This window comes from Periophthalmus magnuspinnatus, chromosome 5, assembly GCF_009829125.3.
Source record: "Periophthalmus magnuspinnatus isolate fPerMag1 chromosome 5, fPerMag1.2.pri, whole genome shotgun sequence".
Taxonomy (NCBI): Eukaryota; Metazoa; Chordata; class Actinopteri; order Gobiiformes; family Gobiidae; genus Periophthalmus; species Periophthalmus magnuspinnatus.
The window spans coordinates 26,026,744-26,264,919 of NC_047130.1; the positions used below are offsets into that span (position 1 = coordinate 26,026,744).

Genomic DNA, 238,176 nt, shown 5'->3' on the forward strand with positions numbered 1-238,176 from the left:
ACCACTCGCACTGCGCCGTTTATATTCTGTGACAGGCCACAACTGTCTGTGGAAACCTGTGTTTACTAAACTGGCCCCATGGTTCTGTTGGCTGGATTATCTCTGAGATTAATTAGGCTCAAATATTTCACATCACAGCAGATATAGGCTGTTATGTATCTGTGCATTTCCTTATTCTGATTTAGTTTTGTTTTTTTTGTTTTGTTTTTTTTATTTAGTTTTCATTCTTTTGAAAAACTCACAGTGATTCAGGTCTGAGCTGGTTCAGGCTAAAGCCTCATTTACACTGGTTCAGTTTGGAGCGACTCAGTTTGGCCTGAGAGTGAGAGTGTGAGAGAGTGAGAGTGTGCACGTGTGAGTGTGAGAGTGTGAGAGAGTGAGAGTGTGAGAGTGTGAGAGTGTGAGTGAGGGTGTGAGCGTGTGAGAGTGAGAGTGTGAGCGTGTGAGCGTGTGAGAGTGTGAGAGTGAGAGTGTGAGCGCGTGAGAGTGTGAGAGAGTGTGAGTGTGTGAGAGTGAGCGTGTGAGAGTGAGCGTGTGAGAGTGAGCGTGTGAGAGTGAGTGTGTGAGAGTGAGAGTGTGAGCGTGAGAGAGTGTGAGTGTGCGAGTGAGAGTGTGAATTTGTGAGTGTGAGTGTGTGTGAGAGTGAGGGTGTAAGCGTGTGAGAGTGAGAGTGTGAGAGTGAGTGTGTGAGAGTGTGAGAGTGAGCGTGTGAGAGTGTGAGAGTGAGAGTGTGAGGGTGTAAGCGTGTGAGAGTGAGTGTGAGAGTGAGGGTGTGAGCATGTGAGAGTGTGAGCGTGTGAGAGTGAGAGAGTGTGAGAGTGAGAGTGTGAGCGTGTGAGCGTGTGAGCGTGTCAGAGTGAGAGTGTGAGCGTGAGAGAGTGTGAGTGTGCGAGTGAGAGTGTGAATTTGTGAGTGTGAGTGTGTGTGAGAGTGAGGGTGTAAGCGTGTGAGAGTGAGAGTGTGAGAGTGAGTGTGTGAGAGTGTGAGAGTGAGTGTGTGAGAGTGTGAGAGTGAGAGTGTGAGTGTGAGAGTGAGGGTGTAAGCGTGTGAGAGTGAGTGTGAGAGTGAGGGTGTGAGCATGTGAGAGTGTGAGCGTGTGAGAGTGAGAGAGTGTGAGAGTGTGAGAGTGAGAGTGTGAGAGTGTGAGCGTGTGAGAGTGAGAGTGTGAGAGTGAGAGTGTGAGCGTGTGAGCGTGTCAGAGTGAGAGTGTGAGCGTGTGTTAGTGTGAGAGTGAGAGTGTGAGAGTGAGAGTGTGAGCGTGTGAGCGTGTCAGAGTGAGAGTGTGAGCGTGTGTTAGTGTGAGAGTGAGCGTGTGAGAGTGTGCTCCACATACTGTGCTGTTTCAAGGACAGGATCGAGCTAAAGTGTTTTGTGCAGTGAACTACTTCCCAAAGTCTATTTCTCTTTGGCTCTGAGTCCGATTAAACTAAAGAGGATCTACACTCTGCAGCGAGAAGATGGGACGAGAGAGAAAACAAACAAACAAACAAACATGTCAGAGTGGCAGCTGGGGGACCTGCACCTTTGATGTCGCCCGCTGTCTAGGAGCAGAGCAGTAGCACAAGGGCTGGGTTAAGCCTTAATATCACTGTGTCTGACTCTGCCTTAAAACTGGTGACTGTGCGTCGCCTCCAGGGCGTGCACAAGGGTCAACTCAGGACATGTCCATCCAGGTCTTCTCTCGTGCATGAGGACAACTCCAAACCATTTAACGCTCTGTGTGGGGCCTCAGTTTACACACACTCTCCACGTCAGGGCCTTGTGTGTGCACAGTGCATGAGGCATTTAACCTTATTCAGGCTCAAATGTTACATAAAGACATGTTAAAACAGAGGAGCAGAGGTGAGTTCAAATGTGCTGGTGTTTATAAACCAAACTTCTAAAACAGCCTCAGACCTCGTGCATTTCTGCCTCTGGACTGTCTTCCCTCTGAGGACCTTGATGAGCACCTGTGTGTTTTGTATAACGTATCTATCCGAGTGAGCGCGCCCAGTATCTTATTAAATGCAGAAATTGTTGACAATAAACCAAAAGTATTTTCCTCTTCACTTACAAAGTTCCCATCACAGAAAAAAAAAAAAAAAATACTGAATGTTTTTTGTGTGAATTGCTCAGATCCAACTTCTGATTGAAAAGTATAATTCAGGTAAGATTTTAATTTAATTTACTTTGAAAAACTGTATGTTTTGGTGATACTTTATGTGCTGTATGAATGCTTTTTTCCAGTTATATCAGATAGAGTAAACGTTCAGAATCATGATTTCCGGGCCGTGTAGGAGCCCTGCAGTGAGCGGCACAGATGTCACCGTTTGTCCTGGTGCGACCGCTGTCTGCCGCCGTCTCATTGTTTATTGGTTCTTGTTCAGCGTTGCTCCAGCTGCCTGTTTTCCAGTCGTCCTTGAAGCGTTACCCCAACCACCAATTAGTCCCGCTTTAGTTGCCTACCTCAATCCCGCCCCAATTAGCATCAAACCGACACCTGTCACGACCTTCCGCCATCCGCCACACCTCTGCTCTGCCTTTTAGACCCGAGACCTGGGTCACTGCTGCTAAATGGCTGTCACCAAGCATTTAATTATACAGCCTCTTCAGATAATGAACTACATACTTTTTTCTCACTAAAGGTGGCTACAAATTGGATCCTCTCTGCTTTATTTGCAGCTTTGTCCACTCAAAGTAACTGGAATGACTATTTGCACTTAATGGGCACATAAAAAAGCAAAAAAATAAAAAAATACAAATCCTAGATACAGATTTCCATTTATTTTCTTTCTTTCTTTCTTTCTTTCTTTCCTTATTTATGTATTTATTTATTTATTTATTATGTATTTATTTATTTTAATTTATTTATTTTTAATTTATGTTTTAATTTATTTATTTTTAATGTATTTATTTATTTTTAATTGTATTTATTTATTTATTTATTTATTTATTGTTAAAATAAGATACTATGTTTGTGACACTGTTAAATATTTTTTATTTGATTTTTTTTTTAAATTTAAATTTCAAATATTTTAAATAATTCACTTTTTTTATATATATATTCACACCAGTCTCACATGAAGCCCAATCAAATGGCAGTCCCAAAAAAAAACATTGAATTATTGAGATTAACCAACAAATCGGCTCATGTTTCACAAACCCATCAACGATCAAAGTTTCCTCAAGACATTTTCTACAACAACTGATGCTGTTATGCTTTAGACAGAAGTGAAATGTATTTGAGAGTTACATTTTCGGTGGACACGCTGCACTTCCTCCGGCTCCTGAGTGACATCTATTAAACTGCAGTGATTGTGTCAACTATAGCTGCCAGTGAAAAGATTTAAACAGACAAGACAGATCAAATAAAGGAGCTGACACAAGCCGTCCAAGATAAACACTCCTTCCTCACTAAACATCAGAGGAAAGTCTAGTGGCTTTTCCTTTCAGGAGGTTGTAGATTATATAAAGTTGTCTTTCACCCGTTTTCTGTGTTAATCAAATACTCCAGTAAGTTCTGTTTGTCCCTGAAGATTTTGATTTGAACTACGTAATTTAAAAATCACTTTGATAGCCTCCTGGTCAACTATCACACTCACTTTAAGAGTAACTAAACGTTTAATCACCTTTTTTTTGCTGCATGTGTCTTAATATTGTGTACTATTACTGCTCCTTTTTGGAAATTCCAGTCCAAACTAGGTGCAGTACACAGTATATACAGTATATACAGTATAAATGCAGTTTTCTGATGCTGCAGTCGCCTCTAGTGCAGTTTCAGTTTCTACCTGACGTCACGCAGACCTCCCTGATTACAACTCAGTGTTTCGGAGTTTGCGGACACCCGTTGGACCAATCAGATCGCTCCTTACACCTCCAGACCCTCCTCTTCTTTAATCATCCACATATTCGCTAAGTTAGCATCGCGCTTTTCTAGTGTCAGTACCTCAGTGGATAAAGCCGCCGTCCCCCGACCCAAAGGTTAGACGATTGATTCCCGTTCGGATCGAGTTCTGTCGTTGTGTCTTTAAAGAAATCGGCTTATCTATTAAATTGATTTTAAATGTCCTTTACTGCCGTTTTGGACTCAGCTGCAGATTTAGAGAAGATGTTCCGCTTGTTGCTTGGTTGGAGCGGTTTGTGCTTTTGCTTCACTCTTGACTCACAGCTCATTTATTTTTCCTCATTGTGGACTTTATTGTGCATGTTCTCTACATTTCCCCAGCTACTCCAGTTCGCTCATTTCAATTTGAAGAAAAAACCACTGATGTTGACAGGTACGTTGGGTCAAATGCAGAGCAGAAAACGTTATGTTTCATCGCATCAGGAGGTGCAGCCCACTTGACTTTGCGTCGTATTTGCATGATTTTATGTAGGTCAAACAAGAAAGGAATCCCACACACCGTCTATCCGTGCAAAAGTTAATTTGCCTGAAGACTGCCATGTGACCGAAACATTGCACTAATAAATGTGAGGACTGCCAAAGTCTGGGGTTTCTTTCTCTTTTGAAGCTTCTTGGATTGCTCCCGTTCATCCAGCGCACCCGCCTGTACACGGATGTGCGAGGTCTGCTGCTCCTTATCATGATTTCATCCAGGGTCTACCAAAGTCAACAACGCGTTCTGCATAACCCCACTTCAGTAAAATGACCTCAAATACAAAGTGTAATCTCGTGGTCCATACATCGAAGCCTTTAGAGAGCTGTGACGGTTGATCTTTGTACTCTTTCAGCTCTCACGCCACTACACCCTGGCTGTGGCTGATTTTCCAGTCTGAAAAGTCACTCCCGCTCCGTCCACACTACGCCTGGCTGGGCAAAGACTTTCTGCGCCTACTCCTCCTGCGTGAGCGAGACAGAGCCAGAGACAGCCTTGCCCACCTCTGGGAAGTCGGATGGCGCGATAACACTCAGAAATGATAGTTTAGCCCTGGAGAGCACTTGACACGCAATATCTCCTTCCTCAGATCGACACGCACACACACACAAAGGCCTACACACACAGCTGTCACAGTGAAGGGTAAACAAGCAGCGCCAAGGGCTTTGAGCGCAGGCAGGAAAACCAGCGCGGCCTCATCTGTATGTGGACGCGGAGCACACGGTGGGAGGGGCGTCTGAGTGAATGTCTGTGTGAAACATAGCTAAAGTGGACCAAATTGAGTATATTGCCACTCAAACAAGAGACAGTGAGAGGCCAGAGGAGGTAAAAAAAAAAAAAAAAAAAGTCAGCAGTCTTAGAAGACAAGCAGCCCAAAACTCATCTCACCTGCTGTCGGAGTGCTCCCAATTCCCCTCCCACCTTTCACCTGGCACCGTGATGGAACATACACGTGTCAGAGGGGAATGCAGCGCCGCAGACAGGTGCTACATGCAAGTAGAGCATAGACAGGCCTGATTTACTCATGAAACCTACTTTATTTTAAGAGATTACAACAAATAATAGCACTTTTCAAGCTTTATTGGTTTGTCCGGGATTAGCCTATTCCACCCGTTTTTCAAATTCACATCGGTGTTTGGAGGTTTGGTGGTGGAATGTTGTAAATGTCGCCTGTAGTTGATGTTTGAGGGTTGTTTTTTTTAATTTCGTGTGTGATTTAAACTCTGTGGCTTTGTCTTTGAGGGAATAGGAGATGCGGACGGTGAACGGCCTGATCATCTGCACGCTCTTCCCTGTCACTAGTTCCTCTTACCTCCCAGGTTCCCCAGCTCCAGGGATGGGGGCTCGGTTCCTCGCTGGATCCCTGGGCCGTGATTGGAGGACGGTCTTCCAGTCTCGCCCACCTTCAGCCGCCTCGCACCTCGTTTAAGAAGATTGGGGACACTTGCTCGGGGCTGCTGTCCTGGTGAAACCCAAACCTCATGAAACACTGAACCACTTTGAGATGACTGCACTGGAAATGACACACTGCTTTGAATCATTTGACACAGAAGAGCGACACCTGCTGGATTTGTCTGTGTACTGCATTTGTGTGGATGTGACTAAAGCTTCTGTGAACCTTTAACCCCCACTCCACTTTTCTGTGACTTTTATCTGAATGAATTTTATCACTTCCATTTTATTTTCATTCTCTTATAACTTATTCTCCTATTTATTATGAAATTGTTTTATATTATTTTGTGTCAACTTGTGTTTAAATTAAGTTGCTTTTCCCTCTTTGGTGCAACTCATGTTTTTTAAATCCATACCAATAAAATGGCTACTTTCTAATAAAAAAATGTACTTTTCAAACTGGTGTCTTTGTGTCCTGTACTTTTATGTTTGTGTTAGTTTTACTCTGACTTACTAAAGACTTTGCAGCTACAGAGACTTTTTAAACTGGAAAAATTGGAGAATAAAATGACGTGGTTAAGCAACTAGGATAGTGATTGTGCAACTGTAGTTTTTCTGAAATTGGAACATTTTTGGAAAAGGTGTCGGGGATGTGAGCGGGGAAATGTGAAATACGGTATTTGTAAAGTTTTAGAGATTTTCTCTTGAGCACAAATCAAACACTTGACTTTATTCGGGCTTATTACCGCCTCCGTCCCTCACTCACCCCACACACCACCGCCGTCCTCATCCATAGCCTGGTCACTTCCTGTGTAGACTACTGCAATTCTCTTCGGATTCCCACAAAAATCACTCCATAAACTCCAACTGGTCCAAAATTCACATACAAAGCTCTCCACAACCTGGCCCCTCCATACCTGTCTGACCTCATTCACATCTCCACACCCGCCCGCTCCCTCCGCTCCTCCTCTTCCCTGCACCTCCCTGTCCCTCCTGCCCGTCTCGTTTCCCAGCTCTGGAAACTCCCTCCCCCATGACCTCCGCAACACTCACTCTCACACTTCAAATCTAAACTCACAACTCATCTGTTTAGAAAGGCCTTCTCACCCTGACCTCTCTGACCTTTTAATCTATATTTGCTTTAATCTATATTTGTGTTTTAATGTATTTTTAATCATTTTACGCTGTTTTATTGTCTTGATGTACGGCGACCTTGATTATATTATTATTATTATTGTTATTATTAAGTCAAAGTCCTTATCTCTTCTTTACTGTCTCACTCACACTCTCTTTGAACCACTCAAACTCACTCTTAGACTTACCTAAAACTATGACTCTGTATTATATAGGCCCAGGCGTATGTTGATGTGAATCTGTGTATGTGGTGGATTGTATCTCGTAAGTGTTATGTAATACGTCAAGTGTGAAATTTGTCTTTTAGTTACTTTACCTTTTGTTTTTTGGTTTAAATCCTTGCAAGGAACCTTTTATTTATCTATGTTTAGTTCCTTTTTGTTTAGTTCTTCCTTACATTCCTGCTAATTAAATCACTTCTTATTTTGTTGGTTTTCTTTTTGTTACTTCCCTTTCCCTCTGGGTCGTAACATCATGTCTTTGTGCTAAACTGTTTTGATGTAAAATGCCCTGTCAGCTGGGTGGGTGGGGCTAATTCACTGCTCATGACAGAAACGGGTGGAAACATCTGTCCTCAGAAGTCACATCCACGCTGCATCTGCTCAGCTTAGTCCGAACGTTCACTGTGGGCAACGAGAGCCTCATGGGAAAGAATAGTTGTTTTATTATAACCATGTCGCTAATTCACCATGAAGACGGTTTTGTGTTGGCGAGTTATTTGTTTGTCTGGAAAGTAAAGCAGCTTTCAAATGCCTGTTGATTGTGTTCGCAAAGTCCCATCCACAGACCAATTATAGAAACCAAAATAAAGTTTCAGCTTCATGATAATATTTATTATTGCTAATGTTCTTCGTTGAATAACAGCAGAGCCAGCACACTGCGCCGAGCCGCCACAGAGCGCTTTTCTTTTGAGAGAAATTAACTCGTATAATAAAGGAGCTAAATACGTGACATGAAGGTTTGTGAGTGTGTGTGAGTGTGTAGATGATGCACGGAACAGAAAGGAGACGATGAGGAGCAGAGAGTGACCCAAAGAGTGAGACGTCACTTCTGCACTAAACTACATAAAAACACATAAAACTTTATCAACATGTGACGTAGGCTGGACGTTAGCGGTAGGACGAGGGACAGAAGACACCAGCACAGGTGTGAGCCAAGACTTATATTTAGTTTTTTCATGACTTTTTGCACTTTTCAAGTGCATTGTGCAAATGGAGGTTCGAGGAGCGGCGGTTTCGAGGAGGAGCGGCGGTTTCGAGGAGGAGCGGCGGTTTCGAGGAGGAGCGGCGGTTTCGAGGAGGAGCGGCGGTTTCGAGGAGGAGCGGCGGTTTCGAGGAGGAGCGGCGGTTTCGAGGAGGAGCGGCGGTTTCGAGGAGGAGCGGCGGTTTCGAGGAGGAGCGGCGGTTTCGAGGAGGAGCGGCGGTTTCGAGGAGGAGCGGCGGTTTCGAGGAGGAGCAGCGGGTTCGAGGAGGAGCAGCGGGTTCGAGGAGGAGCAGCAGCGGGTGTTCGAGGAGGAGCAGCAGCGGGTGTTCGAGGAGGAGCAGCAGCGGGTGTTCGAGGAGGAGCAGCAGCGGGTGTTCGAGGAGGAGCAGCAGCGGGTGTTCGAGGAGGAGGAGCAGCGGTTTCCAGGAGGAGCAGCGGTTTCCAGGAGGAGCAGCGGTTTCCAGGAGGAGCAGCGGTTTCCAGGAGGAGCAGCGGTTTCCAGGAGGAGCAGCGGTTTCCAGGAGGAGCAGCGGTTTCCAGGAGGAGCAGCGGTTTCCAGGAGGAGCAGCGGTTTCCAGGAGGAGCAGCGGTTTCCAGGAGGAGCAGCGGTTTCCAGGAGGAGCAGCGGTTTCCAGGAGGAGCAGCGGTTTCCAGGAGGAGCAGCGGTTTCCAGGAGGAGCAGCGGTTTCCAGGAGGAGCAGCGGTTTCCAGGAGGAGCAGCGGTTTCCAGGAGGAGCAGCGGTTTCCAGGAGGAGCAGCGGTTTCCAGGAGGAGCAGCGGTTTCCAGGAGGCACAGAACATGGTGTGATTGTTTCAGGCGTCTTTTATTCTGTCCCACTAACTGGATTAAACTACTGTTGATTAATAGGGGTGTTTAAAAAATAACATCAGCTCTTTAAAAGTCAAACCTCCATAAAACCAAATAAACCCATAAACCAAACCAAACTTTATACATATTACACACAGTTAAACTCTAAAACCAAACTCCAAATTTACTCAAAACCCATAAACCATTTAAAACACCCGACATGCCTCCCCCCGACACGTTCTCCTCCTTGGTCCTCCTGCCCCGGAACCTTTTTACGGGACCTCGTTTCCCCGGGGACCTCTTTGGCACCTGGACACAAGGACAGAGGTGGTAAGTTAAACATTTTAAACATTTTTAAAACACTATTTCACTAAAACCACTACAAATCACACAACACAAACACTTAAAAACATCCACAAACATTGCACTAATATTGCACAGTTTGTCATCTTTCTCCTCCAGGACACGCAGCTTCAGTTAAAAAGCTTCAGTCTGTGCCTCCAGATCTAAAACTGGGTAAAAGAACAGACAAGTTAAATAAACATTTTAAAATCCTTTTCTTTTTTTTTTAAGTGTAAATAATGTTCAAAGTGCTGTGTGTGATTAAAGTGTGTGTGCAGTTTAAAGTGCACATAAAAACTCAAAGTGTACAGACTTGGACCAGGTTAGTTTGGGGTTTTTTGGGCCTGATCTCGAGTGAAGATGTGCAAATCCTGGGCACACAATTAAATCTAACTACTTTTTAAACTTGTTAATGAACTGTTTACATATTTATTACTTATTCAAGTTAGAAATATTGCATATGCATTTGCCTAGATGTAAAAATATGGCTGTGTAACTGCGTATCTCCTGGTAAAAATGGCATTTTAAGTCCATCATACCTTTTAATTTACCCTGTCGAGGGCCACATAAAATGATGTGGAGGGCCACGTTTGGCTCGGGGGCCTTGAGTTTGACACATGTGACTTATATGTTGCACAAGCTGGATCTGGCTCCTCTTTTAACAATCACTTAATGTCATGAAAAATCCCCGTTATTTCACAAACTGACACACGATATTGTAAATGTAAAATATCGTCTTGATCATCTCTTTGTAAAACGTTTGTGTTGATTGACCTGGACCCAGATATCAAACTTTAAACACGCTCTGTTCTCTTCTCATAAACTGAAGACTATATAATGGACCATTTAATGACAATGGCATTTGTTCTCTGACTGTTACAAAAACTCATCAGCACCAATACACGATTAATACTGACAAACGAAAGACTTTCATTAATTTGAAAGATTATGTTGAAACAGCGTCCGAATGTTTCCTCTCCTGAGATTTGGTTCAATTAAACATAAAAATATGAGCATAAATTCATTCCAAAAAGCTCATTACCATTGTGAACGAGCTACGGTGTTATATTTGTTGTGAAAACATTGAAGCTGCTATTAATTATGTCAGATACGTTATGCGTTAGTTTAACTTTAAATTACACAACATTAAGAGCCGTCGCTTTACCATCGACTTCCCCCGGTCGGACGCAGTGACGGGTAAAATAAATTCCTTTATAAAACCCCCGCAGACGCTCAAAGATCGTCCCGCGCTGGACCTAAGAGGCTCTAAATCAGACCTTATGTACCTGTAAAGCCCTGCCCCACACCACTCCTCTCTCCACCTCTGGGACACCCTTTATTTCTCCATCCGTCATGAGGTGTCCAGAGTTAGTGGTCTTTTCCTGGGCCCATATGACAGGGTGCTGAGTGCGCAGACTTTACAGGGCAGCAGGGGGCCCAAAGACCACTCTAGTGAGGATACAATGAAGATCTTTGCTAAAGTTACATGACAAGCGCCCTCGTTTGTTGCTATCTGAGTTATCGAGCGCTACTGGGAGCTACACGGGGCACACGTCTTTCCCGTGGGGTGATTTGAACCCTCTAAGCAATTAAAATACAACTTTAGGTCTCTAACAAATGGACTGGTTTAATAAGAACATCCTGTGTCATGAGTGAGGAGGGTAACAACTCTCAGGACAAATGTTCTTGCAGCCCGGGCATCACAATCAGCATCCAGAGAAAACAGGACAGCTCTTACACTTTTAAATCTGTTTGGCCTGGTTTTGGTTTGGCGATTAGACGGACCGGGGCATTCTTTCAAAAATATTTCCACTGAAAGTCCTGCATTCGTCTGCGTTTGGTGAAGAAAGTCTCAGTTGTATTTCAGAGATTCTTAGCTAGTTCCATGTAGTGATCATTATGGGGAAAAAAAACGGCTCAAGTCACACATCTAATAGTCCTTAACTTATGACTTTTGCACAATCACTTGTATCAAACTCAAGGCCCGGGGACCAAATGTCGCCCGCCGTGTCATTTTATGTGGCCGCGAGAGAAGGTAAATTAAAAGGCATAACTCTCATTTGCATTGACCATAAACTAATGAGACCTTCCGAACAAGTGGAACTGACAAATATTTGTAAATAATGATCCTAAAATGTTCAGGAAGAGGAAACTTGTCGTAGTGGAGGGCAGTTTCAAGAAAGGTGAAGGGGAATACAATTTTGTGCTTCAAGGAGACAAACCTGTATGTTTTTTGTGTTATGAGGCAGAGCCGGTTGTGAAAAAGTACAATCTACGTCAGTATTTTGACACCAAACACGGAGCTAAGTCTGCACAAGTTAGACCGCAAGAAAAACAACAAATTGTCCAATAATTAAAAGGCTGTAAAAGTCTGTTTTTGAAGCAGAGCTGAAGCAGTGAGCCCCGAACTGATACACACTTTAAAAATGTCAGTTTATCAGGGGATACGCAGATACACGGACAGGTAATATTTCAGAATCAGCAACATAAAACACTGAATAATAATAATATATAAGTTAAAAAAGATGTTTGAATAAGTTATAAATACAGGGACAGTTATTTAACAAGCTAAAAAAGTAGTTGCACTTATTTTACATGACATTTTGTTACATTTAGTGACATTTATCCTGCCGCACAGTTACATCTGGCCCTTGATGGCGGCCATTTTGCTCAGTGAAAATGAGTTTGACACCCCTGCCTTAAATGGTTAAAATGCCCCTAAAATAAGCTCAATGTTTGTGCTTTCCTTGTTGATTCCAATTACAATTTACTGCCCATGATTCATGTATTGACTCTTCCTCTGAGCGTTGCCGGTGGTGAGGTTTTCTCCCGGTCTCTTCTTAACTATTCTCTACATGCTCTCACTGGTGACTTCTTCGACGTGCATGCACTTACATATGCTTAAATCAAAACAGCATGGATCCATCCTCACAAACTGCTGCTGAGGCTGATCACGATGAATTAGCATATAGAGCTAAATGTAAGCACTGAACTCCATAATGATGCACGCCCCGGGTGTGTTTGGTATAGACTGTTCCCATCATTGTTTGTGTACGAGGAGGAAGAGAGGGCATGTTGTGAGCGCCGATGAAGAGGCGGTGCCCTCGCTCAACGCGGCCCCTCGAGCAGCTGTCTCACACAGCTGTGGCAATTCATAAAAGATACACTGACGCACACACACATATAGGCAAATCACAGCGCCCCCTGGGGACCGTACCTTTCTCTTCATGTTTCCGTGACATAGGCAATGATAATTAGACTAATTCAAAGTCTCCTCAGAGCAAGAAGTGATGATGAGGGAAAGCCGTAGACAGACACCGATGTGTAAGTTGGAAACACACACTCAGAGTTGAAGCAGAGTTCAGACTGCAAAGTGCCATATTGTTGCAGAACGTTATAGCGCCAGGAGATCCATACCTTAACTGGAGCAAGGCGGAGAATGACGACCTTAGGGGGGTTCTTTCCACCGTGACCACACAAAAAGGCTGCAGGGCCAAGCAATATCCCCCAAACCTCCACAGGAATGAAATAGTTCAACTTAGATCGTGTGCTGCAGACTGTTCTGGAACGGCAGCAGTTTTTAAGTTTCCACTCCAGGCGCAAAGGCATTTCTTCATTTGCGAATAGTCATCTACCATGTGCTGTGCTGATGTGTTGTTCCTAATGTGCATCTTTTGGACCCAGACATAACATCAGTATCAGTATTTTCAGACGTCGTGAGGTTTGGACCAAGTGAACGGAACAAAACTCCTTAAAAGTCGAGCACCAGCTGAACGACAGGACTGACGGCAGCATAAGGCTAACATATAATCCCCATAGGGAGATTTGTCCTTTGCATTTTAATCAATCCGTCAATGCCGCTGGGGTGACCTGTCAGGAGCAGATCTCGACGTAGAAGGACTGAGCTGAGGGTTTAGTCTCTCGTACACTGACGGGAGAAACCGGAGTCTACAACGTTCTGCCGTGAAGTGAGAGAAACGTTTTGTCTACATTCCTTTGCTTAATCTTTTACCAGGTTCTGTGCTCCCTTGTTTCTTCATTTTTTCATTTCCTCTACGCTCAGTTATATTTTCTTTATCCTGTGTCTGGGCAGTGTGACTGGGGATTGTCATTCGCACACGACACAGGACAAATAGAGGACACACCTTGGCTGGACTGAGCTGGTGTTATAGCAGATATAGCTATAATCAAACCGATCCTCACACACTCCCGCTGTCTGTGAAGAGAAGGACGCCCTGCACACTCAGAACTATTTGTTTACAGTCCAGGCGAGTGCAGAGGGTCTTTGACTTCCTCTTGACCCCTGGATCTGTCGCACATCTGGATCCTCAGAGGGACAGATCTCATTTAAAACAGTTTAATTAAAGACGACGTATCATTCTTTATCGTGAGTAATTATATTGAACTGTATTAATATGCTACACAAGTTATGATTTTACATTTTGTTCATTGTAAAACTGCATTATAGATTTAAAATGGCGTAATAATACTTATACAGGTCCATTGAGTTGATGTTCAAAACTGCAGAACTGGACTTGTCTCGTGAGAGTGACATTTCTCTGAACCCTACATGTATGACCCAGAGTCTAAACTGTTTGAATCTTCACAATAAAGTTCAGAAAAGTAGGTGGGGATAGATGGTAGGTCAGAAAACGGATATTTTTTTAAACGCAGGACGACACATGATCACTCAAACATGCAGCGCTCAATCAAAACGTACATTTGAGGAGGTTAATGATGACGGAACACTGTCATTAGGGATGGGATGTTATACAATAATATCATTAATTGCGATAAAAAAGGTCTGCAATTAATCGTTTGTGGCATTTTTTAATAATCGTGGTCATCACACACGGTTATAATCGCCTTTCGTCACCAGACTGACGTATGTTTCCAGTTTCAGTTCAATGTTTAGATGTTAGTTCTGGTGTTTGTCCACAAGGGGGCGCTCTGTTATAGCAGTTAAACTTGTTGCTTCTGTGTCTGTTCTGAATCGGGGATGGTTCTTCACCTCAGTCCTCGTCGTGGCTCGTGGGCAGTGGATCCGGATGATGCCACACATTTATATCCTCGACTCAAGAAGGTGAAGTTTGATGTGTGGAATTATTATGGATTTGAAAAACAAGACCGACAAGATGAGCCACCGATCTGCAGAGTCTGAAGACAAAAGGATACGGCTCCGAGGGCAAACACGAGCGACTTACATGAGCGACTTACAGATGCACATTTACGACACAAAACATCCTGCATCGTTTGACAAACTTGAGTTGAAAATATCCATCGTAAGTAACACACCATGAGAAATAAACTATTGAATGTAGTTTGTGTTAGTTTGGATTTGTATGAAACTGGGTTTGTTGTCGACTTTGCTATCGCTAGGTTAGCACGAGCTGAACAGCATTTTGCACAGGTGATTGCACAGTTCGCTGCAACGGCGCACGGTTTTGCAACAATCATGAATTAATCTGAACCTATAACCTCCTAGGACCTGGCACATTTTGGGTTGTCTAGGCCAGAATACTTTTATTTTTTTCTCTACAAAGTCCCGGTGTCCACACATGAGGACATTACACTGCTTTAGTTTAATAATTACCGTGATATTATCGTTAATCACAATAATCGTGAGTCTAAATTTGAATATCGCTCCATCCCTAACTGTCATGACCTAGTTAAAAGCTCAAGTTTTTTTTAGATATGTCCCTTTAAGTTCAGACTTCACTAGACCAACGCGCGCTGCTCAACAGTTCATGACCTCATCTAAAGTTCAAAGTTTACCCCTCTGTAAGCCCCGCTCGCCCTCTTAATGCATTAATCAGCCGTTTAATTACAGATGCTATTTTTACTCTGTCTCTGGCCACGACTGTGAAATACATTTCCTCCACGGCCTCCTGGGTCCTCCTTAGTCTTCATCAGAGAGTTGTCCATATTAATTGAACTTAAAAGTAATTTTTCAAAGACTTGCAAGAGTATATGAAAAGTGGACTACCGTAGGCGTTGCGTGAAGTAGATTACCCTTGACTAGCTTCCCGGAAGTCTGGACACTCGGCGGCGAGCTGGCACAAGGCGGCGTGTCAGCGGCAAGGTGAAAAAGTAGCAATTACATAAAAGGGAGCAAACTGGAGTATGTGTCTCCTTGCTTCCTTTCCTCTGGGTTAAACTGCTGAGATCAATGTGGAGCTGTGAAGTAGGGAGGGCACCTTGAAAATGCTGCTATTTATTTGTTTGAAACCTTCTCTTTTCCTTTCTACTGCTCTTATTGCCACTGGGGAGTCGGCCATTGATTTTCACTTCAATACGTCCACCTGTGACCCCCAGTGGGACGTGACTTCTCTTAGCCCGGTTAGCCCGCTCGCTGTCAGGCGTGACGAAAATACAGCGCCCTCGCACACGATACTTCATTATAATAAATTACAAGTTTGTTTTAATTAATTATGTTTCTTTTTTTTCCCACTCCTTTTTGAATCAACCGGGTCATTATTTAGAAAAAAGCTTTGAGTGCTTGAGTGACTGCATCGAATCAACACAGAGTAATATATTTTATGTTATTTTCCGATTAAAAATAAAACAAAAAACTATTATTTACAGCATCAAATCGTAGCATAGAGCAATTTCATGCCTCTTCATCCTCTGCCGTGTTTATTATTTCCTTTTAAAGTTGCCTTTTTTGTAAACCAGTCTAGAAATAAAAGAATGACAATAATAAATACTCTTTCTACTAAATATTTCCAACCCATTCCCCATCGTTTTCCCTTTATTTAATGTATTATATGTATTTAAAACCTCATTTTTGGAGCTTCATAAACCATAATTTGAAGAGTATTTGCGACGTCCATGATTTTGTTCCAGACAGATACTTGCTGATTACTTGGTGAGTTTGCACACTGCATAGGACCAAGATATAAACGTAAACTATAGAAGACTACGGTGTTTGCTCATGGCCTCTCTCTGTAATGATGTCTGGACCACCTGCAGAGGAGCTGTCAGCTGCAGCAGGGGCAGCCGCAGGATTCTCTGAGCTCTGCAATCTTGGACAAGTGTGATGGAGCATATGCACCTCAAGATCACAGCAGATTACAGAGACACGCAGCCTCGCACATCGATCAATATTGTTCTAATTACAGAGAAAAGCTGCATCCCGGCTGCGGTGGGATCACACGCCCCACAAACTACATCCATTTGGACAAGTTGTTGTTGTCTTAACCAAGAAAATACTCAAAATTATATGTAATACTGTGTAGCAACGATGATGTTACCGAGTTGTTAGTGGAAAGTTTCCCAAGTTTTCCTGAATGTGGCCTGTTTATGTGCAGAGGATAATGACAAGTTGAAGCAGAATCCACTAACTGTTGTGCACGTTGTGGTTGATGATGGGATGTGGACCCAGACTCTTCCTTCCCTCTTCCAGCTGGATGACCTGGTGCCTGGGTGACCCCCGTCCCGCCGTGGATGGGCCCCTCTTTTACTTTTAGTTGAGTGGCTCTGGTTCTACAGACTCTGTCTGTAAATGGATGAACATTAGCCCTGGACACATCTGCAGCTGTTAGTCCTGGTTTAGTCCTGGTTTAGTCCTGGTTTAGTCCTGGTTTAGTCCTGGTTTAGTCCTGGTTTAGTCCTGGTTTAGCCCTGTTTTAGTCCTGGTTTAGTCCTGGTTTAGTCCCGGTTTAGTCCCGGTTTAGTCCCGGTTTAGTCCCGGTTTAGTCCTGGTTTAGTCCTGGTTTAGTCTTGTTTAGTCCCTGTTTAGCCCCGGTTTAACCCTGGTTTAGTCCCACTTTAGTCCCGCTTTAGTCCCACTTTAGTCCCGGTTTAGCCCTGGTTTAGTCCCGGTTTAGCCCCGGTTTAACCCTGGTTTAGTCCCGCTTTAGTCCCACTTTAGTCCCGGTTTAGCCCTGGTTTAGTCCCGGTTTAGTCCCGGTTTAGTCCCGGTTTAGTCCATGTGAGTGTATCTCTCCTTCACTGTGGTTCTTCTCGAGGTTCCTCTTTTTCCTACTGTTTATTTATTTATTAATTTTTTTTCCTTGTTGAAAAGGAGCGTCTGAGGACAGGGGGCGCTCTGCTCTGGGACACTTCTCCATTTGCTTGTTTTGTGTTGATTCATTTGCTCGTCTGTTTCTCTTTCCCTGTTGATTTTTTAACTTTCTGTTGCTTAAATCAGTTCTCACGTTCAGCTCTAAGAGGCGACTGCTGCTGTGAGTTTGGGCTTTACAAAAATAAATTGAATTGAACTGAATTGATGACAGTGCAGCAGGTGGAAAAGTAGTTTTTAAGCAGAAGGCTGGCAGTTCACTTCTCCTCATACTTCTGTTGAGCTCTCGCCTTTTCCAGTCTGAATGTGGTGTCCGAGTGAATGAGTAGTGATGGTCAGAGACACCATTAGCGCAGATTGGGAGAACTGATGTCACAGGTCATTAATTAAATATTTTACTTTCAAAGACGAACTGCATTTTTAACTACATTTTTGTCCCTTCTCAACAGGCACTTTAATACCGCAAAACTCGGCTGAAATTGCTTCAGTTCTCAGAGGCGCATTGGTGATCATTATTTCTAAACGTACCTTTCAAAGTTTTTCACCAACCTGGAAAAGTGTAGACGGAGACTTGGTCGTACCTGGAAACAGAAGGAATTTACATCATCAGAGAGGGGCAGCTGGGGGGAGTCGGTGACACGTTTGCACCTGGAGTCTGATGCAATGCGCGCTGATGAGATGATGAGCGGATATTTGCGATGATAGCGGAAGAAGAAGTGACATCTAAAACCTCCATAATCGTGTCTGGGTCGCAGCGGGGAGCACGATTCAGCCGGCTCACTTAATAGACAGTTTAATCGGCCAAATAAGAACCAGTCAGCACAGCCCTTCACGCTTGTTCTGAAAGGATTTGAAAGGAAAAGTGAGGTAACCTGCCACTTCATTGGAGCAACCGTGCACTCAGCTTCCACTATAAACACTTGAATACTACCTCCCGGCTGGCTCGCCTAAGAGGGGTCAATGCAGGGCCATTTGAACAGGCAATTTTGGCACTTTGAAAATGTCTCACCCCACTCTTTTCTGCGTCATATCTTACACGCACACTGGGAGGGTATCTGGAAACTGCTAATCACCGTAGCGGGGTGCACGATGTAGAGCCAACGAGTGTGGGCTATTTCTGCCAGTCAACAAACAGAGAGGGGCAGACCGGGTCCATGTTTTGAATAGTCCATCGCTGAGTTGCATTTTTACGAAGACACTTTTAGGAAGACACTGTGGACGGTAATAGAACGAGACTCCACTGTTATAACACGAACGGTATGGATCAGCTATTCAAAATACTGCACCAGGTTTAGTCCGGGTTTAGTCCTGGTTTAGTCCTGGTTTAGTCCTGGTTTAGTCCTTGTTCAGTCCTGGTTTCGTCCTGGTTTAGTCCTGGTTTAGTCCTTGTTCAGTCCCGGTTCAGTCCCGGTTTAGTCCCAGTTTAGTCCTGGTTTAGTCCTTGTTCAGTCCTGGTTTAGTCCTGGTTTAGTCCTTGTTCAGTCCCGGTTCAGTCCCGGTTTAGTCCCGGTTTAGTCCTGCTTTAGTCCTCCTCATGTGAGTTGGTTCTTGTGGCTCATGTGGGAGATGTTCTTTGGTGCTGGTCCATGGAGAGACTTGTTCACACTGAGCTGCTTTAAAGTCTCTGAGCCACAGGAGCCAGAGACCTGAGCCACAGGACACATGTGTGAAGTACTTCCTGGTTCTAGTCCTGACCCGAGCAGCAGTGTTCTGGATGTTCTGGATGTTCTGGATGTTCTGGATGTTCTGTTCTGTCTTAAGGCTCGTTTGGAGAGTCCAGTGATCAGGACGTTACAGTCGTCTAACCTAGTGGACACAAAGGTTCTCTAAGTTTGGTTTTGACAGTTTACCTTTGATTTTTTACATGTTTTTAGATGTAAAAAGCTGCAGATGTTACTGATTTGATGTGTCTGTTAAAGTTCAAGTCTGAGTCCATTGTTACTTATTAAACTGGAGGTGACGCTGACACTTTCTCTATGTTTCTGTGGGACAAAGAACCACAGAACCAGTAACCACAATGAGTAAAACAAGCGAATATAGAAATTTGAGTTATTTGCTTTGATATAACAGCGTCACAATCTCTCCTGAGTAAAAGTTTTGGTTATCCAAGGAGGAATGCATGATAGAGTCTGTATGAAATCAATACAATGTGTAGAACTGTAGGGGAAAGATATCACTCCAGATCATGAGCCGGGTTTGAAGGGTCAACCCGCTGTCAGCCAATCTTTTACTGCATCTCCCCACTTACAATCTGGTGTGTTCTAATGGCTGCCGTTTGAAACCCGAACAGAGGAGCACATCAAAGCCGTGGCTGTCTCCCCTCTTTCTCTGCTGATCTGTCTCCCATCATCTCGCTCTGCATCTGTGAAGTGTGTGGATCTAGTGTGTGAACCGGGGCACAGACAGGAGGGGTGTAGTCCCGCAGGCCCGGCCCTGATCAAAGCGCAGTCTGTCAGTTCGCAGGTACACAAACAGCCAGGCAGCGCAGAGGGGAAGAGATGCGCCGAAATGCACTGGCTCCGAACAGCATCGGGAGCCAGAGGTAGAGCGGGGCAGATCACACGCTCTCAGTCTGTTTCTGTGGAGGGTTATGTGGAGGTCAGGAACTCCTCTCACCTCACTGCTTTAACGCTACGACTGAGGTAAAGGTTAGATTCTTACTTCATGAAGACGAAGTGCTGCTCGGAGGTTTGTGCCGGCGGCTGTGGAGCAAATCAGTGTGGTACAGTGGTCTGCGTACTGAAGAGCGTCGGATTTATAGTACTGTACGCCGATTACTTCAAATATGTTCAGATGAGATCGTCTTTATGTTTGTTTGTTTATTATTTAATGAAGGGACAATGCATATTAAGAACAGAGGCACAGGGAACAAATCCCACACCTGTAAATATGCAGGATTATAGCCATGTCATGATCCGCATTGTCCGCTCCTGGTTTTTCGCCCTGTGTGCTCTTCCCCCTCTCTCACCTGTCTGTACCTGGAGCTGGGCGGAGCTCTCTGCTCCTCCCACGCGCACCTGCTGTCCATCTGGCTAATCACCACACCTGCCATGAATAAGAGGAGATGCGAGAAGACACTCGGGGCGAGATCGTCTGTTTGTACTCACCCTGTCTGTGCTGTGTTTGTCGTCTTCACTTGATTCCTGTCGTCCCTCTGTCCCTGTCGTGCTCCGGCCCTGGATGTCTCCTGCCCACTCTGCCCTACGCCTGTTTGGTCTGCCTGTTCCTGTGATCCTGTTGTGCCTGTCGTCCTGTGGGCCCTTCATGTTGTCTGTTCCTGTGTTTCTGTGTTCCTGCTCACCTGCTCACCTCCGGATCACCCTCTGTTTGTACTTGTCCAATTTCTACAATAAATACTGTAAATCTGCCCCGAGTCTGCATCCCTTGGTCCGCTACACACACCCGTTACGACAAGCCAGTGCTAATTTTCATCCTTTTGTCCCTTGCTAGAAAAAAACCCCAAAACACCCAGCCACACCACAGCTTATAAAAACAATACGTACAAAATACAAAGTACAAAATGCAAACCCTTTCATATCTTAAAACTCATCCATAGACCACTGCCCTCAGATCACCAGGTCTCACAAACTTACAGAACATACATTCACAATACAGTCCACTCCTACACCACATCCACCTATAATCACAGCCTACACCTTAATAAGATAAACATTATACATTCATGAGAAACTACATTTCAATACTATACAACTTACAGTACAATTCTATATACAGTACATGTACAATAATGTCATGTGCAGACAAAAACACAGCATTACCACTAAAATCCATTCAAGTTAGTGATTATGTGGACAAGTTTGATTGAACAGCCATGACTTGAGTTGTTCTGAAAATGAGCTGAGAGTGGGCAGCTCACGTATTGTTACTGGGATAGTATTCCAAGTTTGTGAAGCTCGAAAAGAGAAAACATTCTGTCCAAAAGTGCTTTTTCTAGATGGAATCATACAGTCACCTCTGGAACCTGCTCTTGTAGATCTAATGTCTTTATCACAACGCGCTTTGACAAAGAGAATATTGGTCACAAAGACTGGATTTTTGGCTCACACTGGTTTAATTCAGTTCGTCTTTATTTCAGACTCGTGGTTCATTTTTAAAAACAGACAAAAACGCAAACGGTAACATTTACGTTTTAAAAAGACGACCACACCAGGGTCTCACATCTTTGCACTGAATCTTACGTTTGTGTCGTAAAGTCTGGAGGGACCAAAGATTCAGACTCGGGGGGTAAAAAGTTTGAGCGAAGTCTATTTACAAATACAGAAAAGCAAATGTAGGTTGACGGAGCAGAACGTTGAGGGCGGTGTCGTTACGCTGGAGTCTTCGATGGCGAGGTCAGAGGCTGGGGTGTTTGTAGCGGTTGGAGGCGCAGAAAAGGTCCCAGGAGCAGGATCTGGCGAAAAATGAAAAATAACCAGCTGAGTATTGAGATCGTAAGTGCAAAAACAAGACGGAACCAAGCGGAACTGTACTAGGGGGGATACACGGACGATCTGGTGACGAGTGTCGGATCCTCGGTGGACGCTTGGTCGTTCATGGGCTGCAGGTGTGGAGTGGGAGGGACCAGAATCTCCGCCCAGCTCTGCACAGACACAAAAACGCAGGACAGACTGGGATCTTGACAGTTTGTGAGTGACATTATTATTGACATTATTATTTCATTTTCTGACTCGGCTGCAAATAAAACTGTACTTTAAAGTTCTTCGTAGAGAGAGAAAAGTTTAGTCGTGCAGTGACAAACATCTCGGACTCGCACTCATCGTGACCTCCTCAAGAGTAAACGTAAAGCATCATTTTAATCCATCTGCAGCCAATAATATGATTTAAACAACATCAACTTTACATCATCAGAGCATCAACCAAAACTGGAACATAAAAGTATGAGCTTGAGCCACAACATCCTGCATTGTCTGTAAATACAAAAACGAATAAATAAATCCATGTTTGTTACTTTTCTCACAGTAGATGCTTGTTCGGTTGTGGTTGTAGAATAGAAATGAACATAAAATGAATGACACACAGCAGTTTAAGACGTCTCAAACATCTCAAACTCCTCTCACGTCTTCAGTTCAGTGATTTATTTTATATATTTTTTTGTTGTTTGATCCTTTTTTATGAGTTTTTGTTTTGTGCTGTTGTCATTTTAAACAGTCAATGTACAGTAACCACCGATTGTGCAAGTTCTCCCACTTAAAAACATGAGAAGAAGAAGAAGTTACAGGTCTGTGCTTGTTTGTAGGTGACCGAATACTTATCTTACAGAGGAATTTACCCATTAATTAATTAAAAATCCTACAATGTGACTTCCTGGATTCTTTCCCCTGAATCTGTCTCTCATAGTTGAAGTGAAACTATGATGAAAATTACAAGCTTCTCTCATCTTTAAGTGGGAGAACTTGCACAATTGGTGGCTGAATAAATACTTTTGTCCCACTGTATGTCATAAATGTATAACAGGCTATGTACTGTATAATGCACATGTGTCAAACTCAAGGCCCCGGGTCCAAATGTGGCACGCCGTATTATTTTATGTGGCCCGCGAGAAGGTAAATTAAAAGGCGTAACTGTCATTTTAAAATAAGTCTGTGCTGCTTTAATGTGTCGACTACAAACTAATAAGATCTTCCTGACAAGTGGAACTGAGAAATATTTACAATTAATGATCCCAAAATGTTCAGGAAGGGGGAAATTGTCGGCGTGGAGGGCAGTTTCAAGAAAGGTGAAGGTGAAGACAAGTTTGTGCTTCAAGGAGACAAACTTGTATGTTTTTTGTGTTATGAGGCGGAGTCAGTTGTGAAAAAGTACAATCTACGTCAGTATTTTGACCCCAAACACGGAGCTAAGTCTGCACAAGGTAGACTGCAAGAAAAACAACAAATTGTCCAATAATTAAAAGTCTGTTTTTGAAGCAGAGCTGAAGGTTCTGACCAGATACACACTTTTAAAAATGTCAGTTTATCAGGAAATACACAGTTGCACAGACACGTAATATCTGCAACTTGAATAAGTAATAAATACAGAAACAGTTATTTAACAAGTTCAAAAGTAATTACATTTATTTGACATGACATTTAGTTAGATTTATGCTGGAAACTTGGAGGGGACCGTGTCTTCTCTGTGTCTGGTCCCAAACTGTGGAACGTGTGGCCCCTGCACCTTAGACAGGCTGAGTCACTTTCTACTTTTAAATCAGCTCTTAAAACGCACTTTTTCTCTTCAGCTTTTCATTGATATGTTGACTTTTATAGTGTTTTGTACAGTTTGTAGTTATTTATTTGTCTGTCTGTCATTTATCTGTGTTTTTAAAATGACTGTTTTGTACTGCACTCTGGTCAACTCTATTGTTTTTGAAGTGCATTAGAAATAAAGTTGGATTGGATTTAGTGACATTTATCCTGCCACAGTCACATCTGGTTCTTGATGGCGGCCATTTTGCTGATGTGGCCCTCAGTGACAATAAGTTTGACAGCCCTGATATAATGAGACTGTGCGACGTCACCACATTCAGCTGAAACGGGAACTTTGTCCGGACTTAAGACAAATCAGAGACATAATATCAGCAGGTGTAACTATTTTAACAATTAAGTGGTTGTTCTGTCCAAAGGCATCCTCCCTTAACATGACAGATACACTTTTTAACCTTACTTATCCTTATTCATGTATTAATCTCTGGTTTCAGTATCGTTTTCCTCTGGTTTTCCATCACACTCTCATCATAAAAGCAGTTCTCAGTGCAGTTAATCTCTTACTGTCTTGTTGCGTCTTCATACCTTCGTCTGAAACTCGCTCCAAAGTGACTTGTTGCGCCGAAGTCACTCCCGAAACGACGCCTTCCATCAACCTCTCTCTGGCTAAAAACGTCGTTGAGACAAATTAAAACGAAAAAAAAAAAATTCCCACCACGTCTCTGACAACTTTGTGTTTTTGTCTTTAGACGGGGGGCAAAACATTTGGCGCGGGGGCGAACGGAGCGCGTCAATCCACTCGGAAAATGAGAAAGTTTGTCCCTTACTCTCCTGTCAAAATGAGCGATTAAGAAATTTGATGTGACGTTGAAAGCTTTGGGGGCAGGTATACTGATAACAACGTGATAACACCTCTCTCGTAGCGCGCTAATTAGCTTCCTGCGCTTTCATATTTCCGCGCGTTGGATTTATCTATTTAAAACGGCTCGGAATAAAAGAAAGAAGCACCTGCATCAATCATAATTATTTTCCTCGCACTAAAATTAGCCAAAAGAACACAGTCTCCTTCAGAAACAAACAACGGGAGGCGGGAAAGAAGGGAATCGATAAATATCACTCCAGCTGATTGGACCTAATTACAAACATAGAGAACTGGAATGGAGCTGGCCAGATTGTCAGAGCCAATTAGGCCGCGGTTTTATAGCAGAAGACGGACAGAAGGCGGGTTCGTGCGAGGTGCTTTCCAGGAGCAGGTGAGTGCAGGCGTCCTCCATAAAACACGACGCAGCTACAGCGATAATGGCCGCCAGTTTTGCGCGTGACGGAAGTGCGCCTGCCTGGGTCTGGATCACACAGCTGTCAGGTGTGGGCTGTGCAGCTGCGGGAGCACTTAGAGGCGCTTATCACTGCCCATTGTAATGTAATGTTTGTATTGCCGGGTTATTGGCAAGTGTATGTTCAAACTGTGCCAGAATCTGATGGTGATTGCGGCGAGTCAGAATTGTAAGTTGGTAATAATACGATGAAGACGAAGCTACAGGGAGCGGTTCAAGGCGTGGAGGGAGCTGTCAGTGTCACACGTAGGTAAAAAAAAAGGCTAATTTTACTGCTAATCATTTCTTATTCTCTTGGCTTTTTAATAGTTTATTAAAAGCTACACGCCAAATGTTTACCTCGTGTTCTTTTTAACATTATATCGCAGATGTAAACAGTCAAAAGGTTCTTACTATCAGCAAGACACTTCGCTAGTATGAATGTGTTGTGTTGTGTGTTTAAGGTGCACTGTAACCGGAGCGCCTGGAGGAAACACACACCCGGACACGCTCAAGAACACGGGAAGAACATGCAAACGCCACACTGAAAGCCTCGGGCAACACGGGAATTGAACCCAGAACATTCTTGCTGTGAAAAGAGCAGCCTCCGTGTGTGAGTGAGTGACGGGGCCAGAGGGGCCGATGGCAGAGGTCAGCCGTCCTGTTTCAGTCTGTGACCCCGGGGCTGTAACTGCACGAGGAGCTGAAGTGAATGAAGCAGATGTGCAGTGTGTCAGGCCTCACTACAGGGACAAGGCATTATTAGTATTAAAATAAAAACATCCAGCAATATATGTGTGCTCAAGAATAATTAATGATAAACAATAACAATATGAAAAAGTGCTTAGAAACACTGTGTGGAGTGTGTCCTCACGGGGGCCAGTGTGTCCTCATATGGGTGAGTGTGTCCTCACGAGGGCGAGTGTGTCCTCACGAGGGCGAGTGTGTCCTCATATGGGCGAGTGTGTCCTCATGAGGGCGAGTGTGTCCTCATATGGGCGAGTGTGTCCTCATGAGGGCGAGTGTGTCCTCATTTGTTTTGATTGTTTTTTTTCGGTTTGTTTTGTATTTTAAACAGGGCACCCATGAAAAAGAGAGCCCAAGTGCTCTCATTGGGTCCCCCTGTATAAATAAAGATAAATAAATAAATAAATAGATATGGGCGAGTGTGTCCTCACGGGGGCGAGTGTGTCCTCACGGGGGCGAGTGTGTCCTCATCGGGGCCAGTGTGTCCTCATGGGGGCCAGTGTGTCCTCATACAGGCGTGAGGACGAGTGTGTCGTGTCCTTCTCTGTGTTGTCCATCTCTAAGTGAGGAGAGTTTTATCTCATTATTCCCGCCTCCTCAGGCTGTTTTCAGTTGTATAGGTTTGTGTTATGGCAACAAAATAATGAACAAGATCCTGGAACAACTTGAAACACAACCAGAACTCACAGTATGTGGATTCAGAGCATTTAATTCTGCTTCAATTCTGTCTCAATGGAAAGACTTCAAAGATGAACGAGCTGCAGATACACAGACGTCTCCATTTGTAACTCTGCCCAAGGCAACACGGCTGTCACCAGTGACACGTCCACATTCAAGGACTTCACACACGCCTCAATCCTCTAATTGTGTTTTTGGGCTGAGACGGGCTTTGAGTTTCAGTGTTTGACCTTTGACCTTCAACGTCTCCTTGACTGGAATGTAAATAAGGTTTTCAAAGTAAACACAGATATATATCGTACACCATTTATATTTGTCGTGTTTGTGAGAACGTTAGAGGAACATTCTGGTTAAATAAATGTTAAATAATAAGTAAATAAAACATTACAGCTCTGCAAAAAAATATGAACTGCTAATACTCCACACAACAGCAGTGGTTCTAAGTTTTGTGTTTGTTTGTTTTCTCATACACAAAAATAGCCTGTATTCTTCTGGGGCTGGGTGTTTACTTTCTGAATGACTCTCAACTAAAGAACAGATTTTATAGAAGTCGTGACTGTTTAGTTTCCAGTTGAATAAATGTAGAATAACGACACCTCGTCCTTTTTGTTAAATGTTATGATTTAGGATTTAGGTCAGATATAAAATGCATCAGTGCAGCATTTTTCAATATTTTTTTCAATATTTGACGAGATGCAAAAGCCACAAGTGTCACAGACGGCGTTTTGATGAGGTGAACAAACGTTTGTGTGGTCAGACATGTTTGGAGCTTCAGGCGGTGGAACTGGATGTTTCTGGAAGCAAAGTATCAGAATCAAAGGCGATCGATGCTCCTGACCTTGTTAGAATCAAAGAGCCGTGATGGTCCTCCTCTGCACACAAGACTTACCCTGTATTTATGGACCTAATGATAATGAGCGATCCATCAGAGATTATGAGGCTTTGAGAACTGAGGGAGACGGAGATCTGTGCTCACAAATGACATAATGTGTTCTGTATTTTGTATGAATCATAAACTTAGTGTGGAAGTTAAATTATGCCGTTAAATTTGTCATTGGTAGGTCACAAAAAAATCTAAAACACTTATTAATAAATTCCATCTTAATAAATAAATAACTATATATTTTTATTTATTTAGCCCCACGTCTGGATAAACGGATGTCTCAACACAAAGGTTATCCAATGCCACGCTAAAGATGAAAGTAAACTGTGAGCTGCTGCATAATTAGGGTTTTATTAAGATAAGTACAAATATATAGGCTAGCTGTGCCTCCAAGTCAGAGCAGTTCTAGTCCTTTTGCTTTCAACACTTTTCTCAAGTTTTTCCCCTCTGAATCTGAGCTCCCAATAATGCACAACAGCTCCACTTTGAAGTTTAAAGTTCATGTTGAGTTCAAGTGGAGATAAAAATATATGAAAAAAATCTGGGAGCTTCGCGTCACTTTCAACTCACAAGCAGAACAATTTTAGAGTTGATTTTTTTAAGACTCCGGCGCGTTGACCTTCCCTGACAGCTGCATGTTTATAATCTGCACCTGAACGCTCTCAGGGGGAGGGGCCGCCCTGTCTGTCAGTGTTTAAAGAGAATTACAGGACGGACAGAGACACATGACAGCTTTAAATCTGCACATTTTATACACGCTGAGGGTTTGTTTACGTCTGGATTTTTACTTTTGAGTTATGTTCTCATCTCATCTGATTATTAGTCTATTGATAAATCAGATCACATGTCCCAAAGTAAATAAATGTGAGGATATATTTGCATAAAGTGATGTAGGTTAGTCCAAGATTCATCAAATACACAATTTAAATAATAATCATAATAATCATAATAATATCATTGTGTTGAAGTGAACACATATTTCTGAAAATACCTAAACTTGAGACATTACATATTAGATTAAGAAAACAAAAGTAGAATACCCTACTTCTGTAACAGGCTCTTGTTTTTGTGTGGTGCAGTCAAACAGTGCCCTCTGCAGGTGAGCGCTCACACTGCAGCTTTCACATTTACTTGGCTCAAATCTTCAGAATTTGGCTGTGACATTAAAATTACCTTTTGTCACACTGTCTCAGAGTCTGTGTCTCTGCAAATGTCTAAGTGGGTTTAAATTTAATGTGTGTCTGTAAATTAGGCACATACATGTTTGTCTTTTGAACTTTGAACTCATATTTTTAACCCGTAAACACATAAAAATAAACAGTTTTGTGATGTGTGAGCTCAAATCGCAAAACTATTAAAATGATTCTTATGATTAAATTCATTATAGACAAATACACAGATTAAATGTGGCCAAGAGTGACACTTTTTTTTATAGATAATGATGATGATTCTGCTGGAGCAACTTTCACTTTTACTCTGATTTTAAATAGATATACACTATTTCCCAAACGGTCATTGATTATTGTGAATATGAGTGGTTAGATGATGAGGAAAGGTCTGTAAATATGACTCTAAATGACTCTACTGCTTGGTTTGTGGGCTCCTAATCTGCCTGTGGCGCCCTCTGGCAGAGTCAGTGGTTACTGCAGACTGGAGTTAGCTGTTGCTGCAGACTGACCTGAGTCTAATCCGTCAAACTAATCACATCCAGCAGCAGAAGTTTGGTTTGTGGTTTGTGTTTGCAGCCCTGACCCACATTCATATCATTTTATGTTTTTAAACTCAATGACTCCATGATTTGTCTATGGTTCTCTGCTATGACATGTGGTAATGTGTCATCCAAGAGGCATTTGCAGAATAAATACATTAATTTATTGAAAGAAATACTTACAAAGATGTCACCAGACTCTTATATGTCTGTGTATTTTAACATAACACAACAACACTCCACACAGTAGTCTTTATTAACTCCAGACTCACAATGACTCAATGTTGGTGACTGTAAATATTTACCAAAACAATGAAGCCGTAAATCTAACGCTGGTAACATTTATTTGTGGTTTCTCCTCAAAATATAAATCATGCACCCACTCGGAAAACAAACAGCACCTAAAATATGAGGCTAATATAACGTAATTAAAAAATAAGATAATCAAATATGCAACACGGTCATAATTCAGAGCTGAGTGACTTTTTTTTGTTTAGATCTCAAACCGACTGAGGACTGTAACTTACCTGTTTGTGGTGAAGCAACGTGAAAAATAAATCCTAGATATGAGGAGAAGCAAATTAGCAATGCTCCCTTATCTGATATTTATTATTGGTAATGTGGCTCATAATTTAAGTCAAGCTGGTTTTGGTGAAGACATTGTGACATCCTGTATAGATCTGAACACGTGTTTTGAGCTTTACCGTCACCCAAAACTCTGCTCTAGTCTCTAACAATTATGAAAAGTGCTTAAAAACCTGCCATGGTGAGTAATTAACCTGCTCAGAATAAATAAGAAGAGTAATAAGAGTTAAAATCACATAGGCCCACAGCTCCTTTAAGGCGTCTGTGGCCTGAGTGAGTCTGAGTTTATGTAGTGAGCCGCGTGTGTTTCTGTAGTGAGCTGTGTGTGTTTCTGTAGTGAGTTGTGTGTGTTTCTGTAGTGAGCTGTGTGTGTTTCTGTAGTGAGCTGTGTGTGTTTCTGTAGTGAGCTGTGTGTGTTTCTGTAGTGAGCTGTGTGTGTTTCTGTAGTGAGTTGTGTGTGTTTCTGTAGTGAGCTGTGTGTGTTTCTGTAGTGAGCTGTGTGTGTTTCTGTAGTGAGCCGTGTGTGTTTCTGTAGTGAGCCGTGTGTGTTTCTGTAGTGAGCTGTGTGTGTTTCTGTAGTGAGCTGTAGTGAGCTGTGTGTGTTTCTGTAGTGAGCTGTAGTGAGCCGTGTGTGTTTCTGTAGTGAGCTGTAGTGAGCTGTGTGTGTTTCTGTAGTGAGCTGTAGTGAGCTGTGTGTGTTTCTGTAGTGAGCTGTAGTGAGCCGTGTGTGTTTCTGTAGTGAGCTGTAGTGAGCTGTGTGTGTTTCTGTAGTGAGCTGTGTGTGTTTCTGTAGTGAGCTGTAGTGAGCTGCTCGTACATATCAGCGACGTGACAGATTTCACATCCTCTCTCTGTTCCCACCTTCTCTGCTGCAGGACGTCCTCACAACAACATTTGTTAATACACAAACTGGAATATGCGTCTGTCTGACTTCAGTCTGAGCAGCAGACGTGTTTTAAAGCTGCACTAGAGGAAGGTCTGGCACCGGTTTATCTGCACAGAAAGGTCATTAATATCCCACACTATGGCATTAAACTTATATTTGTCGAAACGAGCAGATGACACCACAAGGACAAGTTTGAGATTTGTGATCTGTGGAGAAGCAACTGTCTATGCATGAAATTTAGAGCAGGAAAAACACTCCTAATAAAATAAATGACAATAAAATGAAGTAAATGATAATGAATTATGATAATAGATTATAATAAAATGATAATATGATAATAAATGATAATAAAAAAGATAATAAAATGATAACAATTATAATAAAATGACAATAAATGATAATAAATGATGATAAATGATAATAAAATGAAAAAAATTAGTACATGATAATAAAAAATGATAATAAAATGATAAAAAAGATAATATATGATAATAAAAAAGATAATAAATGATAATAAAAGGATAATAAATGATAAAATGATAATAAATGATAATAGAAAATGATAATAAAATCATAAAATGATAAATGATAATAAAATTATGCAATTATAATAAAACGATAATAAATGATCATAGAAAAATTATAATAAAATGATAAAAAATGATAAAATACACTGTGGAACATTCCAAGCAACATAATAAAATATTTAAAGAACCAAGACAGTGCTGGACCACCAAAAGTTACTTTACCAAGATGATTTAGTTTTTTGGATATTTGTACATGTGATTGTGATTTTTTGTTCAAAATCTATTCCTAAACTCTACGTGTGTGTGTTGAAATATAATTCTGATTTAAAATAACATGCTCTTTACATGATATTCTTTTGTCAGAGTAAATATAAACCCAGGAGCTCGTTGTCGGCCTCTGTTTGTGCTGCATTTCCCTCTGTCCCATTGTTGTTATCTGCTGTGTTTCATTGTGCTCCATAGTAACAGTCGGATCGTCCGGTTCAGCTCAGGACACACACTGCCCCGGTCCGCTGAGAGAATGTGCCATAACCCACTAGAGCAGAAGTGGAATTTCACGTCTACAATTATTGAACAGCGGGAGTCAGGTGAGATTTGAGCGAGTGGGGAAAGAATGCCAAAGTCAAGTGAAAAACAAAGCAAATCCATCTGTTCTTCTGTTTACTTTATTTTAAAAGAAACATACAGGGGTAAATGAGATGGTACACAACAAGATGGCAAATATTAAAAAGAAGGCATGGTAAATAAATGCGAGTGATGACAGTTTTTGTTTTATATTAACAGAACGGTACAGTACATTTTGACAGTCTAATATTACGACTGATATTTACACATTTTGGCACAACAGATTCTCCGTGCACAGTGTCATAAGCTTTAAAGGAGTATTTACTACACATGTTTAGAAGTGGTAATCGTTCATATACTTGGAATTGAATTTACTGCCAAAATATGGAACAAAATGTGACGAAAGCCAATGAAAAATAGAAATATCCTAGATTATCCTACACGTTCTATTACAGTATGTCATTCCACCTGCTTTATACGACTGTAAACCATATTTTTTTTAGTAAAAGTACCACTTTTATTCCTCATGTACGCACTCGTCATGGCCTGGTTCAAGTTAAATGTCGTTTCCTCCATTTTAAAATATCTACGCTGAATAATGAGTTACTTTTTAGGGGAATTGGCTGAACAAAGGAGGAGGAAAGGTCAACTAAATGTGTAAATGACTAGATCTCCAACCTTTTTGTAGACACCCCGCAGCCAAAGGGCCAATCAGAGCGGACTGTCCTGCTGCAGAACCTCGTCCTGGACACAGTGGACAGAGGACGCGCCCATCCAGATCTTATAGATGTTTGTTTATTTTATCTTATCCCGTTAAGTCTGTATTTCACGTAGGCATTTTGGCCAAATTTAATTCCATAGTATTTCACATTCATCTCAGTTTTAGAAAAGACAGATATGCTGGCTGTCAAATTCCCAAGAGTTGTTCTAGTTAAAGACACATGTGTTATAAGGCAGTAGTAAAACATTAAAAGTAGCACGAAAGGAAAATTCGGTGGTATATACACCTGGGCATAGTAACAGGTTACACAAAACATACCCTGAATGACAGATCCTCCTGAAACTACAAAACAGACGAGCTCTAGGCTTAAATGCCTCCAGGACCATCAGAGACAGAACTTTAGATTGTTGTCAACATTACTGCCACGTTTGTCTGTTTTGTGAACTTCAGTGAGATGGTTTTGAGACACATTTTTAAAAAACTGAAAGGTCTGAAGACTCTCCCAAACTACAAGTACTGCTCCCTTTTCTCTGGTGGGGTAGTTTTAACATTTGCTCTGCAATTCAAAAGGAAAAAGACATGTTTCAGTCAAAGAACTGTGACATAAAGAAACTAAGAAACTACAGCCAAACATTTACAAACCAAATGTGAAACAATAAATCAGCACAACATAAGACACATGATGCAGCCATGTTAGCTTGCATACAGTGTAGAAGCACTGGTGCTAAGAAAGTCCATATTTACAGATAATCTGAAATAAGGGGATCAATGCATTTGAGTGGAAAACTACAACAGGTAGAGTTTAAAGTACAGAACAGGGAAGACACTGGGACAGTCCACGATAAAAAGGCCGAGGCTGATCATTCATGGACACTAGTCTCACTCAACAACTCTGCCCTGAATTAGAGAAGAGAAGAAGACAGAAGCCATAGAGACAGTGTTAAAGGACTGAAGGACCAGATAAGCTTTTACATATGAGACATACAAACATGATGAGGGTTAGACAGGCAGGTTAAAGCTGCGAGATGAACGCATAAAGCATGAAAACTAATCCAACATGAAAGTGTTAGGTCCTGCAAGGCCTGTTCACCAAAGTATCCAAAGGTCAGAGGGGAAAGACTTCTGGAACATGGCTTCTCTTGGTCTGAGGGAGAAAACTGCTCTGAACCTGATTGTTTTTGAGTAGTTTTAAGGGCACAGCTGTGGCTGACAGCCCAGTGATGTCCAATAACCTTACTCAAAGAGACTAAAGGCTTTCAAAGACCTACATTCTTCATCAGAGAATAATAAAGCCCCCTCTAAGCAAGCCACTGCAAAGAAGAGGCTTTTCTACAAACTAATGTCTTTTATCTGGAAGAGGAAGTGATTCAATAGAAACATAATGTTGAAGTAGAAGGAGACTTAGAGTTCATTTAGACCAGTGTTTAAATGAGCTTATTAGAGTGACCAAATCAATGGATTTAAACATGTCGTAGCTTTGGTTAGCTTATTGTTCACGTTTAGTGTTTAGCTGCATGACAGAACGGAGCTCGCTGTGACTGTGGGTTATTTGAGTTTGTGAGACATTTCATGATTGGGTTAAATATCAATGACAGTTAACAACAACACAGATTCTTTTTTGAATGAGACACCTTCATTATGTCACACATTTACATAAAATGATCACATGTTTGCATTGTTGCAACTGTGGCGGCGCTATAAGCACTACAGACCCTCCCCAGAACAACATCATATCACCCAACATGAATGAGAATTATAATAATGGCCCTTTTATTTCTGTAGTGTTTATAAGATGCAATTGCAACAGTGGACAGTGAATACAAAAAGTGAACTGAAGCTACATGAGACAGCTCCAACCAGGAAGCACAGGACAGACTGTACAGAGCAGACTATGATCAGAGCATGCCCTACTGTCATTTACATTTAAAAAGTTTGTTTTTGAGGTACTACATGTACGAGTTTGGACTACAGAAGTAGTAAGATCAAAATAGTTTTGTTATAGAATACCTTAAGTGCAGTCTTTGGTTTTGAGTAACACATCTATGAGTAAAACCTGTCCTGTACTTTCTGTTTGGGTGTTGCTCTTTGGGACGGGGGGTTACACGTACTCCCTGGTCGTGGAAGGCTGTGATTGGCGATAATATTGCTGCCCTCGCATTTCCTCTTTGGAGCAGGAGCAGCACAGGAGGGAGCCGCCCAGGATGGTCAGACTGGCCGCTGCCCAGCCCACAAACAGAGCGGAGCCAAACTCGTATCTGAAGAGATGAATTTCAGCCATGACAAAATGCAAACACAGAAAGGTCGACTTCACGCTGCCAGAGCTGCTACGACCAAACCAAAACAACAATAGAGTTTATGAAAAATGACTTTTACAAACCTGGCATTGGCTGGAGTGTTGGGATTGAAGAACTGATAAGACACCTGAGTGGCGTACCAGGACACAGACACCAGTGTGCACAGACCTGGACAAAGTTTAGATACATTTAATAATCATTTTAAAATGTTCACTTCGAGTTTAAATCATCTACAGCTGACTCCTTAGACAAAGCCTCCTGCTCTCATAAAAAAAACATCAAATTGTTACTTTTCAGGGATTTCAGAGGCAGAAGAGAATCATCTGGAGGTGTTGTCCAGGGAACATTCATGAGGAGCAGTGGCTCTACTCTGAGCACTACACAAACAGCACATTGTGACCTTAAACCCATAACACAGTATAATCTTACCTGCGAGCAGAAAGAGCGCTCCACCGGTGACAGCGATGCGTGTTTTGGTGCTGGGGTTGTTGTCGCCCACTTTAGTACATTTCATCCCCACCACACTGATGATGATGCCCATAAATCCCAGTAGCACAGAGATCACCATGAGGGCCCGGCATGTCTGGATGTGGACTAGATATAAGAGAACACATTAATCAATCATGTCGAAAACACTGCGGAAAATTAGATTAGAGGAGAATGAAGCTATGCAAATGGGTGACCACGTTCAGTCCACCACTGTCCGCTCTGAACTGTCCTTAACCAAGAATGTGAAAGATTAAATATCTGAGGGAGAGGGAACACCAGAGACATATCAGTATAAAAGAAATGCAGTGACATGTATGAATAGATTACACTTCTACTTCCTTCATTTGCAGTGTGGCATTTCTGTTTATCTTTTGTGATCAGATTATTGACGGTTCTTTCTCCAACTTTTTTTTCTCCCTTCACTGGATTCACAGCCAAGTATTCAGACCTCGAATGCTCCTCAGAACCCTCTCGCGGCTCATGTCACAGCACTTCTGTCGTCACAACCATCTAATGATCTACCTACACTAACCCGCACACATACATAACTCTGTGGGCCGCACATACTTACACAAACACACACATGTAAGCACTGGGACGCACAGCAGCACAATGACAGTAGGTGGAGCGGCCCAGATGGAGTCATGCTGTGGCTGTAGGAGGCGTGCTCCACATGTTGGACACAGTGGGATCAGTGTGAAGTTCACACAAAGCTTTATTGTTTTCATCCGCAAGTTACAGTGTGGTTGGTTGCAACTACTTTAAATTTCTTAAATCCAGTTTTTAGCATCGTGAGAGCCCCCCGTTCCCTCGTCAGACAACTCAAAAACCGCACATTACATTTGGGAAGCTTAGTAATGCTGTTAATAAATCTTATAACATCAGACCTGAAATGCTACACACTTTGTACAGTTCCAGCAGAAAACACTCCAGAGGAATGGTCTGTCATCACCAACTGAAACAAGCAGAGCGGAGTAAGATCAGGGCTGAGAAGAGCGATGTTTTATGTCTCCAGAGTTCATCCGACTACTGCCTTGACACTTTTGTCCAGTGGGTGATTAACCTCCTCAAACCGCCCTGATGATCTGCAGGTCGATCCCGATGAGTCCTCCTGTTCTGCTCTAATGAGACCTTTGATCAATCTTAGGTTCTTATTCTTATTCTTAATTATTCATGTGTGTTTACATCGCCCTTTGGAGATAAATAAAGATCCATATCTGCCGTCACCGTGTCACGAGTCGTCACTTAACGGGCAAAGATTTTCTGCCTGTTGGAAACCTAAACGTAAGCGTTTATATTCTACTGTATGATCAGACACCAAATCAGTTCATAGTAATATAAGTGTAGTCTGTCATTGTACTTTCAGACGTGGCATCTAAATGACTAACTTACTAAGTCATTTTACTTCACCTCAGAGGTTTGTCCACCTCCTAAAAGTAAAAACACTGAAGATAAATGTCTGTATTCACGAGCTCCAGAGCAGTGAGCAACAGTGAGCACATTTAAAAACATAAAAGCCTTCAGTTTGTGACATCTGCTCTATCCACATAAATCACACAAACTGAGGGACGGCACCACATTTGAAGTGACATTTATGGAGTTCCACCACTGCTTTTGATGAAGTTTGTGAATGGTTCACAGCAGAAAAAAGTCCTTTTCATCCTTCCCAGAGTGAGGGGGCTCAGCCTGTTAAATGACACTATCCTCTGATCGACCAGTGACAAATCAGCGGCTTCGGGGGTCTTTGGTGTGAAGTGGAGGCTACAGGGAGGTGCACGGGCCAGAACAGAGCGCTCGCCTCAGAGCCAAGCGTGGTGGTGCCAGTCGTAAGCTCTGAATGAGTTTGTGTGCAGGAACTTAGAGCGCCATTGTGAGCTCATTGTGACTGTAGCACACAGAACCACATCCTTTCACTTTGATATGTTCACTTTGAAGCTAACAATACTACATTAGCTGTTGTGTAATATGGGGGGCAAGGGGCTACTAAAATGTTTCAATGTTAAGGGTAGGAAGATGTTTTCACTCTTGATAAGCATATTTTTCATGGATAAGGAATACAACAAAATACCTGCACAGTGTCTCAGTCTCTACAGCACTTATCTGTGTGATTTAGGGTCACTGAATCTCATAAAACATGCATCAGTTTGTACGATAAGAGGAGGCCGGAGCACCTGCAGAGCCCAGCGTAAACAGGACTTCTTCTCACGCTTCGGCTGTTCTAACATCAGGTGGCAGAACTGTCCTTTCAGCACCACAATCTACACATCTACAGAAACGCAAACCACACGGACTGAATAAACTCATTACTTTCACAAACTTTTGAAGTCAGAAAGTCAAGCAGCAGCTCCTTTCCCAACTCGCCAGCCACATCAGGTGAGCGCTACAGTCTGCTGAGCAATTCCACAGCTCCATCACATGTTCTTCCAACTGCAGACGCACGAAACGTCTTCAGTCAAGTCTGTGGGAGAATGTGTTCTGTGTGCGTCCAAAGTGCAATCAAATGTTGTGTTGCTGATAAAATGGTGGTTGGTGGAAGGGTGGAGGTTGAATCCCAGGTCATTGTTGTTGTTTTTGTTGTTGTTGATTCTAGAGTAACTGACGGTGGTGATTTTATCATTTTGTTGAAGTGTCCTCTACTCCTTTTAATATTAACTGTGTGTCAAGTTTGAACAATGTGCGCGTGTGGGGATAAGAGAGCGCATTCTGGGAATATCTCTGCTGTTTGGCCCAACACTGGCCTTTTCTTCTGATAACAGTCACTATTCATGTGGCAGGACAATACATCGTCTTTATCCGAGCCATAAAGCCAAAGAGACGGCCGATCAGCTTCACGCTAAGAAAACGACACAAATTGTTTTGATATAATGATTTACCACGTCACACTGGGATATTTCTTCAACTGCCGCTTAACCTTTAAAAAAAGTCATTTGGATGAGGATATAATTACACTTCCACGTACTACATCACTACGTTTTGATGATAGAGAGCAGATTTATGTCCAAAGCCCACATTCCTCCCCACTCCCCCTCCTCACACATTACCACTTTTACTCACTGAGTTCATTAAACTCATAACACTTATGAGTGCCCCACACTGACACAAAATAAATGGTTGTTTTGCCAGTGCACATTATTGCTTTTCCAGTGGGTGAGACCACAAGAAAGAGCAACATCTTTGACTGATTTTGTATCTAAATGTTTGATATAAAGACGTAAATCTGAGTTTGTGCAGAGGTTTGAGAGAATCATCCAGCTGAAAAATGTCCTAATTTAATCACAGGACTTACATTTTTAACAATCACTGCACAGATAAACACGACGGTTCACATTTAAACAAACAGAATCTTCAGTTCATTGGCAATTTGCAGTAAAACTTCACCAATTATTCTTCTTAAACCAACATTTATTTCACGTTATTCAATCCTGTAAATGATTCACACTCCACTGTACATAATAGAAAACTGCAGAATACAACAGCAACACCTTTATCATGACTTATATTCATGTAGGACGTGCAGCCCTGTGACAGAAGTGTGTTGAAGAGATGATAGATGTTACTCACTGTCCAGGGAGAGCATGGAGTCAAAGATCTTGCACTGCACCTGTCCCGTACTCTGAGAGGCACAGCTCATCCATAAGCCCTCGTACAGCCCCACAGCTGTGATGATGGCATCTCCCGCGTACGACGACTGCTTCCACTGGGGCAGAGCCGTGGTGGAGATGACCCCAATCCAACCGCCCAGAGCCAGGAAGTAACCCAGCAGCTGTAGACCTGAGTTGGCCATGCTTCCCTATGTTCGACTTTGTATTTACTTCTGCAACAGTCTTCACAAAAACACTTGAAATCCTTTTTGTTGTGCTACTCACTTCTCGGTCCGTCTAAGCATCTCCTGCCTCTACTCTCATCTCCTGTTCTTTTAGTTTGTTTAGCTCCTGGTGAGTCTGAGTCTAACACCTTCCCTCTTGGACTGTCCTGGTGTATTCTCCAAAAAAAAAGTGTTAGGAAGGCTTAGCGGTGGTCAGCTGCTGCCTCACTCTCTGCATGGCTTCATCCAATCCTTGTGCGTCTCTCTCACAGCAATCTTTCCATCTGCTGCAGCCTCAAGTTGCTCAATGACGGAGGAGAAGAGAAAAAAAAATGTTTGAATAGAAAAAAAAGCTTAACAAGCTACCCACAAAGGGCTGGGGTAAAGGGTCAGCTCATGATTGGAGCATTAGAGGCTGGGGGAACGCCTCCTGGGAGGGGTCGTAGATGGGTCATGTTGGAGAGAATGAACAGGATTAGGCTACAAAGTTAAACTAACTAGTGAAATAGTGAAAGTTATATTTAGTTCATTTACTTGCAGGACAGCAGATGAAATGGGGGAAGAAAACAAGGAGAGACATTGGGCAAACTGCAGATGACTCAAGTGTCTGAGGCTTAGACAAATTCTGCACTGGATTTGATCGAGATTTGTAGGTTAATGTAATTTGATGTTGATATGGCTCAAATTAAATCAAATTTAAAATACCAAGAGGTGCCTGGCTAGAATATGCAGAGCTCAACATTTAGATAATGAAATGCAATATCTCACTTAGCTTCCAAGTGCCTTAAAACCCCACAGTCTACACATGACCACAAGCTGTTAACTTGTTTAACACCTGTTTCTGTCGCTGTATCAAACAATCTACATCCAACAATGGTCATGAAACAAGTTTAGCTCCAGGTGTGACTGTGCAGTGAGACACACGTCACCGGGCCGCGTGATGTGGACATTATATACAGATATACTTTATACAACAGTCTGTCTTTGATCCGATCTGAACTGTTCATACAAAATGCCCAAGACACATGTGTAAATCAGCTCCTCGACGAGGCAGAGTGAAAAGGACGTGTCACATCCAGGCAGGCTCTGGGTAAGTTATGGGCCGCTGTGGCAAGCCCGTCTAATCACCATGGAGACGGCGGGGTATGAGGGCACAGTCAGAGGGTCGACTTGTGCAGACTCATCTTAACAGACGTACACACTTCAGGCTCTGTGTTCCCACAGGACGACACATGTCCTGGACGTCCTCCAGTCTCATCGTCCAAGAGACACAACTCACATCTGCAGAACGTTAATATTATTGTCAATTAACCTCAGCTCTAGAGCCACAAGACAGTTTTCTCACATCAGTAAGAGACATGTCTCACCCAAGACTGCACACGCACACGCATGTGTGCGCGCACACACACACACACACACACACACACACAGACACACGCAGTAAAACAGTCATGTTTTTACTCGTTGTTTTACTCCCTCCCTGTGCTGAGGTTGTCATTCACAGACAAATCATATTAAATGTGTCTGTTCATTTTATGTTGAATAGAACTTTGTTTATTCATTTCAAATTAATAGAAATGGACAAATAAATTCAGCTTTTACCTGCTGATTTGGTTTGTTGCTAAATAATATAGCAACAAACCAAATCAGCAAGTAAAATCTGAACAAACAAAAATGAATCACAATTAGAATTTGAATACATTATTTGAATATAATTCGAATAATTGTCTTTTGAATAATTTTTATTTTTCTGAAAAGTAAAACGACACATCCCTAATAAAATATGTGACAAATTAAAGTACAGTTTTCATAATTATCATAATCACGGTTTTGTGTATAATAAATGTGCAGAACAACGGCACAAACAGGAAGGTACCAAATCAGAGCGAGGAAGACGGTTTCAAAGAATATTTGGAGGTAAGTGAATGAACCTGGAGCTTGAATATTGAGTAATACAACATGAAAAAACAGGCCATGTGAAAATACACGTGATCTCACACAGCAGCAGGTATTTTTTTAAAGACCAGTGTAAATATGAAAGAGAGTTTCATATGTAACTTTATATGAAAGAATTACATCTGCTTGAATGTTTGTTGTGTGGGTAACAGCTTCATGCCTCACTCACCTCAGGCTCAGGACTGTGAGGTCCAAACTGCTGCTGCAGTCGTGGTAACAGGGTCCAGACACAGGGGTCAGCTGATCCAGAAAGGGAGGAGGAAAAAGAAGAAAAACAAGTGTTCAGAGCAGGCACCATTTACACCAAAACAAAACTCTACTGGCTGATCTGCTCTGGGGAGTCTCCTCAAACACACACAATTTCATTCATACTGAAAAAACAAGTACAATAAAACCAATTTGTAACTGACTGCACTGTGATAATAATCTGTCAACAAACAGTATTAGTTAGTTCTTCAGTGTTTGCATCAATATTAGACGTGCGTGAGCATCAAAGCTTCATGTTACACAGTGTTTTACGTTGTGTTTCACTCAGCGTGTTTCTCTCGGTGTGTTTCTCTGATTTTACGTCGGCTCACCTGTTTTTAAGTTTAGCTGCTTCAGTTAAAAGTTCAACTTCACTGGGTTTAGTGACTTGACCCCATCCTAACGTCATCTTGTGTGTCCAAGGCGTAAAACATCCAGTGGTGTTATCTCACACTCACATACACACACATAATGAAGATGTCAGGGGTCCAGAGGATTAGTCTGTGCTGCCGGGGCAACTGTGAAAAACATGTGGACATGAAAACAGCATTGGACAAAAATTACATAACACAACATTACCTATAGATCATTTGAACTTATAGAAGATCATTTAACAAACCACTGTTCAATTTGATGTCAAACTGTTTGATCCGGTCGTGAAAACACACATCACATCACATGGACGGACATGTGACCATCCTCAGGAAGCTCTTTAGAGACCCATCATTCCAGAACGTTAAGTGTTTTTCACCTTCAAAAGACATTGTTTATAGGATGCTAATGACGTATAATGAATAATTTAGTTTAGTGCCTCTTTTTGTCCAGCTCAAGAGCTCCTCAAAAGACGGAGGTTTGCTTTTGTGGAGATACATGAAACATGACTTTTCTATGACGCAGGCAGTGACTTCCAAAGGAGAAAAGACTTTTTGAAGAGCTAAGGTTGAGGTGGACCTGTGCATGTAACTGCAAATCAATGCTACTCCGAATTCATTAAGTTTTAAGGTGAAGTGTCACGTCTACTGAAGAACATTCCACAGTTATCTTTCAGGCATTGTTCATTCATCTCCTCTCATCCCTGTGTTTGCTAAACGGACGATATGACCCAGTGTTCATGGCTGACTTCAGCTGAGCCCCTCTTGAAGCTGCTCTGTGTGGAGTATGGTGAGACCCAGGGCTACATGCTTCACTTGCTGCTGTGGCTCCTTCATATTCCTCTCTCACCTCACATTTTCCAGAGCCTTGCAGCACTAAGCTGAGCTTAGGAGTCAGCTGAGCTGATCAAAGACCACAGTGTGTAGTGACTAACAAGAGGCGAGAGTTCCCAACCATACAGGACCTCCCAAAGGTTTTCATGACCAAAGACCAACTGTAACAGAAAATGCCCTTCACACACAGTCTTCATGTAAAGGTTCAGACACAGACACCTCACTCACACATGTACAGTGGATTCTGTCTGGCTCTGAGCCTTTCTCCACTGAGGGCCCTGCTCTGGTTCCCAGCTCTGTGGAGTCCCTGACCCCTCCCTCTCCTCCATGTACCACTGTCACTACAGCCCTGGCCCCTTTTATAACTCTAATTAGCTCCAACAGGCTTCTCTCCTCTGTCTCCACTGCTCTTTGTCCTCCTGACCTTGTGTTTTTGCCTTTCTACTCTTTTGTTCAAAAAGTTATTCATTATTTAAAACTAAATTAAGGATTTTAAAATAGAGAATTATCGTGCCATTTGGTGAAATCCACTAAATTCTACTGTAGACTTTTCACCGCTGCACTTCACCAAACTAAACACCTAAATGTTACCTTTTTTTACTCTAACCCTACCGGCGTTTATGGCTGTTCGGTCTGCCCTCCTCTTCCTGCCTCTACCTCCGATAAAACCCGGATCTGTTATGCATTTTCAGGGACCAAATGTTCTGCACCTGCCCCGCTCTATCCGCCCTCCTGAATTCCTCAAAGCACTGATGTGGTCCTCAAAGAAAACCGGAGAGGAAGAGGGGAACAAGAGGGAGCAGAATAAAGCAGGAAATCTTCTAGTGCCACTGCCTGCCTCAAGGGGTTTTCTACACAAAAGAGTTTAAGGCTCCAAAAATACACTTCTACTCAAGTCTTTGTAGATATATGAGCAGTTTGGTGAGTGGCTTAGTAACATGGAGTATTTTTCTTTGCCGTCTTTACCTCCAAAGCATTAATACACTTTACGCTGCTATTTTCAGGAATTAAAGGTGCATTATGTAACTTTTCTGGTTAGGGGTCTCCCACTTGCTTGTCTCCATGGATATGTTATTGCTTTTCTTATCTACCTCCACAGAGACAAGCAGGAGGCGCAAGCAACTTACAGGTCAGATCTGTGAAGAAGTGACTCCGCTCACAGTGAAAATACATGATTTTCCGAGATATTTTTGAACAATAAAAACACATCCTCAAACATTAGTGCAGTGCAGCTCGTGCTTCTGAGCGTTCACATGAGGCACGGCCTGTCCATAAAGTCAGAATGAGAAAAACATGTATTTATTTACAGGTTAAGGCACGAGCAGCACAGGTTCAGTTCTGACTGTAGAGCCAGAGCTCGGCTGCACACTCAGGCTTTCACGTTTCACTGGTGGTTTGTACTTTTCATGTTTGTGATTCCTTGAAATTAAGTTTTCAGGCCTCTAGACAAAGCACAGACGTTTTCTTTTATCTACACAGAAGGAGAAAATAATGAAGCAGTGAATGAATGATTTTGAAGGGACAACAAACGGGAAGTAACGCGGCCATGTAAAAGTGCTCTGGACATCACTGTCGGTGGTTCTCGCTCCTCTTCGTGTGATCGTCTTCTCCATGTGAACTAGGTTAAATTCCAAACTGCTCGTGCACACGTATGTGCCACTGTGTGCAGTGAATTCAAACAGTTTGACCGTTCAGTTTCATTTAGGTTTCATTTTAGGTTAAATCTCTGATTTGATGACAGAAAGAAAAAAAATTGGATACATGTAGTGAAAATGAGTTTTCTTCACCAGATTAGAGAAAATGATAACTTGGGCTAGAGCTGCTGCTCCTCCACATCTAGGGAGCTAAATGAGGCACAGACATCTGTTTCCACTGCTGTCTGGACACCTCCCTGAGGAGATATTCTGGTGATATCCAGGAGGAGACCTTGGGAAAGGCCTGGGACACATTGTTCAGCTCACGGCCTGAGGAGGTTTGACATCCGCTGGAGGAGGTGAAGGACGTGTGCACGGACACAACAGTCTGGGCATCTCTGATTAGACTGCAGAGGAGTAACTGTGTGACTCCTGGGTGCACCTTGAAACTCCAGTCTAACTGCTTTAAGATATTAAAGGTATCCATGGGATTCAGTCACACTACTTTTGACTGCTGTGGCCACCATTTTGAGGACCATTCACCACCAAGAACACTCCAGTTTTAAAATGTTTAAACCCATGGATTTAATTTGTGTTAAATTGAAAAGCACAGTTCGTATATGGGTGTCTGCTCAACCTTTCTCACACTCTCTGGCACCTTTTTTATGGCTGCTATTCCAAAAATGTCTCATGTATGTGCCGCCTCATGAGGGAGAAGCTATGTCTATTTTTCCCACCATTTGCTGAGTAGTGTATTTGGATCTGCCCAAACGCACCAGCACTACAACAACTTGATCATGAGAATAAAAACGTTATTTTAAATAAACTAAAACAGCTATACATACTGGGCGTGTCTGGACCTCCGCTCAACTCCGGGATGGTTCCATGCCCGGGCCGGCACCACTGTGGTCCATCCTATAAAAGGATAAGGGGACAGTTCATGACACAATGAAGTCATCAGTAAGACATCCATCAGAGCAGCAGCACAACAATACAGGCCTCTGTCTCACTAACACAAGGTTGGTTTTAGACACAAGCATGAGATGGACAGACCCTAATGGAAACAGAGCTTTGTGTGCCTTTAATGTTCAGCTAAAGGAGGTGTCACACAACATGTTTAATTACAGACATTACCCTGCTAAACAATAGATCTGGCTGTATGTGCAAAGGAGAATAAAAATCGTGCTCGCTGGCTGTCGCTTTGCCACTTTGCCCCACATAATGTAAAATCACCTAAAATTACCACGAAAAAAATATTACATATGTCGAAATGACCTCATACGCTTCATTATAATCTCTATTGTTGTTGTTTGAGCTGTTTTTTAATTATTATATGGGTTTTTTGCATCTAAATACCAAGCAGTGCTCTTTATTTTAAGTATCGTCACAAAGGTCAAGTCAGTTCTCCATTGTCTGCTGTTTTATTTCCTTAGCCCAACACAACTCGCACAGTTAATCTCATTTCTGCACCCCACTGTGGCCCACCCCGACTCCGTTTCCACGCAACCGGCTCCAAATATATGGATGGTTGTGTAGATGAAACTGAAGAACTTTTGATAGTTATGAAAATGTGTTGAGATGGCCCGTGGGCTGAAGAGTGAGAGACTGGTGTACCAATCACAGCTCAGTCTTGTGTCGTCTACTGTACCCTTCACCAGCACACACCCCCACACACACTGCGCAAACAATGAGCAGATCCAGAGGCACAGACACACGGGCAAACAAAGTGCCCACTGTCAGCCTCTATCTCTTAGTCAAAGCAGAGGGAGGCGTTACAAAGACAGCACTGAGCGTATACCACACACACACACAGTTACACACAGCACGACGCAGGAAACTACTGCAGTTCCACCTAAACTTTGGCTTAAAGGTGTAAAAAACATCCAACGGGGCATGCACGCTTTGTTAAATCCTAACTGAACAGGACGAAGGAGCTCAAAGAAATAAGCAGATCATCAAAATATAAACCAGAATTGTTTAAAATAACGGTTTAAATTGTTAGTCAAATCACTCTAGTATTTGTAATTTGTAATGCCTTTGTAATATTTGTTGTATTTCAAGGGTCCATGACATTCTCAGCCTCCTCACCACATAAAATATAACATTAAGTGGATTGAACTCTATCGGTTTGTTGTGGTAAAGAAGGAGCGAAGTCAAAAGGCAAAGTTCTCAATTTACCGGTCAATCTAACGTCCCTGCCCTCGTTTCTGTGTAGACTCTGCACATCTGACTGGGCGAACAGGTGCACAGGAGGAGAAGGACGTGGTCTGAAAAGTTAAGAAAACTCCCGCACACTGTCTCACTCTTGATTCACTTTGGAAGGTCAGAGGGAACGAAATGTTGTGAGAGTAAAAGTGAATCAAGAGTGAGACAGTTTACGGGACTATGGTCATGAGCTGTTGGCCTGGGAACGTCTTGGGGTCCCACCGGATGAGCTGGAGGACATGTCTGGGGTGTGGGAAGTCTAGGAGTCTCTGCTTGGACTGCTGCCCCCGCGACCCGCCCCAGATAAAAGGAAGAACATGGATGGATGGACGGAACTTGATCCATCTGTGTCCCTGAGCACTTTGCAATACACACAGCACATAAAAACTGATGATATTAATTAAAAAACTAATGTTAAACACAGAAACTTATATTTTATGAAACTTAACACTTTATTTTTCCCAGTCTTCAAACAGAAACATAAAAACTAGAGATGCACCGATCCGATACTGGGGTCAGATATCGGCACCAATACTGAAAGAATGTGCTGGATTCGATATCGGCTTCCAAATATCGGTCCATCCATTATCCTGGTTGGACATATACGTCGATATTCACTGGTTGTAGTCGGCTCAGATCGTCTCATAATGTTGTTTTAAAGAATTAAATACTATTTTTCACTGGTTTAAGTTGATATCGGACTAAAATTACAGTATAAAATCTGTATTAGAACAGAAAAACCTGGATCGGTGCATCTCTAATAAAAAGTACCACAATAAAATTAATTTAGTCACTTCTGTAAACAGTGGTACACGTGAACATCCGAGTGGCATCATACTCCATACAGCAGTCCTCTGATTGTCTTGCCTCTTTTTAGTAGAAATGACATAAAAAACTACAGCAGACAAACATCACAGCTCGTCTTTGTTTTCTGCAGATTTCGATGCTTTACCTTTAGTTGATTTTGTCTGTTTTGCGGTAGATTTGGAGTTCTGTTTGTCTCCCTGTTTGGCTGGAGCTTTGGTTGTTTCTTTGGTTTTTGTTTTAGTTTTACTTTTATCCGCTGCTTTACTCTTGTCTCCAGTTTTGGTCTTTACTTTTGATTTGTCTTTTGTGTCCACTTTGCTCTTCTTGGCTGCTGGTGCTTTTTGTTCCTTTGGTGTGGCTGTTGTTTCTTTTGCAGAATCTACTTTATTACTGTTTTCTTTAGCATCTGCTGCCCCCTGCTGGGGTGGAGTGGGACTGTCTGGCTCTGTGGCTGCAGGATCCTTTTGGCTAAACTCAGGATTCACAGGTGTGGCAAACATCTTCAGCATATCACCAGCTTGTATTCTTTCCTGTTTAAACAAAGAAAAAAAACAATTTAACTGGTTTTGTTGCTTTACACTGTTTGATGAATATGAATTTTCAAACAAAGCTGTTAATAAATTACTTTAGGCATTTATAGATGACATTATAGACTACTCCTTTTGGCAGTATAATCTGAATTTGTTTATAAAATTAACTTGCCTTTTCCTCGTGAGCAGGATCCAGCGTAAACCACAGAGCCACAGCGCACCTCTGACCTTTAGTCACAGCTCGGACTCCGTGAGGATTCTCCTTCCCCGATCCAAACCCGACCACACGACCACAGCGAGGACGAACTTCAGCCTGGAATCAGATGACCACACGAGCAAAAACCATGACAGCTTGGCCTCAAAAGTATTTACAGTATTTTATATATGGTACCTACTGATGAGGTTGTTAACGTGCGGAAATGTTTTTGTTTTGTTTTTTTTAATATTCAAGTCATTTATCTGTTTGTTGCAGTGACAATAAATCAAAATGCAGTTCATAAACCCCCCTGTACAATGTGTTTAGACTGATGTGCCTTTAAAGTTATTTACAGACATAAAAACGTGTAAACACAACAGTGAATTTAAATGTTCACGTTACATAAGACACGATGTTCCACCCATAATAATGACTGACAGTCTTTAAGAGTATTTAACTATCTACGTACATTTTTCCTCATTCAAAACTTCTTTATTGTTTAGTATATATGCAGGTTTTTATCAGTTTGAAATACTGTGAAGTTAACAAAAGCTTTACAACAGTCGTCTGATGAGAAGAAAAGGAGTTTGTGCAGCAAAAGTTGTGTTGATAACGTGGAAAATGATTAACACATTTAAACCAAAACATTCAGATCACCTGCCAAATTTAAACCTGCACTAAACTGGGACTAAACTGGGACTAAACCGGGATTAAAACTGGTCTAAAAAGCAGATCTAATGATTCTGACCACTGCAGACTGAAAACATCCCACAAAAGCTGCATTAAACCAAGTCTAAACCGGGACTAAACCAGGACTAAACCCCTGACTAAACCAAAAGTGTCATATAGTCTACATACGGTGACAGTTTTGGCGTCCAACTCAGTGAAAATGAAGTCTCCCCCTTCAAAATCTTCATTGAGATAAAGGATCGCACTATAAAACAGAATTCAGCGTTAGTGGACAGTTGTCGTTCCTCTGTTTAAGCCTTAAGTGCGTCCGCGCTCACCTGTAGTCGCGGTGTGTGTACGCCGGCGGCTCTTTAATGCACTCGTTCAGCTCAGACACCAGCACACAGTTGTCCACGTGCACAGGGTGGCTCAGATCACGGCGGTCGTCCTGGTTCTCTGCACAACCACAGACAAACAACAGATTTAAATAGTACATAGGGGCACACAGTTCAACAACAAACACAACAAACTTTATTTATAAAGCGCTTTTCATACAAAAAACGTAACACAAAGAGCTTTACAGTGCATTAAAAACAGTCCCACCCCCCCAAACCCATCCAACCACCCCACAGCCAAACAACCCAACCCCAACACATCAAAAACACAACCAGACAACCCCCCACCCCAACGCACACTCCCACCCCCCACCCCAACACGTCTAAAAATACCTTTGGTTTCATTAAAATATATTTAAGTGCCATAGGCTGGATAAAGATGAACCAGATGAGAGAGCGCCACCAGAGGAACCATCTGCACCAGGAGCAGGGTCACCCACAGCCACAGGACACCAGCCCAGGGCCCAGAGGAGAGATGAGGTCAAGACCAAACCTCCAGGGCCCACGAGCCAGGGCCCAGCAGACACAGCCAACCACAGCTCCCGGTGCAGAGGGCTCCTCAGAGGAAACACTGGCAAATCTAAAATTATTAAAAGTAATAAAATAAGTCAAAGCTAAACAAGTAAATAAAACATAAGTAAAACATTGATATCAACATAAACACACTAGCCAGCCTGAATAAATAGAGAAGTAAACTAAAGTGATAAATACTAATCAAAAGCTATGCTAAAAAGATGGGTCTTGAGTCTGCTTTTAAAAACCTGAATGTTCTCTGCGGCCCTGAGTTCCTCCGGCAGACTGGTCCATAGACGGGGGCCATAAAACCTCAAGTTCAGTGCTGTATTTTGAATCTAAAAGCAAGTAGCAACTGAGACATATTTGGCTTTTGAGAACAGTTGTCCCTCACTATATCGCGGTTTTGCAGATTTTTTGTGTGCAATTTTTCATGCTTTTTTACAGCGTATGAGCGTGCATTGTGTTGTGCGTCCTGATTGGCTGTTGGACTGTAGACCATTGTGTCGTGCGTCCTGATTGGCTGTTGGACTGTAGACCATTGTGTTGTGCGTCCTGATTGGCTGTTGGACTGTAGACCATTGTGTCGTGCGTCCTGATTGGCTGTTGGACTGTAGACCATTGTCCATCAGTCTCCTCCGTGCCGTGTCTCCTGTCCAGTACAGAATGTGTTCAGACAAATTTACATAAACGTTGGATCTCAGTGTGACTCTGAAGTGCTGTACGTTTGCAATTTGTTTTCTCCCCGACAAAACCCACAATGTCGATGAAACGTTCTGCACCGACAAAGACGCCTACGAAGGTTTGAACTTTGAGTTTAAACAAGAGAGAAATGTGAGAAAATGTTAACGCCTGTGTGAGAAAAGTGTATAAAGTGTGTGGTGAGGGGTTTTACAGACAAAAACAGAGAGAATAATGTAAAAAATAAAGCTGATACTTAGCAGATTTCGCCCGTTGAGGGTTATTTTTAGAACGTAACCCCCGCGATAAATGAGGGACCACTGTACCACCAGCTCTTTAACAGGAATGTCTGGTTTAAGTTCTAAAAAAAAGTCTATTTTAGGACGAGATGACAGCACAATTAAGTCAAGATTAACCCAATGCAAGACAAAAACATGAACAATAATTCTAATGGTTATTTTGTTTTATAGTAAATTGAAGAGGACCAGAAGATTTGAAACTTACCGTCAATAGCAGAGCGGCAGACCAAGTGAGAGTATGAGAAGTACAGCGGGGTCTTCAGTTGGAAGTAGGTCTCCACAGCTTTCCGCACTTTCTCGCTGAGGTCATAAAACAAACGCGCGCTCTTCAGGGGGACTTTTCCTTCTTGTCCGAGCTGCAGGATCAGTCAGTAACACGGTCAGGCACAGGCAGAATGAAAACTGAAGTCTAACGCTAAACAAATACAGACCTTTACAGCCTTCATGACCGTCACTCCTTGGAAAGTCTCACTGGGGGAATGTGGAGAAGGGCGCCCCCTGTAGCCGTCACCTTTCAGAGCAGCTGCCTGGAAATGTATTGGATATAACAAAGTGAGTTTCGTACGTTCTTATGATTATCTGAAGAAATGCAGAAGCGGGTGAATTGCGATAGAGACAAAAATCGGTTTGGGGGATTTTGGTCACACTGTACATCTCCTTCATCGGTTACTCCAGCCACCAATCACTCACACACCACCTTCAAGCACGCACAAGTTGGGTAAAGTGTCTTGCTAAAGGACACAATCACACCATGCATTGATTGGAATTGTTGCTGTACCGTATAACATATAAATGCAAAAGGGCCTCACAAAATAAAAGAAATGTGTCTGGATTTGGGTTTTTTTTGTGTGTTTTCTGTGCTGTTTTCCCCCTCCCTTCTGTGTTCGAGCGTGGAGCTGGGCGGAGACTCCACACTGGCACCGCCTCCGCACACCTCACGCAATCAAACCTTCACCTGTGCGTAGAAAAGGACTGAGGACCCGACACTCGTCTTCTCAACTTCGAGTATTTTCTTGTCATTTTCCGTTTTTTTCTTCATGTCATGCTCTGGTTTATTTGTTCGTGCGTCCACCGCGGAACCGCTCTGCTCCTCCGTCTCCGACCCAGCTCTCCACGTCCGGTACGAACACCTCAGCCTCTGACCCTGCGACCCACGACCCAAAATCCAAAACGACACCGCTCCCGCTTCATTCACACTCACGTATCTGCAATTAAACTCCATCGAACTGTTTCCCGAGTCTGTATCTTAGGTCCCTCCGTCAGTCTTTACGATAAAACATCTGCGTAGTGAGCGACGGTTTCACGTACTTACATTTGAGAGGCGTTGCAGCTCCCGACACTCATCGTCCGTGACAACCCCGTCTAGAAGAACTCGCTCCGAGCCATTAAGCTGCTTGGACGTCAGGCTAATCTTGATGTTATCGTACAGCACGGCATCACCAACGACGGCTAAAACACGCACGAAAAAAACGATAAGCAATCAAAAAATGGGTTTGATTGTTATTTATTTTATGTTTACCATCCTGAGGTGCAACGATCTTGGCTAAATCTGACGAGTCCTTCTTCTTCTCCTCCACCAAAGTTTCAATTTCTTTCATGAGGTTTCCAATTTCCTCTGTAATTCTTGCCGCAGCTTCTTTCTCAGCCCTAAAATAAATAAACCAGACGAGGAAATTATCTATTACAACATGTTGCTAACCTTGTGCAGCACGGTTCGTTTTTGTGAGATATGAGTTTAAAAGCGCGCAAAAAAAAGATTGATAAAAGATTAAAGTGAAGCGTTTGGTGCATTTGTGGATTTGATAGATGCGGTTTTCACTTCCGATTGGACAAACAGTTTGACTTTAGGAATGGTACAATAAACAATATTGTTTATCGGGATAAAAAAGTGTCAGAAATAATCGTTCGTGGGACATTTTATATAATCATGATAATCGGCAACAAAGATAATCGCCATGTGCAAAAAAACAAAAAAACAACAACAAACTATTTATCCACAGGGGAGTCGACGGGGGGGACAAAAGGGTCTGTTGTCCCGGGTTTAGGGGCCCCAGAATTGGACTCTCTTCTTATTAATTTGTATTAGAGGGGGGCCCAGGTGAGACTTCTTGCCCCGGGCCCCCAAAATTTCAGTTGACGGCCCTGCTCATCCAGAATATTCCCCACTAAACTGTAGTTATTTGACTATTTGACGAAAAAGGACAAGATTATAACAGTTCTTTAAAAATCGAAGTTATTCATGAGATTAAAAGTATGATTATTTATATCCAAAAACATTTTAAACTGTCGTCTTTTGCTGTGGATCAGACCTGGACGACTGAGGGTTTGCACAGATGTCAGAAACTTGAATAATTATGGTGATCTAATCGTTAATCGTAATTATTTTGGCTATGAGAATTGTGACGCTAAGTTTCGATATCATCCCATGGCTGTTTGATTTGTCAGCTCACTCATACTCGTTGAAACGCTTTGCCCAATCAGCTCAAAGTATTCTCAAAGTATCACCTTTTCTGTACTGATCATGACACAAACTCTAGCACAACCTACATCAATCTATACGTCAAATATACAAGTTTCCAGATTAAAAATGATCTTACTTCTGCTTATCTCTCAACTTTTTGGGCATAACATCTTCAGGGGTCCAAGAATCCTAAAAATAGAATAGAACTTAGGTTAAAAACTGCTATTTACACATTTTTATGAGCTGAAACGCATCACTTTACTCACTGGATCCACAAATGTGATGCCAAAAGCTTCATAACCAAAATAGAGCAGCTGTTTCTCGAGGATGGACTGTTGGATGTGCTGCTTTACGACCTAAACAATAAAATACAAGAAACGCTGCTCAAAACAGCTCAAATGGGACATCGTTTACATAACTTCATTTTAATATTTTAAACTCATTACGTCGTCTCACCTGAGCTTAACACAATACAAGAATTACCTGAATTATATTTTTTTCTCTTTAGACTTTCTAATGGTTATTTAACAGCTCTGTGCAGCACAAACCTCCCAAGGGAAATCTTCACTTGATCACCAGACATAATCTCCACCATAAAAAGTGAATGTCATGGACGTTTGGAGCTTTGCATTTCAGCTAATGTTTGTCTGGAGAGCTGTAAACGCCTGTTAGTTACTTTTAATGTCTTCATTTTAAGACTGTAACATTACTGAGCTCATTGAAACTAAATTACTGCTGGACTTAATGGATATAGGAAACATAGTGAGGTTTTTTGCAGACAAACGCTGTAGTGCACTTATTTTCAATTTATACTGAAAATGATATTTATTGAAGAATGTCTAATGTTGTATTCACGATAATAAGATTAATGTGTTTTGGATTTGAATAGTGTCTTCAAAGGTGCGTTACAGTGCACACTATCACTGTGCATAAATCAATCACTTCCATAGACTGTAGATAAACTCTGTGGTGAGTTTATTCTGTCGCCTGAGCTGGAGGAGACTGGACTGATGAAAATGAGGCTGATGAAAATGAGGCTGTTAAAATGAGACGGTTAAAGTGCAGCATTACCCCTTTAACTACCTCCAACTGCTCACACACCACATTCACGCTGAGGACACAATAATACGCGTAGGTTTGTTTTGGTGTCGTTACATAAACCTAAAACGCCTCTAAAATCTTCACGGAAAATGAAAAGGCCTAGAATGAACCTGGTAAAAGTCAGACTGATATTACAGCGCTAAGACGGTTATTATCTGTACGAGATCAGTGCTGAAAAAGATCTGGACCTATTGATTTTTTTTACCGTTACTACTTTGTTAGTAATCAGAAATAAAATGTTTTTGTCAGAAAAAAATACACTTTCCGCTTCCCACCAAATGTTATGTGGAATCTAACATATCGTTCGTAACAAATTGTACGTTTCTGTGAAGATTTTAGAGCAGTTTTAGACTTGTTCAGACTTTTACAGACGTTGAATAAAGATACCAAAAGTTTGAGTTTGAAAACTGCTTGGACCAGTGCACGATGTCGTATCTTTAGACAAGACCCAACATGAATGTGGCATGTGAGGCGTTTGGTCAGAAGGGGCGGCGGTCAGAAGGGGTAATGTCACACTTTAACAGACACATCAACGTTAACACAGAATCACAACATTGTTAAATCAATGAAGAAATGGGCCAAATAGTGAATTCACTCGTTTAGCAGCGTCTGTACCTGTCTCTCTGAAACGGTCTCTGCTTTGTCCTCCCCCAGCACCACAGAATAATACGCCAGGTTCTGGTTCATCACCTCGTCTTTGGGGTGAAAGAGCAGGAAGGTTTTTGCACACTCTATGGCTTTTTCATAGTTTTCACCTGGATGCAAACAAACAACAAGCATATCATTTATTCACGGTGTATATAGTAAATGTTTATGCCATATGTGTTGGGATACGTGCAACACTTTGTAGTTTCTTACTGAAATTATTACCGTAAATTTCTGAATATAAGCCGCGACTTTTCCCCCACGGTTTGAACCCAACAGTGCGGTTTATTTATAGAATTTTACTGGATAACGGCCACCGGGGGGCGCTGTCTAGCTGTAAACGTAAAAGTGAGACAGACGTGGGGAAAGATTATGCTCTGATGAATTCACTAGTTTTGATTTTGAATGATCATTTTGCGCATCGTGGAAAACACACAAAGAAATGGATATGATGCAGTTTTTGAGATAAAGAAGGAAATAGAGCCACTGAACGTAAGTTTGACCAATAAAGAAGGAAATAGAGCCACTGCATGTAAGTTTGACCATTAAAGAGGGAAATAGAGCCACTGCACGTGAGTTTGACCATTAAAGAAGGAAATAGAGCCACTGCACGTGAGCTCGGCATCAATGAATCCAACTTGGTCAATGTAAAAAGACGACAAAAGGAAATAAAAGCAGACGGCCCGTGTTGGTACAGCTTTATTTTCTAAACCTGCAGGTGTGTTCATCCCGTGTTGATGTCGTGTCGGTGCCAATTTTCAGGCACAGTTTAAAAAAAGCGTGTCCGTGCACCGTCTTTCTGTGTAAATATCTCACATTACAATATGAAAACCTGCGGCTTATATTCAGGCGCGGCTTATATATGCACAAAATTGATTTTCTTTTCAAATTTAGCTGGTGTGGCTTATATTCAGGTGCACTCTATGGTCCGAAATTGACAGTAATTTAAGTGAACTCACTGTTGTAATATGAAAACTGCAGGTAGTTAAACTGCGAGGGGAGAAAATCGTCAAAGGGTTTGTCCATTCCAGCGTTAGTGGCCAGTTCTACCGAGCAGCGCTGCTTACAGTTTAGCACCTGCATATAATGATCTAAAACAAACAAACACACAGATGATGAATAAACAAGTTATTTTTTAAAAACCTAGAGGAGAAAATAGTTATGTCACCCGTCATGGTTTGGAAGAGGTCTGCGCTGTATTCCATGTAGTTGTACCCGTCGTAGTTGTAGGATCCTTCACACAGCGCTCGACATTCTTTATCAGCAGTGAAGTACTCCTCCAGAGCGGCTTCGAAATGATCTGCGGCCAAACCAAATGAGTCGTGGCTGTAGTAACGTTTTCCCATCAAAAACTCAGCCTGAGGAGAAACAAAGTGTTATGTGGTTTTATATTTTTCATTGTGACATTTAAAGCAAACACTAAGAAAATAAAGACCATATGAGGCTTAATCTCCAGGTCCTTAAAGTCCTCTTCTTTGACTCCGTCCATCATTCTGTAATAGTCCAGGTTCTGTTTCATCTCCATGTGGTGAGGATTGGCCTGGAAAAATGTGTTTGCAGCGGCTACTGCTTTGTCCAGTTTATCGATCTAGAAGAAAAAAAGGAAATCAAATCATTATTACAACAGTTATTCATCTCGTTAAGTCAAGGTTCAGGATGACAGTGAGACAAACGGCTGAGGTACTGGTTTTAGTCCTGTTTTAGTCCCGGTTTAGTCCTGTTTTAGTCCTGCTTTAGTCCTGCTTTAGTCCTGTTTTAGTCCTGTTTTAGTCCCTGGTTTAGTCCTGTTTTAGTCCTGTTTTAGTCCTGCTTTAGTCCTGGTTTAGTCCTGGTTTAGTCCTGGTTTAGTCCTGTTTTAGTCCTGCTTTAGTCCTGCTTTAGTCCTGGTTTAGTCCTGTTTTAGTCCTGTTTTAGTCCTGTTTTAGTCCTGTTTTAGTCCTGTTTTAGTCCTGCTTTAGTCCTGCTTTAGTCCTGGTTTAGCCCTGGTTTAGTCCTGTTTTAGTCCTGGTTTAGTCCTGTTTTAGTCCTGGTTTAGTCCTGGTTTATTCCTGGTTTAGTCCTGTTTTAGTCCTGTTTTAGTCCTGGTTTAGTCCATGTGAGTGTTTCTCTCCTTCACTCTGCTTCTCCTCGAGTTTTCTCTTTTTCCCACTGGGTTTTTTGAGTTTTTCCTTGTGGACCCCCTCGTCCTTTGACCCTCCTCTGAGGACAGGGGGCGCTCTGCTCTGGGACACTTCTCCATTTGTTTGTTTTCTGTTGACTAATTTGTTTTGTCTGTTTCTGTTTCATTGTTGATTTTCTAAATTTCTTTTGGTTAAATCATTTCTCACGTTCAGCTCAAAGAGGCGACTGCTGCTGTGATTTTGAGACTTAAAAAATAAACAAAAATAAACTGTTGTGTCAAAACCAGATGATCCCAACATTATCCATTTATAAAGTGATTAAGCAGGTGTCGAATCCTCCACTGAAAAGGTTTATTATTGTTATTGTTAAGTTTATTGTCTGTAGTGAATGAATAAAAAAGTGCAGAGTTTATCGATGTGTGTAGTTGTGTTTGTTTTCAGACCTTTTCTGATCATTAAATGTTCTGAAATGTAAAAACAGCTGATGCCTTTTTCAAATCTAACGTTTCAGTTTCTCTCATAACCTACATTTATTTAGATTTTTCTCTTTATTATATCACTACAATATTGTGTTTGCAGTTACTTACATTCGAGTCTATTTTTAGTTTATTTTTAAGTCTATTTTTTTATTATTTTAAGCTATTTATCTATTATCTTGTTTTATTGCATGTACCATTTTCCTTCTGTCCTTTAACTGTGAAGTGCAACACATTTTCAAAAGCAAAACCTTTCTTGTCTCAAAAATCAAGACAATAAAAACATTCTGGATTATAACTGACTGAAATATTGAGTGACATCTGACAAGTTGCTGCTGTGATTTTGGGCTTTACAGAAATAAACTGAATGAAATATGAAGTGATCAGAGCAGTGATAAGAGTCAAACACATGCTCAGGGTGTCCCAGTGCAGTGTAATTGTCAAAATGGGCCACTACTTTTAAAAAACCTCAGGCCTTTGGTGCAGTTTTCACAGCTCCAGACTCTGAGCACAGCTGACTCCACCTTAAGACGTGGCATGTCTCCACTCGGGGGCCGGGGCTCCTCTGCAGCATAAAGTTGTCTCAAAAGTGTTTGCATGAGTAAATTAATGATATTCTATTTGAAACGTGCAGGTTTGACTCCCGTACCTTGAAATAAGCCACTTGTAAATAGTTGTAGGGAGTTCTTTTCTTAAACTCCAGCTCTGTTTCTGCGCTCGCCAGATGCATGGTCGGTGGCCCAAGCTTCTCATTTTCGCAGGATTTCACACAGTCTGCTCTTTTGAGGATTTTCTGAAAGAATCCCAGATCGTCCACAGAGCCTACCCCCGGGATGGGCACTCCCAGACCCGCCACAGGCTCACTGAAGGCGGTGTGGTTGGCACAGCTGAGCCGGCACTCAGCCCGGACCCTGTGCACCGCAGCTTTGTTCCTCAGAGCCTTCTCCATGTTGAGGATCACAGAAAACCAGTCCCCCTTGTTATAAGCCTCCACAGCGGTGTCAAAAAGAAAGTCATACGGCTCCAGGAAAGGTCTTGTCCCCGTGGAAGTGTCCGCTGAGGTAAAAGAGGGACAGAAAAGACACAAAACTACAGCGAAGTAACGCAGCCGCTCCATAACTGCGCAGAGCTGGAGAGTGGATGGATGTGGATTTACGCACAGAGACAAGGACTTCCAACCAGCAGGGGGCAGCAGGGGGCAGCAGGGGGCAGCAGGGGGCAGCAGGGGGCAGCAGGGGGCAGCAGGGGGCAGCAGGGGGCAGCAGGGGGCAGCAGGGGGCAGCAGGGGATCTGGTGGAGAGGGTTCTAGAGGAGAGGGCTCTGGGGGAGGGGGTTCTGGAGGAGAGGGTTCAGGGGGATGTGGAGGATGAGGTTCTGGAGGAGGGGCTCTGGAAGAGGAGATGGCTCTGGAGGAGGAGAGGGCCTTGGAGGAGGGGGCTCTAGAGGGGAGGGTTCTGGAGGAGAAGGTTCAGGGGGATCTGGAGGATGAGGTTCTGGAGAAGAGGCTCTGGAGGAGAGGGGTCTGGAGGAGGGGGTTCTGGAGGAGGGGGATCTGGAGGATGAGGTTCTGGAGGAGGGGCTCTGGAGGAGGGGCTCTGGAGGAGGGGGCTCTGGAAGAGGAGATGGCTCTGAAAAAGAGGGTTCTGAAGGAGGGGGTTTCTGGTGGACGGGGTTCTGGAGGAGGGGGCTTTGGAGGAGGAGGCTCTGGAAAAGGAGATGGCTTTGGAGGAGAGGGTTCTGGAGGAGGGGGCTCTGGAGGAGAGGGCTCTGGAGGAGAGGGCTCTGGAGGAGAGGGCTCTGGAGGAGAGGGTTCTGGGGGGCTCTGGAGGATGAGGCTCTGGAGGAGGGGGTTCTGGAGGAGGAGGCTCTGGAAAAGGAGATGGCTCTGGAGGAGAGGATTCTGGAGGAGGGGGCTCTGGAGGAGGAGAGGGCTCTGGCAGAGAGTTTTCTGGAGGAGGAGGCTCTGGAGGACTAAAGGGTTCTGGAGAAGAGGGTTCTGGGGGAGGGAGTTTTAGAGGAGGAGAGGGTTTTGCCCCTAAATCTGGATAAAATTACATCTTTGACTATGACTATTGACTATGACTTTATTCTTGTAAAATTACAACTTTATAAAAAAAAAAAAAAAAAAAAAAAAAAAAAAAAAGAAAAAAGAAAAGTAAATTAACTCTCGTAGAATTAGGACTTTAATGTCAAAATGTTACGATTTTACTCAGGTAGCCCCCGCATATGTTTTTTATTCATTTACTTATTTTTTTTTTTAAAGTGACCCTTATACTTCGTCGTATTATTCAGATTTATTCTTGAACAAATGGTTTATTTTTACTCAGGCACAACAAAGACAGCCTCGTGAGGTTTATTTTTACTCAGGCATAATCAGGACAGCCCTGTGCGGTGTAGTTTTACTCAGGCATGATCAGGACAGCCCTTCATGGTTTAATTTTACTCAGGCACATTAAGGACAGCCCTGTGTTTAGGGGGAGGAGCTTGAGGACCCCTGTCTATTTGCTCAGAGAATCAACAACTTTAGTTACAAAACCGACCTGATATAAGAGTTATTTTTGAGGGACATTTCTTTTCGAGACAGAAAATGGACCGAGCGGTGAGTCTCCCGAACCAGCCCGACAGAACCACCACAGGTAAGGACTGAAATAAAGACTAAAAAAGGACTAAAATAAGTTAAAGCACATTAATAACTGCTCTGGTAATGACAGTTATTTACTCATCCACGTGTACTGTCTTATAAAAGCATTTTATAACATATTTTAAGTATTTTTGGCATCACTACCTTCTATAAATGTGATGAATTGAGGAGTGAATTATTAATACATCTCTTTAAATATTTTTGAAGCCACAACTGGGAGAATAATAAATGATTATCTGGAGTCTTTTCTCCTTTAATGTTAATTTTATTATGATTATTTATGTTTAGATTTATTGTATTGTGATTTTAATGTCTTTCTTATTCTGTAAAACACTTTGAATTACCTTGTGTGTGAATTGTGCTGTACAAATAAACTTACCTTGTCTTTAGCAAGTTGCAGTCCTATTTTTTTAATAATATATTTATTATTTGCTCTTGTGACTAGTGACTCTGGTGGAAAACAGCCCCAACCCCAGTGGACTGGAGCTGGTCAGTTCATACCAGACCACACGAGTAGGAGACCCGATGGACCTGGTGGCTTTAGCTTCACAAGTACAAAAGGTATTTTTTTTTTTTTTAATGTGTTTATGTGAACCAATAAACATTCTGTTCTCCTCAAGGGAGATGATTTCATCAAAGCAAATGCCTGCAACAAACTGACTGTCATCGCTGACCAGATCAGATACCTCCAAGAACAGGCCAGAAAGGTAAACTCAGTGTAAGACAATGTTCTTCATGTAACTTTATTAACACCACAAATCTTTGGTATAGGTTTTAGAAGACGCTAAACGAGATGCAGACCTCCACCATGCTGCTTGTAACATAGTGAAGAAACCAGGAAACATGTATTACCTTTATGAACGCCCGTCTGGACAGAAGTATTTCTCTATTATCTCTCCTCAGGTGGGTTTTATCCGTCAGCAGCGCAGACTGTATGTATATTTATACAGTCTCTGGTCCGTAGTGTTTGTTGTGAGCTATATTAGTGTTTATTACTGTAACTGTTCTATCATTCAACTGAGGAAAGGACATGACTGAAGTGGAACATTCAAAGGTTATACCAAAGCATTCTTAAATATGTTTTGTCCCTCTTTTTTTTCAGGAATGGGGTTCGAGCTGCCCACACCCTTTTATTGGTGCATTTAAACTTCAGCATGACATGTCCTGGACTCCCATAGAAGAGGTGGAAAAAAGGGACGCAGAGATCGCCATTATGGACAAACTCCTAAACCAGCAGATCGCCTTACCATCCAACATAGGACCTAATTTCAAAGGATTATGTAATGAATAAATGATCGACTCATTCGTTTTTATAAGGACGATAATTTTGGTCACGCTTCCAAGTTGTCCAATTTGAATATTTCAGATTTTCCACAAATATTTAAATATAGTACATATTTAATTTTTGGGGTGGAGGAGAGGGGAGTGATTCATCTGTAGTTGGAACATGTGCAGTGAGCAGAACATGTACTGTGGCCGATTAATCTTTTAGGCTTTTGCATTGCACATTTTCCTTTTTAAAATTTATAGTAGCACTTCTAGGTTTTCTGTAACTTTCCTACGGACCAATGTTCAAAGTCTTAAGGAATAAAAAACTGTTTTAAAATGACTTCTTGTTCTTATTCATAGTTTAGGCAGGTAAAGTAACATTACTACCAACGTGGTGCTGTGGGATTCAGTCTAAATATTACGCTGCAGTGTTGGCAACAAAATAAAATGGTTCTTTGATATTGTGTAAATCTCATTTCCTGTGCTGTGTGTTTTTCAAATAGTAACAGCTGGAACACAAAAATCACAAATACTGTTTATTGCAAATCCATAGACATCACATTTAGTTGGATTTTTCTTCATTTATCTCTATACAATAAACAAAAAAACAAACAATCCTCAGTAACTTTTGTTTCAACTTCTCATCATTATATTTCTGTTACTGAAATACCAAAAACATCTGTGTAAACGCACAAAAAATGATTTAAAAATACAGATAAAAATCAGGCACTGAAGTAAACCTAAGACACATCTTAATACTGACTACGCCCTTTTGCATTTGTTGTGTCACTTCATACATTTAATACCATAGAATTTAATATAGATTTTTTTACTCTTCTGAATATGATGCATTTAACGTGATATTTTGTTTAAATGCTCATTAAAAGAACCAGATGCTGGCTTTCATCTGGGGGACTGTTCTTGTGATGTTACTTCCTGTAAAAATGAATTGATGTGAGGCAGAAGATGCCAGTTGTCCGTTGCTATGTCAAAGTTCACAGCGTCCTCTTCACGTCTGATCTTCAACAGCACGTGAGACAACGGCGGCAAAAATACAAACACCCTGAGCTCTCCGTGAACACTATCATCCTCCACGAGGAACGCTTTGAAATGTTTGTCAACCAATATTTCCAGTTCTTCTTTTTCTAACTGGCAGCAAAACAGACTCTTGGCAGATTCCACCACATCCTCACATTCTGAGCAGATCTCCTGCCACAGAGCACTGAACACCTTAAGTTTGTCGAGTCGACCCCAAGCTGGTGGTACAGGCACCGGACAGAAGGTCTGCTGAAAGGAAACATGGATCTCTGGAAGTTCAGAATACCAAGTGAGTCCCTCTTGGGTGGTGAAAACGGCACTTGCGTGGAGAGTGGTGGGGTATGGCTGCCTTGGCTTTAACTTCAGTTTTACGATGGGAGGAGGCTTTTCTCTGAAGAGACAAGGCACACTGATGTCTCTTAACTCTTCATAATGGTCATCTGTTAGGCTCAAGTGCAGGTGAATACTGTAAAGGTGGTCAAACTGTGACACACTTTTCTCACTGTGAACCAGGTTGTAATTTATGGTCACTTCTGATGCAAAGTCAGGACTGTCAAACTGAGTTCTATACGCTGCCACTGCGTCTATGGAATCACATGGACTGTCCTTATCTTCTGAAAGCTGCCGTGGCTCAGTCAACTTGAGTTCTACAAGTTTTAAAACCTCTTTCTCTGTCCTATGAATGGTTAAAATGCTCGCCTGACCCTCGCTCTCTGCTACAATGTAAGACAATGTTCTCTTCTTAACGTGATCTCCCTCTGTGGCGGTGCCCCTCTCTAACACTCCAGCCAGCTTCTCTTTGGACAGGTTTGTGAGAAGTGTATAGTAGAGGCGACTGTGGTCTCGGATGTCTGTGTCTCTGTAGCTTTTGGCCATGTGCTGGAGGACATCAGCTAAAGTTACAAGCCAAGTGTCCAGGTCTGGATGTATTAGCAAACAGCGACAAACCGCTAATATGCTGTTGCCCAGGCGCCAGTTTCCGAGCAAAGATGAGGACGATGCTACGACAACAGCAGACAGGAAGTGGAGTGTGCTATGTTGTGGGATGTCCCTCTCCTCCGCAACACGAGCCATGATTTTAAGATGGCAGTTGAGTTCTTGAGATGTTAGATTTGTGAGTGGCACTTTAGTGATGGCAGTTTGAAGGCCCTGGAGTAATGCCACTGTCCAGCTCGAGTCTGGCAGTTTGTTTTGAGTTTCATTGGCCAAGTTGATAAGTTGAGAGGCCAAGTGGGTGTGATCGAGGTAGAGTTCACACAGATGTTTAATCAGCTGGCTTGAGTAGTTTTCTACATGACCAAAGTATGACAGAAAAAGGAAGGAGGCTCTGAAAAAAGTGGTAACTATTTCACGGTTGCCCCCATTTCCTACAATTCCAAGCAGAGTAACCAGGTGCTCGTACAAGTAGGTCAAACCCTTCCCTTCCTCATCTTCTCCCTCCTCGTCCAAATATACCATAGACAGCAGGTTGAATCGAGTCAGCATCGTCACGCTGTCATTAAATACCGTTGGCACTAATGCAGTTGCTAACTGTGGCGTTAAAAGCACCGGCAGCATCTCATCCCCACAGCCAATGGGACGATTCTCTGGAAAATGTAGGAGGCAGTCCATATAGAAGAGTTTTTCAAATGTGCTGAGCAATGGATGCTGGGAAAGGACAACCAGGCGTTTTAGGAGGAATGCTTCATCTTCGGCGCTAAACAGGCTGTCTGTGAAGGCACTCTTCATCAGAAGAGTTACGTGAAGGAGGGAAACCTAAAATAATCATAAATGTCATGTAAACAAATAATAGGGATAAACAAAGGTCACAGTCTCAATAGTCACAACAATAGATCACTGAAGATAGTCACTGATTTAATCTTCTCTCAATATACGAGTCTAAACTGAGTGTAGAAAACACAGAAAAATAAGTAATCACATTACTGCCTGCAGTACTTAAGTTAGGACTGACTGTCTGTTGTCACCATATTATAAATTATCTTAATAAAGATTTAAGTAGAACAAACCTCAGTGGTGCCTAACAGCCGCAGCAGCTGCGCTCTGAATACGGTTGGTGGGATCCCTGGAACCATAGTGACCAGCTCGATAAGTTTGTGGAGCAGAGCTGCCTGAGCCAGAGGAGTGAGCAGGTAAGAGTCCTCAAGCAGAGAAGACAGAATCAAACGCAGCTCTTTACAGTCAGGCCCAGTGTGAATGACGGGCGCCACGCCCATAGGACCCAGGACCAGAGATGACAGAGCACCAAAGTCTTTACTGTTCATCAGATCTGTGTCTTGTGTAACTTCACATGCTACAGAGGTATCACCCTCTAGAAGAGCTTTCAAATGATCTGGTCCAGTCCCAGTGCACTGTGCTAGCTGATACACACTATTTCTCATCACCTGAGTGTACAGCTCACAGTAGGCCTGGTGCAGCCTGGAGTTTTCTCTTTGTCGTAGTGCTCCGAGAAGCTCTAAATGCTGAGACAAAAGGCCAGGGCAGCAGGCCTCTAGCTCCCTCAGGCAGTCACAAGCAGTGGCCCGCAGCGATCGGGACACAGTGTCTGAGTGGAGCTCACTGGTGTCTTGGACAATCAGAAAAAGCAACTCAAGGAAGTCCTGAGTGGCACTGGAGCGGCGGCTGACACAGTCTGTGCACACCAGCACTGAGGATATGGCCAGGAGCAGGTGACAGCGCAGAGGGAGAACCTTTGGAGAGCACTGGGAATACACAGACATGAGCTCCAGGGCTGTCTCCTCACCCACAGAGTGTGAGGGACACAGCACCAGAGGCTGCTCACAGAAAGGACTCAGGAGGAGAACCTGCAGGATAAAACAGAGAGAATCCATGAGCATTTATAATCATACTGTAAACTAATCTCTTAAAATGTGTTAAAACAAAAGACTGTGGCATAATCAGTTCTATATAGGTGTATGTTCATGTTGTTTTTGTTGTGTCCTGTGCTCTTTACCTTCACATTAGCAGAGGCTCTGTCCTCTCGCAGCTCCCGCAGAAGTTCACTCAGGACGGTCTCGGCCGTGGTCCCTGTCGCTGAGAGGAAATGGACCGGGCTGCGGCAGAAAAAGCCAATCTTCTCAACCCACTGCTCGGTCATGACTGTTTTTGTCTTGTTACCTTCTCATATCCAAGTGACTCAAACGCAAAAACTCATCAAACGATTTTCGATTTCTCTGTCACTTCCGTGTTGTGTCACGTGCATGTCAGGTGACTGGGGCAAACTATCGCCCTCTAGTGTAAACAAGTGAACATTTTGAAAATACATTGTTAGTTTTTCTTTTTTTAATTGTGATGTGTTCAGTAAATAATGCAGAGATGTCTAAATCTTATAGATGTTGGTTTTAATATGATTTGACAGAGATATGTATTAAATTAGTCGATGTGACCTTTTGTGCAGCAGGGGGCAGTAGTGTGTAATATTTTTTAAATCTGTAGAACTGAGGAAGAAATCGACCAATCAGATATCGCGTAGCGGATGAAACAGGAAGTAAATTTAGGGCGCCACTTTTGAGTCTGTTGTTGACAAAGTCGTGTATTTATGTACACAAAGTACTCTGTGTATCGCAGACATGGCTGAGAATACTTTCCCCGTGTACACTGTGGATGCTATAGTTAATTTCTATCGAACAGAAGTTTTGACCGGACAAGAGGCGAAGCAGTTAACCAAGAGTGATCTAATCCCTTCTCCAAAGGTGAGGCTCCCCACAACAAAACAGACTTTATACAGAGACAAAGGTGATTTTTTTGTTGTTGTTTTTTTTTGTTTTACCGAAAAAGCTGTTATTTACTAAATCTGTCGTTCACGTGTGCGTGTGATGAAGTATAGTTTAATATAGTTCAATACGCAAGAATACTAAGATCCATATTGTGGTTTTCAGTCCTCTTTAAGTCTGTATGTAGAAAAATGCCTGCTCCTTCAAAGTGATACTAATCTAAGCAGTTTTAAAGGTATCTATCCACAGGTGTTTCTTAGTATCTAACCAGCAAAACTGAAAACACTCCACTGCCGCTGCTTTAAATCAGTTGTTCTCAACCTGGTTCCCAAAAATTCTCAGGGTTCTTAGAGGGTTTCTTGGGGTTCTTCACAGAAAAGAGATCCAAACTAGACTGAATTTTAAAGGAATAGCATACACATTATCAAGAGTTGGTTAATTGCTTCTGTTAAATATTTTTTCACTACTGATCTATAACTTCTTCATTAACCAGAAAAATAAACATATTATACCATAGCTTCTTGGGAACCACAATTTAATATTTTCTCTTTCAGCCTGAGGCAGTTCAGACATTATACATGAGAGTGCTGCACTTTCTGTATCGTTTTAGACCTGAATGTCACTCCATGGTAAGCCATATCTTTTAAATTAGTTTAAATAATTTTCTTGTTCTCTTACTCACTGCATTGTTTACTGTTTGAACAGCTGCCACTCCTGGAGAACATCCAGTATCCTCAGTATCATGAAGGAGCCAGCTCCATTGTGAGCGTATACATTTGCATGTAAGCTGTCTTATTTTTGCTTGTTGGAATATACATTCATCACAAAGAGGTTTTATTACATAGACTGAGTACACAAACTACAGCAGGGTTCAATAAGTTGTGGGCAGAAATCCTTGCTATGATGAACCCAACATCTTCCTTTCAATAAGTCTTGTCAGTTTGATTTCACAAGATATTTGATTGTGAAATGATATATTCGTCATCAACAAATTTAATCAATTCTTTGCACTCGTGTAGGCGCCAGTTTCTGCCCAGCTGCCTGTTTTTTGATTTCTCACTGAATGACCTTCTAGCTCCTAGTGAGTATACCATTTATGTGAGGGTATGTAAACATTTAGCTTGAAGTGGGCTTGAAATAAATGAGTGCATTTTATTTTACCTTGCAGAAAAACAAAAAACGCTGATAATTCTGAGTGCTATCATGAACTTCCTTCACTTCAGAAATCAGAGGATGAAGGTCGTCTTGGAGAAACAAGCCAAATTCGTATGTTATACACATGGCTGACACATGGTTAATTCATGAACATTCATGGCATTCTATTTTCTGAATGAGTATTATATTTTGTATAACTAGAAGGCAGACGTGGACAGGCTCCAGAGCTATGTCCGTTTCAATAAAGAAGCTGAGAAGAAGATTGAGATCCTGACGTAAGTGTGTGCTGTGTCCCAGTAAAGTACCTGTGGTCAGATGGTGTGGGCCATTTGTTATGGATATAATACTTTTTCTGATAAAAGTGAAAGGACGTCATGTCATTAAGTTGGTGTAAACTGACCTTGTGTTGACTAACGTTGTGTTTCTTATTCTAATTCTTCAGGACCATCCCCCCGGAGCAGCAGGCTGAGGCAGACGAACTCGCTTCTGCTCTTTCTGAACTACAGGCCACCACAGTTCATGAGTACCAGGAAGTGGTAAGTTATACACAGCTTTTACATTTTACTGTATTTACAGTTTTGCACTTGCATTGTTTTGACAGTGACTTGTGTTAATGGGTTTTCTTTTAGGAGAAAAAAATAGTTACTAGAATTTAAATAACTTTCTACTCTCACAGAACATGAAAAATGAAAACATTGCTGAGTGGAAAACCAAAATCGCAGAGAAAACTCAGAAACTGGTATGTGTTTTAACAATACCATTATATCACCATTCAACACCAGCAAACATATATTTGAAGTATTTTTGTGAGTATTTAAAATGGAATACTGCCTGTTTTATGATTTTAACAGACCCAAGTCAAGGTGGAAGTCACAAACTTGAAGGAGGACATTAGCAAACTCAAGTCTCAGATTGTCGAGTCTCCTGAGGAACTTAAGAGCCAAATGGAGAAGATGAGGGACAATGTCAAGAACATCAAAATGTCCATTGTAAGCTTTTTGGACTTTGGTTTGAAGACATTTGTGGCATTCATTTGGTTCTTCTCACTGCAGTTGTGATATGATGCTCTGTAGGAACAAGCAGACGAGTGTGTGGTGGAGCTGCAGAGCATGGTGCAGGCTGTGGGCTTCACTGAAGCTGAGACTCAGCAGACGTACGGGCTGCTGCTGGAGCTGGAGGACAGCATAAACAACACCAAGCACATGCAGGAGGAGGTACCTGGTCCACTCTTCCCATCTTATATCCTTAAACTGTGATTTTTAGGTGTCTTGATTATAACTGCTTCAGAAATGCCAAACTAAGAGCTGTTATGGTGTGTAGAACCAAGAGCTGACGGCGCAGTATGAGAAGAAGCTGAAGGAACTGAAGAGCCTGTGTCTGGAGGAGGGTCAGCTGAAGCGAGCGATGGGCATGAAGCAGGACAAGGAGTCAAAGCAGAACATCCGCAAGCAGAAACAAAGGGAGATGAAGGAGCAGCATGTCCAGGATATGTTGGGGTATATATTCTATACATCATTTGCAAATATTTAAACTTGATTGTCAGTATCCTTTTTCTAACACATTATTTTGTAAGTGAATATTATACATGCATCTAAAACTGTGTGATCTTCCAGGCAGTGCAACCAAATCCACCAGAAGCGTGAAGAGGTGGCCGACAAAATCCAGGAGCTCACCAATGAGACCCAGCACCTGAAGGCCAAAATCCAGAGTCTGAGAGATGTGTGCAGCAAAGAGACGATGAAAGCTCAGGTCTGGTTGAGAAATAAACTTATAACCATCTGTAGATTAAGCACTTTTTAATCTTTATTCACACTTTGTTCTTTTTGTCTAGGCTCTTTTTGACACGCTCTCTACTTCGATGGATAAGCTGCACCGACAAATCGATATGAATATTGTTGACCTGAACCAAGACCTCTCCATAATGTCTGCTAATTTTTAAGTTGATTTCACTATATCCTTGTGTGCGTCCTGTTATATTTACTAATGCTCTCTGTAACTAGAACATTTATATTGTTGTGTGTACTGTCCTGTATAAATTGCTTTTACTTCTAATCATTTATGAATTATTTCTGTAAATCTTCAAAACATAAAACAAATTGCATTTCAACAAAGACATTTCCCTTATAAGTATCCTTTTTTTCTATGGTAACTCCTAAAGATTTGATGTGAATCTAAACATTTAGAACAGGATCTCCACAGGGTGTTTTCTCTGTGGGTCCTGAACTCGGACGTGATCGGCTGGACTTCTTGCCTGTTGTTTTACCCCTTGACTTCAACGTGATCAGCTCTTTTCGTAATTCATTGATTTCACCGATCAAGGACACGTTCTCCTGTAGATTAGATAAATGATGAGTTGCATTTAACATTTGATCAAACGTTTCTAAGTGAAAATAGTTTTACTTTCATAAGTTTTGTGTAGGTCTTCTCATGCTCTTCAGCTGTTTTGGCCAGTCTTAGTTTTAGACTTGCCACAGTCCTCTCCAGGTGACGTTGATGAAGCCCGAACACCTGCTGGATCTCCTCCTCAAAACTGCTCTTGTCCACCTTAAGAACAGCGCAACACTAATAAGTAATAATGTCTCAAAACAGACTATGCAGTTCAGTGTAGTTCATGTCTGTTTTCAGCTAGAAGAACGCCAATGAGACGTCCTGGTCAAATAAGAGGCAGGTCATTCAAAATGTGTTATCAACATTAAATCAACATTGAATCCTCAGCAAAATAGACTAACAGAATTTTGACATTTACTACAACTGTATTTGTATAGTGTACAATAATTATCCGACGTAATAAATATCTAATTATGTTCCATGTTTCACAATCGTCTGTAAAACATGGAGAGATGTAAAGGATAAGGAAAAAGTTTATTTTACTAACAAAGAAAAACAAGAAATTCCTCATGAACCATCATTAAAAGTTGCATAAAAGTGCACTCAGATACTGCACTTGAGTGTATTTAGTGTCTCACCGTGTCACTCGGCTGCACATATCGACTGTAGATCATTTGAACACAGTCCTTTAGTTTTTTTGGCTCCTGGATAAAACCAGCACAGACGTGGAGCTCAGACTTCAGTCGCTGCAGATGAGTCTCTAAATCCTTCATCTGTGTCACAAAAAAAGGAAAAAAAATTGTTCTTAATGATGTTACTGCACTTTTTGGTATAACAATACACCAAAATAAGTGAGCTGTCTGATGTTGTTAGATGGTTAATGTTACATCCACCATCCACCTTAAATGTGCTCATGTTACTGACCTTCTGCATTTCTTTGTGCATCTCTTTGTCTTTGGTCCTGAGCCTGAGCCTCAGTTGAGAAGTTGTGAGCTTCAGATGTGCGTTCAGTTTACCAATCTGCTGCAGCTCATCCTCCAACTGATAAACAAGAGAAAAAACAAGTACAATAGAAACAAAAATATATAACAACCATGTCAATAACTTTATTTTAAACTTTTTTTTATTCTTGTCATCAACACCCTGTTTTTGCCTGAGCAGACTAACCTTTTGTATCTTCTCTTTCTGTGCTTGTATCTCCTCTTGTTGAGGCCCAGTCTGATTCTCCAGCTCATTTATGCGAAACTCAAGCACAAACTTAAGTTTCTCCAGGTCCTGGTTCTTCTTCTTCAAAGTGGATATAGTATTATCCTGGACATGGATGAACATTTTTTATTTAAAACAAGTTGTGACATTTGTGAAAATCAGAAACATATGTTAATATTGTAAAATATAATTTGTTTGAGTAGGGTACTACATAAATGTTTGCATGATCATTAGGATGTCCTTGTCTTAGAAACCTTTAGATTTTGTATTACAGAAAATGCCACAATCTAGATCTTATTGATACAGTATTTAATAACAGGTCTTTTACATATTTTCAGTTTTTCATTGTTAACCACATTCATAGAGGCTGAGTCTGCTTTACCTTGTTCTGATTGGTCTTCTCTAGCCCAGAGATTTTCCTCTTGAGGTCGCTGATGTCGCCCTCTTGGGAGCGCACGAGGCCTTGTAGATCCTGCCGCTCCTGTTTCAGTGCATTGATGTCGTTGTTGCGGTCGTCTATTTGCCTCTGCAGGCTGTAGAACTGCTCTCACACGACCATCAGACGCAAAACAGACACAAACAATTCACCAGACTGAACCACTATCAAATCTTAGATGAGTTTGGCTCACCTTTTGCGTCAGGATGCCAGTTTCCCCTTTCAAATTCTTGTTGGCCTCCTTCTCTGTGTGCAGTTTCTTCTCATACTGGATTTGCATTTCATGGACCGTTTTCTCTTCATCTTCCTCAATTTGTTTTATCATTTCCTTGTAGTCTTCTATCTGCTCTTTTGCTTGCTCCTCCGTCTGTAAAAGTTGGCGTTGAGTTAAATAGACTTCTCGTGTCACTGTAGTCCACATATTTATTCTCCTCTCTATGCTAAGGCTGAATACTTCTTTAAATCATTTGCTACTTGATGTTGGGACTCCCTGATGACCTGTACCTGTGCCAGTAGGTCGCTCCTCTCCTGTAGCTGTGCCTCATATCGCCGCCTCTGCTCCTCCAGACTCTGACAGTTCCTCTCCGCTGCTTCCTTCAGCTTCAGCTCATAGTCCTGCGTCATCCTCTCAAACTCACGCTGTAGGTCCATGAAGCGCTCGTGCTCCACTATGAGCTTTTCACTGTAGGACACCTCTGTTAGAAAGAGAGGACAGTTGGTATAAATGCATTGAAATACACATTCATATTAATATCCATAGTTACCTAAGTCTTTAACTTCTTTTGAATGTTTCTCCAGAGCTTCAGCAGAGTTCCCCAGATACTCAAGCTCCTGTTTTTCCATCTCAGACTTCAAAACCTGCAAGGAAAGCAGACTTTGTCAAGCATAATGCATCTTCAAATTATTCAAATCATTCATTTAAAATCTATATTAAGGCTTTAAAAACATTCAGTAGAATAATCAAGTGGGTAATTATGTCAAAAACCTGTTGTGTTTCCTGCAGAGACTGAATTTGTTGGGTAAATCCTTCGGTGAGTTCTTTAATTTTCTCATTGTAGTTGATGTCTTTAAGGCGCAGCTGATACTCATTTTCCATTTGCATCTCCTCCAGTCTCATCTTCAACTCGAGCATCGTCTGATTCTAAAACACGCACATACATTAGTAGGTTAAATTTACACGACTGCTGGAGGTTTGTTGGCTTAAAACCTGACGCACCTTCTCCTCCAGGTCGGACTTGGTAACGAGGACCTCCTCCGTGTGGATAATCTGCCTGTTCGTCTTCAGTCTGCGACCTTCTTTGTCAATGATCTTTGAGATTAACATGCAGCCGTCTTCAGATACAGTCACAAGAAACTGCTCGTCCAGAGTGATTAGCATCTAAAACAGAGCGTAGCATTTGTACAGGAGCCAGAACAGTCTGAATCTTATAGTTAAATGGTTAGTGCTGGATAGTTGCACCAGGATCAAAAGATGCAGACTCGGGATTTAAAAATTGAACAGTTTATTACAAGGAAAATTGCAAAAGCTGGTTATAGGGAGCTGGACGTAAGGAGCTGGACGTAAGGAGCTGGACGTAAGGAGCTGGACGTAAGGAGCTGGACGTAGGGAACTGGACCTACGGAGCTGGATGCAGGGAGCTGGACGTAAGGAGCAGGACGTAAGGAGCTGGACGTAAGGAGCTGGACGTAGGGAGTTGGTCAGAAAGAGCTGGACGTAGGAAGCTGGCTGTAGGGAGCTGGCTGTAAGGAGCTGGACGTAGGGAGCTGGACGTAAGGAGCTGGACGTAGGGAGCTGGACGTAGGGAGCTGGACGTAGGGAGCTGGCTGTAGGGAGCTGGACGTAAGGAGCTGGACGTAGGGAGCTGGCTGTAGGGAGCTGGATGTAAGGAGCTGGATGTAAGGAGCTGGACGCAGGGAGCTGGACGCAGGGAGCTGGACGCAGGGAGCTGGACGTAGGGAGCTGGGTTAGAGGCTGAAGTGACTGGTGGGTCTAAACAAACAGGATCACAGATGGATAAACTGGGGGATAACTTGATGATCTGGCAGCGTGTGTAGAAACGAGCAGGGTCTTTGTACTCCAGAGGTCGTAGCTTCATTGTTGATCAGCTGCAGTTGAGTTGAACTCCATTTTCCTAAACCATAACCCGTTTAACTGTTCCTAAACTTCATAAATTCAAATGACCAACCATGACAGATCATCCCTGTGGAGCAAACGTTCTAGCACTAACCTTTTTTTTTATATCCAGACATACCTTGGTGACAGAAGCACTATGAGCCTGGTACATGACCCACTCTTTCTGCGTTGGTAGTGGGTACTTAACAGCTCTAATGGCCCCACTACTGGTCCCTGTGAAGACCACTCTGCCAGTGCGGGACACTGCGACCGCACAGTGGGCCACCTCATCTGCAGGGACCTCCCTCAGGACCTGTTAAAATGCAGAGATGATGTCAATTTTGGTGTGTTTTCTGATCACAATATTTATAATTTCTTACTAAAAAGGGGATATATACTAATAATAACCGTGTTTGTTATCGCATCACCATGTTATTTCTAAAACGCTGTAGGTTTTATGTACACACAAACCTGACAGTCTTGGATCTCCTTTAACGTGTGATCTGTTCCGACGGCTATAATAGTTTTAAAATCAGAGGAGAGACTCATATCTGTGTAGCTGCATGTTTTGATCACACTCTCTGACTCCCTTTTGCCAGTTTGTGTGTTCCACTCGTACACAGCCCCATCCATCCCGCAGGACACCAGGCGCCTGTCGTCTGGACCCCACTCAATCCCTCGCACCTGCGCAAACACACAAATAAATCAACACAATGCACGTCTTATTCTTACTCAAGTCACTTAAAGCAACTTCTTACCTTCCCATTGTGGCCCTTCAGGTTGATGATGTTCTCAAAAGATGTGACAGAATAAATCGAGATGACGTTTCCACCGACGGCGGCAAACATGTGTCCTCCGTGGCTAAAAGCGCACTACAGTGAAAGGACAAATGAAAGTGCGTTCATACATAAACAGACAGTCGATCTGCATGTTTAGACGACTCACCTCTCTGCAGCCTCTCACAGCAAACTCTTTAACTGTCCGAATATCGTCGACAAGAAGGTTCATGAGTCTGAGCCTGTCTGAAAAGCCCACAAGAATAAAATGTCCTGTGGGGTGAAGAGACACACTGTAGGCCTCCTCCTGGAACTCCTTGTACAGTTCAAGTGACCTAAAACAGATTTATAGAGGGAAATTACTGGATTTTTAGCTACTTACATCAAAATAATCAGCTTTAAAATGGTCTAGTATGCTTTTATTTGGATAGGGACAGTGCACAATGACCTTAAAAAAACAGGAAAGTAAATGTTTGGTGCTGAGTTATAGCAAAAATACTAGTTCCCACCGGTCGTCCCTGGACAGGCTGATGTTAAATAAGAGTAACAGTTTGGTGTAGGCGCATGAAACACCTGAAATGAAAAAGATTAAACATCCACTTACTTGTTTTCATAGTCCCAAATACGCACAGAACGGTCCAGGGAGCACGTGGCAACTATCGGCTTTCGTAGACAAGTGGACAAACCGGTGATGGGTTTGGAGTGAAAAGGCTGCGTCAGGAACTCAAAATGTACCTGTCCTTCCTGTAAGACACAGTTCGTGCACATCAGAAAACATTCTAAGTGACATTGTAAGGTATTTTCTAGCAGTGCAGCTCTACATGAAACTAGCATCTTGATTTACAGTTGCTAAGGTAAATAACACGAGCCACGAGGGGGGGGGCAGAGCTACGGGACGCGTGGGAACTTATGAGGATGTGCAGACCAGCGTGGGGCTTATGAAGACGCCACGTGGATTAGAAGAAGGACCCTCCTCACTCTCACACACACACACACATTGGGGGATCCTATAAAAGCTGCCACATGCACATCTCAGGACTCTTTTTCTGTCTTTTCTGGAGAGTCCGTTGCTTCTTTGTTCACTTTACCTGTGTGGAACTCATTAAACATTTCTGACTTTTAGGTTTCAGACTCTTGATCCTCTTTGACGCTTACAGAAATGAAAAGTATTTTATAATGACGACGTGAATGATCATCTTGGACTGATGCTTTGTTCATTCTTTTTAAATTGTGTTCATTATTAACCACAATAATGATCTAAAACTGCAAAAAGGATGATATATGTTTGCATTTTTGTCATAATTACAGCTACGTACAGGGCTGTAGGTGGAGACGGGGACAGTGCAGAGTTACTCACAAATGCACATATAGTCAAAAGAGTTGAACTGTTTTCACCTTGTTCTTGTGAGAGGAGGACAGAGACACACTGTAGAGCTGTCCTCTGTCTGTGCTGATGACCATCGTTTCCTCTGCAGGACTCACGCACAAGCTGTGGATCTCCTGGGACTCCGCCGGGACGAGCTCAGCGCCCAAAGTGTCAGAAACAATCTAAAACATCAGAAGAAATTATTATAATTGACAAAAAAAACACAAGTGAAATTGGGGAACAGTCAGTAATAATAATAAAACGTTGGTTGACATCAGTATTACCAGTATGTCCTGTCTCTTTCGGTATCCGTCGTCTTTAGTTCTCTCAAACAGGCTTACGGTGCCCGGTCCTGCAGAACAAGCGAAGCCTTTGGATAGAGGTGTAAGAGCCGTGACCCTGAGCTGTGAGGAGCGCTCGTCCACGTCAGCCTCTTTCATCCTCTTCATCTCCACAGGTCTGTAGAGAGTTTAAGCAGAGATGACAAAAACAAGCTTTTACAAAATGCACTGGATGATATTTGAACACTAAATAAATAATATCTCGTGTTGAACTGGTAATTGCTATGACAACAGTGGTACATTTTACTCTGAGACCCATGGACAGTTGAATATCGTTCTAAAAACATCACATCTTTAATACACATCTCACCGATCAACTCTCTCTTGGCCGGCTGCATTGCTAAGATTTATTTCTTTTCTCAATTCTCCAGATTCAAAGATCAGGAGTCGGCCAGAGTCTGTCCCGGCCACGACGCGTTCCTGAGTCAACCAGGCATGGCACAGGAAGTTAACAGACTCCACTTTAGGAAAACTGGTCTGTTTTAGGGATCCCTCTGCATAACGGAACAGTTTGAGCACCCCACTGCCGCTGACACACACCTGTGTGTTATTGAATGGATTGAAGCTAACCTGTCGTGAAAAGAACAAAAACACAGGTCAATAATCCAAGACTCAGGGTCGGTGCAGTTCAAAATCCTCATGTAAACTTATGTGCTTAGCTGCTGGTTTTAAAGTTTCCATATTTCACACTGTACAAATCTTCACAATATGAACAAACCTTAAACATACATATTTTCAGCAGTTTCTCTTTTCATCTGTTGTTATTGATGATCTTACCCTGGTGACTGGATTGTTTGAACTTCCTGTTGTCACAGTCGACAGAACTTTCTGTTTTTCCCAGAGCCAAAGGATGAGCACCCACTCAGGTCCTGTGGTCTGACCAATCAGGTACTTGTTGTCGGGGGAAAAGTCTATGCATATGAACTCCAGGACTGGGACGTCCCCAGGAGTCAGGACCTTTCTCTTCCTGCCCTGCTCGTGCTGCAGGTCAAACACTGTGATGGTCGCTCTCTCTCCGCTCTCTGATGCTGCCAGGTATCGGCGGTTGGCGCTGATGGTCAGAGCTCTGAGGCCTGGACTTCTGTCTGAGACTGTGGTCAACATGGAATATGATATAATATTATAATGTGAACCATCTCTATGTCCTCACGCCATTCTGCAGCCTTTAGTTTACTTATTTGCTATATACATATATATTTATATCACAATTATATTATATTATATTATATTATATTATATTATATTATATTATATTATATTATATTATATTGTATTATATTATAAAGATTTGTAGTCCTTCTTGTGTTGTGTAGTGATACAGCAGTAGGACACAGTAGGACACAGTAGGACACAGTAGGACACAGTAGGACACAGTGGGACACAGTGGTACACAGTAGGACACAGTAGGACACAGTAGGACACAGTACCTGGGATAAACCTCTGACTGTCCTGGGCTGAGTTGTAGGTCACACAGTTGTTTCCACAGGGAAACACCACAGTCTCTTCATCACAGAAACTCACGTTGTTTGTCACATTTGTCCTGAGACCGAAGATAAAATGAGGCTGAGCCACAACAGCCGCCATTTACACACGAGGACACGTTTAAAGTACAAATCCAACACAGGGAATAATGTGACAGAAAAGAATCCAACACCGCCGGACTTCAAAGACTCGCGTCTGGTCACTAAGCAACGCGCGCGTGCACGAGACTCTCGTCACGTTTATCGCGATGGTAAAAGAAAAGTAAGTTTGGTGCGTGTTGTGCACGAATGGACCATCATGTAAAGCTTACACACACACACACACTATATATATATATATATATATATATATATATATATATATATATATATATATATATATATATATATATATATATATATATATATATATATATATATATATATATATATATATATATATATGTGTGTGGGGGTGTGTGGGGGGGTGTGTGTGTGTGGGGGGGGGGGGTTGTGCGGGGGTGTGTGCGTATATGTATGTATGTGTATGTGTGTGTATATATATGTACTTTATTACACATGCACGTGCCTGTAGTACATGTTATGTAGTACATATTATAGCTTGTCTTTTGATTTAACCACACTTTAATCATAATTAGTGCTTTACATTGTATTTATTAAGTTGTTTATAAGTTGTGCACAAGACAAAAGAATAAAAAGTGAGAAATACAAAGGTTAAAGGCAGTACAAATCTAATTGTAGGTTATATATTTCATCATTGCGTCATGGTAACTTGGACTTTAGAAATATGTTTACAAAATGTACAAATCTACATAAGTAACCTTTTATTTGTGTGTTTTGGGGTTACACAAGTGTCCAACAAACATCTGATCCAAACAGACACATCCTTGGCCCAGTAGGAGGCGCCGTGGATCAGCAGGTAATGATGAGGGCGTTTAAAGACTGCTGACTCTGGGTTCTTGTGAGCGGCCCCCCTGTGGACAGAACCTCACAGGCGGCCAGCTCGTGGTAGAGAGCGTTGAGCACCTCCAGAATGTGAGCTTTTCCTGTTCACAAACACATGGGGTCGTTTTAGCAAATTAATTCAAGCCAGCGCCTTAAAACAAAGTAAATTCTCATTAGAGTGATCACAAAACCCTGAGTTGATTTTATTGGGTGTGAGAGCTTTACATACCATGTTGTGGGTCGCTACAAGACCCCAAAGTGCTGAGCAGGATTTTCCCCAGAGAGCGCCGGGACACGTTCTGAAACAAAGGAGCGCTATTCTCACATGTCAGGAACTTTATAGGCTACGAGATTTAAGAAACCATTGGGGCTCCTATATAATGTACAACAGAGGAAATTCATTAGGTTTAAATAAAAACATGGCTTGGGGTTCGCTTGTAAAACAGACCTATTTGTTCTCTCTTAAAACTGCACAGTGGAGTAAATGAACAGGCCTGTGTAAATGAAAGTATTTGACGCTCACGAGTTCTCGAAGCTGCTGCAGGAGCTGAAGAATGTCCATGAGTTTGTCCTCGACGAGCGACAGGCGAACCCTCTCCGTCTCCAGCATCTGCAGCTCCATCTGTAAAAGGTCCGTCTCCTCCGTCTTCTGCTGCAGCGCCTCCACCAAGGAGTCCTGCAACTGAACAGAAAAACAGTTTACAGACTTACAGGGCTGCAAGATTCATCGCAATCCAATCAAAATCAGAATCTGAATGGACGTAATTGGCTGCATTTTGACATAAGTGACATAAATTCCTCTAAATGTACCAAATCGTGACATAAATTCCTCCAAATTTACCAAATCGTGACATAAATTCCCCCAAATTGACCAAATTGTGACATAAACTCCCCCAAATTTACCAAATCGTGACATAAATTCCTCCAAATTTACCAAATTGTGACATAAATTCCCCCAAATTTACCAAATTGTGACATAAACTCCCCCAAATTTACCAAATCGTGACATAAATTCCTCCAAATTTACCAAATCGTGACATAAATTCCTCCAAATTTACCAAATCGTGACATAAATTCCCCCAAATTTACCAAATCGTGACATAAATTCCCCCAAATTTACCAAATCGTGACATAAATTCCCCCAAATTTACCAAATTGTGACATAAACTCCCCCAAATTTACCAAATCGTGACATAAATTCCTCCAAATTTACCAAATTGTGACATAAATTCCTCCAAATTTACCAAATCGTGACATAAATTCCCCCAAATTTACCAAATCGTGACATAAATTCCTCCAAATTTACCAAATCGTGACATAAATTCCCCCAAATTTACCAAATCGTGACATAAATTCCTCCAAATTTACCAAATCGTGCAACGCTAATGTGGATAGGACTGAATGAAATGTATAAACAGATCAGAACATAAAACCCTCTGTACATCTATATCAGGGGCGTCAAACTCATTTTCACTGACGGTCACATGAGCAAAATGGCCGCCATCTTGTTAAATAACTCTTTCTGTATTTATTATTTATCTTGTATCTGCGTTTCCCCTGATAAACTGACATTTTTAAAACTGTGTATCTGGGCGGGGCTCACCTGCTCACAGACCGTCAGCACAAAAATAGACTTTTACAGCCTTTTAATTATTGGACAGTTTGTTGTTTTTCTTGAAGACTAACTTGTGCAGACTTAGCGCCGTGTTTGGTGTCAAAATGCCGTCATGGATTGTACTTTTTCACAACCGACCCCGCCTTGTAACACAAAAAACATACAGGTTTTTCTCCTTGAAGCACAAACTTTAAAACCTTCACTTTTCTTGAAACACGCCCACAATTTTCCTCTTCCTGAACATTTTGGGATCATTATTTGCAGATATTTCTCAGTTCCACTTGTTGGGAAGGTCTCATTAGTTTACGGTCGACGCAAATGAGAGTTATTCCTTTTAATTTACCTTCTCTTCTCGCGGCCACATAAAATCACGTGGCGGGCGACATTTTGCCCCCGGGCCTTGAGTTTGACACACATGGTTTATGGGTTTTTGAGTAATAAAAACCTAATACTGTTGCCATTAACAATTAACAACTCAAAACAAATATTACAACTTTAAAATATCACCGATAAACGGGAACTTGAACCTCATGAAGAGCTTTTAGATTCTGGAATAAGACGATATCGCAACGAGAATAACTGTATTTTCATAAGAATTAAAAAGGAAAATCCACAATTTGACGAAACAATTCTTCTTAAAAGTCCAATAAATGACTAAAAATAAAGTAACCAACTACATGCCGTGTTTAAGTTGCGCTCTAAGTCCATGTGGCAGGCCGACCGTGTGGAAACCCTCGCACACGCCTTGACGTCATGTGGTGCAGCGACGCAAAGGTCTCACCTCTCACATCCTTCACATAAACAGAGCCTGACAGTCCTGCCTTTGTTTATGTTTCAACTTTCCTCAACTGAGAGGAACACATCACGTCACAGCTCCCCTCGGCTCGTCTTCTTCCTGCGTTTTAAAATCTCCACTTTGCTGAAACAGAGATCTTTAATTCCCGCTAAGTGTCAAATGGGACGAGGGGGTGTATTTTTGCGGCGAGCCCCAGCGAGACACAGCTGTGAACACACCCAAGCGCGGATCTGGAGCTGCTCCGGGTGGTTTGGGCCGACCCCGAGCTGCGAAATTGTATTATATGGCTGTGGTTTCTCCCTTTTCTGCGGAAGCCTTCTAGTTTCATAACAACACTCACTCGTCCCCTCTAATCAAGTCGAACACCATCCACTCAGCCACAGAGGGTTTGCGAAGTCGACCGAGGCAGAACATTGTCTGCAGTGGACTGTTTAAAGAGGCCACCCTGGTGCAAAGGAGCCGAGTTTCCGCAGCTTTCCAGAAAATATGAAATGGCCACGAGGGAGATGAATGTTTATGGTGTAGCTGAAGCGAGTCAGCGGAGAGAAAACGATGTAAAAGTCTTAGTTAATTCACTTTTGTTAATTACTACTACAGCTAAATCACATAAAATCCACCCTCCTTTCACTATTAGTCCCTGAGCTCAAACGTAGATGTTCAGGGTGCATGCGTAGGTCAGCGTCAGTGGTGGTTTGTACCTGGTCCATGTGGATTTGGGTCTGGCTCTCCTTCTCCTCCAGCTGTTTGTGTAACTTGGTGACTCTCTGGAGGAGCTCGGCCACAGCGCTGCAGCTCTCCTCGCTCCCGAGACTCCCAAAGTTAGACATGAGCCTTCGGAAAGCCTTGTCGTCACACCTGAACAAGCACAAGCCCGAAAAGCTGCGTCAAATACTCCAGTGACGTTTTAATGGAGTAGCTGCAGTAACTCAAAAGTACTTGATGTCTTCAGACAAAAACCAATAAGAAAATAAAGACGAATTTAACATAAAACCTTAGCTCTTCGTATGAGTTTTACCTTTCCCGACAGCAGGACAGTCTGGTCAGGATCTTCTTGACTTCGTCCACCTGTTTCTGCTGGTCTCCGGTCCATTTATCGTCTTCTTCATCTGAGGCTGCCTGACCCTCCACAGATCGATACAGCTGCTCTTCCACTAAAAACACAAAAAAATACAAGAGATCGTCGTATAATTTGTCAAGACATTTGTATTTTGTTACACTTATTCATTCATTTATTTATTTATTCACGTATTTATTCATTCATTCATTCATTTTATTTATTTCTAAAGATCAATCCTCCCTGTTCTTCCTCTTATCCCGGGCCGGGTCGCGGGGGCAGCAGTCTAAGCGGTCACTCCCAGACTTCCCTCACCCCAGACACGTCCTCCAGCTCCTCCAGTGGGACCCCAAGGCGTTCCCAGGCCAGCCGAGAGACATAGTCCCTCCAGCGTGTCCTAAGTCTTCCCTGGGACCCCGGAACTCCTCCCTTTCTAGAGATTATTCAAGAAATATAAAACCTTCTCACATGTCAAACTGCATTTGTATCACTCACAGTATTACAGTTAAGGATTACGTTACCTCACAATCTTCCAAGTGTTTATTCATAAAAGTAATTGAAACTGAGTTCACTGAGTTAAGTTTAAATTGAGCCTGGAAGCCCAAACTCCAGCCTGCACCAGCCTCCTCCTCCTCCTCCACCTTCCTCACTTCCCTCCAGTTCCTCCTCCTCCTCTCTGCTCCCTGCTCCTCCTCCTCCACACCCGGTCACCTCCAGGACGCCCCTTCAAACCCCCCACTGCACATGGCTCAGTTTAAGGCCGTGCTGCGTCTCATCTCCCCCTCCCTCAGCGTCTCGTCCTGTCATCGTCCTCTCATCGTCCCCCCTCCGCTCTCCTTGGCCTCATTCTCCACCACCACCACCACCAACACCGAGGCCCCCGGGGGGAAAACATCTCCTAAAAATCCTGTAATCTCCCCGTGCGTCTGTCAGCGCTGTGTTTTCTGCTTGAGTTTGAGACGTTCAGTAAAGCGTCGCCTTCGTTTCTGTCTCTCCTGTCATCTTACTTTTATCGGGCGTGGTCACAGCGCGTCCCGTCGGCGAGCAGCGGTCGTGTTGAAGGTCCAAGCAGCACCTCTGTCCGGGCCGACTCTCATTTTGCTGCAGCTCTGTCCTGGCGACGTTCGGCAGTTTTGGCAGCTCTGATCTGTAAGACAAATGATACCTATTTAAACTCATTGATTAGGCGTGTGCTTTTACAACATTAAAGTACGCACAGATGAGAACGTTTCAGCTCCACCATTTTGGCGGCTTCAAAAAGAACATATCGAGTAACACCAGGGCAGTGTACATCGAGCCACATCTACAACTGCCATGATGATTTTATAGAAGCCTGTGATGTTGTATGCCAGATCTGGGTGGGGTAATTGAAGCCAGATTGTATCTCTGAGGCATTTTGTATAGTAAGTGGGTCAATGACAAAACGTGCTGTGTGCGTGTGCAGCGTACAATCCAACTGCACTCACTCTGGGAACCAAACAAGACTTTTTATCATCTATAGACGAGAACAAAGCTGATTTACTTCACTGAAAGGATAATTAACTACTGGCCTGAATGTGCCCGTCTGAACAAATGTATGGATAATTTGTCAAACAGCAGAATTATCAGTAATGGAGCTCAGATTTTAGTAAACAAAGTATTTGAAAAAGAGCTTGTTGCATAGTATTTTCTACAGGATATAATTGCAGTCTGCTCTTTGTGTTGAGGGAAATCCGATAGGGGGCTGCATAAATCACAGAATAAATGTTTCCAGATGATGAAAATACAATTTAAGCACTCTTAAAAAAAAAAAAAAAGAAAATAAATTGCAGCGCGCTCATGCTTGTATCCTGTAGAGACGAGGCCGACCATAAGACAACATGATGCTGTGGAGTTTTCCCTGTGTAAAATAAAGAAAAACAGTGACTTCAGCTAATCCAGAACTGTGGCATGATTTGACCATTCAAAAAAAAAACAAAAAAAACCCTAATGTTTGGAGTTTGTGGCGCTGCAGCGGACGTCAGCTATGTGGAGGTAAAAGCAGGTTCCCGTTGCTATGGCGATAAACTGTTCAAGAATGAGCCGATGTGATGGGTTTTTCAAACGCAGCTCTGCTCTGTGACTAATTGCGTTTTAATTGACAGTTGGTTAAAGCGAGTCTATTATCTGTGGCCCTTTAAATAGTAAAAGACTCCAAAGTGTTCAGCCACCGCCAAGTTTGTAGCAGATTCACCCGCAGCATAAGTGAGTAAGTTGAACATGTTGATTTAGAATATAACATAAACTTTCAAAGATTATTGTCTGAAAGAAAGTAGCACGGTGGCTGATGTTAGCTCAGTGTTTTCATGGTGTAATAAGGTATAGTGTAACATCTAACGTCAGTGTCTTTAATGAAGTAAAACTGCATCAGACGGACCTCAGCCCTCATTCGTCAATAATGCTGCATGAACAGGGCAAATCTGTTCTTATACACACCCACTTTACTGTAGTCTGCAACATTATATTGTTTTGTTTAATCACCTTTTCAGTTTTTACCTTGAGGCTGGACACAGTCTCTGTCCTGCTTTCCTCAGGATCCTTTAATGTGCCTCCCTAGTGAAAGTCTCTGGGCTGTAGAAGCTAAAGTCCAGATGCTTGTTGTTAGGATCTCTCTTGTGTTTAATAAGAGCCGCCTCCATCAGCCTCTCCCCGTCTCCCTGAACAGCACTTTCCTCTTTCCTCTCCCTCAGGTGTCCTTGCACAGCAAAGCTCTGCCTCTAAACCTGAGGTTCAAAAATGAGGAGGTCAAGTCAACCTGAGCTTGAACTTGGTGCAGACTGTCTTTTTGTGGCCTGCAGCAAAGGTCAAAGGTCATGTTTATATGGCTGAAGTTATTAATCAGGAGCTCCCAAGTCACACTGGGGGGAGTTAACAGAGCGGATTCACACATGGTTATTTTAGTAGAATCTGGAGTTACAGCCTTTTCATCATCTCTAATGGTTTTTATGCACTGAAGATTATCTGTGATTTTGTGAGAACAGCAGTGTGTCAGATTCAACAGGCATTTTCAACGTTTTAAGGTAAAAACAAAAAAAAAAAAACTGTTGAAATTGACATTTTACAAAATTAACTGTGCTCTTCAATTTAAGCTTCTGTTTTACTGTAGTAATATTTCGTCTAAGATTCCAGTAGAATGTTTGTCCTGTCAACATGTCAGCAGCTGTCAGCTGAGTGCTTATATTTGTGTTATATTTGTGTTATATTTGTGTTGTATAAGGTATTGTCTCTCTGCTTATGTCAGCATTCTGCAGGTCTGAAGCACAGAGCTGCTGCGGCTGTTGGAATATAGTTACAGTCGACCACCAACCGCACAGAGCACTGGGAGAACAGAATCGTTTCACTATAAGAGGCAGAATGGCCCAGCAGCACCTGCTCCACACAAAGCTGCAGGCAGATAAATTGTACTGACCTCTTCTCCCCTTCACTTTGGGGCGACACACTGCATGAAAAGGACAGATTATGCCTCCCCTGAGGCCGATGCTCAGGGCCAGACTGAGGCTCACACAGTGGGACTCTGCTGTGACCAAAAGGAAATGCACAGCACCATTAGAGGAAGGTCACTGTGAGGGAACCTTATGGAAGAGGAAGAGGCAAGACTCTTCATCAACATCAACACTGTGACAACGCTGGTGTTTGGATCTGAACTTTACTGAACACTGAGGCCTACACTGCAATTCAAGATCAAAATACAAAATACTGCATTTACAGACTTGTAATATTTAAGTATTCACCTCCAACTAAAACATCAGTAGTACTGAGCACAGCTGATTTCTCCACAGACGTTTCTTCTTCCAGACGGTGGTCCTGTCTCTCCACATCTTTCATTCTCTAATATGCTCCGTCAGGTTGATAAAGGTAAAGTCTATGCACAGAGTCAAAACAACTACCATTTGGTAGGATATTCGCTCTGTTTAGATTTTATCGAGTGTTTGACTCTCCCATTCCTCTCCTCCAGTCCAAAGAAATTACAGACATGTTATGCAACAGCACCCACACATCTAGGATTTCATTCTGCTGGGAATTCAGATGGAAAATGAAAGTGCGATTTAGATTTTATTAAAGACACGTGTTTGCAACAACTGGTTAGTTCAAACCAGGCGTTTGTCACAGGTCAGAGGTTGAGATTAATGAATTAAATGCTACAGATTCAGCAAGAGCCTGAAAGTGTTTTTGTTTATTTTATCTCTATTTTGAACGTGATAAAAGTGCATTTGTCGTGTTTATAATAATCTTCCTTAGAGCCAGTGAACACGAGCGAGGCGTGTTTAGATTATACAACAAACAGAAAGCAGAAAACTGGATTCATTTAGTGCCGTACTGTGTTATTATTAGGTCATTCTTTAAACTGATTGGTGTTTTTGAGTTTAGCAGATATTTTCGCAAAAGAAATATTCCTAATTCTTCTCAGAACACAGCAGAATAAACTATTTTATGGTTAAAATGCACAAAGGTGAAACTGATGTGACACAATAGGCCTAAACTGGTGCATTTTAAAGTAATGCAAGAAGACTTAAAATTTAAAATCAGCAGCAAAGAGCCAAACACTGAGGCATTCTGTGGGTCTATTCAAGGCCTCGGTTGCTAAGATCTATAGGATGGGGGTTCCTATGGGCCATTGTGCCGTCGCTGAAAGCTGTGGGATTGATGTCTGCTGAGCCTCTTTGTCAGAGCAGCTCTCTACAGCAGTCACTTCTTTTGTGGAGGTGAATTATTTGCCACTGGGGCATCAATGGGGGGTTATATGCATATTATCTGAGCTGAGAGGTAACGGACAGAAATAGTAACACAGAGACAGACAGTAATAGATCTCAGGCTGTAACGAATAGAATAGAAGTCAATAATAATGACGAAACTGGGGAAAAAGGACATTTTAACAATATTACAGACTTTAAATCATTGCCATTTTCTGACTGCGTAGTGTGGACGGTGTTTATATATTTTAAATAAACAGTAAAGTCGTCCGCTCTGTAGTTTGCAGACAAATCACTGTAAACTAAAAGGTTTCAAAAGCAGACGAGAAGCTGCCACACACGATGTCAAACAAGGCTGAAAACTGCAGTAGTAAAACACAACAAAGTCTTCTGAAATAGTCACTACGGTGAGTTTTTTAGGCACAAAGTGAAAGTAAACAAAGACATTGGATTGTAGGAGCTTTGGTGAGTTATTAGGCTTATTGTGGGTATCTTTCATTTTTGGATAAACAGCCAAAAAAACACTTTAGACCGTGAGGATGTGACCTGGTTGTAGCCTGAATGGTTTTCTGTTACATACTGGTAAATACTATTATTCCTAAATGAAAGAAGATGGGATTTGATCATGCAGGTGTGGCTGTATCTAATGAGGGACACATGATAAGTTCTTGCACTGAAGACTCTTTTTTTAAAACATGAAGCTTGTGTTTACCTGTAGCACTGCATTTCCGTGTGCAGCTGGGCGATGTGCTCCTTCAGCGCTTGAACGTGACTGGCTTGAGACTCCAGTTCTTTGACTTTACTGAGGGCACTGAGCAGCGCCTGCCGAGCCTCCTCCACCTTCTTCCTCATCGCCCCCTGTTCTCTCTTCAGAGCCCGGTTACAGTCCTCCAGAGCAGCCACCGTCTCCCTGCAGCTCCACAGCTCCTGCTCCAGCCTCTGAGCGCACAGCCGAGCCTCCTCCACCTGCCGCTCTTTGGCGCCGCGGAGCCTCTCCATCTCATGAACGATGCTCTTGAGGGTGGCCATGTTGTTCCTCACGCTGCTGTTTTGTAAAGTTTGCTTATGTTGGGCCACAAAACAACCTTCCTCGTGTTTGTGGCTGGAGTGACTTTTCCAGAGCCCCACCTGGAGAGATGTTCACATAAAACATAATTGTACAGGTGGAACGGCACAGTGTAGATGGAACAGAACCAAAAGACTGTGGTGTAACTCAACAAAAACTATAGTTACAACAATATAGAAACAAAAGAGTAGGATTCAAGGGCGTTAATTTAGGGGGAAAAAAGCCTAAATATTATATCTACACTGTGTTATCCCAAAATCTTGAAAGTCAAACAAACCTGGACCTACATTTCAGGTAAACAATGATCCACAAACACAATGAACACTTCAGTTTGTTAAAAAATAAGAGGAGATGTTGTAGAATGTGGTGGGACATGGAGGGAAGCTCATAGATGAAAACTACAATATGATTTAAAGGTTTTTTTTTCCAATCATAACGCACAGAGAGATTGGAAAAATAAGGTGCCATAATGCAAACTTGGAAGCCATTACACCCCCCGAGAAACAGAGAAAATAACCTAGACCTGTGTAAATCTCACTTTTTTTTAGAATTCATGTGGCATCAGTGGAAAAAACATTCTTAAACTAAGTGTTGGAGGGACAGGGGCTGTGCAGGACAACACAAACATGGACAGGTGGTCACTCTTCACGCGTCCTCACTGACCTGTAGAGCCAGACAGCGCGCGTCACTGCTCTGGAGGGCGGCTCTCATGTCCTCTATCAGTTCTCTGAGGTTGGAATTCTCATCCTCCAGTTTGGCAATCCTGTCCTCAGCCTCCTCCAGAGCCACTATTTCCTCGTAGCACTCGCGCGTACAGGAGCCAGGTCTGCAGCCCGAGGAGCAGGACGCGCTGCTCTCCACGGACAGCAGCTTCTCCCTGCGCCTCAGAGGACTCCTGAGGCGGATCTGAGTCTCAATGTGCTCACTGTCTTTACCCACCAGCAGCCGCCCGTTCTCATACTGGCAGCCTGCCTTTGTGCTGAAGTAGCCGCACAGTTTGGCGTGGAAGTGTCTAAAGCTGAGCTCCTCGGGTAAACTGTCCAAAAGTCTGAGCTCAGAGTCTTCGCTCAGTCCTAAAACTTCACACAAGATTTGATAGTCTTCTATTGTGATTTTCCCTGCTCCTTGATAGTCCAAATGGTGAAAAATCTCCTGCAGGTACTGGTCCAGCCCCGTGGCCAAAACAATGATCTCGTTCTCCACGCCTCGGTCCAGTCCATAGTGGTGCGCCAAAGTGCTGACTATCCACTGTGTTCTGCGCGCGGGGCGGCTGTACGGGTCAGAGGAGTCCGTTAAATCCATGATAATATCTGACAAACTGCATCATATTCATCCCAAAGTGTGTGTCTGTCCTCCTGTCCGCTGTCCTCACATCATGTGTCTGTGGCCGCCCACAGGCTTCACTCTGGAGCTCAACAAGGCGTGTGCTCCACAGACACAGCACTGCCCCCAAAAGCGGGCTCCACATCAGAACTCCACATCAGAACTGCGCATCAGGACTGCGCCAGCGCCGCTCTAACGGGTCTGCAGGCTGTAATTACAACCAGGTGTGTAAACTTTACTCATTCATTCAAGTTCGACCTACATGTACGTTTTGTACTCGAAAGGAGCGAGTTGGACACGAGCCTTTTCCACGGTATGAACACTTCTCTAGTGAGGAGAGAGTGCAAAAGAGAGTTATGTAAGTTTGTATTAGATACTAAAACTCAAGAGAGTGAATAACAAATCAACACAGTTTCTGGAAACTGTGATAAAATGAGTCTAATGTTTCTTATGTTAAATGTTTCTAACTTCTGCAAGAAGTGAAACTAGAAACTACAAGTCAAACCCAGTGTCCCACAGGACATATAATACACACAACTTAACAGCACACACATGCACACACATGTACACACATGTACACACTGTCACTGCAGAGAAATGTAACGTGTGTTTCCTTTTTACGCACGACTCCCGTGCGTAAAACAGGAGTCACGTGACATGTTTCTATGACGACGCGTTACACTGAACTTCAACTGATCAGATTTGACTGAAGATACCAGGATCTGGACAAATAAATGTGAGTATACAACATAAGCAGACAGTATGTGTATCTGAAAACATTTAACCAGTTTCATCTGCTGCAGCTGCTTATTCCTCTGCTCTTTATCACAAATGTAAAAGAGTTAAACAACTTGACCAAACTCATTTCTATCACTGGCCTTTGGTTGTTTTATGATCTGTGATGTTAAGGGCAGTGGACTATGATCATGTCCTTTATGTCTCACTGAAGAGATGGATCCTTCTTCTGAGCTGGTGGAAATAGAGGAAAAGGGTGAAATGCCTCATGACGACATTTCAGAGGATGTTTTATCTCTCAGTAAAGAAACGTGTGAGGACGACGATCCGTACGACGTGACATGGACAATACACATGGCTCTAGCTGTTCCACCAGGTAAGATCATTATTATGTGTTAAACATTTAAATAATTGAATCTCACTCATCCAAACCTTCAGAGGAGGGTGAGGTCTGCACAGAGCACAAGAGAGGACAGAAAAAAGCCCACCCTGATCGAGGCTGCTACCACATTGAGTACAAGCTGCTGCCAGGTGACACAGAGACGGTCAAACTCGACCTTTTGTTATTTGGACCTGTGGCAAAACTATACAAAGAAGAAGGATCCAAGGTAAACATGACCTGAACGGTGCAGGAGCGTTCCACTTATAAAAAATGCATTAACATCCGCAAAGAACAACAATAAAACTGTCACATATGGCTGGGTTGGGTTACTTTGCAATTACGAGTTCTGCCCAATGTGAATGTTTTCAGGCTTAAATAAATATACATTCAAATCAAACATTATTCAGCTTGTATAAGGTTGTATATAACATTTCTATCATGACCGAAAGGGTTTAGGCTGAAGTAAAAAAAAAAAAAATACTGATAATGCCTCACCCATTTTTATAATAACACACAAGAATTCAAAGAAAAGCAGCATCAGTTCTACAACATGTGAGTAAATATGTCAACGAAAGAAAAACTACAAACCGACAGTTCACATGAATCATTCCTGAGTCCTGTAATTTTCAAAAAGTCATGTTTTATACTGTAGCTCTTTTTAAATACTTCGATTGTGTAGCAGCGTTTTAATTTATCGTCGAGGTTGTTCCACACACTGACCCAGGGCTGTCAAAACTACGGCCCAGGGGCCAAACGCGGCCCTCAGACCAATTTTTGTTGGCCCTCCTGCCTCCTCCTAAACTGGCCCAATTGATCAGGAAGTATTTTTACTCCGAACTGAAGAGATTCTACCTCTATAACCTGAATAACATCACATTGCACTGTGACACAGACCTAAAAATAATCTCCCAGGTCTTATTAACGGTACAATGCGTCTGTCAAAACTGTAAATGCATTTGACTCCCTGTATCGACACTGGTCTGTGGCTCTCCGCTTCAAATATGTTTCAGTGTGCGGCCCTCGGTGAAAAAAGCCCCTCGAACACAAACACAATGACGTTTTTTTATTGGTTCTAGCCTTACTTTTTTTGGAATAAACCTGTTTGTCTGAGATGATATGACACAATAACCTAGTGACGCTTTAAGATATGACTGTTGACCTGTACAGCAAGAACAAGCAATATTTAGTTTGTTTTGATGATAAAGATGTAAGAAATATCAATCCAACACCGAAACACAAAAACAACAAAATGCAGAGGATATAACTTTGTAAATATGTGCCCATTTTACACTGTTCTTGTATCTGCTTATACCTCATGTTTCATTTCTTTTTATTTATACAAAGAGAGTCTAAAATGAGAGCACAGGCTCACAAAGACAAACCAGGTCCATTTAAAACATTAAAAAGGTGCAGATGTGATTATAAAAGCATTAGTATTAAGACGAAGTTGCTTGTTTGGGACAGATTCTACCAACCTGGACTGAAGGAGGTCAAACGTGGGTCGGATGGAGCCAGGATTTCACCGTGAAAGTCGACAGAAGTTTGATCACTCAGTTACTTCACCATAAGGTCACTGTCCACATGTGGAACCACAGGGACAAACTGCTCAGCCCGGCGCGATCTGAACGGCACAGGGCCCTGAGACTGACCCAGGACCTGACCGATGACCCGCAGACGAGTGGTGAGTGCACTTTACTGAACTCTACACTAAACTTTTCCACCACTGAACTCAAATCTGATTTATAGATGATGTGAAGTCCATCGTTACAAAAGTGAGATCTTTATGTCCAAAGACGGTTTCCAAGGAGCAGCTCTTTCGTTCTGTTTCAAAGCTGGAAATCAAAGGTAAAGGTCAAGTTTTAATCGCCTCAGTATCTTAAATATTAAATGTGATATGTTTTTGCATTATATTTTAAAGATAAGAGCCTGACACTCGTCCAAACAGCGACAGACGGTGTGTGTGACCCTGGGGTTGAAGTCGATTTGGCATCAGTTCAGTTCAGTCCTGTACCTTTTTTGGCAGGTGAGTTAATGTGACTTTTAAACAAACTACAATCTGTTTTTGTTGTCCCCTGTGAAAAATGCTGCATGTTCAATCTCTACATGCTGCCGTTAGGTCAGTGTCCCACCACAACTCTGCAGACGACACTCAGATCTATGTGTCGCTGCAGCAGGTGAATATGGACCAGTGGATTCACTCACTGCATCAACAGATCAGTGTGTGGAGGAAAAACAGCTTTCTCCAGATAAACTCAGACAAGATTCAGGTCATAAAACATAGAGAAAGTGTTAGCATCACCTCCAGTCTCTCTCTCTAAAACCTTCAAATCAGGAGAGAAACCTAGAGTTAATAATGGACTCAGACTTGAACTTTAACAGTCACATCAAATCAGTAACATCTGCAGCTTTTTACATCTAAAAAAAATGTCAAAAATCAAAGGTAAACTGTCAAAATCAGACTCTGAGAGACTCGTCCTGCGTTTGTGTCCAGTAGATTAGACGACTGTAACGTCCTGATCACTGGCCTCTCCAAACGAGCCTTAAGACAGAACAGAACATCCAGAACATCCAGAACATCCAGAACATCCAGAACACTGCTGCTCGGGTCAGGACTAGAACCAGGAAGTACTTCACACATGTGTCCTGTGGCTCAGGTCTCTGGCTCCTGTGGCTCAGAGACTTTAAAGTTCATCTCTGACATGTTAGAGCCACATGAACCATCTCACACTCTGAGGACTTCAGGGACCGGCCTCCTGCTGGTCCTAGAGTCAGGACTAAACCTGGAGAATCAGTTTTATTTTTGTGCAGCTAAAACCTGGAACATTTTTCCTGAAGATGTGAGACAGACCTCGACTTTGACAATGTTTAAATCCAGACTCAAAACCGTTCTATTTATCTGTGCATGTGACTGAAAGGTTTTAATTCTGCACTTTTCTGTCTTAATGGTAATTTCATGACGATTATTTGTGATTATTTATGTTTTGATTTGTGTGATTTTAACATCTTTCTTATTCTGTAAAGCACTTTGAATTACTTTGTACGAATTGAGCCGTTCAAATACACTTGCCTTGTCTGTAAATGTATAACGAGGCATTTGCACGTCTCTCTTTGTTGATTAGGTGAAGAGTCTTTGACAGAATGGGCTTTGGTTGGTTCCTGTTGTGTTAACGAGTGTATGATCCACATCTCCCTCCACAAACCTCTGCTGTCGGATCATTTAAAAGCTGAACTCAACCCTCTGGCCATTACTATTGTTTCAGCCTCCTCAATGCCATCTTCCCCCGTGCCTTTTCATGTCTTAGAGGTACGAGTTCACATCTTTCACACTGTATTTTATCATTTTATGTGACATTTGTGCATCTTTTCTTCAGGAGAAATGCATTCCTGTGTACTGCCAATATCAATTCCACAATCTCAAAAAGCACAGGACCAGCTACGAAAAACACGGCGACAAAATTTATTTCAGAGACGTCAATGTAATCTTTACCGGTTTATTGAATCCGCGGGATCTCCATGAGTTCCTGTCAGGACCACCGATGAAGATAGAGATTCACGACCGTGACAGGAGGCGAGATGATAAAACCCCAGTTGGGCTCAGCTGTGGTTTCAATGGTATTTCCACTGGTGCAACTTCGAAACGGAAGAACGATTTTAATTATCACGGTGTTGCAAACCTTAATTTATCACCGCTGCTGCTTGGGACAACAAATTTTAAAGTTTGTCTACCAATTAAAAGCTGCACGTTGCCTCCAGATTTGGACAAGACTCGGGATCTGTCAGTTCTACCAGGCCATTACATTGATGCAAATTCAGTTCTCAAAGCTAGAATTAAACTAGCTTGCCCTCTTAACTTCTCTAAAAATAATAATGGAAGCACATCAGAAGCTCTGTTTGGACGTGTAATCTATATTTTTCACCGTAATAACTTCGCTGTGATGGACAAACTGAGACTGGAGATCTTGAAGACCAATGCAGACGCGTTTCAGTTGGACTCTTACGCTCTGGAAAACACCGAAAACGCATTATCAAACTACACCACCAGCTTTAAACGCAGCCCCGATCTGGATTTCGTTACTGGATTCCATTTGGTAGATAAGAAAACACAAATCGTTGCAGTTGAAGGCCTCAGACGTAAAGCGGTGAAGAGACTCCGGGAATCTGTGGCTATGAAGTAAGCACATGACCACCATCTTGCTGCTGTAACACTTTTCAGCTGCTCGTGTTTGGATTCCATCGAGTCGTCTGTTTTTGCGATGGTTTCAGGCTAAGTGGGAGTAAGGAGGAGCAGGTGATTGCGCTCTACACGTCAAGTCTGGCTTTCTTCAAACGCATCTATGACTCACTGGATCTCAGCCTGACGCCGATCGTTCTCCCCGAGTCGCTGGAGACGATCCTGATGGAGCCACTCGTCTATGTTAAAGGCACGATTCCCCCGCTGTGTTTGCAAGGTTTATTAAGGTACTTCAGGCTAGATTAGGCAGCATTTACAAGCGTTACGGACCGTTTCTAGGGAGAAGTAGGTCTTTAATATCGAGATAAATGAGAGTTACATTGACCACAAACTTAAAACGACACTACAAACAAAACTACTAAAAAAAGGAAGGCTCGGAGAGTACAAAACTACAACAAAAACACAAAAGATCTACAGTAAATTTTGGACTATTGAGCGAACCTGAGTATAAGCCGCATCTTACAAATATGTTGTAACACGAGATATTTACACAGAAAGACGGTACACAGAGATTTTTGAGTTTTAATTTAAGTTTTTTTTTCAAACTGTGCCTGAAAATTGGCACCAACCGACACGACATGAACAAAAGAGCATGCTACACGTTTAGAAAATAAAACAGCACCAACACGGGCCATCTGCTTTTATTTCCTCTGAAACCTTTTGTCGTCTTTTTACATTGACTAAATTCTCCCCGCTGCCGTCTCCAACGTCGCACCATCGATTCTTTAACGCCAAACTTACGTGCGGTGGATCTATTTCCTTCTTTGACGCCAGATCCATTGGCTTTAACTTAAAAGACGCAGAAAACGACAGTTCAAAATCAAAACTAGTGTTAATGTCTTCAGCGCATAATCTTTACCCACGTCTGTCTCACTTTTGCGTTCACTGCCAGAGAGGCGTTAGCCGGTAAAAATCTATAAATTAGCCGCACCGTTGTGTTCAGCGCGTTGGAAAAAAGTAGCGGCTTATAGTCTGAAATTTACGGTAACTGCTCAGTCTCTGATTTAAATCGAAATTGGTCAGAAGCTTTTCAGAGTTTCAAGGTTTAGAGTTCAGAGTAACAAGTGAAGGCAAAGAATCCAGGAGCAGCGAGCGGCAGGGGGCGGGACCTTTTAAAGGGGCGTTGCCGCAGGTGTGAGGTCAACATTGGCAGGGTCTTGATCGTTTCTCCAGGTGGGACGACACACAGGCCCTAACACGAAGTCACCGTGTTCTCCGTTCGACCGTGTTTAGCATCACTCACACATGCCTTGTATTATCGGGTTGCTCTGTAAACCCTTAAAGCCTCATTCCTCCAGCAAATCAAACGCTACTAGATCCAAATCCTGATAAATATGGAGTAGACAGCCCCTGGAATGTAAAACAAAATACAAAAAAAAGCTTGTAATTTCAGTGTAATTTAGTTTGATGACTGGTGAAGCAGTTATTACACCTGAGAGACAAAGAACATCGACTTAATTGAACAATGATGTAATGTATCGGATTATTCCCAGGCTACAACAGCTCCGCCAGGCGAGGTCCCTCACAGAAGCGGCGCAGAACGATCTCTTCCCCTCTGCAGATATGATTCAAAGCCTGAGCAGACAATACAAAACACCTACGCAGCAGTGGAAACGAGACCTCGGAGTGATTAAACCGAGGAGTGAGCAGGTCCCTGTTCTTATTAAAAGTCAATCCACAAGTCAAACTACAGACGCTGAAGAAGATTTCCACTGTTACGTCAATAAACGCCACGGCACGTTCAGGAAACTTAGAGACTTTATCCAGGTTTGTGATTTCTTAAATATGGAACTGTTAAAGTGCGTCTCAGTCTGGAGCATTAATTATCATCATCATCCGTAGGAAAATAAAAGGAAAGTGCATGAGGACAGCGCTCGTCTACAAAGGTCGGTGAGCACTTTGAGGTTGAAGACGGACGATGACGGACCAGCTCACAACTACAGCATCCAGACGTTCAATACAAATGTGCTCAACAAGGAGTGGCTCCAACAACAAATGGCAAAGGTCAGTGAAGATCGACTTTAGATGAACGAAACGAGATAACGCTGTAGCTGACGGGAAAGTATCCAATGTTTCCACGCAGATACAACTCAGCAAAATATTAAGACCAGCTGAAACATCGCAAGAATTCACATTTTGCATTATCGGATCTAAAGAAAGTTCTAAGTCGTGCTTCAAAATGCAAAAAAAAAGAAGAAAAAACAGAAAAAAAATGGTGGAACTGGTGTCCATTTTTGTAAACTTCCCTCACCATCGTTACAAAAGTTTCCTAGAGAGAATGGAAGCAACACGAAATAATAGCTTTTTTTTTTATTAGTGTGGTGATACATGAGGGTACAATGAAACGTAAAACTTAAAACAAAACAAACAAAAGGAGGTTCAAACGAAAGTACAAAATTTAGATGCAAGTTGAACACAAAAGATCAAGTTTCTCAGTCTCAGAGTTGAGTCAAATCCACAAAGTTTCAGAGTTATAAGTCGTACGAGTGGCGTGACGTCCAGAAACGAGATCCGGTGGCCAAGAGTGGAAGGGGGCGGGTCCTTTTAAACTCCCACAGCTGGAGGGTGATGATTGGCCGGGCCTTTGATTGTCGCTCCAATCACACGTAGAGCGGATGGTTCAAAAGAATGATGTTATTTCTCCAGAGGAACTCCTTTTGTCAGGAACTGCAGCGTTGTCCTGTTGAAAAACCCACTCATTACCTCGCAGACGATGGGCTTCACTGACGATGGACGCCCCCTGAAACATCTCCACAGCCTCCGCACAACCTGAAGCTCCATTGTTCCACTGAAGCAAAAAGCCTCCAGATCGTGATGGCGCCCCCTGCACTGCGCCGTGTAGAAAACATCTCAGGTGGGATCTTCTTGTCGTGCCTTTTTTTCTCTCCCGTAACCCTCAGGATCTTTGTTAAAATGACCGTCTTACCGCGTCCGACCTCAGCTGCGAGAGGCTAATGCAGGTCAACAATCTGACCACGTTCAAAGAGAGAAGCTTTTTTGCCTTTGACATCAGGAGGTCGTGACACTGTGGACGACAAGTGACGCTTAATCCACATTTTTTTGCAAAGATTTGGGATTAATTTCTTCTTTTTTGCAGTTTGAAGCACAACTTAGAACCTTAAGATCCAACAGTCTTACAATTTTTCATCTGGTCTTAAAAGTTTGATCTTCTATGATTTCACCTTTGCCCAGCTGCCAGGTCGAAGGTTCACGTACAGTCAGGAGTACTACAGCGCCACTGTGGAACCAGCAGAGTACACAGTGAGCACCCCGAGCACCCCGACCGCAGACAGGCCTCCAGACCGATGTGAGGTGTGTCCACTCAAACACCAGGAGAAATGGAAAACCTAATGACAAACTGAGATAAAATGGAGATTCTCTTTTACAGGTTCCAATTTTAAAAGCCAAAGTTCCATCTGCTAAAGGTGTTCACAGATTTGTCGCGTGTTATAAGACCTGGGACTCGGGTTTAAGCAGATCTGAAATGCATCCCCAAACCCCAGATCAAGCCCGAGTGGAAGAGTTAAGAAAGGTGAGTATCACAAACATTTAAAGCCTGGGTTTCTATATTTAAAACGTTCTAAATGACGACATTGTCTCCTGCCACAAAGCCACTATTTCCTGTTATTTTACGCACGTGTATCGCCTCCAAACATCTCCTTTTTTACCACTATTCTGCTGTCAGTCCTGCACAATACTCATGTTTACGTTGAGATAATTTCAGCCATGGAGAGAGAACATCCTGCACGGCAACATCCTAAAGCCTCCTCTGTCCCGGGGCCCCTGGAGCTGGACTCGGCGCTCACAAGATTTCCAACTTTATCGTAAAGCTGCACCTTTTTTCAACACATGGCCACTGAGCGTCCAAGTGGATGGTGTGTACTTTGTTCTTTCTCTACTTCATCTACTCTTTAAATCGCACAGAGAAACTTTAAAATGGAAAGAAAATACAGAAAACACATCAGTTCTTTACCATAAAATAGAACTTATGAATCAATTTGCTTGGAGAAAATACGTCCCAAAGTGAAGCATTTGAAGTTTTTTTAGTCGCAATGATTTATCTACAGTTTATAAATGAGTCTAAACGAGAAGGAAGAAACAAATATTTACAAGATCAACAAGGAGAACACACTTTTGGTTTTCCTGTTTACCTGATAACGGGCTTAAGATAAATGCTGAACACTTTAAACGGACAAACACTTCTCGTTATTACTGATTATAATGTTTAACGCTCTAAACTACTGAATGTGTTTGTGCGGAACAGTTTCACCTGAGCACATTTTCATAAGTCATCTTCTAAACATATTAAACTGTCCTGTGTGTACTTGTTTCCAGGAGAATCTGGGCTGGAGGAGCAGACATTAGCAGCCAAAGCTCAGCACAGGCAGAGTGAGAGCAGCACTGGCCCATTACCGGAGTTTAAGTGCCACATGGCAGAAACAGACAAGTTTCACAACCTTTTAAAAGATGAACCCCAAAAGTATTCTCTGAGGAAACCGGGGATGATTTTAAAGGTACAGTGACACTTAGATGTGATCAGTCTTTAAGTCAAAAACAGATGTGCTTTCTCCTGCTCACGTTGTTCATTTAGCACTTTTTTTTAACAAACTGACTAATCGCTAAAGTAATAATTTGACATTTGTTCAGGAACGTTGCATATTTTGAATCTTGCAGAATACTTTACATAAACTTCGACCCAGTTTGTTGCAGCCTTTGCGTTATTTAATGGTCTTGTTCTCCACACTGCAGCCTGTGCCTCATCTGTCTGTGATCAGCCGCTCTGGAGATGTGACAGATGCACAAAGGAGCGCTGCTCTGGCCCCAGGGCCCCGCATGGACTGGAGTCTGAGCAGCAGGAACAACGCCATCCCCAGACACAGCACAGAGTTTTACAAGTACCACTACATGCAAGTATAGGTCAACAATAAACTACACAACTGCGCTTTCTATTGTTTTGTTACTTTATTTATTTATTTTTTTACAGGAGATTTGACAAAAAATCATCGTTTCTTTACAAGCGAGCAGCTCCGCCTTTGACAGAGGAAGAAAAGGACATTTTTCATTTTAAAGTTGTCACATAAAAAAAGAAAAATCACTGAAGCAACGTATTCACAAACAGAAAATGGGAATTAAAACTGCAAAAAGTGAGCAGAATGTGGTGTCATAAAGAGCACTTCAGCTGGACATCTGACATCTACACAAACGTTTGAATAAACACAATCAGAATGTGTATAAAAGTGTTAGAAAGTTCAACAGTAAAAGGAGTGGACTATTAAGTGACTGAAATCTCTGATCACTGTGTAGCTTTTAACCAGTACGTACACTCCTGAGAAACTCGTTAATCAATTAGACTAAATGAAGAGTCTTTAAAAGTTAAACAGGTCAGATTTGGTTAAGTGCACAGGCCTGGCCCACTACGGTTTACTGTCAATAAATTCAACAGCAGCATTGAATTTATAAATAGAGTTATTCTGTTAAATTACCTCAGGTCGGGAGGTCAGTACGTTCTTTCTAAAGGATGAGAGCAGACGTAGGCTCTGTTGTTCAAAACCTGCGTTGCGATCTTCTTGATGTTGGCGTCGTTGTTCTCCGGAGCGTCTGGAACGGGCAGGAAAAAAGTAAGTACGGTACTCGAATACTCAAAGATAAAGCAACTCCAATATATCTCGGAAAAAAACGCACACAAAATGGGAAAATAAGTGTTGGATTCTGTTCTCGATTATCATTTTAACATGTACTCACGCTTTTGTAACTGAGTCAACATGTAATTGTTCTTAAAGTGCGCCTCGGTGCAGAATGTGTTTGCGAGCAGGACCTAGAAACATCAAAAAGCAACAATTTAGTGGCCACATATGAGGGACGGAGAGTCAAATCTGATGCAGGTGTTGTTGATATCATGGGAACAGCCGGAGCCGCGCGCACAAACGTATAAGCTCCGCGTTTATTGCACATTGTTTTTCATTTAAGAACAGTCATTGAGAAGACGAAACCATTGTTCAAACGTAGTAAACTTTAAACCATGCAAGTGTTGTTTATATTTGCTTTATTTACGCCTGAAGTCAGACGCATCTTCAAAAAGGAAATCTACATAAATCCAAACCGTGATTTTTCCCTTGTTATTGCAGATCTGGTTTGGTCTGCTTCATGTTCCTGATTATAAACAGTGCTGCTCCATTGATACAGTTGTGTTTAGATGCCAAAACTAGTGCCACATGGATGTTTTATATAGAAAATGTCATAGTGGCCTTTTTGTAGTTTACATTTAGCTAAAAATCAAGCTCAGCCCTTTGTACTACAGCCAAAATACGCTGTGTGCACTCAGGAATTATTTCATTTCATAACTTCCTGTTGATTTCCTCTAACAACGGACAACATTCTTTAGAGAGTGTAGAACAAACGTATTTACCCATTTAATATCCAATACTTGTTTGTACATAAGAACTGCACACTTTGCCACGGTGTAAAGTTAGATTTCTAATGCGTGCAACCGTCGGTAATAAACCGTCGCACATTAAAAGTATCATAAAAGAACATGTTGCTTTGACTGTTAACAGAAGCTCCTTGTGTGCTTTTAATTAAGGCTCGTAAAACTATTCATTTTAATTATGATGTGAGCTGTTGGTCTGGCAAATCAGAGACGTAATAAGACACTCAAAGCACGCACTGTCGTAGAAGGGATTTGTTTAGAGACGAAGTATTGCCCTGTAATTGTTTAGTCACACTTGGTTGTATTGATTTTCTAACCAAAGACTGAACAGCTGCCAAATCCTGACGACATAATTGGTTAATTGTACATTTAAAATAAGGAAATTGGTTATTGCTTTGACAGTTAAATTATCTATTTCAATGAAGACAAACAAGTGACTCCACCAGGCCAAGATCTGTGCAGGAGAAGCCAAACTCACAGGAAGAAAATGTTTTTTAAGGTACTTTCAAACATATACACACATGTAATACACACGTAATTAAATAAATGCTAAATAGACAAGTTTAACGCCATAATGCGACAGGTTAGTGTCGTATGAACCATCTCCAACTCTGAGGACTTCAGGGACCGGCCTCCTGCTGGTGCCAGAGTCAGGGCTAAACCAGGGGCTAAACCAGGGGCTAAACCAGGGGCTAAACCAGGGGCTAAACCAGGGACTAAACCAGGGACTAAACCGGGGCAAAACCAGAGCTAAACTAGGGCGAAACTAGGCCGCAACCGGAACTGAACCAGAACTAAACCGGGACTAAACCAGGACTAAACCAGGACAAAACCGGGACTAAACCGGGGCTAAACCAGGACTAAACCAGGGCGCAACTGGAACTGAACCAGGGCTAAACCGGGACTAAACCAGGACTAAACCAGGGCGCAACTGGAACTGAACCAGGGCTAAACCAGGACTAAACCAGGATGAAACCGGGACTAAACTGGGACTAAACCAGAACTAAACCAGGGCGCAACCGGGGCTAAACCGGGACTAAACCAGGGCGCAACCGGAACTGAACCGGAACTAAACCGGGGCTAAACCAGGACTAAACCGGGACTAAACCAGAACTAAACCAGGGCGCAACCGGGGCTAAACCAGGATGAAACCGGGACGAAACCGGGGCTAAACCAGGACTAAACCAGGGCGCAACCGGAACTGAACCGGGGCTAAACCGGGGCTAAACCAGGACTAAACCAGGATGAAGCCGGGACTAAACCAGGGCGCAACCGGAACTGAACCGGGGCTAAACCAGGACTAAACCAGGGCGCAACCGGAACTGAACCGGGGCTAAACCGGGGCTAAACCAGGACGAAACCGGAACTAAACTGGGACTAAACCAGGGTGCAACCGGCACTAAACCGGAAATAAACCGGGACTAAACCTCGACCGGGACTCGACCGGGACTCGACCGGGACTCGACCGGGACTCGACCGGGACTCGACCGGTTTGAAACCAGGACTAAACCAGGACTAAACCAGGACTAAACCAGGACTAAACCAGGACTAAAATAGGACTAAAATAGGACTAAACCAGGACGATGTGAGACAGGCCTCTACTTTGACAATGTTGAAATCCAGGCTCAAAACTGTTCTGTTTAGCTGTGTACGGCTGAAAGATTTTTATTCTGCATTTTTCTGTTTTTTCTTCTGATTCAATGTTAATTTTCTGATGGTTATTTGCGATTCTTTATATTACAGGCAGAAAAATAACATTTATGTAGATAAGCAGATGTAACCTCCACTAGAAAAGTTACTGCGACTTTACCATTATTAAAAGCGTTTAGCTTTGTTAGTAGGAAGCTGGTTTTGAATATTTTATATTTTTATTCTGGGGAGTACCTCGTGATCGTGGTTGCGCAGTCCGATGCTGATGGAGCGACTGGTTCGGGACAGGACTGCAGTCATGGCGTACAGGTTAATAAGCACATCTGCCACTCTCTTCAGGACGAGCTGTTCGTCCACGATGGTCTGCCAACACAAACAATCTACTTTTATTTTCACCTTCTAATGATACACACCATGTGCTACTGGGTCCCACTGTGGGTTTGACAGTTCAAGGCCTCAGTTCAAATTCATAAAGTTTTGTATTTCAACGATCGCATTAACACAATGACACTTGGACAAATCTCACGCTTAAGTCCAGGATGAATTTCAAATGTTTGGTAGGGCTGTTTTTGCTAACCCGATGTTAAGCACGTCTTTAAACATATTGAACTGAGCTATTCACAGATGTTGAGTACAATGCGTTAAAGCTCTCTGAGGACACTTCCCAACTTTTGATTTACATCATACAGGAAGTCTGGAAGGCTGACCTCTTTCCAAAAAGGTTTACAGTTTCTTTGGAAAGTGTTGGACTCCAAAAGTAGAGCTAACTGAGGAGGGGAAAAGGGCCAAAGGGAGGCGGGGGCAGCCACATCCAACACATGCACAGTCACTTCAGGAACACGCTGGAAGATGTGAAGGAGACTGACGACATTATAGACACGGCCATTCAGCTACGTGATACCTCTGGGGCTTTGCTGAAAGGAAATAGATAACAAAATACCTTCCCGTATCTGTACAGCAGACTCTCCACTGTCGACCCAAAATGTGACACATTCAGCTCAAACTTCTTTGCACTTTCCTAAAAACAAGAAATATGATTTATTTTTATGTTTATGAGTTTTGTCGGTAAAAACACTTTACATCTCTTGAGTAAATAACAGGAAGGTAAAATTGTGGTTTGTATTTAATATATACAACAGTTTGATATGTTTTGTCAGGTTCCATGTTATTTTTCTGGTTATTTTAACTTTTTGCGACATAAGTGTCTTTTTATTACTACAAAACAAATATAGTGAGTCGGTCTTTGCATCTGGACTACGACTCCAAAAGCCTAAACAATTATACTTAGATCAAATAATGCATTATAAATAACTTTAACAAACTAATAATGTCCAAGTTGACTTACTGCTAAACTGGGATGAACCACACCGTCTTTCCCGGTCAGTCCATAGTCGACAGAGGCACCGAGAGCCGCTCTCAGCTTTTGTCCTGCCATCCCCAAAGCAAGACCAATGTTACCCTTCTTCATCTCTCTAAGGCATAAACACATGTCTTTAGAATAATATACCCACCAATCTTACAAACACAAATGTAATCTCAACCTTCTGAATTAGAATACCATGTTATTTCCTTACTTGATTTTTCCTGTCAGGATTTTTCCAGCGTACTGCATCCCAGTGAGAGAGATGTACATCCTCAGGATCTCATTGGTCCCCTGACAACAGATTATTATGTAACAGCAAAGAGAGTCTATGAGAGATCATCTGAAAATCTGTTCAGTCCATTATCTCAAAGGGGAAGTGTCCCCTTATGTGAGACACACAAGCTTCACAACAAAGCCCCCTGCTGGACGATTTTAGAATGAACGCACCGCAACAGGAAAAGACTTTCACAAAAATACAATGTGAAGGCCACTAAGGCAATTAGTTACCTCTTTAATCCAAAGCATTAATTACCAATAAATGTTTTGTATAATATAAAACAGCCAATAGTCAAAAAGTAATCATTTGGGGGATGTTTTGGGATATTTCAGCACTAAGGCGCTCACAAGCTCTATGTGGAAAAAGACCCCCAGTCCAAATTAGAAATAAGGGAATACCTCAAAAATGGGCAGGATGCGGCAGTCTCTGACGTACCGCTCAAAGGGGTAGTTTTTGGTGTAACCCACACCCCCGAGAACCTGCAGAGCTTCACTGACACAAATCCAACCTCCCTCTGAACTGAAGATCTGCACACACGGCACATTATGTAATATGGTAGAAAAAAAGCAGGAAATGCCATTTATGAGTCATTCTTGGACTTACTTTCACGATGGCTGCTTCAACAGAACAGTCAGGAAGCCCTGGTTTGTCCATCATTCCTGCAGTGAGGTAGGCCATGCTCTCCATCACGTAAGCGTTCATGGCCATCAGAGCAAACTTTTCCTGCAACAATACACACACTTTGAAAGTATCTGCATGCACAATTATCACATTTTCACATTTAGATATTGTACCTGGATCATTCCAAATTCACTCAGGTTCTTGTTGAACTGCTTCCGTGAGGCAGCGTACTCAGATGTCAGTTCTGTTTAAGACAGACAGGATATTCAGACAGCAGGACACTGGACCTTGCTGTACTAGAAAATACATTAACAAAGACAACGGTGATAAAGTGTAGTGTAGTGACAGAAAGCTGCAACCTCTTTCAATAACCGGCATTTATATTGTCACCAACAACCTTTGCTTTGTTACTGAAGGGATCGGTCTGACTGTTTCATGTATATTTATTCATATTTTCCCCACTTTATCAATAGTCGTGTGTTAAACGTGACAGCTCTGTTACCTATAAGTTTCTTGATCATTCCAGCGGATGAACTGCCCATACTGAACCTTCCAGAATTCAGGATATTCATAGCAACCTGAGATGACATTAAAGCACAGTGTCTTTTATCAACGTGTTTTGACCATTTAGCAGTTAAAACTAAAAGGTAAAAGTGTAAAAGTACCTTGAATCCACCTCCTACTTCTCCAATGACATTCTCTATTGGCACCGGGACATTGTCAAAGGCAACTTCACAAGCTAAAAATGGCAAAATAATTAATACTACATCAAATAAACTACATGTGCAATAATTACGTAAGTAGAGTAAGATTAGTGGGGATTTTTGGCTTACTGTTAGAACCCCGTATTCCCAGTTTGTCTTCAGGCTTCCCACTGGTGATGCCCCCGAAGGCCCTCTCAACAATAAAAGCTGTTATTTTATCCTTCTTCACTCCTTTTTCCTCTACCTCTGTGCGTGCAAATACTGTCATGATGTCTGCAAACCCTCCATTAGAAATCCATATCTGACGAGACAATAAACAATAGAGTTGACAGTCGACTAAAAAACAGCCAGTGCGACGGCGGCGCTCGTGCAGAACTCACCTTAGAGCCGTTGATCAGATAATGAGCACCATCTTCTGACAATGTGGCTCGAGTCTGAATAGAGGCAGCGTCACTTCCACTAAAAATATAGAAAACACTGTAATTCTGCACGCTTTGATGAGTGGGTGGTTGAAATCATCTGTTTAGTCCAGTCAATATACTGTGAATATTGTGTGTATTCCTTTACGCTTGCACTGAGGATCATAAACAGACGGACAGGTAAAGTGACACCAATAACGACATTCTTTTTCACACATTTTTGTCTTTTAGCGGAGTTGGATCAGTTCAGAATTCCTAAATGTATGATTACACTATATACTTTTGCTAATTTCTTAAAATATCTAAAAGTCCTAAAGGTTTTTTTTACCTTCCTGGCTCAGTGAGACAAAAAGCTGCTACGTGTTCTCCAGTAGCCAGTTTTGGCAAATATTTCTTCTTCTGTTCTTCACTTCCAGCTATTAGGATCCCCTGTACACATTAAAAGTAAGCAGTTTGAATTGATTAAAAAAAGTCTATTACTCGCTGGCACTAATAGTATGATAACTACTTTACCTTGAGACCAATGGCTTGATGTGCAGCCAGTGTAACCGCGATAGAACCATCTAAAGCAGTGATCTCAGCTAGCCGTGCGTACATTGTGTTAGACAGTCCGAGACCGCCTGAGGACAAAGAATAGCTGCGTTACATCTGGCAACAGCACGAGAAACCATCCAAATAATGACGGAGAGTAATGCTCACCATACTCCTCTGGAATTTGCATCCCAAACAGGCCCAGTTCTTTGAGTCCATTAAGTGTTTCAGGGGGAATTTTGGCTTCTCTGTCAATCTTCGCCGAGTCCACTGTTGATTGAAGTTATAGGATTATTTAGTTGCGTGCAAAACTTGAGACTACTTAAAATAAGAAATCCTTGTACGTACCTTCTTCGCTAAAGAATTTCTCAACAGGTGCAACAAGCTGACTAATCTCTTCAACTTCATCATTAGAGATTTCTGGAAAGGGGAAAACTTCTTTCTGCAGAGCAAGAGCAATATAGTCAGTTTTTGGGACTGAATGATATGTTGTCAATCATTTTAGTAACAAGGAAAGCTGCTGGATGAACCGAACCAGACATAAACAGGGGAGAAATACGGCCTAACTACCTTGGATTTCTTCTTTTGCATTATTTGCTTTTAAAATACTGAACCAACATGAATCAATCAATGGAGTAAGATTATGGGTAAGTTACTGTTTACTAAATTAAGTTAGTAAATGCAAATCATGTATACCAATTAACCATGAGGATAACCAATTTACTCATACGTTTATATCTTTGTAAAATATATTGTCATGTGTCTTATCAAGTGTGTTATCAGGTGATCATGTGGGTGTGATGCTCCAGTCACTGTGGCACATGGAGGTTATTCAGGGACAGCTCTGTGAAGTGTCCTGTGCAGCTGAGAGAAACTTATTTGAGCTCCTTGTTAGTCATAATGGACGTTTTCTTTATTTATTCCATCATTTCGAGCTCGTCCTATAAGTCTCCCGTGTCCCAGTGTCCTCCTACCTTGTTTACTTGCCCCATAAACAGATCCTTGGCGTATGCGAGCTGTCGGGACTGAGTTCTGAAGGATCTTTTTTGCTGTTGTTGAAGCAGTACCGCTTGTTTCCCGGCATGACTGGCGAGAAAACGTTTCCCAGTTTGTTTCACACATTTGGATAAAAGAAGTATTCCGTTCACGTTCATTATTATCCTCAAATAAATCCACCCAAAAATGTAAACTGTGTGGATTCCAGTTCGCCGACAACTCTCCACCTTTCACCCGTTTCTGTCGCAGACTTATGACCTCCCTCTGTCGCAGACGTGTGACGTAAGCATGAGACGTTCAAGGAGAGTATGTGTAAGAGAAGTGTGAAAAAAGTTGCACGGGTAGTATAATAAAAAATTGTTATTAACTTTACTAAATTGCAATTTTTTGTTTGCTTCCTTCTTAAACAAAAGGAAGCAAACAGACTCGGAGTTGTTAGGTTTAAATAGGTTTATTCATTAACGCCGTGTCAATATAAATATAGAGACAATAATGAAAAAAAAAAAAAAAATCTAAATAAAAATAGCACGTAGCGTATATTACCTCAGTTTCTAAAATCCTACTAATATATACTATATTAAAGGTTATAAATAATTTTAGTGATGCCAAATCCAATGTATTTAAGGAACTTTCGTGACAGACGTAAATATTTCCGACAACATTTAAACGCATTGTATAGTAGCAGTTCAGTGCTACAAATACCTATTAAAACCACTAGATGGCGCTAAAAGCATTTTAAAATAGCTATATACCATTTATACACCATAGTTACACCATAGTTACCATTCCAAAAGTATTAATGTAGAGTAAAAGAGCCCACTATATGTAGCCTATTGCCCCATATTTTAACATTTTATTTTACTATGCCTCTCATGAGCCAACAATTTTATCATTCAGCTTTTATCATAAAAGATAAACAATAGGCTTTTGACTAAATCATCATCACATGGCAAGACACTGCATAGAGATAATTTATGCACTAATTCTGAGAGTAGCTTTGGCACTGAAACAAGACATGATGTTTATGTTCAGTTTCATACATGGGTCCCCTCTTCTATCCTTGATGACGTCTGGAGGAGGATGTGACCCCACCCCCAGTTTAAAGCTGTCAGCTATTTTTAGCTCCAGCAGCTCAAGGGCCAGACAAACGCAGCAGCCAGGGTAAACTGTCAGTCAGACCACCTGCTACAGTCGGGCAGCCAGCCAAGCACTTTTACTGAGCAAGGGCTGAATTAAAAATGAGTGCACTGCTGCTTTGCCCTTCATTATCTCACAAAACATCCACAAGCCTTAAGCATTCCTTATTGAGGGAGAGGAAAACAGCAACACGGTTTAGGTCAATGTGATTTATGGCTTATACGCTCAGTTTGTGACATGCATGCGGAATATAAACTGGAGAGCATCACCACAGTCAACTACTGATGAGTCAAAACTAGACCTGAAATTAGGCTTCTGCTCACGTTCAGACTTTACAAACAAAACAAAACGCTGAAAAAACAAACCCAAAAGAGGCTACTTGTGCTTTACGCTGCAGTAAAGCTCTACCATACGAGCAGAGATTAAGAGAGATGGACCGACCACACAACAGTTTATTTATTTGACTTTATTTTGTGTTCTCAACATTGTCACAGTACTAGTTTTACATCAATAGGGGTTTGTCTACTTTAGAAACAGAATGCATAATAAAATAACTGCTCTTGTCCCTCCCCTTTGACTTTAACTGTAGTTTGCTGTACTGTCGACTTGTTCCTATGATATTTCAGGCTGAGAATATTGTGATGATTATGTCAAATATCAAAGGGGAGCTGGAACACACATTCAATGTAACTGCACACATTGAGTAGTAATATAATTATATAATAATAATTTACATATATTTACATATATTCTTCCCACCCGACATTTAAAATCCCCCTTTACATATGTCCACGTGGATTTGTATTTACAACGTTCCTGTACAGTGGAGGCGTAATGCATGCTGGAGAATAACACAACTCCGAAATGGAAAATCAAAAATGGAGGGGCAGGTTTAGATGTTTTCCAAGTGTAAACAAGCGTCGCTGAAGGTTTAAGGTAGGCATACCCGCCACTTGGTAGAACAATAAAAAAGACAAACAAGAAAATACAATATAGGCATCAATGGCATGCAACAAAGCACCGCACATGGACTGGAGAATACTGGGTCGTGTGTGGAAAGAGTCCAAATCTAAAGCGTGTTATTAACAATGCCTAAAGTACAGGTAAAGGTAAGATTACAAACGCTCACAGAATCATAATAAACTGTTTTGTGTACAGTCTGTCAGCCCCCAAATCAAATTCACAGCTGTTGTCTCAAATTCCAGGTCATTTAATGTTTGTAGAATGATGATAAACGTTTGGGGACATTAAATTACCCAAATAGAATGTTTACTAGTACAGCAAATACCGTCGAAGGAAAGTGTAACAATCAGATTGCTGAAAAGCCCGTTGTAAACATGTATCGGCCTCTCGTTTCACAAAAGACATAAAAGTACCAGTCAACGACAACATCGGCCTATGAGCCACTATAAACACGTAAAGGATCATAATATCAGCCTACAGAGGAAGAACGTTTTGGTTTTTTGTTTCATAATAACCAAATACTAATCTTCACTTCTACCTGGAGAGTACGTCAGAGGGTAAGTGCAGGTCGTGTGTTTAAATCCGTACGGACACGTCATTGAAAAGCAAACGAGGGGAAAATACAAACATACATAAAAAAACAACACAAATAAAACATGGCAAAATAATACATATATTGCACATACGACTTGACTCCATCTTGTAACGTTCAAACAGGTTGGATTACACTCAAGTGCTGTGTAAAAGTTGCTGTGTTTGCCCCAGCGCAGTCTCCAGCATGCATACAATACCAAAATATGTTAAACTGATATTAAAACTGCCATTTGTGATGAGTGCAGGGTGCAACGCCATCACCATCGCCATCGCCGTCACAGTTTGATAATTACTGATGTTGGAAGTGTCCGTTTTTCGATGCACAGTGAATCCTGCAGGTCCCACACTCAGCCAGCTGAGAGTTTTCAATCTGGACAGTAAAATGAACTGTTTAAACATGTGCTACTACAGTGTTTGTCTGCCCCGTCTGTAGCAAAAATACCCCAAAAATAAAATAATATCGGACAAGCAGGTCTAAAGGGTCGACATTCAAAACAGTCCGTTAGTTCATCGCAGCTTAGAAATAGAATATAGTGAAAAAACTGTAACGCAAAGGCAACCGTCTGTACGTGACTCCCGTTTACAGACGCACACTGGAAATCCTTCTGTGAAACAACAATCGCAGCACAATCCCGCCACGTTTGATGTCCGTTTGTTCTGTGAATAGTATAATACTGGATTTTGTGAATAAAAATCTAAGCACAAATATACATAAAGCAATTTCTCGTGACTAACTTATTAAATGCTTGAATAATTGGCACATTGATCACTGCTAACAGAGATATCACAGTGCACTCTGAGCTACGGCTACAGTAAATACTCGTAAAAATTCGATTAAAGGATTTCACTCATTCGGTATAGACTGTATTTAAAGTTGAGCAAGCCAAAACTTAAAAAAAAGAAAGACAACAAATCTCACCGTCGTCCCTAAACTGGACTGGAAATACAGGAAGTACAATCATCTGAGGATATCTTAAAATGTTTTGAATTACCCAAATATACACTGTTCTGTTACTTTACACAGAAATGCAAATTGATAATGGTGTTATCTTACAACAACAGTGACTTGAGGGTGAATTAAAACTATTTGGAACCACTGGAAAAAACAATTCCTAAAAAGCTACAAAAAGGAGAATATTTTGTCTTTGCTTTTTCAAATGGCATTGCATCAGCTTTAGAAACAGTGCTCGGAAATACATCTATTTCTCTCACAAAAACCATCCCCTGAATAGATATAGTCATATAAGTTAAAATTTATTAATCACATTTGTGACGTACTAGTAATATATTTGTGTATATTACTGAGGAGAACAGTACTCGTGGTCTTGTGCATGCTATAGCAGTAGAGAAGCTTCCTGACATAACACCTGAAATGAAGATTAAGAGGATCATGAAGATACTGAGGGAGGCACTGCGTCTCATCCACTCCCAGCAATGTGTCTACGTGTCCAAGTGTCCGCGCGTCCAAGTGTCCGCGCGTCCAAGTGTCCGCGCGTCCAAGTGTCCAGTTATAGCTCAGTCCGAGTTCCTCTGCGTTCAGGACAGTAAAAAGGAGTGGACGAATCGGGTGGTACTTTAGAGGCCTGACTGTCCTTTTATTTTTATTCAGGACGTTTCGTTATGTTGACTAATACACGTTTCAACAGATTCTACATGGTTTACATTTTTGTATTGGCACAACGACGGCTACTGTGGTTTATTTTTCCATTCTTAGTTGTACCTGCGACTTGTTCCAGTCCTCTTTACTGTCTCTGGACTCACACCACGGTGCTGATGCCGCTGTGCTTGGGCTTTGTGCTGCCGGCGCCCTGTGCGGAGCTCGGGGGTGGGCCGTGGTGGTGCGGGTGTGCTTGGTGCCCCCCGTGGGTGTGCTGGCCGTGGGGGTGCGGCGGGTGGAACTGGTGGGGCGGGTGCTGCAGGTGCGGCGGCGGGTGGAAGTGGTGGTGGTGGTGATAAGGTGGAGGGTTCTGCGTCACGTGACAGAACTGGGCGTGGTGGGGGTGCGCCGGGGCCCCCGCCTCGGGCTCTCCCCGGGCCGTGTGGTGCAGGGTCACGGGGTGCGGCGTGTGCGAGATGAGGGTGGGGTGTGGGCTCTGGGGCGTAGGACTGGGGGATTTCACACGTCTGGTCCCGAACAGAGACCCCAGCAGGGACGCGGAGTTGGGGAGGGTCTGTCCGCTGTGGCGGGACGGACAGTCTCGGCTGGAGGGAGGTCTTCTGCGCATGTGAGGGCTGCTAATGATGGACCCCTGAATGAGACGAGACACAGTTAGAGCAGCTGAAAGCGTCGTCTTTTCTTTATAATAAGTCCTGAACCGCACAGAAATGCAACGTGAAAAGCTTCTGTGAATTATTAGCGTGACAGTCCTGCACCTCCCCCCATGTTTCTCACTGTTTGTTTTTTTTTTATTTATTTTAGTTCCCATCCAGTTAGTTGTAAATTGAACACATTACTTATAAATCTGGTTTTCTATTTAAAGGTAAACAAAAAGTAACATCTAAACATCACACAAGCAAAGTATGAGAACGGTCATGCCAATAATTCATGCAAGAGACAAAACAAAACTACACTACTCCACAAAAATGCCCCCTTTACACAGACTTTTAGTGGTTAAATAGTACAAGACGTCCAAATTCAGTACTGTGTGAAAGGAGCGCAGTAGTTTAGTATCCATGCCATGCTACAGAGACTTCTACATAATTCTAGTACATGCAGCATCACCTAAAAAACTAAAAGCAGGAGAGAAACGCAACATAAGCGTGCATGCTAAGGTCAAAGGTCACCTCATTATCGACTTTTACCACTTACTTCCAGATTGCTGTCTAGTGATCCTGCACTGCTGCGTCTCCCGCGCTTACCTGCCCGGAACATCACATATCACTTTTTTGAAAAACATGAAGTTTACACAGCTCTGGCTACAAAACTCTCACGACACAAACTAAACGACGTCAAATAAGAAGTTTGGTGACGTCGCAAAAAGTGGACATAGTAGAGTCGAGAATTAGAGCTTCTTCTCGGCTTCAGTCCAGACATTAAAACAAAGTGTTAAGGGTTGAATTATAGTTATGTTTCCTCTAGAGAATCATAAAAGAGTGCGTCCCTCTAAGAGCAAATGTAGCACAGGCTGGATTCTCCTCGATCTCTGAGCTGCTTCTCCTGTAATCAAGGCCCTTCACAGCCCTATACGTCATTATTAAATGGTAAAATGATTTCTGTAATAGTCTGAACTGAACCAAGGTCATTCTGTGTTTTGTGACGCTCTTCCCCCCGTGGTTAATACATCTTACCACAAAGACATTCAAATAGACCGCTGTGACCTACATTACCCGCCTCCTCCCACCGCCCGTGATGAAGGATTATCATTACGATCGCTCCGAGTACATTACACCTGCACTGATTACAGAACCATCTTAATCTGATCCACAGGAGGCAGATCCGTCACAGGGAACACCTCACTCTGGAGCGAGTGACCACATTTTTCTACAGTTTTAGGTCAAACAATTCAACACATTTTTATTACTTTTAGAATTATGTTAAAAGACAAAAAAACGGCTTTACTGGTTGAATATTTTACCCGGTGAAGTCAGATATAATAAAGTGCACTCGCTCCTCCTCAAACACTCTGAACAATCACAGACAATTTGAGGTTGACCTGATTATTGACGACAAATATGCAGAATAATTATCAAGAAGTTTATTCATTCTCATTTTACCACAGCCACTCCATGCCATGCAGCTCATCTGTTTGACAACAGACGATGATTAGTAATGAAGATAAACCGTCACACGCTACGGCGCTAACGACAGCCCAACACGAGCTCGTTCTCTGGGCTCGTCTGTGCTTTTTACCATTTTAGAGTCTGTACTTCATGAACAAAAATGTAACCTCTAATCTCCGACACCAAGGGCGGGGGAAAGTACACAGTGTTCTTCTAAACTACTTTTGAGCTCTGACAAACTTTTCACTTTACTTATCGCCTTCCTCTGCCCCACATGTACCTGCATCAGAAAGGTCCCGCAGAGAACTGCTCAGGGCGCTCCTCTTTAGACCTTCTCCGATGGCGTAGCTGTCATCCAGGCTCGCTCGACTTAGGTTACCATTTCCTGTGTCCTTTTTCAGCCCTGAGCACTGCGACATGCTGACTCTCACCACTCCCTTCTGCTTTTCCAGTTCAGCTGTTAAACAAAACCACTGACATTTACAAACCAACTTCTTTTCTCTTCACCGTGACAAATATTTTAAACGCTCACATTCTATCCTGTACTTCTCCATCTCCTGCACCTCTGCGATGGACTCACGCAGGTCGTCTGTAAACTTCTTTCGGTCTTGAGGGTTGGGAGCGTTAAAGTTTATGAGGACTTTAATCTCCGCTCCGGGTATGGCTGACGTTAAACGGACTCCGTTGGGGTAATCTGCGAGGATAAAAATCACAACAGCTTAACTAAACTGATCACACAGAATTATCACGTGTTGTTTAAACATCCAAATCCGGCCTAGAGGTAAGACAGGACTAAAACAGGAGTAAATTAGAGCTAATAATGAGACAAATAAGACAAAATCGAGACCGTAAGAAGAGCATCAATGTCACAGGTTTATTTGAAAGTTCTTACACTTACACTGATTCTCAAAGAGCAGAACTTGCATCCCATAGAGAGAAAACGACTGTCGAAAGCTGTAAGTCACCGAGTTTTTCTTTTTCTGGAAGATCTTCGTCACCTATGAACAAAGAGAAGATGTCCGCTCTTGAAATACATTTTAATGCCAAGTGACTGATGCTGAGATGGAATAACAAAGTCGTCCGTACCACGAGCAGATCATTGAACAGAAAAATCTCTCTTTGATGCAGGCCCAGTTTCTGTGGTTTGTTGGGATCGGGGACTTCAAAGAGTCGGCAGTAGCACACGAGTCTCCGATGGGGTAATGACAGGACCTACAGAGGATTAAATAATGCAGGTTATTCAGAATTTTACTTTAATTTAGACTTTTCGTGCAGCCAAATAAAACATATTCAGAATTTATTGTGTAAACTGTGAAAAGGACGTTGTTTTCAATCAAATATCCAACACTTACACAACCAAGTCCATGATGTAACGACCCAATCTGAAAAAGAAAAAGATGCATTAGTAAAATTATATCGTGTTACTGTATTATCTCATGTATCTGACGTCTGACTGACAGTAATCACTAGCAGGACATGCAACAATACGCTTGTAGTTTGTTCTTATAAATGGAAACTATGGAAACTGAACTTTACGTTTTCTGGTGGAGGATCAGCTGATACTTGACAGAGTTGATTTCCTTGAATGCTTTTAAATCTAAACTGAGAGCTCTCGAGTCCATAACATGCACTTGTTTTTCTTTTTCATAATCTGTTTGTCTTTTCCTGTTATCTCTTTGTAATTATGTAACTGTATTTTTTATTTGCTGCTGCCGCTTGGCCAGGACTCACTTGAAAAAGAGGTTTTTAATCTTAATGGTTAAATAAATGTTAAATAAATAAATAAATTAAGGTAGTAGGACATTAAAATTATTTATTATACACTGATACAATTCCACATGCTCAGAAAAACTTTAAAAAGCATGATTTTTTGAGTGGGGTTGTCTGTTTTGTCTCCTCCTCCAGAAAACTTACACAGTCCAGCTTTAGTCTTATATGACCGTGTGTATAGACTTTCCATTTTAAGAGCAGTTTTATTCATTCGGTTAAAGTGTGTCCTTAATATTTCGTGTCATCGCTACAAAATGAAAATTGGCTGCGCACACGATCTGCTCCAGAGTGGAACAGAAGACCGCAGCTGTCTGAGCGAAGCAGCCCAGGGCACATTCAAAACGACACTCAAAACGACTCTCAAACGCACCGGCTTTTTCCCAACTATGAGCTTCTCCACCTTCTGAACTTGAGACACATGGTCCTCGTTCGTCTTTAGCTCTCGCTTCCTGATGCGCTCATAGATTCCGACGAGCATTTCACGGGGGATGTCCTCTCCGTCGTCCACTCCTGTCAACGCAAATGTGAGGAATCAGAGTCATTTCTATTGAGTGAAAAACCACAGAGTAAGAGAAAAGAAGCTGAGAAAAGAAAAACAGAGAAAAGTTACCAACAAAAAAAACAGAGAAAAGAAAAAACAGAGAAAAGTTACCAACAAAAAACTGGGAAAAGAAAAAACAGAGAAAAGTTACCAACAAAAAAACAGAGAAAAGAAAAAACTGAGAAAAGAAAAAAAAGAGAAAAGTTACCAACAAAAAAAACAGAGAAAAGAAAAAACTGAGAAAAGAAAAAAAAGAGAAAAGTTACCAACAAAAAACTGGGAAAAGAAAAAACAGAGAAAAGTTACCAACAAAAAAACAGAGAAAAGAAAAAACTGAGAAAAGAAAAAAAAGAGAAAAGTTACCAACAAAAAAACAGAAAAGTTACAACAAAAAGCTGAGAATGTACAAGATTTAACAGCGCTCTTACCTATTTTATTAAGTCCAATGTAACATGCAACCCAGCCCCTCTAACCATAACCCCTAAAACACATGTGTCAAACTCAAGGCCCGGGGGCCAAATGCGGCCCGCCACGTCATTTTACATGGCCCACGACAAGGTAAATTAAAAGTTCTGACTGACTTAAAATACTCAGTTACACAGCCTTTTTTTCATATCTATGCAAATCCATGTCCAATATTTGTAACTTGAATAAATAATAAATATAGAAACGGTTAATTACATCTGGCCTTTTTAGAGCAACTATTTTGTTGACGTGGCCCTCGGTGAAAATGAGTTTGACGCCCCTGCCCTAAAATAAATAAAAGAGCAACCACGTTTAACTCTGCAATGTCAAAGCTGTTCATTTCTCCTTGCCCTTAATACTATTTTTTAATTACTCCCATATGAGCCAAGAAATTAGTTACCCAAAACCCCCGCTAATACCCCCATAATCTGCAGAGAGCAACTATAAAAAGTGCTCGGCTTTAACTACTGAGATTCTTTGACCATGACGTCCAAAAATAGAGCAATGACAAGGCCATTAATCAAAGCAAAGAGCATGCACAGAGTCTGCAGGAGGACGAATGTTTATCCCCGTGACGGTGGATCTTACTGGTCAGGAGGGGTGGGCATTCTGGACGTAATAAGGTGAAGTTTACCTCGAAGGTTCTTGACAAAGTCCTCCAGTTTCATCTTGCGTTCTGGTTTGACGTTGGGGCTGTACATGTCAGTGTTGAGGAGGATGATCGCGAAGGCCAGGATGAAGATGGTGTCTGGGTTTCGGAACTGCCGGACCACGCCGGGGTTACAAATGCAGTACCGCTGACTGTGGTGGCGTAAAATAAAGTGAAAATTAGTTTACAAATGGGTCACTTTACTCAAAAAAATCGTAAATATTGTATGAAAAACTGCAGTATGTACTATCCAAGTGCACATTTCTAATAAAGACATATGTGTATTACTGTATTTTCCGGAATATAAGTCGCTCCGGAGTCAAAAATTACATTAAAAAAAAAAAAAAAAAACGCGTGGCTGTCAATTTGTCAGTGTGACCATAACAAAAATGTGAAAATATATACTCAAATGCGACTTATATTCCACGTCTGAGTATAAGTCACACCCGGACAAACTATGAAAAGAGAAAAAAGTGCGACTTATAATGCGGAAAATACGGTAAAAGTATTTATGAAAAACACAATTAAAGATGTGTTTTTATAAATATAGAAAGGGAATAATCATTGTTTGTGTGTTTAAGCCTATTTACATACACATTGGGCGTTTACAGACACGTTGTAATCCCCCAAAACACAACTTTGCGTCATTATTCCGGCGGATGTTGTGTTGCTTGTGTTGTGTGCACTGAGCTGCAGGCGGCTCCGGTAAAGTGCCTCTGGAATAGTGTGTCCTTGCTCCGTGCTGATGCTGGAGGAAGCACATTCTCATAGACTTTACTGCACTTTTCTACTGTTGATATGCAGTAAATAAATAAGCCTCAGGCGGGTTGTGAGTGTGTGCGTTTAAATGTGTCTCTTGTTTGTTGTGTCCAAGCAGATCCTAAACTTGAACTATCTTTTAATACGTGGTCGCACACACAGTTTATAAAAGTGAATGCTGCTTTGGTGGATAATGGAATAAAACCCAGAAAACAAACAGTACGGTGCTTGAACTTTTACAGGGGAGAACTTGGATACAACTTACTTTAGTAAATGTGGCTTATGTGACTGAGTTAATGGAGAATGCACCTGATTGTAACTTGTAATTTAGTACTATAATGTATTAAATAATATGTATTTTCTGGAGTATAAGTCGCACCAGAGTATAAGTCGCACCGGAGTATAAGTCGCACCGGACAAAAAATGCATTATAATGAAGAAATAAACATGTATTTCACATATAAATCACATCTGAGTATAAGTCGCACCAGAATATGAGTCTCACCAGAGTATAAACTGCCCCAGAATATAAATCGCACCAGCCAAAAAAATGCATAATAATGAAAAAAACCAACAAATTTCACATATAAATCACATCTGAGTATAAGTCGCACCTGGGGCCAAACTATAAAAAAAAAAAAGTGCAATGTATAATCCGGAAAATATGGTAAATATTATGATGTGATTAAGTGTGATTGGTGCCTCTGTTTAAATAACCTGCAGATACTGGCACTAGGAGGTGAGATTATGTAGTAAATAACCTGCTGTTATGTAGTTAATAACCTGCAGATACTGGCACTAGGAGGTGAGGGTTTTGCAGTAAAATGTGGAGTTACCTGAAGGCCTCAATGAGCCGCTCCACCTTCTGCGCCTCCCCCTGAACTCGGATGTGAGCCTGGAACTTCCTGAGCGCCTCGTCCAACTCCATCACCGAGAAGTCCATTTCATCCACGACGCAGCTGCAGAGACACAGGGATTTTGTACTTTTTCCACACAGAACACGATATTAACGTTACAATGAACTCTTAGGCTGATATTTGTGTTTTTATTGCTCAAAAATACCTTGAAAAACACCTTGAAAAACAACTGTCCACAGATTTTAGCTGTAATTTGGCCTAGTGGAGTCATTTTCTTTTATCGTACAGCGAAACATTCCAGGAAACCCCAAAATAATCCACGTTCTTTATCGTTTTTGTGTGAATTAACAATCAGCAGCAACATTAAGGAGATGTACAAGGAGAGAAAACTGAAACCTAATCATAGACGAGTGTGTAATAATCACTGCTCTGCAATAACCTTGTAACGTACAGTCCTCTAATCATGTGTTTAGTTATGCTGCACCGCAATGAGACTCTGGGAATTTCTGTTTTGTTTACAATAATAACCCCGACAAACGGATATGACGGTGTCTCCTGTGATAAATGGAGCGTGTCTAGATCTGGAGATGTTTTCCTCAGAACTCTATAGATTTGGCTGTCAGACCGAGTGCTTATCCTGCACTTCATCCCGCCGCGCTCTGAATACACCGGCATCAAGTCAATTAAACTTCATTTCAATCACTGCATGAATCACAACTGGTAAAAAGTTCTACAATCCAGACACAGCTGAATACATTTAAATTGAACTCTTTCGCAGCACTTCCTGAGGAGATTCAGTCAGTTTTGAGATATTTCAGCGACTTTATATTATTTCTCAAGTGAATCAAAACAGGACTCGTACTTCAGATTATTACTTAGCATATAAAAAGAAAGCTAGTCATTTGTATTTTTATATGTTTTTATTTTTATACGGTGAGTGACTGCCTTAAACCTGAAGCTTCTTGGATCAGTATTGATTTGTCCAGTTTAAAAAGATCATTTTTCTTTTGCGACGGCTTGGGGATTACACAGATATTCAATAATTCAAACTGTACGTAATAACATACCGATAGTTTGCAAGTGAAATGCAGATTTATTGTTGCCCCTCGTTAAAACAGAATCGGATTGACATAAAAAATGCCATAGATGAAGTAGTGAATATTAAAATTCCCTTAAGTTTTGAAATTCTGTATCTAGGAAAGATTGAAATATTGACTTTAAGAAGAAATTAAGATTATAAAATGATGAGAATTACGCTACGGGCAAGTAAAAAGGCATTCACAAGAAGATGGAGAACAGATCTGGTGCCTCGGGTGAAGAACGCGTCGATGTTGTGCTTAAAGTCTAGAATGTGGAGAAAGTGACTGCATCTGTGAGGTGGGAAATGGATAAATTTAGTACGATTTTGGAAAGAGTGGCTACAATACGTTAGACAGAGTAGATGAGACTTTGCGTAGGGCTGATTGAAGACGCCCACGCAGACTTGAATTATCTATTTAGTCTTTTATTTCATTTTTCTTTACCGTACCTTGTATAAGTTTGCCCCGGTGAGAGATGAAATGACAGGATCTCTCACACCCTGGTTCGATGCTACAGTGTGTTTGTTATTGTTTATTTGCTTGGTTTTCTTTTTTTTCTTTTTTAAATGTATGTTATAATATCTTGTATAAACATAACTGCTGTATTGAAGATGGTTTTCTGCAGCAGTAGCGTTATAAATGTGGTGTACTCTTTATAATTTGAATAAAGTACAAATAAAAATAATTCAAAAATGCAGCTTTATTCCTCCACTCACTCTAGGACGTCTCTGTTAAACTGCTTCTGTCTGTTGCCCAGAAACTCCCCGATCATCTGCCGACTCAGGCCTTTCCTCTGCAGCAGGAAGTGAGCCACTCCCACTGGTGTGTCCGGGACAAAGCTCCTCTCGATCAGATACTGGATGCCTTTTTCTGGTTTCCTGGAGTCGCATGGGAAGAGCAGAGCGAGTTACAGTCACACAATCCAAATATGTGATTATCCCACTGGCAAAATGTGTGTCAAATCATGCACAGGATTTAGAAAAGTAGAGGAATGAGGGACAGAATGAGATGGGACGGAGAGAAAAAAATGCATTATTACATGAAACTGAATAAGGACAGTGGAGCAGAATAGTCACAATACAGTTTTAAATCTCAGCATTGTGGAAATAGCACGATCATGTGAATCTTATGACTTACATTATAGTGTGGTAATGTGCATTTTGCAGAGCAGCAGAGCGCAGTTGTCCCATGTGCGAAGTAACATTTGTATTTAATCCTCAATGACAATATCAACACAGTATTGGATGGATAAAGTCACTGACAGTTGGAAAAAAAATCCATAACTCTTTTGTTTCTAAATATTTTCCTTTTATTTTTCCAGAACATTTAGAACGACTCTTCCCACATTAATCTGAGCAAATCCAGCACCGAGGAACGAGCCCTCAGTGTGCAGTGGAACTTTGAGTCACATGGGGCAAATTCACAAACCCAGTGGTGTTTTACCGTCGACATTTTAATCCCAGAGATGCCCCGAGCGTAAATGCCATTAAAGGAATAATAAGTGTTTTTCAAAGACAGGGGGCAGTATCTCCACAGACCTGACTAGTCCTGATTTCTTCCTGTGGGTCGATCTTAAAGAAAAGGTGTTTGTGAATAAACCTCAGACGATAAACGACTTAAAACGTAACATCGAGGATCAAATGAGAGACATAAGCCCGGAAATGCTTTAAATGTGACGCAAAGTGTGTTGGATCGGGCTATTTTAGGTCATTTTTACTTCTAGTTTACGTAGTGATAAGTTCAAGCGTAAATGAACAATTATAACCGTATATATCGCCAAAAATCTCTGAAGGTTCAGTTTATCTACTGCTAAAATTTGGTGAGTTTAACTTACGAATTACAGGAGCTACTGAAGATTTAAAAGTGTCAGTGACTTTCGTTGTTGTTCTTTAACAGTTAAAAAGAAGAAGTGAACATTTGCAGCACTTTCACATAAATGCAGACGGCTTACTTATTGAAGAGGTTGAGTCCGATGCGGTAGTGCCTCTTCCGGATAATATCGTTGCTGAAGGCCGGCGAGTCCCAGCTGTTGCGCGTCTCTTTGTGGTACGTCTGTTTACTGAGGGTCTGCTCCCGGAGACTGTCTCGAGAGCTGGACTCAGAGCTGCAGTTTATCGTATCGTTAGAGTTTGACGTGCTGTTTATGCTGTCGTTATCCCCATCGGAAAAATCAGACTCCGACTTGCTCTGCCTGTTCGCCGTCCCATTGATGGCCAGGTGCGGTTCTAGTTGCCTCGGACGCTCTTCTCTCGACGGTCCTCTCGGTGGAAGTCCATGCGTGATGTTTTTGGGACTAGTTTGTTGATTGCTTAAACCCCGTTCGTAAGCGTTCTGCCTCTTTAAAGAACTCCGGTCCGAGCGATCGCTGAGTTCTACTGAGCTGTCACTAGGGGGCTCTATAGTCAGTAAAGGTAAGTGGTCCACTCTGAGACGCTGCTCCTGACACTCTAAAGAAGGAGTGCTCCGGCAGCTCGTGTCTGTATCTCCTTTCTCGTCTTTGTGAACGTGAGACCAGTAGTCCTGTGAGGAGTTGAGGGAGCGCTGATGGAGAGTGGACTCGGTGCTGGACGGCCGGTCAACAGACTGAGAAAGCGCTAAAGGAGGCGACAACTCATCCTCGTCTATGTATAAAGTAACGTCACTGTACGAAGCGCTCATTTCGTCTAGTTTCCTGTGGTCCGTGCTGGTCAGAGGGGCTTTGACCTGGCAGCTGACCTCCCTCTCCTGGTGCCCCCTACTGGGCTCTGACTGACCATCGTCCCCGTGCATGCTGCGGCAGTTCAACGCATCGTCTATGGACTCGGCCAGAGACTTTACCTGCCTTGAAAACGCATCCTCCAGTTCTGTAATCGCGTCTGTAAAGTCGTTTTGCGTCGTGGGCGTTTTGGCCTGAACACTCAAGTCCCCTGACCGCTCGGACTGCACCAGCGGGCCCATCTTTGTACCGTCGTCCGTTAGTGACACCTGCTTTCCTTCAAAATAAGAGCTGTGGACTTTTTCAGGTCCTTCAAAAGAAAACTGCATTCTCATATTGGAGAGGACGATTCGTCTCGACATACGGTTTTCAGACATAGAGCTTCTCAGACGCTCAAAGTTCTTATTCATTTGGTACTGGCGAAAGGCTGTCTGGATGGTGCGAGCGGCGTGTCGGGTTATGAAACGCCCACCATATTTGCGCTCTAGCATCTCCACCTGCAGGAAACACAGAAATTGTAATGAATATTAGCCAACAGTGGGTTAGATCAGGGCCGGTTCTAGCTTTCAGGAGGGTCTAAGCTGAATTTGTCTCTGGGGCCCCCTCCTGTTCTCATCACTTTTAGTTGTTTTTGTGTTTTTTTTGACCAAAATCAGACTGAAAACATCCAGAATGTCACAACTACCACAGTCACAAGAACAGTAGACATATAAAAGAGGTAATTTTTCTTCGTTTCTGGTGGATTTTAATGTGTTTTAATGCGACAGTGAGCTTAAATTTACATTATGTCGGGTCCTTGCACCGGTGTAAACGCATAGCTGCCCTCACCTCTGCCCGACTCAAAAACAAACGCAGCAGCAGCAGATATTTTACTACTATAGATATAAAACAAATGTAATAGTTTTCGAGGGATATTTAGGCTGCTGTAAACACACAAGCCCCGTGTACAATAAAACTTGATATATTACATTATTTTCAATATTATTTTAAAAACGTATGGGCTCTTGGGGGCCCCCTGGTGGCGTCGGGGCCCTATGCAGCTGCTTAGTCTGCTTATAAGCTGGACCGGCCCTGGGTTAGATAATAGTTGAGGTGAATGCCAATGTAATCAGTGTTAAGTAGAGACTGCACAAAGCTGGTGAAGAATATGTGCAAGAATGTAGTTAGTTAAATTGTCTGTCTATATCTTTATCTATTTATCTATATAGATCCAAGTCAGTAGAAGTTTGACAATTGGCCAGCGCTATACAACTTTCTCAGGTCAGACAATGTGCTGTGACCCACTTTCCCACCTTTGTTTTGGAGTCAGGGCACAGAACAGCACTAATCATGTTTCCCTGGGCTGTGGCAGAGCAGAGCAGCCTAAAGCGCCGCAGCGTGGATCACCGGCCATGACAGTGAGTCTCACTTGGACGAGCAACCGCCTCCCTGCTAAACAAGAGACCAATACACTCTCATAGTAAAATCCAGCGCCGGGCCACACTCCACTGCTGTTATATGACCTGCTTTTCTCGGCTGTAAGGGCCAGCAGCCTGACAGCAGCTCACAGCCATAACCTTCATCTGTTCAGCTGTGGGGCGTAAAGAAAGCTCTGTGCTGCTCAACTTCTCACAGTCATTATTTGTAGTTTTGTTGAGGACTATGGGTTATTTTGAGAGATGCATTATTCCTCATTTGGGTGTGGTTAAGTTCTGATGGACATGTAGCTGGAGTTGAAGCCTTTTGCAAACAGAACACATAGAAAACTGTTGGATATTCGCTCATTAAATACAAAAACAGCAAGAATACACGCAGAATAAAACAGTCAACAGTCAGGTTTGATTTGAGGTTTGTATTTTGGTTAAACTCTTTTGCGAATGCGTCTTGTCTCACCTGTTTGTCCTGGAGATCCGACGACAGCTCATAGCTCTCGGACAAGGAGCGCGAACGCTTGATGGCCTCCTCCTCGGCCTGCTTGCGGAGGATGGACTGCGAGTGCTGTAGTTTGGGCCGCCGCGGTCTCTGGTGTCCCGGCAGGAGGATGCGTCCGTAGATGTGACTGTCGAGGTGCTCCTGAGCCAGGCCCCTGCTGTGGGTCACTGGCACACAGGAGTACCCGGCGCTGGGGTCCACTGAGCCCACCTCACCCCCTGGAGCATCAGCTTCCACACTGCAAAAAAGACACAGACGCTGGGTCAGTGCTGAGTCACTTTGCCCCGCTTCACCTGCTCCATTTCCTGGACAGTCACGTGACCAGCCGGGACGTGAACTTTGATACTGCTGCTGGGTATAAATACGACAAAGGGAATTTATAGCAGCAGTCGGTGCTTTCATGGTCTCAGGAACATGCCAGCTTCTATTGAGGCGTGTTTTTACATTTTTTCCCTTCACCACATGCTGTTATATGTGTCAAAATAGCAGTAGTAGAGCAGCTAAAACTAAAACCTGTGCACAGAGATAAAACAACAATCAATTCTACAAGTCAATAAAGGAAAAAAAGTGCATTGAGTGTGGCTTAATAACACGCTGCGATGAAAAATTATCTTCAATTTGAACCCACGGTAATTGTTTAGATTGTTTATTAGATTATTTTAGTCATTGTGAATAATGACACGTCCAAGAAACAATGCAACCAATATGAAAAAATTTAAAAAAAACAGACAAACAGACTCATGCTCATGTCTTTTCACAATTCAGCAGTAATTCCGTACACCAATTCAGACTCTCAACGCCGTCCCGCCTCAGATCCAGGATCAGTAAAGACCAATTATTAGTGACAACACTGCAGGGAAAAACAAGTTATCTTATTATTTTGTTTGTGACCAGTCGCTAAATAAGTTTACTGAACGAGAGCATGGATCAAAAGACGTTTATCAAGCCATAACTGTGTCGAATGGTTGAAAAGTAGTGGGACAACAGGACAAAAACAATAAAAGCAGCAGTAGGAACGACCTCCTCCTGGCGATGAGTGAATGCAGTGATAACGTCCAGGTCTGATCCAGAGAAAAGACGATATTTAAATCTGTTAACTGGACAAATTGTTGTAGGAGTGAAGACGTTTGGCTGCTCGTCCAAACTGCGGCCAAACATCTTCACTTCTACAAGCCGTTTCTTCTTCAGTTGTGGTCAGATTACTGCTGGACACTGCCTTATATTCAAGCATCATGACTCAAAAACATAATTAATACAGCTCTAAATAAAGAAAATAATAAAACAAAGTCTATGTGTCCAAACAAAAGGCACAGAAATTCTGAGGCGACAAACACCAAGCATAAAAACATAACTAGTCTGCCTGTGTATCGTGTTTTCATATAAATTGGAGCAATAAACAACCCTGAAAACCCCGGCACTTCAAAAAAGTGAAATCCACATGCGTGTAAGCGTAATTAAAATGATTTATTTTGTAGCTTCGCCAACGTGTTTGGACAGCAGGTCCGCATCAGGCCTGAAATGTAATCAAATCAAACGAGTCGGCTTCCAGTATCTTTTGTAAACTGTAATATGCATTTCACATTCTTTCTTTTTTTTTTTTTCTCCATTTCAAAGCAGCTCAGACTAATGTGCAGAATGTGAACAGAGGGAAGAACAACTCTGATCTCAGCAACTTTACACTCCCACATTCAGAGTAATAGTCTCCACAACCTCTTCACTTTGATTGCAGCCATCTATCCTCCTCAGCCGTTGAGCTGGTGTGGGCCCATGGCAGTGCATGAAGCGGGGTGATGGGACTTTAATCTTGTTTTAGTGGAGGAGGTCTGTTGTGCAATTTAGGAGGTGAAGTGAGGTGGCCCTTATAAAACCCAGGGTGAGAGCTGCAGATGCGTCCTGTTAACGTGGTAAAGATACGGAGCAAAACGTGGTCTTTGCTTGGTTTAGATTATGTCTTTTAATCACAAGTATCTTCTCAAAGTTATAAATGAAGAAAGTCTTTATAGTGTGGCATTAAAAGGCCATGTACGCGTCTTTATTTCCTCAACAAGGCCATTTACAATCACGTCGAGCATTAAAAATAAAACCAAATACCGTGATATTGCTTATGCATTTTAATAGACATCACAGTGAATGAGAACCATAAAGTGAAGCAGTAAATATTGAACACGTTCCTCACTCAATATCGAGTACAAGGCCTCGCTTAGTCAAGAAACGCTGCATAAATCACCACGTGTCTCTTTAACTGCAACACGACCTGCAAATCCAAACAAAACCTGACTGATTTGCAATACAAATCATTCAAAACTTAACATATTTTACTTATTTCAGCACAATAACGTGAACATCCAGCTAGTTTTGAGCATCCAGCAGCTTCCAAAATCAGATATATTGACTGAATAACCAGTATTTTAACTTAGAAATACAATCCTGAGCTCTTCTCTCTTACCAGCTCCACGTCTCCAGCTCCAGAAGTGACTGGGCTCTGTGCGATGTACACTGCAGACACCACATCGTCCCATCTCCTGACCTCCACCAGAACACTCTCAATCACATCCTCATCTTCACTTTCTGTACACAAACGTGCTCGCTGCTCTGCCCTAGGACGCCTTTCACGCTCTGGCCTTTTCAGGAGAGGCTCGGAGCGTTCAGGAAGAGGTGGGGAATTCCTCAGAGGCACTTGGAGCGATACAGCTGCCCATTTCAAAGAGGAAGGGCCCGGCATAAGTGTGGTACAGAAGGATGTATTAATAGCAGGAGAATCACTAAGAACAGAGGGGGAATTCTTGATACATTTTTATCCCTGGACTAAACATGTGTTGTAAGATGTGTCTATGTAAGGGCATGTATTAATTGCTCTAAAAAAATAAATGAACGCTTCCCTGGACACAAATTTTCTCCAAACGGGATGCACATTCTGAAAACTCGAAAGGTCAACAGCAGCACAAATCCTTCCTCCTCAGATCTGATTTGTGCAGTGTTTTGCCTTATAATTAAGACAAAAACATGGATGAGGGGACTGAGTCAGACCTCCACCCTGCTCATGTTTAGACTGATTCCCACTGTCCCGTACAGGGCAGTTCCTGCTTCATGACATCACAAACTAAACAAAGCGAGTCTCAGAGATGTTATCCGATCTAGAACACATAATCTGTTATCAGCCCTGCACAGTATGTGATTCCTTCATGAACACTCCTGCTGATAGCAGAGCACAACAAACTCTAATTAGAGTATATTATATAAAAAGTAAGGACAGTCACAGGGGCTCTTATGGGCCCCAAACGTGCTTTAAAATGCCTCCATACTGGTGGTGATTTGTGGAAAGTGCATCATAATTGCCCATTAAAAACTGAGTTAGGATCATTACGGGCAAACAAGCAGTGACTTGTTGTTTTCACATGTTACGTGGGCGTAATGAGAAGTAATAATAAGGTCTAGCTGTGGCAACAATAGTGGTAGCATAAGTTGTGTTTAGGCCATCAATTTAGCTGAATATAGAGTTTTATGAAACGCTAGCGCTCATAAACGTATATGTAGCTCCTTCAGTGACTTCCGGATCAGATACGCACAACACGGGACCCAATCCAACAGCTGGCTCCCCTTGTGTGTCTGGACAGTTCCATCAGGAGGCTCTTGGAGAGTTGGACTGAGGTTGTGGGGGCATATTTTAGTAGAGGACAGCTCTTTACAGGGCTAATGTTACAGACCACCTGTCCCTTCGTATCTGGACTGCAGAGAGACGTCTGCAGACTGGAACCCTTTAAGAGAGACCCACTGTCGGCTTGTTACGTAATTTAAATAAATACAATAAACACTGCCTTTACAATTGTACGATATGGGTCAAATGGAAGTGAAGATGGCTGCCCTCACATCGAAGGTGACAGCGCGTAGAATTTGACAGATTACATGACAACACTTCTCATTCAGCGCTGTGGATAAAAATAGACACACACTTTATTTTCTGCTCCAGTCGCCATGTAAATTGACTCAGCTTTAAATGGAGATAAATTTGTGTCTTTCTCCACTTTTCCAGCTGGGGTAAATAACATCGGACAACATATTCCCTATACGCCCAGCACTTGGTAGAAAAAGCATCGATATCTCCATGTTGTGCCTAAAGGAATATTGAGTCGTCCACAACACATGTTTTGAATCTGATGTAGACGAAATTAATCTAATTACCATAGTTATAAGCCACAAATAGCCCTGTTGTTTACCCCAAAAAACATCATGTGGGGGTTAATGTTTTCCATTACAGCACACTTAATAAGAGCAGTAAATATATTCCTCTGGCAGTCCATTGTAAAGCTGTTGGGCCTTACATGAGCTAAGTAATCCCAGCTCTCCCACGCACGGCTTTAAGATTATGACATATCTCCCTTAAACTTTTACTGTATTTTTACTACAGAATGTCTGAATGTCGCTACAAGAGTCCTCCATCTTTCTATAGTGATGATATTGTATAAGATAAAGCGTATATTCAGTATGTCGTCGACAAAGCCACATAAGACACACGTGTATTTGGACGGGGACATGTTTTCGTGGCCGTACGTGGTCAGTCCTGCTGCTACAGGCCGATGCTACAGTGCCTCTTGGACTGGACCATGCAGTTATTCAGATTATCAGTAATCCTCCTACAGTAGCTCTGTCCCTGCCTCTGAGCGCCTGTAAGCTCTGATCCACAGCTCCAGCACAACAAAAACACACGGATGCAGCCGGGCAAGTGCCGACAAGGAAAATGTCTCATCACGGAGGGAAATAACGAGATTACACAGTGTGTGAATAACACTCTGATGAAACGGAAAAAAAAAGAAACTGAAAGTTAATGCTTATTCTGTTTCTGTAATTATTCAGCCCTGCATGCTAAATTTGTTTTTAATTAAACAAATGAAGTTTCCTGACTTTGAAATTGCAATACTTTCCATATTAAACCCTGCTGAATGGTGCCAACAGAAAAACAAATATAAAGTTTGAAGAAGTCTGTTTGTCGATGAGAATAAAGACACCAGTGGATCACAGCAAACATTTGTGTCAGTAGATGTGGTAGATCTAGAACAACTTGCCTCGTAGCCACACATACTCTTCTCATATTCACAGATTAACAGGCACAATATGCTCTGTTCTAAACTTTGTGTCAGTAACAGGCACAAACATAACACAGCCACATAAAGACAACTGCCTTTATTCTCCAAACACTCAAGTTGTGAAATAAACAATTCCTGTGAATCACTGGACGACAGTGGCTCCATTTGCAGAGATATTTGGCTCTCAGACCAAAAAGGCAAATGTCTAACACGTCTATGCACAATGAAACCACTATATTTGAGTCAACACTGCATTTTATCACAAAACAGTCTCTGCTGCGAGACAGTGTCCTCAGAGAATCCTCAGACTGAAGTGAAGTCTGGACAGTCTTATTCCCCTGCTGTCGGGACAGTCTTATTCCGTTGCTGTGTTCAAGAGTGTTTTGCACAAAAGGGCAGAGACATGAGAGACTCTTATTCAGCTGCTGAATACGTCACCTGTGAAGTGTGATGCTCATAGACAAAGCCACTTCACACTGGGGCTATTGAGCAGGATAAGGCCCATCTGATTCAGGACAAAATCGATCCAACAGTGTTACAAAAAAGAAAACAAAGTACATATTACACACAGCTTTGACAATTACAAATAAAACTCCTGTCTCCAAGTCCACAGATATCTCTTGTTTGTATTTGACCAAAGAAACCTCACATGCCAGTATAACCTATAAACAATAAACTATAAACGCTCTTCACTTTCATGCTTAACACCACAAAAAGAAAGATACAAAAACATACCTTTATAGATAAACTCCAGACCCATATCCAAACATAAATTCCCACTCAGGAGGATGTCCAACTAGGCACAGACTTCAAATTTGCCCTGTCCTTTCTGTTTCACTCCCTTTTTGACTTCTCCTTTTGCTCGTGCACGCGTTGGCCCCGATACTTTTCCACTGTTAGATCTGTGGAGCTCTGTCTGCTTTGCCGGTGGGTGTGTTGACGTTGGCATATAAAATAAAAGGTTGGTTTTTTTTTCTCTTTTCCTGGACACTCACCTCTGCCAAGGAGAGAGCTGAGTGTTCCGATTGGTCCGGGGGAGAGAGGTGGGCGTGGCTACAGCCTGGTGGTGTGTCACACTTGATTAGCACTGCCTGATTGGGGATTATTTTTGGCAGACGGCTAAAACTGAAACTCCACACTTTGTTTTCCTTCAGCGTTGCCACTCATTCCCGTGCAGTCATGGCGTGGCCCTGTCTCCTGATCGTCTGTTTCATGTTTCTGCCTCTACGTGATACTCTGCTCCCGTCAGCCGACACCACAGAGACTTCAAAGACCAATACAGTACAATATGTCAAGGGCCAAATATAACTCAAGGGCCAATGACACATACCAAGTCAAAATAGTTAAAGAGCCCAGTTCAAGAGGTAAGGTCATACTGACGTTGTAAAGTGGACCATCCCTGTTTGAATGAATGGTCAATGTGTGACTTTCCGCTCTTGTGCACCTTTTTTCCATCATTCACCTTCAGTTTTCCTGCTCCAGCTTCAGATATAAAGGCGTTAAACAACTAAACGGAACAGATTTAATTATTTTGTCTGAAAATATGACGATGCGACCAAAGGGAATTGCCCTGCGGTGTCTATTAAAGTGCTTTCAAACGTGAGCTAAAAGCAGATTTACGAGGACGAAAAGGGTCAATCTTGATGGAGGGAATTGATTTTATTTATTTAACTACTGATTGACAAGTCAGTGGGGCAAGATCTGCAGTAGAGTTCTCCGTTTAACCACTTCCTGCTCTTAACTATGGTCATGAGCTCTAGGTAATGTATATAATAATGTTTTTTTCTTTATAAAGTAATTCCAGACATGTGCCACTCGGCTGGTTAGGGTCTGTCCTTTTACTCTCCAAAATCCGCACGTGGCATAGCTGGTATTTGCCGGATAAACGTCGGATCTGTGTCGGAAACTAACTGTTTTGTATCAGACGTGTTTCCACTGCACACGTTTAATTGCACACATGAGACAGCGCGGTGTGTCAGCGAAAATCTACTTTAGCATTTCCAATATCCTTTTCCAAATAACTTCTGTCTCGTCGTTGGAGCATAGGTAACACGTCTAATTGTCAGTCCCATCTGGCGCAGCTGTCAACATTAGTCTACATAAACAGCACAAACGAGTGAAGCTCTTGAATACCAACGGCAAGACGGAGAACGGTACCTCTCTGCAGTGCAAATAACGCAAACACAACACTGGATTTGGGTTCTATAGTCCTTCTTAGACACTCAAATGCATCTTATGATCAATTTAGGTCAATTCCTGTGTAATTCCTGTGTAAAAATGTGTTAAAAATAATCTTCTTTCACTTTTATTTAGTGCTCAAAACAGGTTTCTGCTGGGATCGTAACAAACTAGACCATGACCAGTTCGCTGCAGGTTTATGTTCTTGAAGGGGCAAAGGACAAGCACAAAAAGCATCTACTGAAGCGCATTAAACTCCAGGAATTTAAATCTTCTTATCACATGTCATCAAGAGTTATCTGGAATAAATCAGATTATAATGCACAGAGAATTACAGCAGAAAAACATACGGATTTATCACTTCACACATTTATGAGCAACTATGCCATTCTGTAAAGACAGTATTAAGGAAATATAAAGATCTAGCACTTGACCCAAAAGTCTAAAGGCAAAACACTGGTACCACAGGAGAATTCTGTCAGCTTTTATAGACGGAGCCAAGTGCAGGTCAGTAAACCGCTGACTCCGGGCCTTACATCCTTAGCTCACATAATATCAAGGCCAAAGGTCGTGACTCATCGACCCTTCAGATCCATTTCCTTCTTTTCTACACTTCCCTTTCAAATCTGACCCATGTTAAACTTTACAACCAGCATTAAACTGTCTCCACTTTCCAGTATCTACACAGATTTGTGGGAAGTGCCCTGACACACTGAGCACGATCACTGCGATAACGACTGACTCATGAGAATACATGAATCTGCAAACCCACAAAAAGGAACTGAACAGATTGCACTCTCTCTGAAGCAGGAGCATTGTCCCTTTGTGTCACTCAACTTTTTGGTAGATGAAGATCTTGTCTCTACAGGGCTCTTTGTGTCTGCGCTCGATAATTGGGGTAATAATCTGAGAAGACAAACGACACAGCGGATGAATAATCCCCCGCCACATGTTTGGAAGAACTTGACACTGATCTACAGAGTCTGCAGTGGCCACGCTGGAATGTGCAGCCTATAATCTGGCTACAAAACACATCTCCTCACCGGGAAAAGGCACAGATTAGGATTTTAATGATGGGCATTGGACACATATGTTCACAAGAGTGTTCCATCACCATTTATTTTGAATTTTTATAATTAATTTTTATTTTATTCTTTCTTTATTTTCTATATTTATTTACTTATTTATTTTCTTTATTTATTTACCTTATTATTTATTTTCTTATTTACTTATTTTATTATTTATTTATTGTATTATTTATTGTATTATTTATTTATTTATTTTATTATTTATTTTATTATTTATTTATTCTATATTTACTTGTCTTTGTCAGGGACCATGTGCAAATTCCTGAATCTTACAAAAGAAGAGATGATTTGTTCCTGCTGCTTCTCTCCATGTGCAGGTGAACGCACATTAAAACACACATTTCATCACAATTACATTATAAAACAAACAGTTCATCATTGACATTAGCAGAAAAATTCAGTAAATGTCTCCATGTCCAGTACAGTCTGTTTCCCACAGTCAAAACCAATTTAAAAGTCAATTCTGTGCAGGTTTTTACAGGGAGACAGAACAATACAAATGAACTAAACTGATGTCCACACATTTGATTATCTAAAATGCACTTTTTTTTTTCCAGATTTCTAGTAAAATGATCAGATCTACAGACAGATTCAGAGTCTGGAGCCGATTCTCTGATGGTTTGAAATGAAAAGACGACTGAGAAAAGGTCGAGGATCTGTTTGGACCTGCGCAGTTTGGGTTCACTCGGTAGTTTGTTCGGAAGAAAGTTTAATACATTTCTTCAGTGTAGGTGGAGCTGCATTATTAAAACCTAAATGTGTTGGGAAAGACATGTTGGATTTGGTCATGTTATCGGATTTGATGATGTTCTGATGTCACGTGTGCACATCCTGCTCAGAAAAATGGGACTATAACCTTAAAGTGTGGACTATTTTATCTTAAAGTGCGGACTCAGGGACATCCAGCTGCTCTGAATGGGCTAAAGGATGACTCACCAAAAAGTAATTCCCGCCGTCCTCCCGAGCAGAGCACACCTCTACGATAAACCGTGACTTATTTAAGACATGCTGATGTGTTTGGGGAGAAACGAGGCTAAACGCCGCACGCTTTAGCTGCGCCGCGCTCTGCCAGCTGGACAGCACCAAAATCAAAGTCTTATCTTTTTACTCGCACCGTCCGTTTAGCTTTGCTCCGGAGAAATCAAAGCGTGCGGAAGATGTCGTACGTGAAGACAAATTGGAGCCAGGCCCAGCTGTTGACGCTGCGACGCTACAGAGGAATTCTTCAGACGTTAAACAACAGCCCATTCTAATTCAGAACCGCACGGGATTTGATCATTGTAGAATTATCAGATACCAAGCAGCTTAATGCATCATAATCTACCCAACCTGAAAATCCGACCCCAGAGGACACAACCAGGAACCGAAAAACAGATCTGGCCTCAGAGATGGAATTATGCACATGGAGATCACACCCGGCCCATAATCCTCTGCCCCAGACTCAATGTTGATAAAATGAATGCGCTTTTAGAAAAACATCTTAGGACTGAGCGAGGTTTTGTAAATGCATCGCGTGGATTACAGTGTGTAAGGGAAATGGGATAAGGAAAAAAAAAAGGAGATTCATTATCAAAATATTGTGCATTGTGAGTTTGTACCTTCGATGACTTGCACTTCTCTGGACACTCATGAATTTAAATTGCTGCTATAATAAATCACACTCTGTTGTTGTCTGTCATTATATGATCTAAACTTATCTGCAAACTATAGATCTGAGTGTCAGTAGACTCAGGGTTATCTCAATATGTTATGTTATTTATGTTTTTAATAATCAAGATCTTGAAAAATGTCAAGATCGTGATCATGGATTATTAAGAAACAAGTTCACTCCTGAGCATCTCACTTACAAAAGCAGAGTTATTGTGCAAATAGCAACTTACATCCTACAAAAATCTATTCTAACTTAAACATTTAGTTACATATCTGTACGAATGTAACTGAAAATAGTTTATAGTTTCTTAAATAACAGGATACGGTGCTTCCCTTGTTTGAAAGATCAGCAATCCCAGCTATTACTTTGATTAAACTGGATTAAAATCAATTAAAATCACAATCATCCAGTGTGTGCACAAAAAGAATCCAGATTTTATTCTTTGTCCGTATCACCCAGCTCTACTCTAAGCTGTCTGAAGTCTGAAAATCCAATATTCCATTGGTTAAGACGATATACACCGTGTTATTCAGGGCAGAAAGAATATACTGTCCAACACACTCAATCTCATATTTAATTACTGCTGGGAAGTGTCCGTTCATCACAGAGAAACTGCAGGTGGCCTGAGCTGAACCCACACCTGAAAACATGGAAAATATCAAGTCTTTTCATTCACTAGACGGTGTTCAGGGTCAAGTTTAAACACGTTCTGTAACTGGACCTAAATCCCTCATCAGCTTTTATTAAAAAACGTCTAAATCTTTCCTTGAGCAGCTACGACCAAACGCAGAATAAGCAAAACGTAAAGGCCCTGATTTGAGCTGGAGTTCATGATTTTGATGAGAGAACCTGTGATATTATTAAAAGTATGAGTCACAACACGTAAAAGCGACTTCAAACCTAATTCAGCCGCCGTAAAGTGCACAGTCCACTCCGTAATGTTGTTGAGGTCAGCAAACAGCACGCCTGATGTCATCAACTATTCTCGCTCTGTTTAAACAATCAATAGAGATTCATCAGAGAGCCCAGAGGAAAAGGACGCAGCGAAACAACAGGCAGGAACAGGCAGGACGAGGGAGGGAGGGAGCGAGGGGACAGGGCGTCAAACATCAACAACAACAACAACAACAACAGTCCCGTCTCTGTCTGACAACTTCAACTGTAGACGTCCCCGAGCATCAGCTGTAATGACATCAGAGAGAGGAGAGAGAGGACGCGCCGCTACAGCTAATGCATCCCCTCAGCATTCAGCCAGACGTCCCAAAAAAAAAAAACCAGTAAACGTCCTACCGTAGTGTGGAGACAGACAGTGGACAAGGACACGGACGTGCGCTCCACACCGGACAACGGGGACAGCATCTTTAACGCAGCTTCAGCTCCATAAAAAACTCCCAGCGCAGGCCTCTCTCCTGTCTGTTCACTCTGTCTCTCTCACAGCTGATACTGCCCCCCCCCTCCTGCGCTCCATGTCCACGCCCACTTTTATAAGCCCCACCCCTCTTCCCAGTAGAGCTCGGACGTCCCTCCAGGGGCTGCTGCAAGGTCAAGGTCTGTCCCAGCGTTTAACGTACACAGTTTTCACGCTCGCTGCTGTTTATTATCTGTGCCGTGTTGGTCTATGTCAAATCATTTTTTCAGGTGTAAAAATGAAAATTGACGATAAGTAAAGTTCAAAATCAGCAAAGACGAACTGATAGATGCAAGGTTACAACTTTAAATCCAACTACGCAAGTTTAAAAGCAGCATTACAGGCCAAAAGAAATATCAACAATGAGTAAAAGATCAAATATAACCTGAAAATAGTTTGGTCAGATATGAGTTTATGTCTGGACTCGCAGGTTTAACAGTCATTATATACATTTCAGAGGACTGGGAGTGTGGTTTAGAAATAATAAGATTGTCAAAACCTTAGTTGGATAGGCCTAAGTAACTTTACAACATTAGCCATCATTAGCTCACTGTTAAAAAGTAACTCAGCGGCTGTCCCCCCGGTGGATATGAGCACGGGAAATTAGGGGAAAGTGGAATATGCTTCAAAGAAAAGTAAAACGGGATATGTTGGTGACACAATCGCAATTTAATAATCTGATAATAGACTTTTATCCGCACTCCTGCACCTGGAATGTTTAAAAATGGACTTGCTTTTTCTGTTTGTATTGTATTTTAAACAGGACAACCATGTAAAAAAGAGCCCAAGTCCTCTCATTGGGCCACTCTGTATAAATAAAGATAAATAAATAATGAATAGTAACAAAAAATGCTATTTCAAAAAGTCTCGTGGACAGTTGTCTTTGTATTTTATGTTCATCTTCACACATCATAACTTTGTGCTCTACTCTAGGATAAATTAGAACAAAAATTAGACACATACCGAGAAGTTATAGTATAAAAAGCTTGAATCTTACTGCGCACTGTTCGGAGCATGTAGCGGCATGAATATCCAGCCTGTGAGTCCACCTGGAGGAAGTGTGCCAGGGGTCGTGCCCTCTGCAGAGTGGCACTTAAGCCGGTCACCACAGCAACTGCTGAGGAGCGAGTGATGCCAGCGGCGACAAACGGAGAGAATGCCCTGATGGGACGGTGCATCCAGGTCTATACAGGATTACTGATAATGGGATTTCCCTTCCTGCGATGGCCGCTCCTGACAGGTGCGTCCCTGTTTAGCTCAGGTTCAGCTCTAGCAGTAAAAGCACGGCTGAGGTTTAGCACTTAGCTTCAGCGACAAAAATATCCACAAGCCTGTTATATCAGTAACGAGGTTTTTAATGCACTGTCCACACAACAAGCACCAAAATAACTCAATGAGACTGGAGTTCTTTGACAATTTGCCTTCTACGCAGTCGTAAACAACTGACAAAGACGTGGGAATTAGTTAGTTTCTCTAGATCTTAACTCAAACCTCTGGATAGAGCAATAATCAACAAAAATCTGTATTTGTAAAGATGCGTTAGCCACGAAATAAAAAAAAGCCGACAACCCAATAAACTATGGGTCACTTCTGGAAAAGCCACACTTTAAAATCAAACTATAACAGCCTTTCAGTCGACGAGTTCAGAAAGTGACTGATTACATCCATTTCCCGCTGATAGCTCTGTAAGTGCATTTTAATCATTCTTCATAATTCACACATCTCGTTCATTACAGAAAAGCGTTTTGGTTTTCCCGGTGCTGAGCTCAGGGAGACGCGGGCGGAGCAGGAGGGGAGACGACAGTAAGTATCGGCCACGTCACGGTGTAATGATGCTGATGAGGTTAAGCAGCTCAGCACCTTTCTCTATAAGCCTGGAAGAAAGCAGGTCTGTGACGCCCGGGGTCCACGGAGCTGCTCCACGGCTCTCTCAAGTCAACACAACTGGAAACAACGACAACACAACTGGACATCTTTTACTTTTGCATCTGTATATGTAATCCAACATCACTTTTTTATTGCTACGCTGATGTAAACGTTATATAAAATCATTCTTAATCAGATTTTTTCAGGGTTCAATTGTAAAACTCTTGTCCATTGTGAAGCACAGACCTGTCGCGTGTGTTAAATGTGCACTAAAAAATACTAATAAGCAATTAACAATACCCAATGAATGTTTAAATTAACTGTAACTTGTAATTTAAAACTAAATTTGAGTCCCCAGCCCCACGCGATCATTATACTTGATATTCAGACTCAGTTACATCATTTAAAATACTAAATAATAATAAAACTGTACACATTTAGTTTGAATTAAACAGGACACATCAAAAATACAACAGTAAAAGTTCATGGTCATAGAAAACAAGTTTAGCCAAATTAGAAAAAAAAATGAAATTCTCAAATAGTTCTTAAACTTTGTATGGAACTTGTATTTGTCAAACTTTATAAAATGACCTCCACATATTGGATCATAAAATGAAACTGTCCTGGCAGTGATTTTAAAAACCACTAGAGGGGGATATTATTCCAGACACGACCCTTGAGCTGACTGGCACAGACTTTCAGACATGAATAGAAAGAAACGATCATGTCTTGATATGCAGATTCCGACGGCTTTTATTTGCAAATGTTGGCTGAAAATAGCATTCTCCATATTTATCCTGGGCTAAGTCTAACTTTATGCAACAATAGGAGTTTATACTATGATCAGTCTCCACCAATTAGAGCCGGTCGATGTGAATGTAAAGGAAGAAAAGGGACAGAGGGCAATCTCTGCCAGTCTGCAGCCACTCAGGGGACCTCATTACACCAGCCCGGGCCCTTCACTCTACCATGTGTTGGCACTACTTCTGACACATCCCATACACGGAACTTTTCAGCCACAGCTGCACAAGACAGGAAATGTAAAACGCTGCTCGTCAAATAGAACTACCTGTATCAAAGTTATACACCGTGTAGCCCTGAAATCTGCCACGCAGCAGGTGACTCCTGACAAGACATGAAGTACATTTGATTCTTAAAAAGAAAAAACGTCAAAAAGTCCCATGTCTACATTTGACAGCCCAGGTTCAGTTGTAAAATCACCCAAACCCAAAGCACTTCTGACAAAGAGATGTTCCAGCAGGTGTTTCTCGTTGTCTGTTCCAGGTTTTTTTCATACATTCCATTAACATTCAGAACATTCCACAGTCAGAGGTTAGACCTTAAGATACACAACAAAATCCATTTGCCACCGGTGCCAGTGGGGAACACCTGCACTCACTCCAACATTCTTCACGGAGGGAAAGGAACAATACAAGCTCTGAAAAGCACATTATTACACTTTTACTGAAGCTGTACAGTTTTGTTCTGTTGACTATGAATCTAGAGTTGTATTACTGTAAACAGAAGCCTCCACAGACGTGGGCCTCAGTCGTGTTTGTGTTGCAGATCAGTGTCTGCTGTGTCATATGTGCAGCAGACACACTCCTCTGAGGTGTGACTGTGGGCACACACACACACACACAGGCACACACACACGCACACACACAGACACACACACACAGACACAGACACACAGACACACTCCTCTGAGGTGTGACTGTGGGTGACACAGGCTGGTGCATGTGTACAGTCTGCTTATAATGAGAGAGACACACACATAGGCACAGAGACACACACACACGCACACAGACACACACACCCCCACAGACACACACACACGCACACAGACACACACACACCCACAGACACACACACACGCACACAGAGGCACAGAGACGCACACACAGACACACACACAGACACACACATGCACACACCCACAGGCACACAGACACACACACGTCAGGCTCAGTGAGATGCAGACACTAGACTATCATGAATTATTAATACAGTGTGGATGTTTGAAAACTGCAGTCATTAGTCAATGACCTGTAGAGATCATTTTGTCAAAAAGTTGCGTAATTGTTTATGCAAATGCATCATTTGCTCTACAGCTGATTGTGCTGAACTTTAGGAATTTTGTATTGTTTTAGTTTGATGACAATGAGTAAAAATCACCTCCACATAAATCATTTTAACATAAGCTGAAATATTGTGCATTTAGTATGTTTCTGTATGTCATCCAGTTAAATAACAAAACATAAATCAGCTAAAGGACAAATCTCGGAGCTTTACAACAATTCTGAAGTTAAACTGATTAATATTCTCCCATCTCTCTTCTATATTTATACCAAATATTCCATTACTACTAAATATTCCATGAACATTTTACTGTTCACACTCATTATACACAATATTTAGAGAAGCCCATAATTAAAGCAGATGCTCTGACCTGCCTCACGACAAATCAAACCATTAAAAGCCTGATAACAGCGGACATGCTCAGACAGAAGCATCAGATGAAACCTCAGTGCAAACTGGGCAGCTGAGAATGTGCAGAGACATAAAAAGAGCAGCATTTTCCTGACACATCTGCAGTGAGACGGTCTTTCTTCAAAGAGAAGAGAAGAGCAGTGGACTTGATAGTGAGGCCCTGATGAAAGCTGCTCACATGAAGCTGAAACACAATGTGACTGTTAGCACCACTCGGAGTGATTGTTTTCAAGACAGAGGAGAAAGTGCTGAGGCCATTTGAAATAAGTACAGGACTTGAGCGGTGGAAAATGCCGCTGACAGCCGTACGCCCCCCGTGTTCAGTATCATTTGGGTTTTGAAGATAACTTGCCATGAATTTCTAACGGGCCTATTTGTGTCATCATTATCAGCGCGTAATCGTGATCTAACACTTCTTTGAGGTAAAACGGGCGTGAAGCACATCCAGGGAATGACCCACTTTAGCTGGTGCAGTTGCTTGTGTCCTGTTTCACTATTTTAACAGAAGGAAAACGCATTTATCTTGAGTATAGTTTTCAGTTTAACAGCTATTACTGTCTGCAATGTTTTTCAGAAGAGTCAAATCTAGACTTTTATGGGTTTAAGGTTTTAATGGGACAGAAAATAATATAATTTATACAGTGCACGTATCAGAAATGCTAAAACGGAAATAGTAACTCAACTGAAAGCTATGAAAAAAAAACAATATGAACATCTATAATATAAGAATTTATGTCACATTTTTTAAAGTTATACAAACAAACGATACATTAAACGCATCGTCCATTCAAATCTAATCCACATTAATGTCATTTTCATTGTGGTTGACAGGAAATGGATTGGTCCTCAGAGACTAAAGGTTCAGTATCTGCCCAATCTCATCTGTGCTGCCCATAAAGACCCAGTCCCAGCTGTGTACGCGGACTCAATACTCCGTCAATACTTCTGGAGGAGCTCTGGTGTTTTTTTACAGTCAGCGCAGATCGACAGAGGCACAGTATTGGATTCAAGCCAATAGTGTTTAAAATTCACACCGTCGATAAAGTGATCCAGCGTCTCTCTAATGTGAAAAGAAACATCAGCATAAATCACATCTTATTTTTTAACTACAGGCGGACCAAAAGTCACTGACACTTTTAAATCTTCATTAGCTCCTGTAATTCTTAAGTCAAACTCACCAAATTTTAGCAGGAGGTAAACTGAACCTTCAGAGATTTTTGGCGATATATACGGTCATAATTGTTCACTTACACTTGAAATTATCACTACGTTTTTTAAGCGTCCACCATTTTCGGTTTTGCACTGAATAGCCCGATCCAACGCACTTTGCATAACATTTTTGGCTCTTATTTGATCCTCGATATTCCGTTTTAAGTCGTTTATCGTCTGAGGTTTATTCACAAACACCTTTTCTTTAAGATCGTCCCACAGGAAGAAATCGGGACTAGCCAGGTCTGTGGAGATACTGCCCCCTGTCTTTGAAAAACACTTATTATTCCTTTAATGGCATTTACGCTCGGGGCATCTCTGGGATTAAAATGTCGCTCTAAATGCTCTGAAAAATGTGTAACAAAGTAAAAATAAACTAATAACGAAGATAAGGTCCAGACAATACATTCAACTCCACCGTTTAAATGTTCTAAAGCTTATTTTTCATGGCATCTCAGTTAAACCTTAATCTGTTCAGTCAGGAGATGCCAATATTTGTAATTTAGCATAATGTAGGAGTTATGTAGTTTATTTTTTGCAGCTCGCTACTACATATTCATAACTTTCAGATTACTGGATGTTTTCCCAGAAAGGAGTGGGAGGATTCCAGGTGCAATTACTTCAGTTATTATGTGTATTATAACCAACTGCCCTCGAATCCAAAAGAGCAAAGCTGTAGCAGACAGGTTTTGTTTTTGCGATCATCAAAATGACCCTGGGAAGTGATATCATGATAGTTTTAGATTAAAAAACATGCTAAAATGTGTCTGTAAATGTCTAAAAATAAAAACGACCCAACTTTAGTGGATAATTCTTGAAGTTGTCAGCATTTAATAGTTGATTTGTAGAACCTGGGTCCATCTCCGGTCACCTCTGCGCCACCTCGAAAACATGAATGTTGTATGAGCTCTTCAAATGCATTAACCATAAAGTGTGACCCCAGGTGGTGGCCCCATGTCCCGGAGCACTCTCCCCTCACGCCCACCGCCATTATTGACCGGTCCGTGGGTCACTGCTGCAGTAGAAGCCGACTAATTATCAAAGCTGACAGTGATGTAAAGACTCCACGAGCGCCCATGCTGTGGAGTTAGGACCGTGACATTTATTCATCGTTAAGGCGACTGCAGTCCATTACAAATCCATCCGCCCACACAGAAAACGCATGCAAACTCTGTTACGCACACGTTTTTTTCACCGTCCTATAATCACCGGCGACAAATAACTTCAACATCTGCATAAATAACAATTAAAACTACAAAAAATGCATGTAAAAATGTGGAAACTGTTTGGATAACCTCTAAACTTTCGCTTCTGCCTCAAAGTCTAACCCCTAATACTTGGTAAATTCCTTCCTTGACAAGCAATTTATGGAAGGAACGGGTCCATAGAGTGTGGGATTCATTCCAGGAACATCTGATGTCCAACACTACGCAGACACAGTCAAGGTGCATTATAATTTTGACACAACAGGCCCAGATGTGATAAGACTAATGAGGTTCAAAGCATTCTTCTCACTGGGTGAAGAGATGCTGTGAAATCCCGACGGAATGTCTTTGGTAAAGGTCTGCAAGCACCTGGAGCACCCAAAATGACGTCTTTTCTTCATGGTACATATGAAAACAAATCAGTAAAGAGGTGGGTAGTCGTAAGTTTTAATAAATGAGAGTATGACTTACCCTTTTCCACTCGACTCGCGTGGAAAAGTTGGATTTGTTCACTTATATCCCCTTCGTCCACGTATTAAAATGTCCCTTAATTGCAAAAATACTGTCCTCTCATTTCTCCTATGGCCAAAATATAAAACTAGCTGACAGTTTGGGCTGGAGTATGTTGCTAAAGGGATAAAAAAACAAGCAAATGAACACGTACGAGCACACCTGAGTCGGTACATGAATAAATAATGGTGTACTTTTGGTCAGCCGGATCAGGTGAGCCTCTACTGTTACACTGCGCAAACACAAGCTTTGACACTACATCAAGGCATTGTAGTCTTATAAAATCCCCTCGTGTCTCTCTCCACAGTCCATAGAAACATTATATCAAGAATAATGTGGGGTTAAAATCTGTTTAAGGTGAATTACACAGCGAATAAGGTCCAAAAATATGCGTAAACGACTAAATGATACAACCACATCTGTTAATCGCTGCTGTTGTTGTTCTGTAAAATGTAAAAAGTTGAGTGTAAATGAGACACGAGCCCATCAGAAACGCAATTTTGTATGAGGTCACGAAACATCAGCAGTACAGATGCGGTTGCTATAGTTCCCGCTCGAGGAAAGTGGAGCGGAGAGAGGCAGAGCTGCGTGAGAGAAAAGGGAAAACGCGCTGGAAGATGACTGCTGTCTTTAGGAATGCAGTTTATACGCAGACGACACGGCTTGTTCCCCGTGTTAGAGACAGGGCCATCACCGGGTCAGCCTGTCAGCCCAACAATAACACGGAGAGGTGCGGAGAGCTTCCCGACCAACGCGAGAACGATGGGTTTGAGTCCGTGTTTGCGCTTCAATAATAAGCACGTGGAATGATTTTTATGTCCTAACGTACGTACAAACATAAAACTGGACTGGCGGTAACTTTTCTGCTGGAGAGGACACTATTTTCTTGCTTCTTTGTAAAATATAACGTTAATTTGAGTGTCTGACAGCGTGGCATTAAGCGTATTTATGTTTACAGATAGAAAAAGATACCACCAGGTCAATACAGGTCAGATCTGCGCAGAGGCGAATTCGATTTACGATCCTAATTGAGCACGTTATAGCCTAGAGATGCAGTTTCCATTCCTGTGCTTGCTCCTACAGCGAGCTCAGAATTCAGCATTACCACGGGCAAAATAGGAAACACTGACAGTACTTAAGTTTAATTATTCCGACATGTTCCATTATGAACTAAGCCCCTTGTCCGCAGTGAGTATGTGAGTGTTTAGCACCGAACTTATCACACAGTCCGTGCCAAAAAAAAAAAAAAAGCAGCGTTCATTGTGAATCAGCAGTGGAAAATATCAGTAGGACGCCACATTTCCAGACACAGCCCGTTAGATTTCAGACTTTCACTCAGACACACTGGGAGAACATTGTGCTATTAGAGCCTGAACCTGGATCAGTGGGAAGCTTGTGCAGAGTAGAATTACAGAGCAAACTTCTAAATCCTGATTGGCTGATGCTCATCACAAGGCTCCAACCGCAAAACCCACTAATGGTAGAGTTGCATATAGTGAAATCACAGTTTGGAGCCAATAGTGCTTTAATTCCCCCTTTAGGACCCCAGTTTCATGCAACTACTTCAGTTTTAAATTGTTTATTTAATCATAATTACAGTTAAATGCTACAGTTACAGTTGCTGATTCCAGTCTCATTAAGTACTGCGCTAATTACTGCATTTTAAGAACATCTTGGGCTCTTTTATTCAGTTTTCTCATGTAAAAATACAGCGTCTATACAACCGCACAATCTACGCAACACAGCAATCATATATTAGCATTATTTAGCCAGTTATTGTAGTTCAATTTAAAGTGAAACAGCTACACTTCACAAACCACAAACCAAAACTAAACACAAAGCACATGTGCCAAAGCTGGTAACAGTCCTACCTTATGGTGCGCACAGAAATGCAGTACTTCCACATCAGACTCCTCATGCCGCAAGCATCTTCAGTGGGAAATCGGAGCCAGCACAGGCCAGAAGGGAAGTCCACCTCTGTGTTGTCCTGATAGTCCTACACAAGCTGCTCCCTGGGTCTGGCCCATGCCACTCCTCCTGCTTCCACTGGCTCCACCACAAACATTAACTGGTCTTTTTACTGTGGTCAAGTTGTGACTATGTCTACCCTAAAAGATTGGATTAAATTAGTCACTACCAGAAGCAGATAAAAATAAGTCAAATGGGCACAAAACGTACAACAGAATCGTTCAGCCACATTATTACAGTATAAATATGGGCTCATTTCCAAACGCACGATGGAAAGTGAAATACCAAATTGCCCATTATATCTCTCTTTATGATGTAAGTATAAAAATGGTTGGATGCGCCGCATTTGCCATTGATTATAACGTTTTACTTTAGGTAACTGCTCTCCTCTCACTGACTGCTGCCTCACGTCTCTGCAGTGCCATGCGACTGTGTCTCTACTTCTGCTATTTCAAAGCAGAGGCTTATGTCGTGTTACCAAGTAAGGCCAGCTGCCAGAGGGGCAGACGAGTCCACGGCCCTCCTCAGTCCACATTCCTCCAGCCGCAGCCTATCACCTCTCAGCACCGAGCCCCTGCTCCTGTCCATGATTTAACTCACAAGTATTCACAATATTTAAGTAGAATCAATGGCCACAATATGGTTTTCTGTTTGTATGATGAATTCAGATTTAAAAAGTAAAAAAAAAACAAAAAACACTGTCAAATGTTAAATTATACACTTAATGATCTACATCACGTGTGTCAAACTCAAGGCCCGCGGACCAAATGTGGCCCACCACCTCATTTTATCTGGCCTGCGACGAGGTGAATTAAAATGTACGACTGTCATAAAATATCAGTTCATCAGGAGATACACAGTTAGTCATATTTTTTACAGAACAGTGAAGAAAGTATCAACCTCGATGAAGAATTATAAAGATGAGAATAACTCTATTGCAGCACAATTTTACTACAATAGTTAAATAACCTGAGGCGGCTCTTTGATGTAATAAAACATTATGTAAAGAATTAAGGGACTGTGATGTTAAACCTGAGCCAGAGCAGGAGGCAGATGAATCATTGTGCGTCTGACACAAAGGTGAGACACATAGATGCAGCCGTGTTCAAACGCACAACATCCATTTACGGGTCTAATCTGGCATCATTCATACATAATAAATAGCTTGAAATCTGTGCGCATTCATGAAGCGTGGAGAGAAATAATGGCAAAATTTCATTCAGACACTCCTTTCAGTTTCTTCACAAACTCAAGACTAGACAGCGTTTCATGAATAAGTCAGTTTTCAAAACACAAGAGAAAAGAACATCTGCCGGGTACTGAGTCAGCACAGGGGAATGCTGGGTATCTGCGAGATGTGAGAGGGAAGAAAAAACAGACAAATCGAGAATCAAGATATCTGCGCTTAACAACAATGTAAATCTTTAGGTTAAGGAAGCGAATGTTTCTTCTTTCTGCTGGAATGTAGGAGAATCTAAGACCAGACTGTACAGCGCGTCTGACAAATGTCCAACTGAATCCAATCACTGCATTTATAAACTTCTTAAAGACAATAAATTAGGAGATAATGTAATTACCTTCTTGACATGTTTTGACAGCTGTGAGACGTCCTCAAAGTGTCACTGGCTTCGCTGACGTGTCACTTATCAGCTGTCGTCACGTCCTCAGGCTCCTAATTTATCTTTTTTTTTAAAGCGCTTAAGTGTGTGGATATAGAAAAAAGAAAAGAAAAGACACGATGAAAATGTTCTGACCTATAAGTGAAAGTATTGTGCAAGTGTTTCAAATGCAGAAGACGTCTCCTCTTGAAAATACTTTTAAATCCAGCTGTGAGACAAACAGACCATGAGCTCGTCTGATTAGTTAATCTGTCTGTGTCAATCACGTCTTTGGGAAGTTGTGGAGACAGAATACGGTCCCTACGATATAATATAAGAGCGAAGGCAATCTGAGCTGCCACGCTGTTGGTCAGGAGTACCTCGCTGGGGGATAAGGCTCCTCTGAAATTAGGTTGGTCTGTCAAAACCAGACTTAGAGAGACTCGTCCTGCGTTTGTGTCCAGTAGATTAGACGACTGTAACGTCCAGATCACTGGACTCTCCAAACGAGACTTAAGACAGAACATCCAGAACATCCAGAACACTGCTGCTCGGGTCAGGACTAGAACCAGGAAGTACGAGCACCAGAACTAAACCAGGACTAAAGCAGGACTAAAGCAGGACTGAACCAGGACTAAAGCAGGACTGAACCAGGACTGAACCAGGACTGAACCAGGACTGAACCAGGACTGAACCAGGACTGTACCAGGACTAAAGCAGGACTGAACCAGGACTGAACCAGGACTGAACCAAGACTAAAGCAGGACTAAAGCAGGACCAAAGCAGGACTAAAATAACCTGAGGACCAAACCAGGACCAAACCAGGACCAAACCAGGACTGAACCAGAATTAAAGCAGGACCAAACCAGGAATAAACCAGGACTAAAGCAGGACTAAACCACGACTAAACCACGACTAAACCCAGGATTAAACAAGGACTAAAACAGGATTAACCGAGGACCAGGAAAAGGGTTTTATTCTGCACTTTTCTCCTTTAATGTTAATCTTAAGATTATTTGTGATGATTTATGTTTCAATTTGTTGTATTGTGATTTTAATGTCTCTCTTGTCGTGTGACCCAGAGGACGTCCACTCCACACTGAAGCCCCACACGCTCTGGAGGTGAAACTCGGGCCCCTCACACGTATCCACTCCCATAGAGCACATTCTGGGCACATTTTAACCAAATTCACTCGAGGTCTGCAGAATGCCACATTTGCATGAGGCAGCACTTGAATCCTGACCCTCCATCAGCGCTGGGCTCACAATGTTATGGCTCGAGTCCATAACAGGAAGTCCAGCTGTCCCCTAAGCGTCTGGCATGAGTGGAAAAGGATCACTGTCACTACACAAGCACCGTCCCCAGGGGTAGGACACCAGTAACAATGTCATACTTAACCGTAAATTAGTTTATGGCGGCATTTTAGTTCAGAAAATTAACACGAAAATGGGACAAAATCATTATAATTGATACTACTATATAGAACATCCATCTGTGTCTGAAAACTTGGCAAGATGAACCTCATATTTCACACTTTATACGTTGAATCTTTGAAAAGTTACAGCGTGAATAATACGACTAAAATCTATCATATGAATTGAGTTGCTTTGCCTTCACCTGCAGTGCTTTATATTATGTTTTTTTTGGTCACTGAACTGCTTTCCGTGTGCAATTTAACACCATTTTGATCGCATTTTGTAGCAGTATCGGGCTCATCCTCCTCAAAATATCTGACGCACCAACTGTCTGAGCGGAAGGAAATGCTGAAGCGCAGTAATGCTAATCCGCACATACACCATGCACCTTTGTTATTCTAGACGGTTAAGAATAGCCGACTATTTTCTCTCCCCGTGGGCTTCAGTGGCCTTCGTCAGAGCAGCTGCCAAACACTACATCGACAGTACATCCACACGACCTCAGCTTATGTCACGCTAATATAGACGGATCCTTTACGAAGCGTCATTCTGGATAGTTTCAACACTTTGGCCTTGTATACGCTTTAGCGAATCAGGGTGGAGTAGTGTAAATAATGCTAAAACTGTAGCTCGTCGACCAAGATTGGGGATGTACAGCCTTTAAAAATATAAAGTATCACAAATCACAGCCTCATTTTTAGTTTGATTATTAAAACGCACTCAAAACTATGACGTTCATTTGCAAGTAGCACGTTTCTGATGATCCTATTATAATCTGATTAGCAGGATAATAAAAAACAAGACACTCAGGACATACATTTATTTATCTATCCTTTAAAATTGTTTTGTTTCATTATGTTTTGTTCTTTGGAAACTCGCTGCACAGAACCAAGGCTGCTGTTCCACTTCTTACGTTCTTGTCCACAATCACCCGGCACATTGTTTTGACAAGGACCCACAGACGCTGATGTTTCCATTTCACAGCCACAAGGAGATCCAGACAATGAGTGACCCATATGAGAGTGACTGGTACAAGAGCAGACAGGGAGCAGGGAGGGAGCAGGAAGAGCAGACAGGGAGCAGGGAGGGAGCAGGAAGAGCAGACAGGGAGCAGGGAGGGAGGAAACATGGAGCAGGGAGGGAGCAGGAAGAGCAGACAGGGAGCAGGGAGGGAGCAGGAAGAGAGAAGGAAGGGAGGAAACAGGGAGCAGGAAGGGCAGACAGGGAGAAGGAAGGGAGCAGAAAAAGAGCAGACAGGGAGCAGGGAGGGAGGAAAGAGGGAGCAGGAAGGGAGCAGGAAAAGAGCAGACAGGGAGCAGGGAGGGAGGAAACAGGGAGCAGGAAGGGAGCAGGAAAAGAGCAGGAAGGGAGGAGGAAGAGCAGACAGGGAGCAGGGAGGGAGGAAACAGGGAGCAGGAAGGGAGCAGGAAGGGAGCAGGAAGGGAGCAGGAAGGGAGCAGGAAGGGAGCAGACAGGGAGCAGGAAGGGAGGAAACAGGGAGCAGGAAGAGCAGACAGGGAGCAGGAAGGGAGGAAAGAGGGAGCAGGAAGGGAGCAGGAAAAGAGCAGACAGGGAGCAGGGAGGGAGGAAACAGGGAGCAGGAAAAGAGCAGACAGGGAGCAGGAAGGGAGGAAACAGGGAGCAGGAAGAGCAGACAGGGAGCAGGAAGGGAGGAAAGAGGGAGCAGGAAGGGAGCAGGAAAAGAGCAGACAGGGAGCAGGGAGGGAGGAAACAGGGAGCAGGAAGGAAGCAGGAAAAGAGCAGGAAGGGAGGAGGAAGAGCAGACAGGGAGCAGGGAGGGAGGAAACAGGGAGCAGGAAGGGAGCAGGAAAAGAGCAGACAGGGAGCAGGAAGGGAGGAAACAGGGAGCAGGAAGAGAAGACAGGGAGCAGGGAGGGAGGAAGCAGGGAGGGAGGAAGCAGGGAGGGAGGAAGCAGGGAGCAGGAAGGGAGCAGGAAGAGAGAAGGAAGAAAACAGGGAGCAGGAAAAGAGCAGGAAGAGCAGACAGGGAGCAGGGAGGGAGGAAACAGGGAGCAGGAAGGGCAGACAGGGAGAAGGAAGGGAGCAGAAAAAGAGCAGACAGGGAGCAGGGAGGGAGGAAAGAGGGAGCAGGAAGGGAGCAGGAAAAGAGCAGACAGGGAGCAGGGAGGGAGGAAACAGGGAGCAGGAAGGGAGCAGGAAAAGAGCAGGAAGGGAGGAGGAAGAGCAGACAGGGAGCAGGGAGGGAGGAAACAGGGAGCAGGAAGGGAGCAGGAAGGGAGCAGGAAGGGAGCAGGAAGGGAGCAGGAAGGGAGCAGACAGGGAGCAGGAAGGGAGGAAACAGGGAGCAGGAAGAGCAGACAGGGAGCAGGAAGGGAGGAAAGAGGGAGCAGGAAGGGAGCAGGAAAAGAGCAGACAGGGAGCAGGGAGGGAGGAAACAGGGAGCAGGAAAAGAGCAGACAGGGAGCAGGAAGGGAGGAAACAGGGAGCAGGAAGAGCAGACAGGGAGCAGGAAGGGAGGAAAGAGGGAGCAGGAAGGGAGCAGGAAAAGAGCAGACAGGGAGCAGGGAGGGAGGAAACAGGGAGCAGGAAGGAAGCAGGAAAAGAGCAGGAAGGGAGGAGGAAGAGCAGACAGGGAGCAGGGAGGGAGGAAACAGGGAGCAGGAAGGGAGCAGGAAAAGAGCAGACAGGGAGCAGGAAGGGAGGAAACAGGGAGCAGGAAGAGAAGACAGGGAGCAGGGAGGGAGGAAGCAGGGAGCAGGAAGGGAGCAGGAAGAGAGAAGGAAGAAAACAGGGAGCAGGAAAAGAGCAGGAAGAGCAGACAGGGAGCAGGGAGGGAGGAAACAGGGAGCAGGAAGGGAGCAGGAAGAGAGAAGGAAGAAAACAGGGAGCAGGAAGGGAGCAGGAAGGGAGGAAACAGGGAGCAGGAAGAGCAGACAGGGAGCAGGGAGGGAGGAAACAGGGAGCAGGAAAAGACCAGGAAGGGAGAAGGAAAAGACCAGGAAGGGAGAAGGAAAAGACCAGGAAGGGAGAAGGAAAAGACCAGGAAGGGAGAAGGAAGAGCAGACAGGGAGCAGACAGGAGAAGAATGCAGAGGTGGAGGGAGCAGCAAGAAGCCTACAGTGACAACAAGCTGTGAGTTTTCTGTGTCTGCAGACCTGTGGTGTCCAAATGAACATAATTAACGCTCTTTTAGCGGCACAGCAGTCGTTTCACACATTTCACACGGTCTCTGACTGATGTATGTTGTTTACTTACTGGCACTGATCCCTGTGGCAAAAGTGATTGGTAATTTACCATTTTCTCTTGTCACATTATTAATCATTTCTCCAATGTGAAAACACACATTTATTTATGGATCACATTTTGCACGAGTCAGACATGAATCCACTTGGCGAGAGTCCAGAGGCGCCGCAGGTCCACACTGAGCTCCTCCCACCCACTAAAATTAATTGAAATTAGATGAATGCATGGACAGCCTTGTTTACACACTGGACCTGAATTAAAGGACTGATGAACCACCTAATAGCACAACTTTTTATTCAGCACCTCATCAAGTTGAGTGACTATAAGTCGAGCAACTACGTGTCAAAGTCATCCCCATGAACGAAACATAAAAAACACAAGCTCAGGTGAAACTAACAGAAAACTGGTAAGAAACTGTCCCACAGACTGAATTAGAAATCACCATCTGACAAAAGACAAAACAACCTGCCAAATGAAAAAATATGTATGTATGAAATGAGTTGGCACATGAGTGAGCCGTGTGTTTCTGTGACACTCATCCAAAGTTATTACATTTTCACAAAGGTGCAAAATCAACCCAACACAATGACATCCCTCTGCATCCATACAGCCCCCCCCCCATCCCGCCGGAGACAGGGCTGTATGGACGGAGAGGGGGAGGGGTTTATGAATAAATATGAGTTAAAGATGTGAGGGGCTCGTCCTCTCAGGCGTGATTACAGCTCAATGGAACAGAAATAGATCTTACTTATAGAAAAAAAAGTAAATGTCTTGGTTGAGAATCAAGTTCAAGTCGCAAAAGAGCAAAAATATTACTTTGTACCCGGCTTAAAAGATGTTTCTGCTCATTATATTTTGATGAGCTCTTTGTGCTTGATTATAGACGGTGTATTTAATGTTATAATTGTGCATATCTCCACCTATTTCTAATCCATGTAAAGTATATTTTTGTGTTTGGGTTTAACTCATTCAAGCTGCTGGGCCAACATTTTCACAAACAATGCTGTAATTTAACTTCTACAAGAGTCATTTTCCTGAATCTAAACCTCTGTATCGCACTGAACAAACTGAATCTCCACCACGTGCCGCTTCATGCCGCCGCGGGGCTCATGGACAAACGCACAATAACCTGCAGCGTTGTCAGGGCCACAGCAAAACAATAGAGCCTCCCCTTAGATGACCTTTCGGCACATGCACAATTTATGTGGATATTCAACTCCTCTTAACACCATGACACACAGAGCAAAGAGAGCTGTCCATCACTCAGGAGTCAGCCATGTCTGCACCGCACGCACAATATTATACACAATATTACCTCACACACACATTATATAAGGGTGAGCTTTGGTTCAGATCACTGACAGTAATTCTGTATTGATTACACAAAATCACTAAACTTATGGCCCAACTGGATCCAACACAAAATGCACAAGATTTGGCAAATTAACCCTCTGATGCATGAATCATGAAAGCCTTGGTCAAGATTTTTTTCTGAAGTGTTTTTATTCTTCTCAGGACATGAAACAACACTGTGAACTGCCTGTAAAAATGAGTTAACTTGGTGAAATGTTTAGGCCTGAATAAGAAAACCAATCAGTGGAAATTTACTTGCAGTTACACCGACTGACCACTGAATTGACCTCAATGGAGTGTGGCAGCAGAGAGCACTCCAGAGGCTGATGTGCAGCTCCACCACACAAACCAGTGCATTAAAGAAGTTAAATTTAAAGTTATGTTTTAGTAACTGTCCACTGCAGTGACCGCTATGCACCAGAGGGTTATAACATCTTTTTTTTTACTTTTTTCACTGTCACAATTATGCAATGACAGTGATGGGAGCCAAGTGATTGTGTTCTCTTCTAATCTGAGCGTAGTTGTTGTAGTGTTGTTGTCACATTTTACACATGCATCTGCTCAATATACTACAAGTAAGAAAAACTTTGATGCAAAACGACAGGTGTGACGCCTGAGGAAAGAGCTTCACTTCAAACTCCACTGTTTTAGCCACAGTTTAATCATGTTACTTGATGAAATATAGATTGTAATTGCTGTGAATTCTCTGCTGTATTTAAAAATCTCACAATTAAGGGATACTTCGGGCAAAGAAATGTGGAAAATATTTGACTACACACTACCAAAAGCATGCAAAACGATGTATTTTGGGCAAACCACTGACGCACACATCCCAAAAAAGGACCATTATTTAATCAAGATACTATTGGCAGCATCAAAAAGAAGCCATTACACACAAATTGCATAAGGAAGACGCCCTTACGCTTGACAACTGGAAAGAAATTAGTGTTATGGAGAGACTTACACATATTCTAAGATTACAAAAAGAAAAATATGACAAACACTGGGAAAAATGTGAATTGTATTTAAATGACAGCTGTCCGATTGTTCATTGTTCTATTGTAATGTCTTTTGAAAACAATAAAATATAAAATCGTATTAGGTAAAGTAATGTGTGAGCGGAGAACACACATGGAAAGTGAAGTAGTCTGAGTGTAGCTCTGTGCACCTTACCTTTTATAGAAGCTACTCAGAGGCTGCAGACACAGGAACTGCCAGTAATCCAAACAAAACGCTTTCAACTTCAACATTTCGTCAGCCTATTTTAATCGGAGCATTTCGTAATCGCCCGCTTCCAAATTTTTAAGAATTTCAAACAAGAAGAACAAAGCAGATCCGTGTTGTCCCATTACAGAATGAGTGTGCACCGAGGCCCGCGTGAAGGGGGCGGGACCTACATCACTTTTCACTGGAAATCTTTGTCTTCTTGATAGAAAGGTCAAGCGGGTTTCTCCTTATTGGGACGACCTGACACACCCAAACCTCCTCGTGGTCCCTGTACTCCCTTTAGGCCGGTCAGTCAATAAAAGAGTCCAGTCTCAATCAGGAGAGAGCTACAGCTGCTCCCATTGTCTGCGCCCGCCACTGACAAGGTCTGAGCGTGCCGTGCCTCTCCGGGCCCACAAAGAGCACAAAGGCCTCCCCCCGCGGTTCCATCAATTAGGATTTATCGCAGAAAGCACGCGCCATCGACTGGGGAGGATCAACTCTCCTTTCCCTCTCATAATCATAAATAAATTAATGCACAGAGCCGTGGAGAGATTAAGACCCAAAAGAGCTCCACCCGTGCGCTAATTTAATGCATAAAGATGGAGAAAAATTAGCAAACGAAATGTTGAAATTTGTTTTTAAAGTTATTAAGGAAAGCAGTTCCAGATACTTGTTACATAGTCCTTAAACATTACTATTTAAAATCCGTGATATAACAGTTTTCAATGACGTCCTCCCTGCTTCCTCTTCATTTTTGCACGCCAAAGATGCAAATATAGTAAGAATTATAAACAATACTCTCAGTGCGAACAACAGCAACTCTTTCCAGATCAAGCTACAGAATAAACAGAATAAAAGGAGTGACAAAAAGATGCATCGACGGCTCATCTTCCAACGCAAAACCAAGTCCCTTCACATCTGCTAATCAGCCTCCACACATGGTCCACGCTGGGCCAGGTCCAACCTCATGGACCCCCACCAAGGCCGTGGCAACTCAAAACACTGAACCAGCGGATTTAAAGAGCCTGTGATGTTTGACTGATCCACACTGATTGGACAAAGAACAATACATGGAAAGCACAACCGACTTAAGTGTAGAAAATGACCCGCCAAATGAGGGAGTTAGCGTCTGCAAGTGTCGCATCTGCAAGAGAATCCACGTCTGTTTCACCTCCTCTGTTTACTCACCTCCATTAAAGGATTTCGTTTGGGTCACAAATCTGTATCTGCAGATTTAAATTATCTGTAAACAAGATATTTTAACTGCAAATAAATCTAAATGACTAGAAACGATAAAAATGCCTGGTTGCAAAATTTGGAAGGGTGCCAGGTCCCAAAGAACAAAGGAGAGCTAAACTGTGCCGTTTGTGCTCCAGAAAATGTTTCAATAACTTACTAAAGACGATAATATAATAATAAGAAGCGATATAAGAACAAAGGAGAGTTAAACTGAGCCATTTATGCACCAGAAAATGTTTCAATAACTTACTAAAGACAATAATATAATAATAAGAAGCGATATAAGAACAAAGGAGAGTTAAACTGAGCCATTTATGCACCAGAAAATGTTTCAATAACTCACTAAAGACAATAATATAATAATAAGAAGCGATATAAGAACAAAGGAGAGTTAAACTGAGCCATTTATGCACCAGAAAATGTTTCAATAACTTACTAAAGACAATAATATAAGGAGCAATATAAGTCCAGTGCTGCTTGTTATTTCAGAGGCTCTAATATTTTGGTAATGGTCATATAAAAAGTGCAAACCTTGGGCTAAAAGATTAAACAAGTCTAAGTATAGCCTAGGCTAAGTCTCACACACCTGCAGTTTGTCCTTCTCTGTTTTTTAGCAGATCACAGACATTTGTAAAGCCGTGCACTCTCCTGTTCATGAACCATAATCGAGTAACAGCTCTGCAGATCTGGATCTACACAGACAAACATGTGACAGATCTGCTTTGAAGTGAGAGGTTTGGAGTCATGTAAACAACGTGACAGTGAGGAGGTGCCGCGCAGCATCGGTGCCACTGAACATGTATACGACTATTATGCTGCTGGTGATGATCTACATGTGGCAGTTCATTTAAAAATAGATGTAGGGCCGATTTCCACTCACACACAATCTTCTCCGACAGATAGTAAAAACACAAAAGGTAAAACCAAACTAAAAGGCCAATTACGCGGGTGTTTCAGAGGTAAATGCTCCTTTAGCCGCCTGGAGCCTGATCTACATGTGCAGCCGTAAACTGAGGTCCATTTGTCTCGAGCAGAATGATAGGGCCCTTGGTTCCAGCTGAGCCCGGCTGTAACTCACACAATGTAATGGACTGTTGTGAACCCGACAGGATAACAGCTCCCTTTTACACAAAATAAAAACACTGCATCTAACTTTACTCAGGAGACGAGCGCATAGTAAAAAGCTGCTTATTTCCCAGGCTGGAGACAAGAACGTCAACGTCACATCATCAAATATGAAAAAAAACATCATTTCTGTATTTATATGGAAAAAAAACATAAAATAAACTGTATTGCTCGTTCAGTGTGAGACTCTGGACTGGTACAAGTAACATAAGCCTCATGTCCTCAGGCTGTGCACCACTGACCACGTTAAAAATATAAAATAAAGTCGAGTCAGATTGGATACAGCTGTGGAGTGTTCAAATCGAGCGTCCCACGACACAAACACACTTCGGTTTTACATAAAGGTGCTTATAGTTGCAGTGAAGGCGGCGGCGGCGGTGGCATAGGGATGAGGCTGTCATTTTGTGCTGAATCAGATCCCATTATCTTGTTTATTCTTGTGGAAATTGAAGTGTTTGCATGTGACCTACATTTCTCCTCTGTCTTATTTTGTGGAAAGTGAAGATATGAGAGGTTTTTGCATGTCTCCAGGCTCACAAACGTCTATGTGATTGAGTTTGAATGCGTTTGTTCAGAGGAGGGTGTTTCCAAGAGTTTCAGTTCAATTCAGGAATGTGTAGTCGTGAAAGTCTTTTTATAAGGCGGAAAAAAACATCATCATCCCAACAAACAACATCACATGACCTCACATGACCTCATCTATAGATATTTATAAGACACGTCCTCAGTACTGTCTGTACATGGACCACACTCACATTACTGCTGTTGCCCAAATCAGAAACAAAAACATTAAACTGAACATTTGAAGTTCTGAAAAGTTGACCAAAAAAAAAAACAACATAAAATATAGAGATACAGAGAATAGACTTTAAAGCAGCTCTGAACAAGTCTCTCCATGGACCAGCACCAAAGAACATGTCCCACATGAGGACTGAACCAGGACTGAACCAGGACTGAACCAGGACTGAACCAGGACTAAACCAAGACTGAACCAGGACTAAACCAGGACTGAACCAGGACTGAACCAGGACTAAACCAAGACTGAACCAGGACTGAACCAAGACTGAACAAGGACTAAACCAGGACTGAACCAGGACTAAACCAAGACTGAACCAGGACTGAACCAAGACTGAACCAGGACTGAACCAGGACTGAACCAAGACTGAACCAAGACTGAACCAGGACTGAACCAGGACTGAACCAGGATTAAAATGGGACTAAACCAGGCCTAAACCAGGATTAAAACGGGACTAAACCAGGACTAAACCAGGACTAAACCAGGGGAATCAGTTTCATTTTTGTGCAGTTTAAACCTGGAACATTCTTCCTGAAGATGTGACTCAGGCCTCGACTTTGACAATGTTTAAATCCAGGCTCCAAATGGTTGTTTATCTGTGCATGTGACTGAAAGGGTTTTATTCTGCACTTTTCTGTTTTATGATGATTATTTGTGATTATTTATTTGATTTGTGTGATTTTAATGTTTCTTATTCTGTAAAGCACTTTGAATGACTTTGTGTATGAATTTTGCTGTACACATAAAGTTGCTTTGCCTACAAAGATGAGCCACTCTTTTCCTCGTCAGGTCTTGCGCAGCATATTCCTGTATAGTCCTGACACTGACTTATATTAGACGTCGCAGCCCATTTTGTTCTGCCACTGGATAGATGTGAACACTATCTCTCAGGTTTCGACAGTGGTGATAAGCACTGCTCTTATCAGCTCACAGAGGCCCGGCTCAGCGGCCTAAAGCTGCCTGTATTGACTGTGCTGGGCAGTAAGTGTCCCTGTGAGCCTGCGCCCCCCGGGGACACAGCGCTGTAATTGCAGCCATTGTGACGGCCGTGCCCCCAGCTCGACTCTGAAAAGCAGGGATCAGAGGAGAGGAAGGAGACGCCGAGGCCTGTGTGAACACTTCTCACCCACACAGGAAGAGCACACGGCCCAACCTTAAAGACACGGGAGTATTCATTATTATGTTTTAGCTGTTAAAACGTGGCCACACTAACTGCCCAAAACAGGTCAAATCGGTCAAATATTCTTTAGATTTTCCCTTTGAAATAACACTTAAATATTAACCTCAGTTTTGATTTGGTTGTGACAAAACTCAATCACCAACCTGCAAATAAACTGTGGAAACATGGATTATAAACAACAGACAAACCTCCAGCTTGGCGATCCTGACCAGGCTCCGTTGTAGATCTAGAGGTGGGTCCCTGAGTGTTGTACTGCAGCAGCTCTCTGCTCCCTCTGGACGTCCCAGAGGAGCTGGTTTAAAGATCAAACGCAGAGACTGAACTTACATCACAAGGAATAACCTTAGAATTAATTAGCATTGGTTGTATGAAAAAGTGTGATATCCAGGCATAACAAATACAACCCTGTGGTCCCAAAGGTATCATAGCAAATCCTATATGTGTGCGCCCTCTAGTGGACGTGGGGCACCAAGACTGAGAAAGAAACATGTCATCAACCTTTATTATTAATATTAGATGAAAATTACTTGATTATCGCATGATTATTAGTAATTTATAGTAAAGTTACAGTTTTTGAAGCTGTGCAATACAACACAAAAAGAATAAATAATGTAGAATCGATCTCCCATTAAGAAAAAGTCAGGTGTGTGTACAAATATATATGCCATATGAAGGTAAACGGGGCCAACCTGCTCACGTCTGAACTAAAGCACTGCAGAGATACACACACGTACGCACACACACGAGGAGCTAAATGTCACTGCCACACACTGTTGAGCCACTCGTCTGCAGAATGCTTCAGAGGACGAGCTTCAACACTGCACTACCATTGTTACAGAAGAGAAAGTACACTGCATGTCAAGGGAGAAGCCTTTCACTGAACTGCTTTTACAGACTGTAAGCTAAACTTAGAAGAAGCAATTGCATAGAAAAGGTCAACAGATGCATACAAATGATTATGTCCTGTGGTTATTACTGTTGTCTTGGAAACAGGACAAGAAATTACTATTTTTTGTCAGTAAATCAGTACTCTCAGTGGTGGTTATGTGGGAAGGATAGAGGAGATTTCCAGGAAGAATTTTCACTTCAACATCATGTTTCCTACACGTTACACGGAAGAAAATGCGTCATGAGAGTAAATACACTGATAAAAAATACTATCAATACAAGCAGCTAAATAATCCCCAAGAATAACTTAAAATGTAAAGTAGTACTCTGGATGTTGGAGAAGGTCTATGTAGTACTCTGGATGTTGGAGGAGGTCCATGTAGTACTCTGGATGTTGGAGGAGATCCATGCAGTACTCTGGATGTTGGAGGAGGTCCATGCAGTACTCTGGATGTTGGAGGAGGTCCATGCAGTACTCTGGATGTTGGAGAAGGTCTATGTAGTACTCTGGATGTTGGTAGAGGTCCATGTAGTACTCTGGATGCAGTACACAGTCTGAAGAGTCCAGTACACAGTTGCTTAGCAGTGTTTTCAGCCTTTGTGTGTCGCTAAATGATTCAGATTTCTCTCAGCAGGATTTCCTTCAGTTTGTTTTTCTCCAATTTTCACAATTTTTCTAAATTCTGTAATTGTTTGACATTTTTATTTTTAAGCAATTGAAAATGAAAAGCAAGACAGGAAATATCTGCATCATCAAAACCAGGATTTACTGACTGTTTGAGTATATACAATCTACATTTACTAGAGTTCATTATGTACAGTACATACAGTACTGCTGGGTTTCAGATGAGTTTCAGTCGTATTTAAAACAGTCGGGGGAAGTTAAAATACTCTTAAAATGCAGTTTTGTGTTGTAATACAGTACGTTCTTGGGTAGGGCTGGGTATCATTAAGAAGTTGCCGATACGATACATACCTCGATACGATACGCATCTCGATACAGTGAAAAATAAAGGCTTTCGAGACAATGATCAGCCCAATTTTCACAAAAAATAAATATTAATTGCATTTATTTATTTATTTTATCTTCCATTTATTGAAGATGAATGAACAGAACAAAGTGCATTTTGTTCTGTGCATTTTACCAACGATAAAAACACATCAGACTGTTCCATGTGTCAGTTTTATTCATCCACAGTTTATACGAGCTCCACCTTTACATTTACACAGAGACATGTGCAGTTTAACGACGAAGGATCATAATGTATCGACTAAAACAAGTAAAAGACTTTGTTAAACCAAAGTTAATATGAAATAAACTGATTTTAATCATCAAACCTGTGAATCAAATGTCAAATGTTCTGCATAAATGAGCGTCTTTCCTCTAAACGAGCTGCACAAATGTAGCACCGTGACAGAATAATTTGTTAAAATACACAAAAAAATACTCTTGGCAATATATATCAATCTAAAATCATATCAGGCTGTGTTTTCTAACATGTGCATTGTGTCGCCATGGAAACATTCCACCAGAAACACCTGCAGATCATCGCCGTGGCAATGACTCGGTGACATCACAAAGACCTGTGATATGCCAGAGGAGAGGAGGCCTATAGGCGACACCAACCAACTACAGTCATTTCACTTTGAATCTCAGAGCGAGAGACATGTCGCGGTACAGCAGGAACCCAAACTATCCAAACATGAGGGCTACATCTCATACTCCACCAGCGAGGGGCGCCTTTCAACACCCGGAGGACAGCCCACTGGTGATGGACCTGAGACTCCAGCTTAAGGACGTCCAGAGAGCCTACCAAGAACAGCTCCACATCAACGCCAAACAAAAACACAGAGTGAGGGAGCTAGAGGCTGCTACTCAGGTTCCACGAGAAGTTCAACTCTCTGTAGAGGAGAACCCACTTGTGAAGGACCTGAGGCGACAGCTTCAAGGACAGAAATATGTCAACGAAAAACAGCAGACAAGGCTGAGAGAGCTGGAGGAGGAGGTCCAGGAGAAAAAGGCCCTTGTTGAAGAGCTTCAAAAACAGCTGAAAGAAGCTCAAGAGGAGAAGGAATCTATCATGGAGTTTGGGAAATTTCTCCTCAAACAGAAAGACGAGGAGAGAGAACAAATGATCGAGCAGGGCAGGCAGAGGGTGAACGACTATGTGCAGGGTCTCTACGAGGAGAACGACAATCTCAAGACGTTCTCCCATGAGCAGCAGACTCTTGCTCTGAGGTACCAAGCCCAGGTGGAGCAGCTGGAGGAACAGCTGGAGACACAGAAGGCGAACAGCCACGGCTACAGCGCTGACGTCTTTAAGGAGCTGGAGCGCACCCGCGAGACCGTCAGGAAACAGAAAGCCTCCGTGATTAAAATGTCTGAGAAACTAGAGCTATGTCAGGCAGAGAAAAGGGCTCTGGAGTCCACACTCCAAGACACCACTGAGGTAGCAGAGAGCAAGTACAAGCTTCTGATCAGCACCCGACAGGAGCTGCAGAGGGAACAGGAGGAGAAGCAGGCTCTGCAGAGGAGGATCACCGTCCTGGAGTCTGCTCTCACTGAGCAGAGGAGGACAGCTGAAGACGCCCTCAGCGCACAAGTCCTCTCCCTTGAATCGACCATCGCAGCAGAGAGGCAGACTGCTGAAGAGGCTCTGAACAAGCAGCTTCTCAGCCTGGAGTCTGCCCATGCAGCAGAGAGGAGGGCAGCTGAGGAGGCCTGGGACAAACGGGTCCTCTCCCTGGAGTCTGCCCTCACCGAGCAGAGGCAGAGAGCTGAAGACGCCCAGGACAAGGCACAAAAGCTGGAAGAGAGCCTCAACATCGAACAGAGCAAAGTCCAAACACTCCAAAAGGATTTGGACTCTCAGAAGTCGAGTTTTACAGCTGTGCTTGAAAAATGTCACGCCACCCACACGGCCCTGGTGGAGGAGATCTCACTCCACCAGAAGAACATCCAGGAGCTGAGCACGGCTTTGACCCACAGCGAGGAGGAGAGAACATCTGCCCTCCTCAGAAGTGACGAGCTGCAGACGTCCCTGAAGAAGTCAGAGGATCTGCTGCAGCAGAACAAGGCCATCGTGGAGGAGCTCCTTGCCGAGGTGGACAAAAAAAACAAGAAGAAGAAGAGGAGGTGGTTTATCTGGAGGCAGTAAACCACTCTCCAGCCTGAACCCAACCCCTTCTGAACCTCTGTCTGTATCTTCACTTGTTTCTGTCATAAGTCACAGGTCCTGCATTTTAAATAAACAAATAAAAATTTTAAATTCAAATGAGTCTAAATGTTTCTTTCTGTGTCCCAAACATTTCCTCCTTATGTCGGTCACATGTCAGTGGTGAAGAGGTGCTTCTCACAGTTTCATAGGTCGATCTGTAAAAATACACTTTGACACTGAAAATCTGAGCAGCTCAAATCTCAAACATCTATTATTTACATCATATCTTCAACAAATTTCTGACTAGTGCTGGGTATTTTTAAGAAGTTGCCAATACAAAACAAACCTCGACACAAAGGCCACGACACAGTGAAGTATGAGCCCCACATTTACATTTACACAGAGACATGTGCAGTTTAACGACTCTGAACAAGCAAAACATATCGACTAAAATGACTGTGACACTAAAAGTCTTTGTTAAACCAAAGTTAACATGAAATAAACCGATTTTAATCATCAAAACTGTGAATCAAATGTCAAAAGTTCTGCATAAATGAGCGTCTTTCTGCTAAAGAAGCCACACAAATGTAGCGCTGTGACAGGATAACTTGGTAAAATATACTAAAAAAAATACTCTTGGTGATATATAGAGCAGCCAAGATATTGATACTGTATCATTAAATGAAACTATATGATATATTGATATTTAAATATTTTTGCACATCCCTATTCTTGGGTCTAGTCACTAATAGAAATAATCAGGTTCAACATTTATGAATTTACCTTTTGGATGTTTCTTGATTTTACCATGAAATGTCCAAAAGGTAAAAGCACAAACGTTGAACCTGATCATTTCTTTTCGTGACCAGACCCGAGAACCCACTGTATTACAACAAAAATCTGGCCCTATCTGCATTAAAATGATTGGCCGATAGAACGCTGCCAGTAAAAGGACCTTGAGCACCCACTGAATCGTCCATGTTCCTCACAGCAGATATATACAGAGGCATTGAGAACGGCAGAGTGCTCCGACTGCATTAGCCCGCCTGTTAATGCAGATTTGTGGAGAATAAGACAGCTTTGATCAGGCAGTCGCTCTTGCTGCGTTGCCATGAAAGAGACTTTACAATGAGATCGATTCCGCACAATCAGCTGTGGCAGCCGTGCATGCAAAAGACCCGTTTATTTATAGCCACTGTACACCGGCTGACCGCACTTATATCAGCCTTCTCTTAATTAGCAGTTTTATGTGCCAGATGACGATTTCCACATGTAATTGCTAATGCGTACTGAATAATAACCCCACTGACCCCACTCTGACAAACTGTATGTTTCAGGAAAAATAAAAATAAATGTGCCTAATGTACTGTAAGCGTATTAGATAATAGCTGATGCACGGAAAAGTGAGCTCCATCAGACGGAGAGACACCTTCGTTCAACGCTTTGAGGCAGGTTGGGGCATAAATGATGATGTTGACAGGACTGATCAATTAGAAAATCTAATTAAAGCCTCTCTTGCCTGAATAAGCAAACATTAACACACAATAAATCAGCTACTGTACAGAAAGACCCTGTAGTTCATTCATTTATACAGTCATGTTTAGAGGGGGACGAGTCAGTGTAATCACTCATTTGTTCAGGAAAGGGCAGTCATCTGGACACGTTTCAACTCCAGAAGACATTTACAATCTGAAAATGGCCTGAGAAACTAGAAATTATACTTTATTTAGGTGAATAAGTTTTAATTTGGATTAGACTGACCCATATGGAGCTGGCATGTCAACAAAAGCAGGGTGTATCTTGCTCAGTGCAGCGTAAGTTCTAGTGTTTCAGGTTCAAAACGTCTGGATTCCTTATGACTAAATCTTTTATATGATTCACTTTTTTATTCATCTGTTTATGGAGAGACATGACACAGGTGTAGCACGACATCACTGCACACGGGCGGGACTAGCAAAGCCCCCGTGAGCTGGTCCCAGGTCCAGAAGGTTGCCACACCCCTTTGGAAAGTCGTAGTAGCAGTCCGCTTTGGATTTGTCAAGATCCCAGTCCGTCTGTGTGTTCTGTGCTGTCTTCTAACCTTCGTTCTGTGTTTGGAGCTGGGAGGAGACTCTGGCACCACCCACTACACACCTGCAGCCAATCAACAATCAAGAGTCCACCTCTGGAGCACAAAGGGACTGAGGATCCTACACACGCCGCCAGATCGTCAGTTTATCCTCCGTGTTACAGTTCTGCTTGGTTCAGCCTGTTTTTTGTGGTTATGGTCATAGTACTGAGTTGGTGTTTCTCGTTTTTTTGCCAGATCCTGTTTCTTGGACCCACCTTGCACCTCCGACCCAGCTTCCTATAACCGGTTTGAACATCTCAGCTTCCAACCTGGCTTCCTACGACCCGTTTGAACATCTCAGGCTCCAACCTCGCTTCCTACGACCAGTTTGAACATCTCAGCCTCCAACCTCGCTTTCTTCAATCAGGTTGAACACCTCAGCCTCCGACCAAGCTTCCTACGACCCGTTTGAACATCTCAGCCTCCAACCTCGCTTCCTACGACCGGTTTGAACATCTCAGCCTCCAACCTTGCTTCCTACGACCGCTTTGAACATCTCAGCCTCCAATCTCGCTTTCTTCAATCAGTTTGAACACCTCAGCCTCCGACCAAGCTTCCTACGACCGGTTTGAACACCTCAGCCTCCGACCCAGCTTCCTACGACCGGTTTGAACACCTTTACCTCCGACCAAGCTTCCTACAACCCGCTCCTCCAACCAGCATTCACATCCTCTTGTTTGTAATAAACTCTGTAAACCTTACTCCGAGTCTGTATCTTTGAACCCCCAGAGGTTACTATAGGGCTCCTTAAAAGGGCCAGTATGGATCGCTGTGTTATGCTGTGGAAACACTCAGGGGCTGCACCGTACCCCGCCCCCCGCACCGACCCTATGGAAAATGGAAACGAGGCTTTACAGATCCTCTGCTGACAACTGTCCCGAACTGACCCAGCGCGTAAACCAAAGAAAGCTCTTCAGCAGACGGTTTACCGAGGCTGTGACCGTCTCCGCTTGTACAAAACGCCCACCGCAAATACACCATGAAACTTTTAACACATTTCCTTCAATATTTTATCCTTCTAAAAGCCAAGCAGAGAGGATATGGGCTAAGATTGACTTTAGGGAGGCTGTGTATAACACGCTGAACATGCTGACGGAGAACTTTACTTTGGCCCAATCAATCAATCCGGAACAGTGTTGGTGCTAGAGCTGCTTTATTTGACAGAGCTGCCACAGAGGATGATATACGGCCCGGCATTAGCGCTCAGTAAATGTTCACACACACAGAGCAGAGAGAAAGCAGCAGACGTGTGTTAACCGGAGCCCCACTATTCACTCCGTAATTACCATCCATTTGCATCGGAGAGCACTGGAGAAGTAATTATGCTATCACTTTGTGTGCAAATGTGTAGTAGCTTTGGTACAGCGCAACATGGTTTGAACCTAAACATTTATGTGGTAACTGTAGGTCATTTCTTACAGTAATAAACGAGGGCTGCGTAAACAGAAAGCATGGACGAAGGGCGGAGGTCACAGCGCAAACACTACAGAGATTATTACGTAACATTTTTCCAGTCAAAGAGTCATTTCTATTAATATTGTGACGGATAAAGTTGTCACAATCTCGAAAATACGGATGGATTTTTGGTTTTGTGGGTTTTTCATGTTTTAAGTTTGCAGAGAATCACCCCAAAAATTAAGTAATCATTAAAATAAAACAGATAAAATTGCAGTAATAATAATAATAATTCTACAGTATCTTGTTATATCATTTGGTACAGGAATAACTACACCACCTAAATAGCAAAAGACGAAGTTTAAATCTGTCAGCTGGACAAAACGTTGTAGGAGTGAAGATGTTTCACTGCTCGTCCAAGTCGCTTCTTCAGTTCTGGTCAGATTACTGCTGGACACTGCCTTATATCTGTCTGAAGGAGGAGCTAACGACACTGAGACTGTAAACAGCTATTGTCTCCAGTTTCAGCCTTACACCACATAAAATAAAGTAAATGGATTAAGTAAATTAGACACGTGTGGTCTTGTAGTCAGCATGTTCTCCTTTTTCTGTGTGGATTTTCTAAAAAGTCCAGGTAAATCATTCAATCTAAAACATACATGATATAACAGATAGTCTCTTTATAATACTGCATTTTCCAGACTATAAGTGTCACTTTTTCCATAGTTTGTCCAGGGTGTGACTTATACTCAGATGTGACTTATATGTGAAATGATTCAAATCTATAATGTCACATGTTGGTTCTTGTCACAGTGACAGTCGTGCGAGGGGCTCTAGACTTGGACCAGTATCTACTCCTCCTGAACCCCTCAACATTTAAAATATCAACATTACACTCATTTAAAAGACAAAGACAAACACTGAACGCTTCATCTTCCTCTGGAGTTGGTGGATTTGTTCAGAAGCGACACCGAGGATGAAGAATTCAGCGGATTTATTGATTTGGAGTGAGATCCAGAGTAAACTTGTTATTTTTCTGCTTTATTTATCTGATTAACTGTTAATATCTTACGTTAACAAACCAGACACGTGTTCAGTTCTGTCTGTGCTTCATGGAGCTGAATAAATATAAATGTGTTATGTTAGTGTGATGTACTGATATTCAGCCTGTTCTTTATTTTATTGTCATTATTATAATTTGCCTTTAAAGATAAAATGTCTGTTCTTGGTCTTGGATTTTGTCAAATAAATTTCCCCCAATAATGCGACCTATAGTCCAGTGCGACTTATACATGTTTTTTTCTTCATTATTATGAGTTTTAGTCCAGAAAATACGGTTCTCTTGACCATATTCCAGCGACACTGAAGAATGGCTCAATACGTAGCACTACGCAGCATCCACATACATGTTTTCATCTGCACATGCCTCACACATAACTGGTTAAATTCGCAGACAGAGAATGATGCATTAGTGTTCTTCGGATAAGAATTCTGCTTACCACATGAATTTGAATGGACCTTGAACCCAGACTAGACGCAGAATGTGGCTCAAACCCCATCTCTCTTCAGGATGTGGCCTCGCTCGAAAGCAGTTTGGATGTGATAATGCGGTTACACGAGGAGGTTTTCTGCAGGCCAGCTTGGACTACAACAGATGGAGGGCTTTTCTTATGCGCTACATGTCTAGTCAAGCAGAATATATGGCTTTTCAGTGACCCTGGAATGTGCAATGAAATCGAATCTAATGAACTTCCTTCCAAGAGAGATGTAGTTCCACGGGATGTCTCGTGGTCAAGGAGGAAAAAACTGTACCGATGTGCGGAGTATCTTTTTACCATATGGAATAGAAACCAAGGGAAGGTATTTACGCTCTTGATCACAACACATAACTTTCCGATTTTAGGTGCGTCGGAACGAGATAAAGAACATTTGTGGGGGAGAAAAACAAGGCTCAGTGTCTACTTAAATATTTTATCAATTTCGTTTCTATGAATTGTGTTTATTTGGCATCTGATTTCACTTCCTACGTTTTATCGCAGCTTTGAGACAACACAACGTAACGACAGATAAACGGCTTTCACCTTCAACTAAACACGCTGCAAACATTAACAGACTTTTATCTTTTGTTTGTAGATTTTAAGCTGTCACTTGAAACTGCTGCATTAATAGTTCGAGCTGTACATGAATGATAACGCTGAGCAGCAGATAATTTGACTTGTCAGCAGCACGTACCATGAATAAACCTGCGTGAAGCCTCATCGTTTATTCCTGGGTGTTGTAACTGTTATTTCTTCAGTAAATGTTTTGGTTTCCTCATGCATATTAATCCCTATCATAAATTTTCGCGTAGCCAGTCAAGCTCTAGTCATAAATCCATCGAGTCGGCTGGAGTCGAGCTCTCCGGACTTGTAAGACAGATGCTTATTCAATAAATCGTACCAAAGAGAAGCTTGATCCTCTTTTTATGGCGTAATTACATTTTCAATAATCTATTTAGTGATGCGTGTGTGTGTGAGACGACCGTGGAAATCGTAAGAGAAGACTCCAAATTGGCCAGAAATCTGAGGTTAAACAGGCTGAAGGAGGCGGCTAAAAAAGACGCTGATTATTAACAGAAGCAGCGAGCGAGACTTCCCTCTTTACACCCTTTTCTATAAATAGTCTGTGACATCACCAGCGCTATGCAAATACCCTCCACCTTTTCCACTTGTGTTGAAGAGGCAAAAAAGAAAATCCAGGTGAAGTCTTCTTTCAGCTGACGGAAGCATAGTATTTGTGATGTTCTGGGCCACAGAGAACGGCTTCAACAAAACTCACCGCACCATTTCTATCTATTCTAATATTTGATAAAAGCAGAGGACACGTGCATTATTGCTCAGCAGAGTGATAAATTGCCTTTCTGTCACAATACAGTAAACACAAAAGGTGCAAAATCACAATAGTCCTGATGTTTTTGTATGTTTATATGTATGTGCTTATGAATAAACATCCATGCTTTTGTTATGAGGCTTATGTGTAACTGTCAGTCTGCTAGAACGTAAATTTGGACAAAGGTTTTCCTTGTAAAGATGCTCCGTGTGTGATTTAAGACGACAGACCTATGTTTTGCACACAACTACTTCAGAACTACACACTTTTCATGATCATTCTTGGACTTTGGATGCCACAAGAAACACTTTGTGCAGGTACTTTTGCTGTTTTTTTATTAAAATTGAAAGCATTACTTTTGTTTTTTTCAGTTTATGTGTGTTGAACATTGAGGTAAACTTGTTTCTCAGTAAGAATGTGACACGTACTTATTTTAAGATGTCTAAACTGGAACCCGCTACTTCAGTTACACGACACAGCTCTTCATCTTCAGGTTGTCGAGACGCCTTGTAATACATCTTTTCAGTGACTGCAGCACCTTTTAGTGACATATTCTACCTTCCTGTAAACTTTAAAAACAGCTGAGTTAAGTCCTTATACACTGCCTGGACAAAAAAAAAAGTCGCCACCAAAGAAAGAAGGTCACAAACTCTAATATTTGGCCTTTGGCTTTTGTGGCATGTTTCGATTTCGCTTCTGCAACGTCCCAAGATTTATTTCCATCCAGTGTTGCATTAATTTTTCACCTGTTGCATTGATGTTGGTCGAGTCTGACGCTGCACAAAGCTTCTCCAGCACATCCCAAAGATTTTTCGGGCTAGAAGTTCTGGAAAAACTCCCTTGAAATGTAACTTCTTTCATCTGATCAGATAAACTTCTTTCCGCTCTCTGCCTGGTCTGCAATCTCTTCCCTCACAATTACAAAAATGTACAGCTAAAATGTAAATACAGGTGTGGTAGAAATTGCAAGAAGTCATAAAAAAACTCAAATACTACTAGTCAAACCCTTTAGTCTCACAGGAGGTTACAGGTAACTTAGTTTTCCATTTACATGTCTGCTGTTTTATTTCACATGTCACCTGCACTCAGATGCAAATGTAAAGGTGTAAAGGTGTTACTTCTCTGAGCTAAGAGGTCCAAATGTCCAGCCAGACTGACCTAAATGCAAACTGTACTTGGGGAAGGGCTTGGACCTCAGACAGTATTTAAGTGCGTTTATCCCATCGCTCTGGGCCCAATGCAGCAGAAACTCTGTGTGTCAGGAGTGGGACCATTTATTTACCTTTGCAAACGTTATAAACCAACACTGACAGTCTTCTTGTATGTATTCTTCCCATGACTATGACAACTACATGATATAATGATCATTAATCCATGGCAATATGAAAAAAAACATGCATAAAATTGCATGAACATATCAAAGTATCACTCAAACAACTATTCAATATTTAGGGAGAGGAAAATTGGTTTCATGGTTCAGCAAAACATCCACCACAATATTAATCAAACCTTCTTAGGTCAGTATATTTCACATTAAGTAGCTTCTGTGAGCGCAGTGCTACGGGGACGAGATGAAAAGGATGCAGAAGTGGCCAAAATTCAACGCATCTTCACAATAAACGGACACAAAGTTTGGGTTTACGTCAGCTCAAAATGTTCAACCACAACAGCATAATTGTCTTTTTTTTCTATCAAATTCTTTCAGATCAAACATAAATAAAAGTACTTACAAATGCAGATGCTGTTGTGTCATGGCTGGTCCTGTTCCGAGAAACTCTGCGTCAGGTCTGAAAGGAGAACAAGAAGATGGTCAGGATGGAGAGGAAACAAGTTAATCCATCAGTTGTAATCGATTATTGAGATGATTGTTGCATCACGAGCATAAACGTGCAAACTGAATCACTTCCTGCACAGTACATGATGTAACCAGGGCCACAGATCGTATTAAAACAGCCACAAAACACTTGGTTAACCACTTTTAACCTATAAATGTGTGATTTATTTGCATTAAAATGAACAATAGCGTGTCTCATGTGTGCTCCTGGTGCTTAAACACAGAGTCTACTTGAGGATTTCTTCATTTACGGCGGCAAATATGTCTGAAAATATAAACTTTTATTTTAAAGTATGGGAAAATACATCTACTCACTTTCTCCAAATCATGAAAAATAAAAGTTACACAATTATTCATTTATACCGTGCCTGAATAAAACATCTTACATAAAAATAATTTAATTCAATTGCAGAAAAAAAACAAGAATACACAAATAAAATAATTCCGAGTATGTTCCACTGACGTAACACAGGATGGTGCAAAGATCTCACACTCTTTTGCTCCTCTTTGCCCTTTTTCTTTAGATTTGAAGACGTCAGGTGGTCGATAAGAGCGAGACAGTTTAGTGACACATTCTGCAACTGTACGCCGTCGGACCGTGTCTGCACTAATCAGAGACGTCCAGCTGTGTCCAGTCATGTGTTTGGGCCTCACTCTGCAGATCCATGTTCTCTCTGTGTGTCCAGTGTTTATCGTGACGGTCAGTGTGTTACTGGCACTAGAGTCGTGTAACTTAAGACTTTAGAAAATGTAAAACAAAGTAAAATAAACTGTCAGAATAAGTGTGTATCCATGGGTTTGAAAATGATGAAAAACGATATCAATTTTTTTACCAAAACATAGAACAACATATTTTGGGGCTAAATACTTATCGTTGGGACTTTTTCTTTGCAAAAATATGAAGATTTTTTGCTATTTTAGCTGTAATACGATAAGATTTGTGCTGTGGAGCGTTGAATAAGTCTCTTTAATGATTAACTATTAGTTCATTCTGCTGTTTATCTGTTGTAGCTCATGTCTTTTAACGAAACAGTTTATTTCAAAAGGCTTTTCTGGGATTATACTGCTTTATTTTAATGTTAATCAGTGTCGTTAAGTAGTTTTAATGTCATTATTTATCGCAATATTTCTCTGTAGCGATATATCATGGTTCAAAAATGTGTTATCGTGACAGGTTTAGCCACAGCGAGGAACAATTTAAGACAAAATATTATAATTTTTGAATGAGAAAAGCCCTCAAAATGTGGCATATAACAGGACAACCAAGAGGTAAATTTGTGAGATGCATAATGTCAGGAGTTATTTCTAGTTATATTTATTTATTTCATTTGGATAGAAACAGGTAGCAGCTTAAACAGGTCTTTATTTGTTAAACAGCAATAGGCAAAATTTTCTGAACGACAGCAGATGCCCCTCCTCTTTTCCTCCAGTGAGAAATCTTTTTTTTTTTTTGATAATTCAGAGCATGTAAACTGCACTGGATCCTGCTTTTGTCTGAACACTGTACAGAAAGGCCTGTGCCGCAGAGACATGACAGGAGCAAGGCGGACGGACTCGCGCTTTGACACCATCTATCGCGCAGACCTTTGCAGCGGTTGTCATGACGATGGGTGCGAGCAGAGATGGTCTTGTTTTTCGCAGCTCCAGAGTCTTACAATAGACGCCACGGAGTCAGGTGCATGAGGATCCTCTAGAGCCTCTGCTCCAGGGAGACTTTAGGGGCACGTTCACACTCATGATGTCATCGATCTGGTTTGTGATCACGTTTAAGTTCAAACAAAACTGAGCTGACGGAGGGCGCAGTACCACCACTCGCCACAAGAGGAGAGCGCGTCCAACAGGAGCAGTGCGTCAGCCTCATACAGAGAAACGAGAAACTTTTATCATCATTTTATGTCATTTGATTGAAAAGAAGGACACTGGAAATCGCTTCAAAGTGGCAATGTAATAAGTTTGATATGTTTAGCATGTGTAAATGTATTTTTCTCAACTGTCCGCTGCGGTGTCCAATTTCCCTGACACGCTCTTCTTAGGTTTGCACCATTTGTGTTTTTTTTGCTTTTCCCCTGTACAATTCAATTCAGTTTTGTTTTTGTAAAGCAGTCGTCTCTCAGGGCTGAACGTGAGAATTGATTTAACCAACAGAAAGTTAGAGAATCACCAGTGAAACAGTGAGTCTTTAGTTTGGTCTTTGCTCGGTGCTCTCTGTAAGAGCTGTAGGGCTGGAACTGCACTGAGACCTGTGATTTCAAATGAACCAGATGTTGCACTTGTTGGTTTGAGGGTTCACATCTCCACAAAGTTTAAGCGTTATGAAGTCTAGTAACATCATGCTTCTGCAGTCACCTCAAAGATCAGTGTTGCCTTTATCAGTGTTACACCCGGTAAACGTATTGAAGGTCTGATGCAAAGAACAGGCAATGAACCAGCTACCACCAGCCACATTTGTGCAGTACGATACATTCTAAACTATATCCACGTTATGGTGCTGAGTCCCATCTCCAAAACATTATGGCAGTTGCTCAAATCAACCACGTATGTGCACAGCTGTGTCCCAAACGTTTGGAGTTCCTCTGCACAAACATCATTGTGGCACAGTCGGGTCTGGAGTCACTCTGACCACAGTCTGTCGGACAGATTTACTCACTGCTCTAATCTCTGGGCAAAATGAGTCTAATGGACCATTATGTCGCCCATTTAAAACCACAGCAGCCTGCTGAAATATGCTGGGAGGCCAAACTGGTTAAGACCTTGAAGAAAAGAAGCACAAGTTATGTTTGTTTTTGCAGAACAATCAAGTAACACGACTGACAATAATAAAATCAAATCAAATAGAATAACTGATAAATGTCGACAGGGAACTTTGCATTTACTCTGCAATATCCCTGCGACATTGTACTTCACACTCTGGCCTCACAACAAAGACCTTTGCATGTAAAGTTTGCATTCATCCATTTTACTCCATATATAATAATGGATAATACAGCACTGGGCCCATATTTAGGGCGACCTCTGCTCCTGAGAGGTGTGGCACTGAAACCTAGGTCAAACCATTGTTCGCAAAATATGTTATTTGAACTGGTATTAACTGGTATTTCTATTAAAACTGAGTTTTCTAAAACACATATGCGCTCAGTGCTTAATGAACAAACTCAAACGAGGTTAAGCGCTTCCTTATGTGTGTGAAAATTCAAGGGCTCATAACAGAGTGACGGAGAAGGAGCTGTGAGGAGCAATCCAATCAACACGGAGGAAACAGCACAGAGGCACATGGGACCAGAGCTATTTGAACAATTGTACATGTGCTAATCACTTGTAGCAGCAGAGTGACTGCTTTTGTGTCTGTGTGAATGGCTGATGATTAGCTCCTCCCTTTGAATAGCTTCTTTTACAGTTATTAGGGCTGTGTGTGCAATAAGACTTCCTACATTTTAGTACATCAAACTTTATTTCTATGGCCATAAAAACAATATTAATAGTGGAATAGTTTCCAGATGGACCCTCATTAAGTTTTAGGAGTTGGCGACTGTATATTAGTTTTATGTGCGTCAATATTCAGTTACAACTCAGTAATCACTCAGTATAAAACAGTATAAAAGTTACACGCCGCAATTCAAAAACATGATTCTGCTGATATTATTTTCCATGCATGTTATCAGATACAAAAATCATATTAATTTTCCATTTGGCCATATTCGTTTTCCTTAACAAACATGTCTGTATATTTTATTCATATAAACAACTGCCAAAAATAACACACTGATATAATATAACCTCAAAAGTCTGATCTACCATATCATAATGAACAGGCTTCAGAAGTCCCTCAAATGAAAGCATCCGTCTCTGTGCAGTGCAATCACATCAGATCATGTTCCATTAATCCCAGTGACATCTCATTCACGGCTGTAATGAACACGTCTGTCCAAGGAGAAGTGCCTGATTAATTTTACCTACTCGACTCTTCATCGTGTGAGGTTTTATACAGTGGTCACAACTGTATTAAGCACAGTGTCATCCAGAGATTGTGACGTTTGTATGACACAGAATATGTTCAACCACATATTTTCAATAACTCACAGTGGAACAGAGTGTGGACACGTGGTTCTTCTGAGGACAACTTAGACCAACTCTGCTCTGAGCTGTGGAGAGCTTCAGTCCGGTGGAATCGCTCACAATGTGGCTCCATAAAACGTTTTTGTCCAAAGCCTTAACCACGGAGAAACCACTGTCCTGATCTGTGTCTGCTCCACTGAAATACACCGTCCTGAACTTCACAATATGTTATCTTCTACTCTCCTACTGCCAATACACACCCAAACACCACACAAAGGTTACAATTTCAGATTATAAGAAGATTCATTTGACTTTCTTTTCTTCTGTGCAGCAGTTTTAAAGGTTTCCATGTTTTATTGTATAACCTTTGCCGATTTTCACTACATATTACAAAAGACATGCTTAATATATTTCCCCCTGTTCTACTTAACTTGAGTTTAATGTCTTCCTGAAAGCACTGACACTCATTTTTCCAGCCCTGTCACTCGTCCGTCTCTAACTGTGCGTAGCCAGGGCTGTTCCACACTCAATGAACGTCACGTCACAGCCAGACAACACTGTAATGATGATTAAAATCACACTAATCGAAAAGCAAATGGCTGCCATTTATGTTTGCAGTTAATTATCTCTCGTTTCACCACGTCCAAAGCGCGACTGAAAGAGCAGAGCAATAACCTGGCTCTGGCATAAAGGATGTGTCTCCGCAGGGGCGACAGAACAGTTCCTCTGATTCTCACAGCGGGAGTCCACAATGATACTGGTCATGTGACGGCAGCAGCAGCATCTCCGCTCGCTCACTCGCCGCAGCCGCTTTACAAAATAAGGCTATAGCTGCTTCTTTAACACGTCTAAAATAATAAACTTAATGCGTCTCTACATGTTTAAACTACCAGCCGCCTCCTTAAACACCCCAGCTTTTAGATTTTTTGCAGCGTTGCACAGTTTTAGAACATCCCGCGCGCTCGTCTCAAAATAATACATCACTTTTTGTTCCGTGTTTGCAAACAAGAAAATGCTTTTTAATTAGACGCGAGCAGTTTGTCACAAAGTGCTGTTTTTACAATACAACAAAATGAACTCTCTTGCAGTAAAGTCGGCGCGGGGTACGCTGAGTTTGGAGACAGTCGCATCCATCTGCACATTGTGAGGTATAAATGTGTGCAGAGAAGATGAGTAATGGGAGAACGATGCTTCAATTCACATCAGTGTCCCACAGTTTTAAGAGACTGACCACTCTCAACCGCTCTGATAATGTTAGCGCTGAGTTTCCCAGGCCTTCGTGTTTGAATTTACCCTGAAACAGATCCATTAGGGCCGCCGCAGAAACAGGCCAAATGTTTGCGGTCATGTTTGTGGAGATCAGTCAACAGATTATAAAGGCTTCAAATTGAATCACTATAGAACAATTCCCAAGGTCAACACCAAGAACAACTTTGTCTTGAGAGAACATAATCCAGTTTGGCCTCGTCCTGCCCTGTGGCTGCTTCAAATCGGAGCAGAAATGTATTACAGTGAAAGGCTTCGGACAGGGCCACATAAAGCATAAATATAATACAGCAGATATGTTAGATTTTTCAGTTTAATCTATATAAAGAATCGTGACCGTCTCCTGATGTTAGATGTAAATGTAGTGCTGCGATAAGAAAAGATCGGAGACTAATTACTCGCTGTTTTGGTGCCTGAGGTGCAGCAGGTACGTGGAGCGTTAATGAAACACCGTCGTATTCGGTGGTTAACCACAAACGTAGCCTGACGAGATGTTCAGCTACCATGTCTAATATTGTTTTGGGTTGGGGTTTTTTTACATTATTTGGCCGACCTACTACACTCCACGGAGTCTTACTGTCAGAGAAAACCGCAAATTAATTGTCAGATCAGACCGGAGTGGATCAGCTTCACACTCTGCATATTCATAATGCATAAAACATATTTCATAATGAGGATAGTAGAGAGAGACGAGGAAACGTGAGGATGTCTCCACATGGGATGAGTCTTTACACAAACAAAAAGAGGTCACGCTCAAGCATGTCAACATCAAAACGACTTATCTGAAAGTGGGCTAATGAAAGCACTAGATTCTCAGAAATGCTTCCTCCGCTGTTCATTCCTCTCTCCATTTTTAGCCTTTGACTAATTTATTGCTCATTACGGTTAAAACAGATGTATGCATTACCAAAAGAAACAACCCGGTGCACTGTTCAAGATCTTTAAAGTATTCTCCAAACTTCTAAAAGAGCTCTCTTCAGACGCGAACTCAAAGTAATCAAGCATCTTAAAACTGGCATAATCAGGAAAAACTTTAATAACTCCTCTTATAAAAATAGAGTCTGTTAGATCACTTAACACCGCGATGGGTTTCAAGTGAAGTCCCGATGAGAGCTGTTTGACTTTGTAATAAATACTTATCATAAAACTTTACACTTTATATATGTTTTTATTGCACTTCACTGTCAGCGGTTGAATAAAGTGTGAGAAAAGAGTCCCAGGTTTCACGTCTGACGCTAAACATTAATAAAACAGTCGTGTATTTTACTAAAACTAACAGAATTAAACGTATGCCCAGCGTCCTTGTTAACGCAGCAAAAATAAATATTGTAATAACAGAGACAAAGTAACTAGATGTTCATTTGGACCAGACTTTATCGTTCAAAAAAAGCAGATTAAAAAAAAGTACAAAACTTATCTTCCCTAAGACGATGAGGAACAGCCTGACAGTAGAGGGCGCTGTCACATATTTCAAAACTCATCTGGAATCCATCTACGATCAGGCAGTAAAGACGCTCGATAAAAAACCCTGAGTAAATATAAAATGTTCAGTTATGACAGTTTAATTTTGTGTCAAATCTAAGACATTTATTCAGAATTCTTAATAATGCAGCTCCACCTACGTTGAAAAAAATGTGTTAAACTTTCTTCGAACAAACTACCGTAGTACCAAACGGATCCTTGGCCTTTGAAATGAAAAAGCGACTGAGCAAATCGTCAGGGAATCAGCTCCAGACTCTGAAACTGTCTGTACATCTGAATAATTTTAGTAGAAATCCGAAAAAGACAAATAATCAAATGTGTTTCACTGCAAAAACCTGCACATAATGATTTTTTAAACTGGTTTGGACTGAAGGAAAAACACTGTACTGGATGTGGGGATATTTATTGAATTTTATTGTATTTTTCTGCTAATGTCAATGATGAAATGTTTGTCTTATAATTAATCGTATTGAAATGTGTGTTTTAATGTGAGTTCACTGCACATGGACAGCAGCAGCAGCGAAATCTGCTACAACTCATCTTTTATTTTGCAAGATTCATGAATTTGTGCCTGGTCCCTGAAAAATAAAGACTAAAGAAAGAAACGTCTAGAATTTGTGTTATTTTACAGAACTCAACTGTATATGAATAAAAACAAGTCAAGGTAATTCAGAGTTTAAATATCATCACATCAGGAGGCAGAAGTGTTTGCTGCTGCCATAAGGAAAACAAACATAGATCCTATAATTAAACTACAGAAAAGGGCAATAACAATAATTAATAAAGCAGGGTTCTGTGATCTGACTGATGAACTATTTATAAACTCGAATATATTAAACTTTACAGACATAGTTAAGTTAAACAGTTTGACAATTCTGTTTTGTGAATGAGAATATTCCATCAGTCCTTCTTTAAATTAAGAAATAGTTGCTATAACTTAAGAGGTTTACTTCAGTTTGAATCTAGTAAAATAAAAACTAATGTGACAAAGACGTGTCTGTTTGAGGAATAAGACTCTGGAATGATCAATGATGAATTACAGTTAATTAAACTGTGTCTAAATTTAAAAAAACATTTAAAACATGAGTAAATTCGTACATTTACACTGCTGCAGGTTTATACGAGTCAAGACGTCTGTGTTTAAAATATCGATTAAAGTAAATGGACTTTGTTTTGTGTTGGTCAGGACGGTCTCACATAAACAAGTCGCTTCAGCTCAGTCCTTTTCTGGCTTTAATTAATGAAGAAAATGTTTTGTTTTGTCGTTAAAAAAAAATAAATGTAAACAATCAAAATAAAACTCATTCATTCATAAGATTAGTGGCTCCATTTCCCATTTTACCTCATGCCCCAACAGCGCCCACATGTGTTATACAAGATAATTACACCTTAAATCACCTTAAATACACACGACTGTACACTGAAAAAGGGAAAAAAGAAAATAAAAATCCATCTCCAACTCAAAACTACATCCATCTCTTACAGCGCAGACATTTTCATCAGATTTTCCGTCATTCTCTTTACGTTTGAACTTCTAAATCATCTCAACATCTTCCTTTTAGTTCCAGACATCAAATATCTTAATATCCCCCAACGCAAAAAGTCTTTATCCAAGTTCGAGCTTGAAGCAACTGATGAAGGTCTTTGTGCAACAGAAAGTCAGCACAGTTCAGACTGATAAGTACAGTCGAGCAAGAAGGTCAAAAGCGAAACAAAAACACCAGGATCACGCAGAACGAACATCAACACGAACATTCAAGACCAAAATAACGAGTCTGACAGCAGCAGTTGCGCAGAAACGGCGACAGTTTTCAAATATAACGTGAACTGCAGCCAGATTCGTAGCAGCTAGCAGGTTAGCTCTGTCTGTTCGAAATATATACAGTCTGTTCCTTCTTTTGACGTGGAGGTTATTGTTTTCTCCCCGACAAAACCCACAATGTCGAGGAAATGTTCTGCACCGACAAAGACGCCTACGAAGGTTTGAACTTTGAGAGAGTTTAAACGAGAGAGAAATGTGAGAAAATGTTAACACCTGTGTGAGGAAAGTGTATAAAGTGTGTGGTGAGGGGTTTTACAGAAAAAAAACAGAGAATAATGTAAAAAATAAAGCTATTGGACCAGCGACCACGTTTTAGGACGGCGAAAGCTTAAATCTACTGCGAATTGTTGCTCATTGAAGAGAAAGGAAACAGTTTGTGGAGAAAAAATAGCTTAAATTGGACTAAAGACCAATATTAACACATAACGAATCGCTATAAGATTGAAAAAAAACGTGCGTAGCGACATGAGCCTCTTTACTCCGTGCGCGTTAAGCTTTACAGTGATAACACGTAGTTTGCAAACAACACGTCTGACACAGTAGCTCTGCGCTTTTCAATAAATTCAATTCTGCTCGCCGTGGATTTTTGCTTACAGCTGAAGAATGAAATCTCGGCAATGCAAAATAATACGAGTCGCGGGATGCCCCCAAACAGAGGCAATTATCAAACAGCGGCATTCATTTAAAAAGCATCTCCAAAATCTAATTCTGTGCTTAGCTGGGCCATATCAGTCAGGGAGAAATTCGCTCCTATTTTATATTCCGATCAAAAGAACAGCCCGTCACCATCCACGAACGGAAAGAGAATCATTTCAGCAGAAGCCTTGGGACAAATGGAAACAGCTGGCAGAGGCTGAAAGGTTTGTGGAGAAAAACACGGGAAAAAACTGCACCCGATTAATAACAATACATTATTCCGTATATATCTGCAGCGTTTTCACTTCAGTAATAACATCCATAACGATTCACTGCAGTTCTATTCAGCTAAAAACATGCTCTGCCTATTGATTCGTTCGTTAAATCAAAGAGGACAGTTGCGTAAAAAACTGGCAAAAGCTCTGTATCTGTCTACGACGTGAAACCGAAACACCAACCGCGATATTTATAGAGAAAAACTCCTTAAAAAACTGTATTTATAGAGGCCAGCGCACTCCCTTAATCTTCAGCTGACGTTCTTCATGTTTGTCGTTGACCCATATAACTCGTTATAATCTATATGCAATAATTAGTCGACTAAAACACATTAAAAAAGCATCGACCCGTGTTCGGATGTGGCTGTGACGTGTTTGGAGTGTTTCTGCTGGTTGTGAGAGCGGATCATGTGTGGAGTGGAGCGTGTGTGGGGCGCTCATGAGCTCATTACGGTGGCAGTAGATAATAGGACCATTGCCATGCGAGGCCACAGCAGCCCCCTTCGGCCTTTTACAGTGGTAACAGAGCGGCGGTCAATACTCACTCACGCGCCGGAGATGCAGGGAAACACGGAGAACGGGGTGGAATATGTAGTCGTAGGATGTTGGAGTGTTTTTTTTTTAATGTTTGTGATACGCCGAAACTGTTAAAAGTGCAAACGTAAATGCATATTGTGAGAGATAACGGCACGTCTTTGTAAAATATTTGATCTTTAATGCATAATTCTGCTCGTTACATTTGCCTCTCTAACGTGCTAACATGCTAACTTCTCTGAAAAAAAAAAAACAAGAACAAAAACAAGTCTCTTCAATTTAACATATAGTTGTCCCTCAGGCTGTCACGGTTCACATTTCGTGGCCTTTTTTGTGCAATTTTGATGTTTTTTTTGCAGCGTATGAGCGTGCGTTGTGTTCTGCGTCCTGATTGGCTAAGGGACTGTAGACCATTGTCCGTGTATTAACATTTATTTGTGTCATTAGTATTTTATTTTTTTTATTACTTTGTGCTTATTTTATGAACAGTGAATATTATTTATTATATTATGTTGGATTCATTATTTACTTTCTTCATAATAACATTGGTTCCTACTTATTGTTGCAGTACAGCACATTTGAGGAGCGCACCGATAAAAACGTAACAAGAGTGAACGCACACGACGAGCTGTAACTGTCCTCCGTGTTGGTCACAGTTAGATTTAATTCTTTGCTTAAATAAACCGACAAACCGCAGCCTCAAGAGACTAAACAGAACAAAATATTAGAGTTAAATTTACATAAACGTTGGATCTCAGTGTGACTCTGAAGTGCTGTACGTTTGCAATTTGTTTTCTCCCCGACAAAACCCGCAATGTCGATGAAACGTTCTGCACCGACAAAGACGCCTACGAAGGTTTGAACTTTGTGTTTAAACAAGAGAGAAATGTGAGAAAATGTTAACGCCTGTGTGAGAAAAGTGTATAAAGTGTGTGGTGAGGGGTTTTACAGACAAAAACAGAGAACTGGAAAAAATAAAGCTCTGCCGGTTATTTTTAGAACTTAACCCCTGCGATAAATGAAAGACCACAACCATAAAACACTGGACTAGCTTATACCGCATCACGTTAATATATAAAGTCCAGCAGCCGGTTAACACCAATTACAGCGATATTAGCCCTTTAGCTAAAACACGGAGCAGTTGTTGCTTTTCTCTTGTGAAATTCCCACACATCCCGAGCTTATTTTAGACTTCTGTTCCGCGTCTCCTGAACAATCCTGCAGTTAGCCTCATTAATATTTCTCCCACAGCGGTTCGCACTCACACATCAGTATCTAAATGCTAATTCAGAGACCTGACCACAAATGTTCTTTCTTCCTTTTTCCTCAAATGTGTATCCTCAAGTGCCTCCCAGTGGCTCCTTCATCCTGAGGGGTACATGTAACTAATGGAGGCGCTGGCTGCTCCAATCACTCTCCAGCTGTCTCTGTCCTCGCACTTTCATACCCGAGCACGACTGAGTAGCACAGACCGAGCACAACTAAAGATATTCTGTATTTAAACCGATAACACTTCACTTTTTGTATTTTAAACGGTTTAGATTTCACCTGTCGTGCACTCGTTACCCACATTTGTCTGTTTTTACGCTGACATTTCCGTAGTCACACGTAAATCAGAAGGTAAACCGGTGGACGTACTTCACCCGTAAAGATCACGAAGCGCTTTGGGCGAGAACGGAACAGGCTGAGACAAATAGGATTCAAGGACACGGCAAGGACCAGCGCGAGACTTTTCGTTACAGAATGAAATCTCTTACAAGAATCATTGATCGATATCGTTGAAGAATCAGCTACTGAAGAGAGAAAAAGCAAAAAAAAATGGCTGCTCTGTGACTCACAGTTCAGTGGATTATGCGTTTCTTGTTTCTTTTTCTGACAAACTCCAAAACTGTAGCCAGGGAATCATTTTTCCAGCAGAGAGGATAGGTCTTGGTGTCATTTCAGACTGTATATTCTGCATATTTTTGACAGTGCACCAGTGCTAGTGTTTGCATTTATCTCAATTTGGGATAACAAACAAAAAGAATAACGTGAAAAGTGACAAAATATGCACCGACTATGCACCTACTACTAACAAATACGTCATTATATTGATTTATTTTGGTTTATTCAATGCATACAACCACGTTTCTGCAAGTTTCCTAATAGTAAGTAGTAGTTAGAAGTAAGAAACTCGGCTTTGGACTTTCTTACAGGCTACAAAACCCCCAAAACTAAAATTTAACTTTCCTTTCATTTACTTTTCTGGAGCGTGATATAATCAGATAAAACATATATGATGAATAATGAACAACGCAAGAACCCTGGGACATGTCAGCAAAATCCTCTTTAAGCTGTCACGGAGCAAAAGAAGTCCTTTATAAATGGATGTGCGCGTTCACCTCGTCCACAGAGCAGCTGAAAAGACGAGTCGTGTGAAGTGTGGCCCCCTGCTGTTGAACCAGGGTGACAGTAGAAAGTACAGTGTTTAATGAGCACGTCTGCACCGAGCCTCAGGCAGAGACGGCTTCTCTTCAGGCGACGATATTTCGTACATTCTGCAGGTTTTGGCATCGCCTGCAGAGTGATGAGAATATAAATCATACAGCTCAATACATCATGTTAAAATCTACATAATTTCTTGGCAAGAATCTTGATCCAGCTGGGCAATTACCCTATTACACATTTTATTTATTTAATTTCATTTATTTATTTATTTCGTGCACATGTATCAGGTACATTTAAAGCACGTTTCACAAATAGTCCTTATTTAAGCTCGAAAAGCAGAGGGAAGAAGAAAATGTATTACATCCCACCCCTGTCTTCCATTAAATGTTTTGTTTAAGCTTCATATTCAGTTGAAAAAAGAAAAAGAATAGATATACTGCATACATACACTGCCTGGCCAAAATTAAATAAACATTAAGGATGTACAGACAGATTTTTCCAGGTGTGGCTTTATTTCACAAATTTGCAGGAGCTGTTGATATGAATGTGTGCCAGGACATACCTGTTTATGAATATTTAATTGGTGGTATGTGCTCTAAATGTTGGGATGAGAAGGGACGGGGATGTTTATTTTATTTTTATTATATTTATTTTTTATTATATATTTTTAATTTATTTTTTGTATTATTTTATTTTATTTGTATTATTTTATTTTATTTGTATTATTTTATTTTAGTTTTATTTTACTTTATTGTATTTATTTATTTATTTTTTGTATTTAATTTTGTATTATTTATTTATTTTATATATATATATATTATTTTATTTACTTTTTGCAATTGTACAGTGTGGGTGATATTTCAACACTGCCTGGGCCAAAAAAAAAAAAAAGTCGCCATGTGGATTTAACTAAGCAATATGTCCTCTCCTCCTGCAGTTGTTCAGGTCTAGGTTCAGCAGAATGAGGTCAGCTGACACCTGAATATACTGAATGCCCAGGTTATTCCATCAATTAATTTTTTTCTTCCCTGATGGCTCGGGCATATTCCAAGATGACAATGCCAGGATTCATCGGGCTCAAATTGTGACGGAGTGGATCAGGAGCATGAGACGTCATTTTCACACACGGATTGTCCACCACAGAGTCCAGACCTTAACCCCATTGAGAATCTTTGTGCTGGAGAAGCTTTGTGCAGCGTCAGACTCGACCAGCATCAATGCAACAGGTGAAAAATGAATGCAACACTGGATGGAAATAAATCTTATGATACATACACAGACTCATTCAATTTGTGACAATAAATGCAGCAAAAGGTCACAATATTTTCGATGTAGAGTGAACCAGGAGGCGTTTCTAAACTACAATAGAAAGAAAAACATAGCAACAACGGTAAGAACAAGAAAACTGCAATGGAAAGGAAACAATAAGGATAAAGTAGAATCAACACAGATACAGAGAAAGTGCAGTAATAAGTGCAGTATTTCAGGTTCCGGGCAGAAAGTTTAGCTTCTGGAGGACACCCGTCTATTGTATGTTGCGTTTTGGATTCAAATTCCAAACTAAAACCCGAGCATTTGCACCGTGTCATCAGGCATTTGGAAAAGACAGTAGTGGCATAACAATGAAATGTGTTTAAATTAAATGTGACGGCTTAGAACGCTGCATCACGTCTCAGATCCATCTCTGACTCTGCAGTAAAAATACGCAAGGAGTTTATTTTTGACGGATGCTGCAGTGGTTTTAAAGATTTTGTACTAGCTATTTATAACCGCGCAGGGAAATAGTCCGTTTTCAATAGATGTAACTCGTCGGTAGATCAAAACGGACAACACCGGCTAACTTAGCTGGTCAAAACTTTATTCATGGGTGAATTTCAGTTTTGCTCGTGTCTCTCGTGGATTTATTGCGTAAATTAAACCCATGAGACGTTTACAAATCCCAACGCACATCACCTCTACAAACGAACAGCTTTACGTACTTTGACTTTGACTACGCGCCGCTGTGGAGGACTTGTTGCACGCCGAGGGAGAAAGCACTTTGGCTTTGTGGATTTACAAAGAGGAACAGAAAATAGAGGAGTGAAGAATGAGTGGAGGAGGAGAGGACTGGAGGAGAGGCTCACACATTCAGCTGAGGCGTTTGTATTTCTGCAAGTCTTTTACAGCACAGGTACGTCTGCAAACTGAACACAACCACGTTTCCCCACGGAGTTATCTGTTAAACATTTGGTTAAATATGCAGTTTTACACAAGTGCGATATTTTATAATAACCAGACGCAGATGTAATTGGAGTCGGTGAAATGGCGGATGTGACGGAGTTGCTCTAAATGAAATGACGACCACTGTTACAGACCAGTCCCGTTGTGTTGGAATTACCTCCGTTTACGCAGATCCACCCACCGGTTGAGCTGCACCTGGAACAGTTCAGCAATCAACCAGGGAATAAAAGCTTTGGAGCTGCCACCAGAAAGCTATTTTGTTTGGTTATTTCGTTTATTTTTGTCTTATCTACCTGTTTAATTTGTATCCACTGTTGAACATTATTTTTGGAAGAATAAATTTATTTAATCATTTTTTTTACCACGTCTCCAGGCTCCCGTTTTGTTCCACACTCAGGTTTTTCCACATCATTTCGTTACATGCCACTGTTGTGAAAATAAGGCTCCTTTTTCAGGCTCTGGTGAACGTTGAAGCAAAGACAAGAGTTTATTTCTTGCGAGAGAAAGGTCCGACAGCATCTCCTCCTGATGTCAGACCCTGAACGATGGAAATCACCAGGTTTATACAGTTTGAGACGAGCAGAGGACACAGATTTCACAGTAAAGATGTGACAATCGTCCTGAGGTGTGGACAGACGAGCTCCTGGAGGCTTCAGGAGCTGGATCACCTCAGGATGGAACATGTGGAGTTAAAACAAGACAAGGTGAGAGACATTTCAAAGGAGAAGGATCTGAAAGCCGCTGTTTGGTCTGATCGCATCCATCTTCACTTAAATTACAAACACATCTTAAGATCAGCAACCAAAAGGGAACAAAAGTGTTTACATGAAAGGTTTTCCAACACAGTCAAATGAGTTTTAGTTACAAGACCACGTGATTTCTGAAAGGTAAAATAATCACACAATATTTTAATTTCCTTTATACCATCAGCCCTGGACCAAGTCACACGTAACGACCACCACACTCCTTCACTCCAGTCTGCACCGTCCCCAAACATGTGCACATTTTCGGAGCGTGTCTGTGTTCGTTCCGTCTCCAGAATGAACAGGACAACAGGCTTTCTCTCGAGGCCACTCTTGTGAGGAGAGGGATTAGTCGTAAAGCAGCTCCGCCCCAGTGACATCCAATCTGTCTGGTAGGCAATAGCCTTTCTTGTTTACAATAATTACACTAATGAGTCCAAATTAACATGCTAATGGTTTGTTGATGCTCAGACACCACATGTCAAACCTTAATGAGTATTATGCATTGACACGATCGTCACTGCCTCAGCACCTGTCGGCTCTTCTGCAGGTGTGCACTTCAGGATCATACAAACACATATTCCAGTCAGTCATTGTATTGATTTATATTTTATTGCCCAAATTTCATCTACAGTCTCGCCTTTTTAAAAATGTGTGTGCTTAACATTTTATTCAACCACTCCTCAAATAGAGTGGATGCAGATTGAGGTAAAAACCCCGCGGCTGTTCCCATCCTGCACTTCATGAGTAGAATGAATGTCAGTGTTATCGCCGAGCCCAAATGAAAGCGCGCCTCTGCCCTCTCTGACATGGCTCCCTGCAGGAGAATCCAATATGCTGCGGCCCTGTTCCAAACACCAAGTGCTGGAGGAGAGTATAGTGAGCAAACGGGCCGGGATTACATTTCACTGCTGCCCACACAGATGCACTCTAATCTCAAATTACAGCCGGGTCCAGACAGCCAGAGAAATGAACAGCCCTGGATTGTCTCCCATTGTTCTTTCAGCCAAAACAACCATCGCCATCATCCATCACGAGCCCCACGGTTTACTCGAGTACGTTTTGCTTTGCTTTACCAGCTCCTGCTAATTAAGATGATGCATAAAGCTGTAAAGGTGCTGTGGAAAGTGCTTTAATTCTAGTCGTTATAGGAGTTGTAAAACGTGGGAGAGTAAGTCATTAGCAACTGTGACTGTGCACACAAGCGCTAGGGTCTTTGAAGAGACATGAAAATACACTGAAGACACAGCACTGGGGTGAAAAAGCGCACTATATTATCACTATAAACATGCACAGTAATAATATGTTGGACTCGCTCTGAGCAGCTTGTTGGCTAATGCTAGAAAACCCCGCAAGGAGCATAGGGACATTTGATTTCGTTATGTTTCTGTCATCTGGCCTCGCCTCCTCAAACAGCAACAACCAATCAACTCATTCCAGGAGCGTTCTCACATTTCTCCGCTGAGCCAAGAAGTAAGGACCGGCATAACGGTCTATTTCAACACGGAGAGCTCCTGTGAGATAGCGGAAAACCATCTCCCCCCCCCAGCCCACTCCACTATCGATCACTCTGCTCCTCTAAGAGATTACAAGAAACACTCCAGTCTCTTGTACGACTGACCACTGCACAGAATAAAACAGTATAATATGAGGCAAATATACAGCCAAGTGTTATTACGCCATCGAACAACATAAATATAATACAAAATAAAATAAAAACGCGCTACCTCAAGGCTAAACGAACGTGGAAAAGTGCACACAAGTTACACACATCCTACGTCGCAGTTACAACTACTGCGCCATTAAATTCAGAAACGATGTGCAAATACTGTCGTTTCAGACTCAACTCAATGATCCAATGAAGCAGTTTCAAAAAATGATGGTGTAGCTACCCAAAAAAAAGGACTTCACGCTTCTTACTGATGTTCATGTGCCAATATTTCATTTCTTTTCACGCTTTGAAAACTAAAGGAGAGATAAAAGAAATGGTCTTAGCTCTAATACAAATCATAACTTTTAAAATAAATACAAAAACAAAACAATCTGACATCTTTTCCTTGCACTTTTCTTGCTCTTCTCATTACTTTTTCTCTGTATTTTTAACGTCCAGGACAAAACATGCGCTCAAGTGACTGTTTTCAGAAATAAAAGATGTATAAAGTTAATTAAATAAAGACAGCAATGTTTTGACACATCTTAGAAAACGTCAACAAATATAGAACTATAATTTTTAACTGACTCTTTATCGTGAAAACAAATATACTGACATTTGACCGTCGGCTACAGATGGGACTAGGAATAATAAAGCCGTAATTCACACTACTTTAATAATAGTCCCCAAGCATTAAAATCCAATAAAGATGATAAAAACACAGAGCTTTTGTAGCTGTAAAGAGAGAATGCAGTAATGTGGGATTTCAGAGCCACACAGAGTTTTGGGCAGAACAGAAGACGACGCTGCCCAAGAGTTCTGCGAGGCGCTGATCCAAAGAGAGGAAGACACTTATATTCAGTGAGGCGATCTGTGAGAAGAGAAAGCCGCGGAGTTGGAGAGAAGTAAGCGGCCCATTATGTAGATTTATGTGCATTTATGTGAGGAGTGACTATGTTCTGCAGCTGGTGTCTGCTCCATGTGACAGAGGAAGAGTGGAGTAAGCGATCAATCAATGTGTATTTGTGCTGCAGTTTACATCACACGGTTGTATCTGATCTGGATCTTACTGTTGTACTGATACAGTGTGTATTATGAAGTGCTATTATGAGGTGGGCGGGGAAAAGTAAGTTATGGGATCCAAAGGTGAGCTCCTGCCTGCTGTTGGAAAGACGACTGATACACAAGACTGCCATAGTTTGGTGAATTTGAGTGTATTTTCGTGTATTTTACTGTTTAATCATGATCCACAGATAACACTGGGTTACAAAAAAAACATTTTTGAAAGTTGTCTGTTTTTTCAACTGAATTGCACCGCTGAATCCAAAAATGATATCTATTTTTCTCAGTCAGGTCGGGTTTTTATGCTAATTTGATTTTGAAAAACCCGATCTTCTGACTAAATTGATTACAATTTTGTGACATTATCAGTTGATTTTCTTTAGTATTTCTCATCCAAAAAATGCTTTAGGAGATAAAAAACGCTTTATAAAACTTGTGACTTGATTCCTGTTAGGAACATTGGTGTATTCACCGCAGATGTAGCAGAATATGTCAGGCTTATTTTTGCAAGATCTTCTAGTCGAAGCCATTTCATTCACTTGTAATATAAAAAAAACAATGTCATAAGTTGGCACATGCAAAATCTTCAGAATTTGTTTATAGCGAGAAATATAACAGAATTTTGCATCATATGACGTGAAAATACCCACACATGTAAACAAAATCGTCCAAAAACAAATATGTCGCTTAGTTCAGAACGTTGACCTGATTGAGCAAAACCAATGTGATTTTTGGATTCAGCACATCAAAATTATCCTAAATCAGCTAAAAAATCTTAGACAATAAATTTAGTGTTGACCAGTGTAATAAATAGGCCACAATAATTTAATCCTCACACTCCACAATCAACAGAGCCTTATATTGATCTGATTCTGCGTTTTCTTCGAGGTCCGACTGCGGCGAGTTTCCCATTTGTGCTCTGAAACCACCGGCCACACATTTTCACAGTTTGGAGCCCGCCCTGCCTCCCCGTGCTCAACCCCCCGTGGTTGATGGAAAGCTAATTAAATGCCTCTTTTCAGGCTCAGGTTGGTTTTAGTCCCACCACAAGAATCGCACTATTACCAACCTTTACAGTGAAAAATGATTCTGTTCAGGAAGAAGATGTACTTTGGTGCACACAGGGATTTAATGGGACACGGGGCTGGAAATGAGATACAAACAAATCTATTAGTGCAATTAAGACTCGGTGAACTCCTGAAAGAGTAAAACTACTGCTTCGGAACTGAACATTTGCCTTCAACACAACAAAACCTGCAAAAACCTACTCCACCGACATGCATTTTGGATGAATAAACGAACATATCTGACTTTAAAATGCATTTGATATCAGCAAACTTCACAAATGAATAGTCCAAACTGAGTACTATGTATATTTTGCAGTACAGATTTAAGTATCATGACATTACTGCTCTTCTCTGCTTCTCCACTGAGCTCATTCACAAATCGCAGCAGGTCTGAGGATGCGACGTTGGACCTTTGTAAAGCCGCTGCAGCCGGCTCAGTGCTGCAGAAAACATGTAACATTAACCTAAATTGTGGTCAGAGAGTCTCAGAGTAGAGACATTTATTAGGCGCTTCGCAGACAAATAAATATTTAGCTGCGTCGTACGTTTTGTAGTGCAACAATGTTCTATTCTACAACAAATAATTGAGTTGAAGCTGCAGAAAGCACAGTGAAGAATGTTAAATCAACCAGTTATTCTAAGCTATTCTTATAAAATAAATTACATTATCACTCATTTAACATCACTTTGGCTGTATGAAGTATTCTTGTGTCCCTCAGAACATTTTCAAATGGTAAATAATGTACAATATGTGAGAAATACATCGTCTTTCAGGCCTCCATTAACTCAAAATGCGAAGTCTCTTGGCCTGTTGGTTCCTTGGCTTTAACATTCATTCACAAAAAGTATTTCTTGCATATCCTTTGCTTTTTTTTTATGTGACGTCATATCTCCTGAGTCCTGAGCAGTTTTCCCTCCTCCATCTTTACTCAGCGCAGGTGTGAGCTGGAGAAGAAGCAGTGCAGTGAAACATAAACCAGCCCAGGTGTCTCCTTTGTGCGTTTTTAGGCTGGAATTCTACACAAACATGGAATAAAGTGACACCGCCCCAGCTTCACCTGTCGGCACTGGCACCTACAAGAGGCTGCAATCATTTCAGCAGCTCTGGTCCGACTCGCACAGGAGCACCCGATATTGAGGTCAAGAGAGGTGCACTCGTCACGGGGCACCTCCGTCTGAGCATCGACTCGCACTGCAAAGCTCAACAACTTCAAATTAACTCACAGAACAATATAAGTCGTATTATTATTATTTCCAGAGCGTATTCCCGTCAACACAATCCAGACATCGAATCAATTTGACATAAATTTATAATCAGAAGCTTTGTTTATATCAAACCTTGAACGCATTTATTCAAGTCACATTCAGAATATACAGTTGGGAACGTCTGCCGCCTTATCTACGACGGAAGGTTTCAGTTTTAATATAAGAAAAAGACCAGTTGCTTTTCCTGTTTATCTTTTGTTTACACTTGTGTTTATCCATCCAGCCTTAAAAGCCAAAGAATATGCAAGAAATACTGTTTGTGCATGAATTTTAAACACAAAGAACAGAGGAAGAAATGACCAAGCTGCAGGTTGAGAGGAAGACGATGTATTTTTCACATACTGTACATTATTTATTATTTTAAAATGTTGGATTCTTTCTTATCGGGTATGAACTCGCAAAGTAGTTAGTCAAAAACTCATACAAACTGCAAAACTTATGAGGCTGCTGTTTACGTCTCAAGTCTCATGTGAAATTCCAAATAAAAACAACAACTTTTTAAATGATATAACGCTTACCTCGACGTATTCAACCATAGAAAACTGTACGTACAGCGTCATTTGTTCCTACGGTACCAAACATGCCGTCAGAACTGAACAGTGCAGATAGAGAGGGGAGAATAAAAAGCCTTTGAAATTGCAGAGCAGCGTTTGAAGATTCTGTCCCACTGCTCGGCGCTCGCATGGTTTTCATCTCGCCCCCATCTGGGCTCATTTGCAGAGCGCTGTAATGAACTCAGAGGAGAAGAGTCCACAGAGGCAGGACTTGGACACGCCGGGGTTCTCAGACTCTTAGAAGGGCATTTTCTGCGACATTATCTGTGATCACCAACTCTGATAGACGACATCAAAGGGATAGAATAGGATCGGATTGGAAAATAGTCAATAATGCAACGCAAACAAGGTACATCCACTGTCCAAGAGTGAGACGTCCACTGTCCAAATAGTTACAAAACTGTTTACTCATTGCGATTTCATATCTAAATAAATCACATTATTATTTCATTTGGACACTGATTGTATTGAGTAACCGTAAATCTACCAGGGATGCAACAAAACTCATTATACTCGTCAAATCTTTCAATACGAACCTCACAAAATACTGTCAAGATTTGTTTTTTTTTGTGTTTTCTGTGCACTGTCAAGATCCCAGTCTGTCCCCGTGTTTCCGTGCTGTCTTTCCCTCTTCTCTTCTGAGCCTGGAGCTGGGCGGAGACTCTGGCACCACCCACTAAACACCTGCAGCTTGTGAGCGATCAAGCCTCCACCAGGATCCTACACATCAGATCGTCAAGTCATCTTCCAGTTTATTCATCAGTGTATCCTCCCGTTTGTCGCCGATCCCGCTTAATGGACCCACCCTGCACCTCCGCCTCCGCCTCAGCTCCCCAAGATCGGTACGAACACCTCAGCCTCTGTCCCAGCTCCCCACGATCGGTACGAACACCTCAGCCTCCGTCCCAGCTCCCCACGATCGGTACGAACACCTCAGCCTCTGACCCAGCTTTCTACGACCGGGTTGAAGAAGTCAGCATTCGACCCAGCTCTCTACTACCAGCTCCGTCAACCAACATTCACATCTCCTTGTTTGTAATAAACTGTCAAACTTTTACCCCGGGTCTGTATCTTTGATCCTCCAGACGTTACGACACAATACACACATGACTCCAAACACACATGACTCCAAACACACATGACTCCAAACACACATGACTCCAAACACTCATGGTGCTACTCCAGTGTAATTTAGCACAGCAAGTGAAGGGTTAATCATGCAGCGCTTTTGTAAATATAAGAAGAAAACTGCTCTATAAAGGCCTAGATCTGTTATATCTACACAGAGAAAACATGGTGTAATTGAATAAACTGTTTATTGCTAATTGGCATGTAAAAAAAAAAAAAAAAAATAGAGGAAACCTTTTTTTTTTTTAAATAAAAGGTTTTTATTCTGCACTTTTCTGCTTTAAATATAAATTTTATCATGAATATTTGTGATTATTAGTGAGATTTTAATGTCTTTCTTATTCTGTAAAGCACTTTTTGAATTACTTTGTGTACGAATTACGCTATAAAAATAAACGTGCCTTGCCATTTGTTTTTGTTTTACCGAGGCCTAAAACTGATCAAAATCATTAAAATCATAGTAATATCACATCCTGCACATCGAGATTTGTCTAGAATAGTGAGAAAACTGTATTGTGACATCCCAAAAAACAGCACACTCTTACTCTTTACTGTACGTCGGTCTGACACAGATACTTTGTTGAGTCAGTTGCACTAAATAGTTTACATATCGCCAAAAACATTTATCGCCAGGACAAAACAACAGTGGATGGATGCACGCTCTGCCACGTCTACCCTGACATCAGCCCGCCCCCCCCCGCCGTGCTACCCCTCTGTTTGTGCTGGTAATAGGGCTTCATTTTGGAAGTGAGAGTGATTCAAAGGAACAGACTGGAATCTTAACAGGTTGGGCACAGTGGGAGGTGGATGTGTTCGGAAACAAAAAAAACAACAGACAAACAGAGAAACAGTACATGATGCTTTGTGGGAAACCGAGAGGTCAAAGGTCAGGTGAATAATCATGTGCAAGCCGTTGTCTGTTGTTGAGAATATTACCCAAAGCACATTTGTATTTCAGTTGCACAAAGCGGAGACGTTGTTGCAGGAAAGTAGGTGCTTTGCCATTTGCCAAGAGCTGATTCAACACACAAACCTTAGTGTCGTTTATGTAATAATGATTTTAAACACTATTTTAAACACACGGCAGCAGTTTGCTTTTCTTTCAAACACAGTTTTAGTTTAGGTAATTTGACATTTGACTAAGTAATCGTAGAAACAGAGCACCATAATGTGCTTGAGTAGATTAAATTGAGCGAGATTGTTTGGCCTATACACCCCAGAAGTGTGAGTGTTAATGGACAAGAACGAAGCAAAAGTCAAGTCAATTTACAACTCCAGCAATATTGAAAATGACAAGAGAATGCACAAAATCCAGCTCTATTCAGAATGTTAGCAAACTCGCTGGTGTCTGGTTCTGAAATGGTATTACACAACATCATAAAAACATTTAGAACGTACCCAAAAGATGCAGACTTCCATTTGCGGCAGGGGTAACCTCTTCTGCACGGAGGGGCTATGAGCTTCAAAGGCATTTCAGACAGTTCTATGGGCAGTGAAGAATGATGCCTGCAAAGAAAAGGAAAGAGGTGAAATTAAGGACGAACTACTACTTCTAAAATCTTATTTCACATTTGTGTATCTTGTGCATGTATTCTTTCCTGTTTACCTTTCCTTGCACAGCCAAGTTCACTAACCTGCCTCACACTGACCTGGCTCACCTGGTTTGATCTGTGTCTCTGAAGTGAGTTCTACACATTATTAGTCTGGGATGACTCTTACTGAAAGCGATCAGAAAACCCAGAATGTCATGAGGAGTACTTGAATCTGATTGGTCGAAGCATCAGTGGAACAAGACAAAAAAATCTAACTTTTGTTACATCCAGTTGAGAGAAAAGCACAGACCCTGTGCACAAATGCACAAAGCACTTACCTGCTGCACATTTCCCACAAACAAAATACTATTGACGCTGAAATAGGCTGAAGTCTGTTGGTGTTGCCATGTTTGTTTTGGTTTGCTTCAGCGCTTCGCCTTTGCTCTGTGACTCGTGCTCCACCTGTCAGGCCATATCGCACCAGCGGGGGCACAACAAGACTAAGGTGTTTGTGAACTCACAAATATCGCGAGAACTCATCTCGCTGTGTAAGGTTAAGTTCAAAGGGGAATAAAACGTGAGCAAACATTTAAAGTCTTATCCATAGGTTTACACTGTTCCCATAACAATAACCAAAACGACCAATACACATTATTCTACATTTTGACAGGTCAAAGATCCTCAAATGTCACCTATAAACAGCAAGTTGCAAACTATGAATATGCACCTGAACAATGGAGTCAGCAAAGTCACAGGGACACTGCATCTGACCCAGAGAGAAGACCAGGACGTCCCAGGTCCAGGGTAACGTGAGAACATACCAAAGCCATCAGACAACTGATACGACACAAGAGGACGCATTTTCAATGACTTTCACAATGCACCGAGCACCACAGAACTAATCCCTGCGTCTAACAATAATACAATTCAGAAAACTGTTTTTATTATTTATCTTTATTTAAACAGAGAGAGTCCAGAGAGAGAGCTCAGACTCTGCTTTTCAAATACAACAAAAACAAACAAGACAAATAAGTACGTAAGTCCATTTAAAACATTAAAAACATGTGCAGGTGTGAGTATAAATGTTTAAATTTCGAAGATAAATCTGTGAGGAGGCAAAAGCTGAAACAGTTTGGGGCCAGTAGCTCAGTGCAGATTACCCTGAAAAACATTTATATAACAAATCATGAAGAATGAACAGTTACAGCTTATACTTAGTACTTAAGAAAATACATTCATACAAATATAGTGACATAATAGAGGTCTTGCTCAAGAGCACACAGGCAAACTGGGTAAAACAAACTGTGACGGAGGAGAACTGGACTATAAAATGTGCTCTGCAGGGGTCACTGATACAACCGCAGCTGCACTGTCCTTCTGAGATTAATAGTTGATTATTTATTTACAGGTTTAACATATTAAATATTTGATCAAGACTCTCTCCACCCACTGACTCCACTCAGATAAATGTGTAATTGTTGTTTATCAGCAGTGAAACTAAATCAGAGCCCAATTTCCTCTGGACAAAAGGTTGTACTTCACAGAGTCAAGGTCAGATCTGACCACAAACATCTAAACATAGCACTCGCACATCTGCTCCTGGATTCTTATCATAACACTGGGCTTTGTAATGGAAGAACACATTTGTCATTGAAGCTTTTCCTGGACTTCCCAAAGCCGAGTGGTGTTTATGTGACGACTGGAACTCTTTGGCCTGCCCTTTACAGTGAAAAATACATCCGCTCGTATGAACAGGCAGATGCACAGCTCTTTTTCCATAATGAAACGTCAAATGTGCATGGAACACTCTCGATCCTACACTTAAATGAGCCAAAAAAGATTAGTTTTGAGTTTTGAAACTGTCGTGTTAAAGATTAATCATTAAAAACATTCGATTAATGCTCAATTACTGCTTAAGTCAAGCTCACTTTTTAAAAATATATCATTTCTATTTACACTACCTGGCCAAAAAAAAAGTCGCCACCAAAAAAAAAAGATCAGACACTAATATTTTGTTGATTTTGCTCTTACTTTAACCATTAAACACAGCCCTACTGTTGTTCCACTGTTGTTTTTCCTCTATTTGATTTCACCAAACTTTCATTCAGGATTTTTTTCCGGCCACATTTGTTCCTCGAAGTTGATACCCATCCAGTTTTTAATAATGCGTTGGACAGTTCTTAACCCAATTTTTGTTGTTTCTGCAATCTCCTTAGATCGCAAAAGACGAAGTTTAAATCTGTGGAAGCGAAGACGTTTGGCTGCGGCTTGGACGAGCAGCCAAACGTCTTCACTTCTACAACAATTCGTCCAGTTTGTTCAGATTTAAACTTCGTCTTTTGCTCTGGACGACACCGACAATCTCCTTAAATGTTTTCTCTGCTTGACCCTTTGCAAACAGACGAACATCTTTTCCACGGCCGCGGGATGCGTCTTTCCACGTGGTCGTTTAAGAAATAAGAAGCAGCTCATTGCAGTTGAGGTTAAATAAGTTGTTGTTCTGTTTGACCGTCACTCCCCTTACTTTCCTGAGAGTCGTTTTATGCCACAAAAACATCCCACAATGCACCACCTGTCACCTGAATAAACCCGCAGCTTCGTTTTTGAGTGCTCATAAAGCTTTGAAGTGGACGGGTGAGGAAGCGTTCGTGTTAAAAGGGCTTTAAATCCCACTATAAAACGCAGTAACGACAGGAGAGTGATTGATGCAGAACAGTGGACATCAGTCTGTTTGATGAGCAGAGGCAGCGTTTCAGTTTATAATACACAATACCTCATTTAAGGACATCTGTAATCTGCCAAAGACTTCTCCTTTAAGACAAGCTCATAAATAAGTCTAAAGATTTATGTTCTGCGTAAAGATTAAATGAGCCACAGTGGATGTCTTCTTATCGCTCTTAAAGGGAGAGTGATAGATTTAAGAGGACAACAGTTCTGTGTGGTTTATATTAGGTTTGGAAAAGGCACAGCAGTAAATTCAGACATGTCTTTCTATGATAAGTGCAGTTTTAACACCGGTTTTCATCTGTGTGATTCAGGACTAACCAAAGGGCAGGGGAATTTGACAACAGCTTAATAAAATCCATTGGTGCAACGCACTAAATAAAAGTCATTTGGTAATACAATCGTGTGGCCGTACTTCCTCGTGACTCTAAAAATACACGGTGATACTTATGTCTGCTGGAAAATACTGCAACAACCAAATCTCCATTATAGATTGTTACAGAATAGTGTTGGTGTTGGTGCTGTGAATCGCACAGTCCCTCGTGGGTAAACCCAAGGGCAGAAGGGCGACGCTCGTCATGACCCTCAGCTCTCATAATAATCTCTTTTCCATAGAGTTTGATGGAGATTTCCCCAAAGCCGTCTGTTATCAGCGGCGTGCAGGGTCTCGGCTAAGGTAACGCTGTCAGCAAACTGGAAGTAGCTTCAGAGTTTGCTTCAAACTGATGATGATGGAACTGCTTACATACTTACATACGTGAATGTATTTGTTATTTTAAACTACTAAAAGTTTTATGAGGTGCATCTTTGGATATGTTTCGGGCTATGACTTCTTTTCCCTCAATAAGTTGCCAACTCTTAAAAATAACAAACACTTTTTTGCTAATGACTGAACACTAAACTGGACGAAAAATATTTTGCAACAATTACCGGTATAAATAACAACCAAATAAACAAATGGAAGCTGGCGTCAGAGTGTAAAAATAACAGGCAGCACACACTGTATAACCCTTAATTATGAGGCTAAAATGAGACTGACGGCATGAACTGACCTGGTGGACCCCTGTGTGTAAGAACAGCATCATCAACAAACTCATATGTTCAAAATGATTCAGAATCTGTCCTCAGCCTTTAAATCATGAGCCACGTCCAGGGTCATGTAATGAGAATGTCGTCTAAAGGATAAAATTATTAAATATGCACAGTTTACATATTTGTGCAAACATAACAGCATATTTCTATAACACATGTCCATCTCTGAGTCTGATTTAAATATGTAAAATGGGCCAAACAGACTCAGACATGCGACAGATTGTTAAACTTACATGACACTGAGACTGAACTGTCCAGACTCACATCGAGGTAACTGTAAATACTGTCATTAGGATTCATTAGGATGTAGGTGATGTAGTTCTGGAGCTACAGTGACCAGCCCACCCCCAGATCTGGAAGTACATTTCTCTTTCTTTCACAAGAAGACCTATCATTTAGATTGAAAATCTTTTTCTGAAACTTTATAATCTTCCATGTTATTAAAGCGTTTTGCAGATTGTTTGCTTTAAGTCAACAAAGCACATTTAAAACACACCGTATATTTCTGTGATAATGTGTCTCTATTGGACCAGTTATTTCTAAACTGACTGAATTTAAATAACCAAAAGCAACATTGGATGTCATTCAAACTAAAAACATGAGGTCACAGAGTTGAACCCTGTGTCACATGAGCTCAAATGGACATGAGTGGATGAACTTTCAGTGAGTGGTGTCAAACCACCCGCCCAGAAACAGATTTGTTCACACCAGAATGCCTTGTACTCCAAATACAATGAATGTACTCATTTCTTAATAATTAATCAATGCCACATCGACATGTGCAGCGTCTGTCGCACTGAAGCTGCAGAGGAGTAACACGTGGATGAGTGTGGACGTGAAGCTGCAGAGGAGTAACACGTGGATGAGTGTGGACGTGAAGCTGCAGAGGAGTAACACGTGGATGAGTGTGGACGTGAAGCTGCAGAGGAGTAACACATGGATGAGTGTGGACGTGAAGCTGCAGAGGAGTAACACGTGGATGAGTGTGGACGTGAAGCTGCAGAGGAGTAACACATGGATGAGTGTGGACGTGAAGCTGCAGAGGAGTAACACATGGATGAGTGTGGACGTGAAGCTGCAGAGGAGTAACACATGGATGAGTGTGGACGTGAAGAGGAGTAACACATGGATGAGTGTGGACGTGAAGCTGCAGAGGAGTAACACGTGTAGGTGAGGAGTGTGTGGAGTGTGTGGAGTGTGTGGAGTGTGTGGAGTGTGTGGAGTGTGTGGAGTGTGTGGAGTGTGTGGAGTGTGTGGAGTGTGGACATAATCCTGCAGAGGTGTAACACATGGAGGAATGCGGAGTGTGGGCATCATGTACAGAACCTGCCCCTGGGACGGGGTCGGCTCAGAGCACCTGAAGGAGACGAGGATAAAATGCTGTGAACAGGTCAGATAAAACAGGCTCATGCTGAATCACATATTCTGTTCACAAAAATACACTGGAAATGAAAATAAACAAAGGAAAAATGGAGGTGGCCAGAAGGAAAGAAGAGTCAATTAAAAAAACAAACATTGTTTTTGTTAATACAAAAAGATAACAATTAAGATATTTTAGCACTGTGAATATTAACAGTTTGAGATACCTTGGCAGGACTGTATAATGTAACCACAGAATACAACAAAAGCACCACAGGCGTGTGCACAAGCTGAGTTAAGTAATTTTAACAGCTGGGACTGCTGAAGCTCTCGAATACTAAAGTCATTTGGCTTCTGGTCATACTCCATGCATTATTACTGAGTGTTGCCATTTACCTCTTTAACAAAAGGCAACAAAATTAGACTTTGTTACTGGAGGCTTTTATTAAATTGCCATGAAGAGGCAGCAGTTGAGTGTGAGAACCAAACATGAGAGCCCAGCGAAGAAAGCTCTGCAGTGTCAACAAAGAAAACATCACATTACCATAGAGTGAAGAAGCAGGCGGAATTATTTATGGAGAGTTACGCTGCAAAATATTAAACCATTTCTGTCTCTTTTGTTCAGGTCAAGCAGCTACAAACACTTTCTGTAACGCACTGCTCAGGTCACTTCAGTCAAAGATAAGTTTCCTTCTCATGATGTAAAGTTATGTTTATAAGAAGGAGGCGGTGTACTGTCTTTAACCATCAAAATCACTGTCTAATACATTCATATAAAGCAGTGGCTCAAATAAAACATACGACACATCCTGGGGCAAGCAGAGTTCAAATTCTCAGCCCTCTGTAAACAGGCAGACCAATGGAAAAGCTGTGAGTCTGATATTACAACAAGCTCGTGCAGCAGTGGCACCGCACGACCACGACGCTACGACTTAAGGCTGAAATTGAAATGTTAAATTGTTTTGAATTCACATCCTGAACAGTAATGTCCTCTCTGCCCAAACGTGGCAGCAGTGCTTCCGGATTCCTGTGAAGCATAAGCTCTTTAAGAGTTTTCCCCTGATCCGATATAGAAGGAACAGCTTAAGTCTGTCAACAATTCAATCCTGTCATTTTCCTATTTCAAAAGCTGCTGAAATTGTCTTTCTTTCTTTGGGAGAAGCTTGTCGCAGAATGAAAATGTAATCGTACAACATAAATCTGATATAATAATTGCAACGGTTAAGATGTTTTCCGCTTTTACCAAAATAGTTACGAGCGTACGAGCTTTTATTATAATAACAAGAGCGTTCTCTGGTTTTCTCATTTTTTATTTGGTGCGGAGCTGCTCATTTGCAAAGTTTCCTACTCAAGCACTGACGATATTGCTATTACAAAACAGAGACGACAACCTCTAGTTATTATTTATAGCTGGACAATCTCCGAAAGCTAAGGTTAGAGCGTATTACAGTACAAACGTTTCAAACCGAGCCGTGCGTGGGTAACCTTGGGCGGATGTGTCGCGGGTCATGTGTGTAATGACAGATGCCAGCGTGACGAAGGTCGAGCCCTCCCTCAAAGAGCAGTTATGTCAGAGCCCCTGGACGCACAAACAGATGGAGCCTCAACAGTCAGCGAGAAGTGAAGGATCGGAGCATCTGTCAGCCCCTACACTTCAACGTGAAAAAGTGGAATAAAGTTAAATCAGAGCGAGCAAATATCCGACTCGTATCCGTCGAGCGTGATGGGGCTGCGTTTGTGCATTGTTTTATCGTTTCTTTTTAGAAGTCAAAGTCAAGAACGGAACCACACACCTCCGTTTCTTTTTCCGAAGACCTTTTGAAATGGATGATTACGTAAAGCAGGTGCAGTACACTAGACACGCACTGGCAAAAACACATTTAGACATTTCTCCATCATCAAAGCAGCTAATTATACAGTCTAGACATTGTTGAATAGATTCAGATTTAGACAGCGTTTGTTATTTTTCGATAACAAAATGCCAAGTTGTTGTACAGGCCTAAATAATAACAGCAATTAAAGCGTGTAAACTCTGGTGTGGCTTTAAGGGCACACATGTATCTAAACCATCATTACACTGGTGGAAAACATTTATATGTCGTAATGTACACTGTGGTGACATTTTTACTTGGCATTGAACCAGTAGCAGGGAATGTACTTGGACACGTCGTGGACAATATATTTTCCAAGCAGCAGTGGCCGTATATCACCCCGACTCTGAGTATTATAGGACAAAGATTCAATCACATTGTTTGACTGTGCTTTAAATTTATTATCTATAGAATGTTAACTCCCACTATTCAAGAAATATAGAGCATTGATGTGAGACTCTGAGAGACTCTGAGAGACTCTGAGAGACTCTGAGAGACTCTGTGAGACTCTGTGAGACTCTGTGAGACTCTGTGAGACTCTGTGAGACTCTGTGAGACTCTGTGAGACTCTGTGAGACTCTGTGAGACTCTGTGAGACTCTGTGAGACTCTGTGAGACTCTGTGAGACTCTGTGAGACTCTGTGAGACTCTGTGAGACTCTGTGAGACTCTGTGAGACTCTGTGAGACTCCGTGAGACTCCGTGAGACTCCGTGAGACTCCGTGAGACTCCGTGAGACTCCGTGAGACTCCGTGAGACTCCGTGAGACTCCGTGAGACTCCGTGAGACTCCGTGAGACTCCGTGAGACTCCGTGAGACTCCGTGAGACTCCGTGAGACTCCGTGAGACTCCGTGAGACTCCGTGAGACTCCGTGAGACTCCGTGAGACTCCGTGAGACTCCGTGAGACTCCGTGAGACTCCGTGAGACTCCGTGAGACTCCGTGAGACTCCGTGAGACTCCGTGAGACTCCGTGAGACCCCGTTAGACCCCCTTAGATTCCGTTAGACCCCCTTAGATCCCCTTAGATCCCCTTAGACTCCGTTAGATTCCGTTAGACCCCGGTACAGTCTCACCCTGTGCTACTTTTAACCCAACTGTTTTGCTGTAACCGACAGTAAACAACTACAGAATGATCCCCGTGTCTCTGTGTCTGTTCTTCATGCAACAGAACAGAAACTGACAACATCTTTCATAAAACCAGCTTAGTTTTTGTTAAAAATCAAGCCCCGCACGAGGCTAATGGGGTCTTGAATAAGCTGCGGTGTATTGAATTCCACTTCCTAAAGGTGCCTCTGACATTCGGACCACATGTTTTTTCCCCTGACGGAGCCGGTGGAGCGCATCAAATCCTCTGCTAATGACATAATGGTACCCCCACCAGAACAAAGACACGGGCGCACCTCTCTGCTTTTCTACTTTGTCACTCGTGCTTTTAGAAGAATAGGAGGCAGTGTGACGAGCGGAAGCCAAGACCAATCTGTAAAGCACAACAGATTGAAAACAAAAATGTCAAGCCCAGAGGAAATCATAGCTGTCAGTTGGAATGCTAAAGAAAGATTAACCTGTCGTTTGTCAGGAGCAGAATCGATTGTGAATAGTAAACAAGCATTGTGTGGTAGCGCGGTGACGGCAGGTGATGGTCCGTGTCATCCAGAACAACAGGAAAAGAAACAATAATCAGTTTACTGTATTCTCTTTAGTGCAAATATCAGGTAAAACGCATAATTACCGGTACGTGTGAGTTAAAAATCAATAGAAATGAATAAAAAGAGCCTGCGCAAAACTAAATTACAGCATTGATTTTGTGGGTTTGTTGTTTTTTCAAAAGGTAAGAAAGAAAATGCGATAAAAACCCAGCAAAATCTGCAACATTTGGGAGGAAGAGCTGAGAGCAGAGCCTTTAAATTCAATTAGATTTTGAAAGGTGCAGAGATTAAAATCAGTGGTCTGATAACAGTAGCTAATGATATTATCTGTGAATAGGAGATGGCTGCTCTTCTGTGAAAATGTGCCCTGAGTTTCCGAGCTGAAAACATGAGGAGTAAAGTGCAGGGCTGACAATAGAGAAGAAATGTAGGTTCGATTATCACTGTTCTGTAGTTTTAATAGTTCTGGCCCGAGGTTGGACTCTATTGAAAGCGTTACTCGTAGGGTAAAAGTCCTCCGTTATACACAAAAAACATCACCACATGGATTTAACTAAGCAAAACCGGATATACTGAATGACCAGGTTATTCCATCAATGGATTTTTTCTTCCCTGATGGCACGGGCATATTCCAAGATGACAATGCCAGGATCGGGCTAAGATTGTGACAGAGTGGATCAGGAGCATGAGACGTCATTTTCACACATGGATTGTCCACCACAGAGTCCAGACCTTAACCCCATTGAGAATCTTTGTGCTGGACAAGCTTTGTGCAGCGTCAGACTCGACCAGCATCAATGCAACAGGTGAAAAATGTACGCGACACAGGATGGAAATAAATCTGCTGCAGAAGCGAAATCGAAACACGCCTCAAAGTTAAAGGCGGAACAACCAAATATTAGAGTGTGACCTTTTTTTTTTGTAACCAACTTTTCATCTCCTGCAGTGTGCTTCCATTTAAGTGGTTCTAAGTATTTGCTCTAAAATTGCTCAAACTACTGTACGACTTTGACTGTGTGGGTTTTTCTCTCATCACACGAACCTGCTGAAGATTTCAGTGCAGCCATGAGACCGAGTAAAGTCGTGAAGTGACCCCACGGCTCTGGCTCCACGGCTGAATAACGCCTGATTAATCTGCCCAGTTCTCAGTCAGAGCAGCGTGGTCCTCACACACTCAGGCTAATGGACACAAATGAACAGAGCTGTCGGACACCGTCACAATGTGAGACCACATCACGCCGCTCCGCAGGCCTGGCTCGACTTCATTTACCACTTTATAAATTCTCTAGTAATTAGCATCTAACTAAAGCCTCCAGCTAAAGCATCCGGCTAAAACCTCCAACTAAAGCCTCCGACTAAAGCCTCCAGCTAAAGGAACCGACTAAAACATCCGACCAAAGCCTCCAACTAAAGCCTCCAGCTAAAGCAACCGACTAAAGCCTCCGACTAAAGCCTCCGACTAAAACCTCCGACTAAAACATCCGACTAAAGCCTCCGACTAAAGCCTCCGACTAAAGCCTCCGACTAAAACCTCCGACTAAAGCCTCCGACTAAAGCCTCCGACTAAAGCCTCCGACTAAAGCCTCCGACTAAAGCCTCCGACTAAAGCCTCCGACTAAAGCCTCCGACTAAAGCCTCAGACTAAAGCCTCCGACTAAAGCCTCAGACTAAAGCCTCCGACTAAAGCCTCCGACTAAAACATCCGACTAAAACATCCGACTAAAACATCCGACTAAAACATCCGACTAAAACATCCGACTAAAACATCCGACTAAAACATCCGACTAAAACATCCGACTAAAACCTCCAATTAAAGCCTCCGACTAAAGCCTCCAGCTAAAACATCCGACTAAAGCCTCCAGCTAAAGCCTCCGACTAAAGCCTCCAGCTAAAGCCTCCGACTAAAGCCTCCGACTAAAGCCTCCGACTAAAGCCTCCGACTAAAGCCTCCGACTAAAACATCCGACTAAAACATCCGACTAAAGCCTCCGACTAAAACATCCGACTAAAACATCCGACTAAAACATCCGACTAAAGCCTCCAGCTAAAGCAGGGGTGTCCACACTTTTCTCATTAAGGGCCACATATAAAAACACAGTCAAAGCTGAGGGCTGATTGAGGGCTTTAGACTGGTCGCCAGTACAGTGAATACTTCAATCTGTGTTATTATTACAAGTTAGACTGAACCACTAGACCTTTATTCACTCTCACATCCTCAGTGGGACACATTAAATATTTGATATGGGCTTGTTAAAATAGATTTTCAGAAATATACAGTAAAAAGTGCTGTTTAAGGTAATATGGGCCAATTCACCTGGAAGCTTGAGGGCCAAGAAAAATTGGTCTGAGAGCCGCATTTGGCCCCCGGGCCGCAGTTTGGGCGTGACTGAACTAAAGCAACCGACTAAAGCGTAACAGATGTTTAAGTTTTTAGTAAATGTGTGGAATTAAATGCTAATTTATCTGAAAGATTCAAAGTAATCCCTTTGCTGCAATAATACAAAACAAATGTTAACTCAATGATTTCTTCTGTATTGAGCAGATATTGTATTGACACAGTTTACACCTGATGCCTTTCCTGAAGCGGTCAGTGTGTTTGTTTGTTATGATCATGTTTGTGGACGTCAGATTTTCTATAGCAGAGAAAAGTATGAACTGAACAGTCACATTATATTAAGTGTTAGGATTATTATGAGAAGAAAAATCTAAAAAGTAATGATTATTCATAATTATTAACAGTAATTTTCATTTCCATTATCTAATCAACACAATCTTTCAACATTACTTCTGAATGATATTGAACTGTCAGATAAAAAGTCCTTCACACATTTTTAGGTTTTTAATTTTGAGTCTTGACTAAATTGAAGAGACTGAATTGTTCTTCTAAAATTGTCAAGATTTTTGTTTTTTTGTCTGTAGGATTTTATCTGAATCCCTTGAATAATCACGATCTGAATCTGGAGTCATCGTCTGGTCCGAGGTCAGACTGACACTGTGATAAATAAAGACTGAATCATTGAAAACAGTGAGTCTCCAGTGACGGCTGCAGTACTGAGCGTGTGCAGTGACGACCAGTCGCACTGGAGGTTGACTTAAGGTCGAACAATAAAAAAAACAACAATATAACTGCAAACAATCTCCCAAACAGTGAGAGCCAAGGACCTTAAGTTGAATAAGACACAGTGTACTGACTTCTATCCACAAAAATATATGACAATGTAGAAACAAATACAAAACAAACACTTTTTTATGATTATATTCACTACAAATAATCTGTCAAGTTCCTTATGTATCGTGCGATGTTTCCTTTCCTTCCCTGCCCACTTGTTTAAAGGTAGATCTTCTGCAAACAAACTAATAAAACAGATCTTTTCACACTGCGGAATCACTTCAGCACCTCAGGAAACACAGTCAACACAGTAAAACGGGCCTCAAATATTCACTAAAATATCCCCAAACATTAAAAACAGGGTTTAAGAGGAGAGGAATAAAGCTATAACCCACAAAAATCACAAAAACACAAAGTATATGTGTATATAAAATGTGAAAAATGATCGAGTCGTCTCAGTGTGACTTTGTGATCGACTGACAGACGCTCAGACCTGCGACGTGACTTTTAACGATTCTGTTTATAGCAATAGTAAATCATTTATTAGTCTTTAGTTTGTAGCTCTAATAAATCAGTGTAATAGTCTGTTTTCTTCTAACCAAATGAGACAATCAGAGTCCTGCTTGGATTTGTTCTCCTTCAAACCATTCGATATTTGATTTTGGAAGTGGAACTTAAGACAAGCCCGACTCAAGTCCCCAGCAGTACCACAAAATGTCATATGCAGCAGCTGTGCAAACAACGTGGAAAAAGGTCAACGGCATTATCTGTCCCCACTTCTCCAGCTCCAAGCCGCCATGTTCATATGTCAGGACAGCGTATACAACCTTTTACAAACTTTCAAGCCAAACACTCCTCACAAACGCTGCTAATTCTGCTAAATGTGGCCCTCTTGTTTTGGAGCTTTAGTGCTGCTGTGACTAAATGACTCGTAATCACCCAGGCCTTTATGGAGACTCAAGACGATTGGAGCGGCGGTGTTTATGGAGAGCTTTCACATATGGAAACAAGTGTCTTTTTATTTAATTTTAGGTTTATCTAATCAGAAACAACGATACTGATTGATTATTATTGATAAAGCGACAGAGCTAAACATACACTGAAGTCTCGCCTTTTCATGTCAAAGATAAAACAACCTTCTGAGATTTTTGGTAATATATACGGTTATAATTGTTCATTTACACTTGAACTTATCACGACTTAAACTAGAGGAAGTAAAAATGACCTAAAATAGCCAGATCCAACACACTTTGCACAACATTTGAAAGCATTTCCGGCTCTTATTTGCTCTTATTTGATCCTCGATATCACGTTTTAAGTCGTTTATTGTCTGAGGTTTATTCACAAACACCTTTTCTTTAAGATCGCCCCACAGGAAGAAATCAGGACTAGTCAGGTCTGTGGAGATCACATCCTGCCCCCTGTCTTTGAAAAACACTTATGTCCTTTAATGGCATTTGACCCATGTGACTCAAAGTTCCACTGTACAATGAGGGTTTGTTCGTCGGTGCTGCACTTGCTCAGTTTAATGTTGGAAGGGTCGTTCTAAATGCTCGGAAAAAATTAAAGAAAAATATTTAGAAACAAAAGAGTTATGAGTTTTTTTCAACTGTCAGTGACTTTTGGGCCACCCTGTACACGACCTATTCTAAAAATGTTCATAATGCTAAAGTAGAAACAGATAAATGATGATGATGATGATTACAAGAGAGTCAACATCAAAAATCCATTTATTTTGTATATTCCAGATTTTGCAAATTGGTTGCAAATATAGAAGAAACTCCCAGTTGGTCAGAACCTCCCAGATCACGCTCGTCTTGAACATTCGCCGTCCGCCCCTGGAGTTTGCATCTCATTTCCATGTCGTAGATTTACACAGTCATTACGTGGCGTGTGGACGGATGCATCGCTCGTCTGTGTGACAACCACTGCCTCCTGAGACACGAGTCTATTATGTGCACTAAGAACCGACGGGATCCCACATGTACAGCACAACATCAGGGTCAAACAACACTGTGTCTGCCCTTGATTTTCTCTGTGCACTGGGGACAGTTATTACAACGCACAGAGGCTTTGACTAAATGCATTTCAAAGCTGAACTATAAGTCACGGTGAGGCTTTCAACAGGTTCTCAAAGAGGTTTTACCGCACACAGACTTCTTTTTGTCGCTTTACGTGAGTAAGACAGCTAAAAGTTCCTGTTTGAGACCAACTTCTATCACTTTATTTGCTGTGAATAACAATAAAATACCACTTAACGCCATTTTAGTCTAGTATCGTCACATCTCAGACCCTCGCCTCACTGTTTGCTCACTCCCTTTATAATTGTTCGGTCAATTTAATATCATTTTAGAAACAAATATTCTACAAAAGGTGCCCAGATGCAAGCGGGCACTGAAAACGACTGAACAAGCATCTCCCGCAGTCTGGTTGACAAGTCACTTAATAGTCTGATAAGCCCGGCCAAAGCATTTTGATTTTCTCCTGTATAAAAGTCGCCTGTGGCAGGATTTCCACAGCATACGGCGGCCATGACAGGAGGTGCAAATACAAACGCGTAAAGCCCCGAGGAAGAGCGTGTTAATATGTACGACGGCATACTGCACAGATATTCTTCTTCATTATATCTGTAACCAGGGGGAAGTCATAAGCACATGAAAGCCCAGAGATGTGTGTCGCTAACGGCTGCAACATTAAAGAACAAGGCTTATGAAAGCGGCTGGATGATCTCAATCTATCAGTGCTGAGGCCCACAGAAGACGGCATCAAACACACCACAAGACATGAGCTGGGCTGGCTTCATTTACCGTCACTTTGGCACCAGCAGGGTTTGTTCCTCACATTATTTGGCAGTTGACTTCACCCGCTTTACCCACCCGCATCAATTACTGACAAGAGGAAGAGATGTGTCTTTGAGAATATTTATTGAATATTATGCACACACTGCTCTATATTCACACAGGCCACTTTCCGTAATGCACCGCTCTGAAATGAAAGCTCTCATTTGCCTTATATCTGCCAATCAGCATTCTATTCTGCAGAGGAATCAATAGTCGATTCTTATGCAGCTGGGAATATTCCATTAACTAATGGGACGAGTAATAAGCAGGAACTGGCATATCGCACAACTTAATATAATCCAATTGATATAAAAGGGAGTTATAGAATCAATCAATGCATTTAAGGAGCAATATCCAAATGATTACAAAGTGAACTATGAAAATGACATTCATATATTATAATACAAGACTTCATTTGAATTTAGCACTAGCAATAATGACGAGTTTGGGTGGTTATTGTGATGGAAATGTATGTGTATTTATGTTGTGAAGAGCATTTTCTTATCATATGTGTGTGTACAGTCGTCCCTCGCTATATCGCGGTTCATTTTTCGCCGTCTCATCGTTTCGCAGATTTTTTTAGTGCAGTTTTACATGGTTTTATTACAGTGTATGAGCGTGCATGGTGTTCTGCGTCCTGATTGGCTGTTGGACTGTAGACCATTGTGTCGTGCGTCCTGATTGGCTGTTGGACTGTAGACCATTGTGTCGTGCGTCCTGATTGGCTGTTGGACTGTAGACCATTGTGTCGTGCGTCCTGATTGGCTGTTGGACTGTAGACCATTGTGTCGTGCGTCCTGATTGGCTGTTGGACTGTAGACCATTGTGTCGTGCGTCCTGATTGGCTGTTGGACTGTAGACCATTGTGTCGTGCGTCCTGATTGGCTGTTGGACTGTAGACCATTGTCCATCAGTCTCCTCCGTGCCGTGTCTCCTGTACAGTACAGAATGTGTTCAGACAAATTTACATAAACGTTGGATCTCAGTGTGACTCTGAAGTGCTGTACGTTTACGATTTGTTTTCTCCACCGACAAAACCCACAATGTCGATGAAACGTTCTGCACCGACAAAGACGCCTACGAAGGTTTGAACTTTGAGAGAGTTTAAACGAGAGAGAAATGTGAGAAAAGTGTATAAAGTGTGTGGTGAGGGGTTTTACAGACAAAAACAGAGAATAATTAGAAAAAATAAAGCCGATACTTCGCGGATTTCGACAATTGTGGGTTATTTTTAGAATGTGACCCCCGCGATAAACGAGGGATCACTGTGAATGAATTTGATCTGTGTCAGTCTGTCAAAGACTCAAACGTGTGAAGGCTCTGTCCCCATCCTCTGTCCTCTGTCCTCATCCTCCTCTGTCCACATCCCACAGGAAATTATGTTGTTTTACCTGTTGTTGAACCTGTCTTCAAGTGTAAAAGTTCATTAACACATGACTGAACAGATCTGACTCTGGTTTTGTAGTGTATATTGTTTATCATTCTGGAATAAATCCTCAGAGCTCAAACTGTCTCAAACAAGTCTCCTTCAGTCTCTGAGTCTAAGGCGGCCGGTTGGCAGCCAGGGCAGGTCCGTCCTATCTGTTGTAACAAAGAATAAACCTTTTTGCGTTTCATAACTCATCAAGCTTCGCAAATGGATTATTATTCCATCAAGAATCCACGACACTATGTATTTAAAGCAAAACATTGTTCTTGTTTTTAAGCAATAAATATTTCTTTTGAAAAGGACAAGTGCTTTTTCTTATCTTAATCACATCCTAATCATTATCCCAATGACTCTGGCTGCATCTTTGACTCCATTTAAGTCTATATCCACAGTTCAGATGTTCATTATCTCTGAATAATAACATATAAGCTCTCCATGGCATGTGCACAGAACATCACCAGGAGACAAACTCTCTGCTCCGCCTCTGCACAAGATCAATCTAAGCTGAACCCTCTTTTCAAAGCAGACTTTTCCTGTCCGTTATGTGCCTGTCCTGCGAGTTCCGGACCTTCTGAGACCTTGAGTGAAGCAGAATGAAGGAGCTCTGACCTCACTTCCTTTCTCACTTCCTGCTCCACCAGATATTCCAGGGCATAACGCTCCGAGGGCAGTGAATCCTTTGATGCAATGTCATTTTTTTCCTGTACAATAACATGCTGCATTGATGAAACTCTGAATAGTTTTTGTTTTTTTCATATTACGATAGAGTTTTGTATAGTTTATATTACGCATTGTGTTGTTCAGGGGCAGCTATCTGGTGTCCTTCCTTGGGATTACTGTACAAATACTCACAGCTACCATCACAGCTGACACAAATATTCCACACAACAAACAAACCCAGTAGTTTAGCCAGTAGAAAGTACGCAGCAAATCATCCAGAGCTGACAAACCACAATGTGAATGCAGACGGAAAGATCAACCTGTGCAGTGCCAAAAACGTGATTTCTCCTTTGTCACTTTTCAAGCTTAACTCCTAAATACCAGCTCATCCAATAAAAAGGGCAATAATGAGCGTTCCAGACTAATAGCGGTCAGCTTATTGAGATTGCCGACGTTACTGATGGACATAGATCTCTGGACGGAAAAGGAGAGTGACCTCCATTACACAGGACTTGCTATCTTGGAGCTTTTTGTGTGTTTACAATGCTTTACTCTCTTGTGAGGCTGAATAGAAGCAGCCAAATGACTATGTATGAGCTGATGGGACGTTAAATAAGAGCCCTGATTTATGGTGTAGGTAACGTCTAATCTCACTGGAAGCTTACGGCAGCCGTGTACTGGAAAAAAGCCATCAGGGCAAATTACAACAACAACAACAAACTATGTCCTTGTTTAATGAAAGACTAAGGCCAGCGCAAAGCAAACGGACCTCTGTTAAATGACTTACGGAAAAGGGTAAAGATTGGAGAAGCTCACATTTTCCAAAACGTGAGATGATTGACTAACAGATACAATGGTCCCTCGTTTATCCCTCGCTTTATTTTTTACAATTATTCTCTGTTTTTTGTCTGTAAAACCCCTCACCACACGCTTTATACACTTTTCTCACACAGGCCTTAACATTTTCTCACATTTCTCTCTTGTTTAAACTCTCTCAAAGCTCAAACCTTCGTTGGTGCCTTTGTCGATTAATACGCTGCCAAAAAATCATGCACAATCCCACAAAAAAAAAAACAACGAGACCACAAAAGGTGAACCACGATATAGTGAGGGACAACTGTAATAAATCTGCATGTTTCTAATTGAAGGTTTAATCCGATATTTATGTTTTATCATGTTGCAAACTCGATCAGAACCATGAGGTGAGGCTGAAAATGATTAATTTTGAATGATACAGGGATATTTAAGAGATGTTTTCTGAATTTGAAAGACATACGCTAGAAATAAGTGTCGTTTTTATTGCTGTGTCTTTTTCTAGACCCTCCTGCGTTTGAACAGAAAGTAAAAGCGACTGACTCACCCCGATACTGGTTCAGACAAATGTACAGATGGACAATGACCTAAAACAAATTGCCAAAGGGACCCTGTAGTCGGGAGTACAACAGCACTCTGTCAACTTGATCGGGCAAACATTTCACTTGAGAAAACAAACGCAGGAAGCATGTATCCGAACATCATCTACAACTGTCAAAAGGGCCAATGTGGATTAATTGTGGTGATTTCTTGGCGGAGGTTTGCAGCTTATATCATCCTCCCTTCTGCTCCCTTCCTCAGAGGTTGCTACAGTGAATCACTCACATGGAGGACTTCTTCATTTGGCCCGTTTCAAACAAAGTTATACAGTTTTTAAACAGCCCTGGGACCAATCCACACTCAAAACAAACTCGTGAGTCCATACTGTTTGCTTTTACTCATCTCTTTTATACAAATAACCTGTTACATTTCACTTTCACATCTCTGTTTTTACACGTGATGCATAAATGGGACACACAGCTGATAGACACGTGCAGCATTTGAAGAAATTTCCAGTATGTTTGCAAGTTTTCTCCCCACGACAAAACCCACAATGTCGACGAAACGTTCTGCACCGACAAAGACGCCTACGAAGGTTTGAACTTTGAAAGAGTTTAAACGAGAGAGAAAAGTGAGAAAATGTTAATGCCTGTGTGAGAAAAGTGTATAAAGTGTGTGGTGAGGGGTTTTACAGCAAAAAACATAGAGAATAATTGTAAAAAATAAAGCTGACGACTTAGAACGAAACCCCTGCGATAAACCGGAGACCATAGTGTTACATTTCACTTTCACATCTCTGTTTTTACTCGTGATGCATAAATGGGACACACAGCTGACAGAGACGTGCAACATTTGAAGAAATTTCCAGTAAAGTCACGAAACAAGGCAGGGAGCATGCACATAAATCAGAGAAACGTGCTCGTCATTACTGATGTATTCGGTCTTCATGTGCTGTGTTTTCAGTGATCTATGGCGGTGGTCTTTCTCACACTGCACAGAGTTCCTGGTCAGTGTTTTTCCAATGTGCAAACTGTCAAAATAAACTCTATTTCCAACATAAATAACAGTACTTTCTCTTCTATTCCCATGTGGCCTTATATCTGTGTAAGTATGTGTCTTATACGTGTTCTGATAAAGCTCAAGATCATTCTAAAACTATAAGGAAAAGGTTAGTTTCTGTCCTGTGAATGGATCAATATCTGCTCAAATGAGTGTCTGGTTTGGATACTAGTTTTAGTATCGATTAGTGTCATTTTCGACGCTTTTTACAGCCCCCGGTGCAAACTCATGTGCAGTCGTTCGCAGGTATTCCAAGCAAACAGACCAACACAACAGCCCAGCGTGAAGCATTCCCTGGAAACCTCAGATGAAATGACACAAATAATGAGACGCATTATCAATCACAGGCAGGGGCAGCGTCTGTAGTGTATTTGTGCCATCTCTGCCACACGCTCCACACCAGATTACACCAGTCTGCAGCCACACTGTGCTCACTCAAGATTAGATAAAAGTAAAGAAAGGTCACAGAACCCAGGAATAAAAACAGCAGCACACCATCACAATTAAAAGCCAAATGTTGTGGCAGAAGGTGGTTTACGTCGTGCAATCAAGAGGTGAGCGGTAGAAAAAGGGCACGGTCTCACGAGTCATGTTTTGTAGTAATAGAAGTATTTTGTAATCACGGAGATTTCATATTTTGAGGTCTGCTGTACATCACCTGCTTTTATCTGACCCTGTCCTCTTTAGAATCACGTCCTCCTTTTGCTTTGGTAAAGAAGAGTTTAATTTTCACTTATATTTTACATCAATGATTTGAATTTATCAGAATAATGGGATGTGATGATGTAATATGTACATTTAAAATCATAGTTCAATTAAAACACTGCAAAGATTTCCAATAAAATGCTAAAATATACAATCGTATTATTCCCAGATGTTTGATTTTGGCACATTCAGAGGAGGAGCAGGTCCGTTTCTTATCTGAGTGCACACAGCACTGCCCGAGCGCTCGGACCTTCTCAATATTTGAACAGATGCTGCCTGGAAAATCATGGAAGATACTGATGTCTCGAGTCAAAAATCTACCAGTCACTTTCACAGTTTTGTGTCTTGGGCCATTGGTCTTTATGTCAACTATGCAAGTACTGGAAATGAAATGTTTGGACTGCGTTATCAAAGATCATTATGTAGATCAGTTATTGTCCTCATGGGGAAATTGGTTTGCAGTGAGTAGAAAATATTAAAACGACAAAGCGACGGGACTTCACACATCAGAGAATGAAATACAACGAACGGCATTCAACATTTAAAACAAGGGAAAATCAGGCTTGACCAGAAGCCACGATCAAAACCTTTACATCTTCACATTAAAAAGGTGGATTCATTGTTCAAAATGTCCTGCTAAAACCAACTGAGCCACGTTAAGAAGTGTGTTTGCATTAAATAGTCTTGAAGATTAGATTTCCTGTGGTACAATCGTCCTGTTCTTACTGTGAGTCGCTCGTCTTTACCGCTGACCTGAGGGAAGCAGCTCAAACGCCCTGAACCGTTGATGTTTGGGGTCAGGTCAGGGTTTGGCTTTGAGCTTTGCCTTTGACTCAAAACTAATAAGACGCGACTCGCTACTCGCCACAGTGCCACGATACGAACATTTCCCAGTGAAATCAGCCTGCAAACACGGAATTACCCTTCACACGATCATGCACTACCAAGCGACGACAAACTATTGGTGTTTGAATTTAAATATATGATAATGACACCCCAGTTTTTATTGTAGCAGTAGAAAATAAAATTTAAAAAAAGTATATTTTGGTTTCCGCTACGTTTACTCAGAGAGACACATTCATAGTTTTACTCTTTAACCATTTCATTTTTGCACTATCCAGTAGAAATAAGACATTTTGTGCTATTACATAAATCATGGGTGACATAATCTCTACTTTGTCCTGAATGTGGAGCAGCATTCCGGCTTTTGGAGTTTAGTCCAGTTACAAGAGCCCAGACCCGCCCCCCGTCCAGAGCGCTGCGTGGAGAGAGGATTAAACCAACGCACAACGAGGACAGCAACATCTGTGAGACTCTGACGTCAGAACCGCAGCACAGGAGGAAAGCACTCTTCATTTCCGCCGCTTCTCCTCCTTCTGTCTAAAGCGCTGATGAAATAAAATCTATAATGGGGACTAAAAGTGACACTGCAGAGAATAAATGTTGTGAAACTATAATCCCAAACGAACAAGAAACTGCTTAAGCTTCATGTGTCCAAAATATGAATGATAAAGAAGTAGATTTTCCAGTTACAGTATATGCAATAGACAATGACAGCGTGAATAAACATTACAGTGATTAGCTCCTAATTCAGACTTGATTTTTACACTTTATTGCACTTGAGGCACACCTGATTTTAAGCTCAACGTGGCTTATCCTTCAATAAGACAATACGGCACTAAATCAAACACAAACCACTGACTTTTCCCAGTCGATTTGTCCAATATGTCACACTTATTATAAAGGACAGTTGGCTGCGGTTAAGCTGTATTGTAGTGATTTTAAAAGAAACTTGCCAGCAGCAGTACGTTGCTGATAAGCCATTCCTTTGAGAAAACCCTGGTCTTGTACACGCTGCCCATAGAGAGCTGTAGAAATTTGTGCTCCTACATGAATCTAAATGGCTCTCATTAATCAAAGGCTAATTAACACCGGTGAAAACGGCAGAATGGGAAATGGCTGAAATTGGAAATCTAGCTGTTAAGTGATTTTCAATCCACCAATCGTTGGACAGAGCCACGGCTGCTCCTTTGATTTGTGGCTCCTGACCTTTGGATTAAAGGCAGCGTCAGTGCGGCGGCTGAGCTGGAGTCGCAGTGAGAGAAGGTGATCGGTCTGCACTGAAGCCTCGGCCGTTTCAATATCATTATTATTATTAAGTTTTAATTGTTTTAATCTTTTAATCAATAATTAAGGTGGTTCATGTAAAATAAAAGTCTATAAATAGCGATGTAGATTACGATTATACGTTTTGTTCATTGTAAACTGTAATATTGATGTAAAATGATGATTTAATAAAAGATACAGATGCAAAAACTAAGAAATCCAGCCTCAACATCGTGGCATTTCATCGTAGCAAGAAACAGATTTCCATGTAGATGTTTTTATTTTCAAAAATGGCGACATGACATGTTTGTTCTGAAGTCTGATTTTTTTTTTTTTGACGACAAGCTACTACAGAGCAGATGTCAGATGAAAACCGGAATATTCTGAGTCCTCTGACGCAGGACAACCGGCATGAATCAATCGACATACTTTCCACAGACTAATGATGAGGGAACACAGTTAAAACATGGTCTGTACATCAGTTTACATGGTCCATTTTAATGAAAAACTGTAGTTCTGATCAGGAGTGGGCTTTGTTATGATATAAACACAAAATCTGGCACTTCATTTTGCAGCAGTCTGTACAACTTATTTGATTTTGCACCGGGCTGTTGAGCTCAAAATCACACAGCCAGGAGGAGGGTGCAGTTTCATGGCGTCTCCTGTGGTAACGTCCTAAACGAGGAGGATGTGATGTTGCTGATTTGAAGAGCATTAACATCACAGGTACTTTCATATTTGAACTGAATGAAACATGAGGCAAACAGGAAGTGAGTCACAGTGACGAAACAAAATCATTGCGCCGCCTGTCAGTGTTGGGGTTTGTGACGTTGATAAGACATTCACAAACCCTCACTTTCCAAACGCCACAGTTGCCAGTGAGGTACAGTCAGACGCAGCTGCACACCCCAGGTCTCGGAAGCTCTCATTCTCAGGCAGGTGGGTCTTATTCTGCATCTCTATCACTGAAGACTCCAATTAGATTTCTTTAGATGACGAAAGCCGCCTTTGAATTCTTTCTCAGCGTCTGACTGAAGAATTCGGGGAAAATAGATAGAAATGTGTCTTGATCTATTTTACAGCAGAGATCTTTGTGGAAAAGCACTACGCACAAACCAGGGAGGGAGAACAGATTCTCAATCGATAGTAGAGCCCTTGGACTTATAGAGTATTGAGTATAGGCAGCCTGCTGCATGTTTGTTTGAGTACAGAGAGCCATTAGCTCATGCAGCTCAGGCCAAGAGCAGGTCAGTGTTGTACATAATTAGCTCACAGACAGTTTAAACACCATGCATTATGAGGCTGAGTCACACCGAATCACATATCTTACATCCAGGAGTAATATCCCAGCTTTTAACCTCCTGCATGAAGTGATGGCAAACAAATTCAACTGTGCAATGAATAGCCATTATGAGACAATATTCACTACTTTGAATAAAAATAAAGTAATATTCATCTAATACTAGTTTGAGCCATTGCAGTGCTCTAGCTTTCAGACATTCTCCAAAAAGCATGACACATAATCAATTTTTCAAATAGTTCATGTTTCCTGTTGACTTCTTACACAATAGCAATCATTTCTGAGATTGAAGAGCAAATTAGCCAGTGTGTGATAGTGAATAAAACAACCTGAGCTGAACAGACATGCAGCACATTCACATATGAGCCCTACGTCCTACACAGGCCAGAGGGCCTGGCTTTGTCCATGACAGCTTGCTCTGTTACTCTATAGCTGTGGGGACTCCACACAGGGACACCTAAGACACACTGATTCACTCTAATATGTCCCGAGGAAAAGACACAAGCTTCAAAGTCAACACACAGGCTGTGCACCACTGTTGTATGAGAGAATAAACCCGAGTCGTGTTTAGTCGTGTAATGTGACGTCTGACAGAGCAAATGCACAGATGAACCTGTGAATGACTCGTGTTTTGATGTAACCGTGGACTGTATGGATTGAGCGACAGAGTGTTGTGTTTCTAAAGACCTCCAACATCAGACAGGAGTATGTATGTGCTGTAGTTGGAATCAAATAATTCATATTTACATTTCTTTCTGAATGAAAAACAGAAATTATACCAAAAGCATAAACAAACCAAATGATGCTGCATCATTCAAGAATATCACAACACTCTTGCTCTTTCTATCTTCTGCTGTTACTGATTATATGTTCTTTTCCCCGCAGGGAGGAAGGTGGACATGCATGCAATTACGTTATGCAATATTGTCCCTTCTATGTAACCAGCAGAGCGTGGCTATAACACTGCTCTTGATTTAGCTTTTAATCTTAGAAACAGCCCTCACCTTTTGCCAGAGCCGCCGGTAGTAATGTGAGCAGAATGACTGTATTCAGAGGAGAGGCGTGGTAAACACAGCACCCGCTGGCATGTGGCCTCTGGAGACTAAAAAACAAAGAGTCTACACTTGTGCTGCTCATTCCTTTTGGTTTAGAGGTTTTCATGAAGGTCCAGAAAATGGACGTATTGCCTTACTACGAGTATTAAACTCCAGAATCTCTCCAAGAAAATATTTAAATATGGTATAGTATAATTCACATTATATTATTGTTTACATCTTCAGGCAGGTACTAGGATTTCTAGTACAAATTCATGAAATGTGGAGGTGTGAGCTGTTATTCATCAGACATGAACCAGCTGCAGAGCCTGAACAAACAAACATGCTCCCAGTTGTGAGTATTGACATGTGGTCAGAGCGGCGTTAGATCGATAGGCAGCTCTCCATCCAAACTTGGCTCGTATGTGTGCGACATCAGACGCAACATTTCACTTCACACAAGTTCTCACCATCGACACACACAGCTCGTATCAACACTGCAGTAAAATGAAACTCCCTCAAATTCCAGTTTGGTATTTTAAAGAATAAAGCACAAGCAACACTCTGACTTCAAAGGCTCCACACTGCTCCATGTCAGAACTGTGTCGTTGTAAAAAACCTATTTATTTGTTATTGTAGCAGTGGCCTGTCAGAGCGTCTCTGTTGTTTAATGATTTAGTTGATGTTGACTATAGTCTTCCATTAGTGCAGTGCAGCAGCTTTGAGTAAATACATGTTTTCTGTGTCATATCCAGAGAACGATGGAGTTTGCAGGTCATATTATTAGGACATATTGATGAACAACCCTTCACTCAGGCCGGATTAAATTGACCAGCCTTAATGAGGTTTTTAAATAATGGGAGGAGCCTATGGAGCTTGACTTTGACTGGTGCATCTTTGGCACGCAGCAGTGAAGCTCGGACTGCTTCTGTGGAATGTATAAATCAAAATGTATGTTTAGAGGTGATTAATGGTATAGACTACAGCGCTGTGGAGGCTGCCAGGGAAATGAGGAAGAGGAAGTGGGCATAAACAACACAGCTGCCAGGAAGAAAAGAACCGCTCTCGCATCCACGTTTCCTGGACTGTACATAATTAAACTCCAGAACTAAAAGTGAACACAAAATTCACTGGCAGTAACTGGTTGGAAATGTTTCTCAATGTTGCATAAAGTTTTCAGTTCTACACGAGAATAGCGGCCATGTGAAAAGCCGTACAGAAAACAGTTGATATAACGTCACAAACTAATTAAATTGTCGCCACAGACGGTGAAACTCCATCAAAGTCCAACGGCAGCATCTTGGGGGAGTTGAGTTTGAATGTTGTAATGAATATTTTGATGTGGCTCAGTAAATGAAACGACCAATGAAAGTCCAGCTGCAGCAGTGAAGTTGGTTTTATCAGGCATTTGGTGGTGGTTTATCTTGTAATTCTATTTAGTGACTGCACAAGGCCGGTAAAGCTGCAGTGGCTAATAGACCGTGTGAATACTCTGCTGTTCGGGGGGAACCGGCTCACAGAACGACACGGATTTATTTACACATTTAATCATATCATATTGACAGGCGTTGTGACACTGCTACTCATATTTTTCCTACGACACAAGCCAGAAAATAACAACAACTGCAAACCTGACTGACTATTGCATAATGAATCTCAACTCTTCATTTCCATGAGCTTCACCAGGTCAGAAATAATGCAAATTACTACAGCAGACAGACGCCACCCACAGAGGCCGAGAATTTAACTACACTTCCCATCGTCACGAGCAGGAGCCACTCTGCTGCCGTGGCTCTCAGGGATAGATTAAAAAGAAGGAAATGTACACTCGTTTTTACTCCAGATTGCATTGCTTGTCTACAGTCTTTGCTCTGTTAATACCTGAGCATCTGTGCACGTCTGTGGAGCAGCACCAAACGGTTGACTTTAGAATGAAAAGGATCCATTATATATCCAGTCAAAGAATGCAGCAAAGCAAATATGGGCTCCTTTTTGGAAGTTGATGTATTCTTCTCATCTGGTGTATTCAAATGACAGTCTGTCGAGGCCCCCCTCGGGTTTCAGCCTCCACCAAGCACTCGATGTGAAACGCTCCTCTACTTTAACTCTCTCTATAATAAATGCAGCACAAATACAGTCAATCCATGAGCCATTTTCTTATCATCTCTGGGTCATTGTTTAGATTTAACTCACATTTGCCTTCACATACCTCAGTGGGATTATATTCTCAAACTATATACTACAACAACAACAACGGCATGAATTTTCTGTAACTTTTCCATCTCTTTCTGAAAATATGTGCATAGGTAAAGGAATGTTATTAAAATACAGAAAAATATTTGTCTTTATTAACTACGGTCACAATAGTCAATGGTCCATCTACAAAATTAATACCATAATTAAAGCTTTGTGTTAAGAAAACTCTACACATTTATGAGATGCACATTTAAAAGATCTATTATCTAAAACAGTTTAAAAAGACACTCTTTCTGCCACAATCATAATTTATCTGTTGTTTTTCACCAAAGTTGGGCCGTGTAGGTCCATTTCCTGCAGGCACAGTCTTGTATCTGGAGTGATTGCCCTTAATAGACATGTTGTTGTTGTTGTTGGGAGAGTGCACCAGTCACTTTCTAATGAGTAAACAGTAAAGCTCATTAAAGTACGAGTGACCCGGTCCCACAGTGCTGGGCTATAATTGACCTGTGTTTGCTGAGAGACGCCACAATATGAATTTGACAAAGCAGGATCTCAAACCAAGAGCAGGTTTGTGGTCAGCACAAACAAACTGCTGACACTTTAGAGCTGATGCAACATCTTAGGCAAATCATTGAACTGAATTAATTGATATTATATCAGAATATTGTGCACCCTGTGGTACAAGTCGCCCCTGAAGCAGCACTGACAAACAGGTTAAATTAGGTCGACAAATGTTCCTAGATAAAGAATTCCTCACATATGATTCTCTATCCACACAACACAACGGGAATGTCCCTTCAACCCTCAGCTCAGTCCACATGATAACTACAGTATCTCCTACAAGACCACGAGGCATTAAAATGTTTGTATCACATGTTTGTTTGTTCAAATCATCCCTGACCCAAGCACATTCAACAATTCTGGCTAAATGTCCTGCCTGATGATACCTTTTACCGAAACGTTCCATCAACATCTCCAGAAATCATCACTATTTATAGCGACGCATGAGCGAGCAAATATGATAATGGAGTCAGAGGTTAAACCACAGGCTGCATCAGCACAAATAATCACAGGATAATGTTCAGCACAGAAAGACACGGCTGTGACATTATGATCTCAAGGATCTGACCAAGACTCTACATGAAAACACAACAACAAACAAACAAACAACAAACACTTCATTCAGGTTTCAAACACTACTGTGGATAGATCGTGCCTTTATCTAAGTCTGAGTCTCTGTCTCATGTTTACTCAGTACTATATTGAACCACAATGACACAGTGTGAGCAGAGCCTGGACATGACCTGGAAACACTCAGAGCTGAGGCAGCAGTGCAGCAGCTCCAGGTGAGGGGCGTTTGAACAGAAACTGTCCAGACCCTCCAGCCCAGTGTCCCAGTGTCTCAGTGTCTCTGTAGAGAGCTGCGTGTAAGACACGTGTCTCTCACACTGCCCCAGAAAACAAATGATGTGATGTTGCGCATGTCAGTTGACATTACGCAATAGTGTGAGCCGCGTGCACGCTGAGCTGGACTAATCCTTGTCACATAAACATGACACAGTAAATGTGTGTGCGCCTCCACGGACACCGTGACAAACTTCTGTAACTCACATGTCGCTCAGGGTGGCGTCGCTCATAGCCCCCAGACTCGCGTGGATGCTCGTGTGGGATGGTCCTGGGTGGACTCCCGGGTGGACTCCCGGGTGTATGCCCTGCTGGGCCAGCCTGCACGTGGCCATGTGCCGCTGGTGTTGCTCTTGGAGGCGCGCGTTGTCCGCGCACAGCTCCGCTACCTGCAGCTCCAGCTCGTCGATGCGCAGCCGCTGCTTGTCCAACATTCCCTGCTGTGTCTCTATGATCTTGTTGAGCTCCTGAAGATACTCCGTGGCTTTGTTCGGGTTTTCATTTGAGTTCTCCATGCTCCACACAGCCCGTGTCAACCTGTCAAAACACAGGACATCCACGAGTCAAGAATCAGAGACCAGCAGCTCCCTGTCCACGCCACTGTCTCAGAGAGACGCGGCTCTGCAGAGCGCACAGAGCCCCGACATGTCCTCTGTCCTCTGTCCTCTGCTCTGTCCACCCTGTCTGTAGTTCATTCACTGAGCCTGTGGACCTCTCTCTCTGCCTGAGTCTTCTCTTCTGACTCGATTCTGTCTCTGATCCACGCGCTGTGCGCGGTGCAGCTCCAGAGCGCGTGCGTTAACTCTTTCCACGCCCAGAGCGCGCTTTGCGTGCGCGTGAGCATGAGCCACAGCAGGGACAGGTTCTGTTCATGTTCAGGTGCAGTTTATTGTGAGAAATGTCTCCATAATAACAAAACACAACAGAAGCACAAATAACGCACAGCACTGAGGCTACAGACACTCAACTAAATAAACAAGACGCAGAGGGACAAGAGCAGGAGGGGACAATATTAACGACAAGAGTTAAAAACAGGTGGAGAAGCCACCTTCTCCACCTGTTTTTAGGAGGAAGGTGGACACACGTGTCTCTGGACAAGCCAGAGTCACGTTACACGACTCAACCTTTAATGCGTCTGCGACTGATTCGAATGTGATTTTGTTTTTGTTTTTTGTTTTTAATGTCTCACTTAAACTGTTTGGTTATTAACATTTTCTCAACTTTTCAGTCGCGCGCAGGACCACCTCTCATTAGAATATTCAGAGATGATTCCATGTGCGCCCCCTTGCGGTGAAAAGATGCAGTAAAAGATGCAGTAAACCTGGACCTGTTTGACACTGAGCCTGAGCAAAGGAGCTCATCACAGAGACTGAGGTCAACTGTGTCTTGATTTCCTTTAATTGAATAATTCCATCACCATTCGACTCTTAATCTAATGCCATAAACAAAAAAAACTGCCCCATTAGCCACATGATTTCCCCTGTCTGCTCCACTCATCTCAACAGAATTTAAATGTTTTCATTTTATCCATCTTTTAATTTATATGTATTTATTTACTGCCTTAGCTAGAACATTTTTACCTATTGTGTGAGTTTTAGGTCGGGGAAAACAAGTAAAAATCGAGAGCACCGTGTGTAAAAGCTTTTGTATTGACTCCACTGTTAAATGAACATGTTTAGAGCATCGTCAAAGGGAAAGTGGATGTGGTGCTGGTCCGACAGGCTCAGAAAACACTCCATACTGTTGAAATATTACTGCAGCTACTCAAAATGACTCAAAATCAAACCTGGCAGCGCCTCAAAGGTTGAAGTTAAATGTTTTGAGCTGCCTGCAAACTCTCTCCAGAAGATGTGGGAATTCCAAAAGGTTCTGCAATAAAGAAAGGAAAGATTTTGAAGCTGGTGTTTTACGACAATACCAGTCACGTTCCCTGTTAGGCCATTTATAATATCAATGTCCTGGAGTTTGGTTAAATATAAAGCACCACATTGGTTGGTTTGTCACATTAAACTCTGAAGCAGAGTATATTGCTCCAGAGAAATAGTGCAATACTTTAAAACTACTTTAACAGGATAAGAATGAGTCATACAAGTTATTTATTCTACCTTCTACATCTCAAATCTTACATTATGACATAAAAACAGCAAAACATCTCCCTACTATTGCAAAGAATAAGTGCAAACGATAAATATTGAGCCCCAAAATATTGTTTCAACTTTCATATATTGAACGATAAGTCGATATAATAATTACCGTGACGGAGCTGCAGATCTGTTTTTAGGATCCAGTATTGATTTTGTTCCTAAACTTACATTACGGAGCAGATTACAGGTTTATTTTTGCTCTTTACATTACGCCCCCCACTCGTGTTTGACCATTGCACTTATGTTTCTAAACTTTGGTTCACTTTAAGTTACTCATTTACACCAAAACTAAAACACAAACATGACAGAGCATTACCAGTTTGCACTTATCTCTTTTTGCACAATAATTGCACGCATGAATAATTGGGAAAGCTTTAGAGCAGTGGTTCCCAAATATGTTTTAGTCTCGTGCCCCGTGACACTTTTGGTGACCGGTCGTGCACATTTTACTGAGACACACTTGAATAAAATGGCTGTTATTATATTAAAAGAAAGTTTATCTCATTTAAAACGTAGACTAGTACGAGAGATCCAAATATTTATTTAAAAAAAACTCAAATAAGGATGGAAATTCTCTTTTTTTCCACCACCACCACCTGAGTTTTACACATTCAGGTGGTAAGATCCCATAACACTGCTGTTAACAAAAGTAAGAATATTGATTTTCTGTAGCTATTGAACATCTTTAAATACACAATAGATGACAGACACGCAGAACACAATGCACAGTGAAAGTGTATGACTCTGCTCTGTGCTGGCTGACGTGGCAATTCTGCAGCGTCTAAGCTTTCTGTTGAATTCTGAATCTGCTCAATGTCGGCTCAATCTACAGCTCTCATCATCAGCGTGCACCTTCAGTACAGTCTGGAGACGTGCTGTCTGAAATATTACAACAATCATCACTGTATTAACTCATTTATTCATTTAAACACTCCCTATTCCAAAAGTTAGTCCATCCATCCGTGTTCTTCCTCTTATCCGGGGTCGCGGGGGCAGAAGTCTAAGCACGGACTCCCAGACTTCCCTTTCCACTCATGAACAAGACCCTGACAGACTTAAACTCCTCCACATCAGGCAGAGACTCTCCACCCAAAACCTAGTGTCCATTGAAAAAACTGACAGGATCCTTTTCCATAAATCTTCAGGAGCCACATTTACTCTTTTTAATTTAAGGTCTCCAGTTCACCAAAGCCATGCAGAGAGAATGCTGAGAATGAGGAGGATGAAGAGTAAACAGCGTGGCCGTGCATTTAGAAGAACATGCAAACACATTAAACCCATAGCACTGCTCTGGGTGGGTTCAGTGCAGTTGTTTTATTATGTATCGTAGTTGTTTTATCTTATATCAGGCTTAGAGCACTTCACTGTTCCTTAAAGACGCTGCTGTAACATCTTATGAAATAATAATAATTTTGCCTGATGAGCAGCAGTGTTCAAAGGAAGTGGATAAATTCTGCATTTGTTCATTTTCTGTTTCCACTCTTTGATAATTTGTGGATGTGTGGATGGAAATTGTTGCAGAGGTGATGGTTTTGCCTTGGCAAATAAATTGACCCGTTTTTGAAAAACCTCCACGAATGCAAGAGTGACTTAAAGCTATGTTTTCAAAGCCACGTTCTGGGACCTGCATAATGAGAAAGCAAGAGAATAAACGCTACACTTGAAAGGCGTCAGATATGTCTTGGCATAATGAAACTTTGTAGTTGTGCACACATCTCTCTGAGGCAACTATTAAAAATATATCAAAACAAGTGTGTCTTCCTACAAAACACAAATGCAGCGACAAAGCAATCGCACAGAGAAAAAGTCTGGAAAACCTGACTGTTCAATTTTTGCGTCTTCCATTTTCTTGTTTTTCCATCAAAATATAACATGGCCCAGTCCTCCAGCTCTAAGTATTCCATTAACATTCTGGTTCAAGTGAACTATCCCAGAGTGCTGTGCTCACCTGACCGTCAGTCGCTCCTGGTTGAATGTTGGAGCAGATGGGATCCCCTCAAGAGGGGCAGGTCCGCTCTGGGGAAGAGGTGAAGGTGTACGGGCTGCAGTGAAGTCTTCCAGCCTGAATTTACATTTAGTTCAATTTGTGGTGCATGTCTAGAATACATAAATCATTGTCTCTCAAATATGATAATCAGGAACAAAACTGATCTACAGAAAAAGGGCTACAGAAAAACCTAAAGTATTATATGTCAGATTTAGTGGTGATGATTTAATATCCCCAGAAAATGTGCTGCTTAGATGTGTTAATGTGTCCAGATTGTGTCTTGGATTTATTCATGTTATAAAAATGTATATTTGCTCACATAAACATAAACAGGCAGCTTGACATGTTTAGCCCCAAAGACCCTCTTAAAAGGCTTATTTCTACCAAGGTTTGGACTAAATATCCTGCAGGTTATCCACACGCTCCCGATCTCTTTGTCAGATTAAAACTGTCCCAATATTTGTTTAATAATCTACAGATTAGCAAAGGATTTATGTCAGATTATGTGACTCCTTATAAATCATGGACTGATTTAAAAAACACACTATTCTGATGTTTATGTTTATGTTGTGAGGCTAAAGAGAGAAGAGTTACCAATATAAATCCATCCATCCATGTTCTTCCTCTTATCCGGGGCCGGGTCGCGTGGGCTGCAGTCTAAGCAGGGACTCCCAGACTTCCCTCACCCCAGACACATCCTCCAGCTCCTCCGGTGGGACCCCAAGGTGTTCCCAGGTCAGACGAAAGACATAATCCCATCAGCTTGTCCTGGGTTCCCGGGGCCTCCTCTCAGTGGGACATGCATGGAACACCTCCCTAAGGAACATAAATGTGTTGCAAAAATTCACGTATTAATAAGCGAAGTGACCATCGGCTCTGTGCCACCAGCTACTAGACTGACAGAGTTTAAAGGTCTCAAAATGGCCCCTACAATGAGCTTTTAAAATACGCTGAAAGCCAATGTTATCAAAATGCAGTGAAGCCTTTTTTACTGCAATACAGGAATGTGGTAAATAGACCATGTTACTGCAAGATCAAAAAGTTGTAAGTCTTTGTTATTGCAATATCAAAATGTAGTCAGCCCCTGTCGTTCCTGCTGTAAGTTTCCACTATCAACATGAATCATCTGATAGAGCAGTAACCTTCAGGAGCCTTAGAGCCACCATCCGCAAGTTTGATTTTGATTTGATTTGATTTTGAAGTGAAACAGGGTGGGCCACACTTGCATAGCCTCCCAGTCAGCTCTCACCCCAAAACCACACGGCATTTTCTTACAAATTTAACATCTATACTATGTTTTCTAGATGGAGACCATGTGTAGTGTCTATAGTGTGTTCTTCTTTTACAATAGGGCCTACACTTTCATACAATGGCTTAAATCACAAGAGGAAATGAGTCACCGTGCTGGTTTGTGTCGTCCGGATCCTTCGCGCATATTAAGATCCAGCGTTTTATCCTGGCATGTCCATTGCTGTGACGTTAAGTGACATAAGCTGTGTCGAATCCTCTTTTAAAGCCCGTCTCTCCTCCTCTGCTGCTCTTCATGCTTTGTCCAGTACATGTATTTTACTTCACTTTTAGTTTAACACCTGTCCAAATGTCTCTCCATTACTTCAGCACACCTCAAAGACAAGACAAAATAAATAAATAAATGATTGAATGATGTACTGTCAGCACCTGCACACTGAATGCTTACTGTTTACTTTACACTTATGAAACTGGAGGTTCTCTTTTAGCTTTTAGTTTGGGGGTCTCAAGGCCCTAATTGCACATTTTTTCTGTTCTATTCTATGTGGCCTGTGCTCTTACAATACTTTAAAATGTACTACAGTCATAACTGAACCTGGATAGTGCTTTAATCTGTAAATATAGGACAGAATGTAAGGATTTAGATCAGAGAGAGCTCTTTTAGGTTTAAAGCAACTGGATTTCAGCTTTGAAAAGTGGCAATCCAAATGATTCATGTGAGGCGCATTCTGTTTTCTGATTGGGTTAATTATCTCGATTATGACAAACTACTGTCCCATCATGTCCAGTGTTTTTGTAATTGTTACGATCCAGCTCGTATAGAGTCAGGGAAGCAACAAAACAAGGATGGAAAAAATGGTTAAGTAAGAAGTAATTGAATGAACAGAGTTGTAGAAGGAAAACTAAACAAAAGGAATCTAAAGTACTTAAACAGAAGGTAACGTGCAGGGTTTAAACAAAAGAAACAAAGATTAAGTTTAACTAAGAAACTAGTTTTACAATAACAGAACAAAACCTTCACAGACAAACACAGAGTCAGTGCTGAGAGTCGAGTGTCTCAAAACAGTCACTTCTACATTAATGACGTAACAAAAGAGACCCATGCACACTCATACACACACATACATGCACTTTATATAGACACAACTCACATACAGACACATACACGCACATACACACAGATACACGCCGTTTCATGGCCACACACAGACCAGAACAAGTGAGCTGAAGCTTCTTAAGACGGAGAGGCAGCCGCAGGTGAGACACAGGATTGTCCAGGCACTGAAACAGTCGTCCAATCACCAACGAGACCTCGCACAACCAGGATTTCATGGGAGAAAGGGACAGATTCGGTAACACACATGAAAGATAACAGACAAATACCAACAATGAAAAGAACTAAAGTCCTAGGGCCTTAAGTTCTTGCCATTGTTCAGTAATTAAAAATAAATCAGCATTAGTGTTATCAGTAAAAGCCTGTTTAGGGCATCTATATGGAATTTAAAACCTAATCTTACAGCTCCTCTAAGTGTGGGGCCATCAGCTGGTCCATTATGCTGCTCCGTGTGATCTTATTTCAAACTTATTATCGAAGGAGAAGATATGACACTTTCACTTCTCTGCCTCTCCCTTTAGAACTAATGCATCTCAGGAGGTTTCTTTTATATGGGTCTTAATGAGAACTTCTTCTAATGTTTTCTCTGTTTACCTACCGATAAAAGCTGGCCAGATGGATGTCTCCCTTGTAGCAGAAGCTTTTCAGGTGAATTGACAAAAACCTGTAATTGTAGGAGATCTGTGTGCGGTGTTTTTGTACAGAGTTGTTGAGTTTTATGAGCCACAGATAGAAACTCTGTGAAGGTAAGTAACATTCAGATCCATACTTCAGTGACCATTTCCTGAATTAAACTAAACTCTATTTGCACAAAAAGTATCAAGGAAAATGTTACGATGCCTGATGATAACGAAGAAGTGGAAACTGTTGTGTTTTCATTTCCCTGTACACACAACTTAGTATTCTGACACTTTGAAGTCTGTTTTTCTGGTCTTAGGCATTAGCTTTACACGCTCTCTTCAAACAAAAGTATTCATTTAACAGCATTTTATTTTGCTGAGACTACTTTGAAGTATTTGAAATGTCATGCTGTTTTTGGAATAAATCTGACGTCATGTTTGCCTGTTTGTTCATAAGTTATTTCTGTGTGTGTACTTGTCGTTGATTATAGCCTCTTGGCAGTGATTGTTTCGTGTGCAGATGGATGTACAGTAGTAATGGACCTAATGCCACCTGCTGGATTTAATGGAGGCTATTGGTCAAAGTACAATTTTTATGTTTGTATTTTGTAGTTGATAAAAGTGTGTTAAATATTGTGTAAAAAAATACAGAGATCTGGTTTAAACAAATCACGCTGAAGCAGGGCCGGCCCGAGCCTTTAGGGGGCCCTAAGCTGAGTTTGTCCTCTGGGGTCTCTGGGGCCCTCTCCACTTCAGTGCCACATTTTCATATTTGACAACATTAAGACATCAACACAACCAGCTGTTAAAAGATTGAAAATTCTAGACGCTCACAACAGCAATAGCCTCAAGTATAACAGTATAAAAACATGTGAGGAAGGTATGGAAGCCCGTTTCCGCCATGAAAAAAAAAATAAAAGCTCCACAGAAAGTCGAAATTACGAGTTTTAAACTCGTAATTAGGAGTTTTAAAACTCGTAATTAGGAGTTTAAAACTCGTAATTAGGACTTTTAAAACTACTAATTATGAGTTTAAAACTCGTAATTATGAGTTTTAAAACTACTAATTATGAGTTTAAAACTCGTAATTAGGACTTTTAAAAGTATGAATTATGAGTTTATAACTCGTAATTTTGGGAATGTAACATTTACAAAAAGTGAACCTTATCAATTTTGATTAAATGAATTTGGTATTTTAATAATTTCCTCAATAAACCAGCGGGGTTGTGACCAGCTGGCACTCTGCTCAGACCAGGAAAACGAGCGCTCACAGACACAGAGCACAGCTCATGAGTGGTCAGAACAGCACTCAGGGCCCACTGATTTGTTCAAGACGCCAGAAACTTTACTGGAGCTTAATTTATTCATTTTTTAAAAGTATGTAGGTGATAAACATAACAGTCCTCCTCCTGTCTCCTCTGCTCTGTACACTCAGTTGCAGTGTGCTACAAGCTCAATTAAGACTTTAAAAGTTCTAATTACGAGTTTTAAACTCATAATTAGTAGTTTTAAAACTCATAATTACGAGTTTTAAACTCCTAATTACGAGTTTTAAAACTCCTAATTACGAGTTTAAAACTACTAATTACGAGTTTAAAACTACTAATTACGAGTTTAAAACTCGTAATTTCGACTTTCTGTGGAGCTTTTATTTTTTTTTTCATGGCGGAAACGGGCTTCCATAGGAAGGAGGGTCTGCCAGAGAAATTAAATTCTGGTGCATTTTAATGTGTTCCACTTGATTAAAGTGAGCTTACAGAGTAGCCAAACGGTGTATTTAAGCAGAGTACACTTAATTCAAAATCATATCACTTAAGAAGTACAAGGTAGTGATCCACATTAAGAGTCACACAATAAAAGCAGCCTGGACACAACATCAGATTTATAATCATCAGATCATTTGAACTAAACATAAAATCAAAACTCGTACTCGTCAATGGGCTGCCGATACCAAGAGCCGATACCACTGTAACTGTGCCTCTTGTTTGAGGCTCACAGCTCATCTCTCCACAGAGCTGACCACTGAGCTGAGCTCTGACCATAAAGCTGCACATTACTGTTCTGCACATTAAACACAGCTTTAATCACATGTGACTGTCACATGAAATATACAAATGTTTAGGACTATAAAGTGTTTATAGTTCACAGAGGACATCAGCACAGTGCTCGTGTTTACAATAGTAGCATGCTAATGTTGCTAAGTGGTGCTGGTGATTATTTGCTTGTGCTGCAGTGAAACTTATTATAATTGAAAAATGCATTTAGAGACTGAACAGAGTGAGTTCAGAGCTTTAAAAAGACGTACAGTTTACATGTTTATATGTGTGAAAGCGTGGCCCTGGTAAAAGTAACAACATTGTTATGCTAACAGTGACTGTTAGCGTTAGCAGTTAGCCCGTTAGCAGTTAGCGCGGAGCTAGTCTACCTAGCTACAATCATTTCAGTAGATATAAGTATTCTAAGATGAAAAAGTGTCTATATTATAAAAATCCTACGAAATGAATTAGATTTACTCCTATAATCACACACTAGTAAAATAATGTCTGGTATCAGTGTCTTTACTCAGTATCGGTCGAGTACTTAAAATGAAGTACTTGTTTTTACAGTGGTATCGGTGTTTCTCTTTGTGAGTATTTACCACATTCAGGAGTCGTTCACAGGTCGTTCTTTCGTTCAGCAGAGGAGCAGAGGTTTATGTCATAATCAGTGATATTAATGTGACACAAGAGCAGCAGGACAAGACACAACCACAAACAGACAATAAACAGACTCACCTGTGTCTTCTGTCCCTCTGAGGTGTCTCCTCTGTCCCTCTGAGGTGTCTCCTCTGTCCCTCTGAGGCGTGTCCTCTGTCCCTCTGAGGCGTGTCCTCTGTCCCTCTGAGGCGTGTCCTGTGTCCCTCTGAGGTGTGTCCTGTCTGCAGAGTTACACTCGCCCAGTCTCTGTTGTATCTGCAGATCCTCTGGTGTAAAGTGGGACATATTTCACGTCTCTGAAAAATCTTTCCTCAGATGATCTTCCTCTGGGCTTTTCATACTTCGTCCCAAACCTTAGATAAACTGAACTTCACTAACTTTTAGTCTTTTAGTTTGTAAAGCACTCATTCAAATGTCCCTCTGCCTCAGTCTCCCAGAATGCACCTGGAAGGAGGGGTCCTTCACACCGATGTAAACACAGAGCTGTCCTCACCACTGCCCAACTCAAAAACAAATGTAGACAGAACATGTCTAGCTACTAGAAATAAAACACATCTAATCGTATAAAAAGGTTATTTGGCTTAGTATTAACACCCGAGTGTCATTTAGTTTTCAGAAAAAAACTTTTCAATCATTATGTTCAATATAAATGTATGGGCTCTTGGGGGCCCTCTGGTGGTCTCAGGGCCCTAAGCAGCTGCTTAGTCTGTTTATAGGCTGGACCGGGCCTGCGCTGAAGTCACTTTATCAACCATGAGCTGTAGTACAAGCCAAATTTAATCTGACAAAATGTTGTAGGATTGAAGATGTTGCTGCTCGTCCAAGCCGCTGAATCTGTAAACAGTGATTGTTTAAAGTTTCTGTCTGTAGGTTTAGGTCTATTGAGCTACACTAAGTGTGCACTGAGCCTGAGACCTTCATAGCATATTCATTCAGCCTTAATGGCCTTACTGGCTAGCTCTATTGTTCTCCTTGTTTCCTTTGTTTGCTTTGGGTCTGATGTGATGTCTAAGGCCCCATTCCAGTTTAAGGAAGGATTGTCTTTATTAACATAAATATCTTCTTTAACTCTCCTCTCAAACCATTTCTTTTCTCTGGCTCAGATCTGAACTTCTCTTCTTCTTTCGTGGTTAGTGTCTTTGAGATGTAGATGAGCAGCAGACTGTGGCCCTGAGCTGCTCTTGAGACGGAGTTGGTACATTCTCCTCTGAAGTGTCTGTTTAGTTTCTCCAGTGTGACGCTCACTCTTCACTGAATGGAGTAGACACATTACTTTGTTTATGTCTCATGTGAATCTCAAACTGTCTTAACATTTTTTCCAGACACACCCGCTGTGTAAGGAATAGTTACACCTTTCCTCTAGGTTCAGATTCCCTGTTGTCCTGTTTTTTTTAGCTCGCTTAGATCTACTGAAGGCCCAGTTTGGACATCCACAGCTCGAGAGGGCTTTCTCCACATGAGGACGGATCACTCTGAGTTTGTGGATGGTGTGAATCAAACGGCAGGTATTGGTCAGTGTGTGTGTGGGTTTCCTGAAGATGTTTACCTGGAGACACTGGTCCTCTCCTGTTGTTACTGCACAATCTAAGAGGTCAGTTTGTTCTCCTTGGCCTCGTCCTGTGTGAACTTACACAGACGTCAATTAAAACAGTGTGACATCCTCAGACATGCACAACAATTTAATACTAAGTGACGTGACTGATATGTTATGATGATTAATTTAAATAATAGATTAGCTTTCCACCCCGTTATTATTGTGTGAAGAGGCTGAATGTTTGGCTAATGCTGCTTTTAGAGAAACAAAGAAACGGTGCTGCTATAAATAAACTCTAATGAAATGCACTGCACATTAATGTTGAATAATGCTTTATTTTCACACAGAATGACAGAACGCAGGACACACATGAGGCACTGACACACACGGGGCACTGACACACATGGGGCACTGACACACACACACGAGGCACTGACACACACACGGCACTGACACACACAAGAGGCACTGACACACACACGAGGCACTGACACACACACGGCACTGACACACACAAGAGGCACTGACACACACACGAGGCACTGACACACATGAGGCACTGACACACGAGGCACTGACACACGAGGCACTGACACACGAGGCACTGACACACACACGAGGCACTGACACACACACGAGGCACTGACACACATGAGGCACTGACACACGAGGCACTGACACACGCGGTACTGACACATAAGGCACTGACACATGAGGCACTGACACACACATGAGGCACTGACACACACACGAGGCACTGACACACACACGAGGCACTGACACACACACGAGGCACTGACACACGAGGCACTGACACACACGAGGCACTGACACACGAGGCACTGACACACACGAGGCACTGACACACGAGGCACTGACACACACGAGGCACTGACACACGAGGCACTGACACACGAGGCACTGACACACTCAGAATCAGGTGTCAGGGCTGAACTCTGTGGTCCACTCATCAATGACAATGTTGTGTCTGTACCACCTGGAACACGCCCCGTCCCACCTGATTGGACGGGAGACTGTGGGTAGCACCAGGGTCTGTAGCGGAGCAGCAGTGGCTCTCGTAGTGCACACCGCTGTTGTGTCCTTGGGCAAGACACTTCACCCACCTTGCCAGCTGCAGTTATAAAATATAAAGTTAAATAATAATGTATAATACTGTGCTTCTTACATTTCAGTTTGATTTTATTAGTGAGAAATACAAGTTTGTTTTCTCCTGTGGTGACGAGCAAATCAGAAGATGAAATTTCATGGATAAAAGGTAATCAAAAGGACATGACCCCTCAGCCCAGCAATTCCTGCACTTTCTCTATCGACATATCTGTTCACATTGAAACAGACAAATTCATTAGATCCTTTATTCAAGGAATCAGTGCATCAAATGCTTGCAGAAATCTACAGAAATTAAACTAATTATTCTGAATGACCGGTTAAGCTCCACTTGAGGATAGTTTGATAAGTCAGACACATCTCAAGTGACATTCTCCTGAAACTTTATATCCTGCAGTTTCTGTATCAGAGAAAAGAGACAAGGGATTTGTGCCTTGATGAAAACATGTTTGAGTCGTGTGATTTTAGAGGCTCTGGACCCAGTTCAGACGTATTATCATACAGAGCAGCAGCCACAGTGTCCCTCTCTGTCCTGTGATGAAGTGTGATTATGAATTCATGCTGCAGAGTCGACTGGTTTTGGGTCCAAATAGAAGTGGCTGCTTTATTATCATTGTTCACTTGTATTTCTGGAGACACATTGAAATTGTGGTGCGATGTTTTACAACTTCACAAAATGCACATTATGTATATACAAATTACATATATACAATATCAGATATACAAATCAGTGGAAGTGAACCACCTAAAATGAGGCTTACAACTGCTTTATTTTAGTTCTGCTTATTTATTGTTTTCTCCGCCACCACATACAGCAAACAGTGAAGTCACATCTACAGAAATGATGCAAACTGACAGGCTTTACCCCATAACTGTCCTGTACAAAAGTCATTCTAAGTTCTTATTTAAGTCCAGTTTGTACCAAAATGATCCCAAATAGTATAATTAAATGATTAGAGCAACATACGCTTTATTGGTATTTGCAGCTTCGTGGATAAGTGAATTAAAACAAAGATCCCTTCCTCCTCCGCTGCAGGTCCAGGGTCACATACATGATTATAGCGCCCTCCAAAGACCCACACTCAGGCTGTCTCATGTGTTTGGACGAGGACAGACCAAATGAAAGCCCAGAATACAGATGATTTTCAGCTAATGAGAGCAGGAAACACGACATTCTGTTCATTAGGATCAGCTCCACGTGTTGGTCTCACTCAGGTCTCATGGAGAAATGTCCTTTTTTCATCACATGTTTTGTTTTTTGTACTTCAACTTTTAATATTTCTGATAAAGGACCATTGTTTATGTTTTTCAAACTCTAACACACGTTTTACAGCAAACACAAATGTATCCTGAGAGATGATTTGAGTGTAAACAAACACAAGCCCTGGATGTGTCTGTAAACAGCTCGTTCAGCGTGTTTCAGTCTGGAGCATGTGGAGAGTGACTCTGTTCCACACACACAGCTCCTCATCTGTCACACTGCGGGCTCCCAACATAAACACATCAATCACACGAGCACGTCCTGAGCTCACCGCTCACTGACTGATGGATGGAACAGGCCCGTTAGCATAGCGCAGAGCACATTATGGATTATTGTGAACAACACCGGCGGCTCAGCCCAAAAGCACCAGCCTACTTCATTATGACTGCTGCCATTGATTCTCATTGTGGACTGTCCTGAGAGACAGTGCATTAAACATCCACACAATAAGACAATATGGCCTTGGAATATTGTGCTCACACTCACGTTTTAACATAAAAAACTAGTCACAGACCTGTTGTAATCTCTGCTTATTATAGAAAAACACAGCTGAATTGGAGCGAGACTGGGTAAAATGCATTCACCAAGTTGTCAGAAGTGGGATTTGAACTAAAAACACCAAGGCAGACATTTTAGGTCCACTACTCCAACTTTACCACTCGGCTGGAGGCCTGCAATAAACTGTGAAATAACTATAAACCAAACGAAGCAAAGGAAATGATTTGTTAGAGAGTAACAAAAGCCCAGAAGTGCATTAGCTTCACTTCAATTTGCCATAATCTACAAAAATGCCTAAAACAATGACAAAGTGCAGCTCTGGTTAATTGTGAATCTGGTTAAATATGAGAGTCGTTCATATCTGCGGCTGGTTCTGCCTCCAGCCGTGATGTCGGACATGTGTCTTCTTCTTCGGATAATTGTTCATGTTGAATGTAGCCATTAACCACGATGAGCTGATTAAAATGATTGGGCACCTTCTGGAAATATGACTAGACTTGGCCCAGGGTTAAACTGAGATGGGATTCATTATTCACATCCATTAAACCCGGATGTGTCAGTTGGGTATGGTTTCATAATGATCAAATCCAGCATAATATTTTGACCACCCAGAGTTTTCAAATGGGGCTGCGTGTCCGTTATGTTGTTATTAGTTAAAATGGAAAGTTGAAATATGAAATTCTACAGATTTGATTAGTTTGTGCCATCTGTTTTCTTCCTTCCAGTAATAAAGTGTTGCCTTTCACCAAAGCTCAAAGGATGAGCAAAAGTTCCAAATTCTGGTGTTATATAATTTCCATAAAGTGGTTGGTCCAGGAACAGTTTGTAACACTGAATAAAACATGATTAACATGAGCAGAAATGGCCCACATGCAGGCCTACCGAAACCCTGCTCCTTTTATTTAATCTGCATTGCTTCATATTCACTTAGGCGCATCTTAAACCAGGCATCAATAAGTCACTCCACAGTTTCCTGCTCTTAAGTGCACAAACTGCCCCTCAAACACACACTGTCTCTTTCAGTTGGACCAGCGTGTCCCTGAGTGCGTCTGCTGCTGTGTGAGCCGCTGTCAGACGTGGCAGAGTGTCAGCGCCGTAATGTCCGTGTGGTGGGTCCAGCTCTGCTCCTCTTGGCAGGACCCAGGGGCCGTGAGGGGCAGTGGCCACAGAAACAGGCTGGATACAATTCACAAGCCCCAGGAGTTCTGACAAGGCATCACAATGAATAGCAATTGAGAGGCTATAAATAGCCTACAGTTTTGGCACTTTCAAAGTGAACAGCAGAATCCTCGCCCCACAAGACCAAACATATTATGTCTGATACTGTTCTGAGACGCCTATAGCATCTTAATGTCATAAAAACTTTACTCAAATCTGCAGTAGACAGTTTGATTCTTGTCTTCTGACTGAAGCATAATCTTTACACCACAATCACTTGTCACAAAATACAAAATGACAAACCACTGCTGGCCTCCAGAAAGAGGATAAGGAGAAGTGTGTCCTTTTGTCCATGAAGCCTGAGATGAGAAATATTCATCAGAAAATTATGATTTGTTTATAACAGAATGTAAAAACAAAAATCATTTGCACAAGTGTTTTTTGTTTGTATTATATTTAATTCAACGCCTTTCATGAAATTCAAAAACAAACTTTTCACCTCTGAAACAGCCGCTTTTCTCTGAACTGTTTCTTGTTTCTTTGTGTCACCAGGTCGAACTTTTGGATTTAGACCAGTTCTGTCTGGGTTTTGGTTTGACTGGTCCAGAGCAGGTTTGGACCACAGACTGTAGAGGTTACGTTTAGTCTGTGGTTTGGACGGGTCCTGATCGGTCCAGACCGGTGAGTCCAGAGAGTGCAGGTCTGTTCACACTGGTCCAGACTGTTTCAGACTGGTCTGGACTGGGTTTAGGCTGGTGCTGTCTGGGTTTGGGGTTGTCTTGGTTTGAACAGGTTTATTATTATTATTACACAAATGTTTATTTGAAAACTTTAACATGAAGAGCTAATTGTACAAACGTGACCACACAGCTCTTAAAGGTCTAAGGCAGGGGTGTCAAACATATTCTCACCGAGGGCCACATCAGCAAAATGTCTGCTGTCAAAGGGCCAGATGTAAAATAAATCTAACTCATTTTTCAACTTGGTAATTAACTGTTTCTGTATTTATTACTTATTCAAGTTACAAATATTGCATATGCATTTGCCTAGATGTAAAAATATGGCTGTGTAACTGTGTATCTCTTGATAAATTGAGATTTTAAGACCACCTTACCTTTTAATTTAACCTATCGAGGGCCACATTAAATGATGTGGAGGGCCGCATTTGGCCCGCGGGCCTTGACTTTGACACATGTGGTCTAAGGTAAAAAGGCTGTGGTGAGTTTGTTGTAAATTTAAATAATATAAATGACATAATTCATATCGGTCCAGAAATACTGGCAGTTTATTGGCCATTGGCTGCTCTGGGTGATACACAATCAGCATTGGCATAAAAAAAAAAAACTATATCAGTCCATCTTTAGTCCAAACCCAAACCCAGACCTGGTCCAGACAGAGTCTGGACAGCCCTAAACTGGTCCAAATCTAAATGTCAGGTTCTACCTTTGATTTATTTATTTATTTATTTTAAGAAAACATTCTGAGAAA

The 238,176-nt window shown here is 41.8% G+C and overlaps 10 protein-coding genes across 17 annotated transcripts; 3 read left to right on the forward strand and 7 right to left on the reverse strand.

Moving 5' to 3' along the window:
* Positions 1 to 31,436: 31,436 nt before the first annotated feature.
* Positions 31,437 to 38,992, reverse strand: cldn19 (claudin 19). Of its 2 annotated transcripts, none has more exons than XM_033966847.2 (5): positions 38,417 to 38,992; positions 34,796 to 34,960; positions 34,450 to 34,534; positions 34,181 to 34,327; positions 31,437 to 32,969 (listed from the first exon to the last, which is right to left on the reverse strand). In XM_033966847.2, the coding sequence occupies exons 1-5, from the start codon at positions 38,637 to 38,639 to the stop codon at positions 32,933 to 32,935; spliced, it is 657 nt and encodes a 218-aa protein (XP_033822738.1). In that variant the 5' UTR covers positions 38,640 to 38,992; the 3' UTR covers positions 31,437 to 32,932. The 2 variants fall into 2 exon arrangements, with proteins under 2 accessions (XP_033822738.1, XP_055077738.1); XM_055221763.1 differs by having other exon boundaries at positions 31,437 to 32,628; positions 38,417 to 38,990.
* A 7,351-nt stretch (positions 38,993 to 46,343) lies between these two features.
* Positions 46,344 to 57,919, reverse strand: p3h1 (prolyl 3-hydroxylase 1). The gene is made up of 15 exons (XM_033966855.2): positions 57,449 to 57,919; positions 55,639 to 55,791; positions 55,372 to 55,561; positions 55,163 to 55,294; positions 54,174 to 54,313; positions 52,724 to 52,813; positions 52,594 to 52,646; positions 51,516 to 51,643; positions 51,309 to 51,445; positions 50,428 to 50,523; positions 50,202 to 50,352; positions 48,447 to 48,564; positions 48,298 to 48,373; positions 47,416 to 47,556; positions 46,344 to 47,243 (listed from the first exon to the last, which is right to left on the reverse strand). Exons 1-15 carry the CDS (start codon positions 57,914 to 57,916, stop codon positions 46,818 to 46,820), a joined length of 2,499 nt encoding a protein of 832 aa, XP_033822746.1. The 5' UTR covers positions 57,917 to 57,919; the 3' UTR covers positions 46,344 to 46,817.
* Positions 57,920 to 59,298: 1,379 nt separating this feature from the next.
* On the forward strand, positions 59,299 to 60,744 carry c5h1orf50 (chromosome 5 C1orf50 homolog). Its single transcript, XM_033966849.2, has 5 exons — positions 59,299 to 59,435; positions 59,886 to 60,001; positions 60,061 to 60,147; positions 60,212 to 60,343; positions 60,543 to 60,744. The coding sequence occupies exons 1-5, from the start codon at positions 59,387 to 59,389 to the stop codon at positions 60,729 to 60,731; spliced, it is 573 nt and encodes a 190-aa protein (XP_033822740.1). The 5' UTR covers positions 59,299 to 59,386; the 3' UTR covers positions 60,732 to 60,744.
* A 482-nt stretch (positions 60,745 to 61,226) lies between these two features.
* On the reverse strand, positions 61,227 to 64,957 carry ap5b1 (adaptor related protein complex 5 subunit beta 1). The gene is made up of 3 exons (XM_033966829.2): positions 64,698 to 64,957; positions 63,754 to 64,548; positions 61,227 to 63,502 (listed from the first exon to the last, which is right to left on the reverse strand). The coding sequence occupies exons 1-3, from the start codon at positions 64,839 to 64,841 to the stop codon at positions 61,613 to 61,615; spliced, it is 2,829 nt and encodes a 942-aa protein (XP_033822720.1). The 5' UTR covers positions 64,842 to 64,957; the 3' UTR covers positions 61,227 to 61,612.
* A 238-nt stretch (positions 64,958 to 65,195) lies between these two features.
* Positions 65,196 to 68,717, forward strand: nuf2 (UF2 component of NDC80 kinetochore complex). Its single transcript, XM_033966836.2, has 13 exons — positions 65,196 to 65,436; positions 66,012 to 66,086; positions 66,163 to 66,239; positions 66,477 to 66,538; positions 66,626 to 66,723; positions 66,814 to 66,887; positions 67,055 to 67,148; positions 67,289 to 67,351; positions 67,464 to 67,601; positions 67,686 to 67,826; positions 67,933 to 68,108; positions 68,226 to 68,361; positions 68,444 to 68,717. Exons 1-13 carry the CDS (start codon positions 65,314 to 65,316, stop codon positions 68,549 to 68,551), a joined length of 1,365 nt encoding a protein of 454 aa, XP_033822727.1. The 5' UTR covers positions 65,196 to 65,313; the 3' UTR covers positions 68,552 to 68,717.
* A 66-nt stretch (positions 68,718 to 68,783) lies between these two features.
* Positions 68,784 to 76,762, reverse strand: cfap57 (cilia and flagella associated protein 57). The gene is made up of 21 exons (XM_055222007.1): positions 76,606 to 76,762; positions 75,956 to 76,269; positions 75,489 to 75,748; positions 75,122 to 75,296; positions 74,867 to 75,019; positions 74,076 to 74,215; positions 73,641 to 73,806; positions 73,454 to 73,567; positions 73,167 to 73,379; positions 72,835 to 73,008; positions 71,799 to 71,960; positions 71,568 to 71,723; positions 71,347 to 71,440; positions 71,087 to 71,277; positions 70,776 to 70,949; positions 70,529 to 70,687; positions 70,108 to 70,251; positions 69,865 to 69,981; positions 69,579 to 69,713; positions 69,013 to 69,156; positions 68,784 to 68,942 (listed from the first exon to the last, which is right to left on the reverse strand). The coding sequence occupies exons 1-21, from the start codon at positions 76,760 to 76,762 to the stop codon at positions 68,784 to 68,786; spliced, it is 3,501 nt and encodes a 1,166-aa protein (XP_055077982.1).
* A 531-nt stretch (positions 76,763 to 77,293) lies between these two features.
* Positions 77,294 to 88,758, reverse strand: efcc1 (EF-hand and coiled-coil domain containing 1). 2 transcript variants are annotated; one of them, XM_033966834.2, is made up of 8 exons: positions 87,508 to 88,758; positions 86,491 to 86,906; positions 82,077 to 82,216; positions 81,031 to 81,166; positions 80,714 to 80,870; positions 78,128 to 78,286; positions 77,834 to 77,903; positions 77,294 to 77,705 (listed from the first exon to the last, which is right to left on the reverse strand). In XM_033966834.2, the coding sequence occupies exons 1-8, from the start codon at positions 88,144 to 88,146 to the stop codon at positions 77,572 to 77,574; spliced, it is 1,851 nt and encodes a 616-aa protein (XP_033822725.1). In that variant the 5' UTR covers positions 88,147 to 88,758; the 3' UTR covers positions 77,294 to 77,571. The 2 variants fall into 2 exon arrangements, with proteins under 2 accessions (XP_033822725.1, XP_055077568.1); XM_055221593.1 differs by having other exon boundaries at positions 78,128 to 78,280; positions 87,508 to 88,336.
* cfap92 (cilia and flagella associated protein 92 (putative)) lies at positions 88,390 to 98,432 on the forward strand. The gene is made up of 17 exons (XM_055222008.1): positions 88,390 to 88,525; positions 88,813 to 88,903; positions 89,117 to 89,278; positions 89,341 to 89,510; positions 90,749 to 90,965; positions 91,031 to 91,129; positions 91,203 to 91,307; positions 92,404 to 92,588; positions 92,656 to 93,455; positions 93,548 to 93,742; positions 95,009 to 95,282; positions 95,358 to 95,519; positions 96,708 to 96,827; positions 96,904 to 97,047; positions 97,240 to 97,390; positions 97,851 to 98,029; positions 98,265 to 98,432. Exons 3-17 carry the CDS (start codon positions 89,119 to 89,121, stop codon positions 98,430 to 98,432), a joined length of 3,129 nt encoding a protein of 1,042 aa, XP_055077983.1. The 5' UTR covers positions 88,390 to 88,525; positions 88,813 to 88,903; positions 89,117 to 89,118.
* Positions 98,433 to 98,495: 63 nt separating this feature from the next.
* On the reverse strand, positions 98,496 to 106,748 carry acad9 (acyl-CoA dehydrogenase family, member 9). 2 transcript variants are annotated; one of them, XM_055221598.1, is made up of 19 exons: positions 106,482 to 106,748; positions 105,856 to 105,949; positions 105,676 to 105,777; positions 105,490 to 105,596; positions 105,305 to 105,405; positions 104,938 to 105,016; positions 104,687 to 104,858; positions 104,519 to 104,592; positions 104,356 to 104,431; positions 104,027 to 104,097; positions 103,836 to 103,955; positions 103,631 to 103,759; positions 103,167 to 103,246; positions 102,938 to 103,064; positions 102,533 to 102,610; positions 101,827 to 101,955; positions 99,258 to 99,330; positions 98,999 to 99,113; positions 98,496 to 98,709 (listed from the first exon to the last, which is right to left on the reverse strand). In XM_055221598.1, the coding sequence occupies exons 1-18, from the start codon at positions 106,659 to 106,661 to the stop codon at positions 99,013 to 99,015; spliced, it is 1,893 nt and encodes a 630-aa protein (XP_055077573.1). In that variant the 5' UTR covers positions 106,662 to 106,748; the 3' UTR covers positions 98,496 to 98,709; positions 98,999 to 99,012. The 2 variants fall into 2 exon arrangements, with proteins under 2 accessions (XP_055077573.1, XP_033822724.1); XM_033966833.2 differs by having other exon boundaries at positions 98,496 to 99,113.
* A 1,343-nt stretch (positions 106,749 to 108,091) lies between these two features.
* Positions 108,092 to 193,380, reverse strand: iqsec1b (IQ motif and Sec7 domain ArfGEF 1b). 5 transcript variants are annotated; one of them, XM_033966823.2, is made up of 15 exons: positions 193,279 to 193,380; positions 169,591 to 169,647; positions 123,605 to 123,881; positions 120,989 to 122,229; positions 119,754 to 119,915; positions 117,938 to 118,060; positions 116,328 to 116,494; positions 115,058 to 115,197; positions 114,270 to 114,299; positions 114,004 to 114,129; positions 113,816 to 113,915; positions 113,450 to 113,611; positions 113,198 to 113,374; positions 112,007 to 112,056; positions 108,092 to 111,446 (listed from the first exon to the last, which is right to left on the reverse strand). In XM_033966823.2, exons 1-15 carry the CDS (start codon positions 193,350 to 193,352, stop codon positions 110,955 to 110,957), a joined length of 3,378 nt encoding a protein of 1,125 aa, XP_033822714.2. In that variant the 5' UTR covers positions 193,353 to 193,380; the 3' UTR covers positions 108,092 to 110,954. The 5 variants fall into 5 exon arrangements, with proteins under 5 accessions (XP_033822714.2, XP_055077570.1, XP_055077569.1 ...); XM_055221595.1 differs by lacking the exons at positions 169,591 to 169,647; positions 193,279 to 193,380 and adding an exon at positions 144,204 to 144,296; XM_055221594.1 differs by lacking the exons at positions 169,591 to 169,647; positions 193,279 to 193,380 and adding an exon at positions 126,090 to 126,217.
* Between the last annotated feature and the right edge of the window lie 44,796 nt (positions 193,381 to 238,176).

Coding starts and splice junctions, on each gene's coding strand:
- cldn19 (XM_055221763.1), bottom strand. CDS start 38,639: ATGGCCAACTCAGGTCTACAGCTGCTGGGTTACTTCCTGGCTCTGGGC. Junction 34,328..34,449: donor AACACTCCAGCCAATGCCAG/GTTTGTAAAAGT, acceptor TCATCTCTTCAG/ATACGAGTTTGGCTCCGCTC. Junction 32,629..34,180: donor CAGCCTTCCACGACCAGGGA/GTACGTGTAACC, acceptor TTTGAATTGCAG/AGCAAATGTTAAAACTACCC.
- p3h1 (XM_033966855.2), bottom strand. CDS start 57,916: ATGGAGCGGCTGCGTTACTTCGCTGTAGTTTTGTGTCTTTTCTGTCCC. Junction 55,792..57,448: donor TACAAGTGGCTTATTTCAAG/GTACGGGAGTCA, acceptor TTTTTCTTCTAG/ATCGATAAACTGGACAAAGC. Junction 55,562..55,638: donor TGGAGATTAAGCCTCATATG/GTCTTTATTTTC, acceptor GTTTCTCCTCAG/GCTGAGTTTTTGATGGGAAA.
- c5h1orf50 (XM_033966849.2), top strand. CDS start 59,387: ATGGACCGAGCGGTGAGTCTCCCGAACCAGCCCGACAGAACCACCACA. Junction 59,436..59,885: donor GCCCGACAGAACCACCACAG/GTAAGGACTGAA, acceptor TCTTGTGACTAG/TGACTCTGGTGGAAAACAGC. Junction 60,148..60,211: donor TCCAAGAACAGGCCAGAAAG/GTAAACTCAGTG, acceptor TCTTTGGTATAG/GTTTTAGAAGACGCTAAACG.
- ap5b1 (XM_033966829.2), bottom strand. CDS start 64,841: ATGACCGAGCAGTGGGTTGAGAAGATTGGCTTTTTCTGCCGCAGCCCG. Junction 64,549..64,697: donor GAGCCTCTGCTAATGTGAAG/GTAAAGAGCACA, acceptor TTTATCCTGCAG/GTTCTCCTCCTGAGTCCTTT. Junction 63,503..63,753: donor GGCTGTTAGGCACCACTGAG/GTTTGTTCTACT, acceptor TGATTATTTTAG/GTTTCCCTCCTTCACGTAAC.
- nuf2 (XM_033966836.2), top strand. CDS start 65,314: ATGGCTGAGAATACTTTCCCCGTGTACACTGTGGATGCTATAGTTAAT. Junction 66,087..66,162: donor GACCTGAATGTCACTCCATG/GTAAGCCATATC, acceptor CTGTTTGAACAG/CTGCCACTCCTGGAGAACAT. Junction 66,888..67,054: donor AAGAAGATTGAGATCCTGAC/GTAAGTGTGTGC, acceptor CTAATTCTTCAG/GACCATCCCCCCGGAGCAGC.
- cfap57 (XM_055222007.1), bottom strand. CDS start 76,762: ATGGCGGCTGTTGTGGCTCAGCCTCATTTTATCTTCGGTCTCAGGACA. Junction 69,982..70,107: donor AGAAAGAGAAGATACAAAAG/GTTAGTCTGCTC, acceptor CTTGTTTATCAG/TTGGAGGATGAGCTGCAGCA. Junction 69,157..69,578: donor ATGTGCAGCCGAGTGACACG/GTGAGACACTAA, acceptor GCTGTTCTTAAG/GTGGACAAGAGCAGTTTTGA.
- efcc1 (XM_033966834.2), bottom strand. CDS start 88,146: ATGGATTTAACGGACTCCTCTGACCCGTACAGCCGCCCCGCGCGCAGA. Junction 82,217..86,490: donor ACGGAAATGCAGTGCTACAG/GTAAACACAAGC, acceptor TTTGTCTTACAG/ATCAGAGCTGCCAAAACTGC. Junction 77,904..78,127: donor TGCAGCAGCTTCGAGAACTC/GTGAGCGTCAAA, acceptor CCTTTGTTTCAG/AACGTGTCCCGGCGCTCTCT.
- cfap92 (XM_055222008.1), top strand. CDS start 89,119: ATGGATCCTTCTTCTGAGCTGGTGGAAATAGAGGAAAAGGGTGAAATG. Junction 89,511..90,748: donor ACAAAGAAGAAGGATCCAAG/GTAAACATGACC, acceptor TGTTTGGGACAG/ATTCTACCAACCTGGACTGA. Junction 93,743..95,008: donor TGTTTGCAAGGTTTATTAAG/GTACTTCAGGCT, acceptor GATTATTCCCAG/GCTACAACAGCTCCGCCAGG.
- acad9 (XM_055221598.1), bottom strand. CDS start 106,661: ATGAACGTGAACGGAATACTTCTTTTATCCAAATGTGTGAAACAAACT. Junction 105,950..106,481: donor TTATGGGGCAAGTAAACAAG/GTAGGAGGACAC, acceptor CTTGCTCTGCAG/AAAGAAGTTTTCCCCTTTCC. Junction 102,611..102,937: donor TGGTTCATCCCAGTTTAGCA/GTAAGTCAACTT, acceptor TCTTGTTTTTAG/GAAAGTGCAAAGAAGTTTGA.
- iqsec1b (XM_033966823.2), bottom strand. CDS start 193,352: ATGCCTTTGAAGCTCATAGCCCCTCCGTGCAGAAGAGGTTACCCCTGC. Junction 119,916..120,988: donor GGACTCAACCTCTTCAATAA/GTAAGCCGTCTG, acceptor ATGCGACTCCAG/GAAACCAGAAAAAGGCATCC. Junction 116,495..117,937: donor CGGCTCATTGAGGCCTTCAG/GTAACTCCACAT, acceptor ACGCCACCACAG/TCAGCGGTACTGCATTTGTA.